At 35.8% G+C, this 288,358-nt stretch overlaps 1 protein-coding gene across 1 annotated transcript; it reads right to left on the reverse strand.

Annotated features, from left to right (window-relative positions):
• Positions 1-221,862: 221,862 nt before the first annotated feature.
• Positions 221,863-222,081, reverse strand: LOC308621628 (uncharacterized protein; the record flags this gene model as incomplete). Its single annotated transcript, XM_081242287.1, has 1 exon — positions 221,863-222,081. The coding sequence occupies one exon, from the start codon at positions 222,079-222,081 to the stop codon at positions 221,863-221,865; it is 219 nt and encodes a 72-aa protein (XP_081098413.1).
• Between the last annotated feature and the right edge of the window lie 66,277 nt (positions 222,082-288,358).

Below are 288,358 nucleotides of genomic sequence, written 5' to 3' on the forward strand. Positions count from 1 at the left end.
CAGGTCTTTTACGTCCTTAGGTAGGTTTATTCCTAGGTATTTTATTCTTTTTGTTAAAATGGTGAATGGGATTGTGTCCTTAATTTCTTTGTCTGCTATTTCGTTGTTAATGTATAGGAATGCAAGAGATTTCCGTGCATTAATTTTGTGTTCTGCAACTTTACCAAATACACTGATTAGCTCTGCCAGTTTTCCGGTAGCATCTTTATGATTATCAATGTATAATATCATGTCTTCTGCAAACAGTGACAGTTTTACTTCTTCTTTTCCAATTTGTACTCCTTTTATTTCTTTTTCTTCTCTGATTCCCGTGGATAGGACTTCCAAAACTATGCTGAATAATAGTGGTGAGAGTGGACATTCTTGTCTTATTCCTGATCTTAGAGAAAATGCTTTCTGTTTTTCACCATTGAGAATGATGTTTGCTGTGTGTTTGTCATATATGGCCTTTATTATGTTGAGGTAGGTTCCCTCTATGCCCACTTTCTGGAGAGTTATTATCATAAATGTGTGCTGAATTTTGTCAAAATCTTTTTCTGCATCTATTGAGATGATCATATGTTTTTTTTCTTTTTTAACATCTTTATTGGAGTATAATTGCTTTACAATGGTGTGTTAGTTTCTGCTTTATAACAAAGTGAATCAGCTATATGTATACATGTGTCCCCATATCTACTCCCTCTTGCATCTCCCTCCCTCCCACCCTAGCTATCCTACCCCTCTAGGTGGTCACAAAGCACTGAGCTGATCTCCCTGTGCTATGCGGCTGCTTCTCACTAGCTATACATTTTACGTTTGGTAGTGTATATATGTCCATGCCACTCTCTCACTTTGTCCCAGTTTACCCTTCCCCCTCCCTGTATCCTCAAGTCCATTCTCTAGTAGATCTGCATCTTTATTCCCGTCTTGCCCCTATGTTGTTCTGACCACTTTTTTTTTCTTTTAGATTCCATATATATGTGTTAGCATATGGTATTTGTTCTTCTCTTTCTGACTTGTCTCTAGGTCCATCCACCTCACTACAAATAACTCAGTTTTGTTCCTTTTTATGGCTGAGTAATATTTCATTGTATATATGTGCTACATCTTTATCCATTCATCTGTCGATGGACACTTAGGTTGCTTCCATGTCCTGGCTATTGTAAATAGAGTTGCAATGACCATTTTGGTACATGACTCTTTTTGAATTAATCATATGGTTTTTAATTCTTCAGTTTGTTAATGTGGTGTATCACACTGATTGATTTGCATAAATTGAATAATCCTTGCATCCCTGGGATAAACCCCACTTGATTATGGTGTATGATCCTTTTAATGTGCTGTTGGATTCTGTTTGCTAGTATTTTGTTGAGGATTTTTGCATCTGTATTCATCAGTGTTATTGCTCTGTAATATTCGTTTTTTGTAGTATATTTGTCTGGTTTTGGTATTAGGGTGATGGTAGCCTCATAGAATGAGTTTGAGAGTTTTCCTTCCTCTGCAATTTTTTGGAAGAGTTTGAGAAAGATAGGTGTTAACTATTCTCTAAATGTTTGATAGAATTCCCTTTGAAGCTATCTGGTACTTGACTTTTGTTTGTTGGAAGATTTTTTTTTGAGGTACGTGTGCCTCTCACTGCTGTGCCCTCTCCTGTTGTGGAGCACAGGCTCCAGACACGCAGGCTTAGCGGCCATGGCTCACAGGCCCAACCACTCTGTGGCATGTGGGATCTTCTCGGACAGGGACATGAATCCGTATCCCCTGCATCGGCAGGCGGACTCCCAACCTCTGCACCACCAGGGAAGCCCTGTTGGAAGATTTTTAACCACAGTTACAATTTCATTACTTGTGATTGGTGTGTTCATATTGTCTATTTCTTCCTGGTCCATTCTTGGAAGGTTATACCTTTCTAAGAATTTGTCCATTTCTTCCAGGTTGTCTATTTTATTGGCATAGAGTTGCTTGTAGTAGTCTCTTAGGATGCTTTGTATTCCTGCAGTGTCTATTGTAGCATCTCCATTTTCATTTCTAATTTTATTGATTTGAGTACTCCCCCTCTTTTCTTGATGAGTCTTGCTAAGTGTTTATCAATTTTGTTTATCTTCTCAGAGAACCAGCTTTCAGCTTTATTGATCTTTGCTATTGTTTTCTTTGATGCTATTTCATTTATTTCTGCTCTGATCATTATGATTTCTTTCCTTCTACTAACTGTGGATTTTGTTTGTTGTTCTTTCTCTAGTTCCTTTAGTGTAAGGTTAGATTGATTATTTGAGAATTTTCTTGTTTCTTGAAGTAGGACTGTATTGCTATAAACTTCCCTCTTAGAACTGCTTTTGCTGCATACCATAGGTTTTGATCCTCATATTTTCATTGTCATTTGTCTCTAGGTATTTTTTGATTTCCTCTTTGATTTCTTCAGTGATCTCTTGGATATTTAGTAACGTATTGTTTAGCCTCCACGTGTTTGTGTTTTTTATGTTTTCTTCCATGTAATTGATTTCTAATCTCATAGTGTTGTGGTCAGAATAGATGTTTGATATGATTTCAATTTTCTTAAATTTACTGAGGCTTAATTTGTGACCGAAGATATGATTTATCTGGAGAATGTTCCATGTGCACTTGAGAAGAAAGTGTTATGTGCTGTTTTCTAATGGAATGTCCTATAAATATCAAATCTATCTGGCCTGTTGTGTCATTTAAAGCTTGTGTTTCATTATCAATTTTCTGTCTGGATGATCTGTCCATTGGTTGAAGTGAGGTGTTAAAGTCCCCTACTATGAATGTGTTACTGTCGATTTCCCCTTTTATGGCTGTTAGTATTTACCTTATGTATTGAGGTGCTCCTAAGTTGGTTGCATAAATATTTACAATTGTTATATCTTCTTGGATCGATCCCTTGATCATTATGTAGTGTCCTTCTTTGTCTCTTATAATATTTTTTATTTTATAGTCTATTTTATCTGATATGAGTATTGCTACTCCATATTTCTTTTGATTTCCATTTGCATGGAATATCGTTTTCCATCCCCTCACTTTCAGCCTGTATGTGTCCCTAGGTCTAAAGTTGGTCTCTTGTAGACAGCATATATTTGGGTCTTGTTTCTGTATCCATTCAGTGAGCCTGTGTTTTTTTGTTGGAACATTTATTCCATTGGCGTATAAGGTAATTATTGATACGTATGTCCCTATTACCATTTTCTTAATTGACTTGACATTTTTTTTTTTTTTTTTGTGGTATGTGGGCCTCGCACTGTTGTGGCCTCTCCCGTTGCAGAGCACAGGCTCCAGACTCACAGGCCCAGTGACCATGGCTCACGGGCCCAGTTGCTCTGCGGCATGTGGGATCTTCCCAGACCGGGGCATGAACCCGTGTCCCCTGCATCGGCAGGCGGACTCTCAACCACTGCGCCACCAGGGAAGCCCTGAGCTTTTTTTTATAGGTCCTTTTCCTCTCTTGTGTTTCCCACTTAGAGAAGTTTCTTTAGCATTTGTTGTAGAGCTGGTTTGATGGTGCTGAATTCTCTTAGCTTTTGCTTGTCTGTAAAGGTTTTAATTTCCCTGTCAAATCTGATTGAGATCCTTGCTGGGTAGAGTAATCTTGGTTATACATTCTTCCCTTTCATCACTTTAAATATATCATGTCACTCTTTTCTGACTTGTAGAGTTTCTGCTGAGAAATCAGCTGTTAACCTTATGGGAGTTCCCTTGTATGTTATTTGTTATTTTTCCCTTATTGCTTTAAATAATTTTTCTTTGTCTTTAATTTTTGTCAATTTGATTACTATGTGTCTTGGCACGTTTCTCCTTTGGTTTATCCTGTATGGGGCTCTCTGCACTTCCTGGACTTGGGTGGCTATTTCCTTTCCTGTGTTAGGGAAGTTTTCGACTATAGTCTCTTCAAATATTTTCTTGGGTCCTTTCTCTCTCTCTTCTCCTTCTGAGACCCCTATAATGTGAATGTTGGTGTGTTTAATGTTTTCCCAGAGGTCTCTTAGGCTTTATTCATTTCTTTTCTCTTATTCTGTTCTGCAGCAGTTAATTCCACCTTTCTGTCTTCCAGGTCACTTATCTGTTCTTCTGCCTCAGTTATTCTGCTATTGATTCCTTCTAGTGTATTTTACATTTCTATTTTTGTATTGTTAATCTCTGTTTCTTTGTTCTTTAATTTTTCTAGGGGTTTATTCTTTAATTCTTCTAGGTCTTTGTTAAACATTTCTTGCATCTTCTCGATCATTGTCTTCATTCTTTTTCTGTGATCCTGGATCATCTTCACTTTCATTATTCTGAATTCTTTTTCTGGAAGCTTGCCTATCTCCTTGCCATTTGGGTTTTTTTCTAGGGTTTTATATTGTTCCTTCATGTGGTACATAGTCCTCTGCCTTTTCTTTCTTTTTTTTTTTATATCTTTATTGGAGTATAATTGCTTAACAATGGTGCGTTGGTTTCTGCTTTATAACAAAATTAATCAGTTATACATATACATATGTTCCCATATTATCCCCTCCCTCTTGCGTCTCCCTCCCACCCTCCCTATCCCACCCCTCCAGGTGGTCACAAAGCACCGAGCTGATCTCCCTGTGCTATGCGGCTGCTTCCCACTAGCTATCTACCTTATGTTTGGTAGTGTATATATGTCCATGCCTCTCCTTCGCTTTGTCACAGCCTACCCTTCCCCCTCCCCATATCCTCAAGTCCATTCTCTAGTAGGCCTGTGTCTTTATTCCTGTCTTACCCCTATGTTCTTCATGACATTTTTTCTTAAATTCTATATATATGTGTCAGCATACAGTATTTGTCTTTCTCTTTCTGACTTACTTCACTCTGTATGACAGGGTATAGGTCCATCCACCTCATTACAAATAGCTCAGTTTCGTTTCTTTTTATGGCTGAGTAATATTCCATTGTATATATGTACCACATCTTCCTTATCCATTCATCCGATGATGGACACTTAGGTTGTTTCCATCTCCGGGCTATTGTAAATAGGGCTGCTATGAACATTTTGGTACATGACTCTTTTTAAATTATGGTTTTCTCAGGGTATATGCCCAGTAGTGGGATTGCTGGGTCATATGGTAGTTCTATTTGTAGTTTTGTAAGGAACCTCCATACTGTTCTCCATAGTGGCTGTACCAATTCACATTCCCACCAGCAGTGCAAGTGTTCCCTTTTTTCCACACCCTCTCCAGCATTTATTGTTTCTAGATTTTTTGATGATGGCCATTCTGACTGGTGTGAGATGATATCTCATTGTAGTTTTGATTTGCATTTCTCTAATGATTAAAGATGTTGAGCATCCTTTCATGTGTTTGTTGGCAGTCTGTATATCTTCTGTGGAGAAATGTTCATTCTTCTTTTCTGATTTGGATTCCTTTTATTTCCTTTTCCTCTTCTAGTAGTCTTTATTTTAAAGTCTATTTTGTCTGATATGAGAATTGCTACACCAGGTTTCTTTTGGTTTCCATTTGCATGGAATATCTTTTTCCATCCCCTTACTTTCAGTCTGTATGTGTCCCTAGGTCTGAAGTGGGTCTCTTGTAGACAGCATATATATGTGTCTTGTTTTTGTATCCATTCAGCTAATCTGTGTCTTTTGGTGGGAGCATTTAGTCCATTTACATTTTAGGTAATTATTGATATGTATGTTCCTATTCCCATTTTCTTAATTGTTTTGCATTCGTTATCGTAGGTCTTTTCCTTCTGTTGTGTTTCTTGCCTAGAGAAGTTCCTTTAGCATTTGTTGTAAAGCTGGTTTGGTGGTGCTGAACTCTCTCAGCTTTTGCTTGTCTGTAAATGTTTTAATTTCTCCATCAAATCTGAATGAGATCCTTGCTGGTTAGAGTAATCTTGGATGCAGGTTTTTCTCCTTCATCACTTTAAATATGTCCTGCCACTCTCTTTTGGCTAGCAGAGTTTCTGCTGAAAGATCAGCTCTTAACCTGATGGGGATTCCCTTGTGTGTTATTTGTTGTTTTTCCCTTGCTGCTTTCAATATGTTTTCTTTGTGTTTAATTTTTGACAGTTTGATTAATATGTGTCTTGGTGTATTTCTCCTTGGATTTATCCTGTATGGGACTCTGTGTGCCTCCTGGACTTGACTGACTATTTCCTTTCCCATATTAGGGAAGTTTTCAACTATAATCTCTTCAAATATTTTCTCAGTCCCTTTCTTTTTCTCTTCTTCTTCTGGGACCCCTATAATTCAAATGTTGGCGCATTTAATGTTGTCCCAGACGTCTCTGAGACTGTCCTCAGTTCTTTTCATTCTTTTTTCTTTCTTCTGCTCTACAGTAGTTATCTCCACTATTTTATCTTCCACCTCACTTATCCGTTCTTTTGCCTCAGTTATTCTGGTATTGATCCCATCTAGAGTATTTTTCATTTCATTTATTGTGTTTTGAATCGTTGCTTGATTCATCTTTAGTTCTTCTAGGTCCTTGTTAACTGTTTCTTGCATTTTGTCTATTCTATTTTCAAGATTTTGGATCATCTTTACTATCATTATTCTGAATTCTTTTTCAGGTAGACTGCCTATTTCCTCTTCATTTGTTAGGTCTGGTGGGTTTTTATCTTGCTCCTTCTCCTGCTGTGTGTTTTTCTGTCTTCTCATTTTGCTTATCATACTGTGTTTGGGGTCTCCTTTTAGCAGGCTGCAGGTTCGTAGTTCCCGTTGTTTTTGGTGTCTGTCCCCAGTGTCGAAGGTTGGTTCAGTGGGTTGTGTAGGCTTCCTAGTGGAGGGGACTAGTGCCTGTGTTCTGGTGGATGAGGCTGGATCTTGTCTTTCTGGTGGGTAGGTCCACGTCTAGTGGTGTGTTTTAGGGTGTCTGTGGACTTTTTATGATTTTAGGCAGCCTCTGTTCTAATGGGTGGCGTTGTGTTCCTGTCTTGCTAGTTGTTTGGCACTGTAGCTTGCTGGTCGTTGAGTGAAGCTGTGTGCTGATGTTGAGATGGAGATCTCTGGAAGATTTTCGCTGTTTGATATTATGTGGAGCTGGGAGGTCTCTTGTGGACCAGTGTCCTGAAGTTGGCTCTCCCACTTCAGAGGCACAGCACTGACTCCTGGCTCCTCAATTTGGGATGATTCGTTGTCTATTCATATATTCCACAGATGCAGGGTACATCAAGTTGATTGTGGAGCTTTAATTCGCTGCTTCTGAGGCTGCTGGGAGAGATTTCTCTTTCTCTTCTTTGTTCTCACAACTCCAGGGTCTCAGCTTTGGATTTGGCCCTGCCTCTCCGTGTAGGTTGCCGGAGGTCGTCTGTTATTCACTCTGACAGGACAGGGTTAAAGGAGCAGCCGCTTCGGGGACTATGGCTCACTCAGGCTGGGGGGGAGGGAGGGGCATGGAGTGTGGGGCGAGCCTGCAGTGGCAGAGGCTGGTGTGACGTTGCACCAGCCTGAGGCGTGCCGTGCGTTCTCCTAGGGAAGCTGCCCCTGGATCCTGTGACCCCGGCGGTGACGGGCCGCACAGGCTCCCTGGAAGGGGTGCGTGGACAGTAACCTGCGCTCTCACACAGGCCTCGTGGTGGCGGCAGCAGCCCCAGCATCCCACGCCCGTCTCTGGGGTCCGCGCTTTAAGCCGCAGCTCACGCCCGTCTCCGGAGCTCCTTTAAACAGCGCTCTTAATCCCCTCTCCTTGCGCACCAGGAAACAAAGAGGGAAGAAAAAGTCTCTTGCCTCTTCAGCAGGTCCAGACTTTTTCTTGGACTCTCTCCCGGCTAGCTGTGGCGCATTAGCCCCTTCAGGCTGTGTTCATGCTGCCAGCCCCAGTCCTCTCCTTGCGCTCCGACTGAAGCCCGAGCCTCAGCTCCCGGCGCCGCCTGCCCCAGTGGGTGAGCAGACAAGCCTCTCGGGCTGGTGAGTGCCGGTTGGCACCGATCCTCTGTGAGGGAATCTCTCTGCTTTGCCCTACCCAGGTACGTGGGGGTGTTTCTTGCCTTTTGGGAGGTCTGAGGTCTTCTGCCAGTGTTCAGTAGGTGTTCTGTAGGAGTTGTTCCACGTGTTGCTGTATTTCTGGTGTATCTGTGTGGAGGAAGGTGATCTCCACGTCTTACTCTTCCACCATCTTCCCCGGAAGTTTGCCCCCTTCTCCTTCCTTTTCATTTTGTCTGTCTTTCTGTGAATGTGGTTTTCATCCGACAGGCTGCAGGACTGTAGTTCTTCTTGCTTCTGCTGTCTACTAACCTTCTTTTTACACTCGACTGCAACAGTCTCCAACTCTTTCCTTTCCCTCAAGGTCACAAGCTCAAATCCATCTTCTTTACCCAGTTCAGAATGATGCTCAACATGTAAATCATAATTTGGGCATGCCATCTTCTGCTTAAAGGTTTAAGTGTCTTTTATTGTCTATATCAGAGAATTTCAAAATGTTTCTCTAAAAGCCTCAAGTTTCATTGGAAGGTATACAGGGTCCATGTGGTGATCGTGGGCCTTTGTGGGGGAGTTTGAGCAGACGGAGACTGTCCAGTTTTGCCTCCTCACTACGCTGTTACACTTTCCTTTTCACAAGCAGAGTAATTCTACTTTTATATATTCGATTTATTTATTGTAGTTCCACATAGCATCTTATTTGAGGTAAAAGAATGAAAGAGGTAAAAGAAAGGAAGGAAACTGACTACTTTACAAAGTCTGAAAGCTATCAGCCTCCATAATATCCAAGGATGACAACCCATGGTATGACCTAGCCTCTGACCAGTTCACCAGCTTCATCTCTTAAAACTCTCTTGCCTTTTAACTTATGCTACATCACATTTATCTTGCCGCTTACTTATTAAAGGAAAGATGGGGTTTTACTGTGCTACTGCCCTCAGAAAAATATTCCCTTTGAATTAGGCCTGTTCTAATTTTGTTTCTTCTTGAACTAATGAATCTGCCTTACATTGCATAATATTTTCATAGAATTGAGCTTCTGAATTCTAATCTTTTCAGTTTTTCATACTCATTTCCAGGAGGCTGGCTTTCTTCCCTTGCCATTCAAATGATCCCATCCATTTCATCAGTATGGCAGGTGGCCCTATTAAACTGAGCAGCTGTGAATCTTTCTAAGAGACCCTTCAGGGATGAGTTGAGAGCCATATTTGACCTGTTTATGCTTGGGAAGTTGTTTTGTTTTTTTCCAAATCCTCTTTCCAGATTCCTTTAAAAGTGGACCATACACTTTTACCCACTAACTAGGCAAGTGTTTCTCAGGAGAGTCAGCTAAGTGGGAAGATGAATCTAAAATTAAGATAGCTTCCATTTGTTTAAGTGTCATTCTCAATATAATATTCTTTTTCGAGAAGCAGTCATTAGTATGCATTTTAAGACTTAATTTAGAAACAGAGTCTGTCATTGATCACCTCACTGTTTACATTTTACAGTCTGCTGAGAGCACAATGTTAGACTCTCTTATAAGCTGCTTTTCCTTCTCCCTTCCCTCTTTACTAACCTCAACACCTTCCTCTGAGACCTTTGTTAAAAAGATCAAGAGCAGAGGTTTTAGAATTGATAAATATTGCAGCAGTTCCCTGCTCTTTGGAGAGTGGCTTCTCTAGATCGAAATGGCTTCCTGTGGGGGCAGCGAGTGTTTTAAAACCAACAAACCAGAAAGAATAGAACAAAAAGCTCTCTTCAATAAGCACACAACCACGTTAGTGTGGGGGCTAAATAAATAAGTGTCATCATGTAAGAAATACTCAGTTCTTTTTAAAAACTAGGAATTTTCTTTAAAGTTATGAAGCTGAACACACCAGAGTTTCTGGCCTACACAACTTCTGATGACTGGGATATTTTGTTAAAAAGATAAAGGGAGTTCAGTTAACCTTTAAAAAATTGATTGTCACCAACAGAAAAGTCTCTGGTGAGGAAATATTCCATTGTGCTAAAGTCTATGCTTTGGAAAAGCTGACTGGAATTCTTTTTTTTTTTTTTTTTTAGTTCACTCAGCTTCAAATATTGTGGGCATATTCTGGAATGTCTTTGGGTGCCTGCTGGGAGTGTGAGAAAGGGAGTTGGGAATCAGAAAGGATGTGGTAATTGGCTAGAAACACTGCCATATTGGTACATTATAATGTGTATGTATAACCTGTAATTGAAGCTATTCAGCTAATTTTTTGTACATTACAGGGTTGAATAATTAAAGTTTAGGAAGCAGGAACTTGGCCAAACTACTTCAAGGTTTGGATAACTGTTTTACAAGTATCTGAGACAAATTATTTAAAATTTCAGTCTTTAAGATGGTGGTAAAATCCAGAGCTTAAAGTGTGGGGTTGGTGAGTGAGATGGAACACAGAGAGGAATTTCTATGGTCCTACCTCTCACCTTATATGTGGAACTCTGAATTGTCAGTGTATGGTTTCTGAAAACAAAAATGGAGAAAAGAACAAAAGCCCCCAGTGGAGTTTGTTCTTGCTCCAAAGTTGGGGAAAATGTTAAAAACAGTAAAGCAAGATCCAGAGTATCAATTTCCTTGTACCACATCCACCTCAACCCCTGGGTGAAATAAGTAGAATTTTCTTGGTGTTATCACACCTGAAAGGGTGTCCTCCTAACTAACCCTCTAGAGGATAAGACCCCCTGATTTCCAGTTAGCTCAATGCTTACTGCAGTTTAGAGTAATTAGAATTACCTACTCAGCTTGGAAATCTTGCTGATGCCCTGACTTACAAATTAAATCAGGATAGGAGAGCGGCATCTGCAATGTTTACAAGTTCTTTATGTGATTCTAATGTGCAGCCACAGTTGAGAACCACAGTCATGATGTTTTATAAATGCTAAAGCCAAACAGTCTCCTTAATCACAATCCTTTTTTCAGTGACCCAGTCTTTTCTGGCTTTTCCATTGGCTTTTTTTGTTGTTGTTGTTAATTTTTTATTTTTATTTTATTTATTTATTTATACAGCAGGTCCTTATTAGTCATGAGTTTTATACACATCAGTGTATACATGTCAATCCCAATCGTCCAATTCATCATACCACCATCCGCACCTGCCCATCGCTTTCCCCACTTGGCATCCATACATTTGTTCTCTACATCTGTGTCTCAATTTCTGCCCTGCAAACCAGTTCATCTGTACCATTTTTCTAGGTTCCACATATATGCGTTACTATACAATATTTGTTTTTCACTTTTTGACTTACTTCACTCTATGACAGTCTATAGATTAATCCACATCTCTACAAATGACCCAATTTCGTTCCTTTTTATGGCTGAGTAATATTCCATTGTATATATGTAGCACATCTTCTTTATCCATTTTTCTGTCTATGGGCATTTAGGTTGCTTCCATGACGTGGCTATTGTAAATAGTGCTGTAATAAACATTGGGGTGCATGTGTCTTTTTGAATGATGTTTTTCTCTGGGTATAGGCCCAGTAGTGGGATTGCTGGATCATATGGTAATTCTATTTTTACTTTTTAAAGGAACATCCATACTGTTCTCCATAGTGGCCGTATCAATTTACATTCCCACAAACAGTGCAAGAGGGTTCATTTTCTCCACACCCTCTCCAGCATTTGTTGTTTGTGGATTTTCTGATGATGCCCACTCTAACTGGTGTGAGATGATATCTCACTGTAGTTTTGATTTCCATTTCTCTAATAATTAGTGATGTTGAGCAGCTTTTCATATGCTTCTTGGACATCTGTAGGTCTTCTTTGGAGAAATGTCTATTTAGGTCTTCTGCTCATTTTTGGATTGGGTTGTTTGTTTTTTTAATATTGAGCTGCATGAGCTGTTTATATATTTTGGAGATTAATCCTTTGTCCGTTGATTTGTTTGCAAATATTTTCTCCCATTCTAGGGTTATTTTTCGTCTTGTTTATGGTTTCCTTTGCTGTGCAACAGTTTTTAAGTTTCATTAGGTCCTATTTGTTTATTTTTGTTTTTATTTCCATTACTCTAGGAGGTGGATCAAAAAAGATCTTGCTGTGATTTATGTCAAAGAGTGTTGTTCCTATGTTTTCCTTTAAGAGTTTTATAGTGTCTGGTTGTACATTTAGGTCTTTAATCCATTTTCAGTTTATTTTTGAGTATGGTATTAGGGAGTGTTCTAATTTCATTCTTTTATATGTAGCTGTCCAGTTTTCCCAGCACCACTTATTGAAGAGACTGTCTTTTCTCCATTGTATATCCTTGCCTCCTTTATCATAGATTAGTTGACCATAGGTACATGGGGTTATCTCTGGGCTTTCTAACTTGTTCCATTGATTTATATTTCTGTTTTTGTGCCAGTACCATATTGTCTTGATTACTGTAGCTTTGTAGAATAGTCTGAAGTCAGGGAGCCTGATTCCTCCACTCTGTTTTTCTTTCTGAAGATTGCTTTGGCTATTCGCGGTCTTTTGTGTCTCCATACAGATTTTAAAATTTTTTGTTCTAGTTCTGTAAAAAATGTCATTGGTAATTTGATAGGGTTTGCATTGAATCTGTAGATTGCTTTGGGTAGTATAGTCATTTTCACAGTATTGATTCTTCCAATCCAAGAGCATGGTATATTTCCCCATCTGGTGGTATCATCTTTAATTTCTTTCATCAGTGTCTTATAGTTTTCTGCATACAGGTCTTTTGTCTCACTAGGTAGGTTTATTCCTAGATATTTTATTCTTTTTGTTATAATGGTAAGTGGGAGTGTTTTCTTAATTTCTCTTTCAGAGTTTTCATCATTAGTGTATAGGAATGCAAGAGATTTCTGTGCATTAATTTTGTATCCTGCTACTTTACCATATTCATTGATTAGCTCTAGTAGTTTTCTGGTGGCGTCTTTAGGATTCTCTATGTATAGTATCATGTCATGTGCAAACAGTGACAGTTTTACTTCTTCTTTTCCAATTTGTATTCCTTTTTTTTTTCTTTTTCTTCATTGATTGCCATGGCTAGGACTTCCAAAACTGTGTTGAATAACAGTGGTAAGAGTGGACATCCTTGTCTTGTTCCTGATCTTAGAGGAAATGCTTTCATTTTCTCTCCATTGAGAATGATGTTTGCTGTGGGTTTGTCGTATATGGCCTTTATTATGTTTAGGTAGGTTACCTCTATGCCCACTTTCTGGAGACTTTTTATCATAAGTCAGTGTTGAATTTTGTCAAAAGCTTTTTCTGCATCTATTGAGATGATCATATGGTTTTTATTCTTCAGTTTGTTAATATGGTTTATCACATTGATCAATTTACATATACTGAAGAATCCTTGCATCCCTGGGATAAATCTCACTTGATATTGGTGTATGAGCCTTTTAATGTGTTGTAGGATTCTGTTTACTAGTATTTTGTTGAGGATTTTTGCATCTATATTCGTCAGTTATGTTGGTCTGTAATTTTCTTTTTTGGTAATATCTTTGTCTGGTTTTGGTATCAGGGTGATGCTGGCCTCATAAAATGAATTTGGGAGTGTTGCTTCCTCTGTAATTTTTTGGAAGTTTGTGAAGGATGGGTGTTAGCTCTTCTCTGAATGTTTGATGGAATTCACCTGTGAAGCCATCTGGTCCTGGACTTTTGTTTGTTGGAAGAGTTTTAATCACAGTTTCAGTTTCATTATTTGTGATTGGTCTGTTCATATTTTCTGTTCCTTCCTAGTTCAGTCTTGGAAGGTTATACCTATCTAAGAATTTGTCCATTTCTTCCAGGTTGTCCATTTTATTGGCTTAGAGTTGCTTGTAGTCGGCTCTTAGGATGCTTTGTATTTCTGTGGTGTCTGTTGTAACTTCTCTTTTTTTGTTTCTAATTTTATTGATTTGATTCCTCTTCCTCTTTTTCTTGATGAGTCTAGCTAGCAGTTTTCCAATTTTATCTTCTCAAACAACCAGCTTTTAGTTTTATTGATCTTTGCTATGGTTTTCTTTGTTTCTATTTCATTTATTTCTGCTTTGATCTTTATGATTTCTTTCCTTCTGCCAACTTTGGGTTTTGTTTGTTCTTTCTCTAGTTCCTTTAGGTGTAAGGTTAGATTGTTTATCTGAGATTTTTCTTGTTTCTTGATGTAGGCTTTTATAGCTATAAACTTGCCTCTTAGAACTGCCTTTGCTGCATCCCATAGGTTTTGGATCATCGTGTTTTCATTGTTATTTGTTTCTAGGCATTTTTGATTTCCCATTTGATTTCTTCAGTGATCTCTTGTTTATTCAGTAATGTACTGTTTAGCCTACACGGGTTTGTGTTTTTATACGTTTCTTTTCCTCTGTAATTCATTTCTCATCTCATGCTGTTGTGGTCAGAAAATATGCTTGATATGACTTCAGTTTTCTTAAATTTACTGAGGCTTGATTTGTGACCCAAATGTGATCTATCCTGGAGAATGTTCCATGCGCACTTGAGAAGAAAGTCTAATCTGCTCTTTTTGGATGGAATGTCCTATAAATATCAATTAAATCTATCTGGTCTATTGTGTCATTTAAAGCTTCTGTTTCCTTATTAATTTTCTGTTTGGATGATATGTCCATTGGTGTAAGTGAGGTGTTAAAATCCCCCACTATTATTGTGTTACTGTCAATTTCCTCTTTTATAGCTGTTAGCAGTTGCCTTCTGTGTTGAGGTGCTTCTATGTTGGGTGCATATATATTTATAATTGTTATATCTTCTTCTTGGAGTGATCCCATTATTATTATGTTGTGTCCTTCCATGTCTCTTCTAACATTCTTTATTTTAAAGTCTATTTTATCTGATATGAGTATTGCTACTTCAGCTTTCTTTCTTTTTTTTATTTTTTGGTACATGGTCCTCTCACTGTTGTGGCCTTTCCCGTTGTGGAGCACAGGCTCTGGACACGCAGGCTCAGCGGCCATGGATCACGGGCCCAGCCACTCCACGGCATGTAGGAACTTCCCAGAGTGGGGCATGAACCCATGTCCCCTGCATCGGTAGGCGGACTCTCAACAACTCTGCCACTAGGAAAGCCCCCTTCAGCTTCCTTTTGATTTCAATTTGCATGGAGTATCTTTCTCCATCCCCTCACTTTCACTCTGTATGTGTCCCCAGTTCTGAAGTGGGTCTCTTGTAGACAGCATAAAATTGGTCTTGTTTTTGTATCCATTCAACAAGCCTGTGTCTTTTGGTTGGAGCATTTAATCCATTCATGTTTAAGGTAATTATAAGTATGTATGTTCCTATGACCATTTTCTTAATTGTTTTGTGTTTGCTTTTGTAGGTCCTTTTCTTCTCTTGTGTTTCCCACTTAGAGAGTTCCTTTAGCATTTGTTGTAGAGCTGATTTGGTGGTGCTGAATTCTCTTAGTTTTTGCTTGTCTATAAAGGTTTTGATTTCTCCATCAAATCTGATTGAGATCCTTGTTGAGTAGAGTAATCTTGGTTGTAGGTTCTTCCCTTTCATCACTTTAAGTATATCATCCCACTCCCTTCTGGCTTGTAGAGTTTCTGCTGAGAAATCAGCTGTTAACCTTATGGAAGTTCCCTTGTATGTTATTTGTCATTTTTCCCTTGCTGCTTTCTATAATTTGTCTTTGTCTTTAATTTTTGCCAGTTTCATTACTATGTGTCTCAGTGTGTTTCTCCTTGGTTTTATCCTGTATGGGACTGTCTGTACTTCTTGGATTTGGGTGGCTCTTTCCTTTCCCATGTTAGGGGAGTTTTTGACTATAATCTCTTCAAGTATTTTCTGTGGTCCTTTCTCTCTCTCTTCTCCTTCTGGGACCCCTATAATGTGAATGTTGTTGCATTTCATGTTGTCCCAGAGGTCTCTTAGGCTGTCTTCATTTCTTTTCATTCTTTTTTCTTTATTCTGTTCCAGAGCAGTGAATTCCACCATTCTGTCTTCTAGGTCACTTATCCATTCTTCTGCCTCAGTTATTCTGCTATTGATTCCTTCTAGTGTAGTTTTCATTTCAATTATTTTATTGTTCATCTCTGTTTGTTTGTTCTTTAATTCTTATAGGTCTGTATTAAACATTTCTTGCATCTTCTCGATCTTTGCCTCCATTCTTTTTCCGAGATCCTGGATCATCTTCACTATCATTGTTCTAAATTCTTTTTCTGTACAGTTGCCTATCTCCGTGTCATTTAGTTGTTTTTCTGGGGTTTTATCTTGTTCATTCATGTGGTACATAGCCCTCTGCCTTTTCATCTTGTTTGTCTCTCTGTGAATGTGGATTTTGCTCCACAGGCTGCAGGATTGTAGTTCTTCATACCTCTGCTCTCTGCCCTCTGATGCATGAGGCTATCTAAGAGGTTTTTGCAAGTTTCCTGATAGGAGGGACTGGTGGTGCGTAGAACTGACTGTTGCTGTGGTCGGCAGAGCTCAGTAAAACTTTAGTCCATTTGACTGCTGATGGATGGGGCTGGGTTCCCTCTCTGTTGATTGTTTGGCCTGAGCAACCCAACACTGGAACCTACCTGGGCTCTTTGGTGGGGCTAATGGTGGACTCTGGGAAGGCTCATGCCATGGAGTACTTCCCAGAACTTCTGCTGCCAGTGTTCTTGTCACCACGTTGAGCCACAGCCACTACCCACCTCTGCAAGTGACCCTCCAACACTAGCAGGTAGGTCTGGTTCCATCTCCCCTGGGGTCACTGCTCCTTCTCCTGGGTCCCAATGTGCACGCTACTTTGTGTGTGCCCTCCAATAATGGAGTGTCTGTTTCCCCCATTCCTGTCGAAGTCCTGCAATCAAATCCCACTAGCCTTCAAAGTCTGATTCTCTAGGAATTCCTCCTCCTGTTGCTGGACCCCCAGGTTGGGAAGCCTGACGTGGGGCTCAGAACCTTCACTCCAGTGGTTGGACTTCTGTAGTATAAGTGTTCTCCAGTCTGTGATTCACCCACCCAGCAGTTATGGGATTTGATTTTACTGTGATTGTGCCTTTCCTACAGTCTTATTGTGGCTTCTCCTTTTTCTTTGGATATGGGGCATCATTTTTAGTGAGTTCCAGTGTCTTCCTGTCAATAGTTGTCCAGCAGCTAGTTGTGATTCTGGTGTTCTTGCAAGAGGGAGTGGGAGCACGTCCTTCTACTCTGCCATCTTCGTTCCTAAAAATCTCCATTGGCTTTTGAGTGAAGTCTAAATTCTGCCCAGTCTTCAAGCATGTTCATTATCTCATGATTTGGTAACATTCTGCAGCTCACATTATCTGCTCCAGGCATGCAGATCTCACTACCAACAATTTACCATGCTTATTCCAGCCCACGTTGCCCTTCCTCTTGTCATTTTCTTTACCCTCATATATAGCTCTCTCCTGTCTACTTCACATCATGAAATCCCATCCAACATCAGTCATACCTCCTCTATGCCCCTCTGCTAAAACCCCAGTTGAGTTTTGCTGTACAACCCAGCACTCAATTTCAAACTGCCCATTGGAATGGAATATTCATGGATTTTTTTAAGGCAAAGATTTATGGATTGTCCACAGTGTTTCCTGATATTAGACCATTTCTGTTCTTCTAGAAAGGCCATACTTTTGTTCATGACAAACAAACTGAAATTCTTAATGGCTTAATAAATGAAAGTTTATCTCTCACACATGAAAACGTTGTTATAGGTCTGCCATGTGGTGACTCAGTGATTTAGGTGCTCCTATCTCATTGCTCTGCTGACTTAAGGCAAAGCCTCCACTTTCACCAAAAGGAAAACACTAATGGTGTCAAACTCCACTTCTTACATGGTTTGGTCTGGATATGACTCATGACAGTTCTGATAAATCATTGGTAAGAAATAGTCACATGTTAGTTACTGCTGTACAAAGAAGTGAATCAGCTATACGTATACATATATCCTCTCCCTCTTGGACTTCCCTATCACACCGACCCCCCACCCATCTAGGTCATCACAGAGCACCGAGCTGAGCTCCATGTGCTATACAGCAGGTTCTTACACATGGTAGTGTATATATATCAATCCCAATCTCTCAATTCATCCGACCTGCCTTCCCCACCCTCCATGTGCACACGTCCACTCTCTATGTCTGTGTCTCTATTCCTGCCCTGCAAATAGGTTCATCTGTTCCATTTTTCTAGATTCCACATATATGCATTAATATACCATATTTGTTTTTCTCTGACTTACTTCACTCTGTATGAGAGACTCTGGGTCCATCCACGTCTCTACAAATGACCCAATGTTATTCCTTTTTGTCTATAGCTCAGAATACTGTTATCTCTCAAATAAATTATAGATCCATTACCAGGAAGAAAAGAGGAAATAATCACATGGTCCTGCCTAACTGCAGGGTAGCTGGGAAAGTGGGGCTCAGGTTAGAGTTTAGACCATAAATGTCTCTGTTGCACATTTTCAGATGTGTGAGTTCATTGATGCAACCCTACAACATTGAGAGGTACATTTTAAATTCTATTGCCATTTTATAATTACTGCTATTATTATTATATTTATAGTTGAGGACGGGTGAAATGACCTCTCCATCATCACCCAACTAGATGCAGGACCCACAATACACAGGCTGTCAACGCCTTGAAGGTAGATACCATGTGTCTTATGTCTTCATTCACCAGTAGATGTGATAGTTGTTTTTCAATAAATTGTATGATTAATTTGCTGTATTCTACTTTAAATTCAAGTGGTTGTTGGCTTTTATCCTTTATTTTGCCTCAGTTTTTCCAAGGTAAGAAAAGAGCAGCCAATGAATGATTTTGTTTAGTTAGGGGGCCTTTGTTACCTGGGTCTTGAATTCCACCAGTGACTCTCAGTTAGAGGTTTTAGGTAAAAGGAAGGCAAGAAGAGGAGAGAATAAGAGAGTGAAAGGACAGGCACAAAGCTCACATGAACACTTATGTGTAGAGATAATATGTGATGTTTTGGCAGCTTTTATAAGGTGAAATGTCAATTTCTATCCAGTGAAATCTTTACTGTTAATTTTCAACAAAACAAACAAAATGTTTTCCTGGTAGGGCTAAAACCCCAGAGCTATGCTGTTGCCCAGAGGCTTGATCCACCAAATCTGCTCAGAACACATCTCATGGTTGGTTATGGATTTTTTGCTTGTAATACTGACTAATCTGCCCGAAAGATCAAGGTGCAGATGAGACAGAGTCAAGGAGGCACTGATTTGATGGTCTGGCATCTTGCCAAGACTCATGAAGTGACAAGGGCAAAGGGGTCTGAGGGTTCTTAGGTTCCTTCCCACATGCCCATTGCGGCTGCCATGGAGCAGAATTACTGTTGAACTGATGCTCTGTCGCAAGGCTTCTGTTCTCAGATAGTGACAGAAACAGCATGAGTACAGCCTGTTGTAGTAGAAAGGAGATGGGTCTTAACTCAGACAACCTCAACTTGAATCTAGGCTTCTTTTTGCTTTAGCTCTGTGAGTCTGGAGAATTTAAGTAACCTATTTGAATCTTTTTTTCCCTGTAAAATAGGACAATGATATCTGTTTTACAATAATTATTAGAGGAAAAGTGATAGTAAACACAAAGCACCTAGTTTAGTTCTTGGTTTATAAATAAATTCAGTAAATGGTGTGGCTTAAAAATAGTGTGTCCTAAGGATGGGTACAAAGGGCAAACAGTGGATAAGTTCATCCAATTTAGTATCAAGCCTATGTGACACACAAATCTTTTTCCTCCCCTTTGAATCAATAGTTCCAAGTTTTAAAATAATTTTCCGCCTTGACTTGCCAATTAACGATAATAATATCTGAGTTGAGATTAATAGTATTAAGAACCAGTTAAATATAGCATGGTATATCAAGGCTAACATAACATTCTAAGGTAATTGGGCTCACAAGTCTGTATAAAACATATATTAGCACTGCCTTCCATTATCTTTTGATCCTTGGATGCCTATTTTGTGTGTTTCTATATGTATATCCATCTGTTTCTTATGCCTTCAATTCATAGCACTTGAGCCACAGAATCCCAGTGGCTTAACAGTAGACAAGACATTTTACAGTTATATATAATCAGATATTCAGTGACTTAATTTGGACAAGTGCTCAGATGGGCTTATCTTTTTCACTCATTCATGTATTCATTCATTCAATGAATATATAATGAGTACCATGTACTATTTTAGGCACTTGGTATACCTACATTTCAATGAACAAAACAGGTAAAGTTTCCTAAATGTGTGGAGATTGCATTGCATTCTAGTGGGGAAAAAGCAGACAATAGATAATAAAGATGATAGATAAAAATATTATAAAATATGTTAGAAGATGATAAATATTGTAAGAACAAAGGGCAAGGAATACGGGTACCCAGAGATTTGTGATGGAGGAGGCAGACTTCAAAATAAAATAGGGTTGTCAGGGATCATCTCATGAGAAGGGCACACTTCAGAAAACTCCTGAAAGAAAGAGGGCTAGCCATGAAAATATATAAGAAAGAGAGGTCCAGATAGTAGGAATAGCCAGTGCTAGCATACTCATGGCATGGCAAAGGTCATTTTAACTAAAGGGGATGGGATGTAGCTAGTAGGAGATTATAAAGGTAAGCTGGACAAGGTATCAAATAATGGAGGGCTTAGTGTGACTTTATCTTTTCCCCACCTATTTACAAAAAAATAGGTAAACCTCAAAAAATGAAACGTGATGATGTACGAACAACAATGAAACACTCAAGGAGAAGAGCACAGCTCAAAAAATTGAATATTAAATAAATTACTTTTTCATTGTAAACTACAACATATTTAGTCTGATAGGAGAAACTTTAATGTGAGAGATTACTCCTTGGTAAGGACTACACTGTCCATCAAGTGTTAAGAACATTAGACTTAGTCCCTATTCTGATTTATAACACATCTCTTCTGAAAGGAAGTTTCCTAGTCATTACAATTATATTTTAGATGTTAACAATCACTCTTCACCTTAAAAAACGTTTCCTAAAACAATTCTGCTATTTTTAAAAAAATTCTGCTGAACTTTAAAATATATTTCCTCCTAGTTCTCGGTGGAAATCCCCATTTCCCCACTCCACAGCTGGTCAACATCTTGCATATCGTAATATATCATATATGCAATAATTATTATTAATTTACTTGGAGAACAGTCTCTTTCCCAGATAAAATATACTATTTAATCTACTCTCATAAGTCCTCTTTCATATCACTTCAATTCTCTAGGATTACAGCTGCTATCTAAATTTAATATTTTCTACCTGATTAGTAGTTAATTTTTTCTAATTTACACCAAATCAGATTAAAAATTATTCTAATAAAGAATGATCAATTTTCTGTATAGCTCATGCTTAAATTGCTGGCTGCTGGGAAAAGAAAAACTTGAACACGTTTTCAATTGCCAAAGTGTTACAGTAGATTGGTTCATTCCTATAACTTATTTTGCTATATTAACATAGTCAAAGACACATGGAATGTGTAGATTATTCTTTACTGTGTTATTAACTAACAAACAGAAAAATTCACAATGTAACACAAAATATAATAGCCTATTATTCCCAAGATAAACTATAAATTCATTAGTCCTTTGCCTAATCTTTAGGGCAAAGAAGGTGTACCATTTTATTATTAGTGTCCATGACTCTAAATACAGAAATTTCTGGTAAACAGAATAGGGACATTTGACTCAGCAAAAGTATGTTTTGTTCTCCAAATCACCAGTGACTTTCAACCAAAAGGCTCAGAGCACATAACTGGGGAGGGGAGGAAAATGGTGAAATCAGCTTTCATGCTGAGTCTGGCTCTCTTACTGACAGGAAACAGAAGAACAGAGAATGAAGTGTCCATGCCGATCTGGCAGAAAATTCCTGGCTTAGCTTGCCACATTGCCATTTGGAGGGAGAGGGAGAAAGAAAGGCATTCTTATGAGATGACAAAACTTGAATTATACAAATCTAGACTTGTCTGTGATTTTCTCTACCACAGCCATATGTAGGCATGAGTTTTTATTTTTTCTGTGATTTGATCTTGTTCTTTCCTATTTGTAATAAGCAATAGAAGCAAAACATATTGAGAAATAAAATCTAAAATCTAATGACACTGTTTTGGGTTCAGGAGTCCCCCCCTGCCCAACTCAATCCCTATGTTTCCTAGTTATATAAACTGTGTTTGTGTGTGTGTGTGTGTGTGTGTGTGTGTGTGTATTTATATAGATATACCATTATATAGTATAGTACATAATCTCTCTCTACCTATCTACTACCTACCTACCTACCTATTTATAATTTTCTTCTTTTTACTTAATTCATTACAATATGAAATTCTGTGTATTGCAACCAAGAATAAAGACAGTAAAACCAGACTAGAGTCTACTCCTCATGGGAGGGGTGATGGGAGAAGAGATTTTGCTCCTACCTACATCCATTTATGTTTTAGTGCTTTCTGATGGTTTATTGGACCAATAGCAAGACTCTGAAGATTCAAAGATGTGCTGTCTCCATTGGGAGCTGATATTAACAGAGTTCCAGAAAAGTCTTATTCCAGCATCTGTGAAGCTTGATATTATATTTACAAATACTTTTGTATATCTATGAACTAGGTTCACCCAAAGGATGGTTTGAAGACTGGTAAAAAATGATAACTGAAACCAGGCTGAAGTTAATTTTACTTTATTCTTACTATCATTTTATCTAGTAGCCTATGCCAAATGAAAGATCAAGTAATATATGTGCAGGTAATAAGATACAACTCCCAGCTCATTTCTTGATCCTCATGGTAGGTTTAATGAAGTGAAGAATCAGCCAGCTCGGAGAAGCCCAACAGTCTAGATTTAATGCCTTTATACCAGTTTAGGTTGTGGTGAAAATGTGTCAACCCTCAAGGCTCTACTTCATCACTTTAAAAGGAATATATTGTTGTATCAGTTATATTTATCCATATTTCTTTCTTTCTGTGTCACTGAGTATACTTGAGGTTTCAGTGTAGCTATTCAGACCATAGCTACAATCTACTAAATGATACTAAAGAAATAAACAGTTCAGATGTTGTCCCCTAATGCTTGAGTTAGCAGCAGGTAATAACTAACATTAACTAAAAGTGTATCACATGTTATGTTAAAGATTCACTCACTATTTTATTTCTCATCTCAACCTATGGCTAATTATGTTGTCTAAGCAAGATCATCGGAAAGGATTATATAAAAAGCATTATGTGGTATCGTGTTAAAAACATAACTGAAGAATAAAGATTATAAATCCTCTTTACATGATTAATTCCCAAAAGGGAAATTAAAATCCAAACCATAAAATTTCTTCTCTCTTATTGTTAAACTAATGTTAACTTTCAAAATGAAATCTCTCTATTTTGAAGAAATTAGAATCCAGATATTATTTCTTCCTTAATTTCTTGTGTTTATTCTCAGAGAAATCCTACACAGGTGATTGATTGCTCTCTTTTTTTCCACCAACAAATGTAACATAGTCATTTCTCTGGAAAAGGTAGAGATACACAAGAACTCCTAAAGTTATATTAATCCAGTCTCAAATATCTCACATCTCCAATTTTCCAAAGAAATATGTGTCAATAGGAAAATATCAGAGCACAACTGTAACACAACTCACAATTATAACACTTAGAAAAAATGCATGTAATTTCTTGGGAATCATAACATTTTATAATCCAAGCACTAATTCCCCTATCTAATGCAAAAAATATGTTTCAAGAACCTATCTCATATAACTGAAGTCTACAATTTTGTTTCCTACCATAGGCCAAAGTAGGAAGTTTATTGTTATTTAGGAGACATGGGTGGACTTTTTGATGAATGGGGATGAAATGGAGAAAATAGGCATAGGAAGATGCTCTTGGTTTCAGCTTCAGCATGTGTGTTAATTCATGGCAGTTGTCCAGAATCCCTCATAGGTGGAAGTAAGTCCACCTTTAAATAACACCATGCCACTGGATGTGTAATACAGGTATCTTTTAATAGTGTATTCCTCTCCCCTTCCTTATGCCATTGCTGCTATTCATTCTATTTATTCTTATGCTATGATCACCTAATACATTACATTATTTTTACCTTAAACAAAGTCTTCTTTTAGATTAATTAAGAATAAGAAAACTACAATTTTATTTTACTTTTATTTATTCCTTCTCTGACATTCTTTCTTCAGGTAGTTCTGAGTTTCTGACCTATATTATTTTTCTTCCCCTTGAAGAACTTTGTTTAACATTTCTTGAAGGGTACTTTTGCTGGCAGTGAATTCCTTCATTTTTGTCTGAGAAAGGCTTTATTTCTTCCTCTCCTTTTAGGGATAATTTTACTAGATATAGAATTCTTGGTTAGTGGAGTTTTGTTTTGTGTTCTTAACACTTTAAGTAGTTCACTCTACTCTCTTTCTTGCATGGTTTCTGATGAGAAGTCCACAATAATTCTTATTCTTTTTCCTATATAGCTAAGGCATTCCCCCCGCCCCCCAACCCCCTTTGGCTTCTTTCAGGATTTTCTCTTTGTCTTTGGTTTTCTGCAGTTTGAATTTAAATTGTCTAAGTTTAGTTTTCATTTGTTTTGTTTTTTGTTATTTATCCTGCTTTCTTCCTGTTTTTGGAACTTCCTTAATTTGTGGTGTGGTGCCATTAAATTTAGAAAGTTCTCAGCTATTATTACTTTAAATAATTCTTCTGTTTTATTTTCTCTTTGTTTTCTTTCTGATAGTCCAATTACACTTATGCTCATACATTTTGAACACTTTCCATAGCAGTTCTTGGATTTTCCATACTTTTTTCATTTCAGTTTTAGAAGTCTCTAGTGATATATCTTCAAGCTCACCAATTCTTTTCTCAACTGTGTCTAGTCCACTAATGAGTGTATCAAAGGTACTATTCATTTCTGTTAGTGTTTTTAATTTCTAGCATTTCCTTTTGAGTGTTTCTTTGAATTTCCATCTCTCTGCTTACATTACCCATCTCTTTTTGCATGTTGTTTACTTTTTCCACTAGAGCCCTTAGCCCTAATCATAGTTATTTTAACTTCTCTGTCTGATATTTCTAACATCTGTAGTGTATCTTAATCTAATTCCATGTTTGCTTTGTTTCCTCAGACTGGGTTTATTTCCTGAATTTTCGAATATCTTGTAATTATTTGTTGAAAACCAGACATATTGTATTGGGTAATAAGAACTGAGGTAAAAAGGGCTTAAGTGATTTAAAAGATTTATGTTAATCTTCTAGGAGTTGAGTTTTTAAAAATGTTTTCTGTAGCTATAGGTATCAGCTTCTAGCATCCTTGTTTTTGTTTCCTCTTTGACCTTGAGTTTCCTTCAATACACCTCGTCAAAGAGAGTCTCTGTTTCACTGCTCTTTTAGTTGTAATCTACTGTTGTTATACTCAAACCCTGTGGTGGTAGGTGTGGGGGAGGGAAAATATTCTCTAATCTTATGACTGTAGTGTGTCTGTGTTTCTGGGCTGTGATGTTTAATTGTTTTTAGTGATAAAGATTTCCCCTACCCCCCTTAAATGAGACAGAGAGGCCAAAGGGCCTTGAATGGGACAAATTCTCTTCTCATAGTTAGAATAAGCCTGTGGTAAAGTCTTTTTTATTTTTATTATTTCCTGGAGCATAGACCTATGTTATGGGGAATCCTCTGGACTTATTTCACAATGAGCCACAAGGAAATCTTTCTTAAATCTTCATCATGAGAAATTTGTGAGGTCCTTGGAGGAAAAACCCATGAAAGTGTAGGATCTGGGGGGACCTTCAAGATGGCAGAGGAGTAAGATGTGGAGATCACATTCCTCCCCACAGATACATCAAAAATACATCTACATGTGGAACAACTCCTACAGAACACCTGCTGAATGCTGGCAGAAGATCTCAGACTTCCCCAAAGGCAAGAAACTCCCCATGTATCTGCGTAAGGCAAAAAAAAAAAAAAAAAAAAAAAAAAAAAAACAGAGACAAAAGAAGGACAGGATCTGCACCTCTGAGAGGGAGCTGTGAAGGAGGAAAAGTTTCCACACATTAGGAAGCCCCTTCACTGGCAGAGACAGAAAGTGGTGGGAGGGAATCTTCAGAGCCACAGAGGAGAGCACAGCAACAGGGGTGCAGAGGGCAAAGCAGAGAGATTCCCGTACAGAGGATTGCTGCCAACCAGCACTCACCAGGCTGAGAGGTTTGTCTGCTCACCAGCCACGTCAGGTGGGGACTGGGAGCTGAGACTCAGGCTTCAGAGGTCAGACCCCAGTGAGAGGACAGGGGTTGGCTGTGTGAACACAGCCTGAAGGGGCTAGTGCACCACAGCTACCTGGGAGGGGGTTTGGGAAAAAGTCTGAAACTGCCTAAGAAGCAAGAGTCAATTGCTTTGGGGTGCACCAGGAGAGGAGACACAGAGCATGCCTAAACGAGCTCCAGAGAAAGGCACGAGCCATGGATATCAGCATAGACACCACAGATGGGCATGAAACAGTAAGGCTGCTGCTGCAGCCACCAAGAAGCCTGTGTGCAAGCATAGGTCACTATCCACACCTCCTCTCCCGGGAGCCTGTGCAGCCTGCCACTGTCAGGGTCCTGTGATCCAGGGAAAACTTCCCCTGGAGAACACAGAGTGTGCCTCAGAATCTTGCAAGTTCATGCTGGCCTCTGCCACCACAGGCTCACCCATCATTCCATAACCTTCCCTGCCCCTGGACTGAGTGAGCCAGAGACCTCTAATCAGCAACTCTTTTAACCCCCTCCTGTCTGAGTGAAGAAGAGATGCCAGAGAGCGACCTACAAGCAGAGGTGGGACAAAATCCAAAGCTGAACCCAGGAGCTGTGTAAACAGAGAAGAGAAAGGGAAATCTCTCCCAGCAGCCTCAGGAGCAGCGGATTAAATCTCCACAATCAACTTGATGTACCCTGCATTTGTGGAATACCTAAATACACAAAGAATCGTCCTAAAATTGAGGCGGTGGAATTTGGGAGCAAGTGTGGACTTGGGATTTGCTTTCTACTTCCAATTTGTTTCTGGTTTTAAGTTTATCTTAGTTTAGTATTTAGAGCTTATTATCACTGATAGTACGATGTGGTAGATTTGTTTATTTATTTGGTTGCTCTCTTCCTTTTTTAATATATATATATATATATATTCCTTTTTCTCTTTTAATGAGTGTGTATAAGTATGTTTCTTTGTATGATATTCTCTGTATATGCTTTTATCATTTTTCCTAGGGTTCTCTCTGTCCATTTTATTTTGTTTGTTTGTTTGTTTTTTAGCATAGTTTTTAGTGCTTGTTATCACTGGGGATTTGATTTTTGGTTTGGTTGCTCTCTTCTTTCTTTCTTTCTTTTTTTATTACAATTTTATTTTTTATGTTTAATTAAAAAAATTTTTTATTTTAATAATTTTAGTTATTTAATTAATTTATTTATTTTTCTTTCATTTTCTCCCTTTCCTTCTGAGACATGTGGCTGACAGGGTCTTGGTGCTTCGGCTGGGTGTCAGGCCTGAGCCTCTGAGGTGGGAGAGCTGAGTGCAGGATATTTGTCCACCAGAGACCTCCCAGCCCCAGGTAATATCAAATGGCAAAAGCTGTCCCAGAAACCTCCATGTCAGCACTAAGACACAGCTCCATTCAATGACAAGAAATCTACAGTGCTGGACACCCAACACCAAATGACTAGCAAGACAGGAACACAACCCCACCCATTAGCAGAGAGGCTGCCTAAAATTATAATAAGTTCATAGACACCCCAAAACGCACCACCAGACGTGGTCCTGCCCAACAGAAAGAAAAGATCGAGCCTCATACACCAGAACACAGGCATGATTCCTCTTCACCAGGAAGCCCACACAACCCAATGAACCAACCTTGCCCACTGGGAGCAGATACCAAAATCAACAGGAACTACGAACATGCAGCCTATGAAAAGGAGACTCCAAATGCAGTAAGTTAAGCAAAATGAGAAGACAGAGAAACGCTCAGCAGATGAAGTAGCAAGGTAAAAACCCACCAGATGAAACAAATGAAGAGAAAATTGGCAGTCTGTCTTAAAAAGGAATTCAGAGTAATGATGGTAAAGATGATCCAAAATCTTGGAAATAGAATGGAGAAAATAGAAGAAATGTTTAACAAGGACCTAGAGAAACTAAAGAGCAAACAATCAATGATGAACAACACAATAAATGAAATTTAAAATTCTCTAGAAGGGATCAATAGCAGAATAACTGAGGCAGAAGAATGGATAACTGACCTGGAAGATAAAATAGTGGAAATAACTACTGCAGAACAGAATAAAGAAAAAAGAATGAAAAGAATTGAGGACAGTCTCAGAGACTCCTGGGACGACTTTAAATGCACCAACATTCGAATTATAGGGGTCCCAGAAGAGGAAGAGGAAAAGAAAGGGAATGAGAAAATATTTGAAGAGACTATAGTTGAAAACTTCCCTAATATGGGAAAAGAAATAGTCAATCAAGTCCAGGAAACACAGAGAGTCCCATACAGGATAAATCCAAGGGGAAACAAGCCAAGAAACATATTAATCAAACTATCAAAAATTAAATACAATGGAAAATATTAAAAGCAGCAAGAGAAAAGCAACAAATAACATACAAGGGAATCCCCATAAGGTTAACAGCTGATCTTTCAGCAGAAACTCTTCAAGCCAAAAAGGAGTGGCAGGACATAATTAAAGTGATGAAAGGGAAAAACCTACAACCAAAATTACTCTATTCAGCAAGAATCTCATTCAGATTCAATGGAGAAATTAAAACCTTTACAGACAAGCAAAAGCTAAGAGAATTCAGCACCACCGAATCAGCTTACAGCAAATGCTAAGGGAACTTCACTAGACAGGAAACACAAGAAAAGGAAAAGGCCTACAATAACAAACCCAAAACAATTAAGAAAATGGTAATAGGAACATACATATCAATAATTACCTTAAATGTAAATGGATTAAATGCTCCAAGCCAAAGACATAGACTGGCTGAATGGATACAAAAATAAGACCATATATATGCTGTCTACAAGAGACCCATTTCAGACTTAGGGACACATACAGACTGAAAGTGAGGGGATGGAACAGGATATTCCATGCAAATGGAAATCAGAAGAAAGCTGGAGTAGCAATTCTCATATCAGACAAAACAAATGTTAAAATAAAGACTATTACAAGAGACAAAGAAGGACACTGCATAATGATCAAGGGATCAATCCAGAAGAAGATATAACAATTGTAAATATTTATGCACCCCAAATAAGAGCACCTCAATATATAAGGCAAATGCTAACAGCCATAAAAGAGGAAATTGACAGTAACACAGTCATAGTAGGGGACTTTAACACCCCACTTTCACCAATGGACAGATCAACCAAAATGAAAACAAATAAGGAAACACAAGCTTTAAATGATACATTACACAAGATGGACTTAATTGATATTTATAGGACATTCCATCCAAAAACAACAGAATACACTTTCTTCTAAAGTGCTCATGGAACATTCTCCAGGACAGATTATATCTTGGGTCACAAATCAAGCCTCAGTGAATTTAAGAAAATTGAAGTCATATCAAGTATCTTTTCCAACCACAACACTATGAGACTAGATATCATTTACAGGAAAAAATCTGTAAAAAATACAAACACATGGAGGCTAAACAATACACTACTTAATAACCAAGAGATCACTGAAGAAATCAAAGAAGAAATCAAAAAATACCTAGAGACAAATGACAATGAAAGCATGAGGATCCAAAACCTATCGGATGCAGCAAAAGCGGTTCTAAGAGGGAAGTTTATAGCAATACAATCCTACCTCAAGGGACAAGAAACATTGCAAATAAACAATTTAACCTAAAGCAATTAGAGAAAGAAAAACAAAAAAACCCCAAAGTTAGCAGAAGGAAATAAATCATAAAGATCAGATCAGAAATAAATGAAAAAGATATGAAGGAAATGATAGCAAAGATCAATAAAGCAAAAAACTAGTTCTTTGAGAAGATAAACAAAATTGATAAACCATTAACCAGACCCATTAAGAAAAAAAGGGAGATGACTCAAATCAATAGAATTAGAAATGAAAAAGGAGTAACAACTGACATTGAAGAATACAAAGGATCATGAGAGATTACTACAAGCAACTATATGCCAATAAAGTGGACAATCTGGAAGAAATTGACAAATTCTTAGAAAAGCACAACCTTCCAAGACTGAAGCAGGAAGAAATAGAAAATATAAACAGACTAGTCACAAGCACTGAAATTGAAACTGGTTAAAAACCTTCCAACAAACAAAAGCCCAGGACCAGATGGATTCACAGGCGAATTCTATCAAACATTTAGAGGAAAGTTAACACGTATCCTTCTCAAACTCTTCCAAAATATAACAGAGGGAGGAAAACTCCCAAACTCATTCTACGAGGCCACCATTACCCTGATACCAAAACCAGAAAATGATGTCACAAAGAAAGAAAACTACAGGCCAATATCACTGATGAACATGGATGCAAAAATCCTCAACAAAATACCAGCAAGTAGAATCCAACAGCACACTAAAAGGATCATATACCATGATCAAGTGGGGCTTATCCCAGGAATGCAAAAATCCTCAACAAAATACCAGCAAGTAGAATCCAACAGCACACTAAAAGGATCATATACCATGATCAAGTGGGGCTTATCCCAGGAATGCAAGGATTCTTCAATATATGCAAATCAATCAATGTGATACACCATATTAATAAACTGAAGGAGGAAAACCATATGATCATCTCAATAGATGCAGAAAAACTTTTGACAAAATTCAACACACATTTATGGTAAATACACTCCAGAAAGTAGGCTTAGGGGCAAGTTACCTGAAAATAATAAAGGCCATATATGACAAACCCACAGCCAACATCGTTCTCAATGATGAAAAACTGAAACCATTTCCACTAAAATCAGGAACAAGACAAGGTTGCCCTCTCTCACCATTAGTATTCAACATAGTTTTGGAAGTTTTAGCCACAGCAGAGAAGAAAAATAAAAGGAATCCAAATCGGAAAGAAGAAGCAAAACTGTCACTGTTTGCAGATGACATGATAGTATACATAGATAATCCTCAAGATGCTACTAGAAGACTACTAGAGCTAATCAATGAATTTGGTAATGTAGCAGGATACAAAATTAATGCACAGACACGTCTTGCATTCCTATACACCAGTGATGAAAATTCTGAAACAGAAATTAAGGAAACACTTCTGTTTACCATTGCAAGAAAAATAATAAAATACCTAGGAATAAACCTACCTAGGGAGACAAAAGCCTGCGTGAAGAAAATTATAAGACACTGATGAAAGAAATTAAAGATGATACAGATAGATGGAGAGATATACCATGTTATTGGATTGGAACAATCAACATTGTGAAAATGACTATACTACCCAAAGTGATCTACAGATTCATTGTAATCCCTATCAAACAACCAAAGGCATTTTTCACAGAACTAGAACAAAAAATTTCACCATTTGTATGGAAACATAAAAGACCCCAAATAGCCAAAGCAATCTTGAGAAAGAAAAACGGAGCTGGAGGAATCAGGCTACCTGACTTCAGACTATACTTCAAAACTACAGTAATCAAGATGGTATGGAACTGGTACAAAAACAGAAATATAGATCAATGGAACAGGATAGAAAGCCCAGAGATAAAACCATACACATGTGTTCACCTTATTTTTGATAAAGGAGGCAAGAATATACAATGGAGAAAAGACACCCACTTCAATATGTGGTGCTGGGAAATGCGGACAGCTATGTGTAAAAGAATGAAATTGGAACACTCCCTAATACCATACAGAACAATAAATTCAAAATGCATAAAGACCTAAATGTAATGCCAGACATTATAAAACTCTTAGAGGAAAAGATAGGCAGAACACTCTATGACATAACTCTCAGCAAGATCCTTTTTGACCCACCTCCTAGAAAGATGGAAGCAAAACCAAAAATAAACAAATGGGACCTAACAAAACTTAAAAGCTTTTGCACAGCAACGGAAACCATAAGACAGAAAGACAACCCTCAGAATGGGAGAAAATATTTGCAAATGAAGCAACTGACAAAGGATTAATCTCCAAAATTTACAAGAAACTCATGCAGCTCAATATTATAAAAACAAATAACCCAATCTAAAAATGGGCAGACGACCTAAATAGACATTTCTTCAAAGAAGATATAAAGATTGCCCACAAACACATGAAAGGATGCTCAACATTGCTGATCATTAGAGAAATGCAGATCAAAACTCCAATGAGATATCATCTCACACCAGTTAGAATGGTCATTATCAAAAAATCTACAAACAATAAATACTGGAGAGGGTGTGAAGAAAAGGGAAACCTCTTGCACTGTTGGTGGTAATGTAAATTGATACAGCCAGTGTGGAGAACAGTATGGGGGTGTCTCAAAGAACTAAAAATAGAACTACCATACAACCCAGCAATCCCACTACTGGGCATATACCCACAGAAAACCATAATCCAAAAAGAGTCATGTACCACAATGTTCATTGCAGCTCTGCTTACAGTAGCCAGGACATGGAAGCAACCTAAGTGTCCATCAACAGATGAATGGATAAACAAGATGTGACATATATATACAATGGAATATTACTCAGGCATAAAAATAAATGAAACTGAGTTATTAATAATGAGGTGGATGGACCTAGAGGCTGTCATACAGAGTGAAGTCAGAAAGAGAAAAAAACATACTGTATGCTAACACATATATATGCAATCTAAGGGGAAAAAAAAAAGCTTCTGTAGTACCTAGGGGCTGGACTGGAATAAAGAGACAGATGTAGAGAATGGATTTGAGGACAGGGGGAGGGGGAAGAGTAATCTGGGACGAAGTGAGAGAGTGGCATGGACATATATACACTACCAAATATAACATAGTTAGCTAGTGGGAAGCAGCCACATAGCTCAGGGAGATCAGCTGGGTGATTTGTGTCTACCTAGAGGGGTGAGATAGGGAAGGTGGGAGGGAGATATAAGAGGGATGAGATATGGGGATATATGTCTATGTATAGCTGATTCACTTTGTTATACAGCAGAAACTAACATACCATTGTTAAGCAATTATACTCCAATAAAGATGTTAAAAAAGAAAAAAATAAGAAAGTGTGGGATCTCTCCTAACGTTGTCGGCCTCAAGATAGTCCCACTAAGCCTTCATGAACTTGTCATCATAGCCATTTAAGTGTTGTACAGTATAAGGCTCCAGAAGCTTTTCCTCCAGGTAAGCAGATTTCATGTGTTTCTCCAGATTTCAAGTTTTCCCTGAGACTTCAGTTCTCTGATGCGTCCAAGGAAAGTCACTGATTTTCACTTTGTTCACTTTTTTCTTTTTTGTAAAGATGACAGTGACAATTTCCAATCTCTTTACATGAGGAAGCTGAAACAAGTATTCAGGACTGGGACATAAACCATGGAAGTTCAGATTTTTCCCTTATGTGCTGCTTATTTATTGAAAAGAAAAAATCTCACTATTAATATGACTTATTTTTCCAGTTAAATTTTTTAAATAGCTTTTTTTCATATTTGTAGTTTTTCTCTCTTTATTGATCCTTAGTTATATCAAATAAAATGGGGTCTTAGTTATAACTGGACTGAAATGGACAAACAGTAGCAGAGCTTAACATCACAATCAAGGTTTTTTTATTTGCAAACCCAAGACATTCTAGAATCTATTTTGCTTTAGTTTCAAGTTGCTCTAATAAACACTTCAGACACAGGCAAACAGTCAGATGCTTAAAAAGAAAGGTGAATGGTATAAACAGAAAAATTTGAGAGCAGGTAGGACAGGGCTTGTCATTAAATAAGTCATTAAAGGAAGACACAATTTGACTATATCACTCCCTAGAGGGCTCCTTGGTGTGGGTTTATGAACTCTGGGATAAGGGCCAAGTTGGGTACAATTATATTTGGTTTAACACTACAATTAACATGCCTAAGGTTTCTCAGTTCTTTTTTCTTCCTTTCTCTTTTTGCTTTTTAAAAAAAAATTTTTTTGAAGTTGAACCCATCTTTATTTTTTCAACTTTGTACTATATGTTTTATAAATGTTTTAATCAGACATCATTTCTGTATTTTTCTTGAAAAATTGAGATGAGAATCTATTCAGCTACATGCTTTTAAAGAAAAAGATATTTATAATAAAAATTTAAAATAAAAACGTGTTACAGCAAATACTACCCACCATTACTTCTGCTTGTTTTTTTGCCTTTGTCTTTTAGGTGACTGATTTTCCTTTAAATAGAGTCCAGAAAATCTGAGAATAATATAACCTGGCCTCTGGACATTGTTGAGTGAAAGATTCTTTTCTCTATGTCTATTTATTCTTGGAATATTTATCCTCTTTTGCTTTCTACCCCAATGAATGCTTATTTTAACATGTTTTTTTCTTTACACAAGATGGTAAGTGAGAGAGAGAATCTTTGCCTTTCAATGTTGCTTTTTAAAGTGATACGTATGTGCTTTTCTTACATATAATACTCTAGTTTAGTAGTGCTTAATATTTTTGGGGAGTTATAGGTCCCTATGAGAAAATGATGAAAGCTGAAGAATCATTTTCCAGAAAAATTCACACACAAACACATTTTGCAGATACAGTAATTTTGCAGATGTGGTAAGAGGTTTACAGATTTCCTAAAGGCAAAATAAAGGTTTCTGAACTCCAGGTTAAAAACGTTTGGCATGTTCACATCTCACAGGTGGCTTTTGTCATGTGACACACAACCAGCTTGCCTTCTGCAAGAAATGTTATGTACCAAGTTTGGCCCATTCTGTATCAGAGGAGTATTTCTTCCTGATTTAACAATCTGTTTAATCTTATGTGATAATGATTTTTACCTATGGACTTTATCAGGAAGACAATAAGATTTGTTGAGAACAACTGGACCCACTGTGTGTAATAAGAACAATACTGCATTTACTAAGCATATTTATCTATATAATAAATTATAAAGGATACCCAAGTAGTCTTCTATTCCCCTTTTCTAAGGAACTCATCATAACCCTTCGTCAATGTGACTAAAGGAGTGGCTTTGCTGTAATTGGGATCCTTTGTTCTACTGTGATGTGATCTTCTTTCACTGGGAGGTCAGCTTTTTGTGTCACAGACTTATTACAAGGTCTTAGATTTTGCTTATGAATTTTCACAAAATACAGACTTTGACAACTGAAAATTGATTTTTGCAGAAGGCTTTGCTTCTCTCTAACATGCTCTACAATATTTTGACTATAGCAGGGCAAGGGTGTGGTTCAATATATTTTAAACTTGAGTTCTCAGTGTTGCTGTCTATGCTCTTAAATCATTTCGATGTAGAACACGGTGTTCAGACAAAGCATCAGTGTCAGGAGTGGTGGGGAGAAGTGGGCCTCTACCTGCCTCTGTGAAAACAGTTAAGAAGAAGCAGTTCCATTACAATAGACAAACACTGATAGTGTTGTTATGTGTCCTTGTGAGCTAAGATTGAGCTTGCTAAATTTTCATGGTTTGTTTTCTATGAATATGTGTATATGCATATGTATTTCTAGTACATGAATATATGCATATATGTTTGTAGTTTGTATGTATGAATGTAGTCAATGTTCTGGTTAGTTCTCTCAAGTTTATGCAAATTATACTGTGCTCTGAAAAATGGTTTGATGAAGACATCCACAGTTTATAAGAGGGATGATAATATGCATGTGATTGGCATGATCTAATTAAACTGAAATATCTCAGGCTATTGTTTGCCAGGCAGTGATTTAATGACATAACAGAAATGTCATAATGCTGCTTTAATTTGGGATAGGTTTTCATCAATAAAAATACGAAATAATGTTAAGCTCCCTTTATATATAATAATCATCTTTATAATCATATTGATTGTATAATTTCTCTATACCAAGATGATATAGTGATTACATAGTGCTGAGAATTCAGGATTTGGAATTAAGAAACAAAAACTAAAAACTAGGAGTAGGGTACGAGGTCTACCACTTATTTGCTGTGACATTTTTATTACTCTCAGGATAGACTCCTGTGAGGGGGGATAACAGGTGGTTACAAATTAACTGATATAGTGCAGATGGTTGTTCTCATCTAGGGCTACTACCTAGGATGGAGCTCTTGGGTGTGAGGGATAGTTAGCCCTCATGGTCTAAACCTCCCTCTGTAAACGTCTCAGAGCAAACATCTTCATTTTCTTGCCTGTTTCTAAGAAAAGACTAAAAACAGCTACTTCTGTTCTCTTTGGAGTCTTATTTGCTAGAGCTCTCTCACCAATGTCTAGAATAGCCTACTATTTTAGTAACTACCTTCTTTGCTTGGCTTGTTAATTAAAACAGTTTCCTGCTTAGCAAGGGATATTTTATCTTGAGCCTTAATTCCTTTGCCGTTCTCTTTGAAATGCATCAAATTCCCAGAGATCCTTGTCAGGATAGGTTGCTGATGGATCATAAGATAACCCAGATGATTCAATGGTTCTGTTCTTGCTATACTTACGACCATGAATTAAAGCTTGCATATATTTTCTCCTCCTTTTTAGTAAACCATTATCTATATTATCCAGTGTGTTGATGTTTTTATCAAAACCCTCCAAAAAATACCCCTAGAATATAATGATGTGACAATTTTCTTAATTATATTTCAGTTACCTGGCTAAATTTTCTAAGAAATTTTTATTCAAAGATTGTACCCAAATTAAGCCTCCTTTTAAAACACAAGTCTTAATATCCTCTGTGGGGTGTGCCTGTGCAAACTTAGTGACATGGCCAATAAAGACCAAAATATTTCTTACTCTCATAAAATTTATTTTTGGGGTCAGAACATTCTCTGAACTGTTCCAGTAGGACATTAGCTTCTGTGTCTATTTTTAGGGTATCAACCTTTGCTCTGCTATTTCCCCAGATACCTTTCTTATAACATTACCACCTTGTTCAGTGTTATCAATTTCAGCTTGAAAAATAATTGTCTTGACAACTCAAGTGATTTTCCAAATTCCAGTTACTCAGTTACTAAGTCTCATCTGATTCTCCTTTTCTTTGTACCATGGAATATAAAACTCTTTTTCTTATGATATAATTGGACTATATTTTTCTATTAAAATTTCATTTTATTTTATTATTTCTAAAGGAAGTTTAAACATTTCTTCAAGAAATACAATATTTGGTACTTCTCTATAAATGACAGCATCCTGGGATTTTATTCAATACTCTGTTCAATATCTGCACCTTTCATGGGTTCTGCTTTCTTGCATATTAAATAATTAATTCTCGTAAACTTTCAAGGAAAATACTTTTCCCCCCTAATTTCATAGATAAAGAAATTGAGGAACAGAGAAGTGCAGTAGTCTCTGGTCTGAGATTGACTAGTCTAAATATTTAGAACAGATATTCACACTCAGGGCTACTGATTTGAAAGACTGCTCTTTCCACTAGACAACACTAAACTCATAAAAGTGACATTTGTGTTGCCGGAACTAAAGTCTAAGAAGTCTCAAAGGAAATGGTTGACTTTGAACATGCACTTCCATTAAAATCTACTTCTCCTATCACTGTCACTGAGTCCTGGAAGAATGCTGTTTATATGCCCAGACACATAACAATATGGTTTCTGAATGATAGTAATGTTAAGAATAACATTTTCCAGCAGTGTCATTCCAGGAACTAAGCTATGGTGGAACAGCAATCTCTTCAGTTTGATGCTTTCTCTGCTGTGAAGAGAAAGTGCATGCTTTAATATATCATGATGTCTCTTTTATTCATTTCTTTCAACCTTTGGTTTAGTGCTTATAAATTACCTATAACAGATTTGCGAGTGATGCTTTACTTAGTCATCAAATAGGGTAGCATGATCTAGGAGCCTGTTGAAAGGTTTTATGCAAGTTTTACATGCTGCAGAGTCCTGGTTGTGAATGTCTTTATGTATATATAAACCTTACCACCTGGCAGCCTTATAACACTGAGATTTCAAAGATAGGGCTAATTCATACTTTGTGGGCCATCTGTTGTGAAGCTTCTATTTTATATACCTACAAAGTTTGGCTGGCATATTTTTTAACTATGAGGACTTTTGAAGACATATGATAGTAAGCTTAAAATAACTGCTCTATTAGTCAGGGATCTCCAGAGGAATAGAATCAATGACAGAGAGTGAGCAGTTGATCAGTAGATAGACAGATAGAGATTGATTTTAAGGACTTGGCTACTGTGATTGTGGGACTGCTAAGCCCAAATTCTGTAGGCCAAGCACACAGGTTGGTGACCCAGGGAAGAGCTGAGGTTGTAGTCTCCAGCCTAAAAACAGTACGAGGCAGAAACTTTCTTACTTTGGAGGACTCCATTCTTTTTCTCTTAAGACCTTCAATTGATTGGATGAGGCCCACTCACATTATGGAGGATAATCTTTCCTTGAAGTGTACTGATGTAAATGTTAATCACATTTAAACATTTTCTTCACAGCAACGTTTAGACTGGTGTTTGACTAAAGGTCTGGGGACCCTAGCCTAGCCAAGTAGACACATAAAATTAAGCATCACAACTGGATTCTAACTTCTTATGTGGATTTTCTCTGAAAAGTCAGTTTCACTTAATTCTAAAGTTACTGGCCTATGACAATTTCAAAGGCTTCTGTGATACATACACAAGTTAATATAATTTAATATAAAATTAGTCTTTTGATTTTGAAATTAAATTTCTTTTTTTAAAAAGAATTTTTTGATATGGACAATTTTTAAAGTCTTTACTGAATTTGTTACAGTATTGCTTCTGTATTATGTTTTGGTTTTCTGGCCACGAGGCATGTGGGATCATAGCTCCCTGACCAGGGATCAAACCTGCACCCCCTGCACTGGAAGGTGAAGTCTTAACCACTGGACTGCCAGGGAAGTCCCTAAATCTCTTTTTTACATTGGTAAAATCTATACTTGAATTCTTTGGGGTTAGTGATCTTATAACATAATCAAGAATTTTTCTTAACTTTTACTATTGGCGTTCTTCCACAATGATAAGAAAGACAAACAGTCTTTGTTAAGGGTTACTTAATATTTTATAACATTTCTGGGAGTCTCATCCTGAGTTTTCATTTAAAATGTTCTCATTTAGACATTATTTTAATGAAGTCACCATCATTTTTTGTGTTTGGAACAATATTCATTATATTTTTGAATCTTTATATTTCATTGTCTTTTGGCTGGTAGGCAATGCATATCAGCTCCTTAAGAACTGAATTGGTACTAGTAATATATCTTAATGTGTACAAGAATATTCTATTGAATAATTTTTAAACTGTTCTTCTCATTCCTATGTTTCAATGTTTCTAATATTTAACATGTTTTAATGAGATCAGTAGAGCAGATCCTGGAGAAAGGAAGCCAGTGTCATCTTCCTGTGACCATTGATTCTATTATGTCAGAATGAGCCAAGCCAGGCTAAGTTATGCTACACATAAAACAACTACAAAATCTTGGTGGCTTAGTAAACCAAGGGTTTGTTTCTTGCTCGTCTACATTTCTAGTACGGGTCAGTATGGGAACCCTGCTCATCGTAGTTATTCGGTAACCCAAGCTAATTGAGACTCAATTTACATGCATGTGCATGATCACTGTGCCGGGAGAAAGAATACTTACAATGAGTTGTATATGCTGCTGCTTAAAGCTTCTATCCAGAGGTGACCCACACCATTTCTGCTCATGTTTTGTTAACCAACACAAGTTACATGGCCATGTGCCTAACTGCAAAGTAGGTAAGGAAGTATAATTCTACTGTGAACTTGGAAGGAGGAGGACTGAAATATTTGTGAACAGTCTTGTGACAATAGTCAGGCACTGTTTCAGCTGTGATTCTGTATCAGGAATAATTTCACTTGCCCATGGCTAAGAGAAGTTGATAAAGACATTCATTTATTTCATATAAATAGAGTGAGTAGGTAGGCAGTCTCTGAGTTGGCATGGGAGCTCAAGATTGCTGTGAAGGATCAGGCCCTTTTCATCTTTCTGTTCTACTAACCCAGAATAATGGATTTTTGTCCTTAGCCTGACCACCTTTGATTTCAGTAAGGCTTCTACTTCTATACATATCACATTCTTACACATCTGCTCCCAAATCAAAAAGGAAGGAACATATTTCTTCCTTGATCTCTGTCTCTTTTTAGTCAGGAGGAAAATCTTCCCTAGAAGAAGCAAGTCAGCTTTCCTATCAGAGTTTCCCTTATTTTTTTATTAATCAGAACCATGTTACCTGGCAACTCTTACCTACAAGGATAGCCAGGAAAGGGAGTATCTGAAAGGGAGCAAAGAATAACTGTAGGTGGTTAGAAGATTGTCATGGCTTTGCCACCTTTCTTCCTCTGGAGCTTGGCACTTTGCCCCTTTAACAAAATCTGATATTAAAAAATAACTTTTCACAGAAAAAAAAATCGTTGAAGCAGTAGCATATGAGCAGATCCATAAGAAACTGGTAGTATTTCAATGACAGAAAGGGCATTTTAGGTGGAAAACACTAAAGGCAAAGAGCCAGAAAATGATAATGCTAGAGGGTGAGATTGGGATTAAATAATGTAACATCATGAATGTCACTCAAGAGCTTGAACTCTTTAGGGAAACTTATAACTTTGAGGCCCTGAGATATGGTGGTTAAGGACAATTACTCTAGACTTAGCCAATCTTGATTCAATCTGAGTTCTACCACTTAGTAGCTGTGAAACGTTGAGCAAATTCCCTAGCTTCCCTAAATCTCCATCTCCTCATCTATAATAAAAGGGAATAATCAATGGTACCTACCTGTGTTAGGTAGGGTATGCTAAACTGCTGTAATAAATAGATGCACAAATATAATGACTAAAATAAAATAGAAGTTTTGTTGTTGTTGTTTTTGTTCACATAGTAAAGTAAGTTTTTGTTTTTGTTGTTGCTCACATAACAAAGTAGTGGGCCCGCTCTGCTCCATGCAGTCATACAGGGTCCTAGGTTGAAAGCAGCTTTGCCATTTTCAACATATGCCTTCCACAATGTCTGTGATACTTTTCCTGAAAACTTCATTGGGTTGTAGGGAGTATTGCATGGTATAGGTATAGAGCATATTAGGTACTTTGCACAGTGCCTGAAACAGAGTAAGCAATCAATAGACATTAATGGCTATTAATGTTAGTCATAATTTTGGCTTAGAAACCAAGGGGGTGAAAGGGGAATTGAAAGAAATGTTAGTCTTCTTAAACCATAAAATAATATTTTATGTATTAATTATTTTGAGCAGGAAAATGAGACAGAACTGAAATAAAAATTATTTTGTCAAATGTATGTAGGATGGTTCTGTGCAAGGTGTGGTGGTTATAGATTGACAAACCAGTTAGAAGTTAGTTGTAATGGTGTACGTAAGAACTAGTGAGCTCAGAAGGAGGGTGGAAAAGAAGAGGGGAGAGATCTAATACATTCTACTATCTGAAGGTTTGGAGAGTCTCAGATCTTTTATACTTCTAGATGTCCCAAATTCAATATGTGTTTGGCATCTACCTTTGTCACTGGCAAAATAAAAGTATTTCTTTTAAAATCTCAAAATAATTTTATGATAATATTTGGATTTGATGGCAGAAAATAGAATGGGAATGTGCCACAGGAGATTCTCCTAGACCCTGGATATGTGAATATTTATTTGGAAATCAAGCTAAAATAATTTTGCATTAATTTCCTCTTGTCTATTGAAGAATAACTCAATTTCTTTCTTATTTTCTCCCTGTATGCCTGAAATGATTAATACATTTAGTCACTTCTTCGATTTGATTTTGTTTTCGTCTTTTTTAAACTTTTTTTTCTTCATTAGGATAATGATTCCCTACTTTCTCTTAGTTTAATACCAGAAATGCCCAAAACAGTATATTAAGCTAGTCAGCAGGAATTAGATCAGCCAATTTGTTTAGCTTTTGCCAAAATTAGAATTGCCAATACTCTTATCAGAATTTCTCACTAACAGCAACACTTATGGATATGTGTTTTTCTTCCCTTTCTAAGAGTGCTAGAGAGTTTGAAAACAGGGGTGAGGTGGGAATTAGAAGGTAGAATTCATAGAAATAAAGGCCCTATGTATGTCACAGGCTGGGAGGTCATGCTTGCAATGATAAAGAATTCTTTGTACTAGTCACCTAGCTTGATCCTTAAATGTTACTGTCTGTGGAAGCATTGATGATAATTTGAGGGACATAAAACTACCTTCGTATTATTAATACAAACCCCAAATATGCCATCTTTTGTCACTGGCAGTTTATGCCCTTGAAGCCTATGTAAGTTTTCAGCCTCTGAGGCTGTGTGCTTGTGAGTCTTAAGTGTCATGGTGGTGCTCCACCCCAGGGAATCAGACCTTGTCTTGAGCTATTTCTGTGAAAAGAGGATTTTCCAGTGCACTTATAAGGGACCAAATTAAACTTCCCAAGATGAATTGAGATCTGGTATAGTTGGGGAGCATAGTGGCTAAAGCATATACTCCTTTAACTAAGACAAGCTCATGGCATTGTTTAGGCCAGTGCTTCTCAAACTTCTATGTGTGTGTGTGTGGGGGGGGAGGGTGGGAAGCAAATGAGGGGTAGGGCTAATATTCTGCATGATGACACAACTTGTCCATGGACCACAGTATGAGTCACATGTAGCCTTACTATATTAGCCCCAGGGCTACAAAGTTGACTTAGGCTCTATTAATGAAAGCTATGCTGGGAACTCTGAAACTTAGTATGCCTTAACCAGAACATTTCTGACACTATTTTTTAATGGAATATTATTTTAGAAGAAGCCTTTTCCCAGAATTAAATAAGTCAGAGACTTATTTCACCAGAGATGATTACGCATCTAGGACATACCTATGTAATGAACCACAAAATATATATGGATGAGAGTTAAAGTTTACTTCAAAGAATAAAATGTTTATTGGAACACATTTCTATTTCCCCATAGAGTAAAAAAACATAGGATATTTGTAAGATACATGCCCAGGGTTAAGATTCAGCTGGAACACCGTTCTGGCTGCACTGATTACTTACAGCTGATATCCATGCAGGGTCAAGGTCAGTGCCTGATATGGAGAGGAATGTGCTTCTGTGATATTAAATAGTTGGCATACCATCCTGAAGTATTTCCTAAGGGTAGTGAAACCTTCCTTTCTTTTCTCCTGTGATTGAGTGAGCTCAGCATTTTTCACAGTTGACACTATTCATGCAATATTATGAATATATAAACACGACGATAGTCTGATATATTGTCATTGATTTATAGCCCAAGATTCCCCCTGAAATCACATTGCTCTACTGTTTCTGTGCACCAGGGCTCAGGAATCCAACATTCCTAGGTATCCTATGCAGCCATTTCCCAGAGAGATCCAGCCATCTCCCAGGGGCACTGAGAAGGAGTAGGGAAAGAATGTGTAGATATTTTCTCCTTTTGGGTTTGTAGAAACTCCACTCTTCTCCCTCTGCCTTCCTTTCCCTTCTCTGGAACAATAAACACAATCTCCTCAGTGAGTTAGGCTTTCCCCAGGGTAGAAAAACAGTTGTCTCAGGGAAGTCTGTTTTTGCCCTACAACATGGAACTCTACTGAAGATGAAAACATAGATGGGGCAGGCAGCTGGGGAGTCCAGAGGAACAGAACATTGTTTCCTATTACAGTAAAGTATCCTGACACATCTCCTTGGTACTGCTTCTCTTTTATATGTACACTCCATGCTCTTTTCAAGAAGAAAACAGGGCTTCCCTGGTGGCACAGTGGTTGGGAGTCTGCCTGCCAGTGCAGGGGACACGGGTTCAAGCCCTGGTCTGGGAGGATCCCACATGCCGCGTGGCAACTGGGCCTGTGAACCACAACTACTGAGCCTGCACTCCGCAACAAGAGAGGCCGTGATAGTGAGAGGCCCGCGCACCGCGATGAAGAGTGGGCCCCCCGCTTGCCGCAACTAGAGAAAGCCCTCACACAGAAACGAAGACCCAACACAGCCAAAAATAAATAAATAAATCTGAAATAGATAGTTAAAAAAAAAAAAAACAAGAAGAAAACACTTGTTATTTCTGACTGACAGCTTTCCTTTAATTTTCCCTCCTGTTGCTTAGATCCTGAGGTATCATTAATATCCAAATTGGCTAAAAATAAATTTCTAGATCTGCCTCCACCCTCAAGTGGTTCCTGCTAACATTTATTTGATCCGTGCTAGTTTCCTGATGAAATCCGTGGCTCTTCTCCACAGTGCTATAGAAAAGTTTCTCTAATCTCATATGAGAACTAGAATTATTTGTATAGAATTATTTGTATACAAATTTAGTATTTGCCTCTTTGGCACTTAATGCTCCCCAAACTGCTGTTAAAACATACAATGAGTCCTAAATTAAGGCGGATGCATCCTGGGTCTTTCACCCTCATGTCATTTAAGGTGGGGCCCTGAAGGTGTTCCATAATCCGCTTCCAGTTTCTAAGATAGTCGGTATTTTGCTACATTTCTTTACCTTGTATAATATGCAATTCAGTATCCTCCTCCCCTACACTCACAGTGGACTTTCTATCCTCAACACTCACAGTGGACCTTCTAGAAGTCCTCAGCTATAGTACCTAATAGCATCCCACATGGGCTGCATTTTTTTTTCCTACCTTCTGTTATAAGCTCTAAGACCAGGAGTATGATGCAGATCACGGTTTCCTTGGGTCTTCCTACCAGCTCTTCTATCTTGTTTATGGATCTTCCTTCCCTTTAAGAAAGCAGCATAATTTTGTTTAAAATTCTGTCACAGGGAATTCCCTAGCAGTCCGGTGGTTAAGACTTGGGTTTTCACTGTTGTGGCCACTGGTTTGATCCCTGGCTGGGGAACTAAGATCCCACAAGCTGTGCAGTTTGGCCGAAAAAAAATTAAAAAAAAATAAAATAAAATTCTGTCACAAGTGATGTAGCTACATATACCACCCTTCTAGGTCCTCTGCTCTGAGCATCTATCCTGGGAAATCTGCAGAAACTGTCTTTGTACATTTCCATCGAAAGGCATGGTCCCAGCAGCATGGTGGAAACATCTCTTATAAGTCATTCTTACCCAGCAGCTCTAGTGCCAAAAACATGGCTGTCTCCAGCATGCCCGTCTCCTTCTGTGAGGATATTCTAGACACAATTACTCTTCATTCAGTGTCTTACTTTTGTCTGTAAGCAGCTTGCTCTAGGCTCATTTCTGTGGCTTGCCTTGACTCAGGCACAGCCTCCTAAGGTACATGATAGTAATAAACTCTGTATCCCCAACCTCATTGGTACAGCCCTGGTACAATGCCTTCATGATGGGAAGGTTAGTGAGTCCAATACCCTTGCCTGCCAAACAAGTACCTACACAGAGGCCAAGGTAACCTTCACCTAGGGTTCAAATTGTGTCTATCCACCCATGTACATCCACAGAAAGTGCTGTCTTCTACCATGTCACCAAGACCCTCAACTGACCTTGGTCCTTCTCTCTCAGCTCTTGGAGTCTGAGTCTGTAGTCACTTGTAAACAAATCCCTCTCCTTTTGAATTGATACATTTTCTTTGCTTTTTAACCTCTCCCCCATATGTTTCCCATAGAGCCTAATTCTTCTTTTCATCCTCCAAATTAGTTATTAATCACCGAATTCTGTCTAATTTTATTATAGACGGACTGGGTGCTGACAGCCCACAGACACAGTAGGTGGAATATTTGTGAGCCAATCACACCTTTTCCATGCTAGAGTGGTTTCTCTCCATGTCTCCACTATTGATTATGCTAAAATATCCTCAATATCTTCCCTCACTTGAAACTGCATTTGCAAATGCCTCCTTTCATTAGTTAGGTTTCAATCTTTACCATGACCAAGGGAGAGGGGTGTGGTATTTCCCAGGTTCTAGTGGTAGAATAAAAACATTCTGAAAAAATGCCACTCTGACACATGTGCATAGTACCTGGCACATACAAGTGCTTAATATTTATTTTTTAAATACACTTATTTTTGATGAATAATAAGCATCTAGCAAACTGTGCATATCGTATTTGTATAGCTCAATGAATTTTTATTGAGCACATTCATGTAACCACCAGCCAGATCCAAAAGTAAAGATTACAGCCAGAACAACTACTCTTGCACACTCCCAGACACTGCTCCCCAAAAGTAATCACTATTCTTACATTTAACAACAGAGATTAGTTTTGCCTTGATTTTGAACTTCATATAAATGGTATCATAAATTATGTACTCTTCTGTGCTTGATTTATTTTACTCAACACAATGTCGATGGAGTTCATCCATGTAATTTATTCATTTTCATCATGTACTGTATTGCATTGTGTAAAAGTAGTACAAATTATTCATTCTACTGTTGACGGGCTTTTAGACTGTTTCCAGTTTGGGGCTATTTTGTTATGAACATTCTTGTATTTATATTTTAGTGAATATACATATATATATATATATATATATATATATATATATATATATATATATATATATGTCAAAATTTAAATTGCTGGGTGACAGGGTTTATGTTTAGCTTTAGTAGATACTGAAATATTCCAAAGTTATTGCATCAATTTATACTCCCATAAGCAGTGTTTGAGAACTCCAGTGTCTTTACATTTTTACAAACACTTGATAGTGTCAATTCTTCTAGTGGGTATGTGGTATTATTTCATTGTAATTTCACTTTACATTTTCCTGATGATTATTGTGGTTGAGGACATTTCATATGTTTACCGGTAACTTTGCAAAGTGCTTGTTAAGCCTCTTGTTCATTTTTTTTTTAATTGGTCCCTTTGTCTTTTGCATGTATTCAAATATTTTCTCCTACTCAGTGGCTTATTTTCATATTCTCTGCTGGTATTTCTTGATAAACATATGTTCTTAATTTTAATGCTTTCCAGTTTATCAATTTTTCCTTTATTGTTTAGTGCTTTTGCTTGTATGTGTGTATGTGTCCTGTTTAAGATAACTTTGGATAGCCCAAGGTCACTAAGATATCCCTTTTTGTTATTTTCAAGAAACTCTATAGTATCCATTTATATTTTGATCAAAAGTTCATCAGGGATTAATTTATGTATGATATGACATACAAATAATGATCATTCATTCCCATACGTATATCCAATTGACCCAGCACTATTTGTTGACAAGAGCATCCTACCCACACTGCACTGCAAAGCTACTTTTGTAATATAATCAATGCCTAAATAGATGTGAGTTTGCTTCTGAATTCACTATTCTATTCCACTGGCCTAATTGTCTGCTATAGATATATGATAAATCTTGATAGCTGGTTGTATAAGTCATCCAACTTTGATTTTTAAGATCTGTTATTTTATCAAAATTTTAGGTTCAGAATGTCAATTTTCACCAAAAAACTTGTTGTTGTTGCTTGATTAATTGATCCATTTAGGGAAAATTGATATATTTACAATGTTAAGTTTTCCAACTCTTGTGCCTTACATACTCTGCCATTTATTTACTCTCTTTTTATTAGGTCTTTAATTTTCTCAAAAATGATTTGCAGTTGTATATATAATTTATATCATTGTTAGTTATTATTGAGTGATGTTTCTTGATGCTACTGTACATTGTATCATTTATTAAACTTCAGTTTTTTCTAGAATATATAACTACAATTGATATGTTAATATTTTTATGTTGCCTTCATATGCAATAATTCAGTGAACACACTCATTTATTCCAATAGTTTCTGAATATTCTTTTGGGCTTATTGTGTGTAAAATCATGTTACTTTGCAAATCTGCACATAATAAGATTTATTGCTTTGTATTGTTTTTGCTGATCCCATATTTTCCTTTTTTCCATTGACTTATTGTACTGGCTAGACTTTCAAGTCAAATATTGAATAGAAGACAAAGAAATGCTGTATTACTGATAGTAGAGGGAAGGTTTTCAATATTTTATCAAGTATGATGTTGGCTCTAGACATTTAATAGATACCCTTTGTCAGATTAAGGAAGCTCTATTTTACTCTTAATATTTTAAGTTTTCTTTTTTTCTTGAACAGGTATTCAATTTTAACAAATGCTTTTTCTGAATTTAGAAGGATGGTCATATGATTTTTCTCTGTTGTTCAGTTAATGCCTTTATATTAAATGATTGACTTTATACTGATAAATCAACCTTAAATTTGTGAAATATATTGTTATATATTCTCATTTTAAAATATCTGTGGATTTTTGCTGAAATTTTGTTCAGGAATGTTTTATCTGTGTTCATAAAAGAGTTTGGGTTATAATTTTCCTATCTTGTAATATTCTTGTCTGGCTTTGAGAATAAATGTTATACTGATTTCATTAAATGAATTGTAAAATATCCCCTCTTTTTCTATCTCTGGAAGAGTTTGTGTGAGCTTTGTGTTATCTTGGCCTAGGGTTTTGTTTTGGGGAAGATTTCTAATTATGGATTTTATTTCCTTAGCAGTCATAAGACTACTTAATTTTTCTATTCCTTTATCTATCTATCTATCTATCATCTATTTACTTATTTTGGGGTCAATTTTGTTAGCATTTTTTTCATTTATCAATTTATGCAATTTTTGATTTTCTTTCTTAAACTTTCTTTAAGCTTATTTTGCTCTTCTTTTAAATGTTTTGGGATGGTTAATAAAATTATTGATTCTCAAGCTTTTATTTCTAATATATTTATTTAGGGCAATGAATTTCCCATTAAACATTGCTTTAGCTCAATCCCACAGATTTTGATATGTTGTATATTAATTATTCCATTAAAAACACTTTTACCATTGTGATGCCTTGTTTGATGTTGGTTGTTTAGAAGTCTATTGCTTACTTTCTAGAGAAGTGGAGATTTTCCCTTTGTATTTTTTGCTGTTTATTTTTAGCTTAGTTTCACAACTGTCATAGAGCATATTCTGTTTTAATCTACTTTAAGACCCAACATATGGTCTTTTTTTTTAATGCACCAAAGACCCTTGAAAAGAGTATGTGTTCAGCAGTTGGTACAGTGATCATTTCTGCTGTGTATACTCTGCTGTTAGATTCATGTACTGAATTCTTTTTTTTTGCGGTATGCGGGCCTCTCACTGTTGTGGCCTCTCCTGTTGCGAAGCACAGGCTCTGGATGCGTAGGCTCAGTGACCATGGCTCACGGGCCCAGCCGTTCCGTGGCATGTGGGACCTTCCCGGACCGGGGCACGAACCCGTGTCCCCTGCATCGGCAGGCGGACTCTCAACCACTGTGCCACCAGGGAAGCCCCCATGTACTGAATTCTTAACTTCTGTTATATATATATATAATATATATATATATATAATATATATATATATTATATATATAATATATATATAATATATATATAATATATATATAATATATATATAATATATATATAATATATATATATTATATATATAATATATATAATATATATATAATATATATATAATATATTATATATATATAATATATATATATAATATATTATATATATATAATATATATATATTATATATGTATATATTATATATATATATATTTAGTGTTCATATTTCTGTTTGGTGTCTTTTATAGATTCCTGTTCTCTGGTGAAATTCTCTTTACCTATTTTATTGAAACTATTAATCACAGTTATTTTAAAGTCCATTTCTGATCATTCCAATACTGTATCAAAATCACCAATTCTAGGGCCTTTTTTCTCTTGATTTTGGTCTTTTCTTCCTGTCTTCTGGCATGCCTGACAATTTTACTGAATGTCAGACACTATATACTGTACAAATAATGCAAGGTACAGATTGATGCTCTCTTTCTTTCATGATTCAAACTCAAAACCTAGAGTATGTTTCAGGCATGCTCTTCCTTTGTGGGATCTAGACTTCCTTTTGAGTGTCCTTGCTCTGTGAGATCGTAGAAAGCCACTCCTGTCCTCCCAGATTCCTAGATCACTGTTCAATTCCTAGCTTCTCATTATGTGTTGTTATCAATTATCAAATGCCTCAAGGGGTAAATAGCTGCAGAATGTTGGGCTTGCCTTATTGTATTTTCTCTTGCCCAGTGTCTTGGTCTCTAATACGGGGTGTTTGGAAAATTCTAAACTCCAATGTTTGCCCCCATATCCTTTTCATGTTGGAAGATTGGTTCAGGTTCCCAGGCTTTCAGCCACTAATCTCTGCTCCACTTTTTAGCCTCTTGATCTTATGCTACATACCAATCAGCAAATGCCATGAGGTAAAACACACCACCAAATACTGGACTCATTGCAATGCTGTTCCTTTTTCTTAGGGAACCTGGGCCCTTAAGTCTTGGCTGCCTTAGTAGCTTTTTGATGCCTTCAAACATTTTTTTTTCTTTTAAATTTAATCTTGCACAGCTTCTCAACTTGTTCTCATAGGGATATTACCAGAAAGAAAAGATGCTCAATACATTTAAATTTATTTCTATCATTTCCCTTTTGTAAAATAAGGTAATAATACCTGCTCACCCTACCTCAAACAATGTGATATATTTTGCATATTATGAAACATGAAAATTCAAAGTCACTATCTCCTTGAATTCATATTCTTTTTTTTATTTTAAAACTTTTTCTTTTCATGTTCAACCTCTTATTGGAGTATATTTTTCTTAATTTAGTGTAGAATTTTAAAATAGCATTTCCTACATTTAGTTCTTAAGTGATATATTTTGATTTTTAGCCTGAAAAAGAAAGATATGGGAAATTTCTAGTATTCCTCACGTCTGCATTATATTCCATTGAATAAATATGGTGAAGTCATGGGGAATGAGGATTTCTTTCTTCCTCTCTTTCTTTCTTATTTTTGTTTTTGAATATGGAAAGCTTTTACACTGTCTCTCTTGTCATTTCCTTTCTGTGTGATATAATGGATTTTTCCAGTGAAGCCCACTGCATTCACACCATTTTCTAAGATCTGAGATTATGCTCTCTGCAGGCTAAAAATAACAATTTCCTCAGTATTTTCCAGACCTAGCACGTTTTAATGAAAGTGCTTGCACAGAAGCTAGCATGTTACCTTGCTTCATGCTTTTCATGACACTGATGCTTTTCTGCTCTATTTCCTAGGTCATCCCGTGTGATTAACAGGTTTCTCTTCTTTCTGTTCTTATTTGTGTGCTACCTTTTCTGTAAATTATTGTGAACATTCACTTAATCATTTTTGATAATCAGTGATCTACAGTTATAAGCATTTGAAGTATAAATGACCTATCAGAGACATCATTATCAGCAACAGCCAACTGCTGAGTACCCTCTGATTGTGTGACACATTGTGTGGTAGGAGCTCCAGGCAACATCCCAACTCCCAGCCAGATTTAGGTCATAGCACTCGATTCTGTGATTTGAAATTTCTTGAGAATGAGACTGTGTGATTCAATGAGTAGTCAAGAGAAAGTCTAGCATTTGAGAATTTTGTCCACTTAACCATGTTTATGTTATTTTTATCTTTTTGTGCTTTCTTTCCATGTCATGCCCCCTTCTCCATAATACATCTTCCTGGTAGATTCTATTATACTTTATATACACCTCTATTATGCCATCACTATTAAGATTGTAGTAACTTGCTATAGGGTTCAACTCCCATCTTAAAATGTGAGTGCCCTTGAGAATCAGTGTAGTGTCTTGCTCATTTTTATTTACCCTATAAAGACTTAGCATACATTTGTAAAATTGCATGAAATTGATTAAAATAGGAACTAAATGAGACGCTTATTAATCTAATCATGGGGCAGTTCAGTAGAGTGCTTTAGAAAATAATCATAATACTACATGGGATTATTTGTCCCTCCTATTTTTTCATATCCAGGACTCATCTCAGAGAGATACATTGGGAATTTAAAATGTCTGTTAAATTCTTTTTTTTTTTTTTTTTTTTGCGGTAAGCAGGCTTCTCACTGTTGTGGCCTCTCCCGTTGCGGAGCACAGGCTCCGGATGCGCAGGCTTAGCAGCCATGGCTCACGGGCCTAGCCGCTCTGCGGCATGTGGGATCTTCCCGGACCGGGGCACGAACCCGTGTCCCCTGCATCGGCAGGCGGACTCTCAACCACTGCGCCACCAGGGAAGCCCTGTCTGTTAAATTCTGAGTACTTGAGACTGTTCTCAACTTGGTAAGGTGTTGAAAATCTATATTTTGTACTATTATTAACCAAGTTGTTATACCTTTTTGTACAAATGCTCACAGATGAAGTAAAAGGTAACATGTAAACTCGATATATGCACTTTAAATATTCCTGGGTAGTTTTTTTCCAAATTATTTTTTTCATGAATCTTGACCTGTTTTCAAAGCTCTTTTGTTCTTGATCTAGACTTTAGTGAGGAAAGGTATTTGGTCTTTTTTCTTTTTTATCTGTTTATATTTTTAAATTTAAGAACAGGATTTTTTTTCGTGTGATATCGATCATATGTCTGATTCAGCAGAACATTTCTTTACTTAATGTGACCCTCAACCAATCCGGACCTGAAGGATGTTTGGTCACTTCTTCAGAGACATTTATCAGTGCTAATGGCAGCCGGTCATCCATTCATCTATCCCCATTGTTTTGTTTTGTTTTTTTTCCTTGAAAGCAGATGGCCCTCACATCAGGATGTCTTATAAGTCTATCAATTTTCTGGGCCTGAGTTATAATCCTTATGGCTATTTTTTCTTTTATTTAATCTCTGACTCAAGATGAAACTTATAAATGCAAATATAGACAATAATTGTTGTAATAAGTAGTAAAGTTTGGTTGTAATTTATAAGGTAAGAGACATTTTTAAAAATTAAATGTATATGTAATAGAAAATTCATGGTGTCCACAAGTGATATTAATGAATAGTAAAATCTCAAAGCATATAATTGGGGAGTATATACTTTTTTTGTTTTGTGTATTACACTTTGGTTATTTTTCATGTCAGTGGAAACAATGAAATTATTGAGATTGAGGCAATGAATCACAAATGGAAGAAGCACACTTATAAATTTTAAAAAATCATTGCTTTATGTCTTAGTCCTGACATTTATCAAGTATATGGCTTGGAAAAATCACTTGTTTGAGCTTCTCAGTCCTAAACTTTTAAATAGAGCTAAAGATAATCTTCAAGAATTTGTTCTGTTGATTTGTTAAACTAAAATTATGAATCAGTACTCACATCTTCATAAATGATGAAATACCTCTCATATAGTCTCACTTGCCCTTATTTTGTTCCTCCTCATTTGTTTGTATTGACATGCAGATTTATCATTCCTATTATCGTGAGCCAATGATGGGGATATTAACAATAATAGCTCTTTCTGTTTTTGTTGTCCGAGGTTTATTGAAAATATTACAGTAGTGCAGACATATTCAACTGCTCCAAGTGGTGTTTTGAAATTCATCCCAACTGTAGACTGAGTGACCTGCAGATTGGACAGACTGCCAAAGCCCAAGAGCTTCAGTGTTTCCTTAGTGTCAGAATCTACTTCAATGGTCTGCTGCAGGGCTGAGATCTCAGACGCATAATTCTCTTTCCTCCTCCTGCAGCTTGATGGAAATACCTCTCACTGGGTCTCTCTGAATCCACTTCATCAGATGTGTGACATAGCCTGTGATCTTGTTGTGGAGCTTCTTTCTGGGAATAATGGTGATTTCCTCGCACATGTGCTTGTTGATGTGGAAGTCGATATCCAAGCATGTATAGTAATTCTCAATATGGGCCACCTTCTTGACGGCCAAACGTGTCCCATATCAGTGGGTCCTTGGTAAAAGAGCTCACCCTATCTCCTTTCTAAGCACTAAACCAATTGACAAATGCACATAGTTGTCTGAGGGGGATTAAAATATCAGGTTGTCGGTTGGAAAGCAGGTTGGATAATGCAACTACAAATGGGCCTCCAGGCATTGTACTTTTACCCCTGACTTTAGACAACTTCCCCACCTTCAAGTAGATAAAGTTCTCAGAAAAGACACCTAGCCAGCTGCATGAAATAATCTAAGTCCCTCCTATAACTTTGAACTCAGATAACCTTCAGATTCTAAATTTTGACTGATTTGCGCTTCCAAACTTGCTTCTAGAAGAAAATCTTCAGACCTGATCAGCAGCATTAATGCATAAATACAGGAAGAGAATGCTTTAGTTCTGCACACAACATATCATGGACAAGAGATGGGAATTGTCACTTGAGTAACAACCCTTCCCAATAGAAGGATATGATCAGTGGTGTCAGATTCTTCCTATCTCTCCAATTAGATAAATCAATTTCTGCACCCTTCAGGGAGGTGTGTATAACATAAGGGGTGTAGGAAGAGATAATTTCAAGGTATTTCTTCAAAACTGTTTCTTTCTAGGGAGTAGAATGGATATCACGTTTCTAGAAACCTGAGGAGAGAGGAACGTTTTTCCCTCTAAAGGAAGTTATTATTCCTTCCAATTTACAGATAAGATCACAAGGCCTCAAAGTAGTAAAGTCACTTGCACCAGGTCTCACAGGGAATGAATAATAGAGCAAGGACTCAAATCCAAATTTTCAGATTCCCATAGTCTATTTTCTTTAAATATAGACAAGGAGACAGATACAATAAAACTGATGTAAAAAAAAAAAAAAGCGTTTTGGGACACTGTAGCTGCATATGACCAATAACCAAGAGCAGATATTTATCTGATTTTGAGGATCATTATGCAAATCAAATTAGCTAATGCATATTAAACTCATTTATAAACTTAAAGTTATAAACATATTACTGATTATTATCATGGTTAATGTCTCTATACATCAATTTCCTTTTCTATAGTATAAGGTTAATGATTCTTGCCTTGGCTACATCTTGGATTGCTGTGAGGATTAAACACAATAATGTACCTGAAAGTTCTGTGTAAGCTGGAAAGCACTATACAAATGAAGGTTACCATTATTGATTTGTACATTAATTGTTAGTCCTCAAACATGAGTTAGTTAATGCTTTAGTGATGAAAATTTGAACTACAAAATCTGCTAGGAAATGCTGTTGTAAAGTAAATAGAGGTTGAGACCATAATTTCAGATGAACAAAATGTGGCCAAGAGACTGATTAGACTAATTGAACATTGTGTCTTATTGATTTTGTAGTTTCTTTCTGCTTTTCAGCTCAGAAGGCAGAGAAGCTAAAAGGTGTAAACACTGAAAAACATCATGTAAATCTAATTCATCAACTTGACGGCTCTCTTGCTACAAAAAAATGTGGTCCCTGGACCAGTAGCTTGGTAATCACCTCAGAGCTTGTTAAAAATGCAGAATCTTAGATCCAACTTGGACTTTAATCAGAATCTTCAGAAACACTGCCCTATTGGAAGTAAAAAAAAAATCAGTGACTCATTATACCACTAAAAGTACATGTAATTATTGGATTTCTGTAACACAACCAGGAAACTTTTTCTTCCAGCATATTTATGATATACCTAATCAATATCCTTAGTACTATAATTGCTATGTTCTACAATAATAATTATTTAGAAAAAATACTGTACATGCAGATTTTTATTTTATGTTTGCACTTTCTCTTAACATACTTAGTTTCCAATTCATCTTCAAGTCCTCTCTAGATTCATACATTCATTCCTTTACTCAATAATCATTTTGAATGTTGATAATATGCCAAATACTCTGCTATATTCTGAGTATATAATGGAAATTGACATAGTATGTGTTATCTCATTGTACCTATAGTTTAATGGTGGAAGATGGGAACAAATAAAAAAACACAAAGGTATAAACTGAGAAAAGAGCTGTAAAGGCAGCAGGTTTGTGGGGCAGATGTTACCGAGATGCAGTTATCTGGGCAGGCCACCTAAGTCAGTGGCATGGTATCAGCTTTGGAAGATGAGAAGAGTCAGCCATTCAATAACTAAACAAGACTTCTAAGGCTTTAAGGATGAAAAAACCTTGGTATGTTCCAGAAGCTAAAAGGAGGCTGGTATCTCTGGAATGGATTGGGTGAGATGGATAGTGGTCAGAGATGAGTTTGGAAAGATCAGCAGGACCTAGAATAGAGAGTCTTACAGGCCATGGTTAAGTGTAACTAGAAATACAATAGGAAGTCGTTGATGTGCTTTAGCAGGCGAGAAAGGAGTGAAGGTGAAAAATTACATTTGAAATAGAGCCAATTTATATTTGAGTTAGAATTATTCTGGTTCCTGAATAGAGCACAAATTGGACAGAGACATGTTAGAAGCCTGCAGGAGTAAAATAGATGGCTTGGAGAAAAGTGATAGATAGATTTTAGCAATCTCTGTTTGTATTGGTGGTTGTGCCCTCAAATCTATTGCTCATCCTCCCCCTTTTCCATTTTGCATTTTTATTTAAATTTTTTTAACATCTTTATTGGAGTATAATTGCTTTACAATGGCGTGTTAGTTTCTGCTTTATAACAAAGTGAATCAGCGATACATATACATATATCCCCATATCTCCTCCGTCTTGCATTTAGACTGTGTTTCCCTACTCTATGTGGCTTCCACTGACATAAGACACAAGTTGGAGTTTGGAGGAGGCTCATTTCTGCAGGTGTAGCATTTTGCCCATGGCTTCAGCTCACTCCAGGTTGGCATGCTTTTGTTCCATCTTCTGCCAGATGCTCCTCGCCTCCAGTCCCCAGTAACATCATATCCTCTCTTGGCTCTTTTGCTAATCTTTGGGTTGCATCCAATTTCTGTTTAGCTTTTCTATCACCTACGAAAACAGTTCCTTACATCAGATTTCCTTTGCTGTTAAGTGCATAAATTATTTCTCCTTTACCATTTAGACCTTAAAAGATGCACAGAGCAACAGAAGGTAAAGAATCAAGAATATTGTCCATATTTTGACTTTGATTGATTGGGCCTATAGATTGGAACAGGTACAGCTTTGAAAGAGATGGGTCAGTAATTCATTTTGGACACACTGTTCTTGATACATTCAAATGCAAACATATAAGAGGACACACTGTTCTTGATACATTCAAATGCAAACATATAAGGGGTCTAGAGTTCATACCAGATTCTGAGTTATAAAGCTCTAGATCATTAGATGATAGTGCTCATAGTCATAGGAATGGATAGATTGTCCAGGGGAAAATGTAGAGAGATGAAAGAAAGGGGATTTGGACACACCCCTAAAGAATTTGAAGTTGGCTAGTGGATAAAGAACCTGTAAAAGATATTAACAAAGAGCTGATAATTTCCTGGATTCAGGTTAGTAAAACAACTAGAATATATAGACTATCTCTAACATGTATCTCTCCAATTTTACAAATTATACTGCCAAAGGAAACACTAACATACAACTGGCAACACAAAACCAGTAAAACTAGCTGTGGGTACTGAACAATAATAGAAAAACAACAAAACAAGAATCTGTGCAAGTGATGAATTCCATCTTAATTGTAAAATAATTTGGAACTCCTGGTTCTGATGCACATTTTGATTTTGATTTATGTGCTCTAGGATAAGGGCAGGACTGCAGCCTGCTGCTGGGCAGCCTCTGTTAAAAAGCCCAACACAGTTTAGAGGGTCAGTGCTGCTGAAATCTAGTCAATTTTCTTCTAGCCAAACTGTGTACTCTGGTTCAGTTATCTCTGTGGAGGGAAGGAGCCTTTCTTTGAACCCCTACCTACATGGCAGAAAGTTTTTCCAATACACACAAAGGTATTTGTGAATTAGCAGTGGCTTCAGGACAGGCAGGATCAAGTGTGTTGTGCCACCAATCTCAATTTTAGTCTAGACCACATATGATGTCAAGTCTTAGGCAAAGTCTGGACCATACTGCTGAGAAGAAATTTTGAGAGTAGTTTTTCTCAAGGTATGATTCATAGACTATAAGCATCAGAATCACCCAAGAAGGCAATTTCTAGGACCCCACACTGAAAGTCAAGAACTCATATCTGTTGGAGTAGGAATGAGGACCTCAATCTTTTATAGGTATATCAAGACATTCTTATGCACGTTACGAACTACTGCTATAGGGACACTGGGATGTCCCTGTGATACAGACCTGATTTGGGAAAGATCTGCTTGACTCTGATTTTAAAGACCTGGTGATCTTTTGGAAGACTGGAGAAAGACACATATCACATTGATTTTGGACCTTTTGTGAGGTTAGAGGTGTATACAAACCTGTAAAATATCCTAAATTACTCCTTTTTGCTCCTGTTATCCTGTAAGCTCTGTCACAGAGAGTTGCTGTGAAAATGTTCTGATTAAACCCATACACACAGGTGAATTAAATGTATGATATTTAAGCACATTTTAAAGTACAATATTCAAAATAATAAGTTATTTGTTTCCCAGATGATCCCACTCCTAACGCTTTCTTCCTGGCCACTTCCACCCCTTACCATCCTGCCCTTGATCATGAAGGTCATCACCTTAGAGCAGCTTAGCTGATTAACCACATCTCCACTGCTCTTCTCCACCCTAGGCATGACATCTAGCTCATGTCCTCCAGGGCCCCAAGTCCAGTCTGCCTTTACCTGTCACTTGTTTGTTTACTTTTATTTTTTGTTTGTCCTGCTGGAAGGTACTCAACACTAGAATATAAACCTCATCTCCGTTGTCAACCACTGAAGATCCAGTGCCTGACTTAGGGTAGACCATCAATGTACATTTGTTGTGTGAATAGATGTGCAAATATTGACCTCTATGGGAAGAATTTAGGATTGGGAGATTTACCTATCCCCTTTCACCTTTGCTTAATTAGAAAGATGTTGTAAGTTAAGCTTGTTTCAGTATTAGGTGAAGTTTCGAGGTAACCTTCAGAAGTCACTTAGAGTAGTAGTCTTAGGAATCTTTGTCAAGTGTTTCCAGTTAAAGAATTCAGAATCTAGAGCAGTAGAAATTGCTGGGCTGAGTGCCTTTTCCAGTACTTTAATTGCTAATTTGAAATGAGGACCCACGAAAGCAACCCTGATGTTTGCTCTGTTTCTCTGAACTCATCAGTGAGCGTACACCTCCTGCCTTCCTAAAAAAGATAGATGTACGTCTGGAGGAAGGTGAAACAGCCATTAATCCTGGAAGGTATTTGTCCTCCTTTCTTTTGACATTTTATTGCCCTTTAACTCATTTGTGAAAGATATCAAATCAGAATCAGACTAGGGAATAAAAGTCCTTTTCATTAAAATGGCCGATCTGCATAGATCTCTTTGTTCTTCCCTGTGGAAGGTCTTTTTGATTAGTACATGAGAAGAGAATTTATGAAGAAAGAAAGGACAGTTTTATGTCAATAGATAAAGCATCAGAGCAAAAATACACAGATTGTATATAGGAATATAAAATTATTTTCAAGCCAAAATTATAAAATTATTCCTGGCTGAAAATATAACAAGGCAAAAAAGGAATATGTCGATTAGTGGTGTGGTTGATTATTTTGGAACGTAGGAAAAACAAAGGAATAGAATCTCATGGCCCATCCGAATGCTGTGTGGGGAAAATACATCATTTACAAGGGCTTAAATTTCAGCTAGGGTACTTTGGCCATTATTTGTTTTAAACTTCCACTCTGCAGGGTAAGGGAGATAATGTATGCTCTTTTCCCCCACCAGCTATTGCATCTCCACTTTTAGCAATGCTCCTTTCTGATATGGAACTTGATATTCATACATGTAAAAGGCCTGTGTTGATGAAATATGGAATAGGGTTTGAGATATCAGGCAATTTTAAAAATAAGACATTTGTAATTATAATCTACTGTCTATTAAGTATTTTTGTTTGTATTATTAGGATGTATTTCTATGGATTTTGAATTGTCTTTCTTTTAGTAACATTCTTTGCTTAATTCTAACTAGGTAGGAAATTTACAAATATAGAAAAATATAAGAAAGGAAACAAAATCATAACTTGTAATAACTTGAACCAGGGATAAACACTGTTGACATTTTAGCAAATTTCCTTATACTACTGTAGAGATATGTGTAGTAAATATGCACATATGTATGTAAGAATGTATATGTTCACTTATATATTAAGCCCAAATGTCTAAGCTTTTTCTAACACGAGTGAAAAATGAAGTCACTTTCTATACTCAAATAACAATCAGCACCTAGTATGTGCAAAGCACTGTCTCAGTCACTAGGGACTTAACAATAAACAAACCCCGAAAATCTCTTCCCTCAGGTAGTTCATCTGGAAAGAAAGTCAGTAACTTTCAATGCCAGGGATTACAGTGCTTTAAGCCCTAATTTTTCTCTTTCTTCAAAGACCTCACAACTTTTTCCTCAAGTCTGTCCTGTGCTCAGGAATGCAATCATTATATAGTCAGCCTTTTCTATCTACAGGTTTCACATTCATGGAGTCAACCAACCAGGAATCTAAAATATTTGGAAAAAAAATTTCCAGAAAGTTCCCAAAAGCAAAGCTTGAATTTGCTGCTTGCTGACAACTATTTACATAGCATTCACACTGTATTAGGTATTTTAAGTAGTCAAAGATGGTTTAAAGTATGCAGGAGGATGTGCATAGGTTATATGCAAATACTATGCCATTTTACATAAAGGGCTTGAGCACCTGAAGATTTTGCTATCTGTGGAGGGTCCTGAAGCCCACCCCCTGTGGATACCAAGGACGACTACTGTACTTCTTCCACTCCAGTCTCTTCTTCACACCCTCTTGAGTGCACACTTTGAACTTTGGGGATGAACATTGTACTGGGCCTATCCGTCCTCGGTATCCATCATGGTTTCCCAGAACCAGACTCTGCATGTAGCTGTCTGGGACAGTCTGGGTTTGGACACTCTGAGAAGGCTAGTGATTTTGTGTCAGGTGATCATTTCTAAGTATCTTTCATTATGTAAAGAAGAGGCTGAGCACTGGTGGGGAAGGTGATTGTACATGTTGTTCCAGGTGTTTCAGTTTTGGCCCTAGAATTGCACACCCTCCTCTGTACGATAAATCTCTGAAGTTACCCAGAGCATCATCTTTAAAAGGGAGCTTAGCATTCCATTGTTACACAAGTTTCTTGTGGGTTTTATACTCAATACTAGTGACTTGTCGAAATATTCCTTTTTACCTGAAAAGAGTTCTTATTAATTTACTTTCTCTCTCATTACATTTTATTTGATATTTTAGGTGCCCTGTGAGATTGGAAACCTGAACAACTGCCTAAAATGCCATCTCTTCATCTGGCTCTTCTGCTACCATAACTAAATATGCTCTTGAGAGAGGGTAGCATATTTTACTTTGCCTCTCCAGCCCAAGACCTGGGCAGACCATTTCCTTAATTCCCTATGGCACCAAAGTGACTTGATACATAACAGAACTCTATGTAGGTTCAGGAATACATGCCAGAAGAATAAAATATCAAGTTAGACCTGGCTTCTCTTGGGGTCTACAGACTTAAGACCAAGGAAACCCTGGTCAGATGACTCTCTGCCTAACTTCTGTTCGCTACTCCATGCCAGAGTGCAGGTCTCCTTCTTTTAGTAAAATTGTCCCTGTGCATGTCTTCCAAAGCCCAGAAAATCTCTCAGAAAGCAAAGGGAATTCCTTTCTCACTGCCTCAGATTTATCTTCAAATTCTTATTTCTTTTTTATTTTATTTTTTAACTCTTTATTTTATATTGAAGTATAGTTGATTAACAATGTTGTGATAGTTTCAGGTGTACAGCAAAGTGATTTAGTTATACATATATCTATTCTTTTTCAAATTCTTTTCCCATTTAGGTTGTTACATAATATTGAGCAGAGTTCTCTATGTTATACAGTAGGTCCTTGTTGGTTATCCATTTTAAATACAGCAGTGTGTACATGTCAATCCCACACTCCCTAACTATCCCATCTCTCACCCTTCCCCCCTAGTAACCATAAGTCACAATTTTAATTTCTTACACCAGGATTTGCCATATCCTAAGATGATCTATAGTGTAAGTAAAAACCTTCTTTAAGAGTAACTCCTCTTGTACACATAATTGGATCTCAGTTCTCTGACCAGACTGGACAATCAAAACACTCTAATACCAGTATATATTGAGATATCTAGTCTTAGATAAAAGCTGACTATTCATAGAGCCTGGTACCTAGTGTGATTTTTTTTTTTTTTTAGTTAGTTTTATCTTCTACATGGCATAGTTATTCCTGCATCTCTTTATGTATGTCCTTCTTCTGGTTTTCAGAATTTCAATTCCAGATTTTTTGTAAGCAACTGTTTAGACAAAGTTATGCCCACATACAAACACAACACATACACACACACACACACACACACAGGTGTTGAGTATTCTAAATCTTTAAACAACAAAGAATACTTTTACCAAGGAGGCAAAAAAAAAAAAGCATTTAGAGACAAAACTACTAAAAAAATGTACATAATTTACAGTATGTTCTCAACTTAAATATTAACATTCAGTCAGGTGAATATTATCTTCACAGTTTCTCCAAGGTAATGACTGGGGACTTTTACATTTATGAACCTAAAGAACTCACTCAAGTGGATTTTCTAGAAAAAAATAACATCACATTTTCAAAAAAAATTAAGGTTTTTATTACATATATATTACATTTTATTATGTATCCATATATACCTTTGACAACATTAAGTTATACCTTATATTGAATTTTTTTTTTTTTTTTTTTTTTGTATGTGGGCCTCTCACTTTTGTGGCCTCTCCCGTTGTGGAGCACAGGCTCCGGACGCACAGGCTCAGCGGCCATGGCTCACGGGCCTAGCTGCTCCATGGCATGTGGGATCTTCCTGGACCGGGACACGAACCCATGTCCCCTGCATCGGCAGGCGGACTCTCAACAACTGTGCCACCAGGGAAGCCCTATATTGAATTTTGAATAATGAACTTTTCACTTAATCTTATGTGTGTTTTCGCGTGTCATTAACAATTTTTGAAAAGCTCATTTTTGTGGCTGCATTCATAATGTGGATGTATAATCACTTATTTATCACATTTGTTTATTTAGAGGAAATCTATTTAGTCTCCATTTTTTTCCTACTACAAACAACATTGGAATGTTTTTCCCATATACATTTGCTTACTTCATTCATATTTCCTTAAGATATATTCTTATGAGTGAAATCGTTGTGTCATAGGATCTTATGGTAGAACCTCAGGAAAACGGCTCTCTATTCTGTTGGCCCTGCTACATAATAATGTGTCCTTTTCTGCAGAACTGATGAGGCTAATAACTTATTTTTTTAATATTTATTTATTTGGTTGCACTGGGTCTTAGTTGCAGAATGTAGGACCTAATTTCCTGACCAGGGATAGAACCCTGGGCCCCTGCAATGGGAGCCTTAACCACTGGACCACCAAGGAAGTCCTGAGGCTAATAACTTATGATCATTGTTACTAAGCAATGTTTGTCAAGGCTACTGTGTCTTTTCCATAGTTGCACTAAGGACAGCTCAGTAATATCTTAAATTTTCTTGCTTGAAGTCTCTTTTTAGGAAATAGTTTTTTACTTTAAATAACTGGTATTTATTAACATTTAATTATTCATATACATTTATTCAATGTAATCACAATGAACATTCTCATTTTCAAGCATAATGAAAAGTTTTATATATCAAACTCTTAGAAGGGTGGCCTGTAGTTGTCTGTGACTAAATACATGTCTCAGAAATTATAAGCAGATTCTGCCCGATGTCTGTGCCCACTACGTATGGATAGTAATTGAAAGGACTAAGCCTCCAGGAACCACCTTCTTTTGACTCTGAAAGGAGTATTAGCATCAGCTGAAACGAGGTCTAGGCTCTATGAGAAGAGAATCTAGCCCCACCGCGCCAGCAGTTGTAACACGTTTCTTATGTAATGTCTTTCCATGCTGATTAGGGTGTGTTGATTACTCACATCTGGGACTCGTATTTGATTAGGCTCACTGAGTTTTACTCTTCTTTCCATTTCCATTCTTTTTCTTTCTTCAATCTTCTCTGTCTTTGTTTTCACTGAATTTCATTTTAGTCTGTAGTTAAATTGATGACTTCTCTAAAGTTTCATTAAGATTTTGATTACTTTGAGTTCTTTTTCCAAGGTACTGCTATGTTTACCCTTCCTAAAATGTTTGGACTTTTGATTGAGTAAATAAACATTCAGAAATGCATGTAATTCTATAGTCACTCTGTGTCTGTCACCAGACAATTGTTTGTAGGTGAGCAGGGGTGATTTTCATTTCATCTCTGAATGCTTACTCTTTCAGTAGATTAGCTAGTGACCAGAAGAAAAGTGTTTTAACTTTTGGAAAACACAGTTAATTAGGGTCTCTATCTCTCTCTCTCTCCCTCTAAACATAGATAGATGATAGATATCATTAAGAACAGAGTGCCATACACATAGTAAATGTTAAGTATACATGAGTTCTTTCTGTATTTAAAATTTTTTACCTTTTAATATAGTAATGCAAATTTTTACATTTTAGTTTATATATGTAAATTAACACCCTTAAAACTGCTTTATCTCTGAAATGGTTAAGTGAGGATTTTTATAGGTTACAGAACTCCATGTAAGTCAGTATCTTCATTTTATGTATTTAAGCACAAATCATCTAGGTCAAATTTCACAGTAAATTAACACATTTTCTGTGCTTGCCTTTGGCTAAGTGATTATAAATACACAATTAAAAATATCCCCTGCCTACCCAAGGAGTCCTGATGGAGGTGAACAATGAAGAATTCTTACCATTGTGTTAAACTGTGGTGCGGGACATATTCTTTTGTGGTATTAGAGGACACTGTTTTCCCTGTATTACAAAAGACAATGCAGTTTCACCCTCACAACATAAACGTGGCAAATTTTCATAGTGCTAGACACACATGGACTACACTGTCATGTTAGTGTTAATAGCTGGAGTTTTAGAGAGTTTTAATGCATTTTTGAGATACCGTTTAAACACAGTTAATAGTACAGGCTTTGAGTGATGATTGTATATCTGAGAGAAATAACAACTTAGCAAGAGAAACTAGTCAACTGTCTTCCATTCAACAATTCATCCAACAAATACCTGTTAAGCATCTACCTCTTGCCAGTCATTATTTTCTCAATAGGTTTTTGGGACACATCAGTAAATAAACACAAATTCTTGTTTTTATGGACCTATTGTATTCAAAACCATTTTTACTAAATATTATCCAGCTAAAGGAATAGTTTATCTATTACTCCTTATTTGTACACATGGTGCTGGGCCCTGTCATAAAGATTATATAGTTAATAAGTTACAGAGAAAGAAATTTTGAGATACAAAACACTGCATATCACATCTACCAAGATACACGTATCCAGTGGAAATTGTAAAAATGGCAAAACTATTATTACTGTTAGAATTTTATGCTGTATTAAGAAATTGCTAATATCCTGTGAATACAGAAGGTCATTTGACTTACCCAAGGACATGCAGAATGTCAGCTTTATGTCAGGAATATTTCATTCTAGGTTGTTCAGAGTCAACACAATTACTTTTGCTACAAGGGAGTTGTCAGCTGATTTTTCATAATATCATATTGTTTATTCTGCTACTAAGCTAAAGACCATCACTGTTAATGTGACAGGTGTTAGTCTGTTTTGTTTAGAGTGTACAGCATGATCTTGGGCAAAGGAAATAATGCCAAATGTTCTAACACACACATACGCACACACCCAAGATATGGTTAATCAAAATGAAAGATAATGATGAAATTTATGGACTAAAATGTTATTTTTGTATTTTGAAGAATAATGATTTTTTTCAGAGTCAGAAAGGAGTTATGCTATGAGAAATTGTGTTATTATTAAAAAGAAAACAGAAAAATCTATTAACTGAAATCAAACCTCACAGAGAAACAGTGGACAGGGTAAATTTAAAAAGAATACCACTAAAGCAAAGCATTGCATTTGTTTATGAAAATTTATGATTTAAATGGGAACTGGATGTTTTAATTAAAATAAGTGATTGGTTTAAAATGGTTTATGCAAGATTCTAATTTAAAAATTTACTGTTTTTCACTGTCACCACCATTCTTTGATAAGCTGACTTTAGCAACAATGAAACATCTCATTTGATTGCACAGTGTTATATTTTAAGAAATAATTATTTGGTTTATTATAATTCCTTTCAAAAAGAGCAAATATTTTCTTCAAAATCTTTATGTATATACACACACACACACACACACCTTTTATACTTCCTAATTCTGTATGGACTCTTTTCTTTTTTTCTTTCTTTTTTTTTTTTTTTGTGGTACGTGGGCCTCTCACTGTTGTGGCCTCTCCCATTGCGGAGCACAGGCTCCGGACGCGCAGGCTCAGCGGCCGTGGCTCACGAGCCCAGCCGCTCCACGGCATGTGGGATCCTCCTAGACCGGGGCACGAACCCGTGTCCCCTGCATTGGCAGGTGGACTCTCAACCACTGCGCCACCAGGGAAGCCCCTCTGGACTCTTTTCTAAAAAAACAAATTAAGAATATAATTATTAAGAACAAGTAAACTTCCTTAAATTACTTCAAAATCTGTGGAAGTGATTTGGTCTTAAAAAGTAAGAAAAAGAATAAGCAAAGCATTTTGTTGATTTTTCAGTTATCATAAAACTCAAAACTCGAGGAGACATCCCAATAGGTCTTCTGCCTTTGCAGAAGAGCTAAATCATTTTGACTATGTCAATTTTGATCCATAGTGCCCAGTACTGCATTTCATATCACATAACTTTTCTCTTTGTCTCTGCAGCAAGATACTTTCTCCTGGTTGAAAGTTCTTAAACTTCTTTATGTTATATTTCTATGTCTTATCTGCTTTCCCATCTTTAAACCTTCTTTCATGTGTGGATTGTCTTTATTATTCTTGCTCACTTTGTACTTCCCATTCTCTTCAAAGAGTCTTTTAGATTCCAGTTCCATGTCTATCTGAAGTATTCTGTCATCATTTTCCTTCTTACCCTGTCCACATCCAAAGATCATTATTATTTCAACTATTTCTATGCCAGTAGTCTCCACTCCTTTGTCTGTCTGTACACATCTTTGATGATTCTGACCTGCTTCTAAGCTCATTCACATGGCTGTTAGCTGGCCTCAGATCTGCTTTCAAGTGTACTCACCAGGCCTCTCCACAAAGCTGCTTCATGACATGGCAGCTGGTTTCCCCAAAGTGAGCATTCAAAAAAAAAATTAAAAAATGAGAGGGCACTTCCAAGACAGAGGCCATAGACTTAATATAATCTATCCTTGGAAGTGGCAAATATTACTTCTTCTGTACTCTATTCATTAACAGAGAATCAAGGAGAAGTGATTACATAAAGGCATGAATACAAAAGATAGGATCATTGGGGGTCATCTTAGTGTCCACCTACTACAGAGGGAGAAAAGAATGATACTAAAAAATTGACCCATCCAAAAGAAGGAAAGTGAAGGAAAAGAAGAAAACACAAAGTGAGACAGTAGAAGTAAGTCTGGTGCATCAGTACCCACAAGAAAATAAACACGAAAGTGAGCTATTAAATACAGAAATTATTATCATATTCAAAATATAAAATACATATATGAGGAGAAAAAGAGCTGGAAAAGAAGAGCTATAACTATTTGCAGATAATATGATTATTTTCATAATAAATATTACTTGCAGATAATATGATTGCAGATTATATCTATTTGCAGATAATATGATAATATTCAAAATAATCTTCATGCTCTGAATTTACTAGAGAGCTGATGCTCTCTAATAAGTTTTATGGGATTTAGGTTTTTTTTTTTTTTTTTTTTTTTTTTTTGCGGTACGCGGGCCTCTCACTGCTGTGGCCTCTCCCGTTGCGGAGCGCAGGCTCCGGATGCGCAGGCTCAGCAGCCATGGCTCACGGGCCCAGCCGCTCCGCGGCATGCGGGATCCTCCCAGACCGGGGCACGAACCCGTATCCCCTGCATCGGCAGGCGGACTCTCAACCACTGCGCCACCAGGGAAGCCCCGGGATTTAGGTTTTAATATACAAATTGAATATACCAAAATCCTATATGCCAGAGACAAAGCTAATTAGAAAATATAGGGGATAAAACTTCAGTTTATAATAACAACAAAAGCAATGTTTCCCAGGAATAATTGTGACTAAAATTGTTCAAACCTCTGGGGATAAAATTACAAAATAATGGATACCAAAATCCATGGATGCTCAAGTCCTTTATATAAAATGGCATAGCATTTGCATATAACCTACACACATACTTCCGTATACTTTAAGTAATCTCTAGATTACTTAGAATACCTAATACAATGAAAATACTATGTAAATAGTTGCCAGTGCACAGCAAATTCAAGTTTTGCTTTTTGGAATTATTTGGAATATTTTTTCCCAAATATTTTTGATGTGTGTTTGGTCGAATCCACTGATGTGGAACCAGAAGCCTGATTGTACATAAATGTAGAAACCAGTACCTATGCATGGGTTGGAAAATATCAGTAGCACTAAAATAATTGTTTTTTTTCAAATTAATATATAAATTTAATATAACTGTAATTGCCAGCAGATTTTTTAGGTAGAATTAGAAATGTCATCCATGAAATTCACACATAAGAAGAAATAAGCAGAACAGGCACAGAAATTTTGATGAGTAATGAGAAGAGCTTGGTCTACCAGATACATAGGCTTACTATAAAACTATAATACTTAGAGTGGTAGAATTAGCAAAAATATACCACTGGCACAAAATAAGGATCTGCAAAGAGACCCATACATATAAGAATGATTTTATGTGTAACACAGTTGGCATTACATAAAAGGAGGAAATAATAAATCGCTTTATACATAGTGATGGGGAAATAGAAAAATAAAATAAAATCAGGTGTCTTCCTCACCATACAAACAAACATGATTTTCAGATAGATTAAGGTCCTAAATTTGTATAGATAAAATTAATTTAAGACCTCTAAGTAAGACAGAATTTCTTAAATAAGATAAAGAAAACTGCAAACAATGAAGAAAATATACATACATTTGATCACGGTTTTGTTTTTTTTTTTTAATACTCCATAAAAGATACCATAAAGACTAAAAGAAAAAACTTTGGAATAAGTAGTTTTTGCAATACAATAACTAACAAAATACTAGCTATAAAGGATTCCTATAAATCAATAAGAACACAAACAACACAAAACAAAATACACGAAATACATAAACAATTTCCAAAGGAGGAAGCCCAATAAGGAAAACAGGCCTATACCATTGTAACCATGAAAATGAAACTTAAAAAGAACTTGGAAACCATTTTGTGTCTATTAAATTGCCAAAGCTTTGACACAGATATGCAAATCCACTAACACATATGTAATGCAGTAGGTGAAAATAGAAAATACCATTTTGGAGAATAAATTAACAATAGCTAATAAATGTGAAGATGCTTTTACCATACAGCCATCAAATTTTGCTTCATGGTGTACAGTCAGCCCTCCATATCCACAGGTTCTGCATCAGAGGACTTAACCAACCGCAGATTGAAAATATTCCAAATTTTTTTCCAGAAAGTTCCAAAAAGCAAAACTTGAATTTGCCTTGCTTTGGCAGCTATTTACATAGTATTTACATTATACTAGGTCTTCTAAGTAATCTGGAGATGATTTAAAGAATACAGGAGGATATGTGTAGGTTATATGCACATACTATTTCATATAAGGGACTTGAGCATCTGTGGATTTTGGTATCACAGGGATCCTGGAACCAATTCCCTGCTGATACCGAGGGACAGTTTTATAAGTGGGAGAAAATGCATAAGAACTTATGCATAAGGAGATGCAAGAATGTTGAGGCTTTGTTTTTAACCGCCCAAACTAAAAACATCCTAACTGCCTATCAAGAATATAAATATTAAATTATGTTATAGTTGTAGCACAAAATTATACAGCCTTTAAAAGGAACAAACATCATTTGTTGACATGGTTAAATGTTGTTGCATGAAAAGAATAAGTTGCTAAATAGTATATACTGTTTTCTGTCAGTTATATAAAGTATAAAAACCAATAAAATCATAAATTATAACATCTAACTATGAAGTAAACATATAGATTCATGGAATTGATAAAACTCAAATTACAATAGTAGTTGTCTCTTGAGAAAGGCAACAGGGAATGTCAGTTATGTATGTTCTTTGAACATTCTTTGAAAAAAATTAGAAGCAAATAAAAACTACTAGTAAGATTTGATAAAGCTGAGTAGTGGATACACAGATGCTTATTATCTCAATTCTTTATTCTTACCTGTTTATTTGAAATAATTTACAATATACATTTCCTGTCCATTTCCACTAACATGTCTGTGGCCCAGAGCTGTGTTGATTTATGCCTGAAACTCTGCCACAGCCATACTATCTGCATTCTCTGTCTTCAATCTGAGCTGCCAGTCATTTCTCGCCTATCACTTACTACCATCAGCAGGAACCTCAAATTTCCTGCTACAGTCATTCCATGATATCTACACTATTCCAAGTCCAAGCCTCTATTTTGGCTTTCAAGGCCATCCAGAATTCTCCAAGACTGCTCATCCTTATAACTCTGTATCTTCCTCAGGAGCCTTTATAACTACCCACTGCCCCTTCACTCAGTTTTACAGCCACTTCATCAAAGCACAGGTCAAGTGACATAATTTCCATAGTGTTTCTTTTCTGACTGTTTCAGTTCATTCAGGGTTTATATTACCCATAAAATCAGTATTGTACCATGTACCACTTAAATAGTCTCTATTTTGTTTTTGGAATTTGGATTTAGGCATTTAACTAATTTTTTGAGGATCAGGAAATATCTTATTTTCTTTTGTGTTAATCACAGAGCTAAACACACTGATTCCCCCAAACTAGCTCTAATGGAAGATCTAATGTCTCTTGGGTCCTCCGTGTGAAATCTGGACTTTTCTTGGCTTTTCTCACTCTTTCATCCCTCTTCTAACAGCCACTAAGTCTTATTTTTCAGGTTCATTAAGGTATTTCCATCCTGTGCACTTATCTCTGTTTCCACTCAACAACCTTGTCAAAGCCACTGTTACTTTATATAGGTAGCATAAGGCTTAGAGTACTATAATGTTGAGACTTGTTTATTTTCATGAAGTCGTCACCTGATACTTGTACAGTGGGGGAATTTTGCTGTTGTTTATTAGTAGGAATCTATGTAACAGCTCTGGCCTCCCTCTGTATCCTATAATGAAGCCAGAGTAATCTTTATAAAATTTAATTTAGTTACCCCCCTGCTTAAAGTCCTTTACTGTCTTTCCATTTTCCTTATTAAAGTCCCAAATACTTAACATAAAGCCTTGTGTGATCTGTCACTGCCTACTTCTCCAGCCTCACCTAATGCCATGCACCCTGAAGCCCTAGACAGTTGCCATCTTTCAGTTCCTCAAGGTGCCATGTGCTTTATCCCCTCAGATCTTCTGCACAGGCTAATCTAGAACTCATTTCCCACCATCTCTCTTCACATGGGCAATCTCTACCTATTTTTCAAGTCTTATTTAATCATAATTTTCTTGGTGAGTCTTTCCTTAACTCTCTCCCTACCCATCCCACTCAAACTTTTATAATTTCAATAGTTCCTTTTATTTATCCTTTGTAATACTCATCAAAATGTACTTAATTTCTGTTGTGTTTCTTTTCCCTGAATCTATAAGCTCCACAGGTAGTGAGACTCTATTTTCTTCCCTACTTTATCTCTGGTGGATAACATGTTATCTCGTACATGGTGGGGGCTGCATACATATTCACTGAATGTATTAAATGATTTTTAAGAAATGTTTCTGAATTGATTTTGACAGATTATAGTATATGGAAAATGTATTCTTTTACATATTTCTCTCTACTTACCTCAATTTCATATCATTTGTTATCATTTTATTCTTAAAGATTGAGGATGATAAAGTAAATAAAAACAGAACATTTCTATAAATTCTAGAAGAAATCATATTTAAGTAAACCAAAAATCTGTGTATATGCAGTAAAATTTTTTTAGCTTTTTCTAAAGTTGGTAAGTAGAATTAAGCCCATCATAAGTAAATTTTTTCCCCCTTTTCAAGTGCAACTCAACTTATCAGGGAGGTTATTGAATATTTTTTAAATAGGAATTCATGGGCATTAAGGAGAAACCAAAATATTTATCAGAGTAGCATTTAATATTAACAAAATGAAAATAAACACATAACCCTGATGGTTGACACTTTCAAATCAAGCACTCCTACTTGGTCGTTCTCTAACACTTTCTTAATCATTTGCCCCATTTGCATCTGTGCTCTGTGTTGTAATAGTCCTACACAGTGTTTGAAAATTATAGCACAATTCCACTCTCAAAATAGAAGAGAGAAAAAAAAGGCAATCTACATTTCATGCCCTGCCATGTTCTGGCTTTTCTAGGTGATTAATGATAATGGCCATTTGCCCAAAATATAGACTCAGTTCACAAATGGGATTGGAAAACAACTTTATGATAAATGTGGAAAATATATTGTTCTTCTTCTATGGTATATACCTTTCTTTATACATAAAATGAAAAGCGTTCTTAAATTCTATTTGCACATAATAATGCATGAAATTACAGCTTTTATAATGCTGTGTATTGAAAGGAACTGGATTGATTTGGTCAACCAAGGAACACAGCCTGTTTTCTTCAGAACTGAGAATTATACTTATTGGTAACTTACAATCTGCAGAGTTTTTCTAAAGGAAATATTATATACTGTGCATTTATGGTTTGTTTTATGGAGAGACTGTACTTGATATGGAAGAAAAAATTTCGTACTTTCCATCCTGATACTTACCTGGCAAGTATCTACTTATTTAAATAAAGGTTATGTTGATGAGCTGTAGAACAAAAAGGTTAACTGGATCAAAGGGGAAATCATCAAGAAAGAAATGGGTCCCTTTGGAAGTGACACATTTCTCTTCTTTAAATTGTGTTTTAACTTCTCTTGGTGAAAAGAAGTGAAGGAATGGCTCCCCTGACCCATTTTGTAAATGATGAAGTGTTCTAGGCCTTTATTGAGGTAATGGGGGAAAGTCTGTTCCCAGTATTTGTTATGCATCTGATTGTTCCTCTAATAAGCTAAATGTAATTAAAAATAGAGCAGAGCTATTGCATTTTAATAGCTTAGATTCTTCCCTGTGGAAGAGTTAGCAAACAGTGAGAGAATATGAAGATTCAGCTCCCCAGCACCTGCCAGGCAGCCTTTGTCAAGATTAACAACATCACACCAGGTTATTAGAGGAAATATAAGTACTTTTGAGGCTCTGTGGGTAGTTATGATATCACGTTTTATTATCTTCTCCTAAAATGGAATTACTCACTGTAATTGCTTGCCAGTCACAGGCCAACAAACATGACAGAAGAAATCCTACATATTGGGGGGGGGAGGGGTTATAATGCAAAAACAGCTAACCAGAGAATGTTTTAAGGATACATTATCATGTATTTGTAATAATCGTACTTAAAATTTGATGGCACGTTACAGATTCTAGGATAGGCACATATTTGTGCAGTGCAATTTGAAGTGGCATAGCAGTTATTTGAATTCCTACTCGAATAAGGAAATAGGGGTATGGAGATACTGAGTGATTTGCCCAAGAATGCTGCTACTAGTGAGTGCACAGTTGAGAATGAGCCCCAATCTTCTAACTTCACAGTCTGTGTTCTTTCTGCCCATCTGCATGGCCTCACTTAAGTTCAACAGCAAACACATTATATTTGCATCATATCTTTCTTGGTGGCAAGACGGTTTTGAAGAAACTAAAATTTCCTGAGTGGAATAATGAAAGCTAACCTAAAATGAAAAATAAACTGCAGTTTTATAAGTGGCCTTACAGAAGCTGGGGGATTTGATGTCAGGCATAGGATATTTGAGAAAATATGGAAAGTCATTATCTCTGTAAGATGAGAAAAGTGATACGTTAGGAGATGTGTTTTGTTTTTATTTTTTTGTCGTCTCTATTTCCAAAACAAACTTGATTATCAAAAAGTGGGATGAGTCAAGAGAATGAGAAAACAAGTACGGACTGGAAAAAAATATTTGTAAACACATTATTGGATAATGAACTGTTATCCAAAATATACAAAGAAACCTTAAAACTCAACAATAAGGAAATGAACAACCCAGTATAAAAAGGTGGAAAAGAAATCTGAATGGATGCCTCAACAAAGAAGATATACAGATGACAAATAAGCATATAGAAAAGGTGCTCAACATTATATGTCAATAGGGAATTTCAAACTAAAACAACACGATGACAATACATGTCTATTAGAATTGCTAAAATTTAAAATACTGACAACACCAAATACTGAGGAGCGTGTGGAGCAACAGGAACCTTCATCCATTGCTGGTGGGAATGCAAAGTGATACATACAGCCATTTTGGAAGACAGTTTGGTAGTTCCTTACAAAACTAAACATAGTCTTATCATATGCTCTAGCAACTGTGCTAGATTTAAGGAATTGAAAACTTATGGTCACCCAAAAACCTGCATATGGATGTTTATAGCAGATTTTTTTCATAATTGCCCGAACTTGGAAGCAACCAAGATGTTCTTCAGTAGAAGAATAGATAAATAAACCGATACTTCCAGACAATGAAACATTACAAAGAAATAAGCTCTCAAGCCATAAAAAACATGGAGGGACCTTAAATGGATATCACTAAGTGAAAGAGGCCAATCTGGAGATGTTACGTACTATGTGATTCTGAAAAAGGGAAAAATATGGAGACAGTGAAAAGATTGGTGGTTGCCAGAAGTTAGTAGGGAGGGAGGGATGAATATGCAAAGTACACAGGATTTTTAGGGCAGGGAAATTGCTCTGTATGATACTACGATGGTGTATACATGTCATGATGCATTTGTCAAAACTCATAGAGTGTAGAACACCAAGAGTGAATCCTAATGTAAATTGCAGACTTTGGGTGATAATGATGTGTCAATGGAGGTTCATTGATTGTAACAAATGTACCATTCTGGAGTGAAATGTTGATAGTGGAGGAAGCTGTGCATGTGTGGGGACATGGGATATATGGGAACTCTCTTTACCTTCCTTTTAATTTTGCTGTGGACCTAAAAATACTCTAAAAACAAGCTTTGTCTTATCTTAATAACTTTTTTATTTCAAAAAAGTGATATGAGGAATATCATATCTATTTGAAGGAAAGGGTGCTAACAGTTACACTCAATAACACAATATGTGGCCAGGAGGGACTGAATCAGTGATAACATGTTTTAAAATCTGTTTGAAGTTTTAAGGAAATATGGTGAATATTAAGACTCCTGGATTCCACACTTTACTAGACTAAATGAATGTCATGGCAGAAGTCTGACTGTATACTGTAACCGTACATGGAGGCTCATTTCTTTTATTACCATACAAACCATTGCTGCCTGGTACGCCTGAATCCTAGACTATCCAGAGAAGAATGATTCGTCACAGTCCAGTTATTCGAATAGAATAGCACAGATAATGTCCTCAATATATAGGATTTCTAGCAGAGAAAGCAGTGCCTGCTATAATTCAAAGAAAATGAAACATTTCGTGGCTCAAATCCTTTATTTTCTGCATTGTATGCTAGAATCACAGGTGGGATTTCCTCAGTATAAATCCATTACCTTGATTGAAACATAAATGAGGATTAAGAAAATTATAATTGTTTTGCCTCTTACTTTCTATACTTTTTTCAATTTGAAGTTTTCTGATAATATTTGAATCAGATATGTTGCTGAGTTCTGATTATTTTAGTGCTTTAATTTCTCCAATCATTTTTTAACAGAGTATTACCATTAGCTAATGTCAAAGTTTTGCTGGTTTTCCATTTTCTATTTTCTTTCTCAAGCCACAACCTGAAAAGTTCTTAGCAAAGACCATTTTCCCTCAGATTTTCTAGACTGTCCTCCTGTTGAACCCCTGATCTCTAAACTTAATTTAATATTAACCAGTGTGTCACCAGTTCTTACCTCAATGCCTATTTTTGATGGAAAGTCCTTCTTAAACTCTGTTATTTCTGGGTGTCCTTAGGCATATCTCTCTTAGGTTCATGAAGAGTATTTCCATTATCATAGAACCCACCAGCTTCCTCCACGCTAGTTGCAATTCCTGACCACAATTAACAGTCACCTGTGGTCCACTGATTACTACTGATGCTGCTAGTATTCTCTAAGAAGTCACTGACATTTTTGGTGAGAGTATTACCTCCTGACATATCCTCTATGCACCAAAGCCATGTAGTTAATCAACACATTTTTACCTGGGCAGCAAAGCAAAGTATCTAGGGTGAAGAGAGATCTCTGCTTGTAGCCCTGTGGAGTTCAAATGGGGATCCTTGGACCTGAGCCAACATATTAGCTCCGAGTCAAAATTTTATCTTCCTTATTGTCTTCTACTCCCATCATTAACCTGTGCCTGTTGTAAATGCCACTGCTGGATTCCAGTAGAGGACGAAGCCTAGCTACTACCTGTATCCCCACTATACCTGTCACTCTCTTGGTCTGGTTATATTTTATATGAAAATATTTCCTTTCTGAACATATTTTATACCTAAAGATTTCCTTTCTTCAATAAAATAGATTTTTTACTTTAAATGACTCACCAAACATGTGTAAGCTGAAGACTGACACTGGAGGAGGAATGTTTTAGGGGAGGGAGAAAAACTACAGTCCTATGGGTACTGTCTTTGGGTAGTCCTTAAAAAAAAACATACTCTGGAATGGTAACATAAGAATACACAACTTTTGAATTCTGTTCAATTCTGCTTTTGAATTGTGTTCAGATTCTAGCTGTTCTAATTCTTGCCATCTGTACTTCAACCACATATCTGACATGAAACAGCAGAACATAGAATGGGTCCAGAACCCTGTAGACATTGCTAAAATAAGATGTTATGGAAAAACCAGAATGAACATTTTGGCCAACCCATAAGTAGTAAAGAGCATGAATAAATATGTCACCCTTTAATCTGCTACCCTATGATTTATTCATGGTCATAGTCAACATCATGGATTTGACTAAATAATTTCAAGTTAAGATCACTAGTTCAGTGTATATTAATGTAGAACTTCCTATGTGCCAGCTAATGGGCAGCATGCAGCAATTCAAAGGGTCACTGTCTATCATGAAAGTTTACTTCCTTTGTTTTATCATCTTAATAATTTTCCTTGTCAGTAAAAATGAAAGAATATATATTTTTTGAAATTTAAGTTCTTGAAAATGATTTCATCACATACCTCACAGTTTTGAATGGAACACTGAGCTGACACACCAAATTCGATAGTTTTAAGCACAAACCTGACTGCCTTTTAGGAACAGGCATAGTAACTTCAGATACCATTTCTTTTGACTATATGCTTGTTAAGAGCTTTTATTATAAACTCAGTAGATTTCAAGCTAAAGTTCATAAATCCTTTGGGTCTGAATTCTAACTTAAATGTAAAATGAATAAATAAGCATTCAGTGCCTGTCTCCAAAGCTTAGGTCTAGTTATTTTTTCTAATGTTCCACAGACTTGGTAAGCTAGATTTTAATGTCTTATTGTCCTTGTTTATATTCTGTCCTTGAATTCTTCCAATATATATTTAAGTACATATACTTACACATAATATGTGTATGTCAGTTGAGTTTTGTCTCTGTGGAGCAGTAGAGAATAAGTCAGATAAGCAGCCCCTAACCAGAGCAAGTCGGCTAACAGATGGAGTACACAGTATGAAATTAGAGAATAACTGGCAAGATGTTTTTTATAATGATCCATCTGGAATCCAAGGGTCAATGTCATCAATTTTGACACACACAGGATCACAGCCTCACTTTACATTTAATTTCTAAGGTTACTTTCTTTAAAAAAAAAAGTCCTCATTATACCAAAAAATTAGAAAATGAACAGTGAGAATAAGTTACAAACTACCACAGAGTACATGCTGCATTACAGAATAATGATTTGCTGTGGTTAATCACATTAGCAGAGTTCTAAATATTCTATGACATGTATAAAGAACTGCAAAATGGATGTATTAGGGTAGGTTAGATTGATGGTGGTCAATCAGGACAAAGTGACGAACAAAGAAATTTGTCTTTTAGAAACAGTACCTGATGAGTGTTTTTAGATTGCTGAGTGGCTCTGCTCCATCAGGACATTTAGGGACTTAGGCAGGTAGTTGGCATGTTGGGCCAAATAATGTCCACCCCCAAAGATGTCCACATTCTAATGCCTGAAACCTGTGAATATGTTGCCTTAATGGCAAAAAGAACTTCACAGATGTGACTGAAAGGAGATTATTCTGATTTATCCAGGTGAACCTAGTATAATTTCCAGGGTCTTTATAAAAGGGAGATGGGAAGGTCCAAGTCAGAAAAGGCAATGTGATGACAGAAGCAGAATCTGAAAGAAGTGAAAAATGGAAGCATATGTCAAAGATTGAAAGAGACGTTTGAAGATGATATGCTGCTGACTTCAAAAACAGAGCAAGGGACCATGAACCAGAGAAAGCTGGTTGCCTCTGGAACCTGGGAAAGGCAAGGAAATGGATACCACCCAAGGGCATCTAGAAGGAACCAGCCCTGTGGACACCTTGGTTTAGTTAAATGGGGCTGATTTTAGCCTGCTGATCTGAAGAATTGTAAGATGATAAATCTGTGCTGTTTAAAGCCTCTAAATTGTGGTAATCCATTACAGCAGTGTATAAGTGTATAAGTTAATTCAGAACTTGCATGGTTGCTCTAGTTGTTGCCATTCCAGGTAGTGGAAAGAAGTGACAATGGAACAGGAACCCTGCTCTTTTAAGGTATCTTCTTGGAAATGCCTTCTGTCACTTCCACTCATACGGAATGAAGAGAATGTAATTGAATGGAAACTGGAAACTCGAAATTGAGAGTATATGGTAGCCATGTGAGCAAATAATTCCATTACTGTGGAGGAAGGGCAGGGCAGGTTTTGGGAAACAGCTAGGAGTCTTCCTTAACGGGGGCGATAGTGCCTAGTATCTGTTTCATCTCTTTTGCAGCCTAAGTAAAGCAGATAAAGTAGGTAGAGAAGAAATCATTTGAAATAATAACAGCTAGTGTTTACTGTGGCTTTCCTATGTGCTAGTCTTTCTCTGTGAGTTACAGTTGTTAAGGCACTTACTGCTCCCATTATGAGGCAGGTACTACTGTTACTCCACTGTACAGTTGAAGAAAGAGGATTACAGAAGAGAGCAACTTGTCATTTACATAGCTAGTAAATGGTAATGCTGGAATTTAGCCCCAGGTGTTGTGACTTTGGAACCTGTGTCCTTATTCTTTCTCTAGGCTGTCTTTTCATTATATATTTATATATTAGAGGGGAAAATTCTCAATACTGAATATAGGCCAGTGGGCAAATGATTAATTACCTCTTTGATTATATGAAGAAATAATTTGCAAAAGCACACTTATTTCTTTTATAAAAATATAATAATTCTTCTAACTATAAATTTCCCTTTTCTAAGGTGAATTAAATTTAAATTTAAATAAAATTTAAATTTTATTACTTTGTACTATTGATCAACACTCTGAATTCATTGTATGATTTTTTTCTATTACTTTGTGCAACAGTTTTTAATTCTACTTAAACTTTGGAACTTTGAGTTTTAAATACTTTAGCTATCAAAATATTTCCAGTCTTGTATAATGCAGACTTACTGTATTTCTGCAATTGTCATTCACTTATTTATTCATTCAAAAGTATTTTGTAGGCACCTACTATGCACCGTTACTAAGACTACTTTGGTAAGCAAGATCAATTTTGTGTCTGCTTTTACAGAATTTAAAATCTAGTGTGAAGGTCATTGATACAAACATTAACCACTAAGTGTGATAAAGACTACAGTAAGGGAAATGCAGGAAGTACTGAAGCACATAGCAATAGATCTGTTCTTATCCAGGAGTCTTTAGACATTTACTCAAAGCATGTATTTTAAGGAGGCATTTTGTAAATAGCTTGCAATTCTCCCTTGAAGCAATGGTTTTCACTCTCTACTCACAATATTTTTTAATATAGAAGAAATTATGGTCAGGTTAATATGATCCAGTTTCTTCCAGATTACCAAGAAACTCTCCATGCCCTCAGTAATCTTCAAGTTACCATCCCATTTCTCTGCCCACTCTTTACAGCACAACTCTAAATGAATTTTCTATTTAAGAAAATAATTTTCCCAAATTAATTAATTTATATAAATATAATATATAAATTTATATAAATATATAAAACACAATATATTATATAAAACAGAATTTATTACATAGATATATAATATATGAAACATTTAAATATATTTCATATATAACATAATTACATATATAAACTATATATATACATATATACACATTTATGTATGAATACAAGCTTCTGAAAGATGAATGTTCCCTTGACCCTTTCCTGTGTGCATGTGTTTTAGTAAATGGAAAAAATCCTAAATTTTGGACTTTACTTCTCAATACTTTAAGCAAAGACTCCAGTCTCTCCTGTCCTCTTCTCTCCTCAACACATTCTAATCATGCTTTTGCCAACACCACACCACTGAAACCACACTTTTCACAGTCATCTGTGTGACCTCCAGGTTTATTCAGTTGTCAACTTTCAGTCTTCGTCCCACTTGACTTAGCTGCAGCATTTCACCTGGATGAGTGCATTCTTCTCCTTGAAACACTCTGTTGTATGTGACCTATAGAACACCACACTCCCCTAGATTTTTCTCGTTACTCTGTCTACTCTGGTAGTTTCATTTGCTCATTTCTCCTCATGTCTCTTACCTCTATATGTTGGAGCTCTTGGAGCTCAGACCTCAGTTCCTTTCTTTGCCTATTTACAGGCACTATTTAGTGATTGCATTTATCTTAATGGATTTAGATATGACCTATACTCAGATATCTCCCAAGCATATGTTTTTATTATTGTTGTCTATTTCTCCCTTTACATCTGTTGGTATTTGCTTAATGTATTTAAGTGCTGTGATGCTGGGTGCATATACATTTACAATTTTTATGTCATCTTGATGAATTGGCCCCTTTATCATTATATAATGACTTTCTTTGTTTCTTGTTTCAGTTTTTGATTTAAAGTTTATTTTTTCTGATATAAGTATAGCACCCCTACTCTCTTTTGGTTTCCATGTGTGTGAAATATCTTCCTCCATCTGTTCACTTTGAGCCTATGTGTGTCCTTAAAGCTGAAGTGAATCGCTAGTAGGCAGAAAATAGTTGGGTCTTGTTTTTTATCCATTCAGCCACTCTATGCCTTTTGATTACATAATTTAATCCATTTGCATTTAAATTAATTAGGTAAGGTAAGGACTTACTAATGCCATCTTATTGTTTTCTGGCTCTTTTGTAGTTTCCTTGTTTCTTTCTTCCTCTTTTGATGCTTTTCTTTGTGACGATTTTCCATAGTGGTATGCTTTGATTCCCTTCTCTTTGTCTTTTGTGTATCTACTAGATCCTCTACTGAGAGCTTTCTGCTTGAAAGTAGCACCACTGTTAAGGTTACCAAAAGTGATTTGGTTTCTTAAACCAGGAAGTGCCAGTACAAGGAAAGAATCCTTTGTAAACACAACATTAACATTAAAATGGATTGGAAAGCACCATTGCAAACACATAAACTGACCTATAATTGTCAGCTTTCATTAATTGGAAGGAAAATAAATTCAATAGTCTATGTACAGAAAGAGTGGGGCTCTCTGAGGTGTTTGTACACCAATCAATGAGGAATAAGAAACAAGAAAAACTTGGAAACTTCATTTGTGATCATAAAATCATGGGAAGACAACATGAGTCTTATTTGCCAAACTGAAGTACTTCAGTGATGCCACAGTCCTTTATTAGTCAGGGGTGAAGGCTCAGGTAGTTTCATGCCTTCAGATTGTATAAGAATTCATGAGGGTAGTATGATTACTAACAAGCAAGCTCATTGTATGTGAGCTCATTCACATACAGTGCATCCTACTGATAATATCTCTAAGCCCTTGTAGTTCTACACAATCCAGCAACTCTGTTTTTATACTGGCCTGGGTATCTTTGCAGAAATCCAGAGCCCTGAGACTAGAGCCTAACTTACCTGGATTCTGCACATAGCCATCTCCTTCTTTGGTCCTGATACTTCCTTAGTGCTGTCCCTGATGGGCTAAGAAAATACTTTCTCTCTATCTAGTTCTGTTCTTTCTCAGACTTGGGAATCTTCCTCAGTTCTCTCACATTATCTCTTCCTTTCCTTCTTTCTACTTTCTGCTCTTCCTACCTACCCCTGATGGCACAAACCAAGCATAATCTCTTCAATGAGCTACTGCACACAAACTTCTCCAAGAAGGGCCCAGCTGTCTTACTGGAGAAAGGAAGCAGAAGGGATTACAGCAGAAATGCCTGACAAATCAATATCTCCATAAATTATACTTCTATGACTGTGTAATCAAAACAGTATGGGAGAGCTTACTGTCTCTGTTTCCCGAAATCATTCTCTGCAATTCTTCTTCATTTCCTTGGAAACAAAAACTGCTGAAATTTAAAAACTCTACTGGTAAATTATCAATAAAATGAGGAAATTATTTTCTAGTTATTTTCATCAAAGATGGAGCTCATACACACCTGTTGACTGATTCTCAATATGTAGCATTGTGATAATTTGTTTCTAGTGCTTTTCCAAAACATATTCAGAGGCAGAAATACCCTTTAGGTAGGGTAAAAAGGTCCTATCCTATTAACGGTTTCTTTCCTGACTGAAATATTACTGGCTATATTATAAACACCTAGGTAAATTGTCCTACCTACAATGATGAATATCTAAAGTATTTTGTTTTTATGTTATTTTGTTGTAAATGTACCTTTAATGGAAGAAGACAGCAAAGACTGTTCAGTAGAGAATCAGCAACAGAAGAATTCAAAGGATTTCTTTGGTAGGATGATTAGTGATTATTTTGATTATTTTTTTTATTTGGCAATATATGCTTTCCTTTACACTTCAGCTTTCTTTATCTGAATATCAGCATGTTTTATGGTGTATTTTAGGATTTCTTCGTTTAACATGTGGCTAATAGTAAATGTTCTCTTGTGGCTCATATATTAAAACTGAGCCTCAAGGAAAAGCTTCTTTACAGTAGAAGAGATTTTGCCAAGTTGGAAAAACCAATTAGAGTAATAATAAAATATAAAGATAAAATCATAAAGGTGTGTTTCTAGAAAGAGGGAGGATAAGTTTAGATCAAGGAGAGGAAGTAATATTAGCAAAGTGGTCCAAACAGAAGGACAGTTTATGGCAATAGAAATACATTTTTCTCAAGGGAGGCTTTGACCTGCCTGAGGTAGTTTATCAGAATTTGACTGGATCCAAGATTACAAAAGACAATGGATGGCCACACAGAATAAAGGTCAATATTTAAATGGATAAATAAGAATTACATCTATTTTTTAACCTATAAGCATACTGTTATATACCTACCTTTATCTAATAAATGAAGGAATTTTACCTGTATGAGATCTTGAAGCTACATAACCAGGGGGGCCATGTGACACTATAGTATTCTATTTCATCATTTCTTATGTTGCATATATATATATATATATATATATATATATATATATATAGAGAGAGAGAGAGAGAGAGAGAGAGAGAGAGAGAGAGAGAGTTGGGGATGTCCTATTATTTAATTTCTGCATCTCCCTCTGACCTCCTACTCCACCAATCTCAATGCATGAGTGCACACACACACACACACACACACACTCACACACATATGACCTTCAGATAGGTTATCTTAGTTTAAGTGTTTGGTTTTGTTTTGTTTTTATTTATAACTAGGAAGTGCATACTAAACACTTACCTAACTATTTGATCTCTCTAATACCTAATGCTATGCTTTATTCATATAAAAGTTCTGGTAAAAACAAAAGAGCATTATTTACATTTTACAGATTCACATAGAGACCTAAATTTCTTGTTCAGGGTCAATCATTTTTCATATAGACTACAGCAGTTATCTCTTAACTCTTCTCATTACTTCATTTTAGAGGTAGCTTAAGACCCAGATTTCTAACTTTCAAGACCCACTCTCTTTACAACATGATGGGTAGCACATGATGTCAACACGACTTATCACTGGTGGTATTGACCTTGATTATTTCATGTTTGATAGGATTTTCCATTGTAAAGTTATAATTTTTCCTTTTCAGTATTCTGTTTGTTAGAAGGGAATCACTAAGTGATTGAGCTCACACTCAAGGGGAAAGGAATTAATCTTCACCATCCAGAAGGAAAGATATAAAGGAATTTGTAGTGATATGTTAAAATGACCACACTAATTAATGTATTTTGGGAAAAACATTTTGAAACAATGCAAATTATCCTAAAATTTTGCCTACTAATTTTTAGTATTCATTGGTGTATCTTGCTTGCAGAAATTATTACTGTGTGGTGGCAGTCTAAGGGTGATTTTCTAATTCCTTCATTTCTTCTAAAGTTATTAATTGTAGTTCTTCTGAAAGGAAGACTTATCCCTTTACTTTCTATTTATTTATTTAATCATTTATTTTTGCCAGTAGACTCATGAATATTTATTGTATCCTTTCAATTACAATCCAATGATATGGTTATTTATCAAAGTGTTCAAATTACTCCAGATTTAGCTATTGGTAACTATTAAAGTTGACTCCTTTGATCTTTCAACATACCTCCACTCCCCCCTGCCCTGCCCCTTTTTGAGAACTTCCCTGTCACCTGGCACAACAAGATGCTCTAGGCTCACCTTGTACTACTCCTGGCTCCAGCACTAGAATCAGCTATTTTTCCAAAGAGCACCAGTTCTTTTTATTATAGAATGGTATATAGAAATGAAGATTTGGATATATTTTGTGATTTTTTTAGAAATGGGTTTTTTTTTTCTTATAGAAATATTTGATTTTTTTTATAATCAAATTTGTTCACTTCTTAGTTTCAGCCTTTGGCTTAATACTTAAACCTTCCTCAACTCACTGTATATAGTCACCAATGTATCTTTGGGTAACAATATTAATAATTTTACAGAACTCTAATGTTAGTTAATAAGAAGTCTAAGGTAATCCTTATTCTCCTGTTTCATTGCTAGGGAAAATGACAAGTCATGATGTTTTTGACTTACCAGCAAATTAACATAGCTGTGTTAGTCAAGCATACCTTCAAACCTTGTGGTTAATTATAGCATCTCTGCAAAGAAAGTTTAAGGATGGAATGGTGATAGGTATGTATTTCTTCCAAATTGTACTATATTTAAGATTTTTGAAATTTGGCATAGGTCCCCAATGAGTTTGGTCATAGCCTATTTTTAATAGTAATGGAGAAGATCAGATCTCTTGAGCCAAAGTGAAAGGTCTTAGTAGCAAATTGCCTCTTCCTGGTGCTGATGAAGTTCTTTTAACCTTCTACTTTTTCCATATAGTTGTTTGTGAGAAAGTCATGGAATTACATTAAAGAATTAATGAATGTAGTGTGAAAGGACTTTGCATTTACAAAATATTTGCTTGGAGTCGAGAGTGGTCCAGGGCAACGGAGTGTATGTTGGGAGTGTGGGGCAAGTAACATACCATAGGAGAGGAGGTGACTCCATTAGCCAATAAAGTTCTCTAAGATTTTTCTAATCAAATGGTCTCTATTTATGACATGTAATTAAGCACACACAAAATAAATAGTGCAAGTACTAAAGAAATATGCTATACCTTCTAAGACCGGCAATCCCTTTAGCATTGTGATACTAAGAATTATCAAGGTAATTATACATTTAAAAACATTTTCTGGGCTTCCCTGGTGATGCAGTGGTTGAGAGTCCGCCTACCGATGCAGGGGACGTGGATTCGTGCCCCGGTCCAGGAGGATCCCGCATGCCACAGAGCAGCTAGGCCCATTGGCCATGGCCGTGGAGCCTGTGCTTCACAATGGGAGAGGCCAGAACAGTGAGAGGCCTGTGTACTGCAAAAAAAAAAAAAAAAAAAAAAAAGAAAAAAAATTTTCCAAAAAACTATAAAGAAAGATAAATAAACTAACATTTCTTTCCTGACTTCTGGCACTATCTTCTCAGATACTCTAAATTATAGCCAGAAGAATTGTTATCATTTAAGAAATCCTATATACTATTATCAGTTAAGTTTCTTCTTAAAATTTATATATATTTATGTATAATTATATAGAAAATATTATATATGAATAATAATCTAATATAATATATTAGATTAAACTTATTTAATATATAATTATAATCATAAATAAAATATGATTATATATATCAATTAAGCTTAAAATATTTATATAAAATATGTGTACACTATACCTAAATATATGTATATACATATATATGCACCCATATATATGTAACATATGTAACATCTGTAAGTATATATTATATTATGTATATTATTATATACATATATACATATGTTACATATAGGTAACATATGTAAATATATATTTATATTTTATATATATATATATATAATATATATATAGAAAGAGAGAGAGAGAGAGAGAAACTCATTGTACTAATTCTCTTCTTCATCTGACTCAACAATATGGAGTCTTAGAGACATTTCCTTGTTAATATCTGTAGTATAGTTCTTATTTTTTTTTAAATGTCACAGTTAACTCTTTCTCTAGTATTTGACTTTAAGTTTTCTCTAAACTTTTGCTTTCAAAACAGTGCTATTATGAACATATTTTTAACATGACTCTTTGTACTTGCAGCACTGTTTCTCTAGGTTGCTCATCAACAGTTGCAATTGCATAGTCTTAAAGAAACTATACTTAAACTTAATAGACACAGCAATATTACCTCCACAGTGGTATAAAAGTTCTCCCTCTCTGGCTGTCAAAACTTGAAACCCAAACCTTCAAACTTTGGCTAAGCTTATAAGGAAGAATTATACCTCATTATTTTATTTTTCATTTGCAGATTTCTTCTTTGATCAAGCACTTTTCATATGTTTATAAGACATTCTTATTTTCTTCTTTTGGAATTGCCTGTCTATAACCTTTTCTTGCTTTTTCTATTGGGTTGTTTGTATTTGTAAGAATTTCTAATATACGTAAGAAATATTAATCCCTTGTTGCATTTATTGAAGTTTCTTCTCTTAGTCACTTATTAGTTATCTTTATGGTACTTTTAAACATGTTGGAGTTCTACTTGTATAGTCTAATGTGTTAATCTTTTCTTTTATGCCTGTATGTGTTCTATGGCTATTCTGTTTCCATAATCTATTTGTCTTCTGTTGTGCTAACAATACAATGTTTTAAATACTTAAGACTTACAGTATATTTAAATATCTAGTAGGGTAATTACATTCTCTTTGTTCTTTTTCAAAATATTCTTGGCTACTCTTGCATTTTTAAATCTGTTTTCATAGTTAATACCAATTTCTCTCTTGGCTGTTTTTTTCCTAGGACTTTCAGTTAAAAACATCATTTATTTACTTTCAACTTTCCTTGTTTTTAATGAATGCATTTAATGTAGTACATTTCCCTTGCTATAACTGTATCTCATAGGTTTTTATTTTGTGATTTGCAGGAGATATTTTAAATAGTTCTGTTATTGTCAATTCAGCCTGTGACATCTTGTTCTGTGAATGTTGCAATGCCTCAGAACAATTCTGGCTTCTGGAATTTTGATAAATACAAGGCCCCTGATGTCAATCACACTGGCAGGAAGTCACCTTGCTTCAGCTGTGAATACCATAACTAATAGATAATTTTGTGGTATAAATACACAGAGCATAGATAAGGACTGAAGTCCTCACATAGGTGTGAATAAGAGCAGATGAGGCCATCATAAAGCAGTCTGTGATCTTGATACTCAAAATGTGAAAAAGAACAAAAGACTAGCATCGTCTAGAGTCTTCTTAGGAATGTGGACCCCTCCCCAGATCTACTGAGTGAAAAGTGGCATATTAATATGATCTCCAGGTGATGTGTATGAATATTACAGTTTAAAAACCACTGCTGGGGTAATTTAATCATATTCTCCTTACTGCTGAAAATTGAAGGATACAGTGAACAATAAGAAACTTGATATATTTTCTCTCTCAATTTCTTCCAACTGTATACTTCCAGTAATCCTGAAAATATGTACTGGCTTTTCAGCCTAACCATTAACTATAAAGATAATAATCTTGTTTCTGGATCCTTTATGTTTATTTGAGGTGAAGGCAGACCTATTCTTATTACTCTATATGAGGTCTTTGTTATCTCTAACACATGCTAATAACAGCTTCCTATCCAGTCTCAGTGCTTTCAGTGTTAGCCTTTTCAGATTACTTTTCACATGGCTCCTAGACAGACTTATCTATAATGAAAACCTGTAATGTCTCTTTATAACTTTCAGTATGAAAACACAAATTCTTGGTAGAGCATTTAAGGAATTTTATCACCTCCCTAGCCTATAAATTATAGCCAAAGTGAATATAGCAACTGCTACTGATGCTCCCCTATATCCTTTCAGCCCATCTGAGTCCACCTTTTAACACTCTGAAATCTTTCTCTTCCAATCTCCTGGGTCTCTCTTCTTCTCTGCCCGAGGATTTTCTCCTCAAGACCAGAGTTCAGGGTGCCTCACCAGGTGCAACTTGGAAATGCTAAGAGTTAGCCCCCCTGGGTGACCCTTAAACAACTGGGGGTCAGAGTTCGAGATAAATATTTCAGTCTCACTATTCTCTTATGGGAAAATCCTTAGATTGTTTTCTAATGGTTTCTCCAAGCTTCTCCAGTGGAATTGAGTTCCAGTTGCTCAAACAGTTGGCTTAATAATATGCTTTGTTTTGGCTTCTCTCTCTTTTCAATTCCCCACTCCTCTCACTTGCTTCTTGGAATCACCTTGCAAAACTCCTTGAACCTAGGTGCTTCACTCAGGGTCTGCTTTCTGGGGGAACTGAAGTGAAGGCAGTTAGTACTGAATGTGACCCTTGAAAGCAGATTCTCAGCACTGGATTCTGAAATGGGATCACTTTCCAGTGAGATGGAAACAGGGATCGCTTGGCCAGTGGTGAGTGGGATGGTGAAGACGTTTGCTGCTGGAGTAAAGTGGGAGCATGTGGAGATGGAAGGGCAAACACTGGCTTATGCAAGAGGGCCAGCACTGGGAACATACGAAATCAAGTATGATGAAAAGGATAGTGGCTGACACTTATTAAGTGCTCTGGAATCCTTGAAGGAGGAGAATATAAAGCTTAGATTAGCAAACTATCTTTTCAGAGCATGTTGTGAAAACCAGAAGGCCTTGATGCCAGCATTTAAAAAGACTCTCATGTCGTGTAGCTAGAGGAGTTACCTGCCTGGCCTCATTGCCTTGATAGCTAGGGTACGATCTCGTTATAGCACAAGCAGGAGCTTGTAGTCCCTGCTGCACGAGTTTCCAGACCTGAGCTAGTTGTCAGATTCAGGGGCCGTCAAGCCAGTAGCTTCCTGCTTTAAGTACTTGACTCTCACTTCTTTGCTCCAGGGCTTTCTCAAACTCATCAGGAGCATGGTTCGCTGCACTTAGGGGACCAAGAAGTGTGTGGATGTATGGCATGGGAAGAGTTATAACCACCCAGGAGGCAACCCTCAATGATGGGAGATGAGGGTCCTGGATAAATGACCCTGTCTCCCACCATTCAGTGAGAATCCTCAGACCTGTTTTACCTGGTCCCTATAGAATTTAACACTGGTCACCTATGTAGCAAATTGTTCATGAGCACATCCTTTTTGGGTTTTTTTTTTTTTTTTTTGGTTTGTTTTTTTTTGGTTTCTCTCCCTTTTCCATCCCATCTTCCCCATTGCTCATTTGTGCTTCCCAAATTCTTGCTTCAGGGTCCGATTTTGGGGGGACACAAACTAAGGCAGGGAAGCTCTCACTATTCTTTAAACACATCAGCTTCATATTCAAAATGTTCACATGCTTGTTGGGAAAGGGTTAAGTGTGACTACAGAGTAAAAGATTCTTGGGCTTTCTCTTAAGAGAACTCACAGGGAGATAGTTATTACTCTGATGAGTTTCCTCTGGTAAAAATTCTGTTCCTTAGCCTTTTTTTTTTTTTTTTTTTTTTTGCGGTATGTGGGCCTCTCACTGATGTGGAGCACAGGCTCCAGATGCGCAGTCTCAGTGGCCATGGCTCACTGGCCCAGCTGCTCCGCGGCATGTGGGATCTTCCCGGACCGGGGCATGAACCCATGTCCCCTGCATCGGCAGGCGGACTCTCAACCACTGCGCCACCAGGGAAGCTCTCCTTAGCCTTTTAAGCATAGAATTCTGATTTTGTGTACTAAGAAGTATTGTATCTGTCCACTGCTTCTTCTCTGCTTCTTTGCCCCACGTTTCCAGGGAAAACTAAAACCTTCCTTCTTTCTTTATGGATGCTAGTAATTTCAAGGAAAACACAGGCAGTTTTTCTTGAGAATCAACCTGTTTTTCCTTGACTACTTTACCTTTATATAACTCTTTAAGTTTTAGTTTTTATAGTCTGACTCTTAAAGAACACACTTATTTCCTCTCTTTCTGAATTCCTACAGGGTAACCATATAGCAGTCTCATTTACTAATTATTCTCCACCACATATTCTCCATCCTTCATGCTTTTGCTCATGATGTTCCTTACTAGACGTTCTTCATTAATCTCCCATCTCACTGACTTAGACTCATATGGTGGAGGCAACTTTGGGGAACTTTCCTTGACCATCAGGCAGTTAAATCCCTCTTTTATTTTTCACATCCTACATATACTTTTATTATAGGAAGAATCCCATTTAATTGCAGTTTTCTGTGTGAATGCCCTTGAGGTCAGAAACTATGTCTTACTCATCTTTGTATCCACAATACATAATCACTCCTTGTATGTTTGTGGAACTAATCACGTGCATTGTGAGAAGAAATAGCAGTAAAGAATCTGCACAAGCCTATGATACTTGTAGCAGGATGTTGATGTTGAACTATGGTTTAAACCATTTTGAGGGGTCTCCACAACTAGAAGTAACATTTCCCAAATCAGAATGGCTTCTTGACCATGAATCTTGGTGAGTTCACAGAGAAATAAAAATATCTGAGATTATTAACTTGGCATATACTATATAATTCTTGCCCAACTTCTCAACAGCATAGTTGTCCAGGCCATAAGGGTAGATTTCCAGCTGATTCTTTCATGTGAATCATTCTTTATTTTTTGCATATAAAATAGCCAAGATAATATGTTAAACACTTTCTGTAATAAGAGAAATATTTCACTTAAAAAATATCTAAAAATTATACAGGTAACATAGATTTCTGGCTTGTAGATGGAACCTTAGAACTCCTTAGACAGTTTTCTTACTGGCACCCACACTGAGACACGGGCTTATCCAAGGTGCTATCCATTTGATCTTGATTAAAAGAAAGGGGGGGGCTTCCCTGGTGGTGCAGTGGTTGAGAGTCCGCCTGCCGATGCAGGGGACACGGGTTCGTGCCCCGGTCCGGGAAGATCCCACATGCCGTGGAGCAGCTGGGCCCATGAGCCATGACCGCTGGGCCTGTGCATCCAGAGCCTGTGCTCTGCAACGGGAGGGGCCACAACAGTGAGAGGCCTGCGTACCGCAAAAAACAAAACAAAACAAAAAAAAACTTGAGAGGATGAATAAAGCACCAAAGTATAAGATGAAAGTACCATATGACATAGGGTAGCTATATCAGATATTGTTTTCTTAGACTTTTAACAGCAATGTAAGCTTTTAGAAAAATGATTAATGTTGAACAAAGAAACAATGCAAAAGAAAGTGTCACTGTAATTAAGACTCTAAGATTTTTTGGGGGAGTGTATCATAATATAGATAACTTTTATTATAAAGCTAAAAATTAATTATTAATTATTTTAATAACTTTTTCATGAGCACCTATTGTGAATCAGATACTATAATATATATTCAATGTGGAAAATTTGGAGAATGCAGATAACATTACAACAGCAAAACTATATCATTATTCATAGATACCACTGTTAAAATTATTATCTCTCTCTCTCTCTCACACATACACACACATGTATTTCTCAACACCCCAAAATAAAGAGAGCCTATTTGTCCACATGTTGCAATTGCCATAAGGCAAGCTACACTTATATTTAAGAGAGTTTTCTTAATTTGTTTAAAGGACAATTTATCCTGGCTGATGTGGATGTGTATACACACACACACACACACACACAAAACAGGTTTGGCAGTTCCCATTGGTTGGTCACCTGCTTAATAATAATCCTCCATTTTCGCTTTTCAAGAAAACTCCATTTTTTTGTAACATGAGGGAGCTGCATCCTGTAGGGGAGGCTGGGAGCCTCCTTAGTCCTGGAATTAAATCTTCATTAATGTCAATTATGGCACTCCTGTATCCTTTCCTAGAATTGGAACTAAGAATGCAAATGAGGCTCAAATATACTGAGTGAAATAAAGACTCCCAGAAAACTTTGAGAAAGATTTTGTTACTTTTTTCTTTTTTTGGGCTGCACATTGAAGCATGTGGAATCTTAGTTTCCAGACCAGGGATGGAACCTTGCCTCCTGTAGTGGAAGCGTGGAGTCTTAACCACTGGACCACCAGGGAAGTCCAGATTTTGTTACTTTTAACAAGGGGCATGAGAATGGGGTACACTCTGCATGGGAGTTCTTGTGTTTCTCTACTCACTACTCTTTTATTCCAAATTATATTTTAAGAAATTTGTATAGTAAACAGCCTTCAAAAATAGAAATAGTTTGGAATAAAGGATGGGTTTGCTTACTGTCCAGAATAAAAAATATAACATCGCCTTCCAGCACAAAAGTCAAGCAGGTTTGCTTAAAGCCCATATAAAAGATTAGAATTTCCTCCTATCAGGGTTCCTCTCCTATTAAACAATCCGCAGTATATGCAGGCATCACCAGGCCCTTGTCACATTGCCCTGTGGGAATGGTGACTTTGGGAAATAGTTCAAAAAATTGATGATGCTATGGCCATTGCTTTTATTATGAGTAATAAACTCTCCATCTCTGACTCACCAAGGAGTCTCACTCTTTTGTCAACATCCATGGAACTGTGACAAACTAACTTGTTAGCCTGCATTCTCCTTCTCACTTCTGGCCATTGCACAGTGTCCTGTGAAATTGTGAGAGCAGGGTTGTGGCAGCCACTTTATGATCATGAGGATTAAAATCTGAGGACAAAAGTCAACACTATGTGTGGGCAGAGCAAAAAAATATATATGGAGAGAACTTGGGTTATTGAAGATAAGTCTATGATAACTTTTGGAATTATTCTACTTCTAGGTTCATTTTAGTTGAAATGATACAGTTTGCCTATTTTTAAAATCATTTGAGTCTGATTTTCTGTTAACTGTTGGCAAAAGCATTTATTCTAAATCATCAAGGAATGCAGAACAGTTTTAAAGGCCTGTTTACTGCCAACAAACACAATAACACCCAACATTTATTTAGTACATATATGCAAGCTTAGTAATAAATATTTTGTGTACATTTAAAAATTTAATCCTTAAGTAACCACCCTGCATGGTTGTTATTATTATTTTAAACACAGAGAATCTGAGCCTCCAGAGTCTAAGGAATAAGCCTAAGATAATTCAGATAATAGGTGAGAGAACTGAGATTCAAATCCAGGTCCACCTGGTAACAAAGCCTATGTTCCTAACCCTGATATTGTGTTTCCCAAATAGTTAGGATGCTCATCACTTATTCCTTTGGTACTGACTTTTAAGCATTTAACAATGAATTCTTCTTACATAAATGGGGCATGAATTTGGACCAGTTATATAAGTCTCTGTGCAAATAAATGCCAGGAATCATTCTGCCTGAAAACGAACTTTTTAATTTGTCCCCAAACAGTAATTTTAAATCAGAGGTCTGCTAGGTTTTCAGATCAGAACATAAAATTAGATGTTGATGAGGTATTACCAAAAGTGAATTTGTCCCGCTTATTGTGGACTAATTACATCAACATATATCATCCTTGCGATTGCAAAAGATGTTGTGTTGTACAGATAGATAACAAAAAAGAGAGGTTAACATACCTCCAATCAATCTCTTATACAGTAGTTCCTTTATTACTCAAAAACTGCTCCAACCTTCAACTAAACCTGAAACCACAGACAGAAACAACCCCCCCAGACTGTTGGATTCTAAGCTTTATGCTGTCACAGGCTGGGTTTGACTAGTTCAGATCACTATCACTTAGGCTAGTGTCTACTCTCAACTACTCACATGAGTAGATAAATTAACAAATGAAATCCAAGGAACTAAAAAAAAATATGTGTATCTTTGTTTTGATTCATAATGCTACCTTGGGGAGACTGCAGCAGTATTCTCTGTGATTCTGGGTAAAAACATCTTCATGAAATGGAACATTTCTTAGTATATACCTTGATTTTGAACTGTAGTTGCTTGTATTTATTTAATATGATCCCTGGATGATTTTCTTTTATAATTGAGCGTGACAAAGTGATAACCCATGTAGCTTCTTAGGGTGGTCGAAAGAGGTAGAAATATTCAGTGAAGATTTTGAAGTGTTGGAAAGTATGTATGGAAAGTGTACAGAAAGTGTTTGAAGTGTTGGAAAGATAAAAGATGACTAAAACATCCTAAAGATTTCTTTTCTGTGTCTGTAGTACCAGGAGTGACATCAGAACATAACCTACTTCTCAACCGTAATATAGTTTTTAATATAAAAGTTATTTGTTATCATTCACTACCGTGGCCCAGAAGAAAAACATAATGCAAATACATTATCTATTGTAATATAGCTTTGACGTGTATTTCCCGGGTGCAGTTGTTTTCCAGGGAACCTAATCCTAATTATTTAACACTTTCAAAGTCAATAAATTATTGGAGGGAAACAAAAAGCCTGTTGGCAGGTGAAATTTCTCTGTGATATGAAAGCTGTGTCATGAAGTGAGAAGTTACAACAAGGTATCATTTAATAATAGCAAGTAATATTTTTAAATTACTGTTTAAAAATGTATTGCCTGATATCAAAATGACTTTATATAAATGCTGTGTCCTCAGTTTAAAAGGACACTAGTATACCCCTAGGACTAAACAGGCCTTTTCTCTACTTAATTAAATTAAGTGCAGTGTACAGTGCCTCTCTGCAAAGATTAACAGAATGCATACCTTGTCAGTTTAAGTGTTGCCTGTGGCGGTATTTTTTTTCTAATTTAATTAAAAGATGTTCCTTTATGAAGAACAAGCTTGCAGCATAATTCCTCGTACGTTTACATTTCTAAAGTCTGTTTGGGGAAAGTGGAGAGTGAAGAGAAAGAAGAGAAAAGACAAAGGGAGGAGAGGGGACCAAATTATAGATATATAAGAGGAAGTTAACAATATTTCCTGGTTTTCAGGAAAACTTTATTTCAAAAGTCAATATGAGTGGAAATAAACCACGTGTCTGGGAAGACAACCATTTTCACTGTGGTGTGTTAGACCATGTCTTCATCTTATGCCAAGTCAACAGCCTTCACAAGAACACTGGACCTTTGTTAAAGAGGTTATTATACCACAAACTCCCACATATTCAGATTCCATACAATGGATTATTATTCAATGATAAGAAGTCTCAAGCTACACAAAACATGGATGAACCTTAAATGCATGTTGCTAAGTGAAAGAAACCAGTCCAAAATTTTTGCATACTCTATTACTCCCACATTGGAATTGGTTAGCAATTCTGATACCACTACTCACATATGCTGGCAGATGGTGGGAGTCAGGTTTTTCACTGTTGGTTACAGATAAACTAGAGGAAGAGGCTAGAATGATCCATGTGGCAACAGATTAGTATGCATTCATAGTTAGTTTACAATAGATAGTTACAGATAGAAATATTTATAGATATGTGTATATACACTTGTTATTACATACAAATACATCCTTGTTCTGTGTGGGAGGATCTAGAAACAATGGCTCCTTAGTACCATCCATATCTTATTTTCTAATATCATTCTCCAATAAAAGGGACGAGGGGGCTTCCCTGGTGGTGCAGTGGTTGAGAGTCCACCTGCTGATGCAGCGGACACGGGTTCGTGCCCCGGTCTGGGAAGATCCCACATGCCACAGAGTGGCTGGGCCTGTGAACCATGGCTGCTGAGCCTGCGCATCCGGAGCCTGTGCTCTGCAACGGGAGAGGCCACAACAGTGAGAGGTCTGCGTATCGCAAAAAAAAAAAAAAAAAAAAAGAAAAAAAAAGAAAAATAAAGAAAAATAAAGGGACCAGGGCTCCTTGGAAAAAGGGACTGATACTAGGGCTGGGGATAGAAAATATACAACATGAGCCTGAAGTGTCTTGTAGTGGCAGAAAGTAATAAAGTGCTAAAAAGTAAATAAGACAAACAACAAACAATAGTGGGACATGTCAAAGGAGAAAGCTCCCAACGACAAAAGGTGGAACAAAATGATAACAAAATGAATGAAATTGTATTAGGTTATACCCCAAAGTGTAAAATAAATATCCATGAGCCCATGCTTATATAAATGATTGAGTGATTAAATAAATGGAGGGGAACTGAAAAATATCTTGTGCAGAAGAATTCCAAAATATTTATGAGGTACTCCTCTCTCATGGAGCGGGAATGCACCTCCCCACTTTTTAAATACAGGTTTTGTACAGCAACTTCCTTCTGAGGGGAACTGTGTGGAAAGGGGGAAATGAGTAACCTGACAGTGGAGAAACTGCACAAAGACTACATCAGCCAGAGGCTCAAGGTTGACTAAAGGTCAAAAGTCATATTATAGTATGTGCTTTTGATAAAATGTGAGGAAAACAGTACTTTGCCTTTGAGGTTTTCCTCACAAAAATGAAAAACCTCAGCCTAATCATGAGAAATACGTCAGACGAGTTCCAATTTTGAGGGACATTCTGTATAAAACCTGACCAGTACTCAAAACTGTTAGGACTATCAAAGAACAAAAAACAAAACAAAACAAATTGAGAAACTCAAGAAGAGCCTAAGGAGGTATAATTAATTAATATAATGTGGTACCCTGCTTGGGATCCTGGAACAGAGAACTAAGGAAATTTGACTAAGTATGGACTTGAATTAAAATAATCTATCAATATTGGTTCCTTAATTGTAAGAGATATACCATACTAACAGAAGATGTTAATGAAAGTGGAAACTGGGTATGGACATATGGAAAATCTTCATACTAATTTCATAACTTTTCTGTATATCTAAAACTGTTATAAAATTAAAATTTTATTTTAAAAAAACAAAGTTAAAAAGAAAGACAAATGCTACTTAAAGATTAAGAGAAAATGTTTGACAAACATAATTTCAACAGTGGTTACAGCTTACAAGTCTTCTGTCATTTAGTAGTTAAAAATCTGCTTGTTGGGAAGATGCAAGAAGCGAGGAGAAAAGAGAAGGAAAAAAGGCTTAGCGACCTGGTTTTCGTAATCCCATTCTTCTGGCCCAGCTTCTGGTTCAAGGGTGTAAATGAGTAACAGATGTGCGACTCGGATATCTTCCAGCATTAAGGAGAGTGTGGTGCTCAACAAAGATTCCAGACAGCAGTTCCTCTGGTCTGCCAAAAATGAGAAGATCGTTTCAGCACACACAACCAAAAAGGGCAATATAAGATAAAAGAAAGCCATTGCAATGCTCAAACCAAGGGAATGAAAAATTCACCTTTTGGAGGCTAGTGTAATTCCAGATAAGTTCTGTCTTTTCTTTAGTGAGATCATAATATGAGTCATCTGTCTGTTGTGTATATTTTGAACTTCACAGGTCTTATAAATTAGTATGGAGAATCCATTATGGGAGGCTACAGATGAGGTTTTGAATTTAAAAAGTGTTATTTTCTTTTTCTGAAATAAGAAAATAGCACCCACAAAATGAACGTCTATCTGTTTTTTTTTAAAGAGGTGTGATGATGAGTTTCTGCCCGATGTTATCATTTCATAATTACAGCATTTTATTCTGTTTTGTTTCCATAGTTGCTTGCCATAATGATTGAAGAGAGGAAGGAGGTTAGTGGAGTAATGTTGCAGCAATAAAGGCCACCTTGTGTAAGGGCACTACACTGCTTGCTTCTTGTTTCTCAGTATAAGACCCTTCCAGCAACAAGAATATGGTTGTTGAGAGAGCTGGACTCAGTAGTTGGAGAAAAGTCACTTCTTACAAGTTGTTGGATACGGTCTTGTACATAGAAATTGAGTAGCTTTTTGTTAAAACGTCTACTGGAGGCATATTGCTTCCTAGGATTCATTTACTGTGAGTTTTTTGTTCTGTCTTAAGGAAAAAACAAAATAAAACAAATAAAAAGAGCCATAAAATATGTTGGTCTTTCAACAGTTTTTTGGAACCCCAAAATGTACCACAATATTTTCTTTATCGGCAGAAATTTCTTTTAAGTTGTGAAATTAATTGAAGTAACTTTTTTAACATCAGAGTCATTTCCAAAAGGGTTTTAAATTTCACCAATTGAAATCAACAATTTACAGGAGGTCTTAGTGCTTCTGGAAAGCTTAACTCTTGCAAAATTATGATTCTCAAGGAAAGTACCAGAATTTATTGAGTATTCTGTATGTGACTAGCACTTTTTTTTTTTTTTTTTTTCTTTTTGCGGTATGCGGGCCTCTCACTGTTGTGGCCTCTCCCGTTGCGGAGCACAGGCTCCGGATGCGCAGGCCCAGTGGCCATGGCTCACGGGCCCAGCCGCTCCGCGGCATATGGGATCCTCCCAGACCGGGGCACGAACCCGTATCCCCTGCATCGGCAGGCGGACTCTCAACCACTGCGCCACCAGGGAGGCCCTGTGACTAGCACTTTAAGAGTGCTGTTTCACTGAGTTCCCACAAACCCTTTCTGAAAACTCTTAGTTACAATTTACAAATGAGAAAATCGAGGTCAAGAGTAATTAACATGTTCTCAAGATCACAGAGCTGTGAAGATATGGTTTCATGCCTGAACTTGACTCCAAAGCCAAAAATAAATATGTACATATGAACATATATACACATGTTATATATACATCTTTAAATAGATATAATTTACCTATTACATATAACATATATACATGTAAATATATATGTATGTATAATATGTATAATAAATATATATATATTTGATTTAAGGTAATAGACTAATCTAGCATTCAGATTTAGCCCAAATTAGAAGTGTTTTCGCTGGAAGATCTAAATTTCTTAGGGCATGAGCCATGCCTTGTACTTTTCCACCCAGCCCAGTGCCCAGAAGTGAACCCGCAATTGGCAATCATTGTCTGACTGAGTGGAAAATGCTTAGAAATTGAGTTTATCATTGATTAACTTTTTCCTGATGTTCAACCAGAGGAGGCAGCTGTGTTAAAACTTGCTAGTGGCTCAACATTTTGAGACGTATCTCATATGGTATCTACATCAATTTAGCCATGGTCTTCCAAGAAAAAAATATGAATATATTCAGAGTTTGGCTCTATCAGTACCGACTGTGTTCTCACTTCTGTCACAGGAGTTTGCTGTTGTTCAAAATGGAAAATAGATCAGGTGCCCAGAGTTCAGATGACTTAATAAGCTATATCTCCAATATCAGGGTTTGTGTGTGTATGTGTGTGTGTTATTTTGTCTCAGTATTTCTTCTCTTTTGTCAAAGTTATGTTTTATTTTATTTTGTTTTGTTTATTTGTAGAACACAGAGTAGTTTAGGATTGCCAAAATGAGTTATGAGCATTTTATCATAGACACTAAGGGTAATTTCTGCTTCTTACCTCCTCCACCTTCCCAACAAGCAGAATGATAACCGCAAAATTACATTCCAAATTCTTTTAAAGGAAATACACCCTCCAGAAGATTTATTTTGAGGAGAGAGACTGAAATTTTCTCAGTTTGAAAGGCCAAATATGAACGCATGATCTATGTTACCAGAAAGAACTGTCAGTATGTGGTGCTTGCAGATGTTATCATGTGCTAAGACTACAAAGATGAGTAAGATATGGCTTTCCGTACTTAAGGAGTTTTGTGTTATTGTGATGTGACCAGGTAAAGCAGTTTTTAAAATTTTGAACCTCAATTCATTTCTGCATTTTAGAAATCCTTTATTTTTCTCTTTCTAAAATATCTCTACTGTTACAGTTTGTAGGGGAATCAGATACAACAGTTACTTGTTCAATAATGTCTTGTATGCTAAATAGCTTAAGGAAGAAAAGGATAAGGATAGATCTACTCTGCTTCTGTCACCAATCAGCAAAGGGAACTGCATAGGTTATTTTAACTTTACTGAGTCTCAGATTTCTCATGTTAAATTGTTTCTGTGCATGAACCAGAGGTCTGCAATTAAATATATACTGTACATGGTGCACTTAGCTAAGTACCTGTTACGTATGTAATAAAGGACTTATATTTCAAGTCGGTTAACTCAGTTAATTAAGTGGTCTTAAGCAATTTATCTGTCTCTGTGTGTTACACAAGGTACTGTGGGATACTGGATCCAATATATCAGAACGGGGTTTGATTCTTAGCATCACTACTGCCAAGATCAATGACTTTGCTCATATTACTTCTATGAACCTCATACTACCTATCTGAAGAATGATGATAAAATTATGGGTGTTTATAATAAAACTAATTGTATTTTTCTTCTTAAAGCTCTGAACATATTATTTTTAAAGGCTTCCTAGTGCATATGCACTTTATTTCATGGACTTTTTGGACACAGTGATTACCATTTCTTTGTGTGATGGAACAAACCAATGTTGTGTTGGAGGTAACCACTGGTCCTCAAATGTTTCATACAATGTTCAGTACATGCTAGTCTCTACACTCTTCTTCCTCTTCCTTTCCTTTCTCAAATGTATTAGCCTCTCTAAAATGTATGCCACTCGCACTGCAAGGTTGCTATTTCCCCTTCATTTCAAAACCCTAACCTGAAGTTATAATGCAGAGTATTCAAGTCTTTATGACCAGAATGAAGTTTCCTCAATGTTACCAATATGCTATTTATATCCCCCCAAATGTATCAAGTTGTATCTGCTTTTAAAATGCCATCACTGGTTAATTTCTAGGATATTCTTCAATACTGACGGTAACTGGACTCTATGATGTCTCTCTTCTCTCTCCTCCCCAGACAGCATTTCTCTCATTGGGCATAGAGGCAATGGAGACTTAAAACTATAAGAAACAATTCTGAAGAAACTGGTTGACATTCATTTTCATACTGCAGAGATCACAAAAGTCTCCTGTCTTTTAGTAGAGGTTGCAGTATCTTATGCCTAGGGACACTTGAGTATCCTGTTGTGGCTTGGCATTAAAACAAATTCACTGACGTTCTTCTGTAGGACTACAGGCTGGCCTTTTCTTTATTATTGTTATATTTTATTTGTATAGATATCCCACCATGCTCTGTGCTATAAATAGTAATGTTTTTATTGTTAGTACTGTACACTTAATAAAGCTGCAATTTTCCTGGCAATTAAGTGTGCTGACAATCAATGCAAGGCTGAAGACAGTGTGTTTATGTGCTGAGCTTTTGATTAGTGAAGCCCTAAGAAGTTGGGCTGTCAAAATTAAATACACTGCTCAGACATAAAGCCACATTCTGTTCTTGGTTTGACCAAATGAGAGTTTTACAGGCTGAGTCCTGACCTAGTTTTGCTTATAAAGTAAAGAATATTTGGTCACCTTTAAGCAATAAGGTTAGACATTTATTTAGGAAAACATATCATGAGAAAATTACTCATGTCTGCTTTTTCTCAGGATTTAGTTTGTTTTTGATAAAGTTTCCTTCTTTTGAAGTGCCCTAGTAGGTTTTGGAAAGCTTTTTGTTTTCCACCAAACTTAAGATAAAATACACGTATATGTTTGGTGTTTTTGGTAGATACTTCCAATTTACTCAGATAATTTCCTTGGATTAAATATGACTGATGACTTGTGTTTTTCTCTCCATTTTTTTCTTCTTCCATGAACTAAACAACACTCTTCTGTGACATTTGACTTCATGTCCTGACCCACTGGATGTTTAATTTTGTCCAATGATAATGGCAGATCAATGACTTTTTATGATTGGAATGGGAAAATAATTTTCATTTAGCAAATGACTTCAGGAAAATTTTACTTTTATTATCCAGGATCAAATCTATTTACGAATGTAAAGGTGAACTATTATTTTAACAACTCTCAAGTTATCCAGAGTTTTAATGGTCCTTTTCCTCAAAGTATCATTTAGACAATAGATTAATAAAACTCAGAGTCCTTGTTCCTTCACACCTCATAATAAATGAATATATAAACCTTAATGCATACTTAATTCTAACAATTTTGTTTATCAAACATAGATTTGAATCAAATGAATCATTTTAGTCACATAAGTCCATATTTTAATAATAGAATACTGTTGAAGTTCTTATTTTCCTCTTCTTGTTATAACTCTTAAAATACTTTCATACTTATCATCTCAGATTTACAGGAAGTTACTTATATGGCCTAGTGATTTGCTGAGGACAAACCTTGCTCAGAACAGGCACTAAACAAATATTTGGTAAACAATAATCTTATAATAACAAAAACTATTGGTGTGTACTGTTTTGTAATCTTTTCTTTATAGAGTTTGATGTTACAATTAAAAATGATAGATATTGGACTTCTGGTTTCCATTTAGGGAGGTTGAGGGTTAGAAAGGGCATGGTTGCAAACCATACAACAAAAAAAATAACCTGACAAATATCATGTTCATGACTTTTCTTGAACCCATGGAGTTTGAAGTTACAACATAATCAACTGGTTCAAAATATAAAGAGAGACAACCATTTGCAGGGAGAGGTGAAGCATAAATTCTTGCTTACCTGGGCAAGACACAGTCAGACACTGGTATGCAGAGTTCAGCTAGGATGACTGACAAATTGATGGAGGACAGTCAAACATCCACTGCAAATATAGCTGCAAAAAAAGGAATTGTTTACACCCTGTTACAGACTTTTCCTGCATGAAATCCATCAGATGATCACAACCACACACAGAAAAGTGTTCTAAGAAAGTTTCCCTTATAGTGAAAAGTTGATAAAAGGGATCAGCTGTGAAAAGGGCACAGAACCACACTGAAACAGTATCAATTTTATTTCCCTAAGGAATAAAATTCTTAATCGGTTCAGAGAGAGGTAAACAAATGCTGTTGTCCTAAGAGCACTGGAGAAAATCTGTTGCAACTAGGAAAAGAGAATAGGAGAAAAACTCCCTATCACTGGAAAACAGATAGGAATATCTGCTAGGTCAGTGGAGGAGAGGAACACTGAGAAAACTAAACCCTCAAGATCCATAGGACATGATAGCTTCCTGAGGTTTTATCAGAACAACACAGAATTCTCTCCCATTTGCTTCTGCCAGGATAACATCAAGTAACAAGTGACTCGGATGAAACAGACCCTCCCTGAAATACAGTGCAAAGGATAGATTAAAGCTGAGTGTGGAGCAGATACTTAAAAAACAAACAAATGAAAACAAAACAAAACAAATAAGTCACCAGAATTAAAATAAAGTATTGTTAAGATTATTTGAAATCTGTAAAGTGTTGAATGTAAACATAGGCAGCCTACCTTCTAATTCAATTAAATGAAATTCCTGCATTGAAGACCTATCTGGAATAAAGGTAAACCCATTCTTCAGAAAAAAAAATAGTCTTGTCTTGGTCTTTATTGCCCCTCACAGATGTCTAGCTAACAATAAAAAATATGACACAAAACATGACAATAAGAAAACGACACAATTCAAGACACAAAGCATCCATTGGCACTAAGCCCAGGTATGAAAGATATTGGAACTATCTGAAAAGTCATATAAGGTAATTATGATTCACTATGAATAATATGGTAAAGTCCCTGGTGGTAATAAGCAAAATCAGAAGAGAGATAAAAAACTATAAGAAAAAATCAAAGGAAAGTTCTAGAAATGAGAAATATATCAACAATGCTGAACAGTGCCTTCGAAGAGCTCATCAACAGATTCCACACAGCTGAGGAACAAATCAGTGAATAGGAAGACAAATCTATAGGAATGACACAAACTGAAACAAAGAGAAAAAAGAGTAGGAAAGACAAAACAAAACACAACAAAACAAAACCAGAGCCTCCAAGAGCTCTGGAATAATATCAAATGATCAGTAATTCATGTAAATAGAATTCTAGAGTGTTATAAGAGAATGAGACAGAGGAAATATTTGAATAATTTTTGTTTAAGAATTTCCCAAGATTATGAATAAACCCCAAACCACTGATAAAAAAATGCCACTCAGGATAACCACTGAACTAAAATAAAATAAAATTAAATTAAAAGGTAAAGTAAAATAAAATAAATAGAAGATAAAAGAAACCACACCTGGAAACAAAGAACACAGGGAAAATCTTAAAAGCAACCAGAGAAAAAAGAACATTACATGCAGAGGAACACAGATGAGAATTATAACAACTATTTCTCTTTAGAAAACATGTAAGTTGGAAGACAGTGGAGTGAGGTCTTTAAAGTGCTAAAGAAAGAAAAAAAAAGTCAGTTCAGTATTTTATACCCAGCAAAATTTTCTTTACAAAATAAAGTAGAAATAATTTCAGACAAACAAAAGTTGTGGTATTTTAAAGCCAGCAGATCTATTCTATAAGAGGCGTTAAAGGGATTATTTAGAAAGTGAAATATGTCACCAGAATCTTATATATATATATATATATATATATATATATATATATTTACAAAAAAATAAAAGAGTGCTGTAAATAAAATAAATGGAGTAAACAAAGTCATTTTTTCCTATTTCTAATTGCTCAAAAGTTAACTAAATGCATAAATAAAAAATAGTTGGAATTAATTATGTGATTATAGCATATGTGAAGTTAGATACATTGCAAAAATAGCACAGTGATGACAGGAAGGAATTGGAAATATACTGCTGTATGATTCTTATGCTATGCAAAAAGTAGTACAATATAATTTATAGGTAGATTCTGATTAATTAAAGATGTACATTGAAATCCTGGTGTATCCTCTTAAAATTTTTAAAAAGAGGTATAAATATTAAGTCTATAGAAGAGGTAAAATGGAATCATAGAAATGCTCAATCCATCTAAGAAAGGCAGCAGATAAAGAGGTTAAAGAAACGAAGAATAGATGAAATCGTGAAAAGATATGACAAGGTTGTAGATTTTAATCTTATCAATAATCACAATAAATGTGACTGGTCTAAACACACCAGTTAAAATATAGGGATTGTTTGATTGGATGAAAAACAAGACCCAACTACATGCTGTTTTTTAGTAAAGAATTTGGCCTTGCCCAAGAAATGGTCTGGCCTTTCCCACAGTTTCTGAGAGATAATCTCTGTCATACTTGATAAGAGTGTCTTTGTTTATATTAGGGGCTAGCCACAACAGAAAGGCCAACCAGGGGTTTAGGTGAGGGGCTTTGGTAATTTGATATCAGTTGACCTAGAGACTGAGTTCAATCACATCATTAATCAAACATGTTTATGTAAGGACATCCCAGTTAAAACCCCAGACATTGAAACTAGGATGAACTTCCTTGGTTGGCAATACTCCATGTATATTGTTACACATTGATGCCAGAAAGGTAACACATGTTCACCCCATGGGAGAGGCAATGAATGCTCTGTATTTGGAACCTTCCAGACTCTGCCCTGAGCATTTATTCCTTTGCTGAATTTGATCTATATCTTTTCCCTATAATAAGCTGTAACCACAAGTATAATAACAGTAAGTTCTATGAATGCTTCCAGTAAATTATTAAATTTGAGGGAGGTATTGGGAACCTCCTGAACTTGCTGTTGGTATCAGAAGTGAGGGCTGTGTTATGGAGTACTGTGCCCTCAGACTTCACAGGTTGGCTGATTCTGGGGAGTTGTCTACAGAAAACCCACTTTAAACATGGAGACATAGATAAGTTAGAAGTGAAAGTATGAAAAAAGATATACCATGACAACATTAAACAAAAGAAATTTGTCTGATACTCTATTAGTATCAGACAAAGTAGACTTCAAATAGGAGATATTAGAAATAAAGAGAACATTACACAGTGACAAGGGGTTCAATTATCTGAAAATACATTAACATTCCTTAATGTGTATGCACCTAATAGAAAATATTATAAATTCATGAAGCAAAATATGAATTAAAATTAGAAATAAATAAATCTACAAGTTTAGTTGAGGATTTAAATACTCTTCTTCAAGTGATCACTTACTTTTATCCAAAAAATATATTCAAACAGTACAATTCTAATCAAATACTAGTACGGTTTTGGGATTTACTGAACAACATGAATCAAAAAGTCATCTACTAGCCTAAATAGGAAAGAATAGCAAAGGAAATCATGCAACTGAAGAACAATTAAGTGGGAGGAGAGGAATGATTACTCTGCTAGTTATTAAATAAATTCTAGATTTCTACAATAAAAAGAGCATGAGAAGACTGGTGTGAGGAAAGAGAGGTCATGGAAATAGACTAGAAAGTCAAGAAAGAGGTTAATTACATACATTGTACATATTTATGATCTGATAGTCTTACTATTTAACATAAATGAGAACAAAGAATATTTATAATGTTAAATGATGCTGAGATAATTGTTAACTTTTTTGAGATGACTTTTTTCAAAAAGGATTCTAACTTCACTTCTTATAACAAAATTAATTCTAGATACTTTAATACTACAAGTTCTTAAAAATAAGTTTAAAGTTCATTTCAGCTTAAAAGGGGCTAAGGCTATATAATTATAACCCACAAGGCTGAATTCTTAAACAAAAAAGAAGTGATATAATTGACTTAAAAAATAGCACTATGTAAACAAATACTTTTACTGATCAGAAAATTTTACTAATAATACTCTAAGGAAAATAAAATCCTGTGGGAAAAATAGTTGTGACATATATTAAAAGGGTTGACTATTTTTTCCTATTATATCAAAAGTTTTACAAATCAAAATAGCAGCAATAAATCTAATTCCTATCTAATCTTTTTGTAAAAATAATAATAACACATCTCCTGGCAAATACATTGGTGATATTTACAGTGAGTGAGTCTGTGGAATGTTTTAGCAGAATGTACTTAGTCTAGGAATAATTAGTGGAGTCAAATCTAGAATCTATGCACTTATGGGGCACAACTCTCTAGAAAATATCACATACGTTATATAATTGAGTATCAAAGTGGCAGTGTTTCAGAGCCAGAATAGCTTCCCATAGTGTTAGTAATGTCCTGGTGGCATAATTTAGAGACGTCATATGTTAGATCTGGCTGAAAGCACAATGTAATACAACAAAGAGGGACCTGAGGAGTGGCATTGATAGTCCAGACTTCTTTGTGCTTTTTCAGTGCCTTGCAGTTACCTGTATCCTTGATATTATTAATGAAACTTAATACTAGATAGAATCACTGACTTGTGGGTTTCTGAATTAACAATCACACACCTCAGAGGGAACAGTAAGAACATGAATAGAAATTTAACAACATCCAAAAAGATTCAAGATTTACATGCCAATGTTGGTTCCCAAACTGGCTCTCTGAGTATAAGTCCAAAGTTCCCTGGTAGCCGCTCTAACCTGTAATTCAATGAAACTCTGGCTATATCCCACAGCAAGAGTTTATTCTTCTTGAAGACCAAGACTTCTAACCATACAAATCTTAGAGTTATGGAGATGGGAGGCTCAGTGTCCCCCAGTGGATCACTGCAGGTGATAATGAGTGGGGTCACTCCTTCTTTCACCCCAATCCTGGAACCACCTGTTTCATTGTGGGCTCTCCAAGAAGCAGATGCCAAGACTGAATCAAATTTGCAGGAGATTTATGGGGTAAAGCCCTGTGGAAGATAAAGAGAACAGGAGCAGAAGTAGGAAAAGTGAGACCCCACATCTCAGCAGTAAGTGAGCACAGGAACGTTTCGATAGGAAGAGCCTCAGAATTCAGTGTTGAGCAAAGAATTTCAAGCAGGCTGATAACATGGTCCCTAGCTAAAATTGTGGGTTAGATGAATCCTATATCCTGTAGGAATTCTCAGGTGAGTGGGAGTTCTACTGCTCTCCTTCACCCCTGCCAATGCTCAGTCATTGACTGGGAGTGGTCTGGCCTGAACATTGTGGTGGGTTCAAAATTGTAGCATTTGGAGGCTGTTGATAACCTGTGCTTCCTAGGCACCTTCTCTTAAAAGGAGATCCTAGCAGTCTACTTCGATGACTGCTGCAAAAAATTCTGGGTTAATCCAGAAGAAGGAAAAATGTCCTTAAATATGTACAATTTGACTGATAGAGGGAAGGAGACAATTGGAGATACATTCACATTTTGTACAAGATTCTAAACTTGGAAGTTTTAATCCCTACTCCACTGTGTTGGTTGTGCTTTGAAATACACTTGGCAAGCAAAAGATGTTAAGGTCTTCTATGTCAGACACATGTATAAAAATGTGTGAGACAGCCTGAGGGTGCTAAAGTTATCTTTATTAATAGTTGTATTCTCTTTGTGTAAAGTATTTTATTATCAAAGTCAAAATTCAAATGTAAATATTTAGAATAAAATATTACTCTTCTGTAGATTTCTTTTTCACTTTAAACATATTTAGTGATATGGGCTATGGGGATATTCTTTAGCATTTTCATATTTTATTGACAGTTAACATCTACCAAAAATACCACTAACCATATTTGTCAATGTTTTTACAAATATTTTATTTTATTTTATTTTGTTTTGTTTTATTTTACTTGTCAGTAGAGAGGCTACCGAAATGTTATAAAAATTGTGTGGGAGCTTGACATGTTATATATATTGACTGATTAATTGATATTTGCACTTGAATGTATTTATATGTGATGAAGTCAAGAATCTTTTAGTATTAGTGTGCTGACACTAATCTAAGAACCGCTCATAACTGAATTCTTATAGACCCAGCATCCTTAGAAATTTCACTCACTCCCAACCAACCCTGATGAACTGTCATAATAATTGATTGTATTAACAGAAATAAATAGCCCAAATTTGGCTCACTCTTAAAACAACCCTGTTTCAACTGACACAGATGAGGAATAAGGTTATTTCACATTGCCTCAGCCATGTCAAGGCTCAAGGAAAGCCTTGGCTTGTGCCTTTAATTTGATCCTGCAGACAAGTGGATGAATCAGCTTTGTCAGTCTCTTTCGGTTTGGCATGGATACCAATTACCTTGCTTCACTTTCCTGTTTCTCCTAAAGTGAAGGGTTTTTTTTTTTTTTTGCAGAATACTGCTTACTTTTACAGCTACAGAAGTTACACTGTTTAAAGAGGGAACAGTAATTACATGCCATTAACCTCAGAGGGCCATCGGCATAGATGAACATTCTGAAGAGGACACAGCCTTCAATTTCAGTACAGGATGATTACCAGAGCGTTTTAGTAGAGCACTGGTGAATGAGAGGAAGCAATAACTCTGGAAATATGCTAAGGCAGCAGAGCCATGAAAATGCAGTTAGACATGGGAGTGACTACATTGATTATGCCAGGAATGATTTAGCAGGGGTGTTTCACACTTACCATTAAACAAGGAGCCATAATAGGGTTTAAAGTGTACTCAGTTTCTATTTGCTGTATCTAGCTTAAACCACAAAGGTGTCACTTACATTATTTCTTCATGTTGGTTTGTGGAAAAATCCCTAGCTTTTTGTGATAGGACTGTTTTTCTTCTTGGCTCTGGATTCAGCAGTTGCAGAAATTTCTGTTTTCTTCTTTGCTAACCAATGACTCTCTTTTGGTTAAAACACATCTTAAAATTTACCTCCTCCAGGAAGCTTTCCTGATGAACTGCATTCAATTACTTCCCTTCAGCATCTTCCCTTTGTAAGCACTGCTTTAAATTATATTCCTGATATGTTGGTTTGAAAGGCTTAAAATATGTAAGTACATATATATCTTAAACCATCAAACCAATGTGGATAGTAATGTAATATATATTTAGATTATGATAGAGTATAATTGCCTTCATAACTGGATCATTAACTCTGACTAAACTAGAATTCTTTTATTTCTTTTATACACCTTCATAAACATTGTGTTGTTTTGAATACAATGTCTGAAAGTCAGGTGACAAACCCCATGGATTCAGTAGGAAGTATTTATTTCTGACACAAATGAAAAGAAGAGGAAAAACATCTGAATACCCAGTGTGGGTTGATCATTTTCCCACTGCTTTGAGAAGGAAGGGTTATGCATATATATAATGTTAAATTTTCCTTTTAATTTTCTTACCACAAGGAAATAGTTAAACTTATGCTTCTTCTCACGTTTTGTGGTATTTGTCATGGGGCTTCATGCAAACCATTGTCTATTATTCTGATCATATTACCAGATAAATGTATGAGATTTACATAATTTAACAACATCTGTCATGCATAGGTAGTCTTATTAAACCATGTAAACTGTAACCATTTATTGGACAAAATGGAGAATAACTTTTTTCACTAGCATAAAAAATTTGCCACAAATTGCATTTTTTTCTAGATTTTTTTCAGAACTTCTAAAACGATTTTTAAAGAACATATGTGCAAAACATTTTATTTTCCAGAGTAGATTAAACAACAACAACAGTTATGTAGGAAAATAATTAGGGATGTTGAATGTAAAGGAGATGAAGTGCCCAATATATACTAAGAAGTATAAAGAAAATATTCTCCATTTATGAAAATGGTGATCAAAGAAAATGTCACATCTGTGACATACAGAAAAATGGCACAACTGGCTTAAAATTTACAGTTTTGAAGCTAAATGAAAAGAGAAAAGATAAAGTTTTATTCAAATACCCAGGGTATTGTTCATCTTATAAATGATAATTGCAAAATTATTCTCTTTATTTAAAGCAGAGAAAACATGAGTACATATCTTTAGAGCTACATAAAGCAATGATCCGAGCTGATAGACCTGTGGGGTTTAGGTACAGATTTGCACAAGGCAATGGTCTGAGTTCACTGAATTGTTGAGACACTCCTTATTTTTGATTCATTAATTTAATTTAATTTAATTTTTTGGCTGCGTTGCATGGCTTGCAGGATCTCAGTTCCCTGACCAGCCAGGGATTGAACCTGGGGCCTTGGCAGTAAGAGCATGGAGTCCTAAACGCTGGACAGAAAAGTCCCAGATTCATTATTTTTAGAATAACATGGAGATTACTGGACAATTAAGGGTATTGTGGTATGTCAGTTTTAATTACTTAAATAAACAGAAGCTGAGTCTAATAACCTATACATTCAAATTGAAGACTTACAGCCTAGACCTTGCCTGTTGCTAAAAGTAAGTTATGCTTATTAAAACTACAGAAACCATAATAAAATAACTAAGAGCCACCTGAACTATCTTTTTTGCAACTTATTTTTTTATATATTTTAGGACTAAAACATGGGCCAATGCTATCAGTGACAAGTGAGTTGATTAATTGACTGTTGAACTTTTCTTTTCAACAATAATCATTTGAATTCAGGTTATCTCCCTTCATTAAAGTTATTGGTGCCTCTCAGTTAGTGTTAAAGTGCTTGGGTCTGTAAAACTATTTTGGTACACGACAGGAATTTCCCTCTTAATGAGGGTCAGTTTCAGTCAATGGTTTACATAATGATTTTTGTGAGACAATCTCTGTTTAATTGATGGCCATTCCTCCTAGTATCATAGTATATAGCTTCATAATTCATAAATTTGCAAATATTCTTTCATGTAATTAGACATTATCCAGAATAGTCACAAATTCATACAAAAATCCACTCCCCACTCTCTTGCTTCTCACACACATTGGGAAAAAAGGGGATATTGCATTGCTGTTATTAATATTGGCAGAAGACTATTTCAGAAATAATAAATATTTGCATTGTACATTATTAATATTTTGTCCTTGGATTGTCAATGCTGTAGTTTGTTATATAAAATGAAGATACAAAAATACCTCTTTTATATCAAGACATTTTTAAAAATCAATATTAGTTACCGATTTTAGTTATGTTTTCAATGACTAATGAATGTATTATTTGTGTATAAACTTCCATTAGTATCATACAAGCTGTGGCCATTCAATACATTTATACTTCGAGAAACAGATATTGATTTTTGTCTTCCATTCTTTGTGTTCTGAACTTCAGCAGTACTACTCAGGGTGAGTAAATCTATACTGATTACACAATTCTGTCACAGTTCTGTGGTTGATCTTACATGACCAGATTGGCTAGATTAAGAATGAATGTGGGGCTGGTGATATGTATATAGGTATTTTTCTTCATTTGGACAAATAACTATTAATTTTTTAAAATAATACAATGTATGCTCAGTTTAAAAATTCAAATAACTTAGAATAGGAGCAAGAAATTAAAAGTCACTCAAAAATCCGCTCTCCAGACATAACCCCTTGAGGTACATGATCCTAGACATCAACAGATAGAAGAATACATATTTAAAAGTGAAGGAGATTACTGACAATATTGCAACAGAAGAACTAGAAATTAATATAAACTGGACTGTTGACAAATAGATGATTTTACAAGAAGCAGTATCCATTTCTTAAAGTTTAAAAAGTTGATGAGAAACAGCCCATAAGCCGGAATATTTAAACTTTGTATAACATTATTGACTGTGTTATGAAAGAGGAGAAAATGAACACACTATGACTTCTTCAAAATTTTACTATCTCTTCCCTTCCTTATTTTAATCATTATTTTCACATTTGTAAAAGTTACATTCTGTTTGAAACCATGCTTCCCACAGTTGGTTAGTCTAAATACTGTATGTAAATCGATATAATACCCACAGACACATATTTCCTACAGCAAAGTATTTTTATAGTAAAATAGTTTTATTTCAGAAAGTGCTCATAGGGAAATTATCTTGTCTGTTTCTTGTATACAGAAAGAAAAATTTAGGTATTAATTATTGTTTTATTTTTTTCTGAATTTATACATATTGCTTCACTATTTCATAGCAATGAACATTGCTGTAAAAATGTGTGATGCAACCAAATTAATTTGTCTCCTCTGTGATTTATATTTCTTACTTCATTTCTCCAAAGACTCTTTATTCTTATACTTCAGTACATTTGTGGGGGCAGATCATCTGTGAGGTTATGGTGCTGATAGTTCATAACCAATTTGTTTTCTACATGGTATACCATTTTGATATGTAAATTTATCTTCTTTTTCAAGGGTGAAATGTTTCTTACGTTGTATATTTAGATATTTACATTTTTCAGGAACACAAATTTTGTATATCTTTGTGTTTAATACTATCATTTTTATGTTATCATTTTAACCTTACTTCTCTGAATAATAATTTAGAGTGGGTCAAAATTGGATCAGTCTTAAAATACCTACTAACAAATCTTATATGTTCCAAATTCTGAGAGTATGTCTTATCTCAGATACTGGAATTCATTAGAAAATGTGCTTAGGTAAATGAAGCTTTCTATATTGATTAGAAGCTAAGGCAAAATCATATAAATATATGATCCTATGGTTAGAACATATCCAGTCATTTTATTTTATTGAATGTGTTTATAAAGAGTAGATATTAAATTTTTTTCAAATACCTTTCATTCCCTATAGATATGATCATATCTGTAGTTCTCCCTAGTGATCCTATTGTGAGAGATTATATTGATACTTTTCTATTATAAACAATCCTTGGAATTCTATAATGAACCACACTTTCCTATGGTATATCAGCCTTTTTATATGCTGCTAGATTTTATTTTTCACATTGACATTCATTAATATAATTAGATTATTGCTTTCTTTACTTTTCTAATTTTGTTTTTTTGCAATTTTATTCTGTATTAATAAAAAAATTAAAAATACTATGTCCTGAAAAGGTTTAAACAAATAGAACTGGAATTATGTCAAAATTTTGGAAGAGTTTCTCTGTGAAACCACATTGAAGATTTGGGAAACAGTTGCAGTATTTCTTCTATGGAATTTGGACTTTTTACTTTATTTCTTTTTCTATGAAAACCTATCTATATAGATTGTCTTTTACCTCTTGAGGAAACTTTGGTAAATTACAAGTTAATAGAATATTATTCATTTTATCCAAGCTTTCAATGGTATTAGCAGAGTTGAGAAAATAGTTTCATATGACTTTAAAAAAAATTCTCTCTTTCTCTGGTAATTTTTTCCTTATTTTCTGCATTTATTTATTTTTTTCACTTTTCTCTTAAGAAGATAGATTAGTGATTTATTTATTTTATTTTTTCAAAGAACAAGGTTTTAAAATTTATCAATATTATAGTTTTTTAATTTGGTATTTTCTTTCTTTAAATTTTTATTCCATTATTTTGAAATTATTTTTCTAACTTTTTATGTCAAATGTTTAATTTTTTATTCTTTATTATATTAATATTACTTGAATGTATACTCTAAATTCTATAGCACCTCTAAAATAGCAAAAGCAAAGAACAACATCTAGTAATCCAATAAAGGAAATAAAATAGAACCCTAAAAATACTCAACCTAAAAGAATAAAAGGGGACAAAGAACAGAAGGGACAAATAGAAAACAAATGACAATATAATGTCATAGATATAAACTATATCAATAATTCTACTAAATATAAATGTTCTAAAGACCCAAATGAAAAGACAATGATTGCCCAATTAGTTAAACAGTAAGACTCAACTATATGCATTCTGTAAGAAATGTACTTTAAATATAAATATATAAATCGGTCCAAAGTAAAAGAATGGGAAAACATTAGCGATGAAAGCACTCATCAAAATAAAGCAGCAATGGCTATATTAATATCTGGCAAAAGAAATTTCCAGCAAGGTTTTAAGATGCCAAAACAACTTTAAACATTTATATACCTAATAAGATAACTTTAAAACTGATGAAACAAAATTGATATAAAAAATAGATAAATCCATGATTATATTCATATATTTTAATATGCCTATTTCAGTAATTGACAGGACAAGCAAACAGAAAATCAGTAAAAATACAGAACATAGACTATCATCCAAATTATCTAACTTACATTTTTAAATCATTCCACCTAAAAGTAAGAAAATATGCATTCTTTTCTAGTACACACAGAACATTTACCAAGACAGCCTATATTTTGGACTATAAAACAGTCTTAATAAATTTAAAAGAATTCAAGCATTACAAGGTATATTTTCTGACCACATGGAATTGTGAAATCAATAACTGTAAGATAGCTGGAAAATTCCCAACTTTTGAAAACTTAATAATAAGTCTCTTTCCCCATAGTGACCTCAGGTGTGACGCATTTCAGCAATGTGGTCTGATTTCTACATCCTTCTAAAGCTCAATAATCAATAACTAGAAATTAATAACCAAAACATATCTGGAAAATCTTCCAATTTTTGGAAACGTAATAAATCTTCTATATTAGCATAGGTCAAATGAAACTTAAAGGAAAAATCTGAAAGTACTTGAATGAATATGAAAATGGAGTCATATCAAAATTTGTGTAATGGAGTTAACTAAATTTACATTTAGAGGGAAATTGATAACATCTATATCCTATATTAAAAAAAAGCAGAATATATACACTACCAAACGTAAGGTAGATAGCTAGTGGGAAGCAGCCGCATAGCACAGGGAGATCAGCTCGGTGCTTTGTGACCGCCTGGAGGGGTGGGAGGGAGACGCAAAAGGGAGGGGATATGGAAACATATGTATATGTATAACTGATTAAATTTGTTATAAAAAAAATAAAAATAAAATAAAATAAAATTAAAAAAAAAAAAAGCAGAAAAGTCTAAAATCAGTATTCCACCTTGCATACACTAGGGAAAAGAGCAAATTATACCCAAAGAAAACAAAGGAAAGGAAAAATTTAAGAAAGAACAAATTAAGAAAGAAAAAATAGGAGCAGAAATAAACAAAATAGAAAACAGAAAAATAATCACAAAATCCATGAATCTAAATGTTAGTTCTTTGAGAAGATCAATAAAACTCTTGCCAGACTGATCAAGAATAACATAAATTATCCATATCAGGAACAATAGAGGTGAAACATTGTAGATTCTACAGATATAAAATAATAATGAGGAATTATCATAAACAGCTTTATGTCAGAAAATTTCTTAGACACACAAACTACCCAAACTTACTAAAGAAGAAATATATAACCTGGATATCCTAATATCTACTAAAGAAATTAAATTTATAGTTAAAAATCTTCCCACAAAGGAAACTCCAGAGTTTATGGTTTCGCTGTTGAATTCTCCCAAAACAAAAGAAATAACATCAGTTATGTACAATCTCTTGCAGAGAACAGAAAAGAGAGTGAATAGTTTTCAAATTATTTTATGAGGCTAGTATTACTATGATACTAAAATCAGACAAAGACATTAGAGGGAAAGAAACATACAGCCCAGTAATATTTTACTAGAGGAGATAGAATGATAACTTTTTACTTTACAAAAGTCTTTTATTCACTGGTTAGAGTGATAGAAAATTTTCCTATGACCATTTTCTATATTGGTGTCTTCCATGAAAGTCTCAAAGTTAGTGCCTTTCAGTTTGTACAAGTGCCATTTTCTGAAAGGGCTGGAAATCAGACTTTTAACACTGATGAAAGAGACCAACTTTTCCCCATGGCGACCTCAAGTATGAAGAAGTTTCAGCAATGTGGTGTGCCATAGGAGATATTTTTACTGTGAAAATCTGGGGAGGAATGAGTAAATATAAAACTCTAACTCAGGGCTTCCCTGGTGGCGCAGTTGTTGAGAGTCCGCCTGCCAATGCAGGGGACACGGGTTCATGTCCCGGTCCAGGAAGATCCCACATGCCGCGGAGCGGCTGGGCCCGTGAGCCATGGCCGCTGAGCCTGCGCGTCTGGAGCCTGTGCTCCGCAATGGGAGAGGCCACAACAGAGAGAGGCCCGCGTACGGGATTAAAAAAAACAAAAAACAAACAAACAAAAACCCTCTAACTCAAAGGTCCTAATTCCAATGTTTGCAGTAATGATACAGTCTTTTTGGACATGTCTCTTGCTACATCAATTTTAAAGGATGGATTAATTAAATATAGGACAGGATTAAATGGAACATGGATGCTAATATGTCAACTCTTATTATGTAGTAGAGTTTAATTTAACTACAATGAGAAATCTAAGTTTGGTATTATTTGCCATAGAAACTGAAACTTCTACGTGAAATTCAGAAAGATTGTAAGATGAGCAATAGGTATGATTTATTTCCTACAGTAAGTGTAGTTAACTAGAAGCAACACCGGAATAAACAATTTAAAGTTGAGAAAGTAAACTATGGCTTTCTATTCTATTGTCTTCTGGTTGACCCATTAAAAGATCTGGTCTAAACATACGGACCCCACCACAGAACAATAGAATTTTGTGCCTTTGAAAATTGTCGTATGAAAAATTGATTTAAACTTTCCATTTATTTTTATCATTTAAACTTCAAAATCAATATGAACAAAATAGAAGGCCACTTTAGTGTTCTATTCTACTTTAATGTTGTATACAGTAGTGGTCAAGGATTTCTAATGCATTTGGTGTGGAAAATAAGACTGGACAGTCTTAGCATGCATAAGCTGACTGACTCCAGGGGAAGCAGCCCTGAAATGTATTCTACACACTGAAAGCATTTTAAAGGACTTTGGCTTCTTTGAGTATCACAAAGCTTTTGTTGTCTTAAGCAGTTTGCCTTGAATCTGTAAGCTTTGTGTCAAAGAAAATGGGACAAAACTTTGTATCTGGGGGAATGAAAAAATCTTTATTATTTAAAGAGTTACACACAGTACTCCTAATTCTCTAGCCATTGCAGTATCTTCCTTTATTCCCAGTGCCCCTGCCTTAGATCTTTATATCTATGATGAGGTCTCTAGGTAGCCCACTTCTTGTTGTTCCTCCTCTCTCTTTCAGGAATTCTTCATATCAACCAAATTGAGAAGAATCTTTTGGTCTCAGGAAATGCCAAATATTTTCCCATTTCTGCATTCTGGCCTCCTTTATGCTATCTGGAAATGCACAAATTCAAGAGCTAGAAAAGAATGGTTATGTACATTAGCAATGCACACATGATTTCTCAAATAGCTTCAACTTGCTAAATGGTTAATGCCAGTAATATAAACGGAACAAAATTTTTAATTTCTTTAAGTGTTTCAGAAGTGTTCATTTTTAAATTAAAAAAGTGACCTGAGAATAATGTACTAATCTCTATTTATTAAATCAAAACACCTATAGAATAATAAAAGTTTCTTTTCCTCCCGATAATGTTTGTGCTCCACAGTAACAATACTATATCACCTTATAATAAATACTTTAAAATCTAACATTTTATTAATTCAAACATTTTCAATAGCTAATCTAAATTCACTTTACTGTTAATACCAAGATTCATTCCATTTTTCTTATAATAAGCTCCATAAGAGTAACTTTCTACAGAGTTTAATGTAGTCCATCCACAAAAAATTGAGTCTAGTTAAAGGCAATTCCTCTTTAAATTTTCTTAAAATTGTATATGTAAGAAAAAAAAGTTAAGCTAAAAGGAAAAAGCAGCATACTTTAGAGAATTATGATGATGCTTTTAAAATTTTGATGAAAAGCATAAAAGCTAAGAATTTATTATCACTTGACCAAAAATATAAGTTTAAAGGTAAAAATTAAGGCAAGTTGGGTTGCCCCGAAGCCTAGCTTTGTGATTAGCAGAGACACTTGCTGGGGTGGTTTGCTAGTTTGCAGACCCCTAGCTCTTGACTGTGGTGCTTTTCCTGTCATATGCAGGTTGCATTTAATAATTGAATGGTACTTCAGATCCTGCATGGAGAGAAAACGACTACATTTCTCATGGAATTTACACCTCTTGTTCCTTATATTACCCACTTGAGGCATGCAATAAGCATCCACAATATGTAGCTGAGTGATCACATCAGTTGTGTTTTATAACTAGAAATACCACAGGATAAACTTTCTCACACATTTTAGGCTCAGGGTGGCAAACTGAGTTCAGAGTAGTCTCACAGAGCATAGCTGAAATGCATTTGTTTCTGAAATTGAAGATGAAACAAGCCCAGTGTTCATTCCCAAAGACTTAGTGACACTGATCCTAATTTTTCTTGATACTTACTTAAATGGTTGATAACAAAAAATAATTATCTCTGTGTTATTTACATTGAAGAGATTCTAAGATGACAAAGGTTAATATTTTATAGCTATGCCTTAAAAATGTGTGGTTATGAATATTTCAGGTATCTATTTTCAAGAAGAACCATTCTTATAAATTAATAGTACCATTTAATGATCAATATAGGTCAGCTGCTGGGATTAGATTGTAACGTATCTTTATGTTAGTAAAAAGTGACAGCATTTTTCATGTAAAATAATGACAACTGGACTCAAAGTCCAAATTTTAAATCATTGAATAAAATTTTCTATCATGTGTCACATCAGAATTACTTTCTCCCCTACATATTCCTGAGGTTGGTTTATTAAATCTTTTCTCTTAGGATTCAGACTTTCAGTATTTATTTTAATTACTTGATTTTAAATATTTGCTATATTTTTGTTCCCTTTACCATAAATTAGGTGCATCAATTATTTCTAGTTTTTGAAATATGGTACCTGGGACATTATTTTTTTCTAATCACACAGTAAGAGAATTCACCCGATTTTCTCTGCAGAACAATACCAAGTGTTGGGGCTTGATATATTGTTTTGTTCTGCTCTGTTGTCTAATAATATGATAAACTTCTTTCAGCCTTGAGATAAGACAAAAGAAAAATGAAAGGTCTGGAAACATGACAACACTTGGGAATAGAAAAAGCCTTATCGGAATTGGAATTTTGAGTTGCAGAATGAAAAAGCTGGAATCTATTTACCATGAATTGCTCAAAGTAAATACAAAAACACCTTGCGAAATATGCATCTCACTTTACATTGAACACATTTTCTAAATTTGAAGAACTTGACAGGTTTTACCCATATTCTTTTCTTGTCAGTAACGAACAGTGTTGTCAATTGTTACTGTAGCAGAAACATCCTTTCTTTGCTTTTCCTGCTTTTCTATCCCATCAACTGGCACAATCCAGATGAAATAATTAGAAATACCCGAGAGAGAAGATTTTTTGCCATCAATCAACACCTTCACTGAACACCTTCTAAATACCTCACACTCTGCCTAGTAGAGACAACCCTCTCCATCCCCAGGAGTTAGTATTCTCATCATTTCACCATTTCCTTTCACCATATTTGCACTTTTTCACTTAAAATTATCAAAATTCACGGACTGTGTTCAGGTAGAGAAACAACCCTAAATTTGAATCAATAATCTTTGCTTTTTTTTTTTTTTTTTTTTTTTGTGGTACGCAGGCCTCTCACTGTTGCAGCCTCTCCCGTTGCGGAGCACAGGCTCCGGACGCGCAGGCTCAGCGGCCACGGCTCACTGGCCCAGCCGCTCCACGGCATGTGGGATCTTCCTGGACTGGGGCACGAACCCGTGTCCCCTGCATCGGCAGGCAGACTCTCAACCACTGCGCCACCAGGGAAGCCCTGTTTTGTCTTTTTTTAAATAAAATTTTATTTCTAATTGGTTGACATTGTGGTCAGACTCAAAACCCTACTCTGGACATTTCTTTCATAATACAAAACCTTACTCTTCTGGAGATGGACAGGAAACCCTCCCATCCCCATAACCCAGGCAAAGAGCCACTGTTTTTAGTGGAGTAGAAACAAAATCCAGCTATCTCTGGAAAGGGGTATAACATTTTCTGGCCATCATGATGCAGGTAAAGATCCGTTGCTTCTGGGGGAAGGTAGAAGCAAAATGTTTGACCCTGGGAAAAGGACAGGAAAGATTCGTGGGTCCAGGATAGGGAGCTGTTGCAAAGTATAGGTCTTCCACCAATGAGGGAGGGGCAAGAAACTCTCCTCTACAGGAACACAGAATGTGAGCAGAGATTGGCTGCTACTGGTGCTGTGGGGTGTGAAACATGAGATATCCCCACCCCATGATTCTGGATGCAAGAGGCTACCTAAAACAGAAACTGGGGCAGGAGAACAGGGAAACACCTTGATCCCACCTCCAGTCTAGCACTGGGTAACAAGCAACAGGAATTCCCTTCTGGCAAATGGTTAAGAGCATAGACACACTTCTCTCTGGCATCAATTTGATGGTTCTTCTAAAAGCAAAGGATGAAGTGGAGCAGGGACACTGAAGAAAAGCCTTCAGTGCCACACACTGCTTACTAGACACAAGGTCATGGCAGCCCACCGTGGAGAAATCTGAAGCCTATAGGACACTGAAGTTGACCATAGCAACATCAACACACACACTCCACTCAACTACTGTCTAGATTGATTTAACCTCCTAAGCTAATGGCCTGACAGAAGTAAAGGTCTGTAATGTTAGCAAGAATAATTCCTATTTACCTTAGTCTTTACTGTTAATCCAAACATGATATTAGTTAAATATCACCATATATGCAAAAAAGTAATAATAATAACTATAATAATAATAATAGAAAAAGACAAAAAAATAGGGAAAAAACAACTTATTGTCAAGAGATAAATCAACAGAATCAAATTAAGAGATGATACAGATATTGAAACTATCAGTCAGAAATTTCTGGACCCATGTGCAATGAAAAATTGGAAGTGTAAAGAAATTTAAGTAAAAACTACCATTTACAATATCATAAAAACATGAAATGCTTAAGGCTAAATCTGACAAAACATGCAATATGTTTAAGATGAAAATGATAAAGCATTGAGCAACTAAAAAAGTCCTAATAATGAGGAGATATACTGTGCCATGGATCTAAAAATTCAAAAATGTTAATGTATCATTTATTCCCAAGCTGTTCTACAGAGTCAACTCAATCTCTATCCAAATAATAGCAAATTTTTTAATAAACTGTGGCAAACTAATTCTAAAATTCACATACAAATGCAGAGGACCTGAAATAGCCAAAACAGCTTTGACAAATAAAAAAAGCTGGAAAACTTAAAACCACAATGAACTACTTCACAAATTACTTGCATGGCTAAAGTAACAAATATAGCAATACCAAGTCTCGGCAGGATGTAGAGAAATTTGAACTCTCATATGTTACTGATGAAAACATTTCCTTGTACAGCTGTTTTGAAGAAGTTTGGCAGTTGCTTAGAAAGCTAGTCTTTACTTCCCATATATCCCAGCAATCCCATTCATGTGTATTTATGCAAGAGAAGTGAAAATATATGTCTACTCAAAGACATACATTAATATTTATTAAAGTTTTATTGATCATAGCTACAAATTGGAAACAACCAAAGTGGTCATTAATAAATTGTGATCCAGACATATCATTAAATACTACTAAGCAATAAAAAATGTTAGCACATGTAACAACATAGCTGAATTAAGGGCATTATTCTAAGTTCAGGAATCCAGATATAAATAGCTATATATCATTTGATTTCCCTTATATGACATTACTGAATTGGCAAAATTCTAGGACCCAAAATCTGATGGGTGGTTTCTGTGGCTTGGATATCAGGAAGGAGATTGACTACCAAGGTTTATGAAGGACATTTCTGAGGTAACAATTCTATATCTTGACTGTGGTGGTGGTTACATAAATGTATACATTTTTCAAGATCATTTTTAAAAGAGTGAATTTTATTTAAATTATATCTTAATAATACTCAAGCATGAACAAAGAAAATATTAATCTCTCTTTGGTGGAAATGTTAATCTCTCCTTTTGTGTTTTCAGTTGACTAAAGACCATCCACCTGGATATACCGCAAGTTGCTTAAATACATCGCCATACTGAATCTCATATACACCTGCTATGTCTAGGCTTTGTCTCTTTCTAATGAAACTAGTATTTCTACTCTCACTCAAACTGAAAACTTTGATTTAACTTTGCTTCCTCACTTGTCTTTGTATGAAATAAATGAACAATTCTTATAGGCCTGCTTTTCCTATGGTTTTTGTATCCATTCTCACTTTCCAATCCTTTTTGCTGCATCTTAATCCTAGGAGTTATAGAATTTTTCCTTCCCTGTCAAAATTACTTCTTATCTCATGTCTGAGCTCCCAGCTCTCCCCATTATAAAAACACATTTTGGCCAGTTTAATATTCTCATGTAGGCACTATAGGTAGTGTCTTGATTGTGCTATTTATTAGCTATTTTATCTTGAGAAATTTAATTTATATACACTTTCTAATTCATAAAATGCATTCATCCATTTAGTGAACAACTATTCATTAAACCCCGAATGATTGTCAGTCACTGTTCTAAGTGCTGCAGTTATAACACTAAATCACTGATTTGCAGAGCATATTTTCCAGTGGGGAAAGGCAAATATAAAACAAGTAAAAATAAAATAAGTACAATAATTTTAGATATCTATAAGTTTGACAAAGACAGTAAATTAGGGTATAATGATATACCTTCTCTAGATAGTTTGAGAAATGAGAGTCTAATGCAATTAATTTAGATTCAGTGATGAAGGAAGGTCTCCTGACATTTTGGTTGGGATCCAAATAGTATGAAAGTGCCATTCATGGAAAGATCTGAGGCAAATTATTCAAGGAGGAAGAACACTGAGTACAAATGTCCTGAGGTAGGAAGGAACCTGGGTATGTTTGATAAGAAGAAAGAAGGTCAGTGTGGCTGGAGAATAATGAACAGAGCAAGAGAAGGGAAGATGGAAATGAGCTCAGAGAGCTACGAAAGGAGCAAACCACCCATGGTTTTATGGAACATTATAAGATGTTAGAAATTACTACATGCAATAGAAAACAAATGAAGAATTTTAAGTAAAATAATTAATCTGCTTTATATTCATAAATTTAAGTCTTACGGTAGACTTTCCCTTGCTGTTGTATAATATATAAGCATGTCTTGATAGATCAACCTCCAAAAATAGTTAAATCCATTTACTTCTCAGAAAAGAAGAGGCCATTGAATTGGATGTTTCTGGTGACATTGACAAAACTAAGTTCAATAGCTTGTGGGATGGAAGCTGAATCATTTCCCTAGGTATAACTGAAAATTTAATAGTACTATGAAAATCCAAATTGGATGGTGAAACCATACTAAGGATTGCATCATATAGGAAAATATTTAAAATACTAAAATATCTTCTAGGATAGTTTTAAGTAACAGCAAATATAGGAAAGAATTTTGATATATTGTAGTTGGGATTCTTCTCTCTGTCTGCATGGGAATGAAGACAAGAATAATAAGTACTTCAAAAAAAGCTGAAAGCAAGAAAGTGAACAGTGGTACTAGCATTATTGGCAAGATTAATAAATAAAAATCTTGGAGATGCTGATATGTCAAGGTAGAAATTACATCACTATAAATCTGTGAATTATTTGTGCTATTAGGACAATACACAGAAATCATAGTAGAGTATTACATTCCCCTTACTGGTTAATGGATAGAATGCAGGTTGGGAAAGGGCATTTGGGATCCTAAAATGCTGTGAGTGTGCTTGGAAGTGTTCTGAGTTCATAAGTACATTCCATGTCCTAGTAGACAAAATATCTAGTTGAAAACTCCCAATACAGTTGTTTCTTTGGTATTCATGGGTGACAAGTTCTAGGACTCCTAACTGATACCCAAATCCCCACATGGCTCAAGTCCCTTACAAAAAACTGGCCTGCTGCAGTCAGCTCTCCGCATCCAGGGTCCCGCCGCATCCAGGAATTCTGCATCTACTGATACCGAGGGCCAACTGTACTGAAATTCATGCCAGGTTAAAACTTGCTAATGTTTAAAAAGGTATAGGAAGGAGTTTCAATCCAGAGCTCATATATTTCTCTCTGTTTGCTCTGTGCTAGCTTTGCAGTGACATTTATGTAATCTTACTTCTATGCAAATTTATGTTAATGACATCACTGATGCTTGGAATTTAAATTGATATGGAGTGAAAACAAAGTACTGTAATTAAAGCTTTGTGAATATTGGCCACTCTGAAAGGATCTTGAAATATCCATGAAATTCCATTTTGGATCCAGTGTGTCTGGTCTATGTGTACTGAGTATTTTGAGATTACATACTCCTTTGCCAGCATCAAGCTTGAAATAGATATGAGAATATAAGGGTTTCTCTACAAATATACTTTAAAAATAATAATGGATGGGCAGTGCATTCCTGAGATTGTTGTCTTCAAAATATTTCTACTATTTTCTTCTTAGGTAGATGATTGAAAAATAATATGAAATAATATGAAAATTATATATATATATATATATATATATATATATATATATATATAATTAACTTTTGCCTTCTAATAGCGTGTTTTTTTTAACATCTTTATTGGAGTATAATTGCTTTATAGTGGTGTGTTAGTTTCTGCTTTATAACAAAGTGAATCAGCTATACATACACATATATCCCCATATCTCCTCCCTCTTGTGTCTCCCTCTCACCCTCCCTATCCCACCCCTATAGGTGGTCACAAAGCACTGAGCTGATCTCCCTTGTGCTATGTGGCTGCTTGCCACTAGATGTCTAATTTACATTTGGTAGTGTATATATGTCCCTGCCACTCTCTTACTTCGTCCCAGCTTACCCTTCCCCCTTCCTGACTCCTCAAGTTCATTCTCTATGTCTAGGTCTTTATTCCTGTACTGCCCCTGGTTCTTCAAAACCACATTTTTCTTTTTTAGATTCCATATATGTGTGTTAACATACAGTATTTGTTTTTCTCTATCTGACTTACTTCATTCTGTATGACAGACTCTAGTCCATCCACCTCACTACAAATAACTCAATTTCATTTCTTTTTATGTCTGAGTAATATTCCACTGTATATATCTGCCACATCTTCTTTATCCATTCATCTGTCGATGGACACTTAGGTGGCTTCCATGTTCTGGCTATTATAAATAGAGCTGTATTGAACATTGTGGTACATGACACTTTTTGAATTATGGTTTTCATAGGGTATATGCCAAGTAGTGGGATTGCTGGGTCGTATGGTAGTTCTATTTTTAGTTTTTTGAGGAACCTTCATACTATTCTCCATAGTGGATGTATCAGTTTACATTCCCACCTACAGTGCAAGAATGTTCCCTTTCTCCACACAACTCCAGCATTTATTGTATGAAGACTTTTTCATGATGGTCATTCTAACTGGTGTGAGGTGATACCTTGTTGTAGTTTTGGTTTGCATTTTTCTAATGACTAGTGATGTTGAGCATCCTTTCATATGTTTGTTGGCAATCTGTATATCTTCTTTGGAGAAATGTCTATTTAGGTCTTCTACCCGCTTTTGGATGGGGTTGTTTGTTTTTTTGATATTGAGCTGTGTGAGCCGCTTGTAAATTTTGGAGATTAATCGTTCATCAGTTGCTTCATTTGCAAATGTTTTCTCCCATTCTGAGGGTTGTCTTTTCATCTTGTTTATGGTTTCCTTTGCTGTGCAAAAGCTTTGAAGTTTCATTAGGTCCCATTTGTTTATTTTTGTTTTTATTTCCATTTCTCTAGGAGGTGGGTCCTAAAGGATCTTGCTGTGATTTATGTCATAGAGTGTTCTGCCTATGTTTTCCTCTGAGAGTTTGATAGTGTCTGGCCTTACATTTAGGTCTTTAATGCATTTTGAGTTTATTTATGTGTTTGGGAGTATTCTAACTTCATTCTTTTACATGTCCCTGTCCAGTTTTCCCAACACCACTTATTGAAGAGGCTGTGTTTTCTCCATTGTATATTCTTGCCTCCTTTATCAAAAATAAGGTGAACATATGTGCATGGGTTTATCTCTTTTTTTTCTACCCTGTTCCATTGATCTCTATTTCTGTTTTTGTGCCAGTACCATACTGTCTTGATTACTGTAGCTTTGTAGTATAGTCTGAAGTCAGGGAGCCTGATTCCTCCAGCTCCGTTTTTCTTTCTGAAGATTGCTTTGGCTATTCGGTGTCTTTTGTGTTTCCATACAAATTGTGAATTTTTTTGTTCTAGTTCTGTGAAAAATGCCAGTGGTTGTCTGATAGTGATTGCATTGAATCTGTAGATTGCTTTGGGTAGTAGAGTCATTTTCACAATGTTGATTGTTCCAACCCAAGAACATGATATATCTCTCCATCTATTTGTATCATCTTTAATTTCTTTCACCAGTGTCTTATAAATTTCTGCATACAGGTCTTTTGTCTCCTTAGGTAAGTTTATTCCTAGGTATTTTATTCTTTTTGTTGCAATGGTAAATTTGAGTGTTTCCTTAATTTCTCTTTAAGAATTTTTATCATTAATGTATAGGAATGCAAGAGATTTCTGTGCATTAATTTTGTTTCCTGCTGCTTTACTAAATTCATTGATTAGCTCTAGTTGTTTTCTGGTAGCATCTTTAGGATTCTCTTTGTATAGTATCATGTCACCTGCAAACAGTTGCATCTTTACTTCACCTTTTCCAATTTATATTCCTTTTATTTCTTTTTCTTCTCTGATTGCTGTGGCTAAAACTTCCAAAACTATGTTGAATAATAGTGGTGAGAGTGGACAACTTTGTCTTGTTCCTGATCTTAGTGGAAATGGTTTCAGTTTTTCACCACTGAGAATGATGTTGGCTGTGGGTTTGTCATATATGGCCTTTATGATGTTGAGGTAAGTTCTTTGCCTACTTTCTGGAGGGTCTTTATTATAAATGGTGTTGAATTTTGTCAAAATCTTTTTCTGCATCTATTGAGATGATTATATGGTTTTTCTCCTTCAATTTGTTAATATGATTTATCACATTGTTTGTTTTGCATATATTGAAGAATCCTTGCATTCCTGGGATAAACCTCATTGATCATGGTGTACGATCCTTTTAATGTGCTGCCAGATTCTGATTGATAGTATTCTGTTGAGGATTTTTGCATCTATGTTCATTAGTGATATTGACCTGTAGTTTTCTTTCTTTGTGACATCTTTGTCTTGTATTGGTATCAGCGTGATGGTGGCCTCATAGAATGAGTTTGGGAGTGTTCCTTCCTGTGCAATTTTTTGAAAGAGTTTGAGATGGAGAATTGTTAGCTCTTCTCTACATGTTTGGTAGATTTCACCCGTGAAACCATCTGGCCCTGTGCTTTTGTTTGTTGGAAGATTTTTAATCACAGTCTCAATTTCAGTGGCTGTGATTGGTCTGTTTATATTTTCTATTTCTCCCTGGTTCAGTCTCAGTAGATTGTGCTTTTCTATGTATTTTTCCATTTCTTCCACGTGTCCATTTTATTGGCATATAGTTGCTTGTAGTAATCTCTCATGATCCTTTGTATTTCTGCAGTGTCAGTTGTTACTTCTCCTTTTTCATTTCTAATTCTATTGAATTGAGTCTTCTCCCTTTTTTTCTTGATGAGTCTGGCTAATGGTTTATCAATTTTGTTTATCTTCTCAAAGAAACAGCTTTTAGTTTTATTGATCTTTACTGTCATTTCCTTCATTTCTTTTTCATTTATTTCTGATCTGTTCTTTATGATTTCTTTCCTTCTGCTAACTTTGGGTTTTTTAAATTCTTCTTTCTCTAATTGCTTTAGGTGTAAGGTTAGGTTGTTTATTTGAGACGTTTCTTGTTTTTTGAGGTAGGATTGTATTGCTATACACTTTCCTCTTAGAACTGCTTTTACTGCATCCCATAGGTTTTGGGTCATCGTGTTTTCATTGTCATATTTTTATAGATATTTTTTGATTTCCTCTTTGATTTCTTTATTGATCTCTTGGTTATTAAGTAGTTTCATGTTTAGCCTCCATGTGTTTGTATTTTTTACAGATTTTTTCCTGTAATTGATATCTAGTCTTATAGCATTGATGTCAGAACTAATAGCTTTTTGATACAATTAAATTTAAGACCTAAATGAGAATGAACTTCAGGAATATTTATTCTATAGACATTGTAATTAATATTCTTTGTAGTTTGTATAATGAAATCTATAACTCTTTAGGGACAAATGCAATTGGGAAATAGGCAGGATTTTTATGAAGATATTAATTTAAAGGCTCCTAGACTATAGGAGGATTTCTAACTCTATGCTGATTAGACTCCAAGTAAATGACCTGTTTGGTCCCTCACCTTTTTGTTTCCTTTGTGAATAGTTTTCTTAATGCACATACGTTTTTTCTGCCCATGCATCAGTGCTAGTATTTATATACTTCATTTCACCTTTATATATCATTGAAGCAGCTGCATTCTTATATCTAATATTAGTAAGTTTTGATCACATGCAGTTTAACTGCTTGTACTCTTGTATTGTTATGAATCTCTAACATGTTGAGCACATGCCTATCTCTACTCCTGTGTGTAAAAAACTTCTTTTTTTTAAAAAAATTCTAGAACACATAAGTCATTGATCAGCAAATAAATGGATATTCAATAATTTATATTCACTTACTATCTGCTTTTAGTGTGAATCCTAAATGGGTGAATGTTTTTATATGCCTTTTGTGTTAGAAAAGTCAGTTTTTGGTAGGAGCCTCTTCTGCTATACTTGTTATCATCAACAGTCATACTCATTTGTAAGCTGTTTATTGTGGCAATAACTTCTACTGAAAACTAACCTGTTCTACTGATAATTTAGTGAATGTAAATAGATAAGCAAATGCTGGATTGACACATAGTTGTATAGAACCTTTCTAATGCACCATCCAAATAGTACTATTACCATAGTGGTTATGTATTCTGTGAAACACACACACAACACAGACAAACAAAAACTAAAACAAAAATGCAAAGAACAACAACATTAAAATTCTGGCTTATAGTAAAGCCTATATTGAACTAACTCTCCTATCAAAAACAATGATCTACTGTGGACAAAATATATAAAAACACACATACACACACACAGAGTTATTTAGGGGCACTGGAGAGTGGCCAAAATCAGCAGAAACTGGAGGGAATTCACTCTTTGAAGGAAATAAGAAAAAGTAAATTTTGAAAAAATTTTTTCTGAAATGAATTCTAAATTTGATTAATCACATCAAGTAACAGATACAGGGGACTCAGTTAACCCCTAGTAGGATGAATACAGAGGAAATCAAATTTAATCACATCATATTGTTAAAAAGCAAAGCTAAAGAAAACAAAAAAAACCTAAAACAAAAACCCTAACAGGCAGCCAGATTTGAAAGAAATATAAGATATAAATGATAGCTTTTTTTAAAAATCTAAAGCAATGGTGGGCAAAAACCAGTTAATAGAAGAGCATCTACAAAGTGATGCAGGAAGAAAAGAAGAAGAAGAAGAAAAAAAAAAACCTGTTAAACCTAAAATTCTACCCCCAGAAGTAAAAAGAAACATTCAAAAGTGAAGCAGAAACAATAGGAATATTTTCAAATAAACAAGAACTGAAAAATGAAGTAACATAATGAGTTCTGTTGATTAAAGATAAATGATGCTAAAAGTCCTCAGTGACCAAATAATTTTCCAGATAAAGAGAAAAAGGGAGCACAAAGATCAAATAGCAGAAGACACAATAGAAACAAATAGCAAGGTGGTAGTTTTAAGTTCAACTAGATCAATCATTACATTAAAATTAAATGGACAGAGGACTTCCCTAGTGGTCCAGTGTTAAAGAATCTGCCTTGCAATGCAGGAGACGCGAGTATGATCCCTGGTCAGGGAACTAGGTTCCCACATGCCGCAGGACAGCTAAGCCCATGTGCCACAACTACTGAGCTCGTGCACCACAACTACAGAGGCCATATGCCCTGGAGCTTGCACACCACAACTAGAGAGGAGAAAACCTGCATAACACAACTAGAGAGAAGCCCATGCACCAGAACTAGAGAGAAGCCTGCACGCTGCAACAAAGATCCCATGTGCTGCAACTAAGACCTGATGCCAAAATAAATAAATAAATAAGATTAAAATAAATAAATAAAAATTTAAAAATAAAATTAATAAAATTAAATGGCCAAAACCTACAATTAAGGATAAAGTTTATCAAATGGAATAAAAAGATCCAACTATGTACCATTTACTATAGACACTTTTAAATATAAAGACTAAGACAGGTTAAGAGAAAAAATAGAATAATCTATATCAGGCAAATACAAAGCATTTGGAAGTTGCTATGGCTATATGAATATCACAGCCAACTTCAAGACACAGAGGAGTTATAATTATAACTAAGCCCGCACTTAGCTGCAATCATAATTGCAACTAAGCCCACGCGCCAGAATTACTGAGCCTGTGCACCACAACTAAAGAATCCGTGTGCAGCAACTACAGAGCCCATACACTCTGAAGCCTGTGCACAACAACTAAAGAGAAGCCCACACACCACAAGGAAGAGCTTGCTCACTGCAGTGAAAGATCCCACGAGGTGCAACTAAGACCTGACACAACCAAAAATAAATAAATATTAAACAACAACAACAACAACACAGTTGGAGGTTTTATACTACCTGATGATTATGGTAATCCAGAAAATATTATTTCTTAAGGATAGGCAAATAGATCAATGGAGCAGTACAAATCTATGTTATGGTCAGCCATTTCATTTCTAAATATTTACCCAAGAGAAGGAAATCATATGTCCATCAAAGACTTGATAAAAATGTTCATAGCAGTTTTTACTCATAATAGCCAAAGCTGTAAATATCCTAAGTGGTTATCAACATGATAATAGACAAGCTAATGCTGGTATATTTACTCAGTTGAATTCTCCTGAGCAGTATAAAAGGCACAAAGTACTGAAACATACAACAACATAATGTCTCAAAACAATGAGACAAAGAAATCATACACATAAGAGTACTTGAAACATAACTCCATTTACATCAAACCCTAGAACAGGCAAAATTAACAGAACTCAGAACAGTGAGTACAGGGTAGGCGAGCTTTGACTAGCAAGTAATATGGAAAAACCAAAAACCTTTCTGAAATGGCAGAAATATTTTATGTTCTGTTTTGAGTGATGGTTACATTAATTTATATATTTGCCCAAACACACAAACTCTATATTTAAATTCTATGCATGTTCAACTTGAAAATAGAAGAAAGAAAAATAATGAGTTTTAGAATAAGGTTATGGAACTCTTCCTTTTTTTCTCATCAATTTAGTTTTGTATTTTCAAGATCTTGGGAAAAGACAATTGTTATGATCTAAAATAAGATTTATTGGGCTAAGGATTAGCAATCTGAATATGGAATCTCAAGCTCCATCAGAAAGAAATCAAGAAAAAAATTATGCTATATTCTTTTTTTATTGTATAATAGAGAATTGGTGTCACGAATTTTATGTTTAAAGTTCAGTTAAATTAAATTGGGTTCTATTCACGTGTGGTTTCTAACTGTTTTATGATTTTCTCAAGAATTGAAGAGCAGCAAAGACTGAGAAAATGCATAAGGATAATATTTATTCCCTTTGGAGGAAAGATTTAGTAAAGGTGTCAATGCTCTGTTTGTATACTTTGGACTTTTTAGTGTATTCCACCACATTCCAATTGCCAAGATCTGTACACCTAAGAGACATACTGCCCGTGTGCACAGCAAGTTTGAAGTGCCCAGGAATTGACATCTCTCCCAGCAACCCTATTCAAATGACCTTTGGGAGTTGTATAAATATCACAGCTTCCTTGTCTCTTGGGTGGGGAAAGTCTGAATCATTTGTTTTGCACCATTTTCCAGAATTTCCCTGTAGAATTAAGATTTATTCACCCTTGGTGGCATCTAGTTTAATGATGCATACTTTCTTGGCTTGCATCCACATTACACCCCATTTATTCCAATTTTTGAATCGCCTTTAGTAAACATCTTTAGTTGGTTCTGTAGCGATTGTGCTCACAGGATAAGGCAACAGTCTTCTGTTATCCTTGTATGCATTTTGAAAACAATTTTAAAACAACCTAGAAGTCAGATCAGGATACATAAGGTACACGGAAAAATTGTGCCTGATTCTTCACAATGTAATTTGTATGCAAGTTAATATTTGTACATGCTGTATTGTTACATGGATATATTATTTGATCCTGAATATTTTTTTAATGATTCTGAAGTCTTCTTCTCAATGGCAAATAATAAAACATATGAAAAGTTTTGGGGACCAAAGAACTTATCATTATGACATTATGTACTATCCACTGAATCCCGAAAAGCTGTTTTTTGGAACTCCAGGACTTAAGTGACTTGGGCACATTTATATGGAAAATAGCACTCCCTAAAATAAATTTAAAATAAGGTTACAAATATTCCCTTTTCTCAGTGCTGGGTTTCTTAGAGATACCCACACCAACCTTTTAATCATTATGGTAAACATTCCTGGGATGCCCTTAGAAGATTTCTTTTTTTAATCTATCTTACTCGTTATCAAGGCACAATGTACCCATGGTGAAAACCCCTTTCCCCTATTTATTTTCATGGTAAATGTCCCTATAGCTTGGCTCTGTACTTAATAGCACACATATGTTTAGCAATACTACAGAAAATCTCTCACACTAAATTCATTCAGGGGATGATTTATATCACCATAAATATGCATATTTGCATATATTAGCTTTTTAAACTTGTAAAAATATAACTAGATGGATATGACTTTCATGTCAAATAAAATATTGATTTACGTAGACTAATCCAAAGTATGGATGTTATTTAAATATCATTTAGCTATAAGACTTCTGAAATCTGAAATCCTCTTTTTCGTAAAATCATTAAATCGAATAATTGTTTTTCAAAAAGTGAGATGCCAGTCTCTAATATTCCCTTTTTACAGTACTAACTGATACCTCAAGCATATATCAACGTCTTGTTTTAAGGGTACTTTATTTCACCTTGACATCTGGTTTAATCTGAACAGAGGGGAAGATTCTTTTTTTGTCCCCTTGTTTTTTTTGGGGGGTAGGGAAGATTCTTTTTTGACTGTGGAGTTGTTCTATGAGATATATATTGCTAAACCCATGTAATACCTTAGCCCACAATTTGATATACTGCATTCAAATGTATAAGGTCAACTGTTAGCTCCTTTATGAAACGTGTTGAGAGTATTTATCCACATAAAGCTGATTTTACAGAATTTTTTTTAACAGGACACCATTTTGATGTTCCTGTCAATATTTTAACTTGGTGTTATCTGTCTCACACTCTCTTCCTCTCTACACTGATAGTTAATGTGTATCTAATTTCTTTAAACTGTATGTAAATCGAGGTTGTTGTTTTTTTAAGTCACTCTGCCAGAATTGGAACTACATCTGTCGTCCATTCCGTTCTAGCACTGCCCAGCTTTGCTGTTCATATCATCAATAGCACTGTATGTAAAAGCTGAGTGTCATTATGATTTAAAGACCCGCCTCTGGCATGATGCCAAATAAGTCTAATTTAGGATCTGCTCAATGATAGACAAGAAAATTACAACTAGAAGATATGTACATTGAATTCTAACTCAAAGCATGAGATTTTGGTTGTTATGCTTTCATTGTGCATTTTGTTGTTGTTTGGGGGAATTTAAAAACCTTTGGTTCTCTTACAAAAAATAACACAAGACAGGTGTGAAATTATATATTTTGATTCATTTTCAGGGATGACAACCTCAAAATATGTTTACACTCTTTATTGATATAAATGTGAGGTAGACTCCACTCAAAATACTGCCTCTTTTTTTTTTTTTTTTAAAGGACTCTTTATTTTTTAGTAATTTATTTATTTATTTTTGCTGTGTTGGGTCTTCGTTTCTGTGCGAGGCTTTCTCTAGTTGTGGCAAGCGGGGGCCACTCTTCATCGCGGTGCGCGGGCCTTTCACTATCGCGGCCTCTCTTGTTGCGGAGCACAGGCTCCAGACGCGCAGGCTCAGTAGCTGTGGCTCACGGGCCTAGTTGCTCCGTGGCATGTGGGATCCTCCCAGACCAGGGCTCGAACCCGTGTCCCCTGCATTAGCAGGCAGACTCTCAACCACTGCGCCACCAGGGAAGCCCCTGCCTCTTTTTAATATCTGTTCCCTCTAACTAAACCTGATTTAACTGACAATTATTGGTGGAATAACTAAAAAATATTTAAAAAAATGACCATTTGTCTTCTTGTAATTTCTCTATGAGCTGAGTCTGAATTCACCCACTTCAACTCTTACCCCTCAGTGAAAACTTAAAATACTTGGATCTCTTGTGTTACCTCAAATTTAACATGCTCATGATCAAATTCAATTCCCCTTACTTATCTTCACATGGGGTTTTCTGTGGCTATGGCAATATTCCAATTTTTTGTAGGAAATCTTGGAGTTATTTCATTTAATATCCCTTTAGGAGAACTGTTTATAATTATTTACTCTCATTTCCCATATGCAGTATTCTTGCAGATCTTTTCACTTCTTATGAAATACACTAGTACTCACTCGCTTCTCTTCATTCTGACCCTTCTGTTTCTGAATAAATTTTACTCTAACCCACATACTCTAACCATGAGTTACTGTACTTCTCAACTGATTCCAATCCCACTCCCTTCCTGAGCCCTGCTAATTTTTCTAAGACTCTTCCTTCATCACTCAAGAATATACTGTATTCCTTATTGCCTACTTCCTAAAACAAGTTCCAGGTTCTCTGAGAATTTTTTCTAATACTTAATTATTAAAAACAATTTAAATTCACAATAAAATTGAGAAGATATAGAGATTTTCCATATACCCCATGTCTCCCCCCTAATAGACATCCCCATCAGAGTTGTATATTTGTTACAATTCATGAACCCACATTGACCCACCATAATCATAGTCCATAGTTTATATTAAGGTTCACTCTTGGTGTTATACATTCTATGGGTTTGGACAAATGTATAGTGACATGTATCCATCATTATGATATCATACAGAGTATTTTCACTTTCCTAAAAATCCTCTGTATTCCACCTATTCATCCCTCCTCCACCTCAACCTCTGGCAACGCTGATAGTTTTATTGTCTCAATAATTCTCCTTTTCCAGAATGCCATGTCGTTGGAATTATACAGTATTTAGCCTTTCAGATTGGCTTCTTCTGACAAGTTTCCAAGACCCTTATAACTGTCCTTAGACTGCCTAGCCTCAATGTACATTCCTATGGAGATTTCTTTGGTTTCCTTATCTCCCAACATCCAGTGCCATTTATAAGGATTCATAGGCTTGACTCTGACCTTAGTGTCTTGTACTAATCCAGAATGTAGGCACCTTTATTGTATGGGACTCTACTGCAATATAATGAGGTTGTAATTGCTAGTTGATCCCTAATCTTATATCTAGGCTGATAATTTGATTATACCTTGTACATAAGAATTGGTCCCAAACATGTGTCCCAGGTTCCATAAGTGGGCTTCTGTGTGACTCTCTGAGTTACTCCCTTTTCATTTGACTTGTGCATTACCCTAGCCCCTTTGGAATTCTGTCTTGCTTTTGTTTGTTTGTTGGAGGATTTTCCTTTAACACCTCTCTCAGAGATTATAATCATATGCTCAAATCAGGAATCCCACCAAATTTCATCCCAATGTGTAGCTACTTTGAGAATTAGAACAAATTAGTAAAACTCAGTGAGCATTAGTTTATTCATATAGAAAATGTAATGTGGAGGGGTATGTGAACCATCATGTGCAAAGGCACCTGGCATACAGTAGACCCTAGATCAAGATTTCTCGGGTGAAGTATCATGAAACATCACTTGAGATGTAAATAAATGTTCTGACATAGAAAAAATGTAGTCAAATAACTTGTGAACTTTTAGGCCAAAGATATGTGATGTATTCACTTTATGACATTTCAGAACTTTAATAGCTGATAAACATGAGTCAAGAAGGGTGAACGTGTAACATTTCCCAAATATATTGCCGGTGAAATGCTTTCTTTGTCGAACATCTAGTACAGTTCATTGGACTTAGTTTTGGAGGAATGATTTGAAAAGTGCTGCCTTAGATGACTACAAATCCCTTCTGTTCCCTCTTTCTCCCGCTGCCACGCTTCCTGACTGGGATTGCCTTCTTGGGCTCTCTGGTATCACCCCACTTAGTTCTCTACGTCTCTGTTACCCTCTTGTCGAAGGCATTCTCTTTAACTCATAGAGATCGTTACAAACTCACAGAGTCTCATTAAATGTAGTAAAAACTGCCAAGTACAAGAAACATGTTTTATACATCTTTTAATCTCCTAGAATTGAGCAATAAAATTACATTTGATTATATTTGGTGTTGGTTTGGACCATTTTATAATATTATGTAAATATATATATATATATATATATATATATATATATATATATGTATGTGTATGTTTATATATCTATATACTAGCATTTCCTTATTTAAATTAAATAGCATATAAGATTTTTCCACTTAATTATTAAATCAGAACTCATGAGTAGTGAACCTGACTGAGAAAAAGGGTTTTAAGGAGTTTTGGTCTGCCAACTCGGATTCACTAAACTCTCATATGAAATTGTGAGTAAGCATTTTTTTTTATATAGAACTTTAGGTACAAACTTCATCTACTTTATAAGGTAGTGTCTATCCTTTGCCTGCTGAGATACTTGAGCAAAGGAAGTACAAGAATGGCCTGCTCTCATTGATATTATTGTTCAGTATTTTTAAATAACTTGTATGTGTTTATGGTTCTATTTATAACAGAATAAGCACTACTGTACAGTACAATAATTTGTTATTGAGATAGAAATCTTGAAGTGTCTCTCAGAAATACCACCTTCTGATATGGTGCCAAGTATGATGGAAGACCATATTGTTTGACAATGTAAGTGAGATCACACCAATTACCAAGGTTATAACTGGTTTTCCTTGATATTCCTTGGGCTCTCCATTTATTCGGCATCTCTTTCAGAGCCACATATCAAAATCTAAGAAATGTTTCTACAAATAATTTATTTTCTTAAGCAATGCTATGTTTCATCTGTAGGTCCAGATGTGTTGGGCATGAATAATTACTCTTTTATGATATTTTATAGAACATATTTTTTATATTATTAAATATTGGATAACTTGAGGCAAATCAGCCATCCTCTTTTCTTCAGTACCAAAAAGGAAGATGAGTAAACTTAATTGTGTGATAGAGCACAGTTTGCCGGAAAATCCCTGCAGTGGGGGATATTAAATATTTTTCTAGACTTCCTATTTGACGGTATATAATCTCCTATGAATCTTGAAAAGAGAAAAAAGAGGAATCTTGAACAGATGAGGTATAAGATTATCAAGGTATCAGCTCAAATAATTAATAAGTGATACGACGGGTTATCACTTGCCATCTAATTTTATACAAATTTACATTTGGTATTTGTTTGGACCATTTAATAATACTATATAAATATGCAAGAACTTACAAAAAATACATTTTCTTTGAGTTCATCTTGTCTTGAGTTCATCATGTTTTCATTGGAATCAAGTTTGAATAGTGCTTAACTAATATTACCAGGGCCTTACTAAGTGAGGGATATATTTAGCCATTTAGGTGATAAACATCTAGAGATCAATTTTGCATTAGTAAGGCACAATTTAATACAATATATTTATTGATTTCTGTGTATTATTGATATAGCACCTTTGATCTAGTGAATTTTCTTCCTTAAAATTGGTACGAAGGAGAGTTTATCATGTGGACAATTCAAACGCCGAGAGCCAATAGCAGCATTTAAAACCTGGAGCCTTAGTGCATTTCATAGTGTTCTCCATATTTTAATGATTACAGATATACCCAGAATGAAGATAAAGCCTTTTGGGTGCTATGTTTGGATCAGCTCTTTAATCCACAAATTAAAATCATAGCAACTTGTTATAAAACCCTTCTATGGAACAATGTTTAGAATGCTAAACTGAGAATTCTAGTATCTGTTATCAAGGTGGTCTTGAGAAAAAAAATGTTCTCTTTTATAGGGACTGGTATTCCAAATTCTTCATATGCATGTTGTAATAATAATATCTGGTATTATTAATATTAGTGTGGTGACTAAATTACAAAGACACACACATTTTACATTTTTCCCCATTTTCTCTATTCCTTTACATTTAACCACTTAAGCTAAATAGATTATATATATATGTATAGATTATATATATGATGTATACATCCTATATATGATGTATATATATGATATATATTCATCATATATAGGATGTATACATCATATATATGATAGATATATATCATATATATATATATATATCTCAGTTCCTCCCAGCTGAGTAGTTGCAGGGAAATGACAAAAACACAGAGCCAAGTACAAGGCTTATTTATCATCTCTGCTCCTGTGTGAAACCATGAAAGACTGCCCTGACTCACTGGGGCAAGTCCTGTTTTATGAGTCAAGGAGCAACACATCACAGGGTACTGTAAGATTTTCTTAGTCCAAGAGGCCCAGTGATATAAAATGACTACAGATTCTTTAAGGTCTTATCTTTGGGTGGTTCTATTTATCTTGGTTTCAGGAAGTAGGGTATCTTGTTAGGGAGTGCTTTCTCCCACCTGATTGAGGAAATCTATTCACCTGGCCCTGGCCCATTCCCCTCTGTTTCCATTGCCAGACTTAATAGGCTCTTTCAGCAAGACCTGGCGATTTTAATCTATAAACCACTAGCTAGGGCTTCCCTGGTGGCGCAGTGGTTGAGAGTCCGCCTGCCGATGCAGGGGACAGGGGTTCGTGCCTTGGTCCGGGAGGATCCCACATGCCGCGGAGTGGCTGGGCCCTTGAGCCATGGATGCTGAGCCTGCACTTCCGGAGCCTGTGCTCCGCAATGGGATTAGGCCACAACAGTGAAAGGCCTGTGTACCGCAAAAAAAAAAAAAAAAAAGAAAAAAAATTAGCTAAAGCTACACCAAACTTATGAGAATCAATCCCAGCATATGAGAGATTTTAGTTTTATTGCCCAAGAGTCAATAATGGATATTATTTCTTAATGTGACAAGAGTGCAAAGGCTTCTAACTTCTTTGACCCTCTGGATTATTTCAAAGTATTTACTCTTTTCCTGGCAATCCCCAAACAATAGCAAAGGTGACTAAACCATTTTTAAGGCATGATGTTGTTGATTTGTTTACAATGATTCAGCTGAGTTTTCTTTCTGTTTGCTTTGTTGCTTGAATTAAATTTTTTTCACTCGATAGGGGGTTTGCTAACCTATCCTCGTATTACAGAATCAATATATATCTAACATTAGGTCTATGATATCTATCTTTTGGGTTGTACTAAATCTACCTTCCTTAATAGATGAAAAGTTTGTCTCTTTCTACTATAGAAGGAAGCCTAGAATATTCCTGAATATAGGATCTAATGTTGTACTAGGCTGTTGCAGCATAGTCTTCATATTATTGCATTCTTGACAGTATTCTTTTCTACAGAAAAAGGCTTCCCAGTGACCACGCAAGGAAGGGGTCCTGTTTGGGGTGACAGCCAGCTCTTTAGCTCAGTCAAATTATTTTAGTTTTATTATTAGCTTTGAAATGTGTCAATTGCCTCAAATATAAGGGACACATATTTAAATTTAAATGTATTTCTACAAAATATAAATGATTTTTGGTGTACTCTCTAGGATTTTCTATATATTGTCTCACTTGTGATACTGTGGAAACTAGTAATACTAATTGCATTATTTTTAGAAATGCATCAAAGACACTGGTACTTCCTAAAGTTGCATTTTCACTCTTTTATTTCCCAGCCCTCTGGCAGTTTGGTAGGGTAGCATTTAGTTCTGATCTTCAGGTTATTGGTGGAAGTGGCATCTGTTGCATGGTGACCTTTCAACTCTCTCTTCTCCTGTCTCTACAAACAAGGAAACTTTGTGTTGAGATGGTGGAGACACAGAATAAAAGCGATCTGGTTTCCTGAGGTATTGCATGGAAGAGAGTTAACCTGGAAAGTTACCTAAGTCCATAAAGATTTTTGCACATGTGAGAAATAAACCCCTTATAATATTAATTGCTGATAGTGTAGGGTTGTTTGTTAGCAAACTAAAAACTAGCTTATCCCTGACTCTCTGCGAGCACTTAGTAATTTATGAAGACTGTTTGCAAATGTTATTTCAATTGCTGTGTGAGATCCACTGCACAGATGAAGAACTTGTCACTCGGGGAAGGCCTTTTTGTCTTTGGTCACAATCCTAGTAAATGGCAGTGACACGTGTCACATGTAGGGCTCCTGTCAAAAGTTTCTAGCTCACTATATTATACCCATTGTCTTTCTCTCAAAATGAATTCCGTTTTGTCCACATACAGCTTTGGGTCTAAAAAGTGACCTTGAAACATCATATAGTCTAATTCTTTCTTCTTCAGCAGAGTGACATCTGAGTCACTCTAATCAGGAAAGAGTCTCTTCTGTATATAAATATATCTTTTAGTATTCAGAACTGTGTGTACAAACAAAATCCTCTTATTCAGTAGATATTACTGCAGGGAATTACACTTTGTCTTAAGGACATAAAGCACCTGAAATTATTATGGGAATCACAACATATTTTAATAGTGACTTGCTTATGTGGAAGAAGTGACATTGAGAAATCTATGAGAGCAAATTTTTCTGAAAGCCTCTTTCATATTGTTTTTGCTGCTGTTTGATTTTTTTCTCAAATTTCATTGCCTACAGTAAAAAATACCTGCCTGATAATGAATAATGCTGTAATCAAGGTCCTCAGTTTTCTGTATAGCATTTGTTGAATGAAATGGAAATGAATATAAATGAAAGTTAATATAGAGTTGAAAGTCTTTGCCTTTTAAACTGACTGTACTGTCCTTATGTCTGCAGAGTTTACCCTATTGTGATTTTGTTTAAATATACTTGATTTCAGGACCTCATTTTTGCCCTTGATACTGTAACTCCCTCAGTATAATTATTTATGCTATTCTGGCCTGCTGACTAGAAGAAAATGGCATGTTGGGAAGACATTTGAAAACCATTCAGAAGCAGAGACTAAAGTATTAAGTAGATACCTAGATTATTGTTACATTAAATTTAAATACTTTCCATATTTTCTCAAATTAGCATCAAACACTGTATGTCTCACTAGAAAAAAATAGGAGAAAAAATTTATAGAAGAGATTATTTTACATGGCAAAAGAAAATCAAAGACCAATCTAGTCAAGCAGATCATGGGTATATTCTCTCGTTAATATAATATAATTGAAAACACACACACATGTTTGGGTAGAATAAAGGTCTATGGAAAATATTAGTTATAGAAAATAGTCACAAATAAGGACTTGTTCCTTTAAAATTAACACTAAACATGATAAGAACGTTGAAATCATAAATGTTAAGAAATATCCCACTTATATCACAGATACACAACAATAGAAAATGAGCAAAGGTAATGAGCTTCTAAATTCTCACTTCAAGAAGAAGGTGCAGGGCTTCCCTGGTGAAGCAGTGGTTAAGAATCTGCCTGCCAATGCAGGGGACACGGGTTCGAGCCCTGGTCCAAGAAGAACCCACATGCCACGGAGCAACTAAGCCCGTGCACTGCAACTACTGAGCCTGTGCTCTAGAGCCTGCGAGCCACAGCTACTAAGCCCACGTGCCACAACTACTGAAACCCGAGTGCCTAGAACCCATGCTCTGCTCTGCAACAAGAGAAGCCACTGCAATGAGAAGCCCGCGCACCGCAACTAAGAGTAGCCCCCGCTCACCACAACTAGAGAACGCCTATGTGCAGCAATGACGATCCAGCGCAGCCATAAATTAATTAATTAAAAAAGAAGAAGGTGCTGGAAGAGATAGCTCTGTGATGCATTTGTGATTTTATGTTCTAAAACATTGAAGATATTTTGATATTTTGGAAGTGTTCATATATAAATTTCTCATAAATATCTTTTGTGTGGGACTCCTAAGAATACCTAATTAAAAAAAAATCTTCCATCTACAAACATACACGTGAACATACCCATGTAAATTCCCACACCACCTTGACTGTATTTATTTTGGGCACTTACATCTTTCTGCTTCTATCTGTATATCCAAATCCTTATCTCAAAGACACAGAACAGCAACTTGCAGTTGAAGTAGTCTTTTCTGCATAAAACTTACCTGCTGCCTCTGCAACAGTATTAAGGAGTTGCTTGGCAAAGTAGTAAAAGCATTTCTGGAGTCAGTAACTATATGGACCCAGAGCGGTCCTAGCAAGGTATTTTTGTCATGCTCAGATTGGTTGTTTAAAGTGGGTTTGATTTACCCTCCTTCAGGTTTTAGTTACCTGGGATTACCCCAACCACAGCCAATCACCATTTATTCATTTACTCATCCCACCTCTTTTAATCTTCCTTTCCGAGAGAAAGATGCAGTGCCATGCAATTTTGCCACAGAATCTTTCTAAGCTCTTTGTTATTGACAGACTCCAGCCTAACACAGCCTAAATAATTATGCATTACAGTTCCAACATTGTGATATGCTGTATTAGTGAAAAATATGCACTATGTATATTCTGTCATTAAGTTTTTACTACTCTGTTCACTTGTGAGATTATTTGCTTTTTTATTCTTGACATTTCTCAATGAATGTCATCTAGTGCCTTTATTTTTTGGGTCATCAAGGAATAGAGTTTACTTTTATTTATTTTTTTTATTTATCAAAATATAGTTGATTTACAATGTAGTGTTAGTTTCAGGTGTACAGCAAAGTGATTCGGCTATACATACATATATGTCTATTTGTTTCCGATTCCTTTCCTTTTGGTTATTACAAAATATTGAGTATAGTTCTCTGTGATATACGGTAGTATTTATACAATGGAATATTACTCAGCCATAAAAAAGAGTGAAATAGTGCCATTTGCAGAAACATGGATGGACTTACAGATTATCATGTTAAGTGAAATAAGACAAAGACAGATATCATATGATATCACTTATATGTGGAATCTAAAAAAAAAGGATACAAATGAGCTTATATAGAGTTTGGAACTAACAATACACACAACTATATATAAAATAGATAGCCAACAAAGACCTATTGTATAGCACAGGGAACTATACTCAATATTTTGTAATAATCTATTGCCTTTAGTACAGTCATCCATGGGTGTCTGAGGGGGAATGGTTGTAAGACTCCCACAGATACCAAAATGTGGGATGCTCAAGTCCCTTCTGTAAAATGGGAGTATTGTTGGCTGAATCCGTAGATGAAGAACCCATGGATAGGAAGGGCAGACTGGATTAAAGGGCTCCACCTAGCCACACTGAAACATACCACATTGTCAGAATTTATACTTGACCTTGGTAAAATGAAAACCTTTCCTTTAGAAGAGTTATTTGGGACAATGGAAATGTATGGCACTGGTAAAAAAGGTAAATTGAATAAGAACATTATTACTGAATATTATAATTACTGTACAATTTTCAAAAGAAAAATATTCTTATAATAGGTTATAGTATTCAGTAAGTTAGACTCATATAATCCACAAGGTAACTCACTCATTAAAATGAAAATGGAATAGATACCAAGTTTGCTTTCAGATATGTTATGTATTATCATAACCTCCAAAAAGGAAGGAGAGCAGACCAAGAAAAATGTGTAGGGCAGGTGTGTTAAGGAAATAGTTCAATGCTGTACAGCCTCTCTAAATGATTTTAAGTGGTCCCTTGGAGTCTTAATTCTGTAAAGCTTTTATCACGCTGAAACAATTAATACAAATAAGTCAGTATGTATGGCATATGTAACTAGATACTAATAAAGTTAACACCTATGTGCCACTGCCTAGCTTACAGAGTAGAAAAGTTTTATGTAGGTACCTGTGTGTCCCTTCCTGATTTCATCACTCTCACCCCATCCCTGGTGTTCCATACTTCTGAACTTTGTCTTCAATATTATCTTCATTGGAATGATAGTTTTGCTACACTTGTATGGATCCTTAACAGTCTATGATTTACTTTTTATTCCTTTAACTTTCTGTTTGACTGATATTATATTCTGTGTATTCTTCAATTTGCTTTTCTCATTCATCATTATGTTTCTGACATTCATGCATATTGATTCTTCTAGCATCAGTTGTATTATTTTCAAGAATGTGACTTATTTTACTTATATGCATGAATCTAATTTTATTTCATTTTCTTATTAATTGATATTTGGATGAATATAATTTTTTTTCTGTAATAGAAAAAATACTGATGCCATGAATGGGTACATGATTTGCTCTTTGGGATTTACCTTAATGTGTAAACAAGAATCTTAGAGTATTAAATCTGAGTTTCACCTGATGATGACAAATTGCCTAACTGACAGCATCAATTTACACTTTGACTAGCTATGAAGTCTTATTGTTCCATTTCTCCCCAGTGTTTGGAGTTGCCAAACATCTTCACTTGTGCTAGTCTGATGTATGTAAAATGCTGTCTCGTGGTGGTTATAGTCTGTAACTCTCTGATTAGCTATGAGTTTGAACATCTTTTTATGTTTATTAGACATGTGGGCTTCTTCCATGAAGTGGTTGCCTATACTTTGGTCCATTTTCTATAGGGTTAGTAGTCTTTTTCTTGTTGATTCAAAAGATGCTAAGCCTTTTTGATCATACATGTTACAGATGTTTTCTCTCAGTTTGTGACTTGTCTTTTACTGTCTTCATGGTGTCTGTTAGTAAAGAGAAGTTTATTTTTTCTTTATGGTTTGTGTTTTTGTATCATACTTAAGGAATCATTTCCTCCTATATTCTTGTAAACATTCTTCTAAACATTTAAAAGTTTCATTTTTCATATTTTGATATTTAATAGACCTGGAATCAATTTTCATACACAGTGTGAGATGTGGATTTATTTTTCTTTCCTAAGTAGAAAACCAGTTGTTTAAGTGCCATTTATTATCGATCATTACTCCTGTGATCTGCCATGCCAACTTGGCTGTAAGTCTAGTTTCCTATATATTGGTCAAATTTAGTATGTATTAGGTTTTCTTCATGTGTACAATTGTCAAGTTCTGCACAAATAGGACACTGCCTTAATTTTCATAGCTTTATAAATAAGCTGTGTTAGCTGTTCCTCCACAATACTTCTCTTCTTCAAAGATCTTTGTCTATGCTTGGCCCTTTGATGTTTCATATAATATTTAGAAGCAGCTTGTCAAAGTCCACAGAAACTCCTATTGGAATTTTGACTGGAATTGCAATGAATCTATAGATAAATCTAAAGAGGAACGACCTCTGAGTTTTTCTATCCAGGAGCAAAGATGTCTCTTCATTTATTCATGTCTTCCCTAAACTTTTCAATAAGCCTTTATAATTTATATCAGTAAAGATCTTTCACGTCTTTCATAGACATGTTTCTAGGTACCTTATATTTTGGATACTGTTATAAATGGAATCTCAAACTATTGTTTATTTATTTAACTTTTCACCGTACCATCCAGGACCTCTACTTCAAATTTGAATAGATACAGTGATAGTGATAGCATGTGCTATAGTCTGAATATTTGTGTCCCTCCCCCCCTCCCCCCCGCCTCTGCCAAATCCATATGTTAAAATCCTAAATGCCCAATGTGATGGTATTAGGAGGCCTTTGGGAGTTGGTTAAGTCACAAGGGCCGAACCCTCATAAATGAGATTAATGACTGTAAAAGAGGCCTGAGAGAAATCCCTTGCTTCTTCCACAACATGTGGATACAGCAGAAAGTCTGCAATCTGGAAGCGGGCCCTCACCCGACCATGCCAGCACCCTGATTTTGGACTGCCAGCTCCAGAACTGTGAGAATAGATTTCTGCTGTTTATAAGCCAACCAGTCTCTGCTGTTTTGTTATAGCAGCCTGAACAGACTAAGACAGAATGTTTAGATATAATCTCCTTATTGACCTGGCATGGAGGGAAATCCTTGCAAATAAATGGAAATAATAGTTATTTCAACAAATCTAGCTATAACAAAAGCACTCCTGGCAAATACATTTTCCACTGGCTTTTCATTCTATCTAAAATTTCAGCATTTGGAGACTCTTTGGGGTTTAGTTAAGATGAAATTGTTTTAGAGAGTATGGAGGATGTAACTGTTTAAGCACCTTAATAGTGATTTGCACCATAGCAAAGATGAGACTATATCAGATAATAAATGAATGAGGGTTAATTTTAACTAGGGGGAAAAAAAAGAAAAAAAATCTCCATCCTGAGTCATCCAGGGGCAAAACATCTGGTTACCAGTTTCCCTCATCTTATTCTCTGGATGACTCAGGATGGAGAATTTTTTGTTCTATAGATCTGGTACATGTAACCAATAGATCTTTGCAAGAAGTACATTTTCCAAGCTGCTGAGCCATGTGCACTACACAATCTGTCTCTTAAGGGGGCTTTGTTTGAGCAATGGAAACAGATGGCTGCCTGAACTTTGCTTTGAAGGATATGTAAACAAAACCTCTAGAATTACCAGGGTAATTCTCTAGAAAAGTATAGGGTGAAATAATGTACACAACTGAGTATAGAGGCTGGTGGCAGCAGCCTGGTATGAATATAGATAGATAGATATAGATATTAGCATACTGTTTTAATTTATGATAATAAAATTTACTTGTAATTTATTGAATGGAATGGAATGTTTATATATGTGTGTGTGTCTAACACATAAATACATTTAGATTATGTTTTGCTTGTATGTTTAACACTTATGAGTTTTCTTATAAATATGAGCATCCATTAATATCAATAGTAGTTGGTTACCATAGTTCCTTTATCAGGTGAAATCTATGAGTAAAGATAAGATAGGAAATGAATTGAGGTTAGGATGAGTGGTGGTTAGGGCACCTGAAGCACCCATACTTTAGTCCCATATTAGGATTTATTAACAATGAAAGTAGAGTCAAGTTTGTAAATTATTTTCTGTAATGTCCAATCCAACTTCCCCTTTAGGGGCAAAAGACTCTTGAAATGAGAAAAATGACTGCCTGGGAAATATCAAGTAGAAGTAATAGATGCCTATTTCACTAATAATTATTATTTCACATCAGTTGTTTAACATGAAAAGGGCATGGTTTTACAATGCTTAAACAATGAATTTCTAAGATGATTTCTAAGACAACAGAAGCCAGAAGAGTTCTCACAGCTCCATGTCACCTAGTGCATATATCTGAACATGGAAATAATTTCAAACTTCTTGCAAGATCACCACAAAGAAAAATGAGAAGAGAAGCCAGGTCACCTCAGAAATCAGTGCCAGGCTGCCAGAGGTTTACAGCTTCACTCTGTCCCAATGACTTCTGGAGATGAGAAGAGGATAGAGGGAGTGAGAGAGTGAATTTTTTTCCAATACTTTTATTTTTTGCAACAATGATAATAAATTGCATTGCAGACCTTTTCAAACCAATAAAAAATATGTTTCAGGAAGATCTCTGCCACAGAATAACTGTGTGCTACTGACAGCTCATTTCACAATGCATTTGTCCTCATCATGTATCATATTCATAGACCAAATTTCTCCATGAATCTCAGGTACATAAAACATTAGTAAAGAGAAGGCACATCACTAATGCTGGCCTGAGAACATAATAGGAGAGCTAGGTTTGCTCAAATCTATACCATCTATTTTTTTTAATCCTTCTGGCTCCATGCCGTAATTTATAATGTGACGGTAAATAATGAGAAAAACAATTAGCTGATATTATTTGAGTAGCTTGCATTTTGCCTGGTATGTGCACTTCATTTATGTACACATCACTAATTTGACCTCTTCAACCACCCTGCAAGGTAGATGTTATTTCATAGGCCAAAAGGGTTTAGTCCTCCCCAGACTGTAATCAGGTTTTATGGAGATTGGCAGGACAGAGATATAAACCTGAGTCTTCCGATTGCAAGATGAGTGCTCTTTTTACTGGGGATTATTTATTTGGTTGATTACACAATTAAACTTTTGGCCCAAAGGTAGAAAAAATTGTGTCTGCTTTCAGTTCCTTGGTATGAATTATTAACAATAAAAGTGAAAGGCGAGTTTGCAAATTATTTTTCTGTAATACCCAATTCATCCTGTAGAGGTAGCTGGATGGTGATTTAAATATTTGACCAAGTCCTGCATGTATAGCGATCATTCTAATTCTAGCAGGACACAAACTGTTAGAGTATTAACAGATAATAAAGTACAGGGTCGAGAATAAGAATTCCATTTCTGTCTTCCTGGAAGAATGTTTGCTGAAGTGGAAACAGGATTCATCTGTGCTGCTAGATTCTTTGAGAGAAACTGTGGGCTTGCAATCAAGGGCATTTTCCTGTCATTGTCTCATATAGTCTGTTGATGAATGGATTTCTAATCACCAGCATTGTCCCAGTTGGGCAGAGGTGCATGGTTCTAGAAAATTCCATAAAGCCAAGTTTTATTGTGTTACACTCGTCATCAAACATAGCCAGTGACCCAGAAAGAGCTTAAGAGTATGCTGAAGTCATAATATGGCTGTTTCTAGGCTTATGTGGAATAGGATTCCTTGATTACCCTTCAATAAAATCCGCTATCTTCTGAAAGGAGATAATGTCTTTGGCAAATGAAATTCATACTGGAACAACTCTGGTGGATTATATTTGCCACTGCAGGAATTTTCATAATGATTATGGCATTTGCTATATAAATTTACTGGTACTGCTAATAAAATTGAGTGGCTTCATTTGGCCACCCTTCCTCCCTCCCTCCCTGCCGTCCATGCTCTTCTATATTTTAACAGCTGTTTATTGAGCGTCAACTGTGTAGCAGTCACTGTTGTAGGTGCTAAGGGTATAAATATCATTGAACAAAGCAGATAAGTTTAGTACTCTCAAGGCACTTCCAATTCATATGAAGCAAAAAGGACACTAACAAAATAAACACAGAATTAACATGTTAAGAGATAAGTGCTATAAAGACTAAAGTAGTGGAAGACATAAAAAGTGGTGGATAGAAAGTATTTCATATCCATGGGCAGGGAAATTCCCAATGGTTACCAGATAGAATATGAGCAGGGATTAAATGAATTAAGGGAGAAACATGAGGATATCTGGGAAACAAATATTCTAAGATCAGAGAGCAGCAGTGAAAACACAATACAAATTTCTTTGTGCATTTGTTTTTTAAGTGTGGTTGAGAATGAGGGGTGAAATTTTAGAAAATGAGGTTTAGAGAGGGAGCTCAGGGCTGTGTCATCTATAGAAAGACTTTGTGGGTTTCCTTGTTTAAAAATCAGAGGGTGTTTTGGAGAATAGGCTCATGAGATGATTCATTTAAAAGGATGACTCTGACTGTGGTATGGGGACTAGAATGCATAGAACAAAGGGACAAATTAGAGGGACCAGACTGCCGGGTGAATTCAAATTTTCCAGTACTTGGGAGCTATTTCTGAACTAACAATTGGGAGAGCAGGTGTTCAGCCTCCAAGTTCCTGCTGCCACCTCTGAGAGAAGCAAGTCCTAAAATGATATCTTCTTGACCTTTCTTCTTGACGATCTGTGTTCAAACACCTCTGCATGTGCCTCAGCTCAAGAACCTGACAGTCTGCATCCTGAGCTCCACCTTTCAAGGTTTCCTATTTTGTGTGCTGGCACAGAGGCTTATAGTACAAAACCACACAGCCCACAGAAGGTTACAGGACAAGCCAGAGTAAGACATGGAATCTTCCAGATGTGAGTCCAGGTGGAAGACTAAAACATGTACTACTTGATAATCTGAAGCAACTATTTTTTTGTTTTTTTTAACTATGAAACCTCTGTTAATGTCTCAGAATTCCTACAAATTATTCAACTTAGTGTCTCTTTGGGCTACAGAGTTCTGACAAGTAAAGCCAAATTCACCCAGCTGTCACTAAAACATTCTCATTTAGAGCAATTTTGAAAATAATTTCCTTTCTGGATACAATCATAGAAATAATTTTTTAAATAGAGCTGTTTTAAAACCATAAATTAGGGCTTCCCTGGTGGCGCAGTGGTTGAGAGTCCGCCTGCCAATGCAGGGGACACGGGTTCGTGGAGGATCCCACACACCACGGAGCGGCTGGGCCCGTGAGCCATGACTGCTGAGCCTGCGTGTCCGGATCCTGTGCTCCACAGTGGGAGAGGCCACAACAGTGAGAGGCCCACGTACCGCAAAAAAAAAAAAAAGAGGCATTTGTCAGAAAGAACAGAATGTTTATATATATATGTTTTTCAGCCTAAATACACTGCCTATTCATGAATAATTTTGATATTCTTTTTTATTAGGTTGAGATGTTGATTTTCAGAAAGCAGATTGAGTTATCATGCATGGTCATTTTGATAACCAAGATATCATTTTGATACTCCTTGATAACTTCTATGTTTGACTTAGAATGTGGCTAAGGTACTTTACACCAGAGATTTTTCCAGCATAAATAATGCATTCCAAAATTATAGAAAAATATAATGGCTAATTTTTATCACTAGATTTTGAAAGTGAAATGGATTAGATAACATCACTAAAATGTCAAAGGTATGAGAACATTTTCTTTCATCTGAAATATACATAATCAGGAAATGGGAGATAGTTATTCTTAAAAAGGTATTTCATGTCCAAATTGTAAAATCTATAGTTTTCTACACATTGGAGAAGAGGTGTTCCAGGTGAAGATGATTCTACCAGAGTTTTATGCTCTTCAAAAGTAGATTAAAATAGGTGGCATTTTATCTATTTTCAAAGGTTCAGAAATACTTATGAACACATGGCACATGACATAGCAAGTTATTTGTGTGGACAGTGTGAACTGAAGACCCTTTCCTGACTCCCGCACATTTAGATTACTCTTCCTAGGTTCCTTCATAGTATCTAGGAGTTCACAATTACTGTAGCACCAGTTCCACTGTAGTGTAATTTCATTTTTGTCTGTCTTCTACACTAGACTGCAAGCCACTCAATGACGGAGCTATATCATGTTCACCTTTATATTCCAGTACTTATGACATTGCCTGTTATATAACACTTAAATAAATATGTACTGAAGTGATTATGTTGTGTATGAAAGGGTACAATGTGGAGTAGTAAGGGGATTAATTCTACAAATGAGATCACACTTTGAAGTGCGGACACATTGACTTGGCACACCTTCTATTCCAGCCATGAATGAAGTAATGATTTTTGTGCAGATGTGTCCCTGGAAAATCTTCTATCTCTACCTTTCTTCCCCAGAGTTTCTCAAATTGTAGTGGGGACCCTTGAAGGACTGTACCTAACCCTCATCCATGTGCAGCCTGGAAGTGAAAGATCTTAATTCCCCATAGGGTTAATTGATTGATGGGATTAGAATTAGTGGATAAACATTCTTTTCTTGTTCTTTAGGTGAACAAGTGTGAAGCATATTTTATACCGTTGCTTCAAGAGTCCTGGTGGTGGGATGGTGTCTGAGTTGTCCCCAGTGGACTAACAAAGAATGCACCTTTACAGTGGTTTTCCCTTCTTCTCTGTTTTACTCTCACCAGTCTCCCACTACTGTTGCCTAAAATCATTCCCCCAATAAACTATCTTCATAGACACTTAGTTTTAGGTTCTTTTTCAGAGGGGCTCTGATACAAAGAAACCACCTAAAGGGACTAGTGAAAGTTATATAAGTAATTTGTATCTCAGTTTTATTGTTAAACGTTAAATAACAGAAAAGAAAAATAGACCCAACAACAACAAAATGTTATCCATCATTTACCTCCCTAGGGATAGTGTCCTAAGCTTAATAGAGTTTGGTGCCACATCTCAAGACTCATCTAAGATCAATTTGGCACCTTTCTTTCACTTTCTATTTATGTAACAGAGACAAATCCTAGAATAAACAGGTGGTGGTGGGAGGGAGGACAAAAAGGGGCATTTTCAATTCTCTTTCCACTAAGGAAATGTTTGTGAACAGAAGTGTAGATCAGACAAACCTGGACATAGCTTATGTCATGGGAGGGTAATCACACATGTGTTACCCTATCCAAATAAATTATGCAGTCTGCATGACCTACTAGGTTTTTTTTCTTTTCTTTTTTTTAAGAGTAACCTAAATCATCCTTGTAAACCGGCAGTTAAACGTTTCCTGATTACTGAGTTGAATTCAATTTGCTTATATCTAGTATTTTTTGCCTGTATGTTTATAATAAGGAACATTAAACAAGTTTTCCATTCTTTTCTTTTTTTCAGACTTTGTAAATACCATTAGTATCTTTGTAGAATAAAATATATTTTCTTACAACTTTATCCAATATTTTGGGGCAAATTATGTAATATGGACCTAAGTTTACATAACATTTAAAAATAACTAATTCGGGGGCACGAACCCGTGTCCCCTGCATCGGCAGGCGGACTCTCAACCACTGCACCACCAGGGAAGCCCTTCCTTGCTTATTCTTTACATTTATATGTCTTTATAAGAAAATTTGGTTAAAACTGTTTTTTTTTTTTACTCCCAATAACTTAAAGGAAAGTTATGATTGGATGTCACATGATTGCCCAATTTTTTCTGTAGGGAAAGTAATAACCTGGATCCTGAGTCTGGCTGTCCTTGAAAGATCTTGTCTGTGGGCTAAAGACAAATTCCTACAGTTCCAGTGTTGGAGTATTTGGGTTAGCTAAGAATTCCATCTCCAGCAGAGTATTTCATATGTATTCAAGGAAAAGTGGAACTTTTGATTGGTCTCTGTCTTTTGGTTTCCTGAAATTTTTCTTTTAGTTTTATTTAAAAAGGAAAGAAAAATAAATCAAGATCCACTGTAAAAGGGAGTAATAGCTAAATTTGGCAGGACCTAAATCAAACATTTAATCAAAATGTTAATATAAAATTATTAAGTGGAAAATGTTAGAATCATTGTGGTGATAATATCTCAATTGTATAATATGTCTCTGTCCTTGTAAGAAAAGAAATTAGAAGCTGTACTAAGATGTTAACAGTGTTTTTCTGTGGATATTGAGACTGCAAATGTATTTTTTCTCCATTACTTATTCCCCAGTACTTCAGTATGAACATGTATTACTTTTACTATGATAAAACATACTGTTACTTAGAAATCCATTTAGAATTCCTCCTTGAGTTGCTAGACCTAACGTCTCTTTCTCTAGCCTTGAAAACATGATCTCTATTTGGTGGCCAAGGAAGAAGAGATCATGCAAAGCAGAGGCTACTGTGGTAATGCAGGAAACTAGAGAATATAGCTCAGTCCCATAGTTGAAAAGTACATGCCTAACTGTTGTTCCTTGTTCAGTTCCATCCAGAGAGCACACACTTTTCATGGAATTTTCTAGTGTATTTCGTATGAGACAAAATTTCTAAAACAAACTGAAATCAACATGATTAAAATGTTTGTTTTCTGGTATTCATAGGCCTGAAGATCAAATTATTCACTGGTTTGTCTTAGCATCTCCTTCTCACTTTAGAGATAATCTTTAACTATGACCCGGAATTCTTTCCAAATGTGAAGTTTCCATTATTGATCCTTTTCATCTTTTGCCTGGTGTTTCTGTTTCTTTTTTCTTGTAAAAGGCAAGTTCCTTTATGTTCCTCCTTACATTGCATTCCTATTTTCCACTCTAAAAAGGTAGGATTGCAGGGGAGACACATAATATTGATATTACTGAGTCATTTGTTACAAAAATGATAGCTGCAGAATCATTCTAACAGAAGGCAAAAGGAAAAAGTGAGAAACAGATATTCAATATAGTCATATATATATATAAAAAAAAGAATGTGCCACTTGTTACACACTACCTATAAAATGTGTGAAGTTTTATGCTGTGTTAAAATCCTCCACCCTGTCTTTGAGGGTCTGAGCCATGGATGTGGTGGCTGTTGACAATCAAAAAGAACATGGTTAAATTTCTGTCTATTTGACATGACTTATTGCCTTGCAATGCTACATTCTGTGAGAAAGTAGATGAAATTATTTTACTATGTTTTCTAAATGAACAAATCATCTTTTCTGGTCCTTATTGTCACAGTATTGGCCCTGGTGGTATCATCTGTAAACTCACTCTGTCACCTCTGTTCTGTCCTTCCTCTCTAGATAATGTAAAGTAAGGAAGGTCTTTGTGATGAGGAGATTCATATTGAAATGATACTTCCTTTGGTTCAAAGTATTTTATTCTTGTATTACTTTTGAATTTTTAACTTCTCATTTTATTCTTAGTATAAGCCAACAACACATTTGATGTAGAAAATATAAATAAGAGGAAAACAAATAAAAGTCACCTTTAATACCATTACTCTGGGGGGGTCACATTTAACATTTAGAGATAAAAATCTTGCAGGGATGCATGCAGAAATCACAGTTAAAATAAAACCAGGGTTAAACCTTGATGGAGGTATGTAGCTATTTAATGATTTTGGGGATTACTTTTTATTAATGCTCAGTAGGCCATAATACACTACCACAAAAAAAGCTCTGTATTTAAGGAACAGCTGAATTCTTCCCACTGCTGGAGCTGGGGCTAGTCTAGAATCCATTAGGGACACTAAGAGACTGGTCAGTGGGACTCTGACCCTCATCCAGTGCTTTTCCAGAGGTCGTACTCCTGGACTAAAGGTATAGAGATATTTTAATACTTTTTTATAAATTGACATCTAAGAATGTTGGGTCACTTTATACTCCTGCCAGGGGAGTATTTGTTTCCTGGCTTCTTAGTTCTGTGTTTTCTAATTTTTTGAAATGTCTTGTAGCTAGAAATGGCATTTCTCTCTTTTAATTAACAACGTTTTCATTATCCCTGAAGATAAAATTTGTAATATGTTTGTTGACATTTATTCTCCTCTTGTGAATTGTCTGTAAGTGCCCTTTATACATGATTTCTATTTTAGTATTTATTTATTATAGATTTTAATAACTTTTTAAACAATTAAGAATATTAATCGGGGCTTCCCTGGTGGCGCAGTGGTTGAGAGTCCGCCTGCCAATGCAGGGGACACGGGTTCATGCCCCGGTCCGGGAAGATCCCACATGTTGCAGAGCGGCTGGGTCCGTGAGCCATGGCTGCTGAGCCCGCGTGTCCAGAGCCTGTGCCCCGCAATGGGAGAGGCCACAACAGTGAGAGACCCGTGTACCGCAAAAAAAAAAAAGAATATTAATTGAACAGTTCACTTTTAATTCTTTATAAATTTATTATTTGATTTGTTTTTATATTTTGCTTGTAATGTTTTGAGGATTGGGTCAAAATTTTAACCAATGTTATGTGTTTTCTTTATTGTTTCTACTTTTGATCTCTTCGTTAAAAGATTTTCATCACCTCCAATATTGTGTGCATATTACTTTCTTTTAATATCTTCATTTCTTTTTAAAATTTAAAATTTAAAATTCTCATTCATCTGAAATTTAGTTTGGATTGAGTTATAAGGTAGGAAGCTAATTGCTTTTTGCTCTAGGTCAGCAGTTGCAGTTCATTCATTTATTCATATATCTACTTATTCCACAAATAAGAATTAAGAGACTAGTATCCTCCAGGTGCTCTTCTATGTGCATATGTACAGCAGTGAGAAAAAAAAAAAAAGACAAAATTCTTGTCTCATGGAGCTTACATTCTTGTGAGCAGAGACAGATATTTTATAAATAAATGTATATTTTCAACAATAAGTGCCAATGAAAAATAAAACAGAGTAAGGGAGGTGGATAGGGGGTACAATCTTATAAGAGATGGTTAGGGAAATGTATGCACTTGTGGTGACTTTTGAGCAAAGACTAAGCAAGGGAGATAGCCAAGGGATTTTCTGGGTGAAGAACATTCTTGGTAGAGCAACAATCAGTGTAAATGCCTGAGGCAGAATTATGCTCAACTGGAATAATGAGTTCAGGGTAGTATGGTAGGAAAGGGACCAGGTTATATAGTACCATGAGGACATTATGAAGATGTGCATCTACTCAGAGTGATTTAGGAAGTCAATAGAAGCTTCTGAGAAGATAGTGATATGTTCTAGTTAGGTTTTTAAAGGATCACTTTGACTACTGCAAATATATATACTTGGTTCATCTATCATGCAGCATCCTGTCTTACTGCTCTTATGTCTACCCCTATACCTCACAGTTTAATAATCAATGATTTATGATATTTTATTTAGTCAGACAACTTTCCCTTCATTAGTCTTTGAAAAAAAACTGTTTTGCCTGGTTTTGTGCATTTTTCCCAGATAATATTTGGAAATACTTTTATATTATATTAATATAATTCAATATACTATTAGGATTTTGTTTGGAATTGAATTCGATCTATAGATACATTTTTGGTGTCTGTTAATAATACTATTTATTCCCATGCAGTTTATGCTAGTTTTCTGTCCTTATTCAAATGTTATTTTGTCTTTCTTGGAAGAATTGTATTTTTTACATAGTTTCTCTACACTTATTATTAAATTTAAGCCTAGAATATTTATATTTGTATTGCTTCTATGGAATGGTATCTTATTCAGTTATATTTTCTTACTACTTATTTCTGGTTCTAAAAATACTGATAGAATGAAAATATATATGATCATATCTGATCACTTGAAAAAACTTCTTGTATACTCTAAAGTTTTTAATTTGATTCTCTTTTGTTTTAGAAAAACCTGTCTTATTCCAGAAACAGTTTAAATTTTTTTTCCAATATTTATACCTCTCTTTTTTATTCATATATTAAATCAACTAGAATGCCAGGACCATACTGTTTGTGACAATAATGGATATATTTTCCTTGAATCTAATTATTTTTATAAATACTTCTGATATTAAAATAGCAAATAGTTTAAATCACATATGCTAACTTCAATCAAATAGTAGTGACTGGTTTTCTGAAGTTCTGTTCTGAGAAAACTGGGGTTGAACACCAACAGTTCCGTGTTCAATTAACATTTTGTGCCATGGACTTAAAATCAGATGGTTGTTACTAGTCTGGAATTTGGTATAATGCTAGCTGTTAATTTGAGATGATTTTTAACATGGAGTGCCCATACATGTACAAGCTGTTAACACAATAAATTCTATCAGATTATACTTCACCAACACTTTCATACATGATCAAGTTCTTATGCATTTGTTAATTTGTACTAGGAGTTGGGGGAGTATATGGCACTAAAGAAGTAGACTTGTATGAGGATATTCCAGGGAGAAATGATCTTTCAAAAATCTATTAAGCAAAGCAGGTTGTTTTAACTTCTCCCAAAGGAAATGAAGATGCATGTTGTTCTCCATCTTTGTCAAACCCAACCATTCTGTCTTGCAGAATACAGCACTGCAAGGCAACAATTCATGCCAAATAGACAGAAATTTAAACATGTATATTTTGATTGTTGGCACTCACCGGATCTGAGACTCAGACCCTCAGAGAGAGGGTAGAAGATTTTAACACAACACGTAACATCACACACATTCTTATAGTTAGAATGCCAGTACAAAGAGGTAAAGAAATTTGAGACACACGTGTCCTGGCAGTTAGGGCTCCAAAATGCCTACAGGGTCGTTTAGACTAGGGAAAGGGTGAACATCACCAGACACAGCTGTTCAGGCAAAATAACACTGTTACTGGGTGCCTGCTTGATCACAATCCCATCTCAATATTTACCAGAATAAAGAGGCAAATTCTAAGGGATTAGTGCATTACATTATCTTTTAGGGCAGATGATTCACCTGAGTCTATAGAGGGAGTAAATTAATTTTATATTTTAAATTCTAAATCTATCTCCCACAACCAGTAGAATACATAAAATATATGATTTCCATTTGAATCAGGAAACATAACAACAGTAATTATGAAAATTCTTACCTCTAGCTGAACATTAGAATGCTTTAAAAACATTGATATCTGGATCCCAGACCTAGGAAGTCTGACTTAATATTATGTGAGGTCTTTGAATTCATATTCCTTAAAGAATCCTAGTAAGTTTTAACTGGAGCAAAAGTTGAAAATGATTACACCATTGTTCCTTCTCAAAAGATGTCCCTTTTCCAGTCAAGTTCATTATGTGTGCCAATATGTCAGTTAAATAATCGTTTAGGATTAACACATGTACTAAAATGACCTCCAATGAACTTAGTCACCTGAGAAATGTTACAAAATATCTTTCCAGAATAATTGGGCTTTTTAAGAGCAAAGGACTCCCCAGTATCAACCCAGGATACACATATGAGATAATGTAATGGTATGTAAAATTTTTATTTTATCAAACTCTTATACTTTAAATTTTATAATTTTTAATAAATATCAATACATTGTGAGAAAATTATAAAAAAGATGGATTTTTTGTTTTTTGGTTTTTTTTGGGTTCGTGGGCCTCTCACTGTTGTGGCCTCTCCTGTTGCGGAGCACAGGCTCCGGATGCACAGGCTCAGTGGTCATGGCTCACAGGCCTAGCTGCTCTGTGGCATGTGGGATCTTCCTGGACTGGGGCACGAACCCATGTCCCCTGCATCAGCAGGCAGACTCTCAACCACTGCACCACCAGGGAAGCCCAGATAGATTATTTTTAAGTTAAAATTATATAATGAAAAATTAATTATATCACAAAATATATCACAAATATTTATTGAGTTCTTACTTTGCCACACACTCTTTTAGGCAACAAGCCTAAAATAATAAGAAAAACATACCATAAAATTTTCTTCTCAACTCCGTCTTGCAAGAGCACTGGAATCACAACTAACTGCTAAACAGTAATCAACAGGAAGACACTGGAACCCACCAAAAAAGATACCCCACATCCAATGGCAAAGGAGAAGCCACAATGAGATGGTAGGAGGGGCACAATTGCAATAAAATCAAATCCCATAACTGCTGGGTGGGTGACTCACAAACTGGAGAACACTTATACCACAGAAGTCCACCCACTGGAGTAAAGGTTCTGAGCCACTTGTCAGGCTTCCCAACCTGAGGGTTCAGCAATGGGAGGAGGAATTCCTAGATTATCAGACTTTACAGGCTAGCAGGATTTGATTGCAGGACTTTGACAGGACAGGAGGAAACAGAGACTCCACTCTTGGAGGGCACACACAAAGTAGTGTGTGCATCGGGACCGAGGGGAAGGAACAGGGACCCATAGAAGATAGAACCAGACATACATGCTAGTGTTGGAGGGTCTCCTGCAGAGGCGGGGGGTGGCTGTGGCTCACTATGAGGACAAGGTCACTGGAAGCAGAAGTTCTGGGAAGAACTCCTTGGTGTGAGTCCTCCCAGAGTCTGCCATTAGACCCAACAAAGAGTTCCAGTGTTGGGTCACCTCAGGCCAAACAACTAACAAGGAAGGAACCCAGCCCCACCCACCAACAGACAAGAGGATTAAAGTTGTACTGAGCTCTGCCCACCAGAGCAACAACCAGCTCAACCCACCACCAGTCCCTCCCATCAGGAAACTTGCAAAAGCCTCTTAGATAGCGTCATCCAACAGAGGGCAGACAGCAGAAGCAAGAACTACAATCCTGCAGTGTGTGGAACTAAAACCACATTCACAGAAAGATAGACAAGATGAAAAGGCAGAGGGCTATGTACCAGATGAAGGAACAAGATGAAACCCCAGAAAAACAACTAAATGAAATGGAGATAGGAAACCTTCCAGCAAAAGAATTCAGAATAATGATAGTGAAGGTGATCCAGGACCTCGGAAAAAGAATGGAGGCAAAGATCAAGAAGATGAAAAAATGTTTAACAAAGACCTAGAAGAATTAAAGAACAAACAAACAGAGATGAATAATACAATAACTGAAATGAAAAATACACTAGAAGGAATCAGTAGCAGAATAAATGAGGGAAAGAATGGATAAGTGACCTGGAACGCAGAATGGTGTAATTCACTGCCGCAGAACAGAATAAAGAAAAAAGAATGAAAAGAAATGCAGAAAGCCTAAGAAACTTCTGACACAACATTAAAGGCAACAACATTCGCATTATAGGGGTTCCAAAAAGGGTATAGAGAGAAAATGGACCCGAGAAAATATTTGAAGAGATTATAGTTGAAAACTTCCCTAACATGGGAAAAGAAATAGCCAACAAAGTCCAGGAAGTGCAGAGAGTCCCAGGCAGGATAAACCCAAGGAGAAACACACTGAGACACATAGTAACCAAATTGACAAAAATTAAAGACAAAGAAACATTATTGAAAGCAACAAGGGAAAAATGACAACAAACATATAAGGGAACTCCCATAAGGTTAACAGCTGATTTCTCAGTGGAAACACTACAAGGCAGAAGAGAGTGGCATGATATATTTAAAGTGATGAAAGGGAAGAACCTAAAACCAAGATTACTCTACCCAGCAAAGATCTCACTCAGATTCGATGGAGAAATCAAAAGCTTTACAGAGAAGCAAAAGCTAAGAGAATTAAGCACCACAAAACCAGATCTACAATGAATGCTTAAGGAACTTCTCTAAGTGGGAAACACAAGAGAAGAAAAGGGCCTACAAAAACAAACCCATAACAATTAAGAACATGGTAATAGGAACATACATATCAATAATTACCTTAAACTTGAATGGATTAAATGCTCCAACCAAAAGACACAGGCTTCCAGAATGGATAAAAAATAGTCACATATATATGCTGTCTCCAAGAGACCCACTTCAGACCTAAGGACACATGCAGACTGAAAGTGAGGGGATGGAAAAAGATATTCCACGCAAATGGAAATTAAAAGAAAGCTGGAGTAGCAATACCCATTTCAGATAAAATAGACTTTAAAATAAAGAATGTTATAAGAGACAAGAAAGGACACTACATAATGATCAAGGGATCAATATAAGAAGAAGATATAACAATTATAAATATATTTGCACCCAACATAGGAGCAAGGCAACTGCTAACAACTATAAAAAAGGAAATGGACAGTAGCACAATAATAGTGGGGGACTTTAACACCTCATTTACACGAGTGGGCAGATCATCCAAACAGAAAATTAATAAGGAAACACAAGCATTAAATGACATAATAGACCAAATAGATTTAATTGGTATATATAGGACATTCCATCCAAAAAGATCAGATTACCCTTTCTTCTCAAGTGCAAATGGAACATTCTCCAGGATAGATCACATCTTGGGTCAAAAATCAATCCTCAGTAAATTTAAGAAAATTGAAACCATATCAAGCATCTTTTCTGACCACAATGCTATGAGATTAGAAATCAATTACAGGGAAAAAAGTGTAAAAAACACAAACACATGGAGGCTAAACAATATATTACTAAATAACCAAGAGATCACTGAAGAAATCAAAGAGGAAATTAAAAAAAACACCTATAGACAAATGACAATGAAAACACGACCATCAGAAACCTATGGGACACAGCAAAAGCAGTTCTAAGAGGAAAGTTTATAACAATACAAGCCTACCTCAAGAAACAAGAAAAATCTCAAATAAACAATCTAAACTAACAACCAAAAGGAACTAGAGAATCAGAAGAAACAAAACACAAAGTTAGTAGAAGGAAAGAAATCATAAAGATCAGAGAAGAAATACATGAAATAGAAACAAAGAAAACAACAGCAAAGATCAATAAATTTAAAAAGCTGGTTCTTTGAGAAGATAAAGAAAATTGATAAACCACTAGCCAGACTCATTAAGAAAAGGAGGGAGAGGACTCAAATCTATAAAATTAGAAATGAAAAAGGAGAAGTTACAAAAGACACTGCAGAAATACAAACCATCCTAAGAGACTACTACAAGCAAATTTTTGCCAATAAAATGGACAACCTGGAAGAAATGGACAAATTCTTACAAAGGTGTAACCATCCAAGACTGAACCAGGAAGAAATAGAAAATATGAACACACCAATCACAAGTAATGAAATTGAAACTGTGATGAAAAATCTTCCAACAAACAAAAGTCCAGGACCAGATGGCTTCACAGGTGAATTCTATCAAACGTTTAGAGAAGAGCTAACACCCCTCCTTCTCAAACTTCCAAAAATTGAATCGGAAGGAACACTCCCACACTCATTCTATGAGGTCACCATCACCCTGATACCAAAACCAGACAAATACACTACAAGAAAAGAAAATTATAGACCAATATCACTGATGAACATAGATGCAAAAATCCTCAAGAAAATACTAGCAAACAGAATCCAACAACACATTAAAAGAATCATACACCATGATCAAGTGGGATTATTCCCAGGGATGCAAGGATTCTTCAGTATATGCATATCAATCAATATGATACACCATATTAACAAATTGAAGAATAAAAACCATATGATCATCTCAATAGATGAAGAAAAGGCTTTTGACACAATTCAACAGACATTTATGATAAAAACTCTCCAGAAAGTTTCAAAGAGGGAACCTACCTCAACATAATAAAGGCCATATATGACAAACCCACAGGAAACATTCTTCTCAATAGTGAAAACCTGAAAGCATTTCCACTAAGATCAGGAACAAGACAAGGATGTCCACTCTCACCATTATTATTCAACATAGTTTTGGAAGTCCTAGACACAGCAACCAGAGAAGAAAAAGAAATAAAAGGAATACAAATTGGAAAAGGGGAAGTAAAGCTGTCACTGTTTGCAGATGACATGATACTATATAGAGAGAATCCTAAAAATACCACCAGAAAACTACTAGAGCTAATAAATGAATTTGGTAAAGTTTCAGGATACAAAATTAATGTACAGAAGTCTCTTGCATTCCTATACACTAATGATGAAAATTCTGAAAGAGATATTAAGGAAACACTCCCAATTACCATTGTAACAAAAAGAATAAAATACCTAGGAATAAACCTACCTAGAGAGACAAAAGACGTGTATGCAGAAAGCTATAAGACACTGATGAAAGAAACTAAAGATGATACCAACAGATGGAGAGATATACCATGTTCTTGGATTGGAAGAATCAATATTGTGAAAATGACTGTACTACCCAAAGCAATCTACAGATTCAATGCAATCCATATCAAATTATCAATGGCATTTTTTACAGAACTAGAACAAAAATCTCAATATTTGTATGGAGACACAAAAGACCCCGAATAGCAAAAGCAGTCTTGAGGGAAAAAAACGGAGCTGGAGGAATCAGACTCCCTGACTTCAGACTATACTACAAAGCTACAGTAATCAAGACAATATGGTACTGGCACAAAAATAGAAATATAGATCAATGAAGAGGTTAGAAAGCCCAGAAATAAATCATAGGCTTATGGTCAACTAATCTATGAGAAAGAAGGCAAGGATATACAATAGAGAAAAGACAATCTCTTCAATAAGTGGTGCTGGGAAACCTGGACAGCTACATTTAAAAGAATGAAATTAGAACACTCCCTAACACCATACACAAATATAAACTCAAAATGGATTAGAGACCTAAATGTAAGATTGTACACTATAAATCTCTTAGAGGAAAACATAGGGAGAACACACTTTGACATAAATCACAGCAAGATCTTTTTTGACCCACCTCCTAGAGTAATGGAAATCAAAACAAAAATAAACAAATGGGACCTAATTTAACTTATTTTTCAAAGCAAAGGAAACTACACACAAGACGAAAATACAACCTTCAGAATGGGAGAAAATATTTGCAAACGAATCAACAGACAAAGGATTAATCTCCAAAATATATGAACAGCCCATGCAGTTCAATATTAAAAAAAACAAACAACCCAATCAAAAAATGGGTTGTAGACCTAAATAGACATTTCTCCAAAGAATACACTCAGATTGCCAAGAATCACATGAAAAGCTGCTCAACATCAGTAATTATTAGAGAAATGCAAATCAAAACTATAATGAGGTATCACCTCACACCGGTCAGAATGGCCATTATCAGAAAATCTACAAACAACAAATGCTGGAGAGGGTGGGGAGAAAAGGGTACCCTCTTGCACTGTTGGTGGGAATGTAAATTGATAAAGCCACTATTGAGAACAGTATGGAGGTTCCTTAAAAATCTAAAAATAGAGTTACCATATGACCCAGCAATCCCACTACTGGGCATATACCCAGAGAAAACCATAGTTCAAAAAGACACATGCACCTCCATGTTCATTGCATCATTATTTACAATAACCAGGTCATGGAAGCAACCTAAATGCCCACTGACAGATGAATGGATAAAGAAGATGTGATACATATATACAGTGGAATATTAGCCATAAAAAGGAATAAAATTGTGTCATTTGTAGAGACGTGGATGGATCTAAAGACTGTCATACAGAGTGAAGTAAGTCAGAAAGAGAAAAACAAATATGTATATTAATGCATATATGTGGAACCTAGAAAAATGGTACAGATGAACAGGTTTGCAAGGCAGAAATAGAGATACAGATGTAGAGAACAAATGTATGGACACCAAGGGGGGAAAGTGGCGTGGCAGTGAGGTGGTGGTGGTGTGATGAATTGGGAGATTGGGATTGACACGTATACAGTAATATGTAGAAAATGGATAACTAATAAGAACCTTCAGTATAAAAATAAAATAAAATTCAAAAGAAAATGTCTCTTCTCTGCTCATATCTACATTTGAGGGTAGGAAATGGACAATAACCAAATGAACAAAATGAAGTAGTCTCACTTTAAAATCATAACTTCTCTTAAGAGGCTTTTAATGCTGAGCCACAGCCATGCTACATTTGCCTTTACAATTTACTTTCCCATTCTCTTAAACCACGATTTCATTTTTTCTCCTCTCAGTCTTCAACATTATCCTTTCCTTACTCTGATGCTGTGCTGCCCAGGTCATTGTGAATATTAAAGTCATCAGAAGGGAGTTTCCACATTTGCACCAGCATGTTTGCATCTGTAGCCATGAGTATATTGCCTTCCTTCCTGTTTTAACTCTTCTTGATAATCACTCTGTGCCAAATTTTACCTCCTTTCCCTTTCTCAGGGTTATCACTCAAGCAACAACAGTTTTCCCCTCTCTATTGCCTATTTCCCATCAAAATGCAAAAAATCTGTAATTTATTCAATCTCATAAAACAAAAATATTAAACAGTACCACTCAGTGTGATGCACTATCAACCACATTGAAAGTCCCATGTCCTGGGAAACCCTTCTGACCTATCTAAACAGGATGGTTGGTGACTCTATTTGAGACCACATTTCTCTCTAGGCACCATCTCTACTCCTTGTTACAGAAAAACTCATTGAGTTTTTCATATTCACACACTCTAATTCTTTTCCATTTATTTTTTGCTGCACATAGGCTTTCATCCCAACTACTTTACTGGAAATGCTCTTATTATCAAAGTCATCAACACTGACTATGTGGCTAAATCCAGTCATCAATTTTCAGTCATCATCTTAATTCATCTGTCAGTTGCATTTGATGCTGTTTGATCACTCTTCCTTTTGGAACACTTTTGTCACTTGGCTTCCTGACAACTAATTCCTGTGGTATTCTTCTGGTCATTTCTTTACATTTTCCTTTTATGTTTCCTTATTTAAGATCTCTAAAACTGAAATGCCCCAAGATTCAGTCTTCAGACCGCTTTTTTTGTTCATGACCTATAATCAAAACTAACATGGGCATTTGAGGAAAATAATGAGATAAGAAAGAGCTCATGGAAGATATTAAATGCTGTACTTTAATTGTTAAATTAAGATATGTTTATAACTCATTATATTCCAGATATAAATTAAGATATATAAGTCATGTTATATATACTGTGTAAGATTTTAAGGATATGTTGTATTCAAAATAAACATAGACAGAATTTTAGTTTTGTTAAAAGGATCACAAATGAGTAATCACATTTTAAATATTTTAAAAAATATTCCTTTGGAAAATGTGTGCAGTCTAGACTGGATCTTGGAAAGATCTAAGAATGGTTTAAAATATACCATAAGAGCACACAATAAAAATAATATAGATAACTACATACATGCATAGAGTTAAGGTGTGAAATCAAGTGATAAAATAATTGACATTTTTGTCCTAAGTTGATGAATACAGAATATCACCAAAAGTAACTTATTTGTAATTTCTGTTTACATTTTAACTTATTTTATGAAGACACTTGGACAGAAACTGGAATTCCAAGCATAGCAGCTACTGTCAGGAAAACTTGAATAGGCAGGGCTTCTTATCAAGCTGGGATGTCTGCAACTGTAGTGCTATTAAAAACAAGCAAATGATGTAGATTTGTTCATTCAATATCCATTTCTTCTCTTCTGCTTTCCTCTACTTAAACTTCTGCAAGCTAAGTAAGACAAAAGTCTAAACTGTATATTTCAGACTTATTGCAGCTGGGTGTGGCCATGGCTATATTACTTAATCTTGGCCAATGAGATGGAAGCATCTGGTGCTGTTTCTTCAAATTACTTCCTTCTGCTTAGAACAAATGCAATACTTTGAGATGCAGAATCCATTGCTAAGGATGCCAGAGCAGGAAGCTAGAAGGAGCCTGATTTCTCAGTGGCATTGTTGAGTATAATTGCCTGAACCCATGGACTTCTTACTTCATGAGATAAATGAATACCTATTTGCTTACATCCCGTAGTCAGAGCTCTGTTAGTTGCAGCCAAACAGAAATTCTGTTAGATACAAAAATAATATTTCTTTCATATCCAATAAGTCAAAGTAAAATAAATCATTTGTACATATTTTCAGAATGGAATAGGGTTTTAAAAATTGTTTGTATTTAAAATAGAATCTCGGGCTTTCCTGGTGGTGCAGTGGTTGAGAGTCTGCCTGCCGATGCAGGGGACACGGGTTCATGCCCCGGTCCGGGAGGATCCCACATGGCGTGGAGCGGCTGGGCCAGTGAGCCATGGCCGCTGAGCCTGTACATCCAGAGCCTGTGCTCCACAGCGGGAGAGGCCACAACAGTGAGAGGCCTGTGTACCACAAAAAAAAAAAAAAAAAAAAAAAAAATTAGAATCTCTAAAACACACACACAAACACATACATACCCAAATACTTAAAAATAAGAATCAGGCCACAAAAAATCTGGGAAACAAGACGGTTAATTTTGTTGCAGAGAAGTGTAGGGTGATGTTCAAACAGAATTTTTATTTAAATTGTGTGCAAAGTTTGATAAAATCTGCAATAATATTAAACTTTTAGGTGAATAAATTAATATTTTAGCAAATGTAATAGAAACGTCTGTAGAGAAGAAATCAAATAGTGAATAGTAAATGATGCAAAAGTAATGAAAAACAGAACATCACTGTTTTTACAATACTCATAATGTCATTTTATAAATTAATTATATACAACTTAATTGGAAAGCTGATTAATGATTAATCTGCATGTGACAGGAAAAAAATTATTCATTGTTGGAGATCATTTCAGTTGCCATCATCTTGTGTGTCTTCAGGCATGGCAATCTGCTTTTGTATTTGTACTTTTAATGCTTGATGTACTTGGGTTAAGTTTCTTCTCATGAGGCAGTACAGTCTAGTGGTTAAAATTCATGCCTTCAGAGCCAGCCAGACAGGATCTGCATCCCAGGTCTATCACTTATCTGCTGTGCAACCATGGGCAAGGAACTTAAGCTCACTGAAGCTCAGATTTCTTATAAGTAAAATGAGAATAATAACTTCTTCAGTGGGTTACAGTCTAAGGATCAAGAAAAGTACAACATATAATGTGTTTAGCCCAGTGCCTGAAATATAGTAAGTACTTTACAAACATGGGCTCTTCTGATATTTGTGATCCAAAGAAAAAATTTGGAAACACTTAAATTTTTGCCATGCTTCTTTTGATTCCATTACTTTTTACTCTCTTGTACAAACTTTACTTTTGAAAATTTCAACATTTAACATATGCTGGAGAGAATCAATAACTTAAAATATTTTTCAACATTTAGAAGAATATATTTTTAAAAAATAAGAAAATTATTTGAGTTTTATATTTGTTAAGGACAGGAAAATGTTTTTGCTACATCTCAGATTAAAAAGAAATCCTATAATGCCAAAATGTCAGTTAACTGGAGTCCTGAGCCTTATGTGCATTTGTCACTATCTGGAAACAGAGATCCTTTCTGAAGTGACAAAATGTGAGGCAGTTCAGTCAAGAACATGCAAGGATAGTATCCTTTTGAAGTTATTGGCAGTGGTTATTGACACTAACAGGAATTGGTCTAGTCTGGTATTTGAACCCACGCAGGGCTGGATCCATGAAGAAGTGTTAGCTGATATAAGATGTTCTGGTTCACTCTGTTCAAATGTTTAACAGTGAGTAGGATTATAGAAAAGGCAGTGAGTCAGAAAAACAAACTTCCTTCCTGTCAGCAACTCTATGTCACAATTCATTGCTGTTATTTAAACATAGAAGAGAAGTAATCCAATAGTGGTATTCATTTCACAATATATATGTGCATAAAATCATCACATTGTATACCTTAAACTTACATATGTTACATGCGAATAATATTTCAAAAGAGCTGGAAAAAATGGAAGAGAAGAAGAAAGAAAAGAAAAATATTTGGCTGCCTTCTTTTGCCTCTTCAGACACAAGACCCACTTGCCACCTTTTTTTTTTCCGCCATCTTTTTTTCTCTCCCAAATTTTACTTTCTGGCCAAAAGTTGACCCTAAATTACAAAACCAGATTTATATGATGATATTCTTGATAGAATAATTTTGTATACTTGAGAAAAATAATGTGGACAGTTCCAACAATTTAAGTGTTCAGATTATGTCAACTCTTACTCCTCACACACAAAATCCAGGTTTTTGACACACTTTCACATATTTGTTTTCCTAATTGAATATTGAAAAAAATTAACAGTTCACACATTGAGGTCTTAAATATATACAAATAACAAAATATTTTTATAGAAAAATTTCTCAGCAAGTACACTATAGTGGCCAGTATGTTTCTTTTCCCCCAAGGTCAGTTTTTTAGGCTAAGAGACTATGGACCCGCAAATGCATGATGTATTTTCCTTTTTACACATTGTTGAATTCAATTTGCTAAAATTCCATCAAGAATTTTTAGTGTGTTCATGAATTATATTGGTCTATAGTTTTCATTTTTTGTAATGTCTTTGTCTGGTTTTGTATCAGAGTAATGCTAGCCTCCAGAAGTAATTGGAAAGTTTTCATTCCTCCTTTATTTTCTGAGAGACTTTGTATTAAACTGTTATTTATTCTTTAAATGTTCAGTAGAAATCACCAATGAAGCTATTTGCTCTTAGCATTAACTGTCGGGGAAGGTTTTTAACTACAAATTTAATTTCTTTAAAAGATATAGGGCCATTTAAGTTACTTATTTCTTTTTTAGGTGACCTTTAAAAAATTTGTAAATTCCAAATGTTTTCAAGTGTACTGACATAAAGCTGTTCATAATATACTCTTTTTATTTTTAAAGTTTATATAGTAATATCTCTTCTCTCATTCCTGATATTGGTAATTTGTATTTTCTCTTCTTTTTTTCCTGAGTAGCCTGACTAATGGTTAATCAGTATATTGATCTTCTCAAAAAGCCAGTTTTTAGTTTCATGATTTTCTCAATTATTTTTATTTCTTTGATTGAACCCATATTTCCCCCTCATATAATATTCCTTCTCCCTCAATAATTTCCTTTAACATTTCATGTAGTTCTGGTCTGCTAGTATTGAAAATTTCTAGTACTTTTAAATGTCTGGGAAAATCTTAATTCACATCTATTTTTTAAAGATATTTTTGTTGGGAATAGAATTCTGTGCTGACTGTTTTTCTCTTTTAGAATTTTAGAGATGTTACTCCATTGTATTCTATCTTTCATTGTTTCCTATGGGAAGGCTGTTATCATTTGTATCATCATGGCCCTATGTAATGTAATTTATTTTTCTGATTACATTTTCTCTTTATCACTGGTTTTGCATTAAATTACTCTGTACAGTTTTTACTCTAAATGGAGTTCATCATGCTTATTTGTTTCTATGGACTTTGCTCATTCTTCTTCCTTTCTTCTAACCCTAAAGATGGATGTTCCAAAAATTTATGTTTGTTTTCATTCTCTTTCTCCTCTGTATCTCAATTAGGCTTTCATGAATTCAAAACTCATTCCAATAACCATGTCCCTGCCTCTTTTCCTGTCCCACAACTCCAACTGCAGTTGAACTTATACTCCTGGATGACATACTAAAATATTGTACTTAATATATGTGGGGAAAAAGTCATTATTTTCGACTCCAGATGGTAACTTCCTTCCAATTTCCCTACTATCATTAATTGTACAATCATATCTCCAAACTCCCCAGATTGAAACATCACTTTTGACTTTTCCTTTTTCCCCAATTTTTCTGTTGCCAAATCTTGTCACACAAGTTTTATTTCCACAATGTGTCTTTTTTCTGTCCCTTCTGTCCTATTGATATACCTGTCATTATAGTTTACACATCATTACATCTCATCTGGATATTTGTGATAATTTCTCAGCTGGTTTTCTATCGCTGGGCTAGACTTATTTCTATTCATCCTACAAAATACTGTCAAGCCAATTTTCCATAAAGTATAGTTCAAGTCATGTTACATTCCTACTAAAAACTCGGTTATTTGAGCTTTCAGCATTACCCCAACCTATCTTTTAAGCTCTTTTTTTCAGGAAGATTGCTGGAAGTTTGGAAAAATTTTGTATAAAATGATTATGAAGACAGGCAGCAAGTTTCAAATACAGAATTTAATAAGAATTTGAAATGTGAAAGTTTATTCTAGGATGGGTATATAAACCCAGTAAAACAAACAAACAAAAAACTCTCTACTTTTAAAAAAAACATGTTGTTCCTTTCTTCATTCACAATTAGCTATCAAAGGGAGAGACAAGTAAATTGGGCTGTTGTGGTACATTTGCTTTCATTTACACTTTAATTCACTTGTGATTTTCCTTCAAAAAGTGATCATTGAATTGTAAATATGACAATAGACACTACTCTGAAATATGACAGAAGCTGAATCCCTGTGTTGATTTGTATATCTGACTTCATTACATGGTTACGTGTATGAGTAAGAATTTTAGGAAAATCACAAGAAACCAAAATACGTTAGCAACTAGTTTGTCATCATTCATTCTTAATTGAAAGTACCAGCCATTAGAGAAATTTTTCTAATTTGACACTAAGATGGAAATACTATTGGTATCAAAGAATATCTCTTGAAAGGGATTTTAAAAATACTTTTAATATGTTATACTAAAATATTTTAAAGAACGTATTTCTTAAAATTGTGAATTTTAAAGAACAAGTATATCAATGCCCTCATGAGAAGTTTTCAGGAAACTAATTTCAAAAAATGGTATTGGAATAATTTGTTCCCTTTACCACACCTCATTCTGGTATCATTCCTGTGAACATTAGAACTATGGACTGAAATGTGAAAAGTATTGTCCAGTTGAATAATCATCACTAAATCAAATATATAGATGTAACTTGTGAGAGATCCACTTTAATAATAAAGTAGTATAAATGAAAAGCATGGAAAAATATATACCGCACAAAAACTAGCCTAAAGAAAGCTAGAGAAATCCCAAAAGAATATGCAGAAAACTGTTATAATTAATAAATAAATTTAGAAAGATGTCTGGATACAAAATTAATATGAAAATTAATTGTATTTCCATATAAATATAGAAAACATAACTTAAATGAAATGACATAGCTTAAATAGAATCAAAAAGCAAGAAGAACCTGGGAGTAAATCCAAAAAAGTGTCTAAGACTGCTAGATTGAAAGTTATAAGACATTAATGACAAAAATTAGAGGGTACCTAATTAAGTAGAGGGATATAATATAACCATGGATGGAAAATTTCAACTTTGAAAAAATAATTTTCCCCAAATTGATTTATAGATACAAGCAATCTCAATGAACATGTCAGAGGTTTTGCAAAAAATTCAAGATTACTCTAAAATGTTTATGGAAATGAAAATATCCAAGAATAACTAAGATAAACTTGGAGAAGAACAAAAATGGAACACTCACACCATCATATATCAAAACATATCACAGAGTTTTTTTTAGCTAGAGTTGTATTGTAGATATAGACAAGAGGCCTCATGAAAAAAATAGTTCACACACAAATCTACACTTATACACACACCTAATTTGGGAAAAAGTGATGCTGATGAGCAGGGTGTAAATAATGGTCCTCTAAACGAATGGTTCTTGGTTAATTGTATATTTATACAATTATAAATGTGAAAGTTTAATTAGAAACAACAAGTTTTCAGGAGATGTGAAATAGACAAAGATTTTTTAATAAAATGCAAAAAAATATTACCAGAAAGGAAAAAAATAATAAATTAGACTATATTAAAATTTAAAACTTCTGTTCCTCAGTAGTCTTTATCAACAGTGAAATCCTTACCATGGGAGAAGATATTAGCAATACATATAGCCAACAAAAGACTCATGTTACATTTTTGTTTTTATTTCCATTTCTCTAGGAGGTGGGTCAAAAAGGATCTTGCTGTGATTTATGTCATAGAGTGTTCTGCCTATGTTTTCCTTTAAGAGTTTGATAGTGTCTGGCCTTACATTTAAGTCTGTAATCCATTTTGAGTTTATTTTTGTGTATGATGTTAGGGAGTGTTCTAATTTCATTCTTTTACATGTAGCTGTCCAGTTTTCCCAGCACCACTTATTGAAGAGGCTATCTTTTCTCCACTGTATATTTTTGCCTCCTTTATCAAAGATAAGGTAACCATATGTGCATGGGTTTATCTCTGGGCTTTCTATCCTGTTCTATTGATCTATATTTCTGTTTTTGTGTCAGTACCATACTGTCTTGATGACTGTAGCTTTGTAATATAGTCTGAAGTCAGGGAGCCTGATTCCTCCAGCTCCATTTTTCTTTCTGAAGATTGCTTTAGCTATTTGGGGTCTTTTGTGTTTCCATACAAATTGTGAAATGTTTTGTTCTAGTTCTGTGAAAAATGCCTGTGGTAGTTTGATAGGGATTACATTGAATCTGTAGATTGCATTGGGTAGTAGAGTCATTTTCACAATATTGATTCTTCCAATGCAAGAACATGGTATATCTCTCCATCTATTTGTATCATCTTTAATTTCTTTCATCAGTGTCTTATAATTTTCTTCATACAGTTCTTTTGTCTCCTTAGGTAGGTTTATTCCTAGATATTTTATTCTTTTTGTTGCAGTGGTAAATGGGAGTGTTTTCTTAATTTCACTTTCAGATTTTTCATCATTAGTGTATAGGAATGCCAGAGATTTCTGTGCATTAATTTTGTATCCTGCTACTTTACCAGATTAATTGATTAGCTCTAGTAGTTTTCTGGTAGCATCTTTACTACAAATTGGACCTAATGAAACAAAAGCTTTTGCACAGCAAAGGAAACCATAAACAAGATGAAAAGACAACCCTCAGAATGGGAGAAAATATTTGCAAATGAAGCAACAGACAAAGGATTAATCTCTGAAATTTACAAGCAGCTCATGCAGGTCAATATCAAAAAAACAAACAGCCCCATCCAAAAATGGGCAGAAGATTTAAATAGACGTTCCTCCAAAGAAGGTATACAGTTTGCCAACAAACACATGAAAGAATGCTCAATATCATTAATCATTAGAGAAATGCAAATCAAAATTGCAATGAGATATCATCTCACACCAGTCAGAATGGCCATCATCAAAAAATCTACAGACAATAAATGCTTGAGGGGGTGTGGAGAAAAGGGAACCCTCTTGCACTGTTGGTGGGAATGTGAATTGGTACAGCCACTATGGAGAACAGTATGGAGGTTCCTTAAAAAACTAAAAGTAGGACTACCATACGACCCAGCAATCCCACTACTGGGCATATAACCTGAGAAAACCATAATTCAAAAAGTGTCAAGTACCACAGTGTTCATTGCAGCTCTATTTACAATAGCCAGTACATGGAAGCAACCTAAGTGTTCATCAACAGATGAATGGATAAAGAAGATGTGGCACATATATACAATGGAATATTACTCAGCCATAAAAATAAATGAAATTGAGTTATTTGTAGCGAGGTGAGTGGACCTAAAAAATGTCATACAGAGTGAAGTAAGTCAGAAAGATAAAAACAAATACTGTATGCTGACACATATATATGGAATCTAAAAAAAAAAAGAGAGAGAGAACATGGTCAGAAGAACCTAAGGGCAAGACAGGAATAAATATGCAGACCTACTAGAGAATGGACTTGAGGATACAGGGAGGGTGAAAGGTAAGCTGGGACAAAGTGAGAGAGTGGCATGGACATATATACACTACCAAAAATAAAATAGATAGCTAGTGGGAAGCAGCCGCATAGCACAGGGAGATCAGCTCAGTACTTTGTGACTGCCTGGAGGGGTGGGATAGGGAGGGTAGGGTGCAGGGAGATGCAAGAGGGAAGAGATATGGGGACATATGTATATGTATAACTGATTTACTTTGTTATAAAACAGAAACTGACACACCATTGTAAAGCAATTATACTCTAATAAAGATGTTAAAAAAAAGACTCATGTTACAAATATAGATAATTTGTTAATCAATAACAAAATGACAGAAAACTCATTTTAAAAAAAATGAGTAAAATACTTGAAAGGAACCTAACAAAAAAATTGTATGCAAATGGACAAAACTCATATAAAAATAGGTTTAATGTGATTTGTCATCAGGTAAATACAAAATGAAATGCCAATTTTACTACAATACATCTACTAAAAATGGTAAATTGACAAAACAAGTAAATGTTGATGGGCATGTGGATCAACTAGAAACTCAAGCAGTTCTCATAGTGACGTAAATTAGAAATAAGAACCACCTTTGGAAAACCAGTTTTTCAGTATTTACTACAGCTAAGTATACTCATATTCCAGAGCATTCAAAGGAAAGAAAATGAAACTAACTATGGTTAGAGTTCTGTTTGTAATGTCATCTTCTCCTTTCTTTACCTGTCTCCTTTTACACTTCTCTTCCAACTCAGTCTTCGGTCCATCCCCCATCCTCGTTCACCTACTTATGTTACATTTATAGATTATAGTCTATATTTTTTGGCTGATAGTCACCTTCTAAGCTGATATATCATCTGGGGGCTTATGTCCTGCTTAAACCAATGTGGTCCAATAGCACTTTCTCTGATAACAATAATGGATTCTTTGTGTTGCACAACATAGTTGATCCTAGTCATACATCTGAACGTTTGAAATATTGCTGGGGTGACTAAGGAATCAAATTTTTAATTTGACTGTCTTCTGATAGTTTGAATTAATATACATTTATTTTTCCTTTAATTGGGGTATAATTGATACATAATAAAATTTGCATACTTAATGTGTGCAATTTGATAAGTTTGGGTGCACGTCTAAATATGTGAAACAATTACGATAACCAAGATAATGGACATATTCACCATCCCTCAAAATATCCTTGTGACTATGGCAATCCTTTTCTCCTGTCCCTCTCCAGGATAGAAAAACCACTGCTTTGACTATACAATTATTAAATTAGCAAGGATTTACTTATTTAAAAGTCAATTAGTCATTGGCATTGAGAGTTGACAAAAGGTTTCTCTAGTTCAAAGAGAAATAAGAGAAATCTATAGTGGGAGGCAAGAATAATGATAGGAGTCAAATATAAAGAATATTTATTTGAATATATATTGTACTAGTAGCTGTGGATTGCTGAGTAATAACATGAAAAGACTGGGTTAGGGTTATAGTTTCTGTAAAATAGACATGAGTTGGGGAAAGGAGGCCATCACCAAATATAGAGTATCAGACAAACCCCTCATTTTCCTAGGACTGGCTCTGACTGTAGCATTCTCTACATTGTTATGGTCAAAATCAGGTGTGTGCCATTTGCTCATTATAACCGACAGTTATTACCATTGAGAAACATGTCATAATTTATTTTCCATGTGATTCACTGGTTGTATTTTAGAGCTACTAATGAGGAAGAAAACAGTCAATTTATGGACAAGTTCTTTTGCCCTCTTAACTTTTTGTGCTCTGCATGAATCAACAACATTGTTATTTCCCATTAGGGGTTCCCTGTCTATCAACAGTGCAAGAATTTAATAGACACATGCCAGGTAAAGCTTTAAGAGTTCATAATATTGAAGGCCATTACGAGAGCCATTTTACATTCACCTAATAGGCACAGAAGTGAGAGTAAAAAGGAGTTCCATTTTACTTTTCATAATATCAAGGAAAAGACAACCAAAACATCCTTTTTATCCTGACTGTGAAATCCTTTAGAGTACTATGAAGCAGTAGCAGCATGTTAAAAAAAAATATTATTTTCAAGAAGGTTGTACTCAGTGTGAATAAGTGACATGGGGTTTGTTGTTTTCAGTGTCCTCAAGCAGTCACACTATTAGAGCTTAATCATTTGTGTTTACCATATCTTGTCATATTGTTAGAATATTTTTCTACTTGTGACTCTAGGAATATAATTAAAAATGTTATTGCAATGTAAGAAAGAGAACAAAAATCATGAAGTCCCCTCACTTTTTATTTTATTTACTTTCAATTTTTAGGTCTGAAGTATCATATGTTGGTTGTTATTAAATTTTAATCCTTGATCTTTCTGTTGTAATGTTAAAGGGAAAAAGTAGAAATAAGTGTTGTAGATAGGTCTGGCTTAAATATTTTCAATAACAGTAAGCTGATGTCTACTTAACATATATTTTTATGAATAATTATTTGAAAATATCTGTAGTAGATTAAATGGTATTCCCCCAAAGATATGTCTATCTAGAACCTCAGTATGCGATCTTATTTGGAATAAAGGCCTTTGCAGATATAATTAAGGCAAGAATCTCAAGATGAGATCATCTTGGATTAGGGTGGGTTCTAAATCCAAGTGTTTTTATAAAAGGCCAAAAACAGAGAATGCCAAAAAGAGAGAATATGGAAGCACCAAGAGAAGGTGTGTGAAGATGGAGACAGAGACTGGAGCTATGCTGTCACAACCAAACAACTTTTGGAGACACCAAAGCTGGAAGAGGCAGGAAAGATTCTCCTGTAGAGGTTTCAGATGTAAGGGGAGCCTGCCAACACCTTGATTTCAGACCTTTGTCTCCAGAACTTTGAAAGAATACATTTCTGTTGTTTTCAGCCATCACATTGTAGTTATTTGTTTTGTCATCCCTATGAAACTAACACAGATTTTGTTACTGGACGTGGGATGATGCTGTAATAATACCTAAAAAATGTGAAAATGACTTGGAATTGGGTAATGGAAGAATTTGAGGCATGCAATGAAGTCTAGATTGTCTTGAAGTGACTGTTGGTAGAAATATGAGCAGGAATAGAGAAGTAGACATAGAGAATGGACGTGTGGACACAGGGTGGGATGAACTGGGAGGTTAGGTTTGACATAAATACACTACCATATGTAAAATATATAGCTAGTGGGAACCTGCTGGATAGCATAGGGAGCTCAGCTTGGTGCTCTATGATGATCCAGATGGGGGGGAAAGGGGGAGAGAGGTCCGGGAGGGAGGGGATATAAGTATACATATAGCTGACTCACTTCATTGTACAGCAGAAACTAACACAACATTGTAAAGCAATTTTACTCCAATAAAAATCATTTTTAAATACATAAATTAATTTAAAAAAGAGTATTCTGGTATGCCCTCAGAAGGATGTGAAGGGCTGGCAGAAAACTTCTGTCATCTTAGATAATATTCCTTAAAAAATGTTGTTAGAAATACGTACATTAAAGGTGCTTATGGTGAGGTCTCAGAATGAAATGAAGAACATGTTACGGGAAACTGGAGGAAAGGCACACCTTGTTACACAGTGGCAGAAAATTTGGCTGAATTGTATTCTACTTTTGGAGAGAAAGCAGATCTTATAAATAATAAATTTGGATATTTAGCTGAGGACATCTCCAAGCAAAGTATTGAAGATGCAGAAAGAGGTTGCTGCTTGTAGTAAAATGAGATAAATTGAAGATGAAATATTTAAGCAAAGATGAACCAACATTTGGTGATTTGGAAGATTCTCAGCCTATCCAGATTGCAAAGGATGCTAAAATTAGGAAATTCACTCTTGGAAAATTGTACCCTAGAGAGAGAACCAAGGTTGTGGCTGGGTAAGCTTTTGCTGAAGAGATGAGATATGTGACTAATGAAACCAATTATGCTTCTGAGAGGAAGCCAGGAATAGAGAGAGATAGGGTTATCTAGGAGGAATCTGTGTAGAGCCTTTTGTTTAACCATGTAGATTCCTATGACATACATGGGAGGCTTGCAAAGTTTTAAGAATGTTATACCAGCAGAAACATTCCCAGCTTGAACTAAAAGTGAGAGTCTGGATGAAATGTAAGAAGGTTGTCATACTGCCAGAATTCGACAGGCAGGAAACAGACTGATAGAGTTTCTCAGCTGCCAGTATTTGTTATCCTGCAAGGGAAAAAAACGTAAGAACTATGAAGCAGTGCCTTGGGTGCAGAGGTCAGGGCCATGAACCTAGAGGCAGAGGCTTGAACCATGGATTCAGAGGTGGAGGCGGGCATTGCATAGGCCAGAGGATAATGGGGTTGCTCCTGTCACAAGCACTATGAAGGGCAACAGAATTAAGGGCACAGAGTGTGAAATCAAGAGCCATAGAGGACACAATGGATATACTGTCTATTTCTGAAAACAAGCGAACAAATGTCTAGGGAGATTATTTCCAGTATACAGAATGTGTAAAATAGATAACTAGTGGGAACCTGCTGGATAGAACAGGGAGCTCAGCTCAGTGCTCTGTGATGACCTAGATGGGGGAGAATGGGGGCGGGGATGAGAGGGAGGTCCAAGAGGGAGGGGATATATGTATACATATAGCTGATTCACTTCATTGTACAACAGAAACTAACACACCATTGTAAAGCAACTATACTCCAATAAAAAAATAATAAATAAACATATGTTAAAGTTCTTTTTGTGGGGCTTCCCTGGTGGCGCAGTGGTTGAGAGAACCCCTGCCGATGCAGGGGATACGGGTTCGTGCCCCGGTCCGGGAAGATCCCACATGCTGCAGAGCGGCTGGGCCCGTGAGCCATGGCCACTGAGCCTGCGCGTCCGGAGCCTGTGCTCCACAACGGGAGAGGCCACAACAGTGAGAGGCCTGCAAACCGCAAAAAAAAAAAAAAATTCTTTTTGTAAGCCAAGCCAGATTCAGAGCGTTAAGCAAGCTGTGAAACTGGCATTTCCTGAGGACATCTGCCTATGCATAGAGCCTAGATTTGAATGGATATATGCAGAGGAGACAGGAAAGAAACCTTGGGAGCTACTAAGGAGCTGAATCAGAGGCACTTCAAATACTAGAAGGTAATATGGTATTGAGTAGAATAGGGGAGGTGGGGGAATTTTACCCTGCAGTGGGAGATGTGAGGACACTTTATTACAGAAGTAAAAAATAATACAAAGAAGCAATCGGAGACAGGTGTAAAACTAAACAAGTACATACATTTGTAAACAAAACAGAATTCCTAGGAATAAAAAATACATAAATCAAAATTAAATTCATGAACGTGTTGAACATAGCTAGTGAACATGAGAAAAAAAATCTAAGGAAGTTGCACAGACTATTAAGAGGTACATATTAAAGGTGGGGTAAAGGAAGTTGAAAAATTGAGTGAGAATATAAAACATACATTTAATTGGAGTCCTGGAAGAAAAGAATAAAGAGGGTGGAGGAGGGGCAATATTCAAAGAGAAAATGACTTAGAGTTTTCCAGAACAAAACAAATACATGAATCTTCACTTTTAAGAAGCACAGTGAGGGCTTCCCTGGTGGCGCAGTGGTTGAGAGTCCGCCTGCCGATGCAGGGGACACGGGTTCGTGCCCCGGTCCAGGAAGATCCCACATGCCGCAGAGCAGCTGGGCCCGTGAGTCACGGCCGCTGAGCCTGCGCATCCGGAAAAAAAAAAAAAAAAAAAGAAGCACAGTGAAAGCCAAGCATAAAAAATTAAAATCAAATTCATACATAGATGATGAAATAAAAATTCAAAGCACAGAATAATTGAGAAGATTTTCAAAGAAGTCAGGAAGAGAGAGGGAAGCGAAGAAAGAGAATGATTACTTTTAAAATTAATAAAATAAGTTCATATATAAATAAGCTGTGTCAGTATAAATTACTACCAATTATGTCCAATGAAAATATTAAAAATTAAGGTAGAATTATACTCTTGAACTAAAACTTCAGATATATTAAAATATGGTAATCAGAGTTCAAGTTTTTCATAATCCTTTTACATTAATTAACTTTAGACAATGTATGGTTAAATGGGAAAGTTAAAATTTTTTAAAGTCTGCAAATTGTATAATTTCCAACTTAGTGAAGGGAGGGGGGATAATAGCTAGCACTTATAGGACACTTATTACGTGCAAAATACTGTTCTAAATGATTTACATGGTTTAAATTATTTAATCCTAAGCATATCATTAGGAAGAGGAAGCTGTTGTCATTCCCACAATTAGATGAAGTAACTGAGGCAGAGAGCGACTCAAAGTTGGAATTGGTAGGTACCAATGATTGAATTTGAGCATGTTCTTAACCATCAGAACATTGCTTCTCTATAAAAATGCAGCAGGGTAGAAATAAATCCAAGTGTACCATAACCATTCATTCACTCATTCACTCTACAAATATGTATTGAGCCCTTACTCCATGCAAGGTACTGTTACTCTAGGTGCTGGGGGGACCTGAATAAATAAAGCAACAAAACTTCATTATTCAATGAAGCTTATGCTCTAGTGGAATAATGTAAATGAAATAAATACTGCACTTAAAAGATAAAAAGTATCCTATTGAAAAGAAAAATGATAAGGTTTTTAAAAAATTAGCCATGTGTTCCTTAGGAGAGGCATAAAGAAGTGTAAGGACATAGAATGTTTGAAACAAACCAATAAATATATATGATAGGCAAATGTATATGGGCAAACATATGTGAGAGGTAAATAAGAACTAAAAGAAATCCAATGTTTCTGTTTTAATACCAGACTAAATAGATTTTTTAGGCAAACTAGAATTAATTTAGATAGAGAGGTCCACTCTGTTTTGATAAATATTGAGTTTTTCAGGATGATGTTCCAATCTTAATGTTCTTTGGACCTAATAATATAGATTTAAAACATGTCAAGTGAAATTGAATGAATTAAAAGAAACTGAGAAAAATTGATTTTTAACATGCCTCTTTTACTGATTGATCAAGCAGACAAAAAAATTAATGAGAATATACATTTGAACAATGCAATTAACAAGCTTAGTAGAATAGGACATCTAAGGAACATTGCATCCCAAAACTTTTCAAGCACTTATGGAATATTCATAAAATTTGATCACATTTTAGGCATAAATCAAATTTCAAAAAAACATTTCCAAGATGCAGATAATGCAAGCCACATTCTCTGAGCACAATGACATTAAGTTAGAAACCAAAAGAACATTTAAAAAATCATATTTTTATATTAAAAATACTTCTAAATATATAACAGATTGAAGAGAAAAAATCTCAATGGAAGTCTTAAATGAAAGAAGAAGACTTCTTAGCTAACTTATAAAATGCAAAAGTACAGATTTTCCTCTACTAATGATGGGGTTATGTCCTGATAAACCCATGCTAAATGGAAAATATTTTAAGTCAAAAATGCATTTAGTACACTTAAATTTAGCCTAGCCTACCTTAAACAGGCTCAGGACATTTACGTTAGCCGACCTTTGGGCAAAATCATCTAACACAAAATCTATTCTATAATAAAGTGTTGTCTATTCATGTAATTTATTGAATACTGTACTGAAAGTGAAAAACAGAATGGTTGTATGGGTACAGAATGATGTGTGTCAGTGGTTTACCCTCATGATCGCTGCCTCTGCACAGCATCTTGAGAGAGTTCCATGCTGCACATTGTTAGCCTGGGTAAAGATCAAAACTAAAAATTCAAAGTGCAATGTCTACTGAATGCTTTTGCATCACCATAAAGTCAAAAACTCATAAGTCCAAACATTGTGAGTCAGGGAATGTCTACAGTTCTTAGGAGGAATTTATAACCTTAAACCCATAAGTTAGAAAAAAAAGGAAGTAAGCTAAGCACCCAATACAAGAAGTTAGAAAAGTAATAATTGTGTAGAATCAAACAAAATAAGACAAATAAAAGTGGATACATTAATATACAAAAATTAATAAAGAGGATTACCAAATTAATTTTTTTTGAAAATACAAATAATATTGACAAACCTCCATCAACAAAGACAAAAGCCCTAAGACAGGAGCATCTCTGGTACATGCAAAAAACTGAAGACTAGAGTGGCTGAAGCAGAGCGAGAGGGGGAAAAAACAGGAAATATGACCAAGGGCTGAATCACATAAGTCTCTATAGGTCATTAAACAGAACTTATTCTGGTGAAACTGGGAGACACTGAATGTTTGTAAAGTAATTTCTGCTATCCACAGTGCTTCCTCTGCTATAACGTATCCAGAGAAACTATGTAGGAACCTGGAGATAGTTTATATACAATGAAATTGTATACAAGTGTGTCCCATCATAGTGTATAGAACATGGTAATAAATCAATAAATGTTTAATACATAAAAGCAGGAAAAAGTATATGATTACACATTTTAGCTTGAACTTTCAACAGACAAATATTGAGAGGCCATGTTAGATTGTGAAATAACCACAGAATTTTGAGTCAGAGACCTGAGTCTGCATCTCTGGGCTTACATTGAAAAAGTGACTTATTTGTGTGAGTCTGACTTTCTTCATGTGCACAATAAGAGTAACACTGTATTAACAAGGCCTTTATTGCAATAATGCAATTTAAGAAATAATCCAAACATCTCAGTGGCTTACAACGATAAGCATACATTTCTCACTCATACGTCTGCAGGGCACCTGGGGCAGTTCTTTTTCAGCTATGGATTATGCTCAGGACTGCTCTGTTTCTCATTCTGGGATGCAGTCTTGAACGACATCAATTAGTCGAGGCATTTCCTTCTTATAGTGGACAGAAGCTCCTCAAGGAACCAGCAGAAATACATGACATCTAAGGCCTAAGAACTAGTACTCCATCACTTCTGTCAACATTCATTTGGCCAGAGAAACTCACAATGCAAACCTACTACAGGATGAACTGGAGTTAGAGAGAGAATAAAAATAAAGAATAAACAGAAGACTTTTTGGTAATCCAAGAATGAACAATTAAGCCTTGAATTAAGATGGTAAGAGGGGCGATGAGAAAATTAGTCCCTGTATGGATGAACCAAAATACTGAGCCAGGTACACTTACTCAGGAAGTGTTAGGTTAATGTATTCTCATAGAATACAATTTTAAGAAGAGGATAGTCAACAAGATCACGCAGAAAACAGAAATATATGAGGAGACACCAATCAGGTGTGATTATTGGTCACTGGTGATCTTTGCAAAGATGACGTTTCAGTCTATTTATGTGAACTTAGTACAGGTTTACAAAAGCTTTATTGTGTAACAAAATCACAATTTTGAAAAATTCAAAGATGAACTAATTTATTTTTATAATTCTTTCTGAAAACAAGTACATAATCTGTAAGCTCTGCTTTTAGAAGTGCTTGTTTTCAGTAGTTCTGATATCTACTAAGCAGCTCCTGAAACCTCAGGTAGCAACATCAATTAACTAGACTGTACATGAAACAAGTGCTCTGATTAAGTTTACTTTCTGGTTAAATCAGAAGTCTTTTTAATTTTATTCCTTACTGTTGGTGATCTTCATAAACTGCATATATTTATTTTCTTGTGAATGGAAGAGAATGAACATAATTTATCTTTACTTTCCTTTCGATATAATAATGTACACATGTGAGGTAGAAATCTGAGTGGGATGTGAATTCCACTTAGATCATCATTCGGATTGAATAGATCTGATAACCTTAATTTTTGGAGGTCATTTAGAAAAACAGAGTAAGGTTAAAGTTTCAGAAAATGGATCTGCTGTGTTGTGCTCTATTACTTGTTTTATGCAATGTACATTGAAGATAATTTTCTATTTCTTTAAAGCTCTGGATCACAGAAGAAAAGAGTTCTTAATACAAAACAATATGACATTACTATCTAAAGCAAATCAGATTGGCATATATTTCATAATATTCGCAAATGATGCCAACCTTTATTTATTTATTTATTTATTTATTTATTTTTGCGGTACGCAGGCCTCTCACTGTTGTGGCCTCTCCCGTTGCGGAGCACAGGCTCTGGACGCGCAGGCTCAGTGGCCATGGCTCACGGGCCCAGCAGCTCCGCGGCATGTGGGATCTTCCCGGACCGGGGCATGAACCCGTGTCCCCTGCATTGGCAGGCGGACTCTCAACCACTGTGCCACCTGGGAAGCCTAATGCCAACCTTTAAAGAAGACTAAGCAATATCTTTCTTTTCACAGGCAATTTCTTTTCTGTTCTCTTTCATTTTTTATGAACCTAAGGGAAGTTTCTATTTATACATCGTCTTTATATTCACTCTGTTTCTAAATTTTATGATACTGCTATTTCCAGATAAGTTACAGGGGCTCACCTTTGGGCAAACCTTAAAGGTGGTGTGGCTGGTGATGACTGTTGTGGTCTGATCTGAATGCCATAAAGAACCCTTTGTATGATTACTTCCAACTCATCAATCAGTCCCTGGAGACAGATTGAACCCTTTCCTCATACCCCCACGCTCGTATACTGGGCAAAAGATCACCTCCTAAAGAAAATCCAGAATCAGTGTCTGAAACAAACCAGGAAATAATAAAATGGATGGCATTTTCTTTTTTTTCAACCATCCACTAGTGTCTTTTAATGCAAAACAAACCAAAAGTCAGTTTCAATGACTTTAAGAGGTGATACTTAGAGTTGAAACCAGTTAAACCTACTGAAGCAAAGGAAAAGGTAAGAACTTTTAAATGAGTAAGTGGTGATAGCACAGGAGATTAGAACTAAGACATGACGTGGACTGTTATAGTGTAGAAGAAAAACTGAAAGATTTGTGATTTATTGCTTCCTCTGAGCACAGTGGAACCAGGAGATGATTTATTCTTAGTTTTTTTTTTTTTTTACGGTCTTGGCGAAGAGAGACTCATTTGGTCAACATGATAAGTTTAAGTACAGTTTGTATTTAACAGGAGTGACAAAAAAATTTTAAATGCACCAATTTAACAACAAACAGAATGGACATTAATTCTGGATCAAGTCATACAGTGCTTTTTGCTTGCTGGAGTTGTGTAACTGAAATTCTTCTAAAAGCTCATACAGTTTAATGGGCGTGTCTTCCTACATTCCACATGGAAAGGAAAACCATGAACACAGAATCCATTGATACTGCAAGTGTGAATAGGGGGCAGACCTATGCTTCTTTGTAAAATCAATTTGGCTTTCACCCGCTGCACTACTCCACTGGGTTTGTCTTACTAAGTTGCATTTTATTTCTTTCCCCCTCTACTATTCTCTCTATTGCATTTTCCAAACTACATGTGATCTCGCTGTTTTACTCAGAGATCTTTCAGCCCTTTAAACTTTCTAAACTCAAATATTCTTCCACACATACGAAGGCAATGGAAACATGTTTTCAAATAATGTGACAAATGGAGCGATAACTCTCGAGTGAGAGATAAGTTGCACTTGACAGTGATGAGTATAATATTTTAACATTAACTAGACCCATGCAATATCTTTGTATATTGAAAGTGATGTATTATGAATGTGTTCCTTATGATAGCCCTGCTTAAAAATTAGATTTTTTTATTTGTCTTCAGAACATATTGACTTGCAGCCCTCTCACAAAAATGGAATTGAAATCACTATCTCTGGCTTGTTACCAAGTGCACTCGGTTGGTTATATAGCATGATTAGTATTGATGCTGGGGGAATAAAACTAACAGTGCTCTTGTTTGCAGGGTGAAAGAGAAATTTATTTTTTTTAACTATAACTATCAGTTTTTAAAGATGAACAAATCTATGGTTTCAGACTCATGTTGTACTTTTTCTCTACCGGGACTTCTCGGTGGAAATGCTGAGTGAAACATTAGTCTAGGTAAGGTTCTATGATGAGACCTGCCACTCCAGTGCACTCTGCTCTTTCATCATTTATTCTCAAAAACTGAGAATGGGATTTTAGTCATACTACTACTACAGCTCTTAAAACAAAACTAAAAAAAAAAAAAGGTTTTGCTGAAGTTTTGGGTAGTTTGATATATTTACCAGTTGTTTAAAGAAAATACTAGTGCTATGGAAGTTCTGGATGACAGAAACTGTAGAGCTATTAATATTACAGAAGAGGCTGAAGATAGTGTGAACTGAAAAATTTTAAAAATTAGGCAGAATAATTTAGTTCTGTATCATATACAGATGTTTTGGATACTTTTAATAAGTATTCATCTGAAAAAGCCTCTATGTTGCTGGCAAAATTTAACAGTTGACATTCACTGCTTTGACCTTTATGAAATTATGCTGGTTAAAAGGTGAACTAATGCTTTAAAATGTTTATATTTTAATGTTTCAAGTTCATGTTATAGGCTGCTTTAAAATGAACCTTTTTTTTTTACTCATTCTTAAATTACGGTGTATTATAGGGAGTTTGAATTAAAAATGAGAGTATTTGAATTTCTTACATATGAAGGGTATAACAAATGAGTCTATCAGGGCAAAATTCTATGGTTTCTTCTGTTGATTCTGTCCAAAGACAAGGAAAAATTAAGAGTAGATAATGGGAGTCAAGATGGCACAAACAAATCAGAAAGGTAAACCCTCAGGACTAAAAGGCTTTTTGAAATGTTCTCTCTGAAGCCCAAGAGAATGAATCAGTATGAGCCTTATAATACCTCTATCAGCAGCCCATTTGCTGCTTAACTTCAAGTTACCTTCTGCTTAGAAAAACACAGCAGAGTTTTCCAAACTGTGCAACCCAGTAAATTCCTGGCAAAAACAATCACCATGGTTGTCTTACATCTTTCAAATGAATGTGATCCCATGCAGCCTTGGTTTCTTTCTCCGCCAACCCACAGAAGTAAATGCGACAACCTCAGCGTACTCTTCATTGCCCAAAGGATTCACCTTTTCTCAGGTTTTATTCTTTTGACTCCTCTTTAAGATATATTATGCTGTTCTTCTCTGAAAATCCCATTTCCTTTGGAGACTGATTCTTCTGAATTCCATGGACTCCTTTTCTCCTTGACATCTCCAAAGTTTAGTTTCTCCCTAAGATTCTGCCCATGGACTACTTCTCTCTGTTTTCTCAGTAATCTCTCTCTTTGGAGGTCCTTTCTTCTTTTATTCATTAGTTTATTTATTTTTACCATCTCTCTGTATCAAAACTAAGGCAAGACCTAGGTCTTCATTTTCCAAGTATCATTTTTTTTTAAATCACAAAATTGGTGCTTCAAAAGCAAAAGCCCCCTACAAAATTATTTTTCCTTTAAAGCTAGGTTCTCTTCCTTATATTTCTACTTCTGTTAAAAACATCAATATTATTCTGGTGTCACATGCTAAGCATTTCAGTTTCTCTATGCCCAAAGACAAGACACATCCACTGCATGAGAATGGGCTCTTGAGAAGCAGAGACTGAGACAGGGATTTGATACTGTGATTTATTGAGGGAGAGCTCTTCAGGAAATACCTGTAAAGCAGTGAGAGAAGAAGGATAGAGAATGGAACGGAGTGTAAGAAAAGTGTGGTCTTAGGTAAGGGAGTGGGGTGTGAGCAGGGGCAAGGCATAAACCAAACTATAGAATTATTTTCCCTTGAGCAAAAGAGCTGGCTTTTGTGTCCCAATATCAATCAGTAACCAATTACAAGCATATCCAGAGATGAGGTGGGTAACTTCCCATGCAAGTTCACTCTCATTTAGTGGAAGACAATCCTCCTGAGATATGAGGCAGCTTTGAGCCTTTAGGAGATAATACACATAGCAGCTATTGGATGGGTGTACTGGCCATGTAGGCAGGATGTGGGTGAGCACCACAGTGTCTACTACACCTACACATATATTGTTTCTCAACTGTCTAGCTCTACAATGGGTTGATGGATATGATATTTATCATATACACTGTTACCACCATACTAATGATCACATATCACCTGAGCTTGTGTCATACTCCACTAATTGATTTCTTTTAAACCCATTTCTGTTTCTAAACACAACACCAATAACAGCTGTGTTCTAATCAAAAGCTTTCAATGATTCTCCATTACTTAATGAAAAAGTGTCAATTCCTGTTTTGATCAGCCAAGTTTCTCAACCTACCGCACTCAGCCTACCTTTTCAGATTTACTATGAAACACATCACATATATGCTTCTCAATCGGCATTATATCTTTCTTAAATATCTTCAAGAATTTGTTTTACCTGTTTATTTTGTATCTATCTATCTATATCTATCATCTTTCTATCTATTTTTTCTTGCTTTGGGTTTTACTCCATTGGAAATGCTTTCCTTTTGTATCCCATATTACTTGTATACCTCCTGACACACTTTGTACTCACATCAGGCAGAGTAGATATTCATAAAACTGTTTTGCTCCACTAAAATTAATACTAGCTTAAGGTATCTTTTAAGTACTGTAATGTCTTTCTCAGAGTGGCACTCAGTAAATATTTGTCTAATTGAATTGAACCACCACAAAGTGGTCTATTTTTGACTGCTTTGTCTAATTATTAGGATGTAGGTTAGGGTCACAGAGTAGAATGTGTTTAGTTTTTTGTTTAATGTATCCTTAAATAATTGAGAATAAGAAACCATCTTCTATAACTTATTACTGGAAATCACTTTAGTGAATATTAAAAATGATGTATAAAAATATATTGGGAGGAAATCTGACAGATACCTCTTTAATCAAGTGACCAGAGTTATCATCAATATTCAGACAAATTAATATTATGTAGTCATATAATGGACTGAGACAGACACAACATCACTTCTGTGGCACACTTGCACATCTCGAAAATAACTGCACTGTATACTTCAAAAATGCCAAGGTCAAGATAGACAAGAAAAGACTGAGGCTATGTTTCAGATTAGAGAAAACTAAAGAAATTTAACAAATAAATGTAGGGTATCAATCTGAATTGGAGTATTGACTGGAAAATAAAATAGCATAAAACATTATTAGAATAATTTAAAAAGAAATATAGACTGTGGGTTAGATATTATTGTATCAATCTTAAATAGTCTGATTTTTATAATTCTATTCTGGTTAGGTAAAAAAATGTCTAGTTTTAAGAAATACATACCCAAGTACTTAGGAATAAAAGAGTATAATATTTCCAACTTTTCTAAATGGATTAGAAAAAAATGAATATATACATATATAGGTGAGTGTGTATTTGTGTATAGATATATAGAGAATCAAAGACGAGAGAGAGAGAGGCACATAGCAAATTGGGTAACATCAAAACAATAGGGGAATCTGGGTGGAGTGTATATGGGAGTCCTTATATTATTCTTGCAAAGTTTTCTGTAAGTTTGAAATTACATCAAAATAAGAATGTATTAAAAATGTTTTGTGGTGTTCAGATGGAGTTACATGATAAATTATACCTCACTTGACCAAAGCTCCCTTGAATCCTAAAATAAACATTTGCATATTCCATATTAAGACTTATGGAAATGCTTAAATCACTTTTGCATTTTTATTCTTTTCTCTTGATGATTTATAATTTATGTTGACTTATACTATGGACTGAATGTTCGTCTACCCTCAATTCATACGTTGAAGTCCTAATCTCCAGTGTGATGTTATTTGGAAGTAGGACCTTTGGGAAGTAATAAGATACAGATGAGGTAATGAGGATTGAGTCCCCAAGATGGGATTAGTGCTCCTATAAGAAGAAGAGGAGTCCAGAGCCCTTTTTCTCGCCGTGTGCACACACTTAGGAAAAACTGTGTGAGCACAGAGTGAGAAGGCCTGGCTGTCCGCACTGCAGGAAGAGAATCCTTACCAAGAAGCGAATCTGCTTGCACCTTGATCTTGGACTTCCCAGCTTGCAGATCTATGAGTAATGTGTCACCCAGCCTATGATATTTTTTTATAGCTCCTGAGCTATGGTAACTTGATTACTTTCTAACTGAAATAAGGTACTGGTGAAAGTGTGCTTGTGGTCTATTAAGTAGAATCACCTAGAAGGAATATTGCTAAGAGTGAAATAATGAAGAGCTGGTTCTAGTGACAGGAATCATTCGATATTTTCTGAAAGTTTTAATCTTAGAATTCAATGTAAAGCATTCTTCTACATGCAAAATTGTTACTAAGATTCAAGGTTAATTAATTAAAAACTAAAAATCTAGCAATACCCATCTTCATGTAAACCATGCATTTTTTGCATTTATTTTTCTCCACAGCCTCACCACAATTATATTAGTTTCTTCTTTCCTTCATTACTTTTAATTTTTCTCTAAAAATAAAGCCAAATTTTATCATATCATGTCTCTTAGTAAGGAAGTTGAAAGAGTGACTTGCTCTTTGTGGGGAGTAATGGAATTTACTATGTATTTTTATCTTAAATTGTTGTTACTCAGTATACATTTTATGTCATATGTTTATTACTCAAGTATATACCTTGACTTTCACTTTCTGATTCATATTTTCATTGCCCAGTGTCTTGCACATAAAAAGGTCTTAATATTTTCTGAAAGAATGCATGCATGAATAAAGGAATGAATGATGAATAATTTTCTAACTTCAGCTCAAACATAACAATGAACAGTCATATCCAAGATGAAATTTAATTACGTTATGTTTGAATTTGTTAAGATGATTATTTCTGAATACCTTACAGTGCTTTAAAATGGATTTAAAGTGGCTGTGAGGATTAGGAATGTGGCCATGGCTTATAGAAAAATTTAGGAAACTCATTCAGTGTCTCCCAGCACAGTCAGAGAGTTAAATCCAGTTGTATAGTGTGGCCAGACATGACTATAAAAGAGAAAGGTGAAAATTAGTTATGAAATTTAGGAAGCCCACTTAACTTGGGATTTATGTTAATTTATGAAATTAGCTAAGGGAAAGAACAAAGATGTTTAACACCAGACATGCCTGCATGTACTTTTAGTGAACACTGTGAAGGTTGAAACGTTGTTCTACCTTTCAAGGCAGGGATGCAGATGAAAGGATTTTTTCTTTTCCTTTTGAAAATTACACTTTTTTTTTTTACTTATCAATTGCTGTTTTATATATAAGCACTTAGTAATTTGGTGATTTTAAGCTGTTTCCAAAGGTTATTTCTTTGAAAATATTTATCTAAATTTCATAGGATTTTTCCTTTTTTTTTTTGGCTGCACCACACTGCATGCAGGGTCTTCATTACCCACCATGGATGGAACCCATGCCCCCTGCAGTGGAAGTGTGGAGTCTTAACCACTGGACTGCCAGGGAATTTCCTAAACTGTATATTCTTAAAAAACTAATCAACACAAATTGAACATGCAATAATGAACTCACCCCTAAGAATCACGTGGTCCTGGTTGGTGTCCCGTTTGTCAGATGTTACTACTAATAAAATAATTTTGCTGTTTGAGATATTTCCCTTCAGGATGCCAAGATAGCTGAGAGAGGGCTGGCTGTAAGGGACTGAGTTTACGCCAACCCCGCCATCTCATGGAAACTCGCTCGCCTTTGCTCTGCTCACTGTAGTCACTGGCACCACCCATGTTGCAAAGGCAGAAAATGAGTCATGCATTTCTCCTTCTTACTGACACCGATGGTACTACGGATCCTTAAATGCAGCGAATTATACATTATCTACACATCTTGCCCTCCTTGCCTTTACTTCTATTACGTATTTCCTTTATGGCTTCTTCATATTTCAACTAAATTATAACAATAGCCCCCTAATAAGACTTTCTACTTCAAGTCCTACTGAATTCATCCTCTGCAATGTTGTGGGAGAAAGAGAGCTCTTTCTAAACTGCAGTCTGAACATGTAACTCACTTCTTAGATTACTTTAGCTGGTCCTGCATCACCTTGAGAATGAAATCCAGATATTTTCATGTGATATACAAAACCTTAGTCATTTTTCATAGAGAATCGTCTTGTGGCTGTCAAGGTGGAGGGGTGTGGGGGAAGGATGGATTGGGAGTTCAGGATTAGCAGATGCAAACTAGCATATATAGAATGGATAAAAACCAAGGTCCTACTGTATAACACAGGAAACTATATTCAACCTCCTGTGATGAACCACAATGGAAAAGAATATAAAAAAGAATATGTATATGTATGACTGAATCACTTTTGCTGTACACCAGAAACTAACACATCATTGTAAATCAACTATACTTCAATTAAAAAACAAAACACTTTAGTCATTTTTGTTATTGCTTTCCTATAGTGGACAAGTATATACATATATACTTTTTCCCTGACCAACATTAATTCTCATTTTCTCCCCCACCTCTCTCTCTCTTTCTTTGATAACAGCCCACTCTCTTCATCAAATAGTATTGATATTATTTTCAATCAAGATGTTCTGCTCTCCTTTAGTCAAATAATGGCCACATGACCCAAGATAGACCTGAACAAACTCTTTCTGAAAATTTGAATTTCAGATAATTATGCTAAGCAGCCTGTCCCTGCATTCATCATATCTCCTTGCATTTGAACATGTTTTGACTCTTAGTGGAATAATCTCTCATCTCAGCCCTTCAAGTTAAATATTATCTTTTTGGAAGTTTTCTTAACTTCACCACACTGACATGAACACCCTCCATTTGTAGTCATTGCACTTAAATCTCTGTCTGCTATTTCTCACTTACATGTCCACATCTTCCTCCAGAATGCTAGCTCCAGGAAAGCAGAGAGTAATAGAAGCACAAGGAAATAGAAGAAAGAACATGAACTCATTGGTAAATTAGGAAAATAAAAAGAACGAACAGAACAGTAGAATGCAGAGAAATATTGTGCGCTAAGAGACTCTAATAAATGCAGCAAGCTATAGCAGTTGTCTTCCAGAACACAAGATCCTTCTGGAGAAAGCATATGAGGTAGTTATTACTATTATTCACTAAACACTTCTAGGTTGCTCCCCTCGCAGGCATGTGATAAGATTGTATTTCCTAAGGACCTTGTGGTTTTGGCCACTGAGTTGTGAACAGAAGTTATATATGTAACTTTCAGGCCAGAACAATTAATTGCAGGAATGCGAGCCTCTACTACTCTCTCATTCTGACATTAGCAATGAGAGGGAAAGGGGCTGCTCCATCAGCCTGGGTAACTGTGATTAGCAGACACCCAATGGGCTTGTGCTGTGAGAGAGAGATCAATCATTGCTGTTTTCAGCCGAGATTTTGGAGATGTTCGTTAGTACAGCATAATCCATTGTATCCTGGTTTCTCCTGAATGAAACCAACATGGGATGGCCAATACAAAGGACAAAAAAGAAGAAAAGAACTAAGTTTCTGGCTTGATTTAAGCTAGCAAACTTTATCATAAACTGCTAAGTCTGATTTTAATTTATCCATATTTGATAAATTGCAGGCAGTGTTATCCATTCTTTGCCATATGAAGAAGGAAAGCTTCTTTACTCCCTTTGCTGCTGGAAAGGCCACAGACAATAATATTTACAGACCTCAGCCTGTCCTGTCTATTGTAAAGACGAGTCATTTCATACACAGATTGCATGTACAAAGCAAATCATACATTGTTCAGGAGGAGAAAAGCAAAAGGAGAATGAGAGCAAAAGAGCATGAGAGAAAATGAGAACAAGAGGGAGGGCAAGAGAGAGCGTGTATGATTTCACCCACATTCTTGCCCAGCCACTCCCCAAAATACAGGCACTTAAATGATGGTGGGACATCAGAAAAATTAATCTACAGTGGTGGCATTTCACTTATCAACAAGCAAGTAAGAAAGATGTTTTATGACAGAAGCTTATAAAATATAGTTCTTATCTATCTTATTATCATATCACATAAGAAGCATCATAAAGCTCTCATAGGGAGCCTTCCTTAAGGGAGGGTGGCAAAGTGCTACTAATTATATGTGTGGTATACAAAAAAGTGTAGACATTCAATTAGTGTTAGAACAAATGCAATGTCCAAAAAAATAAATGTATCCCTCAAAGCAGAATTGTCCAGCTTTAAAGTAGTCCAAAATACAACCAATAAATGTAGATAAATGCAGCAATTATGTAACACACTGATTTTCTCAAATTCTTTGTATTTCTGGATAAGCACAACAAAGCCATCTGATTACAAAGAACAGAAAAGTGGAAGACCGTTTCAGCATCTGGGGCTTGTAATTAGCTCTCCTGGTTTATTTCCAATCAGGCACTTTTGTGCGAGTGGTTTGAAAAGTACAATTGCAAAATTAAAGTAGTTATACTTAAAATTGTATTAAAGTATCACTGAAAGAAAATGAAAAAAATTTAATATAAATGCACATTCATTTTAATAAGCACTGGTTTAGGAACATTATATATTATCAATATTGCTCATTGATTCATAACCTTCATCCCATGTTAGTCAAGTGGCAATACCTACCACGAGAGGGCAGAGAGTGAATGCTAATGATTTTATGAGAATTATCTTGTCCAGGATAACCTTATTCTACTGGCATTCTCAGACCCAAATTCAGAGTAATATCATTAACAGGGTTCTCTTATCACAGTCACAACTACCACCAGCCTCATGTCTTCCTAAATTATTCTGCTCAGATAGCCTAATTTTCCCACTAATATCTCTAAAATGAAAGCAGGGGAGAGAGAGAGAAAGGGAGAAAGAGAGAGAGAGAAAGCCAGTTTTTCTAGATTCCTTAGACTATTCATACCATTGGAAGACTAAGATCCAGCAAATACATACAATAAGATACTGTTAAGATAAAAATGTAAACAAATAAAATGCTGTTTATTGATTCCCATGAAGGAAGAATAAAAAGAAGAATATTTTTTGATTTCACTATGCTCTATGTAATTTGGTGTATAGATTAATAGATTTTTCAATAAATTTATTATTATAACCAATGTACACTCCCTTTCAATTTGGAGGAAAACAAAGCTAATTTAACTAAAGCTAATCTTTCATTCCATATTTTAATCAGTTCTGAACACCTGTTTGAAGGCATGAAATAAATTTCAATCCTATGACAACGCAAAAATATGTATCTCCATCTTGTAGCTTAATTACATAAATAAGCTCTGTCAGTGACTCTTCCATTAAAAAATAGGAACTGCATCTCTTAGTGCTAAAAAGTTAAATTAGTTTCTTAAACTATTTTATTTGTTATTGACTCTGATGATCATACAGAATACCAGTGGAAATTGGTACTTCATAAATAGTGATTTACAGTTCTGTGTATGCTGGAACTCAAAAATATTTTTCTTCAGTTGGCTTTATTGTTTTCTGGACAATGATTGTTCTTGCCAAGCATGACCTTGGTTCAGAAGATGGATTCTATTAGAGAACCAAAACAAGTCTGTTTTTAACCTTCTCTTCCTTCTTTTGCTCAAAGAAGAGTAGACAATGCATGCTCTACGGGAAATGTTGAATAACATGTCATAGTGTGAATGTCCTGTCACATCTTAAAGCTGAAAATTATTTTGAACAGTAGATTTGAGAGCTGATCAATTGGGATTGGTTTCAGTTTTCTACCTTATCTAAATGTTGGCCTCAGTGAACAAATGTCATTAATGTTAAAGGTATATTCTAGATTGTATTGTTACCTAGGGATGGGTCGTTCCATATATCATCATATACTTAATACTAGAGTACAGTACTGGAGGATACCTGATTTTTTTTAAAAACACTTATTGAAGTATAGTTGATTCACAATCTTGTGTTACTTTCTGCTATACAGCAAAGTGACTTAGTTATTCACATATACTTTTTCATATTCTTTACCCCAGGATATTGAATATAGCTCCCCGTGCTATACAGTAGGACCCTTTGGTTGTTTTTTTATGCTGTTATTTTACAGAATCACTGGAGGCACAGTCCACTAACACTTCTGCCCAGTTAGGGCTTCCATTGTTCCTATAAAGGCCAATGAGATATCCTAACTAAAAACTATTAGAAGCACAACATTTGCATTCAAAATGATGAATGGTCACAGATAATTATTATTCTATTATTGGCTGAATATACTGCTTTTGTGCTTTTTTATTTTAGAACACTTGGAAAACAATCATTATTATACAATTATTGAAATATTTTAAGAGCTCTTAAGCAACTACTATGTTCTGAGAACTATGTTAAGCAGTTCAGCTGTATTATCTTTCATTATTTGTCCCATATAATTGATGGGGAAATTGAGAACTACAGAAAGTTACCGCCTTCTGTCAAAGCTCTGCTTTAGAAGTGGTAAGTGTTATGCCCCTTTCATTCCACTGGATAAAGCAGATCTAGTGGCCAAATCTGTCAACGCTGAAATAGAGAGTCCCCCAGGAACCATCTCATCAGGGAGAGGTGGGTTTGATATAAAACCATCGATGGTGTATGATAAATACAATAATAGCAAATGCAGTTAGAGAAGATAGGAAAGGACACACTATACCGCCTGCTAGAGAATGTAATATTTTCATAGAAAAAGTGATATTCATAAGGAAAAAGGAAACGTCAATGAAATAGGAACGACAAGTAGAAAGGCACAGTGATATGAAAATACCAGCTGTGTTTGGGGAAAAATGAGCAAATCAACTTGATTGGAGCACAGATTTGCCTCTGAGGCAGTTATAGGAGATGTGGCTGCAAGTATATTTTCTGCCATCCTAAGAATTGTTGACTCCATATTTTAGACAGTGGGTGTGTACGTGTGTGTGTGTGTATCACTAGGGGAGGAAAAGGAATCAAAAATTTTTGTTTCACACCAGTGAGAACGTTTGAACTCAGTATTAAGATCACCTGGCAGCAATGGGAGGGAAGATGGAAAGAGAAAAGAACAGGCACTATCTTAGGTGTGCCTAACAAACCCTCGTTAGTGTTCGTTGCACAGTTTGAAAAATGGCTAATGCAAGCCTCTAATAAAACAAAGGCGTGAAGAGGGGAGAGATGGAGAATATTCAAGGGTGTTTTAGGATCAAATAATAAAATGTCAATAGGATTATTCTAAATATCAGATTTTGCAAAGCAAAATGAAGATGTTTGTTAAAAATTTTGCTCATTGAAAGTACAAACTTGGTCATGGTATCAACGGAATGTTAGTGTTTTTCTCTGACATGCATTATGAAAGGGCCTTACACAGATCAATTTTATGGGCAAAAGCTGGACAAAGAAATAACAGCTTTGCTTGCATAAGCAGTTTGAACTGAACTTAACCTTACTATGGAGAAGAACAGGGACAAAAATTATAGGTGATTATTATTTTTGTAGGTAGTTAAAATGAAAAGATTTTTGAAGGCTTTTTGTTCAACTAAGGAAATTGAACAAGACAAAACAGGAAGAAACAAAATCCCATTTCCTCAGGAATACACTAATTTTTTATATTATGCCATATCTAAAAGAAAAAATTCGCTTTGATTCTTATCTCTCAAGGTTCTTTTGTTTGTGGATATTTTATCTTTTTCTGTGAAAATCTGGAAATCCAAGTTGTTTGTACCTCCCACATACAAAAAACTGTCACTGATTTATTTAAGAAATGAATGTGATTTTTCCCTTTCTCTCCCACTCCTATAGCACTTTTTCAAAGTTTGTGTTTTCATACTTTATTTTTTAGAGCAGTTTTAGGTTTGTAATGAAATTGAGAGAAGCTACAGAGCTTTCCCATATAACCCCTGCCCCCATATATGCATAGCTTTCCCCACTGTCAACATCTTTCACCAGAATGGTACATTTGTTACCAAAGATGAACCTACATTGATACATCATAATCACCCAGAGTCCAGAGTTTACCTTAGGGTTCGTTCTTGGTGTCATGCATTCTATGGTTTTGATCAAATGTATAATGACATGTACTCATTATTTTAATATCATACAGAGTATCTTCACTGCCCTAGAACTCTGTCTAATTCATCTCCCATCCCTCCGACCCCTGGCAACCACTGATCTTTTTATTGTCTCTATTGTTGTATCTTTTCCAGAATGTCTTATAGTTAGAATCATGCATTATGTATCCTTTTCAGATTGCTTCTTTCACTTAGCAATATGCATCTGTTTTCTCCATGTCTTTTTGTTGTTTGATAGATTTTTTTTTTTTTTAGCACTGAATAGGATTCCATTGTCTGCATGTACCACCAATGTTGTTTTCTTCTTAAGAAATATTGCAGACTCTTCATAGGTACTTGATTTAGTTTCTGTAAACTTGTTTTTAATATTATAACCTCTTCAGTGTGTATTCTCTATTCAATATCACAATAGAATTGGAATAACTATTTAATCACTTATATACATAATTTGATAAGACGTCCCAGATTTCTTCTCTTTAAATTCTTAAGAGAGTCATTTTATATGATGAAAAGTAAATCATTTAAGTGTACTTTTTTGAATCTCTGAAAGATTCAGTTGCTTCAAATTTTCTAACCTGTACATTTTTTTAAACATCTTTATTGGAGTATAATTGCTTTGCAATGGTGTGTTAGTATCTGTTTATAACAAAGTGAATCAGCTATATGTATACATATGTCCCCATATCTCCTCCCTCTTGCGTCTCCCTCCCATCCGCCCTATCCCACCCCTCTAGGTGGTCACAAAGCACCAAGCTGATCTCCCTGTGCTATGTGGCTGCTTCCCACTAGCTATCTATTTTACATTTGGTAGTATATATAAGTCCACACCAATCTCTCACTTCGTCCCAGCTTACCCTTCCCCCTCCCCATATCCTCAAGTCCACTCTCTACATCTGTGTCTTTATTCCTGTCCTGCCCTTAACTTCTTCATAACCATTTTTTTTTGGTTTCCGTATATATGTTCTAACTTATACATTCTTATTTGAAGCTAAATTTTTCAATTTAGTATCTCAAGCTGTTTCCAAATCAACACCACTTTCTGGCAAGTCTACACTCTGCCATCAAAATAAAAATTACATATATATTTTGCTTCTTTTCTGTAAAATTTGGTACAATACCAATATCATCAGTTATGCAAGTAAATAAGTTTTATTCTTTGATACTAGATATTGAATTTAAAATGTTTAAATCTTTGTAAAACTTGAGAGTTTCAAGTCTTCTTTAGAAATTTGCAAAATTTTGACTCAAAGTTATACTTACTAAAGGTTCACATTTTTGCTTATACCATTTACACATTATATGCCTATATTTTCTATTATGATAATAGAATGGTTTAAGATATTTTCTGGAGATTAGTTCTGGAATTCTATGTCCAAAATTATAATATGGAAAATAAGCAAATGAACATAATATCAGTGTGTACTATATGTTAAAAGTATGGTATACATTTCAGGAACAATAGTAGGCACTTATGCTTATTGTTTCATTTAATACACTCAACAGCCTGGCAAAGTGACATTATCACCCTCATTTACAGTTCAGTAAACTAAGTTCTAAGGAGTTATCATTATTTCCAAGTCCACTCAACTAGCAAATAACAGAACCAGGAGTCAAACCCAGATGCACACTATTCTTTACACTGTGGAAAACCTACCTGTTCTATTATTGAGTGATAGGAAGCATTAGTATATTGGGCTGATACACACTGCTGAAATGGAGTGTTCGCATAAAGCTGAAAGTTTTCTCAGAGAAGTTGTCCAGCATGCTTGCCCCTGGTGGAGTCTCCCTATAAGGGTGATGGAGGTGGAAACTGAGAAAAGAGGCCCCAGCAGAGGAGAATCCCTGATCAAATGCATCTTTATTAGACTTGTGTTCCCTCTTGAGAAAACTACCATGGTCAGATCAAATTGCGAGTCTTCCTTTATATATATTTTGGCATATCTAAGAGAATGTACTCACATGGGATGGGAACCAGCAAGATCAACAGTTTGAGACTGAGGACTAAGCCCTAGACTCTGGATATATTATGAATTAGATCTCTTTTTAGGAGACTTTCTGGTGGTTGACCCAAGGATGCCTGATTTCACTTTGTTTCTTACAAACCAACTAACATGGCACCAATGCTTGCATAAGCATCTGCTTCATTTATCAATGCCCTATCTTTAAAAGTTACTGAATTGTAATTAGATATTTTTGTGTGTGCTTTTTTAAATTAAAAAATAAGACATTTAGATGATCATAAAGTATAATTAATATATTTGAATTGTATTATTATTCAAGAATAGCCAAGAAAAAATTGAAGAAAACTCATGCAAAAGGGACTTTTTCGTTAGATTACCAAGCTCCATAAATATGTCATTGTTCTGAGTAATAAATCATTGTGGTATAATTTTTGTGATAAAGGTGAGATTTTTAAATGTGTAAGGAAAGACATACTGGTCAATAAATTGTGCTGGAGCAAGTGTCTATCTAGTCAAGGAAAAAAGCTGGACCTTTGTCTTACTATTTGTGTGTCTGACTATTCACACACACAGACACAGACACACACACACACACAAAGATTAAAGTCTATAAAGTCTACATTTGAAAATAAATTTAATTTACTAAGAGACAATATAGGACAACAGTATTTGTAATTCTCGTCCTACTAAGCTTAACAGAAGGCTATAAATGAAAAAAACATTAACTACAAATTCAAGTTATTAACATGGTAAGAGATATATAAACAAAGTTTAAAAACAGATAAAAATTTCCCACAAAATTAAAAAAATAAAAGGTTAATAGATTTATCTCATAAAAGTTCTTACCATCAATGCCATATAAAAATAGCCAAAGAGGTGAATAGGTAATTAATAGACTAAGAAATAAAAATTTCTGTAACATAGAAACTAAATTAAATTTTAGAAGTAATTAGAGTATTTCTATTTTGTTACTAGTATCTTAAAATAATAAATGAGATGCATTTTAATCTGTTAGTGTTGTGGAAATAAAAACAAGTTTTAAAAAGATATATCACAGACTTCCCTGGTGGCGCAGTGGTTAAGAATCCGCCTGCCAATGCAGGGGCCATGGGTTCAAGCCCTGGTCCGGGAAGATCCCACATGCCATGGAGCAACTAAGCCCGTGAGCCACAACTACTGAGCCTGCCCACAACAACTACTGAAGACCATGCACCTAGAGCCCGTTCTCTGCAACAAGAGAAGCCACTGCAATGAGAAGCCTACACACAGCAACAAAGAGTAGCCCCCACTCGCTGCAACTAGAGAAAGCCCGTGCACAGCAATGAAGACCCAACACAGCCAAAAATAAATAAATACGTTTATTAAAAAAACATAAAAAGATATACCAGTGTTAGTCTGTGGAAAGTAGGTTTATCTCATAGACTGTTGGAATTGGTACCACCTTTAGAACAGAGCTATCAAATTTTTTAAAGTTGCATACCATTTACCATAGCAGTTCCACTTCTAAGAATCTACTGTAGAAGACTAAATAATAGTAACAGTAGACCACTAGACTAGTAATAAAAGTAGACTACTAGAATACTATTATATTCGTATAAAAATGAGAAAATTCACTGCAACATATTTTCTAGCAGAAGGAAAAAGACTGAAGATAATATATCCAGAGCTAGGGCAATAGGAAAGTGTTTGGATAAAGTCTGTAACATCTGTACTGTTTAATTAAAATTGAATTCAGCTGCAAGTAATAGGAGACAAGCAAAACACAAAACAAAAATAAAAATAAAATAGCTGGCACAAGTTAGAAATTGATTTCTCTCTCATATGAATATAGGGTTTACATGGCATCTCTACTTCATGAGGACCTTAAGGACCCAAAGTCTATCCATTTCACTGCCCTATCATCCATTTGCTGTAACCCTTCATCCTAATAGTCCACCTTGAAAGTAACCACAATTGAGGTGTAAAATGGAGTTATGTGTGAAGAGATAAAAGGGTAAGGAATGGAGACTTGCCATTTATTAAGGAAATATGTAGAAGATGCAGGAAAATATGTCTGCTCACATCTTATTAATCAGAACTTAGTCACATGGCCAAGCTTAATAGCAAGGGTATAGTGTATATTCTTGTTGGACATTTGACCAACTAAAGATCATGTTTCTTTAAGCAAAGAGATTACTGATGCTGGTAAAAAAAAAAACAAAAAACTAACAATCTCCCTCAAAAAGACTATAAATAAACTAGCTACTGGTGTACTACTTGGAAGAATGATTTTAAAATATAATTGGGTTTAAAAAAAGAGCAATTTTCAGGGCTTCCCTGGTGGCGCAGTTGTTGAGAGTCCGCCTGCCGATGCAGGCGACACGGGTTCGTGCTCCAGTCTGGGAAGATCCCACATGCCGCAGAGTGGCTAGGCCCATGAGCCATGGCCGCTGAGCCTGCACGTCCGGAGCCTGTGCTCTGTAACGGGAGAGGCCACAGCAGTGAGAGGCCCGCATACCGCAAAAAAAAAAAAAGCAATTTTCAGAAACATTTATATCATGACTTTTCTTTGCCTCTGTTTGCCTGTAAATAAAGTGATGTAATGGTAAATACTTCATAGAATTGTCTTAAAGGTTAAATCAGATATAGTTATATTAAATTCTTAGAATAGTGTTTGATACATGGTAAATGACTGATATATATTTATTATTATTGAGATGATTGTTTAAAAGTGTTATATATGGAGGGGGTACATGTTTATGGAAGTACATTTCACTGTTTACTATGTACACTTTTGTATTTAAAATATTTTTCAAGTATGTACTACTATAGTTTTTTTCTTAATCCAGTAATAAAAATATTTATTTGGATGAGTGTCAGAGGCAACGTGCCTACAGACTTTCCATATATAACTTTTTAAGATTGAATTAACAAAACTATAGTGAGCTGTGCTTTTATGCTATAAAATACTCAGGTGTTTTAAAGCAGGATACTATGTTACATATATTAAATTCCTAACAGAATGTTAGCAGATGCTAGAGATTAAATAAAAATATCAGAGAAGAAAATGTCAGGTAATGAGTAGATTAAAGCAAGGTTTTATTTGTGAGTATTCAATTTATCAGTATTCTATCATATGTTATGTGTCCCTGTTAAAAAAGGGGCAGGGAAAATTATTCATTTAAAATACGGAAAATTCTCAAACCTCTGCTGTTGTCTTTGGTGCTTGTTGTGAATCATGTATTTAAAAGTAAATAAGCATATTAACATGACATTTTATGATTTGTTATTGAATCCTAAGATCAGCTATGTTGAAAAGATTAGTAATCATAACATGTCATCAATTAAATGGAGAAATGATGAACTGTATTATGATAAAACATTCTCATCAACTTATCAGTAACTATCATGGAGCTTGAATTTATACTATCATATACATACACATACATAGATAGTATATATAATATATATGTTATTATATTACATCCATAAAAGGGCATGTGTGTATGTGAATGTTTGTATTTTTTTAAACTGTGGTAAAATATAAAACATAAAATTTATAATTTTAACTATTTTAAATTGTAAAATTCAGTGGCATTTAATACACTCACAGTGTTGTGCAACCATCATCGCTATCTATTCCAGAATATTTTCATCACCCCAAAAGGAAACCCTGTACCCACTAAGCAGTCACACCTCATTCCCCTCTCCCCCAGCCCCTGAAAACCAGTAATCTGCTTTCTGTCTTTATGCAATTACTTATTCTGGATATTTCATATAAATGGAATTGTACAAATGTGGCCTTTTGTGCCTGACTTCTTTCACTCATAGAATGTTTTCAAGGTTCATCCACACTGTGCATGTTTTTGGTGTCTGAGTAATATTCTATTGTATGGATATACCAGATTTTGTACGTTTCAGTTGTTTCCACCTTTGGGTTATTATGAACAGTTCTGCTATAAATATTTATGCAAAATGTTTTGCTTCAACACTGGTTTTCAATTCCTAGGGGAGTATACCTAAGAGTGGAATTGCTAGGTCATATGGTAATTCTATGCTTTACTTATTGAGGAACTGTCAAACCATTTTCCACACTGGCTACAGCATTTCACGTTCCCAACAGCACTGAGGTAGTTTCTAATTTCCCCAAAGCCTTGCCAGCACTTGCTATTTTCTGCTTTTTGTTTGTTTGCTTGTGTACAGTCGTCCTAGTGGGTGTGATCTCATTGTGATTTTTGACTTGCATTTCCCTAATGACTAATGACTGAGTATCTTTTCATGTGCTTGTTGGACATTTGTATATCTTTTTTGGAGAAATATGTATTCAAGTCCTATGCCCATTTTAAAATTGGCTTCCTTTTATACTTTATTGTTGAATTATAAGAGTTCTTTATATATTCTGGATACTACAGTTTTATCATATATATAATTTATAAATCTTTTTCTCAGATATATTATTTGCAAATGATTTTCACTCAGTGTGTGTGTTTTGGGTTTTTTTTACTCTTTAGATGCACACAGTTTTTAAGTTTGATGAAGTTCCATGTATCTATTTGTTGTTTGTGTTTAATGGTGACATTGCCAAATCCAAGATCATGAAGAGCCTAAAACTTTTATTCTAAGAGTTTTATAGTTTTAGCTCTTATATTTAGGTATTTAATCCATTTTGACTTCTTAATTTTTGTATATAGTGTGTGGGGATGGTGTAGCTTCTTTCTTTGGTATAAGGTTTGATTTTTGACATTTGTTTCAGTTTCAATAAATTGTGCTATTATAGTTAAATATAACTTAAATATCCTGAAAATATATTATGTATGCCAATGAATGAATCTAAAATTTATTTGAGCGCATACACATGCTACTGTTCTAAAAGCTTTACACATTCTCATTTATTCCTCAAATAAATCTATGAAGCACCTAATAAGAGTAGAAAACCAGAGCTAAAAATCCTCAAAGTTCTCCATTGTAGTAGAAAGAATTTTTTTAAAACTTATGCTACTTATAGCTATTTAAATTAAAACATGTACGATAGTGGAATGCATGTGAATATCTTACAATAGAGATTTTTGTTTATACAATTGTAACATGTCTCTACCCTCAACAAAGAATACATAATAAATGCATTCCTAATGCTGGCATACTGTGTAGCTTTCTCCATGTCAAAAACTTAAGTTCTAATAAAAAGTAAGTATAACTGCATTTTTAAAGCAATTCACTTCACAAATCCTAACAACATATTAACATTGAAAAATTATGCCCTCTACAACTTGTATCAAAGAAGTCAAGTAAAGAAAATCCCCCAAAGAAAAAAAAATCAAGAGATTTATTAAAGTTTATTTTATGGTGATCATGGTTTTTGAATTATCTCCGAATTAAAAGTTTCAGGCACTTTGGCATGGTGGAATAAGCACTAGAATGAAAACAGCAGACTAAACTTCAAAAATTTACCCCTAACTAGTTAGAATATTTGAGGACAAGTCATATGACTTCTCTAAGTAGCAGATTTCTCCTACGTCAATAGGTAATGTCAAAAATATGATAGTACAACATTGTTCAAATTTCAGTTCTTCTACTTACTAGCTTGTAAAGTTGTATGACCTTAAAGATGTCTCAGAAGCACTATGACCCTGTTTCCTCATCTGTAAAATGAAGATTTCTGTAGGCCAGACTTTTAATGTCTTGTACAAATTAGATATTTAAGAAATACTAGTTTCTTTCTTGCTTGTTTGTTTTAGCTCAATTTCTTCACAGTAAAATTAAACCTGTAAAGTGGGAATTTATTCCAGATGACAATACAAAGTTTTATCCAGTTTGAATATCCTGATTTTAAAAAGACAACACAATTTAATCAATATACATATTATAGATCAAGATGTGGTAGAATAAAATCAATGAGAGAGCTTGATCTTTGTGGATATACAAATCTATTGCTTTCTTAGGACCCATATTAAAAGCTTACTTTAGGGAAAGAGGTACATTCAATAGCAGGAAAATTTAGTGCTCTTTTAAATCCTCGAGTGGCCCATTCACAGTCTCCCTCTCTCTTCCTTAACTATGGTTTTGGATTCTACTTTTTGATATAATGGCTCTGGGCAAGAAAAAATGCACCTAGGATCCTTGAGGCACCTGGTACATCCACCTGCCCCTAGAGGAAGAGGGATCAGACTTAAGCATGACTCATAAAGGGCAACAACTGAATGGGAGAGTTGAGACTGTGCTTGTAAAGTGCTGGATCAAGAGAAGAGGAACTGGAGTCTTTGAGGAAGCAGTGAGGCTGTTTCTCACTCGCTGACAGGCAAAACCATAAGTGATAATTGGCAGTTCTTGGAAAGATCTAGGAAAGATCTGAAGTGGTAGTTAGGAAGGTGGGAAAGAAGATAGACAGACAGAAGGACAGACAATTTGAGGGTCTTTTGTTTACAGAAATCATGGTTTATTAATCTTTGTAGGACTTAATAGACTCCTGGCTCATAAGAGCCACTCTCTGTCTGTTGGTTAAATTCATGATAATCTTTAAGGAAGGAAATCTGAGGGAGGTGCATAAGGGTAGAGGGAAGCCATGAGAATTGCCTGTACCAAGGGGTAGCTGGAGATCAGGGACTGTAATTTGTGGTTTGTAGTATCACAACTCGTTTGTTATATCTCTCTCCTTTTCTCTGTCACACACGCATACACACATAGACACATACAACCTGTAAGAAAAGCATTATTATCTTCTTTTTAAAGTTGAGGGAATTGAAGCTTGAAGGGTTTAAGTTATTTACCTACAGGTACTCAAAAAGTAAGTTGAAATAAGTATTCATGTTCAAGGTTGGCTGGCCCCAGATTTACCAGACTATCCCATTATCTCCTTGAATGTTCCTTCTCTTCCTCCAAGGTACTCACTAAACACCCAGGAAATGTGCCATTGAAAATGCATAACGAAACTTCTAAATATGATGAGGAACTTCTAAATATTCATCTTATTCAAATTTTTCTGATTATGATATTTACTGACTTGGTATATAAACAATTTTAGAATTTGCAAAATTCGTGCCCCACATTTTATGTTCACTAGGCAAGCAGCATGGAAACTGCTAGTATTGATGGAATACCCTTCTTGTCACTAATCCATTTATATAAAAGTGTTTCATTAAGCCACAGTTTAAAGAAAACACAAAATATATAGAAAGGGATGACAATAAATGTACATATGACAGAAAACTGAAGAAGAGGAGACTATAGAATACTGCAAATACTTGGAGATATTTGGTTGGTTGGTTTTGGTTGTATTTAAAGATTTTTAGTAATGTTTTAATTCTAAATTAGTATAAGCAAGTGAAAATAATACCACTGTTATGGAGATATTTTTAAGAAGTTTCTTATAAGGACTGTTTGTAAACTTCTTCATCCATTGGTCCAGAAAAAACATGATGATATCATTTAATCATTCAATAATTGATGTTTTAATTTCTTTACACAAATGGTATTTTACCTTTTTTTTGTTATCTCTTTTCTCTGGCATTTTTCAGTGTTGTCTTGATAGGATAATTAATGGCATAGGTGTTTATTTAAAAGTGTTTTCTGTTTCAGGATGCTTAAAAAATAATCCCATTCGTATTGCAGAAAAGTCCACTTCAACAATTAACTATTAAGTGCTGGTATAAATTAAGGTTCTATACAGGTAGATAAATGAATCTGTCATATATATAATTGCTAGGCAAAGTGGTTACACTTTTAGCCATTTTCATTGGTTTGCTAATGCAGCTTTCTGTTCTAAAATGATAAATCATCATTTGTTAAGAAATAGGTCTTCCCTCTGTAGTTAAGGAATATGTTTTCCATCTTAATATAGACTGTTCTAGGGTTTCAAAAAGACAAAGAGGGGACTCTTCATGGTGTAAAGCAATGTCTTTTTTTCCTCTATGATGCAGGCTCCTGGTGGATGATTTATAATTATTCATGGCCCCAAAATAGTTTTAAGGAAAGAGATTTGCATGCTCCAGATGACACATAGTCACAGGTGAATACTATAACCCCAGAAAAAGTAACTCCTGAGGTGGAAGAAGTTGAAATCTATGTGAAATATGCAAAGAAAGTGTCTTAAAGATAGGTCACCTTTAAATTGCCTTTAAAAAGCATACTGCTGGGGCTTCCCTGGTGGCGCAGTGGTTTCAAGTCCGCTTGCCTATGCAGGGGACATGGGTTCGTGCCCTGGTCCAGGAAGATCCCACATGTCACAGAGAGGCTGAGCCCGTGAGCCATGGTCGCTGAGCCTGCGCGTCCGGAGCCTGTGCTCCGCAATGGGAGAGGCCACGACAGTGAGAGGGCCGTGTACCGCAAAAAAAAAAAAAAGCACAAGAAAGAAAAAGGTGTACTGCTCTTATGCTATATCTACAGGGAGCCTCTGATTTTTAGTGTTTGAATGAAAGCCTTTTCCTTTTTCCCTCTTTCTCTCTCTTTTTTATGTCGGACACTCTGATTTTAGTGTTTGAATGAAAGACTTTTCCTTTTTTCCTCTTTCTCTCTTTTATGTCTACAGGGAGCCTCTGATTTTAGTGTTTGAATGAAAGGCTTTTCCTTTTTTCCTCTTTCTCTCTTTTTTTTCTGGCTGTCTGCATGACATTGAAAACACAAATATTTTCATGGGCAAATTAATATATTCTCTGGATAACCCCATGATACACTCTGAAATTGAATGATTCATCAGTCTACCTTTCAGTTGGATACAATTAATTGAAGAGCCTGAGGCTAGGGTAAGCTTTAGTACTTGAATGTCAACACTTGGTTCAGGAGTTTTATTTACATAATCTATTTACTAATTGCTTACTCAGAGTATTTCCGGGATACTGAGGCTCAAACAGTCTGCCGTTTGAGTTGGCTTTCCCTTCCAGCTTGTGAGCCTAAAAGAAGGAAAAGACATAACCAGTGAATGAGGAGACAAAATGGTGAAGCTCGTTTTTATGGTTATGAGTGAAAATATGTATCTTGGAGGTCTCAGTATCCCCCCAATCACTGTCTCCATTATTTTATGGACTTCAAACCTTTGTTTATGGAGGGGTTCTTGAACTGAAAAATCTCTGTGAATTTTGGAGTGGTAATTTTTCACCACCTCTGACCTTTTCATGATATTTAGTTCGTATTCTATTCACATTGTTGGCAGAAGCTTCGACTGGAGCCTTTAGTGTATAGTTGCCCATTTCAGGAAGTGCAGTTCTCAGAGAGGCCAAAGGTGTCTGCAACCAAAGAATAATTCAGAGAAATGAGGTAGAAAAAAAATCTCAAACTGCATTGCAGGGAGCTGTATTTGTAATCAAAATGTCAGTGGAGTTTACTTAAGGAAATAACTTAGAGCAAAGAGGTACTTGACCACTTGGTAAGTTACTCAGAATATCACACAGGTAACAACAAGCAGGATGGAAGATGTATAGAAATGCATAAAATGTATCTCAAGAATAAATTTATATGTAAGAGAGTGGTTCTCTCTCTCTTTTTTCCTCCCTCCCTCCTTCTCTTTCTCCATCTATCTATCTTGAGAGAAAGATATAGATAACACAGCAAAGTAGCTAGCTAACATATAGGATTTTTATAAAAATGTGACAAATAGAGGAAAATTCATGATAAAATTTCATATTATGACACCTGATCATTATAAGATATCATTAAAACCATAATAAGTGACACTCAATTTTTCCCCATTAAATTTACATCCTTCTAGGTAACTTCAGAGGCTTACAGTGCTGTAGGTCATGATCCAGTGGGAGAAAAGTACAGAGACTATAAGCAAGAACAAGAAGATGGACTATTTGCAAATGTGGTTATTAAGCATTCCTGCCATTAGAGATGTAAGCTGACTCTGTTATGGATATTCTACTAATGAGAAGCTTAGATTTAGAAGAGGAGACATTTGAAAATAAAAATATTTAATGAAAGAGCTAATTACATCGTAACAGTTTGGCAAAAGGCCTGTGTTTTTCATCTTCACTCATTTTTAATGTCCTTCCTGAAAACATCCTCTAAAATTTTTATCTATGTTCCTCAACTCATTCAATTATGTAGTTTAAAACTCATTCTGGCTAGGAAGAACTGCATATTTAAATTCTTAATAAGAGACTGTTTTCTCATTCCCTCAATATTTATATAGCCATTTGTCCTATATTAACTGATGTGACTAAAAACACTGGGCTGGACGAGTATGGAGGATGAAGGAAGGAAAGAATGGATGACTTTCCTCCTCATCATCAAAATAAAGTTGAATCATCAATTCAGTTTTGCAACCATTATGACTGAGAACGTGGAAGACCCCAAGTGAGCCTGAGGGAGCCTCCTGGTTAAATTGTGATGGGAGTATGGAAATATATCCCTGCTCCAGGCACTGCCTCTTGACAAATCTCATTATATCACAATCATATTCTTACTTTCAATGTATCATGCTACTTCCATTCTTTCTTAAGCATATCACATAGTTTATCTATTGGTTCTATGTATTTTCTGCCCACCTAAACCTCTTCCACCTATACAGCCCCTCCCCACATACATCAGATTTGGACACATTTGAAGTTACATTCATTATTAATACCAGTTTAAAGGAGAAACAAATCTCTTTTTTGTAATGCCTCCTAAGTAGTCCTCTTTATTATATTGTACAATCTATTCAAAATTCTGGGCTACACTGAAAATTCAGTGTATGTAATCTCTGATTATGACTGGCTCCAATAACTGTTTCAAATAGGTTTCAGCAAAGTAATTTAATTAGAATTTGAATGAATGCTTATTTGAAGCCAACATTCAGACTTTATTTCTGAAAATAGTGCCGTCCTTTATGATGAAGGAAAATACATAATGAATGACTGTTCTGATGTTTCAAAATGAATTTGGTATTTTAAGACATTCAGGAGGTAGGGAGTAGATAGCGATGAAAGAAGAGAGATGGAAGGAACAGCAAGTCTTTGTAGCATTGTGAGGTTGGCCAATGTTTCAGGATACATTTGGGGAGCTCACTGTGTTACCCTAGTTTATTGGGAAATTCTTTTCTTTATCACCCAGGCTCACAGGAGCGTGTAGCAGAATTTAATCTTTCTTTGGTGACATTCTGCATTCTGACTCAAAAGGACTTCTTTAAATGCTAATCTGTCTTTCTTACAACTGTTTCCTAGAGCAAATTCCCTGAGTGGAATTCAGGTTGCTTCCTTAGTAAAAGATGATTTCTTGATCTTTATTCAGAGAAATCTTATTTCTAGCAGGAGTCTCAGGTGAGGCTCTCATTTCAGTTTACTTTTATCTCCTCACTTAGAAACAAATCAGATGATAGGATTTTTTTTTCCCAGTCTTTTTATCATCGATGTGAGAAAAAGCTCTAATGCTGCTTAGAATTTAATTACTCTCTAGAATATATGTATAGAAAATAATGGCTTTTGCAAAGCTAAATAGCTTCTTTGTCAGTTTTAGTTCTAGCTTTGTTACTTAAAAAAATGCCTGTTGGGCTTCCCTGGTGGCGCAGTGGTTGGGAGTCTGCCTGCCGATGCAGGGGACGTGGGTTCGTGCCCTGGTCCGGGAGGATCCCACGTGCCGTGGAGCGGCTGGGCCCGTGAGCCATGGCCGCTGAGCCTGCGCGTCCGGAGCCTGTGCTCCGCAATGGGAGAGGCCGCGGTGGTGAGAGGCCCGCGTGCCGCAAAAAAAAAAAAAAAAAAAAAAAAATGCCTGTTGATGCTTGGAAGTCTGTCTTTAGGTATCGTTTGCAGCTAGCTTTTCCTACATTTCTAAAATTGCTGAGCTCTAGTATAGTGATTCTTACTCCCTTCAGCCTTTTGAGTTGAAAATGATAAAGTCAATAAAATATGGCTGACAAAAATGGACATGGTTTGGTTGCCAGTTGTATACAAGAGAATCTTCTAATCACAAGAGTTCTTTTATTTGTTGATTGAGTTAACGCAATTTTTAATGGATGAAAGAAAATCAATGTTTCCATAGAAATAATTTCTCTTGGGACTTCTTGACATGGTTGTGACATGCAGAAATGATGGATGCCCATCCTGAAATATTTCAGTGACCAGACCTTTTCTTTTCAATTAGACACTGTATTTTTTGTTTTGTTTTGTTTTGTTTTGGTAAATCAAGTGCTGGGCTGCAAGTCAGGACTTCTGGGATCTGTTCTTCATCTCACTGCAATTTTATGCATCTGTCACTTTATTGCATTCAATTTAACACTTTCTGGTACCCTTTATTATTTTTAGATCTAATTAGGCAAGAATTTTACCCACCCAACAATCTTGAAAGCTCACTGAGGGTGGATCAGGTTTCATAATGCATTAATACATCAGGAAAGATATCTCCAGATCTGAGCCTGGAGAAGATACTTGATAAAAATTATTGAATGAATGAATGAACCAGAAGAAAAATGAATGAAAGAAAAATAACAAATGAACTATTATATTAACTTGATGTCTCTGTGTAAAGATATCTACCATATGTAATCTCATATGGAATGGTAGATACAAATAAAGTGACTACAAATTCTTTGCTACTTTCCTACCTTCAAAACTATGATAATGTGATGAAACTCTCATCTTACTGATTGGCTTGACTACTAGGATTCCTAAGTGATATTCCTGAACTTCTCAGGCTGAGTCATAAGAAGGTTTGCATATACTGCCTGGGTCTCCCAGAACACTCTCTATTGGAGCCCAGTCACCATGTCATGAGAAGCCCAAATCACATGGAGATACCATGTGCTGGTTGTCTTTGGAAGCCCCAGCTGAACCCTCAGCTTTAAAAAAGAAAAAGAAAAAAACCCAGCATCAATTGTGGTCATGTGTATCAGGATGGATTCAATCAAAAGAGACAAACCATACAATTATTTGAACAGGGAAAGTTTAATATAAAGAGTTAGTAACTATAAAAAATTGGAGTAATAACGGATGGACTAGTATGAAACAAAGAAAATACAAAGGATATAGGGCTACAACAGTTACAACATATGATACAGTAGCAGATGTATTATATAATGTGATATATAATAATCATTGCCACTAGGGTTGGGATGGTGTGCCCAAAATAGAGCTGGTTTCCCCTTCCCCAGCCCCGTCCCTGGCCTGGGCTGAGATCCAGGCCTCATTAGAGAAGGCACACAGTTGAATAACAGAGAATTTCTGGAAATTGCCAGAAATCTGTCCTCTAGGGAATCAAGGAAAAGTGATCACAGGGAGATGTCTTGCTGAAAATACTTCTACTATAAAATTACCCAAGATGTGTGCTGGATGAAGCTGATTCTGCTGGGAGCTGCTGACCTCCGTGCACTGCAGGAGCCCAGTAAATAAGCACACAGAACCTGGAAGCAAAATCCTTTCCTCCTTCGATGTCTCTCCAGTGACTTCTGCTGACTAAGCTTTCATTCCACCTGACATACAAAAAGTATGTATATATTTAAAGGACCCAGATCCAATTTCACAGAGCAGACAAAAAGGGAGAATTTGGAACTGAGTCAATAAATTGGTACATCATAAGGGTGTGTTGGACAAGCTGCCCAGTCAAGACTTCAGTCACCTCCAGATCTAGCTATGTGACAGTTACTGCATCAGAAGCCAAACACGAGAACCACCTGAGTCAACACCCAGAACTATGAGAGATAATAATCAATTGTCACTATAACCCACTATATTATGGGGTGGTTTTGTTACACAGCAATAGATAACTGGAACATATCAAGGTGTCCTGAAAACTTGTTTTAGCTTTCCTTTGCTTTAGCTTTCCACCCTGAGACAACTTATAGAATTTTGGCAATTTTGAAATTCTGCTTTTTCAAGTCCTCAGTTGTGGTTTAGAGATTTACCTTTCATTAATGGGAACAACAGCCTGGAAAATATAAATCTGCTTGCACTATAGAACTGAACCTTAATGTCTCAACATTGTAATTTGAAGATCTTTTGGATGACATGTTGAGAGAATGCTTTGTGGACAGAATTCCTCATGAAGTGTCCCAGTAATATGTCTCATGAAGCACCTTTATTATTTATAATGGATTGGAAAAGGCTCTACTTAGTGCACGAATATCACTACATATTACAAAAATTAAAGTAGCAGCAATTAATAAAGTTGTATCTCTATATCATATGTAAGGAAGTCTTGCCAAGGGGGATAAGCTAATACAGGAGGAGTACCCTCTATGCTGTCTATACATTAATAGCAACATACTGACAAAAGCTCAAATGAGTCACATGTTTGCTCTGACTATAGATTCAAGGACATATGATGACTCACTCAGAATAACTACTGTGACATCGTATGTGGGAAAATATATTCAAACTCCAGAATATAGATCTGATCAGCACTGAAGATTACTCCTGGGCTTCCCTGGTGGCGCAGTGGTTGAGAGTCCACCTGCCGATGCAGCGGACGTGGGTTCGTGCCCCGGTCCGGGAAGATCCCACATGCCGTGGAGTGGCTGGGCCCGTGAGCCATGGCCGCTGAGCCTGCGCGTCCGGAGCCTGTGCTCTGCAACGGGAGAGGCCACAACAGTGAGAGGCCCGCATACCGCAAAAAAAAAAAAAAAAAAAAAAAAAGATGACTCCTGGGAGACTACAAAGCAACAGAATCATTGGAGTACTTATTTCTCTAAAAGTGTTTGACTTTTTCTACCACAATGTTTGGAAATATCACCAGGGCAAGAGAGTACAGACAGTAATAAGTTTTCTCTGGTCACAATAATCAGTGAATTTAGTGGCCAGCGTTTTGCTTGCTTCCACTGGTTTTCAAATTGTGAATACATAGAGTCCACAGGTTTCCACAGGGTGGGAAGTTGTGAAGGGAAGATCCTTAACCATCAGACTTCAAATTCAGATTTTTTATGTCTTATGATTGGGATATTCTCATCTTCCCACCTTCCCTCATTTGTGGTCTGACCTGCTTCTGCCCCCATTTCTCCTGCATAACAGAGGAGCCTGATTTCTCCAGTTGTGTTGTGGAAGTGGGGAGGGGTTATCAGTAATAACTCCAGTTCAGCAAATGGAAACTAGAACAATTCCTGGGAAACGAAGATATATGAGCATCCAACTTTGATACCATTCCCTCTCACTTACTAATTGACTTTACTTCTCCAATTATCCTCCCACTTTACTGAAACATCAATCCCTACCCCTTCTCGCTCGATACTATTCCTATCATCATCAATGCATGCTCTGATACATTTCCTGGTTTGAAAAACACAAAAGCAGAAACAAAAAAAACATGCCCCTTCAGCCCCTCCAAGTACAATGCTATTTCTAGACTCTTTTTAAAAATCTCTCTCTCTCTCTCTCTCTCTCACACACACACACACACAATTTCCACTTCTTTATTTCTAATTTTCTCTTACCCTACTTTAATATTGACTTCCAAAACCATATCTCAACTAACATTACTGTTGAGATAACTGACATACGAATCCAAAGGATGCTTTTCTGATATCACCTCGCTAGATTTTCAGCAATGATCCACACAGATGACTATTTCCTCCTTGAAACACTTCTCTCTGTTTTAGGAATAACATGCTCTCTTATTTTTCCTTTCCTGTCACCTTGCTTTTTCTTCAGTTTTCTCTACTTGACTATTCAGGATAAAGTTCCTCTAAGCTTTGTCCTCAGCTGCTTTTTCTTTTCCTACTACACTTCTGGCTAGGTGATCTCATTCATTTCTATGACTTTCAAAATCACTTATAGGCTGGTGACTCACAGATTTATATTTCTTATCCAGACTTTTTTCTGAGCTCTAAATTTATATCTCTAACTTGCCTATTTGAATGTCAGAGGAAATTCCAAATTTGCTCACTGAAAACAAGACACATCCATTTCATTCACACTCTACCCGAACTAATTATTTGCATTGTTTCCATATTTCAAATAAATGTCCCCATTGCCACCCATTACTAATGTTAGAAATTTGTAAATAATTCTTAACCTTTCCCTTTCTTGGCCCTTCATATTTCATTTACTTATACCAACTGTGCCTTCAAAACATATATGTCCAATTTTTCCATGTCTCCACTGCTACCACTTGAGTCTAAACCATTATCTATTGTTTGGTCCACGAGAATGGTTCCTTAACTACTATTTCCTCCCTTACTCTTGCCTCCCCCTATCCATTTTCTACACTCAAACTATATGTTTTAAAAATATTTATGGGAGGTTGTGTTATGCTACTGCTTAAAATTCTTTAATGGTTTCCCATTGCCCTTAGAATAAGATCTAAATTTGTGACCATGATCTTCAAGGCTCTGAGTGATCTGTCCCCTGCCCAAACTTCCCTTCTCTTCTTGCCACTCTGCCCCTTGCAACATTTCACTCTCCAGTCTCTTCTGTTGGTTCCTAGGCTGTTCCATACCCTCCACCAACTCAAGGTATCTAAATACCTAAAGGTTCATTCTACCTGGAGGGATATTCCTCAGGCCTTTATCATATGAAGGATTGAAAACAATCTAAATAACCAACAAAACAATTAAGTACATCGTAGCCAATTCACACTATTAACCACTATTCAGCAGTTATAAGGATAAGGTAGAATTTTATATATTTTATGGAAAAATCTCTGATCATATCATTGAGTGTAAAAAGTAGGTTGTTTACAACTTCTGTAATTATTTCAAAATAAGTTAAGAAATAAGTTGCAGAAAATATATAAAATCTGTATAATATGTATAAAATACATTAAAATATAAAAACGTATTAAAAACAAAAAGCGTATGTCTTAATGTACATTTTTAAATGCAAGAAAACAGAATGAAAAATTTCACACGAAGCTGCTAACAGGACTTTCTACTTTAGTGGCAGTGGGGCTGTATAATTCAAGGGAGGCTTGCACTTTTAACAATATATACATTTGTTAGTTATTATTTTTTACCACAAGAATGCATCCCACAGAGGTTAGAGTTGAACTGAACAGTTTTGCAATGTCTTTGCTTAAAGAAAGCTTTCTTGCCCCTTTCCTATTTTTATGGCTTTCTAGTGTATCATATACTAAATATAAATAAAAATGGAAATAAAAACGTTTATAATTGACATTCATAATTATTTTATTAATAATTAATAAAATGTAATCTTCTAACCTCTGTTATAAAGTAATGAAAATGGAACTCTATAAAATGACTAGTGAATTTATGGTCTTTTTTTAAGTTTTTTTGATGTGGACTATTTTTTTAGTCTTTATCGAATTTGTTATAATATTGCTTCTGTTTTATGTTTTGTTTTTTTTTTTTTTTTTGCCATAAGGCATGTGGGATCTTAGCTCCCCGATTAGGGATTGAACCCTCACCCCCTGCACTGGAAGACAAAGTCCCAACCACTGGACTGTCAAGGAAATTCCGACTTTATGGTCTTGAGTGGTTAATGATCATTCTATTAATGATTTTAATGAAAATAAAACTGAGTATGTGGAGACATTTTTATCAATGAAAAAACTTTTACCAAATTATTATTTGATATGTATCTTATAAAACACCTGTAATACATTATATATACTCTTTGAAAGTGGAAGTTTTCTAAATCAACTAAAATTGTGCCAAAAATTAGATATTCTTGACATCACGTTTAAACTGTAATGTTGTATATTGTCCAGTAAAAATAGTGTGGATGATAACTTAGGAATTTAGATTCTAATATAACTGAATATTTTGCCTTGAATAAATGACAATCTCTCTGTTAATCAACCTCACTTAGAAAATAAGAGGATTGTGTTAAAAAAGCATTTACAACTGTGTTACGCAAAACTTAGCATGCATTCATTAGAAAATAAAAAGATAAAAAAGTTTGGAAAATGCCAGTTTAAACTGTTTTGTGTTTTTTTTTTTTTGTTCAGAGAATTTTCCAGAACACTTGATAATCTGTTTTTTTTTTTTTAATTATTTATTTTTGGCTGCATTGGGTCTTCGTTGCTGCTTGCGGTCTTTCTCTAGTTTCAGAGAGCGGGGGCTACTCTTCTTTGTGGTACACAGGTTTCTCATTGGGGTGGCTTCTCTTGTTGCGCAGCATGGGCTCTAGTTGCATGGGCTCCAGTAGTTGTGGCGCACGGGCTTAGTTGTTCCGTGGCATGTGGGGTCTTCCCGGACCAAGGATCAAACCCTTGTCCCCTGCATTGGCAGGCAGACTCTTAACCACTGCGCCACCAGGGAAGCCCTTGATAATCTCTTTTTTAATATGAATCTTCAAGAGATGAGAGGTGGGTAAATTATGCAGGTATTTCTCCAAATATATTTAATTACAGAACTCAGAGGTTTCCTTTGGAATGGACTAAATGATAACAGCATCTCCCTTCAGCTGTCATGGTCTATGCATCAAGGAGGAGGGACTGGTATGTCATCATGTTAAATTAGGGATGCATGCCTTTCTCCTTCTACCCCTTCACTTGTCATCTTTATTAACCTGACAGTAATGTCAACACAAAGTACACGTATTTCCATTCCATATCTCGGTAAAAAAGGAAATGCAGAGATAGCATGCAGATAGGAACTCAGTGCTCCCTAAGGCTGCCTAGCCCATCAAGCTGTGTGTGTACCTGGATCTGGTTATGACCACCAAATACAAGAGCAAAGTGCTGTCCCCGTGCATGGGGGGTACATGGGCAAGGCAATCACTTACTTTTCTATTTAGATGCCTTGGAATCATATGCAAAATAAAACTGTTAGTTGTTCTCTCTAGAATACAGTGAATCACTGGAACTGAGAAAGAAGACCTGTGTGTTGTTTGTCTATTTTTGTATTTATTTAAATTGTCTTGAAATATACAGAACATAACATTACCATTTTAATCATTTTTAAGTACACAGATCAGTGGCATTAAGTGCATCCACATTGTTGTGCAACCATCGTCACCATCCTTCTCCAGAATTCTTTTCATCTTGCAAAACCAAAATTCTGCACCTGTTAACCAATAACTCCTAATTAACCACCGCCCAACCCCCAGCTCCTGACAACCCCCATTCTACTTTGCAGACGGAAGATTTTAATTCAACCCCAGGTACTGCCATTTACTTCATTGCTTAATCTTAGGTGAATATTATGTCTTTGTCTCTGTTTTCTTTCATATAAAATGAGAATAAAAGTGTCTACCCTTAAAAAAGTCTTCTAGGTATAGACAATCAAGTCTTCATGAGCAGATCAACTTATCTATCTATCATCTACATACATTTGTAACTATAAAATAAATTTATGTATAGGCACACATACACACATACATACGCACACGCACACATATGGTTCTATCAAGTACATAGGTTTATTTAAAATAAACTAAATAGTTGTTGCCCTTGATACAATTCACAGTAGTTTTTTTTTTTAATCCTTATTGGAGTGTAGTTGCTTTACAATGCTCAGTAGTTTTTTAACTAAAAAAATTCTGTCAAATTCTGGGAACTCCCTGTAGTCAGGGGCCTAGAAGAAGCAGAAACTATTATTATTTAACAATTTTGTCATTTTCTTAATTAAGATTTTCTCAAACCTAAGAGTTGTAGCCAAGGGTCCTTAAACTGTTTTACCCGTGTATATACTTTGTATTCTTTTTTTACTCTAGGGGGCTCTTAGCTATTAACTTGTGATTTTTTTAAGCTGTGTTTTTGGAGGCTGACACTAGAGGTTTTGAGAATAAAATCTTACGTGATGTCTCAAAATCAGTTATAAACTGCATAATTTAAGACAATTTAACTGGTTTGAGTTTTATAAAGCACTTGGAAAAAAATTCCCTTTTTAAAAATGTACTCTGCTTGCTGAAATCTCTAAGCCCTCATATCCATTAAATGCAATCAGAACAGTCTTGTTCATTTGTGTTTCCAACAGAGCTGCAGAAGACCAAATATTTAGACTTTTGGAAAATTTTCGAGGTCTAGATACTTTCATACATAACTGAAATTGTCATTTACCTACTGGGGTTATATTTATATATATATTTATATTTTTTTTAATTTCAGTGTTTTATCAAGGTATTTCCCAAATTTGGAGACTATCTATTACCAAATCAACAGAGAAAATATATGTTACCATAAAATAAATTAGTATATAAGGATGCTTCATCTACAAAAGTGAATAAATATTTCCCTCCACTCCTTTTTTATTATGAATATAATTGTTAATTTCCTCATACATTTCCACTTATTTTATATTATCTCATATTTACCTTTATGAAATGAAATGGTCAAGTCACTGGAAGTGAAACTGAAACCAAAATTTCACTCTACAGTTTTATTTGGGAGATGGGGAATACTGTTTGTTCTAGTTATTTTATTTTATTTTATTTTTTAAGATTATACTTTAGTTTTAATGAACATTTTGCTCAAAAGCACGTTTTAGTGGCTCAGTGTTAGGGTTACAAACAAAATCCTTAAGTCTGTTACCATATCCCACATCAGTTATTTCACATTAAGTGCGGGTTGTTAAAAAAAAAAATCAGTGCTGTGCTTGCATGGAGCACAAACAAGATAAGCATTTTAATTTAATAACAAAGTTAAACCTAGCACCCTTATAATAAAATAAATACTGTATGTACTAAAGTATTATTTCCATGGGGGAAAATTCCAGTTCACCAACAGTGCAAATGAATAGCAGCATTTTCAAAGTTGAAATTAAATTGTGTAATCACACACCCACCTGCCACAGTGAACATGCCCTCCTGTTGCACCCTTCCCACCCAGGGCAGAAAAGAGCTTCTGCTGAGTCTCTTTTAGATTCCGAATCAGAAAAGCTGCCCTGAATTCTAGGCCAAGGGCTGGGGAGACTTAAGTGCAGGACAAGGAGATCAACATGTTTGAATGGGACCAATTCTTCTTCAGATGGGCCAAGTGCTAACACTTCCAGCCACCCCCAGTGCCTCCCAACCCAAGGGTACCCGTGGTCACAGGCCTAGCTGGTGTGACCCCGACTTCAATGTGGGCGTCTGAGTGCAGAGCTCCTTGCAGAGCAGGGGTGGCGGTCTATGTTCCCCACAGCTGACACTGCTTTGCAAACGGAGCATCTAGGCCAACTCAGGATAAAAACATTTGTGATTCTTTTTTTTTTTTTTTACATCTTTATTGGAGTATAATTGCTTTACAATTGTGTGTTAGTTTCTGCTTTATAACAAAGTGAATCAGTTATACATAGACATATGTTCCCATATCTCTTCCCTCTTGAGTCTCCCTCCCTCCCACCCTCCCTATCCCACCCCTCTAGGTGGTCACAAAGCACCGAGCTGATCTCCCTGTGCTATGCGGCTGCTTCCCACTAGCTATCTATTTTACATTTTGTAGTGTATATATGTCCATGCCACTCTCTCGCTTTGTCAACTTACCCTTCCCCCTCCCCCTATCCTCAAGTCCATTCTCTAGTAGGTCTGTGTCTTTATTCCTGTCTTACCCCGAGGTTCTTCATGACATTTTTCTTTCTCTTAAATTCCATATATATGTGTTAGCGTACGATATTTGTCTTTCTCTTTCTGACTTACTTCACTCTGTATGACAGACTCTAGGTCCATCCACCTGGTTACAAATAACTCAATTTCGTTTATTTTTATGGCTGAGTAATATCCCATTGTATATATGTGCCACATCTTCTTTATCCATTCATCCGATGATGGACACTTGTGATTCTTAACCCGTTGTGACCAAATGGTTCTTAAACAGGGAATGTCTACATGTTGTCTTACTCTTCTTAATATTTTCAAGCAGTAATGATTATTCCTTTCCAGTGTGGCTTTTACATCACTCACAAAGCCATGTTTTCTTTCTCGTGAACACTCCATCTTTACACTGAACCTTGGAGCTTCAGGTCTTACTTTCAACAAGTACAGCCAGATATAAAGAGAGACACTGAGAAGCAGGCTCAAGTGGCCAAATACTTGCATTACAGTTAGGATAAGATAATGGCTAGATGTCTTTTCTAAATCGTTCAGCATTTACCAACTGTCCAGACCAAAGACCACTTACAAGTAGTAAAGTTCTTATTCCAACTTCACTGACCCACGTGTAGCACGAATTATTCTGTTCCCAAATGCTCATGGGAGGGCTTGATTGCTTGGCCGTCACCGGCACCAAATGAGCTTGTAGATGCAAAATGCTGAAAGGATCACAGTCACCAGCAGGATGCTGAAAATGGTTCCCATCAACACCAGGTTCTGCCCATGCAGCACCGCATACTGCCGGCTCCACTCCAGCGGCTCCATGGGGCGCGGGGCCTCCACCTGTCCCAGAAGGAGGCTGCACAGTCTGAGGCAAAGCCACCGCCACACTGGACTCAGCATCTCCCCTGCCCGGCAGTGGAGAGCTACCCCCTAGTTATTTATATCAAAGCTATTTCTGTATATTTAATTTTCTAAAGTCAAATAATGTATTACATTTTATCTTTAAAAAATATTGGACTTTTTTGGTAACTTTTTAAATACTAGGAAGAGAGGCTTTTCACAATAGAATACCAAGTCCTACAATAGGTAATTTTAAAGTTTCATGCATGAGTGAGTGGGAGTCATAATTATATCTATCACAAGGTTATCTTCACTAATTGCTTGTTTCTTCATGGATTGAGCATTTTCCTCTTGAACAGATCTACTGAGAGAGAGCAGTGCTTGAACTTGCCATCTTTGTGTATACAGTAGATCTTTAGCCAAGAGTACAGATCAGAATAAGCTAGATTATCAGACAGTAACAAACTATCATGAAATATCAGTAACAAACATAACAAAGTTTTATTCTCACTCAAGTCAGCAGAGGGACTGAACCCATCAAACCCCTCAGGGATCCAGGGTAATGGAAGATCCACCATCTTGAACTTTGTCAGAGGGATAGTAATCTTTAGAGAGTACCAGATTAATAATTATGTGTGCTAATAAGGAAGTAAAATATGCTTCTTCTTTTCCTAACTCATTGACCAGAACTTGTCACATGGGGGTTACCTTGCTTACTCCTAATCACAAAGGGACAAGGAAATGCAATCCTAACATGAAGTGGAACAGTGAGAAGCCAGAAATAGTGAGTGAACAGCAGTAATGACTGCCTCAGTTTTCATGACCAAGTGCTGAGAAGAGCACAAAGATGTTATATTTCTTTTCCATGTGTGCTCTCTTTCCTTCTGTACCCTGAAGCAAAGAGCAGACACTGACAGCTGGTGGGGGAAGAGGCATATGAGGAAAGGACTGTCTGTTGCTTGCCTAGGGGTTTATTTAATCATGCCAGCATTGAGTCACACGGATGATATACCAGAATGAATATGCTACAAGAACACTTTTCTTCATTCCTTTAATATCGGTTATCACAGGCTTCATCTCCATTGACCTTTTCCTCATTCATATTTACAACACAGCCTCCAACTTGTTTGATGATTATCAAATATTATAGGATGCTAAGGAAAATGACAGAATTACTATATGCGAGGGAATGGTTTTACCTTTATCCACTAAATATGTCTTTTCCCCTGCCTAGTCCAAGGGAAAAGTACCTAAGAAACAGTGTTACGATGACAAATGTTTCCAAATAAAGTAACCATGATTTGTTGAGTTTGCCCGTATCTGTGCTGTAAATCCTCCCATTGCAACTGATTTTAACCTACCACCATACTGTCACCGAACGTGAGTTGTGAATGGTGGCTCACAATTAATGCGCTTTGGCCAGCTCATAAGAGTCAGGTCCAGCACTGCACTACACATGTTAAAATTCCTTGATGTAAATTTTAATCAACAAACATATGTTGGATGTCTTCTTCTGTTGTGAAAAGACCTGGGAAACAGGGTTCACAAGAAATGCACATATGATTTTTACTATTAGGACCTTTGTTGGAGGAGGTCATTGAAAGTGTTGACCCTCCAGTTAGACTCAGGCATTCTGAGGCTTTTTACCTCCTCCCATCCTTGGAATGTATGTTCCATTCACTGTTCCCAGGGTCATAGCCTTTTTTAAGGACAGAGCTTTGATAGAGCAATGTGCTGTTGAGATCATCTGAGTAGTATATGTGACTGAACCTAGCTAGGGTCTCTATATAAACTTCTAGGATTCTGGTGGAAAGGTGCAGAGTTCTATGCAGTCTTGAGGCTGCCCAAGACAAACCTCACATGTAAGTTCCCTTGCTAATTAGAGCTGCCACTTCCCAATCTGGAATTGTCTGCCTTTTTATTTGGTCTCCTCTTGCCCTCAATGCAGGGGGCCAGTTTGTGCACAAACACACTTATGTGTTTATCAAACATGCAAAACAATTTGTAAGGAGAATATGTATATAGGGCTAAACAATTGTGAATTTAAAGGATTTGTGGCAAATCAAGGAAGCTTACATGAAGAGGCAACTTTGAATCCAGTCTTGAAAGCAGTGGAGTAGATTCATAAGGGGGATGTTGCTATTCATATTAAACATGACAAAGGGAGGGGAAATATAAAGTTATTTTCAGAGATAAAAAGAATTGAGAACTAGCTATTCATAAAATACTTAACAGTGAGTGCTATCTAATAATAACAATAATAGTAAGTAAATAAGACATATCCACTGTAGTGCAGACATTAAACTAAAGAAGAATAAAGATGTGTACTGTCAGAATTGGGAATCCAGTATGGGAGACATTTTTAAGTTCTAATCTAAGAAGGTTAAATGAATAATAAGAACATCACTATAGGCTTTTCAAGGGAAAGATACTATGTAAAAATACTATCTAAATATGACTGTACTATTTTGATATTTTATGTAGGATAATTTATTTGAAGGTTGATTTAGGAAACTCCCTATAAAACATGTCCAGATATTTAACTGCTTTGGGGTATGTATTTATTATATTGCCCTCTCTTCTTTACATAATCACCTACAAATTTAAGGTACAAATCTATTTATCTCAGTAGATAATCTGGTTACAATCAATAATTTCAGGGAGGAACAACACCAAAAATCTTTATTCATTGAACTGGCATCTTTGTTTCTCTTGTCTTCTTCCCTTCACTGCCAAGGAGATCAGGGCTAAATTTCGTGTTTAACCATAGTCATCATTTAGTTCAGAATTTCTGATATCATTGTCTCTGCATATTTTTATGAATTTGATCTTCTTTTTACTTACATAAGAACTATGTTGATTACATATATATATATATATATATATATATATATATGTGTGTTTATTTAAAATCTTTAAGGAAAATAATCAAATTATAGAGTGAATCTTTATCTCCCCCCCCCACACACACATGCTGCAAGAAAATAGGGACATTTTATAAATCATTCACTCTTTTATGCCCTCATCAGCTCCAAAATTGGTTAAGGTCTCCAAATTAGTTAAGGAACGTTAGCTTTCAGATCTAGTCTTAAGCATTATAAGATTCAAAGGCAAGGAAAATATTCTTTTATTCCATCTATACCTCTTCAGCTTGTTTTACCTGATACCTGAAATTTATTTAATAGGAAACAACACATGCTTAAAATAATATTTTAAAATGATAGTCAATTTCTTCAAGATAATCAGATGCAAGAGTATTATATATTTTAATCAAGATAAAATGTGGCTTAATTTCCACCAATGATGATTAGTGGGAAGTCCAATATCACTCATTTGGCGTGCCTCTCCTTGCTTTCTTGGGGAAATAAAGAAACACAGGGCTTACATAGTTCAAGAATGTGAGCAGGTCTTCTGGTCTTCAGGTATTAAGCAACTTCTTTAGAATCCTTCACTTGGTTCAGACTTGCACATTCCATTTGAAAACAGGTATTTTCCTGACTCCACCAGCCAGCTCCATGTTAAACTCAAGAGAGATTTTCAGTTCTAGAAGCCCCAGCAGTTAGCATGCTATCCCCATAAACTTATTTCCATGCCCACATCTTCAGAGATTCAGAATTGAATCACATTCCAATCCCTGCCACTGACTCTCAGTCTCCTGGATCAAATTACATTCTTCCAAACCAACAACTTTTGTTCTCCAGGGTAATCAGATTAATAATTCGATAGGTTTAACCTTTCAAAGCAAAATTTTCAGTGTTGGTGGTATGGAGGTATGAGGGGAAGTATTATCCCACAGCCAGCTAGAATGCATATTCCATTAGGCGGCTTTTATTTTCCCTGTTTTGTCCAGTATTGTGTCTCCAGCACCAAGGACAACTCTTGATTAATATCCAAAGGAAGGGAGGGAGAAAGGAGGAGAAAGAATGAAGGAAGAAAGGAAGTATGGGCAAAACTCAGAAACACAAAGGGCGGTATTTTTAAGTATTTATAACAAGGTACAAATTTAATAACTCAGTAGATAATCTGGTTAAAATCAAAATTGAAAAGATCTTCAAAGGTTAGTAGTACAGTAGTTCTCAAGCATGAGAGAAACACTCACCCAGGGGCACATTTGAAAATGGTTATTGGCCTTTTTGGATGGAACAATGACTAGAGGATACTACTGACATTTGATGCCCCAGGGAATAAAGATACACACATGTCGCAATGGGTGGGATAGTCCTGAACAACAAAGGCTTGTCCTTCCAAAAATCTAAAAGCATACCCCTTGAGAAATACTTGAGTAATCCCATCCCAATTTAATACTTAAATCCTTTCTACAGTAACACTGTCAAGTGGTCTTCTATCTTATACACTTAGGTGTAAACACTTCTCCTGTTGGAGACCATGCTTGACCAAGACAAAGCTTGTTACTTCCTTTGAGAGTTCTGATTATTAGAATGAGGTACAAGCACAGAGTGGAAAGTGTAGAGCCAAATGGAACTGTGTTTAAAAAGCTCCAGCATCTTTCTTTTCCACTTAGATTATCAAGTCACTCAAAGATAGCTATATATTTCTATCTAAATCTTCTTTATTCCTAACTAAGCAATCCATTCTTTCAATTTTTAATAATTTTATTCTATTCTGATCATTCTATTTTTGTCTTTTCTTAAAACTCTCTAGTTTATCTAAATTACACTTAAAGTGTAGGGCTCTGAATTAACCCAAATATTCCAGGCAAAGCTGGAATCATATATTCCAGATCATTCTATATCACCTGGATAATTATAGGTATTTGAGTTCTTTTAATACATCTTGTTATCACTTTATCAATTTTTGCAGCCCTCCTTTATTCTTTACTCATAGATGTCCTATTGCTAAGCCATATCTCCACAATTCTATGCTTGTAGATTTTGGTTTCTGGACCCAGTTTTATTCTTGTAATTCTTAGGTTATTGGATTTCTTTCATTAGTCCAGTCTGTAAAAATTTTCTCTCATTGTCTATTTTCAAGCTATTTCAACATTATTTCATCTCTGAATTTGATGTATATACCTTCAGTCTTTTCAATGAAAAGCCAGATAATTTTTATTATGGCAGTGCCCAGTCAGAGCCATATGAAAAGCCATAGGACTCTTTCAACTGACAAACAATTACTATTTCATCCAAGCATTTCTCTAATGAATTTTCCCATCAAAGACTTATATTAGTCCATCTTGGCTACAAAGATATTATATAGTTTATCAAGTATTCAGCAGAGTTCCCAAAATACCTTTCCCACCATATTTTTCCAGGTCTAACAATTTAACTGTTTTAAAAAAGAGTAGACATTTTGCATTTATTTTTGTGTATGGTGTTAGGTAGTGTTCTAATTTCATTCTTTTACATGTAGCTGTCCGGTGTTCCCAGCACCACTTATTGAAGAGACTTTCTTTTCTCCACTGTATATTCTTACCTCCTTTGTCATAGATTAGGTGACCAGAGATATATGAGTTTATCTATGGGCTTTCTATCCTTTTCCATTGATCTATATTTCTGTTTTTGTGACAGTACCATACTGTCTTGATTACTGTGGCTTTGTAGTACAGTCTGAAGTCGGGGAGCCTGATTCCTCCAGATCCACTTTTCTTTCTCAAGATGGCTTTGGCTATTTGGGGTCTTCTGTTTTTCCATACAAATTGTAAAACATTTTGTTCTAATTATGTGAAAAAGGCCATTGGTAATTTGATTGGGACTGCATTGAATCTATAGATTACGTTGAGTAGTATAGTCATTTTCACAATATTGATTCTTCCAATCCAAGAACATGGTATATCTCTCCATCTGTTTGTGTCATCTTTGATTTCTTTCATCAGTGTATTATAGTTTTCTAAGTACAGGTCTTTTGCCTCCTTAGCTAGGTTTATTCCTAGGTATTTTATTCTTTTTGTTGCAATGGTAAATTGCAACAAAATTGTTTCCTTAATTTCTCTTTCTGATCTTTTGTTGTCAGTGTAAATGAATGCAAGAAATTTCTGTGCATTAATTTTTGTATCCTGCTACTTTACCAAATTCATTGATTAGCTCTAGTTGTTTTCTGGTGGCATCTTCAGGATTTTCTAAGTATAGTATCATGTCATCTGCAAACAGTGACAGCTTTACTTCTTCTTTTCTGATTTGGGTTCCTTTTATTTCTTTTTCTTCTCTGATTGCTGTGGCTAAAACTTCCAAAACTATATTGAATAATAGTGGTGAGAGTGGGCAACCTTGTCTTGTTCCTGATCTTAGTGGAAATGGTTTCAGGTTTTCACCATTGAGGACAATGTTGGCTGTGGGTTTATCATATATGAGCTTTATTATGTTGAGGTAAGTTCCCTCTATGCCTACTTTCTGGAGGGTTTTTATCATAAATGGGTGTTGAATTTTGTTGAAAGCTTTCTCTGCATCTATTGAGATGATCATATGGTTTTTCTCCTTCAATTTGTTAATATGGTGTATCACATTGATTGATTTATGTATATTGAAGAATCCCTGCATCCCTGAGGTAAATCCCACTTAATCATGGTGTATGATCCTTTTAGTGTGTTGTTGGATTCTGTTTGCTAGTATTTCATTGAGGATTTTTGTATCTATGTTCAGCAGTGATATTTGTCTGTAGTTTTCTTTTTTTGGTGGTATCTTTGTCTGGTTTTGGTATCAGGTTGATGGTAGCCTCATAGAATGAGTTTGGGAGTGTTCTTCCCTCTGAAATTAGAACACTACCTAACACCATACATAAAAATAAACTCAAAATGTATTAAAGACCTAAATGTAAGACTGGACACCTATAAAACTCTTAGAGGAAAACATAGGAAGAACCCTCTTTGACATAAATCACAGCAAGATCTTTTTTGACCCACCTCCTAGAGTAAGGAAAATAAAAACAAAAATAAACAAATGGGACGTAATTAAACTTAAAAGCTTTTTGCACAGCAAAGGAAACCATAAACAAGATGAAAAGACAACCCATGGAATGGGAGAAAATATTTACAAACAAAGCAACTGACAAAGAATTAATCTCCAAAATATAGAAACAGCTCAGGCAGCTCAATGTCAAAAAAAAAAAGAAACAACTAAACTTAAAATGGGTGGAAAACTTAAATAGACATTTTTCCAAGGAAGACATACAGATGGCCAAGACACATGTGTAAAGATGTTCAACATCACTAATTATTAGAAAAATACAAATCAAAACTACAATGAGGTATCACCTCACACTGGTCAGAATGACCATCCCCAAAAAATCTACAAACAATAAATGCTGGAGAGGGTGTGGAGAAAAGGGTACCCTCTTGCACTGTTGGTGGGAATGTAAATTGATACAGCCATTATGGAGAAAAGTATGGAGATCCTTTAAAAAACTAAACATAGAACTACCATATGACCCAGCAATACCACTGCTGAGAATATACCCAGAGAAAACCATAATTCAGAAAGACACATGTACCCCAATGTTCACTTCAGCTCTATTTACAATAGAAAGGACATGGAAGCAACCTAAATGTCCATCAGCAGATGAATGGATAAAGAAGATGTGGTACATATATAGCATGGAATATTACTCAGCCATAAAAAGGAACAAAATTGCATCATTTGTAGAGATGTGGATGGACCTAGAGTCTGTCATACAGAGTGAAGTAAGTCAGAAAGGGAAAAACAAATATCATATATTAACGCATATATGTGGCAACTAGAAAAATGGTACAGATGAACATATTTGCAGGGCTGGAATAGAGATGCAGATGTAGAGAACGGATGAGTGCACATGGGCAGGGGTGAAGGGGAGGGTGGGATGAACTGGGATATTAGGATTCACATAGATACACCACTATGTGTGAAATCTATAGCTAGTGAGAAGCTGCTGTATTGCACAGGGAGCTCAGCTTGGTGTTCTTTGATGACCTAGATCTGGGGTCCCAAATCCCCAGGTCATGGACGGGTACCGGTCCATGGCCTGTTAGGAACCGGGACGCACAACAGAAGGTGAGTGGCGGGTGAGAGAGCAAAGCTTCATCTGTATTTACAACCACTCCCCATTGCTTGCATTACCACCTGAGCTCCACCTCCTGTCAGATCAGTGGAGGCATTAGCTTCTCATAGGAGTGGGAACCCTACTGTGAACTGCACATGTGAGGGATCCAGGTTGCAGCTTCCTTATGAGAATCTAATGCCTGATGATCTGAGGTGGGGCTGAGGTGGTGATGCTAGCACTGGGGAGTGGCTGCAAATACAGATTATCATTAGCAGAGAGGTTTGACTGCACAGAGAATATAGTTAATCAGTTGCTTGCAGACTCACAAGCTCAGGGTTCCCACTGATTCTCTGTTATGGTGAGTTGTATAATTATTTCATTATATATTACAAAGTAATAATAATAGAAATAAAGTACATAATAAATGGAATACACTTGAATCATTTCAAAACCATCACCCTGCCCCGGTCCATCGAAAAATTGTATTTCACAAAACCAGTCCCTGGTGCCAGAAAGGTTGGGGACTGTGAACCTAGATGGGTGGGATGGGGGTGGTGGGAGGGATGTCCAAGAAGGAGGGGATGTATGTATATATATAGCTTATTCACTTCATTGTATGACAGACACTAACACAACATTGTAAAACAATTATACTCCAATTTTTAAAAAGTAGGCATTAATTTGACCTCTGTTGCATTCTGCTAATTACTGATTACTCACATTGCTGTTCACAATAATCCTTTTATTAGGTGAGATAATCTTGCTTAGTATCAAAATCAAGTTCACTAAGTTATAGTTTGTGAAAACGCCTTTTCTGAAATACAAAAGCTGTTTTCTATCTCCAAACATTTTTAGCCTCTCTCAGTATCCTAAATTATCCACTATTATAAAAACTAATTCAGTGATCTTGATGGAAGTTTAGTGGTATCCTAACAACATAAATAGTCTGGACCTAGAAGACAAGTCTGTGTCAGGCAGCCCACTCTTCTTAGGTTCCACCCTCTGATCCTAGGCTTCAGGTCTCCTGTTGCAAGGTAGTTTTGAGATTTATATCCTGAAGAGCTTTCTTTTTAACTAAAAATGTAGCAGCTAAATAGTTAACAAAGAGTCCTTCTTTCTCTGGGTCATCTATTATAAAGCAGTGACTAAAATTACAAATTTTGAAATCACAACACTAGGTTTCTGTCAAACTCTACCATTTACCACCATTTTCTAGCTTTGTAATCCTAGGAAATTCACTTACCCTCACTGGAGTTCAGTTTCTCATCTGCAAAATACAGATAATCATGGTTGTAGTAAGTATGCGATATAATCACGAATGTCAAGTTCATGGCACAGTGGCTATCACTTAAAGCAGTATTACTCTTTTTCATCGACGTTAAATCAAAGATCCCTTTTGTTTTATCTCATTCTTGATTATCTTCTTGCTTTCATCACACAATCAAATATTAATCTTTCAAATATGTTTGACAGCAAAAGGGAGATGATGGGTTTTGTATACTTCTCTATTTTGATAGTGGAGAAAATGTTAGGATCACAAGTAGGACATAATTAGGGATATTTGGTGGGGATCCCCCAAAATGCAGAAAGGCAGCTGAATAAGCATACAGTAGAAACAAAGTAACATTGTCTACTTTTCAATTTTGGTTACATTTGCTTACTCCTTCATTTGTGGAATAGCAAGATTCTTTGTGCATTGATGATTATGGTAATAGAAAAGCTAAATGGGTATGAAGTTCATGAAGGAAAAATGACATCAGAACCCAATATACTAATTTTCAAATCTTGGCAAAGGGCATTCATTATAACGGCAGCAATGAACTGAATATTTTCAACTGGAGAGTAGTAAGTCAAAATGTTCCTAAGTATGGCCTAGCAAATGACCCTCCTATTTCTATTCCAAGAACATGTGAGTAGAGTTTTCTGAAACATTTTGACTTTTTGAATAAAGTATGTAAGGGCTGCAGAAATGGAAGAGTGGAACAATAAGACAATATGCAGAAATAGAAGGTCCCTTGAGAACTATTGTGATACAGAACACACTGATGACTTTAGTTACGGAGATTCAGGACCTAAGTAATAAATAAACTAGACTGTCAAGTCTTATCTAGGTAAAAGGGCTGTTTGTGAATAATCCAAGAGGGGTTTAAACTCTTAATTTTTTTATTTGCAAATGGAAACATTCTGATCTCTCATAATCGTTCCTCAATATCATGCGGAGGACCATATTAAAATGAGATCCTTTTCACACTGCTCTAACTAAGCCCTATTATGGATGGAGCTTTCTTAAAATTTAATCCTAAAAGATCTATTTATCTATCTATCTATCTATCGTCAGTCTCTTCCTCTCTCTCAACCTATCCATATATATTGGTGAAAAAAATATGTATATACTTAAATCCCTAGCTGATTTTTGTCAGTGTCATATTTGCAGAGAAACTGAGGTTAAGAATAAAGAAAATGATGGAAAATCACTACTGGGATAAATGAGCTACGGATTCTGATTACTTTTATTTAAGAAACAGTAGGGATAATTGTGATTTTTCAATTGATATCTTTTGGATGATGAAACTTTAATGGGAAGATAAATAATCTGCATGAATCAAGAAAATGGCCTCAGTGTTAACACTGTTCTTTTTGTCTTTGTCTTTTGTGTAATGGGCCATTTGTAATTTTAAAAAAGCTACCTGGGAGGACAAATGTAATAATGTCTTGAACCCCTAGGCAGAAAAGCATCATATAATTACATCTTTAAATATTATTACCACAGTTCTGTCCTAAAATTTTTGTTACTTACAGGTAAATCTTTTTGTAGGTGAATCCCCCTGGCTACACTGCTTCTTCTCCTTCTGTCTAGAAGTGTTTTAAATGAGCTGAATATGGTCTCTCAGTGAAACAGTGTGTCTCCCTTTGGGGAGAAGCTGGATTAGGGGCACTTGACCTTTCTTGAGTTGGGTATGAAGAAATTGACAATAAAGTTCTTAAAAGAATTCTGTTTTTAAAGCCTTAGATACCTTTGTCCAGTGAGTTTGTTCCAATGAACATGGTTAAACTCAAGAACCTAAAATGAAGATAATTTCTTTTTGAAATGGATATATTTATAAGAATAGGAGCCAGATGACAGTTGTGGCTTTTAGGAGATAAGCCTGCTTGTTTCTGAAATAAAATATTCATCATTTCAATAAATATTAACTAAATGTACTCTGTAGTAATTACTGGTGACATAATAGTGAGCAAAACCAGGAGGTTATGGTCTAGTAGTAAAGACAGACTTTAATCATATGTAGTATTAGAATCACTTCAAGGAGAAGGAAAAGTACAGTATTATGAGAGTATACAGCAGGCATCCTGATCTCATTGGAAGAGTGGTGATTTTTAGGGAAGGCTTCCCTGAAGAATACACATATAAGTCAATATTATCTCACTGTTTTTAACATAAGTCATTTTGCCATCTAATTATGTTTCTCTTTGTTCTCAAAATACCTTCTAGAATAGGTTAAATAATAAGTGCTTAGTTACAAGACAAGGACAAGCAAAACCACTTTACACTGGAACTCTCCAATCCCCTCTTTAGCTTGCTGAAGAATTAAATGTTATGGTTGAGCATTACAAAGTATCAATATAATTGGCTCAATGAGAAGCAATTAAACTTTAACTCCTAAAGAATGTCATTGGAATTAGTTAGATTGAGTACTGTCTTATTTTCCCTGTTTTCATGTTGTGAGTCCTAGAAAAACTAGCTTTGATATTATTTTCCTCTACTGATTAAAAATGAGGAAGTCAATAAGACAGTGTTTTATAAACAGTTCTATGAAACCATGCCCACATAAAAATAAAACAGAAGTGGTCTCGACATTCTTTTTTTTTTTTTTTTTTGCGGTACGCGGGCCTCTCACTGTTGTGGCCTCTCCCGTTGCGAAGCACAGGCTCCGGAGGCGCAGGCCCAGCGGCCATGGCTCATGGGCCCAGCCGCTCCACGGTATGTGGGATCTTCCCCGACTAGGGCACGAATCCGTGTCCCCTGCATCAGCAGGTGGATTCTTAACCACTGTACCACCAGGGAAGCCCTCGACATTCTTATTAGTAGTTTCAGAATGTAGCCAAAGTCTCTTTATAGAGACAGAGGTCATCCTTCAATGCCTATAAAGTGACTCTAGAGTAGTAGACTGTATTTCACTCATCCTGGTTGGAAAAGTTTCCATTGCCACTGGTCTGGACTATATTTGTTCTGCAAATAGTGTTGTTCTTTTCTGTTTCTGTCATTCAAAATCTTTTTCATGAGTCCTCTTTTCCATTTTTAAAACACAGGGCAGATGAAGGATGTTATATAAAGTCAAATTCATTTTTCTAATCTCTGATGGCATCTTCATCCTGTAACTGCTATTCTGGGATTTTGTAGCCATAACACAAATAACAGCAATCAACAGCAGAGTGCAAGATGAGATTAGAATTGCTGTGCCTGATCACCAAACACTGTAGCTTCAGTGGAGCACATGTTTTGCCTTATGACTGTCCATTTGCAGAAACTGCAAATAACCTTTTAATGTCAGTGTGTAATCAGTGACTTAATTTTGCTTCTTTTTCACTCTAGAGTTGAATCAGAATCCCCAAAATGTCAGTATTCTTGAGTTGAAATAGACCACTTCTGCAAAAACTTAAAATGACAGACCCTCCTAGTTCTGTGGGAAAAATTTCAAAATGGTAATGCCAGTTCTGTTGTTTGGGAGTACTTCACATTCATACTGAATTTATAAACAAAGTCCATATTTGCAAATAAAAAATGATAATGAATTAAAAATAGCTAGCCATAATACTTTCCCATCAAATGTTCCCTAAGTCCTAAAAACTAGTTTTTTTCTATTGGCATAAGATACTAAAGTGTAAAACTACCCAAATGTTAAACTGCTTATCAATTCCATGAACTTTCCCTAGAGAGGAAGCCAGGATTAAGTGATTTGCACTAGTTCGCAAAACAATGTAGCAGATGTATATGTATGACTGATTCACTTTGTTATAAAGCAGAAACTAAAAAACAAAAACAAACAAACAAAAGAAAACAATGTAGCAGCAGGTTGGAGGGTACAATTCAGCACTCTTCATTTGTTTAGTTTGACCAGCATAATCAGTTCTACTACCTAGCTGAATTAGATAAGGTTATTTCTGTTGCATTAAAAATACTGTAGTCACATACCACTTTAATGGCCTTCCTAAGGTCAAAAATAATCCCATTAGAATGGATTAGGAATATTAAAATAATTCTTTTGATCTCAAATTTTCCTGTTATCCATAATAATTCTTTCTCCAACTCATTCTTTCATTAATTTATTCAATGAATATTTATTAAAAGATATTATATACCAAACACTATACTTGGCTCTAGTCAGATTTATATATCTTTATTTTACAATTCTTATAAATTCAAATTTATTTATACAGTTCTTAATTACACTTATTAAAAAAAGGAAAAACAGAATTTTGGTTAACAGTTTTTAAACCAGTTCTTTTTGGCTCAAGAATTGAGGGATTTCAGGATTCCTCTTCCTACTTTGCCTTCTCTGTCCGTGAAATATCTCTCTTAGTTCCAGAAACTTCCCATCCTACAGCTGAGGGCTATGAACAGATATTACAAATGAACTATGAGATTTTTGTGCATTTGCTCTGAATGAAATGGTATTATGATTTATGGCACTAAAGTAGATGGGAAAAGAGAACAAGAAAGCAATTGGGAATGCCAGTGAATTATTTTTAACTTTTAAAATTTAACAAAATAACTCATCCTCTCTTCTCAACCAGCCCCTATTAAAAAATTATTAACACAACTCATGATATTTTGACTCTGATCAATTTTGTCTTTTGAAGAAATTAGGAAAATTTTAACATCAAATTATGAAGTGCATTGTTGACCCTTAGACAGTCAGGTAGAGTTAATCACTTCCATTATGCTCTTTTATGTTTCTTTGTTGGTGAGTTTTTACTGTACACAGTTATAACTGAATCATAAATACTTTCTTTGGAATGTATGCTAATGTATATTTCTTTACTAGACTCAAGCTTTTTGAGAATTATAATTTTGTTTTATTCATCTCTATTTCCAAGCCCTAGTACAATGCTTGCCACATATTAATTTAACCAAATAAATAATTGTGAATTGAATAAAATGAGATAAATTGATTTCAGCTCTCTTTAACACTTTCTTTGGAGGTTTCTTTGAAGTTTGAAGAAAACTTCTAATATAAATAGTACACTTGTCAGGTAAATTGTGGCAGTATACCAATTCATGCTAGTAGAGAAGCTTTAGAAACTAATACCATATCCTTGTACATTCTGTGTTACTACCGATGATACCTATGTCCAGCTTCCCTTTCCCCAATAGATCTTTGGGAATAATTATGTAATGTCTAAGTTACTTTGTTTTGAGATAACTTGAAAGCTGAGAGAAAGACCCTCTCTGAATTTTGGGAGAATATTACAAATTGTATGGGTTCCTCATATAAAGGTTAGAATCTTCAAAGACTGCGCCAATTAAGTTCCATTTTGTGGTTCATCTTTGCCACAGATCAGGGCTTGGTTCAGATTAGAGGAAGGATATCAAGTAAGAAAACTCAGAATAATATGCTAATAGTTTAGTGATCAGCCTCATCTCTTGTAGCTGCTATTGCATCTGCTGTGGCTTTAGTTCTCTTATTTTTGCATTATTCTCCTATGACTAAGCCAGATTTTTCCTTCTTATTTCCCCAGCAATGGGGTTCTAATCTCTAATTATGTACTCAGTTTACTGCTTTGATTCCCTAATAACTGTCTCAGCTCCTCTGGTTCCTGGGTCTTTCTTACACTCTTATAAGATCAGGTGTCCTTATAGGAATCTCATTTTTACTGACACCAGGTCTACTTCTACTTGGACTAAAAACTCATAATCCTATACTCTGCACAATTCACACGTTTTCTGCCATTATTTACTGCTCATCTTAAATATGAATGATCTCCAACTTGACTATACAATTTCCTTTCCTTATAACTTGACATCCTGATAACCTCCTAAATATGTTACTTCTGACCTCTTCCTTCAGTTGTCTGCTCTCTGGATCTCAGCCACTCCTGGAAAGGTTAGCTCTGCTATTGACCACACTTAATAAACATGCCCTGGTCCTGAAGTTATTCCCAAAATACAACAGGGCTTGGTGCTCCCATGAGGGGTTTCTAGAGACCTAACTCCTCACCACAGTTGCCTTGTATGCAACCTACAAGTAAATGTTTGAACACTGAAGCTCAGAACTCCGCATAGGAAAAGTTCAAGCCCTTGTTCTTTGACTCCTGGCTGGAGTTATATGAATAATGAGAAATCATAGTTTCCTGGAACTTAGAAATGCTAGATTTAGTGTCCAACACAATCTACTTCTAAAGTCTCAGGGAGAATTAATCTTTCAATATTACTTTAGAAAACCATTTGGTATTCAGCTGTTTCCATTTATGATTCCATTCAGTCTGCTAAATAATATGTTTGCCCCTTTGGTTTTTGTGCCTATCAAAAAAATTATAGTTGTTAATGTATACATTTGCTTGGTTATTGTTTGGCTAAGTGTTTTAGTTTTACTTCATTTATTTATTTTTCTCAGAGAAACCCTTAATTATTATTTGTGCTTATCTCTCAAATTTTTTCTCATTTGTTTCTTATTATCCTCAGAATGAACATAGTTTCTAGCAATGAGTTTATCAGAGTCATGGAGAATAGGGCAAAATTCTCTCTTAGCCCATTTCTTTCAACCGTTATTTACCCAGTTGCTTACTGGAAATCATATATGTTTTATTTGTCTTGAAATCAATAAAGAGAACATATTAAAGTAGTGAATCATACCCCCCACTGACATTAATGTCCTTCTCTGAAAGCTTGTGAAGCCATTTTGAACATATGCATAAATTCAGACGTTGTGATATAAGAGCTTGGGAAATTAGGCAGGCTTTTTTCTTCAGTTCTGTAAATAACAAGAAAAAGATAAAATGATTTTATCATTAAAAAGCACCCTCTGGTCCAAAACGCTTAAAAGAATAGTTCATTTTCCTGAGTTCAATTGAATAAATTGTTCAATTGATTTCTTTTACAGGGCATTGGTTTCTTATTGAAATTTAGCATTTCAATAAGAATCTACTTTTTGAAGTATGCAATCAAGAAAGTTGGGGCATAGAATACATTCTGATTTAATAAAGCCTGGGAAACACCAAGCAGAGTGAATTTTCTCAAGCATTCAATTTTTTTAATTAAAATCTAATAATATTAAGTATTACTGGAAATTAATTAGGTAATATAAACATACCATTTCAAATACAAGGTCAATCTGTGCATCTTTTTTTCAACTGAGATAAAAATGAGAGCTATTCTATATGCCAAGCCTATATATTGTGTCCTTCTTTCATAACAAGGGAAGAAAGAGGATTATTTCAATAGTGATTCATAAAATAAAATTTATTTAACATTTTTATAGTTATTGGGTTAAATCTTTTATTTAATAAAATTATGGTTAGCATTCATACAGTAGCTCTTGAGCAAATGTTTTTATTTGTTAAAATGAAATGTTTGCAAACCTCTAATTGCTATGTGACATCTGAAAGTCTAGGAACTACCATTTTAGAGAACCATAGGAAAAAGTGAGAGGATCATCATGGATTCATTTGAAATGTTAGAAGGCAAGCATACAGTTATTTATAGTGTTCTTATTTCTCACAAGCAAAACTCCAGCAAAATAAAAGTATTCCTAGCAAAACATTTAAATTGAAAGTATCCTGGCAGATAACATTTGCATTTGAATTATTTTATTCCTTTTATACTCTCAAAAAGCATTACATTAAGTATTAATGCAACATTTTGCTCCTGTTATTGTTCACTTTCACTTCTGCTAAACATTAACTTCTCAGCTTATACAAGAAATGATGTAGATGGGAAATGGTGTTCAGTGATACAATATAGCCAATCCCAAGTTATCACTTTAGCTCCAAAACACTGTTTATTGTGTAATGCTGGCAACTGAGAAAACTATCACTATCCACATGAAGTTATCATCAATACGCTTCTTTGCTTACCATAGCATGATTCTTTTCTATTATTTCTTTCAAAGATGCAATTGCTGGAGTGGATGTAATTATAATACAAAATAGGAAACATCAGTATAGAAGCACTTTTTTGCTTCTTTTTCTAGTGAAGACAGAAAGTATAATAGAAATAGGCTTTCTAATCAAGATTTGCCTTCCTACAGAACAGGACATTAGTTATGTAAGCGATTTCAATAATAAAAGGCTTACATGCAAAGCTTTACAGAATAATAATAACAGCAAAAATAATTATGACAACTAGGAGTTTTAGAACTCTAAATTTTCACTTGTCGACCAGTTTTACATACAATAGTTCATTTGACCCTCAGATTGGCTAAAAAATCAACACTGCATTTCACCAACCTAGGGTAGCCAGCAGCTCCTTTGAGGTCTTGCCTTGTGTAATGAAAAGAATGTCAGATGATCTGGCTCTGATATCAGCTCTTCATTAGCAGTATTACTTTCAAGAGATTTGTGTTTTTATTAACCTCTTTAAACCTCAGTTTACCAGTGGATGTGAAGTGATAACATAACACCGTCTATTTCCCAACCCAGCATTGGTAGTAGCCTTTCAAATAATGGAAACTGGATATTAATCAATTCATTTTCCCCCAAAATCATCTATTCAGGAACATATTCTTTATGCAAGAATGAGGTAGCGCCAGAGTTGCCATCCTCCCCTTCAATAACAAATATCTATTGCCTATTTTGTGACAACTAGTGGTCTGGTCACTAAGTCAAAAACATTCACTTGGCTGTACACCTGAAACTAACACAACATTATAAATCAACTATACTCCAATAAAAAGTAAAAAAAAATCACACACACACACACACACACACACACACACATAAAATACAGCCCCTATATTCAAGGGCTTTTCTTTCATTTCAGTGTATACAAAAATCCAAACAGGTAATTTTAGCATGGTAAGGTAAATTATTTGTGTTATTTATTGAATATTGTATGAACACAAAGGAGAAAGTTTAAATTCATGCTGAGAATTAGGGAAAACTCACTGGAGAGCATAGCACCTTGGCTGGGTCCTGGAAAAGAAATATTTTTCCAGGCAAATGAAGGTGGGAAGACATAATTTATTATGCATCGGGTAAAAGGTAGCCTGAAAGGAGAAGAGTGAATAAAAGGGACCAACACTGCTGAGTACTGTAATATAAATCTTTATTAGTTTTTGTGGATTTTGGTGTAGCTAATATTATAATTAGGAAAAATATTTCCTTTGCTCAGTATGGACTTAGACTTTACCATCTCTATGAATTATTGTGTTGGGGAATTGTTTGTGAATGTGTCATTGATCCAGTAATTACAACCCAGAAGCCTAGGAAAAATGAAGAGAAACTTTTCCACCTCAGACTTAGTGGGAGACTTCAGACACTAAGGGGTCTGGGAGTGCTCAAACCTGTTCAAGAATGTATGTCGAAAGACCTCAACCTCCTACCTCTTGCTCTTCACAGTTTCTCATATGCACAGAAACACACAACTTCATATGTCATTTTAGTCTAAGTCACTCAACTCTTAGAAAATGTACTTCTCTATGTTGTTGGAGCTGCAAAATTAAATTGGTTGGAGTTGGTCCATTGTGGATGTTGTGATGCTCTTTCCAGGTCCCCAGTCAAAATTATTTCCCCAATCAATGATATTTCCCAATCTTGTTTCCTCAGCTGCTGGGTGTTCTGTCAGCAGCCAACCCCTGAAGGATCACTTCAGGTTAAGACAGCCACCTTGCTCATGCTAATGTTCCTACCCTGGGAGACTCATCTCCAATGACTAATTGATGCAAGGTCTAAGTATGATGGAGGATTACAGAGGAGTTTTTCCTGGACACTACACTGATGCACCACTCTGGCTCCATAGCTTCCTGTAGAATTGGTAAAGGCTTCAGGCAGGCTTCGCAGATTGACTTCTCCCTCTGTCCACTCCTGCTTCCTTCCCTCTCTCTACAGCACCTCTTCATAAGCATCCTGTGTGTAAAATTCCACCTCTGAGTCTGATTTCCCAGAAACCAACCCATAACAATCCTTTATTAAGACCAAGCCATGTGATTAGAAAGAATTCCTGAGGAAGAGTAGGGGCTTTGTAACAAAGACTTTTCTTTTTTTTCTCTATTGAAATTTAAAGAAAATATTGTCCTCAAAACAGAAGAACAAGACTTGGGGATAATCTAACTTTGTCTTTTGTTCAATTTTCTTGGACTATTGTCATGGTCATATTTAGCTTACCCTTGTGCATAGTTTTTCATATATTATGGTTATCTTCAGTAACCCCATGGCGTGGTAAATTCTGTTTTACCCAAGCAGCTACAGAAAGTGATTTGAGAAGAAGTAAGAGACTAGGATGGTATTAGTGTAACTTTTAAAATTTCACATATATGCTGAACACTGCCAGAGTAGTAATGAGTCACACCAAAGGGGACTTAGTCCCTCAGTTTCAGGTGTTGACCAAAAGCAAATTAAGAGTTTGACCTAGAGTGAAATTGGAAGGGATGGGATGAGGGGGAGCAAAGCACGTGACCAGGAGAAGCAACAGCCAGGTAGGTGAATCAGGGGTAGAGGGGGCAGATAATCTCTGTATATGTGGAAAGGAAAAGAGGCTGAAACTTCTGTGATCATTCATTCTACTATATTCCAGACCCTGTGCTAGGGGCTGATAATAGAACAGTGAATTAAACATACTTGGCCCTTAAAATTTACAAGCATTTCAATATTATTCCTACATAAAGTGGTGATCAATGTTTTGTATTCTGTGGAATATGGAAGTATGAGAATGTCTCCTGATCCCATGTACTGCAACACATCCACAAAAATACACGATCTCATATGTGTTATATTAGTCTGGAAAAATAATTTATTGCAAATGTAGTTTATCTTATATATATATCATTATATTATGTATATATATTACTATGTTTATTAAAATATATAATCTTATTTTAATCACTTGCTTTTCAATTAAAAAACAAAGCATTCTACTGTAAAGAAACACAAAATATAAATAAGCAAAATAAAACAAAAAGGAAACAAGGATAACTACATTATCATAAAATCATTCTCACTTTGTTAGTCGTCTGTAGTATAAAATTAACATAAAATACTATGCATTTGTATGTGATGTGTTTTGAATCAGCCTATGTGACTAACATTTCATCATTAGTAGTTCATGGACTTCCTTTAGTAATATACCTATAAATGTATTTGTGTAGTTATATATCTGTGCCTTGCTTATGTCTTGCCTAGTTTCACAGTATACATAAAATTATATGCAGAATATACATAATAAAATATTATGTTATAGATTAATTAATATATATTATATTACCACTGATTATATTGTACACTATGTGTTAATTACTGAAGTTTTAATTATATATTAATTTATATTATATTTATACATATAATTTATTAATTCTTAACCTGTAACTATAGAATCATAAAAGAGAATATGGTCTCTCTAGCAGAGATTTGGAGAATCATGATAATAGTTTTCAATGACAATGTTTCAAAGTATTCAAGTTTGAAGATGATACTATTCCATGTGCATTTAGATCTTTCCCATAACCTTCCAGCTGGTCATTATTTCTTGCTAGAATTTATGAACCGTGTTATGGGACTTAATTAGCCCATTTCACAGTCTGTGCATGACAAACCACTTGCATATTTTTCTCCATCAATGTCCTTTAACTTTCTTATCATATGGCTTGAATTATGTAATCTTCTGGAATTCTTTAAATTCAATAATTTCAAAGAGAAAGACTAAACAGATTACAAAATGATCTCACTAAAACAGAATGAGAACCTGATTCCTATGCACGTGTTTGTTCCAAACAGGAACAAATCACACCAGAACTCTGTTCTCTATTTCTGCAAATGAAGATTTTTCTACTTCTGTCAAAAATAGACAAGTCCAGCAACATGTTTCTCCATGTTACTTTTTCTTCACACACTACTGCTATGTATGACAAAGGATTAATAATTTTAGGAGGAAAGCAAAATATTGTACATGTTGATTAGGTTATATAAGATCTGGCATACTTTGTGAGAAGGGAAATTTATGATAGTTTGTTCAATTATTCAACAAATATTTGCTGAGCATCTACTAAGTGTCAGTCACTGTTTTCATGTTGGGGACACAGCAATATCTCCCTTATTGACTTTCATTTTGTTCCTAATCTAAACTCAGTGGGAAAATTTAGTTCATATTTCTGCTTAAATGGTCTATCACCTATTTTAGTTAGTAAGAAAAAATGATTTTCTGGTCCTTACAACATGTATTAGTGATAAATTTATTTTACTGAAAGTGATACCATTGAAGACATTATTTTTTTAAGTGGTACAGAATTGTCACACCATATTTTGTTTTTAAAAATAACATGACTTCATTTTTAGGTAAGAATTGATTGGGAAAGTCACCTCCTTTCCATATTGTCACCAGTTAAAACTCCCTTAAACCTATGCTTCTCAATCATGAGCATATTTTGTGCAGAGAACTATCTTATTAATTTTCCTATTAACTCTCTTATTCTTCCTAGTCTATTCTATTCCAATCAAACAAAAGAATGGTCATGTAAAGATTTGATATGAAACATAATCATCTTTCAAATTAAATAATTTGACAACTACTGGAATAACAGAAGATAATAGTGTCTCTCCAAAGCCAATGAAATATTCATAGAAATAAAAACATTATTTAATAATCTAAAAATTCTCTATTCCTACTGGATTTAGGTTTGGTGAGAAATGTCAATTTATACAATTGATTAAATATAACAATTAAAAGAAAAACTTATTGTTAAACAGCTATTCCATATTTTCATAAACAAGTAAATACTTTAAAATAAACGTGCATCAAACTATATGTTCCTGGACATCACATTGATGAACAATTCTTTAAAAAAATCTCTATCAAATAATGTAAGCTGGGTCCAAATAAAATTTTTTTATTAAAAATATTACACTGCAACTCATGAATTTTCCAAAGCATTCATTTTAAAATGCTCATATGCTCAAAGGGAAGAACAATATCATAGAAGGTGATACTGGATAATTTTTTAAATGATGTATTGTAGTATGTTTAAAAGGCTTATTTCCTTTAGAGCACCTTGTCAGGAAGTTGAACCATCAGTCTCTTTTCTTTATGAAGAATTATCCCTGAAATGACTTATTGCATTTGAAGCCCTAATTAAAGACAATTAGTTGGCAAGCTTGTTAAATTATACTTTGTAAAAATGCATAATGCTCAAATGGAACTAACTTACAGTAGTTTTGGACAGTGCTACATTTATCTACCATATGCTATTCTCTGGATAATTGACTTCATTCTCCACTTGACCTGAAATGGAAAGGAAAACTACAACAGACAGGTCCATAACCTCTAAAGAACTAGAAATGCTGACATAGCCACTCCACATATTTACAATACACATACTAAACTAACAGACGATAGTATTTACAAGGTTTCACTAAATGCTTAAATCTATTTTGTGGACAAAAGGATTTTTCAGTTAATTCATTTTGTGGAGAGAATAATTTAACCAAGTTAGCATTTTGTTGACAGAATTATGATGAAATTCATTTTGTCTACCTAATTGATTGGACAGCTAGCAGAATACATTTCTCCCCAGAATGAAGAATATGCAGAGGTTGTCAAATGGCATTTCCTCCTTGGTCTCAAATCATTCTGTCAACAAAATGAATACAAAATTCTTTCATCTACAATATCGATGTGGGTGTTAATTATGGGGGAATAAAATGCAAAGTCGAATTCTTTTCTGTTAAGTATTGATAGAAAAAAATTATACCATCCATTAACTAGATATCAATCTCACAAAGGGATTTTTCTGAGAAAAGCTTTTATTTAATTTGTGCAACAGGGTGTGTGGTAGTGTTCTTCACATTCAATGTTATAGACATGAAATAAACACTTTGGCTAAAAATGTAAATTCAATGACCAGAGTGATAAATATCAGAAAACTATTGAGCAAGGTCAATCTACTGACACCAGGTTGTGGTGAAGAAAACTGCATTGTTTATTGCAAGGTGCCCAATGGGGGCCAAGCAAGGAGGATGAGAAGCTCATACTCAAAAGACTGTAATTCCCCAAAGGCTCTCAGAGAAAGCTTTCAAAAGACAGGGTGAGGGAGAGTGTCACAGGGTGTGTGATCTGCTGAAGGACATTCTTTTGATTGGTTGGTGATGAGGTAACTGTAGTGTTTAGGGGAATCAACATCATTAACCTACTGGTTCCAGCAGGTCTAGGGTCTATGTGCTGGTGGTCAGCAGCTAATGTCTTCCATCCAGTGGGGTTTTTAGTATTTAGTATTTTGTTTTAGCAAAACAACTCAAGGATGTGGCTTAGGAGATTATCTATAGCTCTTGAGGAGGAACTAAATGTCATTGACTTTGTTTTATGGCTAAACTATTTTTACTTTGTCTTGTTTGTTTTCCTCTGTTTCTGTATTTTCTTACTTCTCTGATTAAATTTCCTCTTTGGAAGTCAGAAAAGCCTAGTAGGCTAAGGCTTTTCTACAAACAAGAGATGGGGGACACAAAGGTCTGTCCTTGGGAAAGTCCCACAGTGTCCTGCTGGGTTTCAGTCTCAAAATTTTACCTTCCTTGTATTCTTTCTCAAGATGTGCTTCACTTAATAGTGGAATAATTCAAGGAAAAAAAGTCGAGAGTTAGAGAAAGCATGTGATCCAAACCCAAGAAGTTGGTGAAGGGAAATTTCATGTTGCTAACTGCACACCAGGCACAGGGGACAATCAGTTCAGATTGAGGCAGTTCAGAAGGTTCTGGGAGAAAAGTCTTCAGGAAGATAAATACCTGACACATTTGGATGTTTTGAAAGAATATGGCAAGTGGCCAAAGGCTTTGAAGTGGAATTAAAAAAAAAACATAGCTAAGCTAATAAAAAATAATATAATCACTAGTCTATCTCTAGAGAGAGAGCAAAAAATTGTTTCAGGGAAGAAAAAGTAATCATATCTTACCACATTGCTCAGTGGTGATTATAATTACCATAGCATAATGTAAACTCAGAAAATGATCCACACAAGGTGACAATGTTAGGATATTATGAATATGAGTGGGGAGTATGCGAATGAAGTTCAGGCTCTGGGGTTAAGTGAGGGAAGGAAAGAGCAGATTTCTCACTTCCATAATGGATATCAATTCCACATTATTTGAAGACATTGACATAATTACCAAAATTATCATCTACAAGAAATCAAAGTGGTTGCTTGCTGAGGAATGGTGAAAAAGAGCAAGTAGGAACCGTTATTAAAAATACCAAACAAACAAGACCTTTGACCTTTTAAATTGTGCACATCTATACTTTTCTAAAAAAAAAATTAAACCTAAAATTGAAATTTTTAGGTGGAGAAATAGAAAGAGGAAATGAGTCATATCACCAGAGTGCAGCTTAATAGGATGCCAAATAATAGTATCAGACACTGAGCTAAAATACATATTTATTATATCCATAACTCCTTAATCACTGAGTATATATATTCACACACACACACACACACACACACAGAGACACACATACATGCACAAGCATGCATATGTATTCTAAAGCCTATTGGAAAGCCCAAAGGGACTAAAGAATTTTTTTTATTCCAAGATTCTTTTAAATGTCCCATATCCTGTAGAATTCTTTGTAAAAAAATATATATATATATTTTAATATATTGCCCAAATAACTACTTTCAATATGAATAGTAAATATGAGATTATCCAAGATGTGTCTTTATGGATGAGACCAAAATTAATAATATATGTATCTCATTTGGTGTTTATAAGTAGATGCATTATTAGATCTCAAGAGTTTAAAAAAGTCACTCACGGACTTCCCTCGTGGTGCAGTAGTTAAGAATCTGCCTGCCAATGCTGGGGACATGGGATTGAACTCTGGTCCAGGAAGATTCCACATGTCTCAGAGCAACTAAGCTCGTGCGTGACAACTACTGAGCCTGCGCTCTAGAGCCTGTGAGCCACAACGACTGAAGCTTGTGTACCTAGAGCCTGTGATCCACAACAAGAGAAGACATGGCAATGAAAAGCCTGCACACAGCAATGATGACCCAATGCAGCCAAAAATAAATAAATTTATTTTAAAAAAACAGGTCTGAGTCAGCCACTCTCTAAGCTGTTCCAGACACTCATGGCTTACCAACCCCTCATAGCTGGACCCGTGCTGAGTCCCCTGAAACACCTGAGCTGTCATATGTGAGCTGCCTTATAGAGAGATACACATGGCAAAGAACTGAAGGGGACCTCTTATCCACATTCCTTGAGGAACTGAGACCTTCAGTCCCACAGCCCTCAAGAACTGAATCCTGCCTGCAACCATAGAGAAACTTGCAAACAGATCCTCCCCCAGTGGAGCCTTCAGCAGTGTGGCTGACAGAATCTTGGTGCTCTGGCCTGGTGTCAGGCCTGAGCCTCTGAGATGGGAAAGCTGAGTTCAGGACATTGGACCACCAGAGACCTCCTGGACCCACGTAATATCAATCAGCAAGAGCTCTCCCAGAGATCTACATCTGAATACAAAGACCAAGGTCCATCCAACAGACAGCAAGCTCCAGTGCTGGACGCCCCAGGCCAAACAACTAGCAAGACAGGAACACAACCCCACACATTAACAGAGAGTCTGCCTAAAATCAAACTAAGTTCTCAGACTTCCCAAAACACACCACTGTACGCAGCACTGCCCACCAGAAAGACAAGATACAACCCCATCCACCAAACACAGTCACAGTCCCCTCTACCAGGAAGCCTACACAACCCACTGAATCAACCTCACCACTGGGCACAGACACCAAAAACAACGGGAACAATGAACCTGCAGCCTATGAAAAGTACCCCCAAAACAGTAGGTTAAACAAAATGAGAAAACAGAGAAATACACAGCAGATGAAGGAGCAAGGTAAAAATCCACCAGACCAAATAAATGAAGATGAAATAGGTAGTCTAACTGAAAAAGAATTAGGAGTAATGATAGTAAACCTGATCCAAAATCTTGGAAATAGAATGGAGAAAATAAAAGAAACATTTAACAAGGACCTAGAAGAACTAAAGAGCAAACAAACAATGATGAACGACACAATAAATGAAATTAAAAATTCTCTAGAAGGAATCAATAACAGAATAACTGAGGCAGAAGAATGGATAAGTGACCTGGAAGATAAAATAGTAGAAATAAGTTCTGCAGAGCAAAATAAAGAAAAAAGAATGAAAATAATTGGGGACAGTCTACAAGAACTCTGGACAACACTAAATGCACCAACCTTCGAATTATAGGGGTCCCAGAAGACGAAGAGAAAAAGAAAGGGTCTGAGAAAATATTTGAAGAGATTATAGTTGAAAACTTCCCTAACATGGGAAGGGAAGTAGCAACCCAAGTCCAGGAAGGGCAGAGAGTCCCATACAGGATAAATCCAAGGAGAAACACGCCAAGACACATATTAATCAAGCTATCAAAAATTAAATACAAAGAAAAAATATTAAAAGCAGCAATGGAAAAGCAACAAGGGAATCCCCATAAAGTTAACAGCTGATCGTTCAGCAGAAGCTCTGCAAGACAGAAGGGAGTGGCAGGACATATTTAAGAGATAAAAGGGAAAAAAACCCTACAAGAGTGATTATTCTAACCAACAAGTATCTCATTAAGATTTGAAGGAGAAATTAAAACCTTTACAGACAAGAAAAAGTTAAGAGAATTTAGCAACACCAAAGCAACTTTACAACAAATGCTAAAGGAACTTCTCTAGGCAGGAAACACAAGAGAAGGAAAAGACCTACATAAACAAACCCAAAACAATTAAGAAAATGGTAATAGAAACATACATATTGATAATTACCTTAAATGTAAATGGATTAAGTGCTCCAAACAAAAGACATAGACTGGCTAAATGGATACTAAAACAAGACCTGTATGTATGCTGTCTACAAGAGACCCACTTCAGACCTAGGAAAACATACAGACTGAAAGTGAGGGGATGGTAAAAGATATTCCATGCAAATGGAAATCAAAAGAAAGGTGGAGTAGCAATTCTCATATAAGACAAAATAGACTTTAAATTGAAGACTATTACAAGAGACAAAAAAGGACACTACATAATGATCAAGGGATCAATCCAAGAAGAAGATAAAACAATTGTAAGTATTTGTGCACCCAACATAGGAGAACTTCAATACATAAGGCAAGTGCTAACAGCCATAAAAGGGGAAATCAACAGTAATAGTAGGGGACTTTAACACCCCACTTTCACCAATGGACAGATCAACAAAAATGAAAATAAACAAGGAAACAGAAACTTTAAATGATACTTTAAACAAGATGGACTTAATTGATACTTATAGGACATTCCATCCAAAAACAATGAATACATTTTCTTCTAAAGTGCTCATGGAACATTCTAAAAGATAGGTCATATCTTGGGTCACAAATCAAGCCTTAAATTTAAGAAAGTTGAAATCGTATCAAGTATCTTTTCCAACAACAACGCTATGAGACTAGATATCAATTACAGGAAAAAAACTGGAAAAAATACAAACACATGGAGGCTAAATAATATGCTACTTAATAACCAAGATATCACTGAAGAAATCAAAGAGAAAGTCAAAAAATACATAGCAACAAATGACAATGAAAACAGGATGACCCAGGGCCTATAAAATGCAGCAAAAATAGTTCTAAGAGTGAAGTGTATAGCAATACATTCCTACCTCAAGAAATGAGAAACATCTCAAATAAATAACCTAACCTTACACTTAAAGCAATTAGAGAAAGAACAACAACAACAACAAAAAAGAAAACACCCAAAGTTAGCAGAAGGAAAGAAATCATAAAGCTCAGATCAGAAATAAATGAAAAAGAAATAAGGAAACAATAGCAAAGATCAATAAAACTAAAAGCTTGTTCCTTGAGAAGATAAACAAAATTGATAAACCATTAGCCAGGCTCATCAAGAAAAAAAGGGGGAATACTCAAATCGCCATAATTAGAAATGAAAAAGAAGAAGTAACAACTGACACTGAAGAATACAAAGGATCATGAGAGATTACTACAAGTAACTATATACCAATAAAATGGACAACCTGGAAGAAATTGTCAAATTCTTAGAAAAACATAACATTCCAAGACTGAACCAGGAAGAAATAGAAAATAGAAACAGACAAATCACAAACACTGAAATTAAAACTGTGATTAAAAATCTTCCAACAAACAAAAGCCCAGGACCAGATGGCTTCAGAGACAAATTCTATCAAACATTTAGAGAAGAGCTAACACCTATCCTTCTTAAACTCTTCCAAAATAAAGCAGAGGGAGGAACACTCCCAAACTCATTCTACGAGGTCACCAGTATTCTGATACAAAAACTAGACTAAGATGTCACAAAAAAAGAAAACTACAGGCAATATCACTGATGAACATAGATGCAAAAATCCTCCACAAAATACTTGCAAACAGAATCCATTAAAAGGAGCATACACTATGATCAAGTGGGGTTTATCTCAGGAATGAAAGAATTCTTCAATATATGCAAATCATTCAATGTGATAAATCTTATTAGCAAATTGAAGGAGAAAAACCATATGATCATTTTGATAGATGCAGACAAAAGCTTTTGACAAAATTCAACTCCCGTTTATGATAAAAAACCCTCCAGAAAGTAGGCATACAGGGAATCTACCTCAACATAATAAAGGCCATACATGACAGACTTGCAGCTAACATAGTTCTCAATGGTGAAAAACTGAAAACATTTCCTTTAAGATCAGGAAGAAGACAAGGTTGCCCACTCTCACCACTATTATTCAAAATGATTTGGAAGTTTTGGCCACAGCAATCAGAGGAGAGAAAGAAATAAAAGGAATACAAATTGGAAAAGAAAAAGTAAAACAAGTCACTGTTTGCAGATGACATGATACTCTACACAGAGAATCCTAAATATGTTACCAGAAAACTACTAGAGCTAATCAATGAATCTGGTAAAGTAGCAGGATACAAAATTAATGCACAGAAATCTCTTGCATTCCTCTACACTAATGATGAAAAATCTGAAAGAGAAATTAAGGAAACATTTCCATTTACCACTGCAACAAGAAGAATAAAATACCTAGGAAAAAACCTACCTAAGGAGACAGAAGATCTGTATGCAGAAAACTGTAAGACACTGATGAAAGAAATTAAAGATGATACAAATAGATGGAGAGATACACCATGTTCTTGGATTGGAGGAATGAACATTATGAAAATGACTATACTATCCAAAGCAATCTACAGATTTAGTGCAATCCCTATCAAACTACCACTGACATTTTTCACAGAACTAGAACAAATATTTTCACAATTTGTATAGAAACACAAAAGACCCCAAATAGCCAAAGCAATCTTGAGAAAGAAAAATGAAGCTGGAGGAATTAGGCTCCTGGACTTTGGACTATACTACAAAGTTACAGTAATCAAGACAATATGGTACTGGCACAAACCTAGGAATATAGATCAATGGAACATGACAGGAGGTACAGAGAGAAACCCACGCACATATGGTCACCTTACCTTTGATAACGGAGGCAAGAATATACAATGGATAAAAGACAGCCTCTTCAACAAATGGTGCTGGGAAAACTGGACAGCTACATGTAAAAGAATGAAATCGGAATACTTACTAACACCATATACAAAAATCTCCTGAAAATGGATTAAAGACCTAAATGTAAGGCCAGACACTATAAAACTCTTAGAGGAAAACATAGGTAGAACACTCTATGACATAAATCACAGCAAGATCTTTTTGACCCACCTCCTATAAAAATGGAAATAAAAACAAAACTGAACAAATGGGACCTAAAAAACTTTTGGACAGCAAAGGAAAATATAAACAAGACATGAAGACAACTCTCAGAATGGGAGAAACTATTTGCAAATGCAGCAACTGACAAAGGATTAATCTCTAAAACTTACAAGCAGCTCATGCAGTTCAATATCAGAAAACCAAACAACCCAATCCATAAATGGGCAGAAGACCTAAATAGACATTTCTCCAAAGAAGATATACAGATTGCCAACAAACACATGAAAAGATGCTCAACATCACTCGTCATTAGAGAAATGCAAATCGAAAGTACAATGAGGCATCACCTCACACCAGTCAGAATGGCCATCATCAAAAAATCTACAAACAATAAATGCTGGAGAGGGTGTGGAGAAAAGGGAACCCTCATACACTGTTGGTGGAAATGTAAATTGATACAGCCACTATGGAGAATAGTATGAAGGTTCCTTAAAAACTAAAAATAGGACTACCATATGACCCAGCAATCCCACTACTGGGCATATACCCTTAGAAAACCATAATTTCAAAAAGAGTCATGCGCCACAATGTTTATTGCAGCTCTATTTACAATAGCCAGGACATGGAAGCAACCTAAGTGTCCATCGACAGATGAATGGACAAAGAAAATGTGGCACATATATACAATTGAATATTACTTAGACATAAAAGGAAACGAAATTGAGTTATTTGTAGTGAGATGGATAAACCTAGAGTCTGTCATACAGAGTGAAGTAAGTCAGAAAGAGAAAAACAAATACCCTATGATAACATATATATGTGGAATCTAAAAAATAAAACAAAAGGTTCCAAAGATCCTAGGGGCAGGACAGGAATAAAGACTCAGACGTAGAGAATGGACTTGAGGACACAAGGAGGGAGAAGGGTAAGCTGGGATGAAATGAGAGAGTAGCACTTACATATATACACTACCAAATGTAAAATAGATAGCTAGTGGGAAGCAGCTGTATCACATAGGGAGATAAGCTCAGTGCTTTGTGACCACCTAGAGGGGTGCAATAGGGAGAGTGGGAGGGAGACGCAAGAGGGAAGGGATATGGCGATATATGTATACATATAGCTCATTCACTTTGTTATACAGCAGAAACTAACATGACATTGTAAAGCAATTATCCTCCAATAAAGATGTTAAAAAAGTTAAAAAAAAAGTCGCTCACCTACCCAGTAGTTCCAAATGCAAATGCACACTTTTTGTATTTATTTCATGCTAACACACTGAAGAAAAATTTGTCACGAAATGTTTGCCTGATGTCTAAACTTTTTTAAAATTTTCAATATTTTATATAATATAATCATCAGGTGCTTCTTGCTTGGACTTTTAAACATACTTAACCAACTAATAATAATTAGAAAAGGAATGGAAAATGTATGAGGACATTTTAATGCAAGATGGTAATTTAATGGAGCAAAATATCTCATTTTTAAGACATGATTGTGTAATAACCAGAAGATTGCTGCTATTACAAAGTGACTGTTGAGGATTTAGCTCCTTTATTGGATTTCACAATTGCTAGAAAAGTTTAGGTGCTATGCAGAATGTCTGCAGTTATTATTTCTGCTAGTCTTTCTTGTCACAAACCTAAAGAAGTGGTACAGATATAGAAGGATTGATTCAACAGGAAGAAGTTTGTTTCTTTTAAAGATGCTCATCAATGACATGCACACCATTGTCTCTAAAGGGAAAGGCATAAACTTTTAGTACTTTGGACATGCGAAAAATATTACATTTCAAAAAAAAAATCCTACAAAAATGACCCTGAAAAATTGTCTAACATGGAAACCTACCAATACAAGTCAGTTGTTTAAGTAAGACAGTTCTGTCCTAAAGTGGACAAATGAGAAAGACTGAACAAAAACAGTGTCCCGGGGCTTCCCTGGTGGCACAGTGGTTGAGAATCTGCCTACCAATGCAGAGGACATGGGTTCGAGCCCTGGTTTGGGAAGATCCCACATGCCACGGAGCAACTAGGCCCATGAGCCACAATTACTGAGTCTGCGCGTCTGGAGCCTGTGCTCCGCAACAAGAGAGACTGCGACAGTGAGAGGCCTGCGCATTGCAATGAAGAGTGGCCCCCACTTGCTGCAACTAGAGAAAGCCCTCGCACAGAAACGAAGACCCAACACAGACATAAATAAATAAATTTAAAAAATAATTAAAAAAAAACAGTGTCCCAATTGATCCCCATGACATAATAGATTTATATCACAATAGAAATACCAAATAGATTTTCTATAAAATGTATTGTTTTTAGCAGAAGAAATACATTGTGTATTAGATTTACCCTTTACTTCTAATTTAAAGAATGCTGCCATCCTCATCTTTTCTTTCATAACTACTCTCCTTGTTAACACTCTATAATGAGGAAAAGGCAAATCAGTTGTGTCTCTATACCTTGCTGCTAAACAGAAGCAACGCAGCCATTAATGACTTTAACATATGTTCATGTTTTCCTGGCCACTGGGAACTTCATTCATCTGTTTCTCCTTGAGGAGGCAAGATATGTCTGTTAATAGCATGATGCTGAATTTCTTTCTCTGAAAGTTGTTATTCAGAACAAAATTTTCAGGTTCAACATTAGAAGTGAAGCAACTGAGAGGGAAGGTGTGCATAAGGGATGAATGGCTCTAGGAACATCTGATCTCATCTTTTCCTCCCCCAAGCCCTACGCCTGCCTTCATTACAAATCAGTCCACTAGGTGGCGATATCAATATGTAACTTCAAAAACAAGGCATCAGAATCTTTAAATACATAGGTTCATAATTTCAATAAAAATATAGCATTAAGCAATACACTAAGTATTTTGACACTGACTTGCGGACCATGGGTTTTAATCTTAGATCAGAGAGTTAAGTGATTATCAGATAATTAGCTTAGTAATTTAAACTCCTCCCATCCCTCCCTGCCCAAACTAAGAGATGTGCTTTTAATTTTACTTGAACCATTTAGCTAATTGTATCAGCCTCAATTTTTCTTGTCAGTTCAGTCTAGCCTTGGTCAAGTTACTTAACCTCTTCATGTCACATTTTTTGTCTGATCTAATATGAAGAAGCACTAATAAAAATGATTATAAAACACTTTGCAAATTTTAGTGCCAAAGACAACTACACAGCTTTGAAGTCACCAGAAGTGTGACAAGTGTTCAGACAAGTACATAATTAAACTGTCCAAACTGCATTAGCTATTGATGACATTTAACTAGGGCTGACTGTTCCTATCAAACTATGAGTTTAAATTATATTGGCCTCTGTAACTCCCCTAGACCTTAGCAGACTAGAACTGGCAATGGGCATTGAAGTCTGAAAGTTGTGTACCTTTAATGACAATAATGGAAATATGAACAGATTGAAATCTCTTCAATTATATCTTTTGTTTCCCATAGAAGAAATGATAACTCTTTTTTTTATTTGAGTATAATTGCTTTAAAATGGTGTGTTAGTTTCTGCTTTATAACAATGAACCAGTTATACATATACATATGTTCCCATAACTCTTCCCTCTTGCGTCTCCCTCTCTCCCACCCTCCCTATCGTAAGTCAGAAAGAGAAAGACAAATACCATATGCTAACACATATATATGGAATTTAAGAAAAAAAAATGTCATGAAGAACCTAGGGGTAAGACAGGAATAAAGACACAGACTTACTAGAGAATGGACTTGATGATAACTCTTTTAATTAGTTTTTCAGGAAAAATGTTGAATGACATTAGTGTAATGACAAATAATGACAAATCAACAGTACTACAGTTCAAAATGGAATCTTTTGGTAACCTACATGTCCCACTTTCACCGCTCTATGAGTAAAATTGAAGTCACATTCATATTTGTGCCTGAGTCTCACTGATAAAGCTCCCACCTGCTCACAGGAATGTAATTACTCCACAAATATTTCTGATAATCCTTGAGATGTGACTTAAATGTATCCTACATGAAGCCTGTAGGTTATTGCTCATTATCCCTGGTAGCTGAGTTGGATCTCTGGAGCTGCTAGCATCCCACATAACACCACAAAGGAGACCCCTAATTAGAGCTGCTTTGCTTCCTCTCTTCTGACCCTTGTCTACTAGAAAAGTAGAAATCACTTCAGTTATTTACAGCAGAGAGAACTGAAGGCAGGGAAGTAGTTACTTAAGTGATATTAGGGCCGAGAATCCAAACAGGGGATCAAGTGCAACCCTAAGATTACCAACAACAGGAAGCCAGTTTATCCCTAATCTGAAGGAACGAGGAAGAAGTGATGTGACCAGAAGCCAAGAAGTGGAAGCTACAACCACAGAAGGAGAACCTGTCATGAATGTAATTCATAGAAGAGGTACAATCTTCACTCAAGAAGCTTCCAGAAGCCACGTGGCAGTAGACCGATAACCAGGCTTCTTTCTCTCTTCCTATTCTCCCCATAGTACCTTTTATTGTCCTAACTCAGGTAGAAACTAGCCAACATTGAAGATGGCAGAAGGAAACACACAATGCTGCACAGCAGATCAAGGGTAAAAAATAGACAGGAGGACAACTAGGTACTGGCTCTGCACAAGATTGGCTGCTGTGGCTGGATTTTGACACTAACTGGATTGAGTGATATGCCCTACTTTAGAACAAGAGTTGGTAAACTGTTTTTGGAAAAAGCTTCATAGCAAATAATTGTGGACTCAGTAGGCCATGCCATACTATCCCAACTACTCGAATGATTCTGCTTGGTAGCACAAAACCATCCCTAGGCAATATGTAAAGAACTGTGTTATAATAAAACTTTATTTACAGAAACAGATGTTTCAAGAATTTAAGCTATTCCATGGTATTATTGCCTCGGCATCCAGTTTGTTTGGCCAAGCGGTCTGTGGGGCCTTAAATTGACACAAGCCCCCTGAGGTAAGCACATGTACTAGATAACAGTCCACAGAGTCCCAAGCAAATGTGAGTTCCTGATATGACTCCCCCAGCAGTATTTGTGATCAACAGTCTCCCCCATCTCTTTGGTTCTTCCCCTCCTGTAACAAATAAGACCCCCATGGAGCTTGCAGAAACCCTGCTATTTTTGGCTCAAATTGACCAGTTCAGTCATAGGCCAGGAATCCCAAAGTGCTCCACCCACAGATCCTAGTAAAGGCATGTGCTTCAGGTCCTGGCTCTCTCTCTGTCTGCACCCTGCCTTGACCTCCCCATGTGGTTCCTTGAGGCATGCTGTGTACTTCCTCCAGGACATGTGGGTAATAAACTTCTCTATTTCACTTTCTCTGCTGGTATTCTGTTGAATGGAGCCTAACCATCTGCCATCTGTGTTCTACTTAACATATGTTAATTTAACTAAATCATAACAAGATGGTGGGCTGGCTTTGGCCTGAAGACCATAGTCTGCTGACCTTTTTTCTAAAATTACTGTCACCACTACTTGTTCAGGGCTCAGGATATTTCAGTGCAAAATCAAGAGTGTAACACTCCCTTCCACTACGGCACATGGTTAAGAGTTTTATAGGAAGCATTTCTTGACTTCAAATTATTAGAAACATAACGGGCATAATCTTATTTTTCAACCTTACTATTTCAATAAATGTCACATTTATTTATTTTTTAAGTTAAACTATATCAGAATTTGGGTCATGTCAACAGATTGACAGTGGCTTCAATGTTAGTCATTTTAGGGACTACCAGCTTGCTTCTACATTCAAAGAAAACATGAAAGTATACAGTGCAAAGAAAATGAGATAAATGTCTCTAATCTTTAGACCATCATAGTCACCAAAAATACCCTCATTGTTCCAACAGACTCTATCAAAGGCTAGGAATGCCACACAAGACAAAGGATGGTCAAGTGGGGAATACTTTTGCATTCTACTCCTGACTCAGCAAATCACACTGCTCTCCAGCCAGTAGGCCTTGTTGCTGAGTGTGGTTCCTCGTGCTGTGTGATCCTTTCTTTCTGGAGCAAACTCTTTCTCGAGGACTTCCCTGACTAGAACACCAAACAGAGTTCTATTGCCAGAGCCCCAAGCTGGTAGAAAGCCCAGGTTGCTCTTTTGTTGGGAGAGGTCATTGCTTTGTTTTTTGTTTTGTTTCAATCCACATGTGAATCAGTGAACATAAACAGACCTGAGAGAAGGGAACAACTCTTAATTCCCTATATCTGGCCTAAGTCACAGTTTAAGCCCATCTGGGATGCCTGCTATACTTTATGTGGTTTTATAACCCTCTGGCAACTTCCCTAAATGGATTAGAAGCAACCGATATTCTATACTTTATTTTCAAGATAAATTTGTAAATCATCCCATACATATTTGTAATCCTAGTTTGAAAGCAAATCATTCTGGTTCTAGAGGACTTGTTTGAGATGGAGAAGCCAGGTTTTGGATGAACCAGTGGTTGGGGTAGGGTGGAAGGGATTTAGTTGAATTCAGCTATTTGCATCAGTTTGTGGGTTGCCTATGCTGGTACTTTCAGCAAAATCAGAGAAGTTTGGACTTAGATACCCTAGAAAGAGCCCTGTAATTATTCAGATTCAATACAGGATGTTGGGAAAGCAGTAAAACATCTGGAGAAAAAAGGAAAAGAACAGTGGATCTAGAGATCTATAAAATGGGCTGATTACACTCATTACAAATTTGTGATAGGTATATTATAGATTTTTAAATAGATTCGATCAAGAAAAATCAACAAGTAAACAAGCAAAAACCCCTCATGGTAGTTGTTTTTTTCCCTTTGGGGATTCTACAGGGAACAGAATAGAATGTTCTAATCTGTTAGCAGGGTTTTAGGTTACAACTATGCATGACATTGTAAATACAGTCACGTTAGTGTGTGTGTGCTGGTTTTGCCCAGTCAGTCAGCGTGACTCAGTTCCACTATTCAGACTGGCGTATCCTGACAACATGATTTTCTGGGACAAGCACTGCCACTTGTGGGCGCGGTCAGCTGTCTTCAGTCAGGTGGACTGAACAGGACTGAACAGGATCTCCCCACGCTGAACAGGATCAAGTTTCCACTTGAATACGTCAGGTTAAAATCTGAATGTGTAACAATCAGTGTTCAATAAGACAGTTTCTGAGAGCAAATCTGATGGCAGACGTTTGCATGGCTGTAATTGGTAAACAGAGGAAACTAGGAACTAAAGGCATAGAGGTGGGGAAAGAGTACCTAAAAATATAAAACAGGACAGAAGCCAGAAAGGTAGGACTTAACAGAGCTCAATTCATGTACTATATTGTATGAAATGAAATAGGAAAACTGTGAATGAAGCTGTAAATTCATGCCAGGATTTGGAAGAATTTTATTACCCGCTAGAGTTAGACTCTTCTATATTTTGATATTTCTACGTTCTTTTCAGAGTAATACACACTTTAATTTTTTCCCCAACCACATCAAGGCAGTATTCTGAACAATAGTTGCTATTATATCAGGAGTTATAGTTTTTTCTTTTATTTTTATTTTAGTGAAGTCAGCATTTTCTACAGAGTAGCCTGAAGCTATTTTTAAAGATCCATCATCAATGGTGTACTTTTTAACACTTTAGCACTAAGGATGCTTTAAAGGAGGGGAAAAAATGAGGCCACATTTGAATATAAAGCAGAGCGATATCATAGTAAAAAAAGAAACATTGATTGTATTTTCTTGTTTTCCTTCAAGAAATGGCAAATATATAGCTTTCATAGTGAGGCGTTGCTTTCTAAATATAGAATGTATGACTTTTTATACATTGTCATGCCATAGAATCTTTGAATCTGAGGTTGGAGGGGAGAGTTCCTCTAGTCCTACGTTTATCACCCAAGGAGGAATCAGCTCGTCATCATCCCTGACAGAATCACAGACAGCTTCTGCTTCAAAAGCCTGCAGAGATAGGGACCTCACAATTTCACAAGATCACTCTATACTGAGGAGTCTAGATAGCTAGAAAGTTCCATCTTATATTGATCCAAAAGGCAGTTACTCATAGCTGATGTGCATCTTTCCCAGTTGTGTTTATGGAACTATCTAGAATAACTCATCTTTTACCCTCAAGTTCTCTAAATATAAAGGCAGTGCCACTGTAAAGGAGGAAGGGGATGAAAGAATATTCCAGAAACCCTTTAAAATATATAACCTGGAGAAACATTCCATATTCAGTCTTTATAAAGAAGTACAGCTTAGAGTCCAATCATATTTACTATTTAAATAAAAGCTGACTTTTATTTATAGCATATAATTTAAATAGCACTGTATTTTTTTTTCCATCACGCAGTTTCCTTAAATTAGCACACAGCTCCCTTACACAGCTCTGCGGTCTGATGTGAGGCAATCTTACCTCACAATTAATGTCACTGGAAGAATACTGGTGGAGAGAGAGAGAAGAACAAGCAATGATAGATTTAGTACTATATTTTATTGAATCTAGTATGCCATTAGTTATAAAATACACCTTTATTTTACGAACCACTATGGATAGATGAATTATGGTATTTATTAGTTTGAGATATTAGGACACTAAGCAGAAGCTGAACCAGACCATTTCCTCTCTTCTTATTCTGTTTTGAGTGTAGGCGTGCCTGAGGACAGGAGCAAGAACACAAGGTGACTATACCTCCCTGTATTCACGTTACTTATGCCAAATACTCAAAGCAAGTGTTGAGAGTGACTGGAGATGTGGGGTGAGAGTCAACATAAATAGGCTCCATATTTTTTTAAGTAGCATCATTTGAAGATGGCTAACAGCCTAGTGAAGCCTCTGGGGATGACAGCATTTTCTATTAAGGCTTTCGGCACTCTTGGCACACAAACACTAAGTGTAGGTGTCATTTATTAAATCTTATCCATTGCATGCCACTTTGTGCAAAAGCTATTTCTTCTTCTTCCTTTTAGATCTTTTGGAAAGCAACAATGGCAGGATGAAGAATAGACTGAGAACTTTCAGGTGGGCTGGGAGAGTCTGGAGACAGAATGAAGTGGGGCAAACAGGAGAACTGGAAACGTAATTTCCATTACCTGCTTTATTACATGCTCATCAATTTCTTCCTTAATATGTTTAATTTAGCAAGTTAAAAGAACAAGTTATCAATGCCATACATAGGTGGACATAATAAAAACTAGAACAAAGAAGAAAAATACATAAGTGGAAGGATTTGCCACTGATGGTAGCAGAGACTAATATTTTAAAATATTCTGTTGCGGGCTTCCCTGGTGGCCCAGTGGTTGAGACTCCACCTGCCGGTGCAGGGGACATGGGTTCGTGCCCCGGTCTGGGAAGATCCCACATGCCGCAGAGCGGCTACGCCCGTGAGCCATGGTCGCTGGGCCTGCACGTCCGGAGCCTGTGCTCCGCAATGGGAGAGGCCACAACAGTGAGAGGCACGCGTACCGCAAAAAAAAAGAAAAAAAAATTCTGTTGCTATGGACATTGGATATACACAATCTAGCAATAAATATTATCACATTTTAAAAATTAGACCTGTGTTAGTTTAGCATGAATTGTACTGCCAGATTGGTGTTGAAGTTCAAGAGAGGGAATTTCACTCTAGAAAATTCCCTAGAGAAAATAATATAGACTGAATTTATATCGTAAAAAAAACCCCACTAAAGTAAAGCTAATAAGAGCTACATGCTACAATGGTTTAGTGACTCTTTGCTGTATTATGTAAACCAGTTCCTCTGAAAATGTCCTTGATTCCTTAGAAGACAAGGATGTTTTACTAAACTTGTTTGTAAAATGTAACGTAGCTCAGGGGTCTATCATCTGGCAGTTGGGAATCATGACATAATGGGAGGATGAAGAATAGACTGAGAACTTTGGGGTGAAGTGGCAGAGTCTAGAGACAGAATAAAGTAGTGCAAAAAGAGATCTGGACACATAATTTCCATTACCTGCTTCATTACATGCTTGTCAATGTCTTCCTTAATATGTTTAATTTAGTGTATTAATATGGCATTGCTCAACTATCTTCAGCAAATTACTCACTTTCCTTTTATTGACCTGGCTTATAACAACCTGCAAATGATATTAAAGGTCAACCTTCTATGTAAATGAAAAATCACAATCTTGGGCAGAATCACAGGTTTCTCCTTCCATTACTATGGAGAAGTGTCCACTCTTCCTCTCTTTTTGCCTTTTTCTCCTCTCACTTTTCAACCTTTGTATTTTATGTAGGACAATAAAGTTCGCCCGTTCTTTTAACTTGAAACATAGGGGGAAGAAATCAAAACAAAACTCATTCTCTTCTCTCTTAGCTACTGATAAGAAACTCTGTGGATATCAAGACCCCAACATGAATTATTGCCAGAGAGTGGTATTTGTAGCTATTTTTAACTTGACACTGAAGCCTATGTGTGAAGTGTGATGCTTTTCCTTTTCCTAGATATTCAGAGGAATTGGAGTACTGTTATTCTCTCTCATCTCTTTATTAGCTGAACAAGAAAATAATTTTACTGAATTATGGCCACACAGGTGGCAAAAAATAATTTTTCTGGATTACTGGGAGTGAATTGTAACATAAAGAGCAGAGAAAGAGCTTCCCTGGTGTCGCAGTGGTTGGGGGTCCGCCTGCTGATGCAGGGGATACGGGTTCGTGCCCAGGTCTGGGAAGATCCCACATGCCGCGGAGCGGCTGGGCCCGTGAGCCATGGCCGCTGAGCCTGCGTGTCCGGAGCCTGTGCTCCGCGGCGGGAGAGGCCACAACAGTGAGAGGCCCGCGTGCCGCAAAAAAAAAAAAAAAAAAGCAGAGAAAGACTGTAGCACTGACAGAATATTCTTTCTCCTGCTAGACTATAACTCCCATCCGGTCCCAATTCTTTTTCCCTGTATTTGTGTCTTTTATGACATCTTTACAGCCTCTCTCACCTAAAGCACTATTTCTTTGCCACTTAATTTGAGATGGCCTTTTAGCTTGATTTGGCCAAAACAACGTGACAGAAGTGAAGGTGTTCCACTTCTGAACACAGACCTCAAAAGGCCTTGTGAACTCTCACTCTCTCAGTTACCTCAGTCAAGAAAATAAACCCCAGCTCGCCTAGTGGAGGATGAGAAATCATGTAAAGCAGAACCCAAAGAGCCGAGATTATCCTAGTCTTAATGGCCCTGAGCAACCCACCAGCTAACTCGGTTTTATAATAAACTTGATTGCTCAAGATCAGTTGAGCCAGATTGAATCAGCAAGACCTCTCAGCTGATCCATACACCCATGAGCTAAAATAAATGTTTACTGCTGTATGGCACTAAGGTTTTGTGGTGGCTTATCATGGAAAAAATATAACTTAGATAGGGGTGTTTCTAAATTAGAACTTTTCTTCCTTTTTCAACTCCAGTGAACCAATGGGTACTGAAAAGTGGCAGTAGGTTGAGGTATCTACTTCCTTCCTTGAAACTAGTTCAAAATTTCTAGAAGTTCCCAAGGAAAATATGCTATACATTTTTCCACTTTTCTTTCTACTAGTTGTCCAACATCTTTTTCTTTACTTTACCAGAGGAAAAAATAGTTAAAAATCAAGTCTGTGTTTGGAATTCTGAACTTCTTTTATATTTATTTTTCCCACCAAGTTCCCAGGGAAAATATGCCCTCTCATTACAGTTTTCTGTCAACTAGCTCTAAGATCCTTGACTCACTTCATTCACATGGAGGAATAATTGAATGAAAATGCATTACGGAATGAGTTGAATTTTAATAGAGCCCCAAAGCCTTACACTGTTTTTTCTTAAATTGTAATGTTAGGTCACTTGTATCAGAACATCCTGCAGAAATGACTAAAATGTATGTTGCTAGGTCCTACCCAGACTTACTACATCAGGAACAGAATCTGAGCAGAAGTAAATACAATTACATCGTACTGCAATTTTTGTTTGTTTGTTTTTTGTTTAGTGTTGTTTTCCACTGCTGAGATTATAAAACAAAGTCAGATCAGCAGTCAGGTCCTTCATTTCATTGAAAAAAAGGTTTGGTTTGCAGTCAGGGATCCATCAAGAAAAAGAAACCACTCTATGTACTCCTGTTATACAGGTTTATATTTGGATGTAAAGTTAGAAAAACATAAAAAATTGCCCAACTACTATGTGCTAGGGGAACAAAGGTTAGAGAAGTTGTCACCAGCATCTAAGCAACTAATTACTAAAAAGCTAACCTGAAGTTTGCTTCAAATGTTACCTCCAACACCAGCCCACATGTCTGTCCATAATTGTCCCTGGAGACAGAGGTCTATCCCTGTCTTCCACTCCAGAATTCATGCAAATGTCTCATTACCTGACTCTTAAATTGAAACAAGATGGAGAAGGGGATTCTGTTAAATGTACTTCCTGGCTTCTCCTCTGTGATGCAGACATATCATAGATGGGGCTGGTGATGGGGTCAAGATGACCACAGAAAAAACAGCACATATCCAATCCCTGAGGTAATGACAGTAAATCTGACATCTAAAATTTTAAGGAAAAAACCATCCAGCTTTAGGTAGAAAGCTAGACTATCAGTAGTATCTAAATATTATTTACACTTAAGTTTGAGAATTAAACCAGGTAAAAATTAAGGTGACATTCCTCTCATACTCTACAGGTATCAACGATTTGGTTTTCACAAGGGCCTGAGCCAGTTTCTATCTTTCACATTATACGTTTAAAGTTTTCTCCTGAAACTTTGGTAAGCTTTACACCTTGTTTTCTGATAGTGCACTTTGTTATTTTGATTACATAATTTATTAAGTGCTCACAACAAGCCAGTGGGATGAGTATTATTCCCATTCTGTACCTATTGTAGTTGAAGGACAGAGATGGTGAAAAATTAACACAAAGTCATACTGTTTGTAAAAGAGCCAGAATTTAAATCTATAGCTTCTAACTCCAAACTGTATGCTTCTCCTACTTTATCTCTCTGTCTCTGTCATAGAATTTTCCAGCAAATAAAGTTCTCTATGTTTTTCAGAAAGGAGTATATAGCACTGTTTTCTATCTCACACGTGTCCTTTCAGCCTCCAGGGCTGATTCTCAAATTGGAAAGGAGGAAATGCTTCATAAACAAGGTCTCTACCTTTTCTCTCTGGGGCATCTCTTCTCATATTTGTCACTAGTGGTAATAGGCCAAAGTTGCAAATCATATTGTATCTTACTTTATTGTGAATGACAATTTTGTTTGTTTGTTTCAGTCCTCCAGCATCTATTCCTTCTTTCTACCAGAACATCAGTTTCTTTTCAGAAGATTTCCTCTTTCTTTCTGTGTGTAGTCTTATCAGGACTTTGAAACCAGGTGTTTGCCCCCTGCTATGGAGGCGAAAGTGACAGAATACTTCCATTCCCCAGCCTAGTACAGCTGAGGACATGTGATTCACAATTGGCTAATCAAATGCTTTCCTCTAGAGCTTTGAATTTTGAGCAAGGGATGAAGTCACAGGTTCAATTTGGAGATGATGTAATTCAATGAGACTGTTCCTGCTATAAAACTTATTTCTGTAGTCCCTGTTTCATTGCAGCTTTAGTTTCTGTCAGTTTCCAAACAACAAACTTCCCTTAGATTGTGTGAAGGTAAACTGCTACTATGCTTAACTTTTTACTATTGAAGTTAGCCAGATTCAATTTCTATGCAATTAAAGAATCCAAATTAATATAATAATCTCTCTATTAATTAATTCACTTACCTCAACTCATTCAAAAAATGTAAACCATGAGTATTAAAATAAAAATAAATGAGAAAACTGGAAAGTAAATCACTTTGTATTAGGTGATTGTCTTGTATTTAATGTATAGCAGGTATAGTAATCAGGAGTGGGTTCAGTTGCAAGTAGAAGAAAAAAAATCCCATTGTGTTTGAAAATCTTGGAGGAAAATGAAAGAAAAACTGAGAATAAAAAAGATAAGATGGAGATAGGAACAGTTACTACCCAACATTTATGCCATAAATTCACTGAAAGTGTGCCTCGATATTGACTAAGAGCTTTCCGGAAGTCTAAGCAAGCAGAAAACATTGTCAGTTGCATATGTCTGAAAATTCCTTCGTTAAAACCCTGTAACTTGCTCAGAAGGAAAATTACACATCACTCTGAGTCCAGAGAAAAAAAAATCTGGTGTCTTTTCTTCTCATGTGGAAACTGTACAAAGTACAGTAAATAGTATCTACAAACACACCTCTAGAGGAAACACTACAGCATGGTTCACAGACTGTTTTTAAAAAATTTTGCCCAACATAAGTCAATAGCATCATGCCAAACTGAAATTCAGTGAAAGTAGTTCTGTGGGGGACAAAAACTATATGACCCAGGTGTGTAACTCCCTGTAGATCTGTTGTTTCATGCACAGAGAGATCTTACAGTATTTAGATGCATGGATAGGTGACTGACATTCAAGAATTCCTCCAAAACTATTGTTTTCCTAAAGTATTGCTGAGAAATGAGTTTAAGGTTACACTGTCTAGCAACTAACTGCTGGGAAGCTATTCTATGTTGACGGTGGAGCAGATGGTTAATGTGGCCATTGTTAAATTGGAGGAACTGAAGACAGAAGCATAAACAGAAAGAAAACTATTTCTGCTTGGAGTAAGGGAGAAGCATACACTGGGAAGAGACAAAATTATGCTTAAGAAAGTATCAGATGATTTTAAATGAAGGAATAAAGACAGCATTAAAAGTAATGTCTTAGGGGGAAAATGATGGTAAGAGTGAGAAGTCAGGGAAATAGCTTCCTCTTTGGAATGAATACACACTTAGTTATACAACCCCTTATCTAATCAAAGCAAGAAAGTTATAAGAAATCTCAAAGAAACAAATTAATTACTTAATTCAAAAAAATGGACAAATATACATTTAAGATACAGAGAAAAGTAAAGGACATTTAAGAGTTTATATGGCCCATCTATATAAAATTTGAATTATGAAAATCTTGATTAAAATAATTATTTTCTAAAAATATTCAACATAACTTTTTAAAATCTGACCATAGGGAAATATAAACAGAACAGTTACTAGAAAATTGATATGGCCTGAATGTTTGTGTCCCCTCAAAATTCATATGTCAAAGCCTAAATCCCCAATGTGATGGTACTTGCAGGTGGTGCCTTTAGCAGGTAATTAGGTCATGAGAATGGACCCCTCATGAATAAGATTAGTGACCTTATAAAAAGAGATATTAGAAAGATAATCTCGCTTTCTCTGCTCTCTGCCATGTGAGAATATAGTGAGAAGATAACCATCTGCACACCAGGAAATGGGTTCTCACCAGAACACAACTGTGCTGGCACTCTGATCTTGGACTTCCCAGCCTCTAGAACTGTGAGAAATAAGTGTGTTGGTTAAGCCACCCAGTTTATTGTTTATTTGCTAGAGCAGCACAAACTAAATAAGACAGAAACTGAATAGTGAAACTTATCAAAATAATTGACTTAATCTCAACCATATCAATAATTACCTAAAAGGTAAATCGATATGCTGTGGTAGACAGAATTATAGTCCCAAAGATGTCTATGTCTAATCTCTGGAATTTGTGTATATGTTACCTTACTTAGCGAAAGGGATTTTGTAGATGTGGTTAAGATTATGGATTTTGAGATGTGAAAATTAATTTGGATTATCTGAATAGGACCAATATAATCACATGAGCCTTTAAAATGGAGAACCTGTTTTAGCTGGAGCTGGAAAAAAAGATGTGATGCTGGAATTGGGGTCAGAGAGATGTTATATTGCTAACTCTAAGAATGGAGAAATAAGACTATGATGCAAGGATTGTACGTGGATTCTAGAATATGGAAAGGACAAGGAAACAGCTCTCCCTTGGGGTCTCTTGAAAAGAACACAAGAGTGCTGACATATTGATTTTAGCTCAGTAAGACCTGTATAGGACTTCTAACCCACAGAACCATAGAATAGTAAATTTGTGTTGTTTAAGCCTCTAACCCAGTGGCAGTTTGTTACAGTAGCAATAGAAAACACATACATTTCCCAAGTACAAGGTAGAAATGTTCAGTTTGTGTTAAAAACAATGTGTTGTTTAGAATAAAGATTCTTATATAAATGTAAGAATACTGATTAAGGAAAATACAGAAAGAGATGCACCATGCAAAAAAAGAAAGGTGGTGTGGCTATATTAATACCAGACAAAGTTTACTTTAATTCAAGGTATTTCAATTTAATTATCAATTACAGAAAGTAGCATTATATAGAGATAAAAGGGTCAGTTAAAAAAAACAAAAACATAATCTTAAATGTGTCTATAGCTGATAACATAGCTTTAAATTATATAGGGCAACATGATAGAACTGAAGGGATAAACAGACACATCTGCAATCATAGTGGAAGTTTTAATATATCTTTCTCAGAAATTAAAAGAATGAACAGGCAAAAATATCAGGAAGTTACAGAATATCTGAAAAACCCTATTAACCAGGTTGACCAAATTCACATTTATAATATATAAAGCAACTGCAATATGTGAATTGCTTTTAAGTACTTATAAAACATTCACCAAAATAAACAGTATGCTGGGTTACAATACAAATCTCAATAAATTTTAAAAGATTGACATTACATGGAGTATGTTCTCCAAATACCAAGAATTAAAGGAGAAATCACAAACAAGATGGTTAGAAAAATACCAATATGTTTGAAAATTAGGCAATAGATGTCTAGATAATCTATTTTGCAAAGATAGAATCACAATGGAAAGAGAAAATGTTTTTAATGAAATGATAAGAAAAACACACTTACCAATGTTTGTAGTATGTAACTAAATCAGTGCCATATTTAGAGGGGATTCTTTTTTAGCTTTAAATACATACATTAGAAGAAGAAAAGCAGTTTTTAAACTTAATTATGTAAGCATTAATATCAAGAAACTAAAAAATAACAGCAAAGATATACAAATAAACCAAAGGAAGAAATAATAAAGATAAGAACAGAAATGAATGAAAAAGAAAAGAGACATTTAATAGAGAACATCAACCAAGCTAAAATTCTTTCTTTGTAAAGACTTATAAAAAATAATAAAATCTTATTAGAAGGCATCAAGGTGAAAAGGGTGAAAAATAGCAATTTCAGAAATGATAAGAAAAATCTCACCATAGATCCTACAGGCATAAAATGATAATAAGATGATACTATGAATAAATTATGTCAATAAATTTGACAACAAATTTGAAATGTGTGAATTCCTTGAAAAATGCAACACACTAAAACTCATCCAAGAAAAACCTAAATATTTTATATATGTTACATTTATTTATATATCATCAGTAGTTCAAAAACTTCCCCTCTTGAAACAAACAAAACTCTAAACCTAGATGAATTCACTTATGAATTCTACCAAATATTTAACAACAACAAAAAAGAAAAACACTTTATCACAAACTCAGAATAAATAGAAAGGGAAAATATTTCCCAACCACCCCCGCTTTTTTTTGTGTGTGTGGTACGTAGGCCTCTCACTGTTGTGGCCTTTCCTGTTGCGGAGCACAGGCGCTGGATGCACAGGCTCAGTGGCCATGGCTCATGGGCCCAGCCACTCCGCGGCATGTGGGATCTTCCCGGACTGGGGCACGAACCCGTTTCCCCTGCATCGGCAGCAGACTCTCAACCACTGCACCACCAGGGAAGTCCCTCAACCCCTTTTTTATGTCAAGTAGATTATTAATACCAGTACCTGCAAAGATATTACCTGAAAAGAAAATTACAGGTCCACGTCCCATATGAACATATGCCAAATATTATCAAAGTACTGGCAAGTAGAATTTAGTGCTGTATTAAATGCATACATTTTCATGACCAAATAGAGTGTATTTCAGAATTACAAGGTTGGTTTAACATTAGAAAAATAATTAATTCAACTCAGTGACATAATAAAGAAAGAAAATATTGATTTTCTTAGTTGTGTAAAGAGTATTAATAAAATTTAATAACTTTCATAAAAAATCTCTCAGCAAACTAGAAATAGAAGGAAACTTCTTCAATTTGATAGTATTTATAAAAAGCCTATGGGTAACATCAGACTTAACTCTGAAATATTGAACATTTTTCCCCTAAGGTGAAGGAAAAAAAACAAAGATGTACATGATCACCATTTTTATTTGACATTGTATTAGAAGTCCTAGCTCATGGAATAATGTAAAGAAAGAAAGAGAAAAAGGAGAGAGATAGAGTCTGGGAGAGAGAAAAGTGAGGTGAAAAGTAAGAAGCATAGCTGTCATTATACACAGACAACATGATTGTGAATTTAGAAAAAAACAAATACATCTACTAACGACAAGAGCTAATAAGTGAATTTAGCAAGTTCATGGGATACATGGTCAATTATCTTTTTATAAACTAGCAACAAATAACTGGACAATAAAAATTTTAAATAACATTTATAATTGTATAAAAATAATATCTAGGAATAATATTAATAAACTATATACAAGACTTTTCTGAAAATTATAGATGAAGCATTGTTTAAATATTCAAAGATATAAATAAATAGAAAAATATTCCATGTTTATGGATTGAAAGCCTCTAAACTGCTAAAGATAAATTATACCTAAATAGAATTGATGAAATCCCAATCAAAATCCCAGCAGAATTTCTGTAGACATACACAAGCCATTTCCAAGATTTAAATGAAAATTTAAAGAAACGGAGAGGTCAAGACCAAGCCTAAAGCTAAAGTAATGGAAACAGGGTCATATTTGAATAAGGGTAGACAAATATTTGAAAAAAACAGGAGTCCACAAAAGGACCGACACATATACAGCCTCTCGATTTACAACAAAAAACACCAGCACAATTTAATAGGAAAATACATAAGTTAAATTTTATTAAAGCAAGAGCATGATAATTTGAGAATAATATTTGTTGTCTTGGTAACTTGAGAATAAAATTTGTTGTCTTAAAAAAAAGTATAGGCTATCCCCTCAATTCAACCAATTACTACCATACCTGTAAATCAAATTGCTAAGAATCAGTGCTAGATATATAGCTATCATTTCTTAGACCCAAGTTTGTCTTTCTATACTCTTTTCTGAGATGCTAGGATTTAGAGTCTCCAAAATATATTTACTAGCTTTTCTTGCTGGCTGGATTTCTTTTAGGTTCTGCCAATGAGAGGCAATCACATGATACTGTAAACCTGGATAAAGGGCAAAGGGACTCTATTTCTGTTTCCAAGACCTGTCAGCTTCCCTCTGACAGTGAAGGACTGCTATGGTCTCCAGATTCTTTGGACATAAGCAGTAGCTGTGTGTTGCCCTCCTCAGAATTTCCAACCCCAGGTCCGTAAGGCCCCCTCCTTTAAGCCCCAGGATTTTGATAATTCCATCTCTTCCCTCTTGTTCTTTCAATCACAGGAGTAGGAGCTTCTTCCTGCCATTAATAATATTAAGGTTACCTCAGCATTCTTTTTACTCTTTCAATTTTTAAACATCTTGTATAACCAATTCCTTGTATCAAATCATCTGTTTTACAAATACCTGATGTTTTCTGCTTTCAAGGCTGGGCCTTGAATAATATAGAGCCCATAACTCAGAAGAAATGTCTCTCTTGAGGCAACTACATGAAATTTGAAGATATTCTTTTCGAGTATAAATTATCTAATTGAATTTTTAAAACCCTCAGGCCACGTTACCTTCTCAACAACTAACCTTCCCAGTCCAGTAATGAGTATTAATGGATTCCAGGGCAGTTAATGCAGGAATAAAAGTAAGCAGAAGTTATTGCCTTCTACAACATCCAAAATATCTTTCCTAGAGGTAGCAATAAACACCAGCAGGACTAACTACTAATCTGTGATGTTATTATCCAAGATGGAAATGCCAGTGTGGACTCAGATTTTGTATACTTGCTAGAATTCCTCACCACTCGTTTCTGTTTATAGGTAAGTTTGTTAGGAATTTTTCCTTTTAGATTATTACAATTATCCTCGGGCCAACAGCAACTTAATTGATCATTATATAACAGCTGCAGATGGGATCCCAACATACCTGTAACCAATCCCAGCATTCAGGTCCCCAGAGGGACCTACATGAACAAGCTAAAGTTAATATATCAAATGTCCAAGCAGAAATAACGTATTTTTCCAGGAGAAGGTAAGGGTTAAGATAATCAAGTTCAGATTTACTAGAGAAGAGGGCAACACTTGAAAAAAGTGAAGTATCTTAAGAGAAAGTTCCTGCCTTATATTTGGCCAAATTCCTTTCCTTGACAACCAACAGATACGAGACTTAAGATCAGGCATATAGGGGTAGTGTGTTCTAAATTTCATATATTTTATAGGAAGTAAACATTAAAATGTATCCAAAGTTCCCATCAGAATCTGATTATTACAATCCTTCATCATATTCGAGGACTGAAATCTTAGTCATTGAAGGAGCCCACTCCAGGACATCTACCAATCAATAAACTATCCACTTAATGTGTATAGTAGTGATAGTAGTAGTAGTAATGACCGCTGTACGTGAGTACTTATTTTGTACCTATAATTCTACATGCTTTAAGTGTATAATCTCTTTAAATTTTCATTAAAGACAAGAAACCATTCTTATTTGCACTAGATGCAGTGCCTTGATTTGCTTTTTGAGGATTTCTCTTTCTATAGGAGAGTTCAAGCTTGAAGGAGCTGTTAATTAAGGGATTTTGTCCTCAGAGAACTACACGATGGGCACATGACCCAAACTAAGTCAACTGAACTCCTTCTCCTAGAACTTTGAATCTTGATTGGAGTGATTCAATAGCAACAATATTCTGACAAGATTTTAATATTTATTAGACTAGTAGATCCATACTAATTCCTGCCTATTTTGAGACTCAATCACCAGCCTTTCCTTTGATTCTCTAAGTTACTCAATATCCAACCCACAAAATGATTTTCTGCTTAAAATTTCATCGAGTCAGTTGCTGTTGATTGAAACAAAAATTTCTAAAGGATAACTTCTTTTATCTATGAAAAAATTGATGGTTCTTGTGGTTAAGTAAATTGTGTAATGTCAAACTCTTTGTCAAATAAGAGCTGGGATTTTAATCCAGCTACCTCTGATTTTATGAAACCAGAGCTCTGGGTGAAGTGGCTTTGTAATAGATGCAAAAAGTAAATTCTATTCTATTCAGTTTTTAGAAACCTGAGAGACTGCAAGCATTGGTCCTGGTCATTCATACTGTAACAGATCTTACTGGTGGCTCACCTAAACAAATATCAATAAGTGAGATTCTCAAAACAAGATCAAATCTTTGATGTGAACAAATGAAGATAACCTGATGGCCAGGTTCTTCTCATGGTTGGGAGAAGGATATAATTAGCCGGGCTGTATAATAATGGGGCAGACCCCATTTAGGGGAGAGTAGTCTCCTGTGATTCACTTCAACAAAGGAACCTAAATAGTATTTAAAACTAAGATTGTGGTAAGAGAAAATAATCACAGTTTAAAAGTGTAGTTTTGGAAAAAAATTTGGTGTCTCTTCAAAAAGTTAAACACAGAGTTACCATATGTTCTAACACTTTTGACTCTTAGATATACACCCAAGAGAATTGAAAACAGAGACGCAAACAGATTCTTGTACATGCATGTTCATAGAAGCACTGTTCACAATAGTCAAAAGTGGAAACAACTCGAATGTCAATCAATGGGTGAACAGATAAACAAGAAGTGCTGTATACATACAATGGAATATTATTCAGGCATAAAAAGGAATTAAGTACTGATACATCTTACAATGTGGATAAACCTTAAAAACATTATGCTAAGAGAAAGAAATCAGGCACAATAGGCCACATACTGTATGACTCCATCTATATGAAATATCTAGAATAGACAAATTTATAGAGACAGAAAGATTGACGATTTTCAGGGGCTGGGGGAAAGGAAGAATAGAGAGTGATTGCTTAATGGATATAGGGTTTTATTTTAGTGTGATGAAACTGTTTTGAAATGGGATGGAGGTGGTGTTTGTTTGCACAACAATGTAAATGCACTAAATGCCACTAAATTGTATACTTTAAAATAATTAATTTTATTTTGTGTGAATTTTACCTCAATTTTTTGTAACATACATATATTTATTTAATTATACATTTATATATAGATGTACATAGAGAGAAGGTCAAGAAGGTTCCACATCAAATTATAATAGCTGTTTCTTCTAGTGCTACATGGTCCAATATGGTAGTTACTAGCCACATGTCTGAGTACTTGAAATGTGGCTGTTCACCTCAATTTTTTTTAAGTGACTGCTATATGCTAGGCACAGTTCTAAACGCTTTACGTATAAAACATATTTAAGCTCCTAAACTACCTTATGAAGTAGATTATTGTTACCAAACCCATCTTAAAGACAGGAAATGTAAGGCATAGAAAAATTATTACTTGCCTATGGTCACAAAACTGATAAAGTAGTGAATTTGGAATTAAAACAGAAGAATTCAAGCTATGGATCCCAAGTCTCTATTTTTCAACATTACAGTCTATGCTCTTCAAAAATCAGACATTGTGTGATTATACTCTAGACCAGCAATGTCCAATAGAACTTCCTGTGATGATGAAAATGTTCTCTATCTACATTGTTTAATACAGTAGCCACTAGCCACATGTGGCTACTGAGCACTTGAAATATTGCTAAAACAACTGAATACCTGAACTTTTAACTTTGTTTATTTTTAAATTATTTAAATTTAAGTAGTTTTATATGGCTATGGGCTACAATATTGGATAGTGTCCAAGTCTAGACTTTGATAGGTTTTTTAAAAAAATATTTATAGTTGATTTACAATGTTGTGTTAGTTTCAGGTGTACAACAAAGTGAATCAGTTATACATATATCCACTCTTTTTTTTAAAGATTATTTTCCCATATAGACCATTACAGAGTATTGAGCAGAGTTCTCTGTGCTATACAGCAGGTGCTTGTTAGTTACCTATTTTATATATAGTAGTGTGTATATGCCAAACCCAATCTCCCAATTTATCCCTCCCCCAACTCTTATCCCCTGGAAACCATAAGTTTGTTTTCTACTCTGATGGTTTTTTAAGTTATCCTTTAGAGCAAAAAAAAATTCCCCAAAATGCATATTCTTCTTTCTGGGTAATATAAAGAGGTAGGAAAATAATTGGAGCAGTTCAGTCTCAACTACCTCCCTGTCCTCTGAGAATTTTTTAAGTGTGAGAGGCAGGCTATCAATCCCAACCATTGTGAGGCAGTATGAACTTCGACTTTTTGTAGTATCAACATTCTAAAGGTCAGAAATTTCTTGACACTCACAGCAGGGACATAATTGGCCCAAATTGAACAATATTATTCAGGATAATCCCAAATACAACTCATACAAATAAAGTCAGTCAGTGGTAATACACACTAGCATCCTACCATCTGTTCTAGGAACTTTTATCATAAGCACCTTTGAGGTAGACATCTTTGCCACAAGCATTTTTGCCACAAATATTTTCATGGCATAACTAATTGGACATAAAACAATGTTGCCAAATAAAGAGATTAGTACAAAATAAAGGAAAAGGGAGACATTAAAAAGGACAGAATGAAACATGAGAAATGAATAACAGAATTAAAAACATTTTATTGCAAAATACAAAAATTTGAATATATTTAAAATGCATGTAGATTCATGGCAATACTGCACAAATAACTGATTTTACTTTGTGGGTTGTACCTAAGCTCTTGTCTTCCAAGCTTCTAGTTCATAGTATTTTATACATTTTTTTTTTTTTGCTTGTTGATTTGTCTCCTCATTCAGCACCCCACTTTTTCTTTTTTGCTAAAATTTCTTCCCTCATTAAGAGAGGTATCAGTTTCCAAATACTATAATACTAGAATGCATATCTGTAAACTGAGCTTTGTGGTGCATTGTAAAAGATGTATACACTCTTGTTTATTCTCGGCATATCAACTCATATCTACTGATAGAAATTCAGAAGTTCTATGGGAAATGTGGGTTAAACAATGTGCCTTCAAATCAGTGAAGGATTTGCAACTGATACTTTATAATTTTCTAGAATAGTTTGCAATCTGGCTTTACATTATTTCACACTTCCAGTAAGTTTTGTCGCCATATTTTCTATCAAGTTGATATACGTAGTTGTTATCATCCACTATTTTAAGGCCATGTCTACTCTTCACTGTATAGACCATCATGAGGGCTATGATTTAAGTAACTTAAAAATGAATGTACTGTGTCAATGTGGAAATGAAACAAAACTGTCAACTAGTTGAAATCAAATTGTCAAATCAAAGTGTCAACCAGTTATTTTATCTTTATGACAAAATTGCCCTACAGCCTATTAGTTATGTGGTGAAGATATTAGAGGAAAAGATGTCTATGGCAAAGATGTTTACAGTGAAAATACTGGACCCACCTATCATCACTTTGATGAGATACAAGATGGAATGAACTTTGAATAAGTGTATTAGACATTTGATATATAAAAGAATTGCCATCAATGTAGTTGCAGTTCTCCTCCTGTACTTCATCCTACAAATATCTTTTGCAAAGTTTTCTTCCCTGAAGTTAAATTTCTTTTTGTTTCAGGCCTCAGGTTGTCATGTTTTCTTTTTCTTCTTCTTAGACTTTTTGTAATGTCTATCTCTTTAATATAAACAGTCAAACTGCCAAGGCGGAATATACATTATTTTTTTCAGCTCAAAGTATCTCACACATGCACCAGCACACAGTTTGTGATCATGACTAAAATTATTCTCAAAGAAAGAAAACAAAAAATATTAACGTTACCTTAAGTCATAACCACTTCAGTTAATCTACCACAAATTAACTTTGTACCTTGCATATGCAAGAAACAAATGAATAACTTTCATTTATTCCAAAAATATTTGAATTAACATGCTGGACATTATATTAAACATTGAAATGCAACAGTGACCAACACAGACAAAAATCCTTCTCTCTTTAAACTAGAAAAAAATAATAAATATAGCAATTAACAGGTAACATTTATGTAAAAGTTAATATGTTTGGGGGACAACTGTAGGAGGAATATGGTTGTGGATGAAGATCAGATGTTCAATTTGGATATAATAAGCTTGACGAGACTAAAATCTATATAAGAAGTTGAATGGACAATGTTTTTGGGAAGAGAGGGACAAATATGGGAAGAGCAAAGTTGAAGTTTCAAGGGGAAAGGTCTATGCTGGAGTTATAAATTTAGAAGTGATGACTATAAAGAAGGTACCTAGATCTATGAGACAGGATGATGTTACTCAGTGATTAAGTATAGGTAGAAAAGTGAGAAGGTCCAAGTACTGAGCCCTGGAGAATAAAACACCAAGAAGTTGGAGACATAAAGCAGGATTGATAAGGAAAGGCCAGAAAGATATGAAGAAATTCAAGTAAGTGTGGCATCCCAGAAGAAAATGTTTCAAGGAAGAGAGAATGATTAACTGTGTCAAATGCATCTGATAAGCCAAGAAAGATGAGGAATTGGCTGTTAGATTTAGCAATATGAAAGATAATCATTATAAGAACATTATAGTGGGAGTAGTTTGGACAACAACCTGATTGGAGTGGTTTCAAAAAGAATGAGAGAAAGAAATTGGAGACAGCAAGTTTATATAAATCAATCCAGGATAATGAAATGAATGTGTATACCCATGATATGAATATCAGGTGACAAAGTCAAGCTTGCAAGAAATTGAACTTTCCTTATATTTCCTGTGATGGAATTCAATACTTTGTTGAATTAGTCACACAAATTTCATTGCAACATTGTTTGCAATAATAAAGCAACTATCAGTTAAGGATTATTTAAATAGCATATGAAAAAATAGCATATGATTTGCAGAGTATGGTATATTTATACTATGGAATGTTACAGAGCTGAGAGCAGAGGCAAATCCTATATGTTTTGTTATTGAAAGATCTCCAAGGTATTTTTTGGTGAACAAAGCTCACAGCAGTATAGCATTTATAATGCAATTTCTTTACTGTGTGTCTACATGTGGTTTAGTTAGGTGAACTTGACAGGGTGCAATTGTGAAAAATTATGTTGGTCAATACTGATAAGCCATTGAGGTATTAGAATAGGCTTAGTTTCAAGGGTTAAAATATTCAGTGTGATCCAAGTCAAAACTTTCATCTCACATCTCATTACAAATATCTCATCTTCCTTAGTCCCCAGCTGCTCAAGGAGGCATGGTTTGTCTTTTCTATTTTTCTCCCGTCTCTGCCCTACAGCTCGTTGCTGCTTTTGTTCCTTCAGAGTAGACGTGAGATGGAAAATAGTTAACAAAATCCCCCTGGCTGATCCTGTTCTAATTTGGTTTCAGTGTTCCGTATGCTGGCCTATGTCCAAATATTGGCTCTTTTCCTCAAGAAATGCTTTTGTGGCTTCTTTGAAGACTTCTCCATTGTGGATGTTGAATATCACTGTCCTCTGGTATGAGGGCACACTCATTAGTTGACCTCTGCAACCTGCTCTTCAGCCGCTGCTCTGACAGAACACCCCATACAGCTTCTCTCTTCTATGTGACCTCTGGTTGACAGGAAATCATCTTAGGGACCATTGAGAATGGAGTCAAGCCAATGGCACAATATTTAACTTGTTTTTGGTAAACAACAAGAGTCTTTTGGTAAAGAAGCCTCTTGAAGAAATCTGAGAATTAGCTACTTTGCTATACCCTTCCACTAGGTGTTATTGAAAATAAGTCTTAGACAAACTCTGCTACACACAGATATTTATTACGGAGATATTCAGAAGCAACACAGACAGTTCTTACAAGGTTCTCTGAAAGCTGGATGATGGCCCAGCTCCCTGAACTTTTAAGTGTTCCCCAAGCCACCTTTCTTGAAAGGTTTATTCATGGCAGACCAGACAGCATTCAAGAAGTCAGTTTTTCTTTACCTTGCAGTGGACATAAGACAACCAAAAATCTACCTAAACTAATGGCTGGACATAGCACTAGTTGGGAATAAAGCCTTAAGAGCCATCCCTAGAACAAATGAAAAAGGTATCTCATTGATTATCTGACTATTAAGTATGTTTCTAAAATATTTTAGCCAATCAACATAGCTTGGTTAGTGTTGATTTCATCTATGAAAATCCACTTCAACATTCTCATGCTACCTAAGATGTTGTTAATTTTGCCAATAAAAAACCATTTCTGCCCTTCCTTATGCTACTTATCAAAGTGTCTGGTGTTGAGACGGGCACAGCCCACGGGGTGTACTAGACACTTCTAGAGTGTGGATTCATGCCCTGAAGTAGATAGAATAGCGCATGGAATACATTCTGGAAGGACACAAAGCCTTCACCTTTCTGGGCCAGTGGCCCATGGGAAACAGCCGTCCCTCAACACCAGCAGTCTTTTCTGCTTTGTAGACAAGTGTTACCACACAGTGGGCCTCGACTGCCACAATTCTTCAATGTGGACATCATCCAGGTCCACAAGCCCAGTTTTTTCACCAACTGGCACAAGCTGTCAGAAAACTCGGTGAGAAGGGCTCATACAGGTGGGACAACACCCGCCTGGAGAAGGGCACGATTGCTACGCTGTGAAATCTGTTTGACTTGCTCCTGATGGAATGATGAGGGTCCACGCACTCTCCTGGGGAGACCCCTCTACCGGGACCCGGCAGATTGGATCTCCTGCTGCAGTAGGCTGACAAAGGGAGCTCATCCAGGGTGACATCTGCAACAACAACCTGAGCAGCACCTGCATGTGGCAGTAGGAGCTCACTTGAGCCTGGCAGGTACAGGGTGCCTGGAGGAAGGAGTTGCAGGAGCTGAGGTGCATCATCAAAGCCATGTCCAATGCTCAGTTTGGGAGTATCTTCCAACAACTTCTACAACTCCACCTACTTCTCACAGTGACTCGTGCCCTTTTCCAACCTCTACAAGGCCTCCCCTGGCTGCCTGATCAACGACCTCAGGGACTTGCCCTTCTGCTCGAGCTGCATGCTCCTGCAGCACTAGGTTCCTCTGGATGCACCAGTTCTGAACAGCCTTCCTTCCCCACATCCTGGACAGGGAAAAATGGCCCTAAACTGAGAGCTTAAGCTAACGAATGTAAACATGTCACATAGACATCACAACAGGGGAATGCTTTAAGATGGCTTCAACCCGACTCTGTCCCATGTTGTTGACCATGATCTGAACACCTGGGCCTCTACAGCAGCAACCTTCTTAGTTTCTTCTTGCTATTAAAGCAGTTCCAATCAGGCACTTTCCTTTAGAGAGTCGTGTGAGGTGAGAGTCATGGGAGGTCCCCTTTTGGGGTCCCCCCAAACTGCAGGGTAAACAGTTCAAACTTGACCAAAACTCCTCCAGCTCTGGGCCCATGGCCTGACACTTAGCAGGCATCTAGCCACAAGGCTCAGCAAGTACAAGTTTCTCCTTTGGCAGAAAATTCCAGTGTCTATTAGTGGTTTTCTTGAAGCCCTCACGGGGCTTGAAGTGAGGTTGAGGATTGGGGCTATAGAAGGTGAGGTGGTAGGTGGGAGAAAGCAGCTCCATCCTCTCCCCAGGTGATGAGAGGGGGCAATGGCACAGTCCTTCCTAAAAAAGGCAGTGGGTTCTCTTATTCCTGAATACCCAAACCTGTGGACATAAATCATGCAGCATCCCTATATCTGGATGATCCCGAAGGTCATCCAGAACCTCTCTTAAGAATGTGAATTACGTGTGCTATGGGTTTTGGGCTTCAGATAATATTCACATTCAAATACAAACTGTCAATTAAAATCCAGCAAATGAATTTTGTGCTCATTTAACAAATATTTATGGAATACCTTCTTTGTGTTACTCACTGGTCTTGGCATAGGATGTGTCTAGAAGGATACAGTCTTCATCCCCCCTGGTTACTTCTTGGAAGTGGGTGGCTGGCTTTTTACCTTTTCCTTCCACATAATTTTATACTGTGGGTTTTTTCTAACAAAACCCATAAATTTTATTTCTAAGTTTGTAAATCATTTTCAGAACAAGAGCAAAACTTATTCTATTTCTCTTCACATATGTACTTTTAATTTCTTTAACTGAGATAACAATTCAGTTACCATATTTTGAAAATGCAAGGTGCTGGTCATCTTTCCCCTTTGATTTGTGACACTCTAGAACCATTGCTTACAAGATTCAAAGAAAGGAAAAGTCACTGCTGCTCCAGTGACTTATTTTATTTAGTAAGTGTAATTCCTCCTCTATAAAGCATTGATTAAACTTTAGAACATAAAGGTCAGAAGTAGATTTATGCAAGATAAAACCACACCTTACTGCCAACTCATTCAAAAATGGCATTGCTACATTCTTTGTGTCCCTAAAAGATCTCTTTGGGATTTAAAACAACCAATTAGAAATGTATATCCTAGATACAATTAGTCTATTTAACAGTCACAGTCATTTGGAGGAATTACTTTGTTCATTGCACACCCCCAAAGTCAATTCATGAGAGATGGATCTTTTATTTAAAAATTTGGAATTGTGAGAAGTGGAAAAGGGGATTCACATCAAATATTACATAGCAAAAACCTAATCAAAGGCCTATGAGGGCTTCCCTGGTGGCGCAGTGGTTGAGAGTCCACCTGCTGATGCAGGGGACATGGGTTCGTGGCCCGGTCCAGGAGGATCCCACATGCCGCGGAGCGGCTGGGCCCATGAGCCATGGCCACCAGGCCTGTGTATCCGGAGCCTGTGCTCCACAAAGGGAGGGGCCGCAGCGGTCAGAGGCCTGCGTATGGCAAAACAAAAACAAAAACAAAAACAAAACCCAAGGCCTATGAATTAGTTATCTATTGCAATGTAACAAATTACTCCAAAACCCTATTAGCTTAAAAGATTAACGTCGTTTTCTCATAGTTTCTGTGGGCCAAGAATCTGGATACGGCTTAGTTGGGTATGTCTGTTCCAAGGTCTCTCACAAGGCTACAGTCAAGGTGTTGGCTAGGATTATAGCCATCTCAATGCTGAACTGGGGAAGGGATCCACTTCCAAGTCACTCATATGGTTGTTGGCAGGTTCTCACTGACTATGTCCAGAGTCATTAGTTCTGCTCCACGTAGGTCTCTCCTTAGGGCTATTCACAACATGGCAGCTGGTTCCCTCAGACCAAGGGATGAGAGAGAGAGAAATGGAAGCCACATTTTTCATAATCTAATCTTGAAAGTGACATCCTATTGCTCTACTCTAGCCTGTCTGTTAGAAATGAGTCTCCTAAAACAGCCCATGCTCATGGAAAGGAGATTACAAAAGGGTGTGAATATTAGGAGACTGAGGTCATTGGGGGCTACCTCACGGGCCATCTAAAACAACCTACGTCACATTTCACTTTTCTATCCCTGCCATCCTCACCCCCCAAAGTTCATAGTCTTAGCCAGAGTATCTCTTTCATTCCTCTCTTCTTCCTAGGCAGTCTAAAATTCTAGTTTTCATTGCAACATTTCTCCTCAGTTAAAACACCCATTTAACAAAAGAAAAACATATTTGTTTAGCAGAGTATGGATAATGGTTACTTCTTAAATATGCCCCTTGAGAAGTGTTAGTAGTAGTAGAAGTGTTGGAACCACATAAAACTTACTATAACGTTATACTTAAGATTAATTATTTCATGACTCCATTGCAATTGATGCCATTACTATATAATACTTATAATATTCTCAATAATTAAATCTCTTAGGAAAGGGAAGCTGTGTTCAAATGAATTCTGTGTTACAACTGGTCATATTTATAGTGAGACTTCCCAGCAATGAATTGTGTATTTCAAGACTTTTCTTTTTTTTAAGTTAAATTTAATTCAAGCAAAAGTGTGTGTTTGTTTCCCAAGTCTCTTTTTATCCCTTTTTATGTGTCTCAGTACTAGTTCAATTACAGTGAAGAGGAACACAAAGCTTTTGACATTTGGGCCAAGAACAATGTTGGTTATTAAACTCAATCTACCTTGGAACAAACTGCCTCCTCAGAAAACATTTTGTTGTATTTTCCTTGTCTGCAGAGTAAGGAACGAATGATGTTACATAGCCTTGAGTGTTCAGTGAACAAATGATACAGGCCTTTGAAGAGTTTTCATGGCTTAGTCGTTTCTTTCCCTTTCACACTTTTTGTTGTTGTTGTTAGTTTCTGCTTTATAACAAAGTGAATCAGTCATACATATACCTCTGTTCCCACATCCCTTCCCTCTTGTGTCTCCCTCCCTCCCACCCTCCCTATCCTACCCCTCCAGGTGGTCACAAAGCACCGAGCTGATCTCCCTGTGCTATGTGGCAGCTTCCCACTATCTATCTACCTTATGTTTGGTAATGTATACATATCCATGACTCTCTCACGCTTTGTCACAGCTTACCCTTCCCCCTCCCCATATCCTCAAGTCCATTCTCAAGTAGGTCTGTGTCTTTATTCCTGTTTTACCCCTAGGTTCCTCATGACATTTTTTTTTCTTAAATTCCATATATATGTGTTAGCATACGGTATTTGTCTTTCTCTTTCTGACTTACTTCACTATGTATGACAGGCTCTAAGTCTACCTACCTCATTACAAATAGCTCAATTTTGTTTCTTTTTATGGCTGAGTAATATTCCATTGTATATATGTGCCACATCTTCTTTATCCATTCATCCGATGATGGACACTTAGGTTGTTTCTGTCTCCAGGATATTGTGAATAGAGCTGCAATGAACATTTTGGTACATGTCTCTTTTTGAATTATGGTTTTCTCAGGGTATATGCCTAGTAGTGGGATTTCTGTGTCATATGGTAGTTCTATTTGTAGCTTTTTAAGGAACCTCCATACTGTTCTCCATAGTGGCTATAACAATTCACATTCCCACCAGTGGTGCAAGAGTGTTCCCTTTTCTCCACACCCTCTCCAGCATTTATTGTTTCTAGATTTTTTGATGGTGGCCATTCTGACCAGTGTGAGATGATATCTCATTGTAGTTTTGATTTGCATTTCTCTAATGATTAATGATGTTGAGCATTCTTTCATGTGTTTGTTGGCAGTCTGTATATCTTCTTTGGAGAAATGTCTATTTAGGTCTTCTGCTCATTTTTGGATTAGGTTTTTTGTTTTTTTGCTATTGAGCTGCATGAGCTGCTTGTAAATTTTGGAGATTAATCCTTTGTCAGTTACTTCATTTGCAAATATTTTCTCCCATTTTGAGGGTTGTCTTTTGGACTTGTTTATGGTTTCTTTGCTGTGCAAAAGCTTTGAAGTTTCATTAGGTCCCATTTGTTTATCTTTGTTTTTATTTCCATTTCTCTAGGAGGTGGGTACAAAAGGATCTTGCTGTGATTTATGTCATAGAGTGTTCTGCCTATGTTTTCCTCTAAGAGTTTGATAGTGTCTGGCCTTACATTTAGGTCTTTAATCCATTTTGAGCTTATTTTTGTGTATGGTGTTAGGGAGTGATCTAATCTCATACTTTTACATGTCCCTGTCCAGTTTTCCTAGCACCACTTATGGAAGAGGCTGTCCTTTCTCCACTGTACATTCCTGCCTCCTTTATCAAAGATAAGTTGACCATATGTGCGTGTGTTTATCTCTGGGCTTTCTATTCTGTTCCATTGATCTATCTTTCTGTTTTTGTGCCAGTACCACACTGTCTTGATTACTGTAGCTTTGTAGTATAGTCTGAAGTCAGGGAGCCTGATTCTTCCAGCTCCATTTTTCGTTCTCAAGATTGCTTTGGCTATTCGGTGTCTTTTGTTTTTCCAAACAAATTTTGAAACTTTTTTTTCTAGTTCTGTGAAAAATGCCAGTGGTAGTTTGATAGGGATTATATTGAATCTGTTGTTTGCTTTGGGTACTAGAGTCATTTTCACAATATTGACTCTTCCAATCCAGGAACATGGTATATCTCTCCATCTATTTGTATCATCTTTAATTTCTTTCATCAGTGTCTTATAATTTTCTGCATACAGGTCTTTTTTCTCCTTAGGTAGGTTTATTGCTAGATATTTTATTCTTTTTGTTGCAATGGTAAATGGGAGTGTTTTCTTGATTTTACTTTCAGATATTTCATCATTAGTGTACAGGAATGCCAGAGATTTCTGTGCGTTAATTTTGTATCCTGTTACTTTACCAAATTCATTGATTAGCTCTAGTAGTTTTTCGGTAGCATCTTTAGGATTCTCTATGTATAGTATCATGACATCTGCAAACAATGACAGCTTTACTTCTGCTTTTCCAATTTGGATTCCTTTTATTTCCTTTTCTTCTCTGATTGCTGTGGCTAAAACGTCCAAAACTATGTTGAATAAGAGTGGTGAGATTGGGCAGCCTTATCTTGTTCCTGATCTTAGTGGAAATGGTTTCAGTTTTTCGCCATTGAGGATGATGTTGGCTGTGTGTTTGTCATATATGGCCTTTATTATGTTGAGAAAAGTTCCCTCTATGCCTACTTTCTGCAGGGTTTTTATCATAAATGGGGGGTGAATTTTGTCAAAAGCTTTCTCTGCATCTATTAAGATGATCATATGGTTTTTCTCCTTCAATTTGTTAATATGGTGTATCACGTTGATTGATTTGTTTATATTGAAGAATCCTTGCATTCCTCTAATAAACCCCACTTGATCATGGTGTATGAGCCTTTTAATGTGCTGGTGGATTCTGTTTGCTAGTATTGTGTTGAGGATTTTTGCATCTATGTTCATCAGTGATATTGGCCTGTAGTTTTCTTTCTTTGTGACATCCTTGCCTGGTTTTGGTATCAAGGTGATGGTGGCCTCATAGAATGAGTTTAGGAGTGTTCCTCCCTCTGCTATATTTTGGAAGAGTTTGAGAAGGATAGTTGTTAGCGCTTCTCTAAATGTTTGATAGAATTCACCTGTGAAGCCATCTGGTCCTTGGCTTTTGTTTGTTGGAAGATTTTTAATCACAGTTTCAATTTCAGTGCTTGTGATAGGTCTATTCATATTTTCTATTTCTTCCTGATTCAGTCTTGGCAGGTTCTGTATTTCTAAGAATTTGTCCATTTCTTTCAGGTTGTCCATTTTATTGGCATATAGTTGCTTGTAGTAATCTCTCATGATCTTTTGTATTTCTGCAGTGTCAGTTGTTACTTCTCCTTTTTCACTTCTAATTCTATTGATGTTAGTCTTCTCCGTTTTTTTCTTGATGAGTCTGGCTAACGGTTTATCAATTTTGTTTATCTTCTCAGAGAACCAGCTTTTAGTTTTATTGATCTTTGCTATCATTTCCTTCATTTCTTTTTCATTTATTTCTGATCTGATTTTTATGATTTCTTTCCTTCTGCTAACTTAGGGGGATTTTTGTTCTACTTTCTCTAGTTGCTTTAAGTGTAGTGTCAGGTTGTTTACTTGAAATGTTTCCTGTTTCTTAAGGTGGGGTTGTATTGCTATAAAATTCCCCCTTAGAACTGCTTTTGCTGCATCCCATAAATTTTGGGTCATCGTGTCTCCATTGTCATTTGTTTCTAGGTATTTTTTTATCTCCTCTTTGATTTCTTCAGTGATCACTTCGTTATTAAGTAGTGTATTATTTAGCCTCCATGTGTTTGTATTTTTTACAGATTTTTTCCTGTAATTGATGTCTAGTCTCATAGCATTGTGGTCGGAAAAGATATTTGATACAATTTCAATTTTCTTAAATTTACCAAGGCTTGATTTGTGACCCAAGATATGATCTATCCTGGAGAATGTTCCATGAGCACTTGAGAAAAATGTGTATTCTGTTGTTTTTGGATGGAATGTCCTATAAATATCAATTAAGTCCATCTTGTTTAATGTATCATTTAAAGCTTGTGTTTCCTTATTTATTTTCATTTTGGATGATCTGTCCATTGGTGAGAGTGGGGTGTTAAAGTCCCCTACTATGAGTGTGTTACTGTCGACTTCCCCTTTTATGGCTGTTAGTATTTGCCTTATGTATTGAGGTGCTCCTATGTTAGGTGCATAAATATTTACAATTGATATATCTTCTTTTTGGATCGATCCCTTGATCATTATGTAGTGTCCTTCTTTGTCTCTTCTAATAGTCTTTATTTTAAAGTCCATTTTGTCTGATATGAGAATTGCTACTCCAGCTTTCTTTTGCTTTCCATTTGCATGGAATATCTTTTTCCAACCCCTTACTTTCAGTCTTTATGTGTCTCTAGGTCTGCAGTAGGTTTCTTGTAGACAGCATATATATGGGTCTTGTTTTTGTATCCATTCAGCCAATCTGTGTCTTTTGGTGGGAACATTTAGTCCATTTACATTTAAGGTAATTATCGATATGTATGTTCCTATTCCCATTTCCTTAACTGTTTTGGGCTCGTTATTGTAGGTATTTTCCTTCTGTTGTGTTTCTTGCTTAGAGAAGTTCCTTTAGTATTTGTTGTAAAGCTGGTTTGGTGGTGCTGAACTCTCTCAGCTTTTGCTTGTCTGTAAATGTTTTAATTTCTCCATCAGATCTGAATGAGATCCTTGCTGGGTAGAGTAATCTTGGTGGCAGGTTTTTCTCCTTCATCACTTTAAATATGTCCTGCCACTCCCTTCTGGCTTGTAGAGTTTCTGCTCAGAGATCAGCTGTTAACCTGATGGGGATTCCCTTGTGTGTTATTTGTTGTTTTTCCCTTGCTGCTTTTAATATGTTTTCTTTGTGTTTAATTTTTGACAGTTTGATTAATATGTGTCTTGGCGTATTTCTCCTTGGATTTATTCTGTATGGGACTCTCTGTGCCTCCTGGACTTGATTAGCTATTTCCTTTCCCATATTAGGGAAGTTTTCAACTATAATCTCTTCAAATATGTTCTCAGTCCCTTTCTTTTTCTCTTCTTCTTCTGGAACCCCTATAATTCGAATGTTGGTGCGTTTAATGTTGTCCCAGAGGTCTCTGAGACTGTCCTCAGTTCTTTTCATTCTTTTTTCTTTATTCTGCTCTGCAGCAGTTACTTCCACTATTTTATCTTTCACATCACTTATCCGTTCTTCTGCCTCAGTTATTCTGCTATTGATCCCCTCTAGAGTATTTTTCATTTCATTTATTGTGTTTTTAATTGTTGCTTGATTCATCTTTATTTCTTCTAGGTCCTTTTTCACTGTTTCTTGCATTTTGTCTATTCTATTTCCAAAATTTTGGATCATCTTTACTATCATTATTCTGAATTCATTTTCAGGTAGACTGCCTATTTCCTCTTCATTTGTTAGGTCTGGTGGGTTTTTATTTTCCTCCTTCACCTGCTGTGTGTTTTTCTGTCTTCTCATTTTGTTTATTTTACTGTGTTTGGGGTCTCCTTTTTGCAGCCTGCAGTTTCATAGTTCCCGTTGTTTTTGGTATCTGTCCCCAGTGGCTAAGGTTGTTTCAATGGGTTTGTAGGCTTCCTGGTGGAGCCGACTAGTGCCTGTGTTCTGGTGGATGAGGCTCGGTCTTGTATTTCTGGTGGACAGGTCCATGTCTGGTGGTGTGTTTTGGGATGTCTGTGGACTTACGTTTTTAGGCAGCTTCTCTGCTAATGGCAGGGCTGTTGTGTTCCTGTCTTGCTAGTTGCTTGGCATAGGATGGCCAGCACTGTAGCTTGCTGGTCGTTGAGTGAAGCTGGATGCTGGTGTTGAGATGGAGATCTCTGGGAGATTTTTGCCGT

Source organism: Mesoplodon bidens (genome assembly GCF_964165515.1).
Source record: "Mesoplodon bidens genome assembly, chromosome: 8".
Taxonomy (NCBI): Eukaryota; Metazoa; Chordata; class Mammalia; order Artiodactyla; family Ziphiidae; genus Mesoplodon; species Mesoplodon bidens.